Source organism: Schistocerca nitens, chromosome 1, assembly GCF_023898315.1.
Source record: "Schistocerca nitens isolate TAMUIC-IGC-003100 chromosome 1, iqSchNite1.1, whole genome shotgun sequence".
Taxonomy (NCBI): Eukaryota; Metazoa; Arthropoda; class Insecta; order Orthoptera; family Acrididae; genus Schistocerca; species Schistocerca nitens.
The window spans coordinates 412,321,783-412,577,298 of NC_064614.1; the positions used below are offsets into that span (position 1 = coordinate 412,321,783).

Genomic DNA, 255,516 nt, shown 5'->3' on the forward strand with positions numbered 1-255,516 from the left:
CAATTCAGCCCCTTCGGAGTGTTTGTCGTTCTTGCTCATTAACCCATGGTCAACAGCTACTTCCTGCTGCACTGCTACGTTCACCCTAGAATCACTATTCTCCATGGTGACTACACTTTTCGACTGCGACCTAGTTACTACGCACATTACGCAAAAAAAATTATACAACGATCTTCCAGCCTTGTGCGATATAGCAATTAATTACATAAAAAAATAAAAGATCCTCATCAGTCCAGAAAGAAATTGCAAACAAAAAAAATTTTTACTTCTTAGCGCTATCACAATACATTCCATAAAAAAAATCTTAACAGCAAACCCTAACTGCAGAATATCCTGGCAGGGTCGAAATTATGAGAGGCACCCACATGCCTTGCTCATACTGTGGCATCAAGTAGTCAGGCCTGCAAGATGAGTGGTCTGCCAAGCGAGTGGATTCATTCTTATTTATCGAGTAACATGAACTCTAGTACTCACACTTAAGTTACAAGTTATCCTCCTATATGATTAATACGCAACGGAACCACACATCTGACTATCAGTAATTTACAGAACTCTGACTGTACACTACGCACTGGCAATACCACATTTTCTTTTTGTCTTTTATTTAACGGCTTTTGTCAACACGTGGCCACCGCACTGAATATCAATGGCGGACACATTATAAATTCGGGACATTATGACAACGAAGGAAAAGTCCACCAATCTTTTTCTTTTCACTATCTTATTTATGCCGATAAATTCTCTAACCTAAACACACAAATTCTATAACCTACAACAATAACACATGAGAAATTCCGCCCAGTGGGAATGGCTTTACATTGGTGAATCTCAATATTATGGTCTCGTACTTATTTAATGCTACAGTGCACTTTCTGGATAGGATGGTGGATCTTTTATTATTTCTCACACTTCGACTCTCACAATCATCATCACGAAACTTTCTTCCAGACCGAGCAGTACGGAAGGAACAAGCATAACCCACTAATCTTTTGAAACTACCTTGCTACTCTCCCATGCAAACCACACATACCCAAATTACATGACATACACCACACTACGACATGAAATACAAAACACTAAATAGTCACAACATTATCACTTTCAGCTTTCCCACTTCAATTAGTATTTATCCCAGCTTCACACGACACTGCCCCACTTTGTAATTCTACTTTCCTACTATGAACTCTGGAGATATTTGCACGTCTTCCTGTGCAATGCAAGCCAAGTGGCGTTGCTGGATAGACGGCCGACTCACCTTGCTTCTATCTCAGAGTTTGAATCTAGCGTCACACGGAATCATATCACGCAAAGTAATATTAAGAAGGTATTCATCACACACGCGAGTCCTCAACTGATACCATGGACGAGTACTTCTCTTTATCTTTTGTCTCATACACAGTTTGAGACTCACACAGTACTCACCACGTGGAAGTACTCGTCTCTAATTTCAAGTCCTGCACACACCATTCCTTAAATATTTCAACTTATGGTACACACGCTATTTCTTAAATATTTCAACTTATTGTAGACACGCTAGTAATTCAGCTTAACTTAAGCACACGGAAGTATTTCAACTTATTGCTACACGTGGTTTCATTGTGACCATTGGTCACTTCCGAAGATTACTACAATCCCATTAATATTACCTGCCTGACATTTAATTCTCCCCACAAAAGTTCCTGAAATAGAGATGTTATTATTTCAAACTACTCTTAAATATTCCACATGCATACCATGTCTCCACTCTTTCGTCATTACGGAGCACAACTAAAAAAGGTCTTAACAGCACAAGATCCAGCAGCAGAGTCCTGAAAAATGGCCGTTCTCTAGGTCATCTCGCACCTCTGTCGAGGTGGGGGAAGACCATGTTACCGTATTGGTCAGCCACATTTCAGGTGCTCAAAGCTCAGGTAAATTTCATCTCTTTGGTCCCACCAAAGGTGGCCAAAGGCTCGACTCAAAGATGATCATATATTCACATTCACTATCTGCGGTTAGCAGACGACCACTTTGCACATTATACCTTATCTACACTATAGTCAGAAGTTAGAATTACACATATGTATCTAATTGCTGTAGATCAAAACTTTGAAAAATGACTATCCTTGTATAAAATCAAATCCAGACTGATTCACAGAGTAATTTGTACTTTGTACCTTGCGTATGAAGGGGTACTATTATAATTTGAAGCTGTAATTTAAAAGAAATAACTATGTATTCAAACGTAATTATGAAGCTTTCTGTCTGTAATCCATGTTTCTAATTTGAAAGCATATTTCATTTACGTTACACAAAGCAACAAAAAGAGTGTTATTGGTGTAATGCCTGCTGCAGCTACGAGGCGTATTCAGAAAGTAAGGTCCTATCGGGCGCAAAGTTGAAAGTCCGATGAAATTTTGCACAGATGTGTTGGGCAGTCTCTTTAGTGTGCATGTCGATCGCTTCACGTCGCTCTTTCCAGTTCAGAAGGCAAAGTGATCCCGTAGAAATACCTAAAACAAAAGTTTCTCCCGCCAAGTATGTGCATCTAGTGAGAGGTTTCGCCTGAAGCTATACAGCCCACCTGACATAAATGTCATGCATTTCTTTCTTCAAGACAATTTTCAGCCCCGTTCTGCAGGGCAATGAAGTTCATACATATTCTCAACTAGATGCTCGTGAATAACTTAAATTTTTAATGTCATTTTGTGTTAAATAACAAGTACGGTATGTTACTTTGAAGAGGAAATCATGAATACGACGAACTTACTACGTGCATTACCAATCTGACATAAAAATTAGAGTGGTAACATTTCAGGTATGTCATTTATTACAATAAATGTGAGCTTACAAGCCTTAAGGACAGTCTTATCTGTGATAAGGTGTTCTCTGATATTTCTAGCATCGTGGATTACTTTACATCTTGAGTTATTGCGATGCAGAGTAGTGTTTTCTAGTGGTAACTTGTTGGAACCATTTTCAATAGTCAAACAACTGTACCAAGGAACGATTAGAGGACTTGCTAGACAACTGCGTTATGTGGGTTGCATGCGAATCAGGCGAAATGCAATTCAGGTCGTTCGGATACTTTTGAGCATGACTGTACACTGTGCTCGACCCTGTGAGAATTATTGTTTTCCACGTTTCTATGACGCTTATCACTCAGGCTCGTGAGAGACCACATCTGCCTTACAAAACAATGGGCATATTCAAACAAAGAATATTTGGTTTTTCATTTTCCTCAAAAAAAAATTAATTGTGTAATGTTTTCTTAACTTCAAAATCTTTAAGAATCTTTTATAAAATATCGATAATGAAGAATGTGTATTTGCATGAAAACCAGAATTTTGCGTGTGACATATATTTTGAAAACTAGAAAAGTGCATATTTCCTGAAAAGATGGGAGTTAAGTATGAGTTAATTAGCATATATTTGATAAATTTCATATTTAAATGATTTAGGTATTCAAACAGAACATTGTAGAACCCAATGATATTCGTATGGTTACCCGCTGGCCTTACGATGAACAAACTACCGATTACGCCACTGTAACTCTTACAGTTCGCTTTATATTTATTACATACTGTTCCTCGGAAAACTTCAAAGCTAATTTTTCTCTGTAATCTTGTGAAAAACATTAAGAACTACTTTTTTCTAGCCATTAACGGTCTTCTGCGCGCGTGTATCACTAAGAGGCAGGAAGCGGTGTCACCCATTTACATATGAACAGCGAGATAGTCAGATCACAAGACCGTGACTGAACACGACTTTTGAAATAAAAATTGCGTAGCTAAAGTATGATTAAGAATAACGTTGATGGCTGTTAATACATCCGAATGTCTTAAAGTTTCATTTACAACGACATAGTAATAAAATATCTAAGTTGGTCCTATTTCCAAGAGCGGAACAACACCAGTGTGCGAGAGCTACGACTGCTGACCAGTCATGGTTGGTTGGTTGGTTGTTTCGTGGAAGGAGACCACACAGCGAGGTCATCGGTCTCATCGGATTAGGGAAGGATGGGAAAGGAAATCGGCCATGCCCTTTCAGAGGAACCATCCCGGCATTTGCCTGGAGTGATTTAGGGAAATCACGGAAAACCTAAATCAGGATGGCCGGACGCGGGATTGAACCGTCGTTCTCCCGAATGCGAGTCCAGTGCCTAACCACTGCGCCATCTCGCTCGGTGTGACCAATCATGCGTTTGTGTTTGTTTACATCAGGTTTATTCTTATGATGAACGGAGTATAGGTCAATATATGTTTCCTCCTATAGTGTATTGAGATTATGCTGTAAGGCGATTAATGTGCAGTAATGTCTGCTGACTACAGAGAAAGCACGCAGAAAATTATAGATGATTACAGACTAAGAGAAGTCACCTGGAATGCTGCTTCTAAAGCTTATTTAAAATGGCCACCGAAAACAGCACAAGAAAGATACCCAGCTATGAAACAAATCTTCTCTGATGAGAACATAATAACATGTTTGGAACATAATAACTGAAAACAAGTCACTACTTGAATATTGAAAGAACAATAATAATGCTTGAAGGCAGAAGGCCTAAAATGTCGCAATAAACTGGAAGTTTCAAGGTCCAATGATCATGCAATAAGTGTGCAACAACCAAAGGTCATAAGGGACATTCACAAGTGAAAGAACTGAGAGCATGAGAAAAAGTTAGAGTCCTGAAGGGACGCACATATAGTACTAAGTTGAATGGGTGGTCACAGCGCTGGAGGCCATGTGTCTTCGGTATGGAGGCCACGAATGGTGTAGATCCTTAGTTGGCAGCTCCTGGAGGGGAAGATCGACAAGGACAGCTGCAGCTTCTTAGCAGCAGCGCCAGAGTGAGTCCTGATGGTTGGACTACTTTCGCAATCACCGCCCGCCCTGGGAAACTCACTCAACTACTTTTGGTCATGCGCCCAAATAGGTGAAAAAAGTCGACATGGCAGTAGTAGGGTAACCTATGTGCTACAACATGCTGCATTGTTGCCAAATTTATTCAAGATGGCGGCGAGGGTGTCATCCAAGATGGGGGCATGCAGACTTGGCAACAGCGCATGACATCATCCAAGATGGCGGATTTTGGCGGGAAAAATGGCGGGAATTTTGAATTTTGGCGGGAAAATAGACCAATTGAGCTACTTCCACTAACCTAAGGCTCCAGAAAAATTATCCGCGAAATTCAAATTCCAACATGATAATGCATGCCAAACCATGCTTGTCTTTATTATTATTCATTATTATTGATTATCATTTTTTAACATTCATTATCATTTATTATTATTTATTATTATTTATATCATGTACATGTATATGCAGTCTAACTGTGTTAGTTCATACCCCTGCCACCAGAGAGCCTCACCGTGACGTCATTCAAGATGGTTGATTTTGGCGGGAAGAAAGCCAATTGTGCTACCTCCACTGAACTACCGTTACCGTTCTCCTGCACATTTAGTCTTTGCTGAGCTGTCGTTGTCAAACCATCACCATGTGTTCGATCATAGAGATGAATGTGGGTGATAGACCAGCCTTCATATAGGTTTTCAACTACCTAGTTTCAACTACTTTTCAAGGTCATCCAATGGCTCAGTTCAACATCCGAAATACAGGCACATAGATTGTTGTATATGAGAAATGTCTTACGATTTTCGCTAGCTTAGCAAATAAGAGAGGTCTAAATTCTCATATAAAATATTTATTACCTTTTCATATGCATCTACACACACAAAACAACTCTTTCTTTATTTTTCTTAGGTGTAGTTTTAATAATGTCCAATTTAATTTTTAACTTATAACTTAAATCCACATCTCAATCACCTATTTCTTTCTCCAACCAGTAATTTGGCAAATACAGAGAAGGTATATTCTCGAATTCTAATACATATCTAATTTTCTTCCTGTAAAATACTTGTTTTATGGCTTTAACTATTAGCTCTGTTCCTTCCTGCAGCTCTACTAGGCGAGAGCATTCGGGGATTTTAATTTTTCCTCGTATCTCCTCCATGACGCTAGAGTTAAAGCGTTCCACGTCTCCTGTTTGTATGTCGGCAACTCTTCTGCTCCACATTCTTGCGGGATTTCTGTGTAGAACATTAAGTTTACAACTTTTGCAAACGAGTGTCCATTAAATGCAGTTATTCGATCAGATTTAAACTCGGCAAATGTCTGTTTTGTTGCTAGGTGGACAACATCTAGTTCACCACACTTGGATATAACATAACCATCCTTTTTAAGCCGATCCAAATGGGAACAGAACTTAATAAACACATTTTTCGTGTATCTCTTGATATAGTAAACGTTCTCGACCCCACTGATTTCGGCCAGTACTCCAACACGTGACCAGTTTCCATGGCTGTTTACTGTAAATGCCAATATTTTGTATTCCCCTTTCATAGAGAGATTTTTCCATACACTGTGTTTAAATCCGTACGTAAACCTGGCCTGCACATCCGCAATAGCCTCCTCCTTTTCCATTTGCAGCTTATATTCTTCCTTTATGGCAGCTGTCTTCTCTGTATACTCTAGTTTTCTTTTCTTTAGTTCGATGTCATCCATTTACAGTTTCCTTTTTCGTGCACATAAAACATTAAATGCACTTAAAGGAATAATTTCTTTAATGTGGAATGGTTTAAGTCTGTGTGATACATTTACTCTTTTTCTTAAGACTTGGGGTATAACATTATTTGTAGGAAACAGTCCCAATTCGGCGATATCTATATCGCACAGTATTGTGAAGAACATGTAGATAATTAAAACTGTATGCATACAGAGCATAACTTACAAGCTTTTCTCGCTCCTGAGATTCCGGCAGACTTACTTGCACACCAGTCAATTTTCGAGTGTTCTTATTACCCCAGTAGACAAATTGCAGAACGTTGTTAAACACCACACAGCAACTGTTTTGTAAATTATTAGTTAGCCGACACCACATAGACGCAATTGGCACAGAGTAAAGTGGAGTACACTGTAAATACCGCTTGTTAGTGTCTAATACACGTAAACAGCTCTGCACTGGGTCGAACACACGATCCATTCTGTAGTTGTATATAGTAGCCTCCAGCCTGGTAATACCATGCTCCTTAGCCAAAGAAGACGTAAAAGTTTCCTGTAGTCGCGTGTCTGGACACTTTATAAAGTCTATAATATGGTTACCGATAACTCTGTTCTGGACTTGTGATTGGACATATAAATTTGTTATATACCTTTACAATTGGAGCTCATCCACGTTAAACAGTCTATTCCAGCTGTCTTATCGTTGTTCACAATCACACTGGTGCTTCCCTGATGGTCTCCTTCCATGCAGAACTCCACTTTATTAAAAATTCCGGCAAAATTTTGCGTTATGTCTAAATCCAAAAGGTAATAATCGTCTACAAGTAGCTGCTGCAATATTCCAGGCAACTCTTCCATTAGAACATCCAATTTAACGTCGGTTAATTCCACTTTATATGGTATAGCCACAGGATTTTTATATTTCTTTGAAATGGTTTCCAGTGCTTCCTTGTCGATTTTATCCAATATTCCTCTTGCTGTCACTCTGCTGCTTCCATTTAGGTGAAATGGTAGCTTCGCCTTGACGCCATGTCTTGCAGTGACGAACTTGGAGAATTTACTACGTAGGTAACAGTTAACTGATCATAGTATTAAGGCCTTCACGACCGGATGACATATCTTCTGGTAAACCTTCCGGGATGTAAGGTCGTGGTCCATGAAACTCTTCAGCTCCTAACGTTTTATCTCTGACAAAGATTATCTCTGCATATCACGTGTAACTCTGGTCACGCCCACTTTCTACGATATATAAGTCGCTCTCAGACATCCGACCCCGTCAGTCGGCAAGACTCACCGGAGGAGAAACACCCCTCTGAATATGTCCAGCGCAGCTCTGGACGAAAAGTTAGGAGCTGAAGAGTTTCATGGACCACGACCTTACATCCCGGAAGGTTTACCAACAGTTAACTGAGCCACACATCTCCTTCTTTAACATTACAGATCGCCCCTTCTCTAACTGCTCCTGTCAGTCCCCTTGATCACAGATTTTAACTACCATAATGTTATCGCACAACGGTTCTGTAATAGGAGTAAGCACATTTAAATTCTTCTTGCTAAGAAGCGTAAAATTTTCGGTGTAATTTATGTTGCCAATATCAGAAACGAGATTGTCCTGGGTCTCCAGTAGTAACCATAAACCAAAGCGTTCGTCGGTTGGCCTCGTCCTCCTCCCTAATAGCTGAGGCATGTTAAGGGCTTTGGAGGAATCCATGTTACCACTTTAAACTACCACAGAAGACTGATCGGTTGCAGTTGTCATGCATCATTTTATACTCTAAATATCCACGATAGCGGCACTTCCGGTCACGTGATTTCCGGTCGTACATTCTGCATAGACCCTAGCTCAATTGCGCTATTTTGTGCAAGTAAGTCTGCCGGACTCTCAGGACCGAGAAAAGCATATAAGTTATGCTCTGTCTGCATACAGTTTTAATTATCTACCTGTAAACTACGTAGAGGTTCTTAACACAGACTCCAACAAAGGCAATATTAGTATTACGCAGAAGTGTTATGTTAAAGCAGGAGAAACTTATTTTTCTCAATCTAGAACCCTGTTCTCCACAATAACGTACGATATAGATATCGCCGAATTGGGACTGTTTCTTACAAATAATGTTATACCCCAAGTCTTAAGAAAAAGAGTAAATGTATCACACAGACTTAAACCATTCCACATTAAAGAAATTATTCCTTTAAGTGCAGTTAATGTTTTATGTGCACGAAAAAGGAAACTGTAAATGGATGACATCGAACTAAAGAAAAGAAAACTAGAGTATACAGAGAAGACAACTGCCATAAAGGAAGAATATAAGCTGCAAATGGAAAAGGAGGAGGCTATTGCGGATGTGCAGGCCAGGTTTACGTACGGATTTAAACACAGTGTATGGAAAAATCTCTCTATGAAGGGGGAATACAAAATATTGGCATTTACAGTAAACAGCCATGGAAACTGGTCACGTGTTGGAGTACTGGCCGAAATCAGTGGGGTCGAGAACGTTTACTATATCAAGAGATACACGAAAAATGTGTTTATTAAGTTCTGTTCCCATTTGGATCGGCTTAAAAAGGATGGGTATGTTACATCCAAGTGTGGCGAACTAGATGTTGTCCACCTAGCAACAGAACAGACATTTGCCGAGTTTAAAACTGATCGAATAACTGCATTTAATGGACACTCGTTTGCAAAAGTTGTAAACTTAATGTTCTACACAGAAATCCCGCAAGAATGTGGAGCAGAAGAGTTGCCGACATACAAACAGGAGACGTGGAACGCTTTAACTCTAGCGTCATGGAGGAGATACGAGGAAAAATTAAAATCCCCGAATGCTCTCGCCTAGTAGAGCTGCAGGAAGGAACAGAGCTAATAGTTAAAGCCATAAAACAAGTATTTTACAGGAAGAAAATTAGATATGTATTAGAATTCGAGAATATACCTTCTCTGTATTTGTCAAATTACTGGTTAGAGAAAGAAATAGATGATTGAGATGTGGATTTAAGTTATAAGTTAAAAATTAAATTGGACATTATTAAAACTACACCTAAGAAAAATAAAGAAAGAGTTGTTTTGTGTGTGTAGATGCATATGAAAAGGTAATAAATATTTTATATGAGAATTTAGACCTCTCTTATTTGCTAAGCTAGCGAAAATCGTAAGACATTTCTCATATACAACGATCTATGTGCCTGTATTTCGGATGTTGAACTGAGCCATTGGATGACTTTGAAAAGTAGTTGAAACTAGGTAGTTGAAAGTGTAGCGAACCCCTTTTCGTACCTATGTGAACACGTGATCTATCGAAGTGCCCTCTAGCGGAGAACTCGTGAACTAGATCAGTTCGTCGCTCTGCTGGATCGGAGGCAGTCGTCTCTCGTGGGCTGGGAGGTTATATGTGGGCTTTAGAAAAGGTAGACAGTTCCAACAGTAGCAGATGTTTTCAAGAGATGGGTAATGCATTTTTAAAGCATTTCGTTGGAGGGAATTTATTTGGAGGACTGTGTTCTTTTTCTTATTCATATGTTACAGGATTAATGCACGGTTACAGTCAGCGTGTAGGAGACTATGGGGGGAGTCCTCGGCTGTATGCTTGCAAACTACACTGCTGTTAAACTCATCGCGGTCAAACACCAATAACTCATCGATTGAACACATTCTGCAGGATGGTCTTCAATGGTGTATACGTGTATACGAATATGCGTACGCCGAAGCAAATTGGTGTCAACTGAACGTCTCTTGCGTTTTGGAAGATTGAATGTTTGATGGTAAATAAGCCTGTAGTTTGCGCATGCGCATGAGCATATGCTGGTTACAGGATGTATCCTGGCTCCATCCTTCTGCATTACCGAAATCTGCTGAACAGAATTCTTGTACTTATTGCTCATACACTCCTTCATTATCATACGCTTCCACACCTCATGTAGTGAACTGTGGCTACAGTCCTCCCTCGTATGTCTACATGAAATGCAGTTATTGAAGGCTGCTCTATCACCTACATTCATCTCTATGATCGACCACATGGTGATGGAATGAGATTTTCACTCTGCAGCGGAGTGTGCACTGATATGAAACTTCCTGGCAGATTAAAACTGTGTGCCCGACCGAGACTCGAACTCGGGACCTTTGCCTTTCGCGGGCAAGTGCTCTACCATCTGAGCTACCGAAGCACGACTCACGCCTGGTACTCACAGCTTTGCTTCTGCCAGTATCTCGTCTCCTACCTTCCCCCAGGCTGTGGCTAAGCCATGTCTCCACTATATCCTTTCTTTCAGGAGTGCTAGTTCTGCAAGGTTTGCAGAAGAGCTTCTGTAAAGTTTGGAAGGTAGGAGACGAGATACTGGCAGAAGTAAACCTGTGAGTACCGGGCGTGAGTCATGCTTCGGTAGCTCAGATGGTAGAGCACTTGCCCGCGGAAGGCAAAGGTCCCGAGTTCGAGTCTCGGTCGGGCACACAGTTTTAATCTGCCAGGAGTTTCACATGGTGATGGTTTGACAATGACAGCTCAGCAAAGACTAAATGTGCAGGAGAACGGTAACGGTAGTTCAGTGGAGGTAGCACAATTGGCTTTCTTCCCACCACAATCAACCATCTTGAATGACGTCACAGTGGCGCTTTCTGGTGGCAGGGGTATGAACTAACACAGTTGGACTGCATACACATGTGCATGATATAAATAATAATAAATGATAATGAATGTTAATAAATGATAATCAATAATAATGAATAATAATAAAGACAAGTACGGTTTGGCACGCATTATCATGTTGGAATTTGAATTTCGCGGATAATTTTTCTGGAGGCTTAGGTTAGTGGACATAGCCCAATTGGTCTATTTTCCAGCCAAAATTCAAAATTCCCGCCATTTTTTGTGAAGGTTAGGTTAGTGGACATAGCACAAGTGGCCTATTTTCCCGCCAAAATCCGCCATCTTGGATGACGTCATGCGCTGTTGCCACGTTTACATGCCGCCATCTTGGGTGAAGTCCTCGCCGCCATCTTGAATAAGTTTGGCAACAATGCAGCATGTCGTAGCACATAGGTTGCCCTACTACTCATGGCTAATGACCTCTGACGGAGTATGGACTGCTGCCTGGTGGCTTTATCTGTCGTCTGAAGGTCTATTCCGTGCAAGGTGCATGCCAGAATAGCTCATGTGTGCTACTGGTTTCTGGCTGAGTAGGCACAACGCCTTGATACAGCATCCTTCCCCCTCACCCACATACAAAGGGAAGGAGAAGTAGTAACTCATCTCAGTATCTCTGGAAGAGGCTAGATCCCCACTGGCAGCTGGAGTACATAGGGGGCTGACGTCCACCTCCATCAGAGTTGGTGCTGGTATAGTGTGTGGAGCAGCTAAGGCCCCTCCAGGGAGCTGGTCACAGGCGAGACATGCTGGCGATGACTGGGATGGGCATCATGATGGTAGACTACTGGACTCAGAAAGAGGACAATGGTGAGGCCACAATTGATTAATGTACTTGTGACACACAATGCCTTCTTGAAGCATCACCTTGGCGATGGCCTGGCCCTGAAGACTGGAAACAAACGCAGAATACCAGTGCAGGTGGCCTTTCGTGAAGGCAAGGGCCCTCATGGGATCTTGGAAGAGAGAAACTGTGATGGTTGGACTGCTGAGACGAGGGTTGGACGCTAGTGGGATGGATGATAGAAAATTGCGAGTGATATGGCCAGCCATGGAGTTTTTCTGCTGGGGTTGACATGTCCAAAAAATGGAATGATAAGAAGCTAGAAAGAGCATAAGGGCCTTATCCATAGGTTGATAGCAGTGTAACTTGGACAGCTTCGATTTAAAAGTATAGACAAAACATTTGGCTAGTCCATTAGAAGCAGGGTGGAAGGGTGCAGTATGCATCAGGATATGCATCAGCACTATGCCATTTGCTTTACAGGAAGTGGAGAATTCAGTGGGAGCAAAATGAGGACCATTATCCATGACAATAGTTTCTGTAAGCCCATCAACTGAAAAAATGCTGGACAGGGTTTGAATGGTCTACCCTGCAGGCATGGTAGACATGCATAAGACAGAGGGAAATCCCTGCCAGCCTCTATAGCGGTTATCTATGAGTACTCCAGTAACGAATTCATGAAATCCAGGTGTAACCAGGACTAGAGGCCACAAGTGCCTGGCCAAGGTAAAAAAACGACATGGAGGTTGCAGCCTGCTTGCTCTGGCAGATTGGGCAGGAGGTAACCATGTGGGTGATCGCTGAATCCATGCCCTGCCAGTAGAGATGTTGGTGGGGCAGGCGATTGGTGAACCCAGCATCCCAGTACCCGATGTGGAAGAGAAACAAGATGAACCGTTGGAGAGCTATCAGTATCATGATTCTGGTCTGGTGAAGTGTTTGTCTCCTGGAGCAGGAACATATCGTGGACAGCTCATTCCAGCAGTACCAGTAGACCTGAACCTCTGTGTGTTGCAGCTGCTTGTCATCTGGCGACACCAGGCAGAATACCTTGCAGAACACTCAGTCTTCAGCATGCAGCATGTGACGAGCTTGGTGTCCAATAGGAGGTTATCCATGGCTACATGGGCACTGATGTCCAGATAGAAGCAGACATTGAGATCTGTGACGAAGGCAGGGTACTGACCCAATTGCAGATGCGATAGGTCAGATTTAGCCTGTTATGTTATTGAACTATGTTGAATATCATACTTATAATTTAAATAAAATAGACCACCACTGAAGTAAGCCTGCTGTTTTGGTCAGAATATTTGCCAACACTGTGAAAAGAGGGAGTAAGGGTTTGTTGTCTGTGAACAACTGAAAGGTGTCTACACTGAGTCACAGCGCCAGAGATTGCGCCAAAGAGTTTTATTCCGCCGCCTCCACTAGCAGTGCTTGTTCAGAAGTTGCTGTGGGCAGTGGTAGTTCAGAAGTTGCCGTGGGCAGTCGTAGTTGAGAGGATGTTGATAGCTGAACTAGTTGAGGCCATGTCGTGTGCAGTTGTTTTGATGGGCTAGACAGCCGGTGCTGTTCGAATGGGGATGTTGTAATGACCAGAGTGTTTTTTTCGTCAATGTATATGAAGGTAAAAAAATTTTTTTATATCAAGTTTCCTAACTAACAATGCCTCTTGGTCACAGGTTCAGTCAACAAAGCATCTGGCTTGTGTTCATGTATTAGAGTGTAATTCTGGTTTCTATGTGCAATTATAGTATTTCTGTTTTTTTAATTACTTCAGTGTAAATGGTGCTTAAAATACCTTGTCTTATTGAGGAAGAACCGTGCCAGATGTGTTCGTTGAATCACAATTCCACACACAGAACAGTTACACTTGTGCTTTGTTGTTTCGTAGTTTTTGTTTCGTAGCTTTTATAGTTGCTGGGGACTTGATTAATTAATTGTGTTAACGGAAATTTCCTTTCATTCTTTGTTGTTATTCTATGCAGTCAGATTGCGTACTAATACTACTCAGGGCCAACCGGTTACGAGACTTCGTAACCGGACATACATCTACTAAAACTAAAAATATTTGCATTTTATTTAATTAAGCCCCCATGTACGTGGCGACGGCTGCTTCGGATCGTCCCTTGGAATTCTTTTGATAGTAAAAATAGCAGACAGTAGGATTGTTGTAGTAATTTGTAGTTTAGTAATTGTAGTCTATATTGCATGTGTAGATTTGGTAATTCAACATTTGTAGTTGTCTTATCATTCTTCTAATGGTATTTTTGCAGAATTTAATTTTTGATGAGTCATATACGGGTTTGACAATTTTGTGCAATTGTGAAGGTTTTAATTGTTCGTTAGGCGTGTTTGTCGGGAAGAATTTCGTGTGAATGGTATTGTTGGAGATTGTGACAGGACTCTCTTGGATTGTTATATAATATATGTATTTTTTGTTTCATGAAAACTAACGAGAACGAGAAGTAATGAACCTGAAGTGAGATACGGTGCCCATAGTAAAAGATTGCTGATACCAAGAAACGATTTCAACTATTGGACAACACCGAGACTACAGAAAAAGGCCAGAGAAATCTAATTTTTTTATCCTGTAGTTAAAATAGTTTGAAATCAATTTAGAAAGAACTTTTTTTCAGATAGTAGTTAAGATTGTAGAACTGTATATTGTGTGATTTTCGTATCTGGACATTGAACTTTATACCATCTGTGAAGTAATTTGAAAGTTAAGTGTGTCTACGACAGTAAATTTGAAACTGTATTTTGTGATAACCTGATATTGATAGTTATTTATTGTTATTGACTAGAGCGGCATTTAAAATGTCATTGAATCAGCAACGAGACGTGCAACAGCCTTCAGCTGTTTGCGCAGAAGCAGAGGCCACGGATAGCAATTCTGAGACTGTTGTGGCTAGCGGTAGCAATATAAATAATCCCGCTGGTTCAGAAAACATTCATACAACAGCTGATCAGACTGTTGTTGACACGTTAGTTGTTATTATGCAACAGTTGTCTCTATTAGCCGAAGGCCAAGCGGAGGTAAAACGAGACTTATCCGTTATACAAAATGAACTTCAAAATCAATTAGCCGAAAATCAAACAGAATTACAAAATCAGTTACGAGCAACCTTTACCGAATTAGATCAGAGATTAAATACCCAGACACAGGAAATAAAAGAACAGGCAGAAAGGACCGAACAGAATCTTATTGCTCAGATTGAGCAGGTCCGCCAACAGTGCCAAGAAAACAATAGTAAATTAAAAGCGGAACTAACCGAATATGTATCCGTCAAAATTGACCCGATACAAAAACAAGTAGAACTGTTTCCTCAAGTAATACAAGCTCAAGAGGACATACAGTGTTCCGTAGCTATGATACCAGAAATTATAGAATCCCAAGATAATGTAAAGAAGCAATTTGACGAAGTGAAGGAAAAACAGGAGACAGTGGAACATAGAATGAATGTACTTGCGGGAAAGTTTTCAGAAATGACATTACAGCGGAAAAATTTTCCTTCGGAAACCATAGAAGAAACTGTGAAAGTAGCTTTACAGTCAATTTCAGAGAGTTCGGAGGAAAATTTTTTCAACATAGGGTTAAAGAAAGTTCGAGAACGACTTGGCGAAGAATTCTCGCGTTGGAAAGAAAATATCGAAAGATCACTAAATCTCTCGCAGGAGGATTTAGAAACAGCGAGAAGTAGGAAACAAAATTCTCAATCTGCGCGTGACATCCCGTCCACGTCAAGGTCCGATGTAGACAGAACCGGAACGTCACCAGTTAGATTCGATATAACGGATAGCCACAGGGAAGAGTACGAACAGGAGGATTTTTGGAATCGTAGTACCGTTGAGGAGAAGATGATTAAACAAAGACAATTTCAAATCTTTAACCCTGACAAAAAGAATGTCCATCCTGTAGTCTTCATTCGAAGTTTCAGAGGTCTATTTCCACGATCTTGGACAGAATGGCAAAAGATTAGTTTTGTATCAGGATATATACAAGGATCAGGAGCATTGTGGGCATCCGAACAAACATCTTCTTGTAAATGTTACAAAGAATTTGAGCAGGCTTTTCTAGCAAAATATTGGTCTGCTGGAGTACAAGAAAGACTTAGGCAGGAAGTATTATATCCTGAGCCTTTCTCATTTTCTAGAGGATCTCTAAAGAGATATTTTGAGAAATACATCAATAAATCTTTGTATTGGGATGTACCGATTCCTTTGTCGGATATACTTAGAATTCTCAAGTCCAGACTACCCACCAGTATAAGGAATCAGCTGTTATATATAAATGATAAGGATATAGACTCATTTATGACTACGCTTGATCATATTGATATAATTGAGGAGGACAATAAAAGGGCAAGAGAAATGTCATATCAAAGAAGTGTAATAGAAGCGAATCCGAGCTGCAACTCGAATGGGAATGGCAGTAATGGTAGTGGTAACAATAATCATAACCAACTACACTCTCCGAGGCGACTTAGAAATGGACAAAATGCAAACAATAATTATTACCATAATGTAAACTTTGGTAATGGTGCAGCGAGGGGCTATTTTAGGAACAATAGGAATTTTAATCGATATAATCCAATGTATGACAACACAAGACAGTTCTACCAACACCAGCAGAACAACAACAATAATTACACAAATCAAGCAAGACAATATAGACCGAATTCACCACAGCAACCGATAATCACTGAAGTAGCTGAAGAGACAAATACCAATCGGACCAACAGTCAGTCAAACTAAACGTGACCGCATCGTGCCCCGGAGGAGCGGTCAGGGGATCTGTTAGGGGCGAAACAGTAAAATTACAATTGTTAAGATATAATGATGGTGAGCTGTTGACTGAAGAGTTAACAAAGGATTTAATAACGTGTCATAATGACAGATCGAGTGTTCCGGTATCGGAAGTATTTGTTGAAATAGAGGAAGTTCCAACGAATGTGATATTGGACACCGCCGCTTCCGCCAATGTCATCTCAGGCGCTCTTTTTCGGAGAATTATTAGGAAGAAGAAGGAACCAATTTTGCCAGTACAGAACTGCAAAATCATCGGATCTGTTGGAGCACGCTCTCCCAATGTCAAAATACAAACACAATTAGAGATGAAAATGGGAAATGTACCAATAAAATGCACGTTCCTTGTAGTGGAGAAGTTATTAGTGGACTGTATTCTTGGTATTGGGAGTATGCAGGAGTACGATTGTCAGATTGATTTTTTGGAAGGAATAGTTAAATTTAGATTAAATGGAGAAGAGATAGCACTGGATTTAAATAGAAAGGAAACGGTGCATGAGAAATATTGTCGCGGTGCCATAATTCAATTAATTGACACTACAAACGGTCGTTGGAAGGAGCGATCAAAGGATTTGATACAACAGGAGGACTTTAACCAAACAACAATGCTAAAAGCTAGTGAATCAAATCAGCTTACCGGAGAACAAAGGCAGCAGCTTCATTATTTGTTAGAGGCATAGGAAGAGATTTTTGATGAGAAACCGGGAATTATTAAAGGGTATATTTGTCACCTACAAGTGAAGCCACATCAGACTTACTGTTACACGCACTATCCGATCCCCTGGCGTTTAAAACAATCCGTTCAAAGGGAGATAAATGGAATGTTAGAATGGAACTTGATTGAGCCATCAACTAGTCCCTATTGTTCTCCGCTCTTAGTCGTTCCAAAACTGGGAGGCAACGGAAGAAAAGTATGAAGACCAGAATTTAAAATTGGAGGAATAGATTCGACTCGCACTTTTCAATTTAACTAAAAAGGCAATACAACGGAAATTGACATATGATAAACGGATTCACCGGATTCAGACGTTTCATCTTGGAGAAAAGGTTTTATTGAGACCATATCATACATCCATTCCTCGAAACTGATGAAGAACATAAAGAAATGGAATCTTATTTATACTGGACCATATGTTATTGTAAATATACCAAATCCTGGATCATACTTGTTGGCATATCCCGAATCGAAAAGAATAAAGGGATTATTCCCGCATAATGATATTAAGAAATTTTTTGAAGGATCGTAGATCTGTGATACCAAATATGGAGAAGAATTTAGAGTGGAATTTGACTATGAGTCGAATGTGTATATAAATATCAAGAAGTTTATGTTGTCTAGAGGTTAAGAGACAGTGAGATTACTCCTGTGGTAGGTTAAGAGACAGTGAGATTACTCCTGTGGTAGATTAAGAGACAGTGAGATTACTCCTGTGATAGTTTAGCAGAAAATTTTTTAGATAGGTAGAAGAATTTGTTAATTACTAGTGTTTCTAAGTGTGGACTATGAGCAGAAGCCACAGTGATATACAATGAAAGTGCATCTACATTTCCTCGAGACACGGCACTTATGTGAGAATTGCGTGTGAAACTTGAACAGTGTGCGATATGTAGGTAAATACGCTGTGAGTATGATGTGCGCTATTCGCGCAAGAAAACAAATGAACTGTGAAATGAAGCAACAGTCAATAATGTCACTGTTGCAAACAATTGAAGAAACTCTCTGGTTGCGCGAGAGAAAATTATTATAATTTTTAGATTTTTTATTATGCCTTCTCGACCAGGAGAATTAATTTAAGAATTTTAATTAACTTTTTAAGAATAGCAGTTTGTGTGTTTCATCTTATGGACATAATTGTTGAAATATATTTCCATAAATGTTCATGAGAGGATGAAGAAGATTCTACGAGTGAATGATTTGATAAATGAACATACGTCATCATTAATGATATTTATTTGCAAGTGGATCTATAAATCAATTAATTATAAGAATAATGAAAATTTTTCAAATTATTCCTTTTGTGGAGTCAGTGTCGTATGCCTATGTTTAAAATTTTTCATCAGGCGTAAACTTAAATTTTATTCATAATTTCGTAATTGAAAGCAAACCTCGGACAGATTCAATGCTCTACTTCCACCTGCACTGTAACAAAACGAAGATAAGATTAAAAATTTTTTTGAGAGGAATACATTCGATATGAGCTACAACAAAATTTAATTGCCCACAGTCTATTTGGCAATGTTTTGGACAATCAGCAGTTGTAATGCAAAACAACTTTGGTATTGAGGACTACAAAAAAAAATCATGATTGTCAGAACTGATGGATATTCCAGTCTAGTACAGATGGAAGAATATAAGAATCCACTCCGATTTTGAGTTCAACGATGAAATAGGGACTTCGTTGCCTTAATCCACTCTCTTCCAGGGATTTATTCAGTCAGAACCTTTTCTTATTCCATTTTAAACCTGTTTCATGTTCACGTCCCTGACCATCTGTTCCGGAGATCATCTTCCTGTTTCTACGGCACGTTACCAGCTTCTATCCTGTACCATAAGCCATCGCCTGTCCTTCGTGCCGCGTCCACCAAACGCTGTACGTCGCCTACCCGGTGTCCGTACCCAGTGTTCCTGTTCCATCGACTTCACAACGAGATCGCCGGCTACATCGTCGAAAGAAGAATTTGGAAAATATTTTTTTTGAGCAATATTGTAAATTTTTTTTTGGCTATGAGGCACTTTTCCTGCGATCTAATCTATAGAGCTTCTATATATTTCAAAATTACTGGATTTAGGCTTTCCTATCTTCTTTAATACCTGAGCTGGGGTCTATTCTTCCGGGTTTTCCAGGGTTTCCCTGTGAAGGCCAGTTCCCAAATGGGTAGACCTTTTCCATAATGACACCAATCTACATCTTCCCTGGTTATGTACTCGGGATGCGGGTATACCCCGGTACATGTAAAAGCTACAGCTTAGGTATTCTCGTAACTTATTGTCTTAACATGTTACCCATACTCTCTATAGCAAAATTCTACTAATTCAAAATATTCCTCTTTTGAATAAACAACCCAACAAATTTTTTTTCTGTTAGCTCGCAAAGTGTATTATCATTAACTTTGCTCGCTGCGAGGGGCAATTGTAATATCTCTTTATATTCGATGAATTATTCAGATACAATTCTACCCTTGAATGACGTTTACTAATTTTCTATCTTCATACTCGCAGAATCCATGCGAAAAGTAGTTCATACAATAGCTATGCCATGAGCGCATAAGTATTCTTTGTAGTACTCTCTCTGGTGGTTGTAAAAAAAAAAAAAAAAAGAGAGGGGGCGTCCGGGATTGTCTTCGTGCCGATTAGCCAGAGTTTTGTTTGAAGAACTGTAATCTGATTATTGAGATTTATGACAGAAGATAACTGATACGAAATTGTACGATTAAAAAGTGAAATATATATATGGCTCCTTCATGAAAAAGGTCTGTATCTGACATTTGAGAATTAATGATATTCATCGATATATTGCGTAGTTGTTAATCAGAAGGGAACTTCCGAAAGACTGGATACGAACCTGCATTTAATAATCCAAGAGCTCCATTATTTCTTCGGAAGGTTAAACTTCATCAAAGCCAAATATCCGCTTGATCTGAGGTTTCCCGACTGATTATACAACGCTCCCAAAAATACAAGGCATTTTATTTGTACAGATTAGCGGACTGCCGCAAAGCACGAGCCTGCAGAGAAGAAGAATCATCGCCTGATTTCATTTTAACAAGTAAAATTTCAGAATCATTTTGAGTGACTGAGCTATGACTGTGTTTCCTATCATGAATGATTGATTGCTCGAACGAATTGAGAGCTACATAATTATATAGAAAAGAGGAAAAATTACAAGATAAAGTGTCATTGTGTGTAATTTTCGTATAGTGACGAGTTTTGTATGTTCTGTAAATGATTACGCGATTGATGAAAAAGGCAAAAATGATGAATAGTGAGAATGACGAAATTGTTAACATGGCGAACTCGCCAACACAGGAGAACAGTATGATGATTAATGAAGTAGAAAACAATTTAATAAGTCGGGAAAATAGTCCGGAACCAGTTCAAAATTTTTCACAATCAAAAAATTTTCAGAATACAAGATTAACGACAGAAGATTCTGGAATAGTATCGAACACAGATAGCTTTACTGCTATGACGAAGGAAGTTAGTTTTACGGGAAATGTTAGGGGCGAAAAGAATTTCGAACAAGTTAATATGGAGCAGTTGATGAGTGCAATATTAAATTTGGTATCACGGTTAGACTCACAAATAGGAACAATTAAAACTGAGATGGAACAATGGAAACACGGTTAGACTCACTGGGATCACAGTTAGCATCTGAATTAAAAACAGAGATAGGAACTTTGGCAACACGGTTAGACTCACAAATAGGAACAATTAAAACAGATATGGGAACATTGGCAACATGGTTAGAAACTGATATGGGAACAATGGAAACACACGGTTAGACTCACGAATAGGGACATGTTTTAAAAACATGAAAGATGAATTAAAGAAAGAAATTAGAGAAGAAGTACAATCGATTTTGAATGCTCACAATAATAGATTAATTTCAATAGAAATCAGACAAAAGGAACAGGATAGCGAACAGGAGGAAAGAGATCGCGTGATAGTACAAAAATTTTGAGAGTTAAATTTACAACGTGCTAAGGAAGAAATATTTGAAAGAATCGAGGAATCCGTACCAAATGACAGAATAAATAACCTAACACAACAGTATGAACAGTTAACTACTAAATGTGTCAATACTGAAAGCCGAGTCGCGACACTTACGGAAGACGTAAATAAACAGAAAGAAAAAATAGGTGACTTATCGGAAAGAGTTGAGGAGATTTCAGATAAATTGACAAATCTTAGTTTAAATGGGGACAGAGATTCAGATGATACAGCTCCACTGCCATTTGTAGAAACCGAAGAGTACCAGAACATAAATGAACATGTCAAAAATCAGGGAAAATTTAATGAATGCGTTAAAAGGGAATTTGAGGCATTACGAAAGCAAGTCAAACAAATTGAAGGCGAAATCGTAGGAAAAGACAGTAGAAGAAATTTAGAATCACAGATAGCAGCGGGTTTTGAAGAAAATAATTTGTTTCATTTACGAGATGCAACAAGAGAGCGCCAGGCGCGCGAACTTGACAATAATCGACATTCGGACTGGGACAGACGCGGTAGGTCTTTGTCGCCACGAAGCGAAAACTTCGACTATAAACACTTTTTGGCGTTCGGAAATTTAAGATCTTTCGCAATTCTAAGAATGACATACATCCATGTTCATGGTTAGATCAATTTATGTACGCACTTCCACCAAATTGGCCACTAAGTCACAAACTGAAATTTATGAATGGCTATTTAGGTCCTCAGGGGATTCGCTACACTAAATGAATATGTGCCGTAGCGTGCACAGGGCCCAGAGCTGTAGTGGTGCTATTTCCATTTTAGTTTTCTGTACCGCTGCCTACTCTTTTACTATTCTTTGTATCTATCAAAACAACTCTTTAACTATCATTCTATCTAGAGAGTCGGTAAAGAATAGCCGGATATAACTATTTTACCCAAAAGTGATTTCGGAAATTACCGTTTGGACTTACCGTATCTTCAGCAGCATTCATTCGTGGTTTAAACGAAATTTTACCTGTTTATCTTCGTGACAATATTACTTCATATGTTGACGATATTCATATTGCTAAACGTTCTTGGAGTGAGCATAACAAAATTTTGGATTCATTATTACGTATTTTTGCAAGAGTTGGCATTACAGCGAACTTGGAAAAATCTGAATTTGGTCGTTCTCAGGTGAAATTTCTTGGTCATATTATTTTTACAGAAGGTATTCTTCCTGATCCAGAGAAACTAGATGCTATTCGTAATTATGCTGATCCTACTACAAAACGTGATGTCCGTAGTTTCCTTGGTGTCTGTAATTTTCTTAGACGCTTTGTTAGATTGGACAATTTGGCCACACCTCGTTTATGTGAACTATCTGGAAAGAATTCTAATTGGTGTTGGGATGAGGAAGCTCAATCAGAATTTGAACAACTTCGTGATGCTTTAGTTGCTGCTCCACTTCTTTCACATCCGAATTTATCTAAAGATTTTTGTTTGGCGACGGACTCATCATACAAAGGCCTAGGTGCACATTTATTTCAAGAGATAGAAGAAAACGGCGTTGTAGTACAGAAAACTATTGCATTTGGAAGTCGTGTTCTCTCTAAATCAGAAAAGAATTATTCGATTATGGAACTTGAAGCCTTGGCTGTTGTGTGGGCTTTCACAAAATTTCGCATATTTTTGTATGGCAGACAAACTAAGGTTTACACCGATCATCGAGCTCTGGAATTTCTTATGTCAACAAAATTAAAACATGGAAGATTGTCACGATGGGCGCTGTATCTACAGGAATTTGATTTTAGTATTGTTTACATACAGGGTTCTTCAAATATTATTGCTGATGCTTTATCACGTGCACCTATGGGTTTGAAACAAAGTGCTGAGGAGAACTGTAAGGAAAACAATTATTGTTTGATGTATATTCAAGGTGTTGCATTTGAAAATTTTATTTCGTCTTCGCTCCAGGACATCGCTAAGGAGCAAAGCAAGGATCCAATCTGGAAGGACATTAAGGAGAAGTGGAGGAGAAAGGAAAGCGTAGCGATTAGACAGTATTATTTAGTTCGCAATGATATTCTTTTTAAACGAAAATCGGTCGACAACTCTGTTTGGTTAGTTTGTATTCCTGATGAGTGGGTTAATAAATTTATTTGGTATACCCATTTCAGTTATGCACACTTTGGTCCCAGAAAATGCTTTCATAAATTACGAGAAAATTGCTATTTCAGTAATATAGAAAAACGTATTCGATCTGTTCTTGCCAAATGCAAATTATGTCAAAAGGCTAAGCCGCCAACTATTTCTCACAGAACACCGTTGTTTCCTATCATTCCAGCGAAATTAAAGGAGATGGCTGCAGTCGATTTGTTCGGTCCAGTGGTTCGTTCTACTAATGGTTTTGCGTACATTTTGGTAGCAGTGGAATTGGCATCAAAATATGTGTGTTTTACACCTTTACGCAAAGCAACAGCTCGTTCAGTATCTAACGCTTTCATCAAACATTTTATTAAAGAAGTGGGTCATGTTGATAAGGTTATATCAGATAATGGATCATAGTTTCGCTCTAAAATTTGGCTTTGTACTCTACGGCGTCGTAAGATTAAACCAATTTTCATTTCACTTTTTCACCCTCAATCTAACGCTTCAGAGAGATGGATGAAGGAAATCAATAAATTGTGTCGACTTTATTGTCATCAGAATAACAGAACTTGGGATCAGTATCTTCATATTTTTCAAAACATTCTGAATGAACTCCCTAATAATTCAACTTATTTACCGCCTATATTGATATTAAAAAATACAGCACTGACCAATCGCATTTCTGAAATAGTTCCTTTTCCGCCTACACGGAAACTGCGGCATTCTGAAGGTGTGAGCCTGACTCTGCAAAATATTGCATCTGCGGCTGCTAGAAGAGAGAAATCAGCTAAACGTCCTGGTCGTTTAAAAAACTCGTCAGTTGGTCAAAAGGTGTTAATTAAGTCTCATCGTTTGTCTCAGAAAGGAAAGGGCTTGTGTCGCAAATTTTTTTTTGCTTTATAACGGTCCATATAGAGTTCGCAAAATTATTCATGATAACACTGTCGAAGTAGAAACTCTTAAATCTCGGCGCTCTAAGGGAATACATCATATATCGAACGTTAAAATTTTTGTGGAATGACAGACTTTTGAGAAACGAACAGTTATACATAAACATGCAGAGAATACAGGGATACCGCGCCGTGTTCCGGCGGCGGCACATACTCAAAGCAACAGTCAAGTCTGCGCGCCGCACAAGGCAGTCGTTGACCGCAAAAAATTACTTCCTAATCAAAATATCCACGGGTGTGCTGCCGGTCTATAGTGTCCAACGGGCACAATATTTCGGCGATCATACATGTCGCCATCATCAGGTGAACTGACGGACTGAGATCCTGTGAACGTGCCGGTACGGAGATCCGTACGCTATGGCTGCTCAGAGGGAACTGGGTTCGGTCGCGGCGGCGGCCGATTTAAATACCCTCCGCCCGCGGCGCGCTCCCTCGGCCGTCCGCGCCACGCGCCACGGTCGCGCGGTGGAACAGATTGCGACGGCGTCTGAGATGACGTCGGTGTGATGGCTCTGTGCGCCGTGGTCGTCACAACTCGTCGTCGTAAAAATGGGTACTCAGAGTGGCAGATTCAACGTGCTCTCCGCCCAACCACTGCAGCACAACATGTTGAGATGGATGAAGTCACGAGGGAGGAGGTAGGCACTGCATTTATTCCATACACAGGCGCACTCTCGGGGAAAATCGCCCGCATTCTGAAGAAACACCGGGTCGGAACTGTGTTTTGTCCTCCGAATAAAACTCGTGCCCTGGTGGGGAGCGCCAAAGATGACCTCGGTTTGGGGAAAGCCGGCGTGTACCAGATTCCGTGTCAATGTGGCAAGTCGTATATTGGTCAGACGATGCGTACCGTCGAGGATCGATGCCGTGAACACCAGAGGCACACTCCACTGATGTATCCTAGCAAGTTGGCGGTCGCTGAACATTGTTTGTCGGAAAATCACGCTATGGAGTATGACCGCACGAGGATTCTGGTACAGACGTCGAGATACTGGGACAGCGTTGTTAGAGAGGCCATCGAAATTCGCACAAATGACGACCTCATAAACCGTGACTGTGGCTATAATCTTAGCAAGGCTTGGGAACCAGCGATTGAGTTAATCAAGAGTAAAACGAGCAATCGAATAATTGTGACGACCACGGCGGACAGAGCCATCACACCGACGTCATCTCAGACGCCGTCGCAATCTGTTCCACCGCGCGACCGTGGCGCGGACGGCGGAGGGAGCGCGTCGCGGGCGGAGGGTATTTAAATCGGCCGCCGCCACGGCCGAACCCAGTTCCCTCTGAGCAGCCATAGCGTACGGATCTCCGTGCCGGCACGTTCACAGGAGCTCAGTCCGTCAGTTCACCTGATGATGGCGACATGTCTGATCGCCGAAATATTGTACCCGTTGGACACTATAGACCGGCAGCACACCCGTGGATATTTTGATTATCAAATACGCCGGGAGAAACTCAAGAATCACAACAATTACTTCCTACGTCACGCGTACCTACAGCTGATCGAGCGCTCAGTGCGAATGCACTGACAGCCGTAAACAAATACACAGTCTAATTTCTCTGATTAAATTCAGTATAAAGCTATAGTGACTTGATAAATTATGTTATTAACGTTCAGTATTTTTCAGGATACGGTTGTATAAAATATTTAAGAACTTCAGGTAAATTCTGTGTGTGTCCGACGTTCAGAGGACCTGCTATCGAGAAAATTTCAGGAAGAATGTAATTTCGAAGAAGAAACTAATAAACTAAAAAGGTAGCTATTAATTGAGTTTATTTTTCAGGTAACATATTTCCACTTAGGTACGTACTTTAGACGTAATTTGCTGCTCGCGATTACGTGATTTATACTTTGTGCTTAATTTTATGTTCTATGAATTTACTTGTGAAGCGACGTGCTTGCATACATTTGCTGATTTTGACAATGTTTTATTAATGAACAGGGTTGTTACTTGTGTATATTATGCATCGCTTGGCTGCTATGCTTTTTCACTGATGTCACATTTTTTTTATTATGTGCCAGCTGTGCTTATTTATTTAAATTATAATTGTCACCTGATTAGTTGTGCTGATATGGTTATTTATGTAAGTTATACATTGTGATTTATCTGCTTGCGCCTTCATGTTTACTTATTAAGATTACATATGAACATTTATTTGCTTATGCTGATATGATGCTAATAACCTGTTTATTATGTAAGATATATATTTGCTGCTTTGCGTATGGATTGCATATTTACACATTTCTGTTTTGTTGTCATAACTACTCTTTAATTTGGTATATAGAAATGCTGATATACGGTGTACGAACATGGAGTTTGGGTCACACCATGGTATTAATTATAGATTGTTCGCTTGGCAGAGGCTCATTGTAGGGATTGTGCTACATCCATTTGTTGACATTCTGTTCTCTACTGGTATATTTACTCGCTGTTGCATGTTTTGCTTACGCTCAGTGCCTTACATTTTAAGATAACAAAATGAACTGCTATAATTCTACGAACGACATTGGTACAAGAAATTTCATTGAAGTCACATGAGCTGGAGGTTTTGTGGAAGCTGTATAAACTTATGCTAATAGGAAGGAAGCTAACGACATGATGTACCAACACTAGGTTTAGACCATTGACAGTTATTACACTGCATTCTTCGTGAGCAATTGCCATAGCAAGTGACACTTGACACAAGAAATACTCCACATGTTTGCTTCTGTTTTGCCATGATTCTTGAAGTGGTGTACACACTGTGAAATATTACGATCATTCACACTCTGTACTCGTACTTACTTACTGAAAGTTATTCAAACTAAAGGCTGTTACAGGTCATGTATGCATTTCTTTTATTTAATGATGGACAAGGTAACCAAAATGTACTTTATAATTCATAATGAGTAGAAGATTTGGGTCAGATGGATTACACAGAGGTTGTGTGTGGACATTGTGTCTTCGGATTGTATGGGATGATGAATTGAAGTTTGCACTAGGATTTTATCTGTACTTGTTCGAGGAGACTAGCTAGAGGAAAGAGTTGTTATGGAAGTGAAATTATATTGGTGATAAGGTTTATATGTATCGACGTATTGAAGAGGTATTATTGAGGTATTGAGATTGTGTGAAGTTGATGATTATTGGAGTTTTGGTGGACAAGAGGTAAGGTAAATGATATTGATGATAAGGTTTATATGTATCGACATAAGAGGTATTATTGAAGTATTAAGATTAAGTGATGCTGATGATTATTGGAGTTTTGGTGGATAAGAGGTAAAGTAAGTGAGGATCATATTTTTTTGTTGGTTTATATGGAACAATGAGGATGAAGATGGCAGACTAGAACACTCAAGTGGAAGGAAGATTGTCTACACACACACTTTGTTAAATCAATAAGCAGTATATACTTTTTTTTTGGAGAGAGGAAGCATTTGCATATCTTGGCACACTGACAGTTGTTCAGCAGCCGTACATTTTGATTTGGCTTGGCAAACATTGGTCTTGACATGATGACTATGACATTGACTAACTATTATCGACTGTTATACATTGCTGCCACTACTACTTGATACACATGTCGAACATCAAATCTTTGACAGAATTGCATTTACACAGTTAACACTATTCAATTACACAGTAGCACTTAATGTGGATGAAAGATGAGTGAGTGTGTTTTGTGTGTTTTCCTTTTCTAATTCCAAATAATTGGTACCAACCTATCTCCTAAATATTATTTTACTTGTTTGTTGTGGCTTGCACTGACACCCATAAATATTATAGGTTTACTGATATTTGTGTATTTGTAATAGTTAATATGACAATTATCTGGTATCATTTGTGTGTTTATTATAATTTGCATGTTTAGTGTAATGGCATTGATAATAATTTTGTAAAAGCAATTGCGTGTGCATTCAAACTGTTGTTCATACCTGCACTTGTTCAACATTGATGGATGCCACTTGGAAATGTTTAATTTCTGATGATAAACTCTGATGAACTGTCTGATTAGTGATAGTGAATATTATGGACTGTTACCTGCACTTGTTCAACATGATGGGTGCCACTTGGAAATGTTTAATTACTGCTGATGAACTGTTTGATTAGTGATAGTGAATATTATGGACTGTTATCTGCGCCTGTTCAACATTGCTGGGTGCCACTGATGGAACTGCTTCTACTGAGATAATGTCACTTGTTGCCTTCTGCACCTGATCAACATTACTGGGTGCCACTGATGGAACTGCTGCTACTGAGATAATGTCACTTGTTGCTGTCTGCACCTGTTCAACATTGCTGGGTGCCACTGATGGAACTGCTTCTACTGAAATGATATCACTTGTTGCTGTCTGCACCTGTTCAACATTGCTGGGTGCCACTGATGGAACTGCTTCTACTGAAATGGTGTCACTTGTTGCTGTCTGCACCTGTTCAACATTGCTGGGTGCCACTGATGGAACTGCTTCTACTGACGTAATGTCACTTGTTGGTGTCTGCACCTGTTCAACATTGCTGGGTGCCACTGATGGAACTGCTTCTACTGAAATAATGTCACTTGTCACTGTCTGCACCTGCTCAACATTGCTGGGTGTCACTAATGTAACTGCTTCTACTGACATAATGTCACTTGTTGGTGTCTGCACCTGCTCGCCATTGCTGGGTGCCACTGTTGGAGCTGTTTAAATACTGCTGATGAAATGTTATGAGACTGCTATTTGCAGCTGTTGACCATTGCTGGGTGCTACTGTTGGAACTGTCAACTACTGTGAGGAGTGCTACTTGTTTATTGAACTATTGACAAGATTTTATGTGAATATTTGTATAAACTTTTTTTTGTGTATTTACTGTTTATGAAATGTTATGAGACTCTTACCTGCACATATTCGTCATTGCTGATGCTATTGATTGAATTGTTTAACCGCATGATACTTGTGTAAACTATTATGTACAATCACATGTATGCAAGCATTTATATTCCTTACTGTATTTTATACACTCCTGGAAATTGAAATAAGAACAGCGTGAATTCATTGTCCCAGGAAGGGGAAACTTTATTGACACATTCCTGGGGTCAGATACATCACATGATCACACTGACAGAACCACAGGCACAAAGACACAGGCAACAGAGCATGCACAATGTCGGCACTAGTACAGTGTATATCCACCTTTCGCAGCAATGCAGGCTGCTATTCTCCCATGGAGACGATCGTAGAGATGCTGGATGTAGTCCTGTGGAACGGCTTGCCATGCCATTTCCACCTGGCGCCTCAGTTGGACCAGCGTTCGTGCTGGACGTGCAGACCGCGTGAGACGACGCTTCATCCAGTCCCAAACATGCTCAATGGGGGACAGATCCGGAGATCTTGCTGGCCAGGGTAGTTGACTTACACCTTCTAGAGCACGTTGGGTGGCACGGGATACATGCGGACGTGCATTGTCCTGTTGGAACAGCAAGTTCCCTTGCCGGTCTAGGAATGGTAGAACGATGGGTTCGATGACGGTTTGGATGTACCGTGCACTATTCAGTGTCCCCTCGACGATCACCAGTGGTGTACGGCCAGTGTAGGAGATCGCTCCCCACACCATGATGCCGGGTGTTGGCCCTGTGTGCCTCGGTCGTATGCAGTCCTGATTGTGGCGCTCACCTGCATGGCGCCAAACACGCATACGACCGTCATTGGCACCAAGGCAGAAGCGACTCTCATCGCTGAAGACGACATGTCTCCATTCGTCCCTCCATTCACGCCTGTCGCGACACCACTGGAGGCGGGCTGCACGATGTTGGGGCGTGAGCGGAAGACGGCCTAACGGTGTGCGGGACCGTAGCCCAGCTTCATGGAGACGGTTGCGAATGGTCCTCGCCGATACCCCAGGAGCAACAGTGTCCCTAATTTGCTGGGAAGTGGCGGTGCGGTCCCCTACGGCACTGCGTAGGGATCCTACGGTCATGGCGTGCATCCGTGCGTCGCTGCGGTCCGGTCCCAGGTCGACGGGCACGTGCACCTTCCGCCGACCACTGGCGACAACATCGATGTACTGTGGAGACCTCACGCCCCACGTGTTGAGCAATTCGGCGGTACGTCCACCCGGCCTCCCGCATGACCACTATACGCCCTCACTCAAAGTCCGTCAACTGCACATACGGTTCACGTCCACGCTGTCGCGGCATGCTACCAGTGTTAAAGACTGCGATGGAGCTCCGTATGCGACGGCAAACTGGCTGACACTGACGGCGGCGGTGCACAAATGCTGCGCAGCTAGCGCCATTCGACGGCCAACACCGCGGTTCCTGGTGTGTCCGCTGTGCCGTGCGTGTGATCATTGCTTGTACAGCCCTCTCGCAGTGTCCGGAGCAAGTATGGTGGGTCTGACACACCGGTGTCAATGTGTTCTTTTTTCCATTTCCAGGAGTGTATATTAGGTTATTGAAGCGCCAGTGCAAAGCCAAAATTTATATAGTTATGTGATATTTACTTATTAATATTATCTTTTATTTTTGTCTGTATTTTTTTGACGAATTTGGTGGTATTTTCACCACCAATGCTGGCAAAAATACCATCAAATTCTAGCCCGTGGAGGAGGGGCATATGAAAGGTGGCTACACCGAGTCACAGCGCCAGAGATTGCGCCAAAGAGTTTTATTCCGCCGCCTCCACTGACAGTGCTTGTTCAGAAGTTGCTGTGGGCAGTGGTAGTTCAGAAGTTGCCGTGGGCAGTCGTAGTTGAGAGGATGTTAATAGCTGTACTAATTGAGGCCATGTCGTGTGAAGTTGTTTTGATGGGCTAGACAGCCGATGCTGTTCGAATGGGGATGTTGTAATGATCAGAGTGTATTTTTCGTCAATGTATATGAAGGTAAACATTTTTTATATTAAGTTTCCTAACTAACAATGCCTCTTGGTCACAGGTTCAGTCAACAAAGCATCTGGCTTGTGTTCATGTATTAGAGTGTAATTCTGGTTTCTATGTGCAATTATAGTATTTCTGTTTTTTTGATTACTTCTGTGTAAATGGTGCTTAAAATATCTTGTCTTATTGAGGTTCAAATGGCTCTGAGCACTATGGGACTTAAAACATCTGTGGTCATCAGTCCCCTAGAACTTAGAACTACTTAAACCTAACTAACCTAAGGACATCACACACATCCATGCCCGAGGCAGGATTCGAACCTGCGACCGTAGCAGGTCTTATTGAGGAAGAACCGTGCCAGATGTGTATGTTGAATCACACTTCCACACACAGAACAGTTACACTTGTGCTTTGTTGTTTCGTAGTTTTGTTTCATAGCTTTTATAGTTGCTGGGGCGTATTGCCAATGGAGATCTTTGTAAAAGAGGAAATGTAATGATTCTGCAATGGCTGCTGCAAGTGGAATAAATTAACAGTAATATCTGAGCTACCGCTACACTGATTTCACCTTTCTTGTGTTTGTGGGGGCTGAAAGTTTCTGCACTACCTCAGTTTTTATGAGGTAGGGCGGATGCATTGTGCACTAAAAATGTGACCCAAGTTCCCACTTGGGGAATGAAACAACAGCACTTGTCGTTATTGTATTTGAGGTTTGCCTATTAGACGATCGTAAACAGCATGTGGATGTTGTTAGCCAAATCCTTGTCTACAATGTCATTCAAATAGTTCACTGTGCCTGTCACACTGCAGGTGAGGTCTCGAGGTAGTGCTGAAAAATGGCTGGAGCACTGGCAATGCCAAACGGAAGTCTATTATACTTAAACAGTCGAAAAGGAGTACTGATTATTAAGAAGCACCAGGAATCCTTGACCAACAGAAGCTGAAGATAGACATACCAATTGACAAACATTTTGCTGCTCATGAGACTGGTCATTATGTACTCTACCTTGGAAGTAGGATAAGCATCTATGACAGATTGGGTATATTGATTATCCTGACATCCCTGCAAATGCGCAATGCATTGTTTGGGGCGCCCATTGGCTGTTGGGAAGAGGAGTGAGAATACACTCATCCTGTAACCACTGTAGCTCCAGCTCAAGTTTGTCTCTGAATACAACGTTTCTGACTTTGAAGTGCTTCAGCATCAGTTATGGAACAAGAACTATGTGTGCCTCAAAATTTTTGACAGCTGAGGAAAGTTGCGTGAACACTGAGCTACACTTGGAAAAGAGGTCTTAGGATAGGGGTTGGCGCCAAGTGACGACAATGGGGGCATATTCGTGGATTTCTGAGCCAAGAGCATTGAGCAGATTCAGGCCTTAGACACTGATGGCTCCAGAATTGTGGACAACCAAAATCCTGGCTGTGAGACTGGTTGAATAGTATTGAACTTGGACTGTAAACTGGCTGTTGACTTTAATGATGTCATTGCTGTAACTACACAACAGAATGTCAAAGAGTTGAAGGGAAGGGGACCTCATGTGATAACAACACTGCCAATCTATGATGGTTGTGGAGAATCACCCTATATCTATCTGCAGCTCGATAGGCACATTGTTGATGGCTACCATGAGGCATAGAGATTCTTCTGAGTGGGGAACCACATTGTACGTAGGATAATTTCAAGAACAGGTCCACCAGGACCCACCCCTGCATCTGAGAGGTCTGTACATGTACAGTTGACATTCATTTTGAGCACTGCTTGGCACATTTCAGCCCTATGTTCAGATTTCACATAAGTGATGCACTTAACGCGCTTCTAGTGGCACTGGTGTCTCTGGTGACTAATAAAACACTGTATGTAGGAAGGGAGCTGTCCAAGGTGGCGTCTGGCTGCTGAGTCTTCACATGCATTGTGTGAATCCTGTCTGAGTGGTGGACATGACTGGGACTGAGGGGAGCGTGTTGGTTGGGCAGTAAACAGTTGTGATGGGTATCTGCAAGGTTCCTTCAATTTAAAGGGATCTGGTGTAGTCGTTCATTTGGGGAATGCAAGAAAATCAAGTCTAGGACTAAGGAAGCTACTTGTGATTGCTTAAACTGATAATTACTATGCTGGAAAGAGCAGTCGTGGTATAAACCCTGGAGACAGGTGATCGATTTGCGGTAAGACTGTCCATTAAGTTTATAGCAGCTGAAAAACTTGTATTGGGCTGCTGCCACATGCACCTAGTACTCAAAATATTCCAGCCAACTGCACGTAAATCTGTGATACGGCAGAGTGTGGAGTTCCAATTCAGGGTTAAGATGTTGCAGAAGATGGTAAATGTCTGGGCATGTTTATGCCAGAAAGAAAGCGTGCTGCTGGGTATCATCTGTAATGCTGTGGCCTAAGATGTGCTTTTTCTTTCATACAATGTATTTTCCTCATACTTTCTTGAAAAACTGTTGGAACGCTGGGGCGGACTGTCCAGAAGCTCATGAGCATGGAACCGATCCGGAAGAGGCAGTTGGAGAGCTCTGGAGGCGACATGAAGGAATGTTCCTTCAATTTAAAGGGATCTGGTGTAGTCGTTCATTGGGGGAATACACGAAAATCAAGTCCAGGACCAAGCCAAGCCAGCCAATCGATCAGGACTTCGTGGGTGTCCTGCACCTGTTGGAACAAAAACAAAAAACAACACCTGGGCAGAGACGTCCACCTGTTCCGTCATGCTGGAAGCAACGTGACAGTAAGTGGAACGATAGAAGCCAAAACAGTCTACTTAGGTCAGAGCACACAGATAAAACACTGGCTTGCAAAAAAAAAAAAAAAAAAAATTAAAAAAAATTACCTCATCATCAGCTGATATGTTCACCAATGGCGGTGTATGAAAAATTCCCAGGTATAAATAAATATGAAGCTTATTGCAACACATAGAGAGAATCTTCTCTGACAGGAGTTAATTTGTAACAGAATAATTGAAAACAAGCGACTCCTTAATTTTTGACAGATCAATAATAATACCTGAAGGCTGACGGCCTAGAAATGTTACAGTACATTAAGTTCAAAAATCTAGTGTCCATACACTAGGAATGCCACAAGTGAAGTTCAGAAGGGATATGCAAAAGTTAAAGTTCCGAGAATATGAGGAAACATTTAAGTCTTGAAGGGATACACCAAAGTTTAAATTCAGCAGCCGGCCACTGTGGCCGAGCGGTTCTAGGCGCTTCAGTCCAAAACCGCGCTGCTGCTACAGTCGCAGGTTCGAATCCTGCCTTGGGCATGGATGTGTGTGATGTCCTTAAGTTAGTTAGGTTTAAGTAGTTCTAAATCTAGGGGACTGATGATCTCAGATGTTAAGTCACATAGTGCTTGGAGTCATTTGAACAATTTTTTAAATTCAGCACATTGAGAATGAAAGCCAGAGACAAATATTACAGAGTTCAGTTGTTGGTCTAGGTTTCAGAGGCTAAATCTTTTTGCTGTAGAGGCGACAAATGGTGTAGGTTCGTGACTAGCAGCTTCTGTAGGCAAAGGCTCATGTGGTTGGCTGTGGCGTCGTAGTGGCAGCTCCGGAGTGAGATCCTGAATGTGGGAATGCTTTCGAAATTGGCGCCTGGTCCAGGAAACTCACTCAGAGCAAACTCCTTAGAGTAGTCTGGGCGCTAGCTTAAATACTGCCTGGGCTCCAGGATACTGCAGTACTGCTTTTGGTCACGAGGCCTGTGGATGAGAAAAGGTCCACAAGGCCAATGACCTCTGGTAGTGCTTGGATTGTCACCTGGTGGCTGGGCAGAGTGCGTCCATCCTTTGCCAGTCATCTGAAGAGCTGTCCCCTGTGAGGTCCATACCTGCATAACCCATCTGTGTTGTTGGTTGTTGGATGAGTAGGCGGAAGGTCTCGACACGCCATATTTTGAATAAAAATTGAGTTGTTATGTCCTGAGCGTCAAATAAATTATTAGATAAGGAGTCTCCAATCTCACTGCAAAGAGTAAGATACCATACGTCTCAGAGTAGGAACACAGAGAATAAGAAGTCTACAAATACATGTGAAATGAATATGAAAACTGTAGATGAATATTCCTGTTATGGAAACTTAACATTACAACTGAGGAGTGTGTTGTCTCCTCAACAAACTACAAGAAACTGAAATGAAGGGCACTGATGATGCGAAATTCAAAACTTGAAAACACAGCTTCTATTCTAGTGGATACTGGCGTGTACAACATTCCCAAATTTGTTGAGGCCGAAGACGATAATCTGCACATAATATTTCATGGTTAAAGTTGTTTGCACAACTTTTTATAAAATAATTTAGAAATGACGCACTGAAAGTTAAATGACCTTCAATTAACGACTAAGAACTTTCCTTACATATTTTCCAGTTTCAGAAATAACCAATAAACTTTTTATTTATTTATTTTGATGCGAAACAAATAGTTCAGACTGAGATATAAATCGCCGGTTACCGGCTAATGAAGTGTTATTGCTAGATTTATCGCCGCAGTTTCCCAAGCAGGAAGTCTAAAATCGTGCTGTGACCTCTTTCTGGGATTTGCCAGTCCGAACGTTGTCGTCACTTTCTGTTAATCGTACCTTATTATTTTGATACTTTTTACCTCACTGTCGGATTAGTGTTTTCTTTTTTGTGGCCTTTTCATCACATTAAATGCAGCCCAATCTACCAAACAAATTAGGGTAGGTATCCTAAGCAGACTGCTTATCTAATGAGGCAACTAGTGGACACGAAAATGCCCATGCGTATGTGCATTCTTTCCATAATTTTTGTACATGCGCTCTTATTCCCGTGTGTCCGCGATTGCGCACGAAGAGAGAGGCATCGTCTGGACATATATTAACTCTTAAGACACTACACGATGAAACACACATAGGCCCCAGCCGCCTCTCTTTTGCTATGCAGTCCAAGAAATTCCCACCGAACGCGCGAAGCAACACGCTTGTACGCACGGTCAATATTTTTTGGAAATTACGCAAGCGCGAATTGGCATACCTAGTTGCGCTGCTGGAAATGTAAGCGCATGCGCCAATTTGAACGAAGGAAAAAGCGTCATGTGGATGCTGACATGTGCTGCCGTGTGTGTCCTATACAGTTATGATGAATGGCCAAAAGACGAATAAATAAATACTTCTACGACTCGTGGTACTTCACAGACTCAAAACATTCTTGCCGATTAATTTTTTAGTACCTTTTCACTGACGGCCTGTGTGAATGCTGTTAATAGAATTGTTTTGTGGAATAGTTCGATGTTATGTTCTGTCAAATGTATATCGATTTTCAGTCGTCTAAACCATACGTAAATTACATATCGTTCTGTCATAATGGTCAAAATCAATAAAAGCAGCTAAACGCAAGCACATTGGTCTGTCCAAGGTTGTTTCGCTGTTGCATATTACTGATCCCTGTATCTATTGGAATGTCTGTGATACCAAGGAACATCCAATATCGAAGTGGTCTCGCTTGTTGTGTAGTGTGTACAGTGTTGCTTGTAGTCTGCTTAAGCCAGAGTAGAAGCGGTGATACAAATGCCATCTGGCACAGCCGACATTAGATTTTGAGCATCATTTTCCAAAATGATGTCGAGATCCGTAAGAGCTGAAACCCGAAGCCGAGCTAAAGATGACATTAAACGTGTCATGCAAGTCGTCGACAAAGTTCGACATTGGTAAGTTGAAAAATGTCTTGTCATTAATCGCGCTTCTGCTGATCAACTTTGACAACACTATCATAACTGAACAAAAGCTCTATGTATTTTCGTACCTTAAATTTTTCCTGGTTGGGGTGTTAGTGCCGCAAAAGAGAAAGCGAAAGATAAAAATCTCGTAATGGCGAAATTTAGTTAGAAATACTTTCAAACATTTTCTCTAATGAGAGGATATGCAGAAAAGTGGTCTCGCTATAAAACCGAGCATGTGAAAAGATGGTGTAGAGGTATTCTTGAGGTGCATAATTTTGAGGGGTAATGGAAATAACCCTGTATAAGCTCTGCAATGGTAGAACCAGTTTAACATTTATCATTAATGTTACATGACGTATGTGATGCGACGATTTTCTTCCTTTCGTCACAGGTTACAGTGGTCGGCAGCCTTTCGTAATGGATTTTAAACGACCATTAAGATCTTAAAAGAACGTCAGATATGAGTTTCGCGTTTACTTCTTTCCACTGCCATGGTTAATTCTGAGTACCTTAAATAAACTTGGAACTGCATTCTTCAAGCAAATTACACTCTTGGTATTTCATGCAGAATTGTACCAGTGCATATAGCAACTGCAGTAATTCACAGTGAACTGGATTATAGGCAGCTTCATAATTTTTTTTAAAAAATGAGCTCTGGCTACATTTCGTAAATTTATTCATTAGCCCATCAATGCAATAGATGGTACACGGGTTTACACATAATCGTTGTCATAATGAAAATTGTTGCTTTGGAGAAAATGTTATAGGAAAGGTTGCATTCAGTATTACTTATTCCGGATTATTGGTTTCAACAATTAGGCCTAAGTCTGTCGTCTTCTGCTATGTGAAGTGATGCATTAACTTTAAGTACATGTACTATCATTGTTCGTAATTACAAATGAGGAAAGGAAATTCCATATTTTCATACGTATAAAAAAAACTTCTTGTGGGTCCTGTTCAATTTTGACTGTATCACTTATACCATGTAGACATTCTATTGGATATTGTGTAGCACATTCAACACAGGACATAAGTATTTTAAAGGTATAAAATGTAGAATTTGAATTTACTCATATGCGATGGCTAATATAACTCTTTATGTACTGTATGTAAATAAGACTTTACGTATCAGAAGATGGTCTTGACTGTTGAAACTAGTAATCACGAATAACTAGTACTGAATGCCGTCTCGCCTAATAAATTTTCTCCAAAGCTATTATGGATCACTCCTTATTCTTAATGATGAGAAATTTCAATCAAATTGTGTTGCATTTTTGTTCAGTAGGCCTAATTCTGGCTGCGAATTTTAAAGTGTTCACATATCACTTTCATTAAACATGCAGTTATTGACAGATGCTGTGAATTACATGGGTGGACAGTGTACCAGGTCGGGATAGACAAGGTGTGGGTATCATCAAATTGTGTTCAAAGAATGTTAGGCAGGTGATACATCCTAGTTAGCTGGGTGCCAGTGCAAGATGGAGCTGTGGCTTTATTTACCACTGTTTGGCAGCAGCCAGATGCTAACATACGATCCCTCCCTTATTGGCCATACTAAAGCGCATAAGAGTGGGGGAGGGGGCAGATTTGCTGTCAACACTATAGTGGAACACACAAAACCTGCAGAGATGCTAATCTTATGTACCACAAATGCCACAATTAACTGTAATTGAATAATATTTTGTAGGAAAGTTCGGGACAAACTGACTGAGTAACTTGCACTAAATATCTGAAAGTTATCTTTCTATGCAGATTAATATACTGTGAAAAGTATCTTTCTAACAGGTGTGTTAGGTTATGCAATGGTAAGTACTTAAATTTCTCAGCTATAAGAACTTGTCAGTAGCTGAGCTGATCACTGTTTGTTATAAACATTTGTACTATTTATTTGGCCATTGCTTTATTTGTGTTCCTGTTTCAACTTTTCCTAAAATATCTTTTGAAATGTTAGTTTGAGGTGAAGGAAATTTTGTAAACTATTTTCTGGTATTGTTTTCTTGCCTTTCTGTGTGCATTTGATATTTATCAGTAACTTCCAGGATTTGAGTTATTGCAGTACATGGGCAAGGAGTATTCTCATGGAAACCTAGGTTGAAGGGGCAATTTGTCTTCTGCTGTTGGATAAAGACTTTCCAGACTCTTCTGTGCAGTGCAGTTCTTTGCTAAAGGCATTTCTGTTGCTTCTGTGTTTTTTTTCTGATGTCTCCTGCTTACCTTCCATTGGGTTGACATCATGGTCTTTCCTCATCTCCTGGAATCCAGCGAAGAACGTACATAGTCCAAAGTAAGAAAATTGGTAGATATTGTGAGGATAATTTAAAAACAAATTAATGATGTGGAAATGTATATTTGCGGTAGTACATCTTTCTCTTATGGAATTGAAATAATTGTATGTTGTTATGGGCTAGGAGACACCGTCTGGGGTGGTTTTACCGACTGGTGTAACTACCACCAGGTGTTAGTTGTTCTATTTGATGTCACATTGGTAATTTGTGCATCAGTGAAGATGAGGTGAAGTATGTGGATGTGCAGCAGCTTCGCTTGTAAAGAGTACTCAAAATTAGAAAAAAAAATGGTGTTGTGCATAACCTTCATTACTTCGTATACAAGAAGTGTGTATGTAATCAGGGGCAAGGGGAGGGCAGTAGTCGCTCACTCATCCTCAGGGAAAAAAAATCTTCAGCTTGCTTTGTTCCCCCATCTTGTACACACCCTTTCAACATTAGCTTCAAGAAAGTCAGACTATGCAGTGGATATTGCTTAGTAGCAAGTATACCCAGAACCATGAGAGAAAGTTGCTATTAACTGCTGTTGAAAGACTTTTGCTAATGAAAGTTTTTGTAGCATAAGGGGCCGTCAAATGATAACAGGACAAATGGAAAAAATTAAGTAAACTGATTATTTCAAAAGAAATTGCTGTAACTTTTAATAAATTTATCACATTGTGTAATAAAGTGGTCAGTATGTTTATGGAACCATATTTGTTGTTGCCTACAGAACCGTGACTGTACCCAGGTGTGCACCTCTGTGTGAGAAACAAATGGCACGAAGGTTTTTCAGTGCCGATTGTCAGCTTTTTCCCACAGAAATCTCTGCCCACAATAAAGATCTATCTTGTCATTTAGATTTTTGTTTCTTATTACAACAGCTACGCTGTTTCTTCACATTGTAAATCTTGCTATTCCATTCACAACACCACTCCTGAGTGCAGTTGGACTTCCTTTGTGCCACATACAATTGCTTTACACATCAAAGAGAAAGATTGGATGTGATGAAAGCCCAAAAAGTAGTAAGACTCCTTCACACAGTGAAAGTAAAATTATGTTCTACTAAAACTTCAAATGAACAACTTTAAATATTTAATGACAATTCTGAAAAAATATGAAATAAAGATATTGGCACTCAATATTGCCATTTTGATATTGTTGTATTAGGGAAATACCGTCACTGATATATATCAATATTTTTTGGAAACAATGTCTATATGCCGATATTCTTATGTAGTGGACTCTCAACAGCCTTGGCAATGTGGGTGAGACCATGGTATTGAGAATCAGCTGAAATCACTAAAATTGAACAAAGCTCCAGGACACAAAGGCATCCCTATCAGATTATATACAGAATTTGCGGCAGAGTTAGCCCCCCTTTAACCATAACACATCAAAGATCCCTTGAACAGAAAATTGTGCCTCTGGCTGCAGGAGAGCACAGGTCACACCGATCTAAAAGGACAGTAGAAGTGACCCACAAAACTATTGTCCGATATTCTTGACATCCATTCACTGTAGAATCTTAGAACGTATTCTGAACTTGACATAATGATCTTTCATGTCAGCCAGCATGGATTCTGAAAATACTGATCCTGGTGAAAATAACTCACTTTTTTCACCTGATGAACTGAATAATTTGGATCAAGTAGTGAGGTATGTGCAGCATTTCTAGATTTTGGAGAGGCATTTGACTCAATACCACTTCTACACATTTTATCGAAAGTGCTATCATATTGAGGTATCATGCAACATTTGTGATGAAATAGAGGATTTTTTGGTAGGGAGCATGCAGCATGTTATGTAGGAGGAAGTTGTCGAGAAATGTAAAACTAACTTCGGATGTGCCCCAGGCAAGTGCTTTGGAATCCTTGCTGTCCATGTTGTATATTAATGACCCTGCAGACCGTATTAATAGTGTGGGATTCAGATTGGATGTTTAAGGATTTGCCTGCTGACAAGACTGGTGACGTGCCAGAGAAGCTGAATAGTGGACAGTAGTTTAGTGTGTTCATGGAGAAACAATATTCATTGAAAAAACAAGAGTTTGTTGCTTAAGTTATTTTCTTTTGCCAGTTCAGTACCAAAATTTATAACTAGGAGATTAATAAATAGCTCTTCATGAAAGTCAGTGTTTTACCTCAATTGTTTCTTACAGTAGTAATCTCTGGATTTTTGTAGATGATGTAGTTGTCTGTAATGAAATACTGTGTGGAAAAATCCATGCCAATATTCATTCAGATCTTGATAACATTTTGAAGTGGTACAAAGATTGGCAACTTGCTTAAAATGTTCAGGAATGTAGAATTGTGCAGTTCACAAAATTGAAAGTCATATGGCTACACCTACAGTCACAGTTGGAATCGGTCCACTCATACAAATCTCTGGGTGTACAATTCGTAAGGATATGAAATAGAACAATCACTTGGCAGAATACTAGGGAAATGCAATCAGTCTACAAAGGCGATTGCTTAAACACATCACGCTCACGACCAGTCGTAGAAAATTGCTAGTGTGTGTGTGTGTGTGTGTGTGTGTGTGTGTGTGTGTGTGTGTGTGTGTGTGTGACCCGTACGAAATGGGACTAACAGAGGTTATTCAGTGCATACAAAGAAGGGCAACGAGAATAGGTGCAGGTTTGTTTCTCTCAAGGGAAATGATCACGGAGATGGTGAAAGAAATAAAATGGCAAATGCTTGAATATAAATGCAAACTGAAACTTGAAAGCTTACTTTCAAGAATGGATGTAAATACATTTCTTAACAGTTAGAAATTACATTTGTTTATTTATTTCATTTTATTTATTGTTCCGTGGGACCAAATTAAGGAGAAGTCTCCATGGTCATGGAACGAGTCAATACATGAAATTATAACACGGTAGTAGAAACAGATAAAATGAAATACAAGAAACGTATTCAGGTGACAATTCGCAAGTTTAAATAAAGAAAATCAACAATGTAACACTGGAATTTGCTTAATTTTCCAGCTCTTCCAGGAGCTCCTCGACAGAATAGGAGTGAGCCATGAGGAAACTCTTCAGTTTAGACTTAAGTGTTTTTTGAGTTCTTGTGGTAGCTTATTGAAAATGGATGCAGCAGAATACTGCACTCCTTTCTGCACAAGAGTCAAGGAAGTGCATTCCACATGCAGATTTGATTTCTGCGTAGTATTAACTGAGTGAAAGCTGCTAACTCTTGGGAATAAGCTAGTATTGCTAACAACAAACGACATTAAAGAAAATATATACCGTGAGGGCAATGCCAGAATTCCCAGACTATTGAATAGGGGTCGACAAGAGGTTCTCGAACTTACACCACATATAGCTCAAACAGCCCGTTTTTGAGCCAAAAATACCCTTTTTGAATCAGAAGAATTACCCCAAAAAAATAATACCATATGACATAAGCGTATGAAAATGTGTGAAGTAGACTACTTTTTGTGTTGAACTGTCACTTATTTCAGATACTGTTGTAATGGTAAATAAAGCAGCATTTAGTTTCTGAACAGGATCCTGAACATTGGCTTTCCGCAACAGCTTACTAACTATCCGAACGCCTAGGAACTTGAACTGTTCCGTCTCGCTTATAATATGCCCATTCTGTCTGATCAAAATATCAATTCTTGTTGAATTGTAAGTTAGAAAATGTAAAAATGAGTCTTAATGTGATTTAGCATCAAATTATTCTCCACAAGCCACAAACTTATTTTATGATCTACATTATTTGATAATGTTTAAATATTACACACAAGGTCATTCACTACCAAGCTGGTGTCATCAGCAAACAGAAATATTTTTGAATCACCAGTAATACTAGAAGGCATATCATTTATATAAATAAGAAACGGCAGTGGTCCCAGCACCGATCCTTGGGGAATGCCCCATTTAACAGTGCCCCATTGTAAGCTACTCCCTTTACTCCATAATGGTCCAACTTCTGCAGTAATATTTTGTGGTCAGCACAGTCAAAAGCCTTCGTTAAATCAAAGAAAACACCTATCGTTAGCAACCTTTTATTTAATCCGTCCAAAACCTCACGGAGAAAAGAGAATATAGCATTTTCAGTTGTTGAACCATTTCTAAAACCAAACTGTGCATTTGACAGCAAATTATGTGAATTTAAATGCTCCAGTAACCTTGTATATACAACCTTCTCGATAACTTTAGCAAACACCGATGGCATAGAAATAGGTCTAAAATTGTCAACATTATCCCTGTTGCCCTTTTTATAAAGTGGCTTCACTACCGAGTACTTTAATCGGTCAGAAAACCGACCACTCCTAAAGAAAAAGTTACAGATACAGTTAAGTACTGGGCTAACATACATAGAACAATACTTCAGTATTCTACTAGATACCCCGTCATATCCATGAGAGTTCTTGGTCTTAAGTGATTTAATTATTAACTCAATCTCCCTCTTGTCAGTATCATGGAGGAGCATTTCAGGTAACAGTCTCGGATCACTTTTTTCTACGAGCGCTATATGATTCCCTGTTGGGACTAGGTTTCTATTTAGTTCACCTTCTATATTCACAAAGTGGTTATTAAATACTGTACATATATGCGACTTATCAGTAACACGGACATTCCCACTACGCACTGATTCTATATCCTTGACCTGTCTCTGCAGACCAGCCACTTCCTTTACGACTGACCATATGATTTTAATTTTATCCTGAGACTTAGCTATTCCGTCTGCATACCACATACTTTTTGCCTTCCTAATAACTTTTTTAAGCACCTTACAATACTGTTTGGCTGCTGCATTTAGATTTTGACTGTTTCTAACATTTTGATATAATTGCCACTTTGTTCTACAAGATATTCTTATCCCTTTAGTCAACCACCCACGCTGCCTGTTTGTGCTAGTACCCTGTTTTGAACGTTCTGATGGAAAGCAACTTTCAAAGAGCACAAGAAAAGTCTTGAGGAAAGCATTATATTTATCATCTACTGTATCAGCACTATAAACATCTTGCCACTCTTGTTCCTTGATAAGGTTTACAAAAGTCTCTACAGCAACTGGATCAGCTTTCCTAAAAAGTTGATAACTATATTTAACATGTGTTGCAGCACAAAAATCTTTGAGTTAAAACTTGTGCATCATGATCTGAAAGGCCATTCACTTTTTTGCTAACAGAATCCCCTTCTGGTAATGAGGAATGAACAAAAATGTTGTCTATGGTTGTTCTACTGTTCCCTTGCACTCTCGTTGGAAAGAATATGGTTTGCATAAGATTATATGAATTAAGGAGGTCTACCAGCATCCTTTTCCTTGCACAGTTAATATTGAAGTCACCACGTATAACTAACTTTTTGTATTTCCTATAAAGTGAACCAAGAACCTCCTCTAGCTTTAGCAAAAATGTTGTGAAATCGGAGTCTGGGGATCTATAAATAACAACAGTAAGAAGTTTAGCTCCACTAAATTTAACCACACCTACACAACATTCAAACACCTTTTCAGTGCAGTACTTTGAAACATCAATTGACTCAAATGGGATACCGTTTTTCACATACATGGCTACTCCCCCACACTGCAAAGAGCTCCTAGAAAAGCTGCCAGCCAGCCTGTGTCCTGGTGAAGGAAGCCTCTGAATTATCTCCTTATTTAAGAAGTGTTCAGATATACCAATAATTTCAGAGTCAACATCTATAAGCAGTTCACTAACTTTCTCTAATACCTTGTATATTTTGATGAAATATACTAATTCCCTCATTAATCGGATACCTAAGCTTTGTCGAAAGTGGTTTCTTTGTTAGAGAGACTTCCCTTAAGCAGAAATACTTCAATCTAAAAAAGGTACAGCTCTAACACCCACAACTACCGGAATTTTCCCATGAGTTATCCCACCACCCCCACCTATGCTGTCACCTATAAGCTTTGCCAACCTCCCCTTTCCATACCTGTTGAGGTGCAGGCCATGTCTAGTGAAACCCGTCCTGCTGATAGACTCCACCGACACCACTGAAATGTGACTCGTGCTTTCTGTCATCAGCGCACCCCCAAGTCTCATGTTATTACGCCTGATGGCTGTATTAAGATGAGGCCGATCGTGACGCTGAAACAGTTCCACGAAATGCACATTTGTGTTGCCAGTCAGAGTGGCTATCTTTTCCAGGTCACCATCTATGTCATACTCCCCATCCCTATCAATACTATTACCAGCCCCACCCACAATCACTACATGTTGCTTCTCATGTGTAGTTTTTTATAGCAGAGCTGATGGTCATTAAGAAAGGCCTATGTTTTATTAAACAGACCTCTGTCAACAGTGTTAGCATGTGATTTCTGCTGCTCATGTTGTTCTTTCTGACTGTATTCATACTACCTGTTCTGTTTTCTTTCTCTAGCCCTAAGTCATGTTGGTATCCCAGGGAACGAACTGGCTGGCTGTTCGGTTAGAGGAGGATTCCAGTTACAGATTTGCAGATGAAGATAAGACCTCTTAATCACTCGCAGAGGAACATCTGGTCTGCTGTTGCCCCCTTGATAAACTCCGCACTATCAAGGAGATTGCAGCTACATGGTCCTCCTCCTCTCTTTCCTCTTGGAAGAGATCCACCATTCGTCATACCAGATTAAAACATAATTTTATCATACATAGTGGGCCATTCCTCACATTGTAGTTGTGGATCCTTACAGATAGTAATTCAGATCCCGAAGAAATTCCCCCCTCCTTTTGGCTTTGTGCCATACTTGGTCTTCCAGATTCTGTGCCTCTAATATTGCTGGAGGGTTTGGTCAGTTGAGCTCGTTTGTAGTTTCCTTTGAGAAAGTGATTTCTATCCTCAGATTGAATATTTTAAACTGGTTTTGGGGCAGGGGTCAGAGGGCTGGGACATCTCCAGCCACATGCTTAACCCGGGGAGTCCTTGACGCATCTTTGTTAGACTTCTTTTGCTCTGTTTTAATTGCTTTTAGGTGTGATTGGTCCCATTTTTTCTGATGAACTTTTTTTTAGGAGTACCACTCCAATAAAGGCAAGACCTTGTGGATTCTTTATCATTCATACTAGCTGCTGATGAAAGTACAGTTGAACAGGTTTTTGTGTTTTCTCGCAGCGAGTGGGCTCTGTTCTCATCTTTAACACTTTGACAGATTGAGGGTAGGACAGTTGTGGGAGGGACACCCTCCATTGTATGCTGAGCTCAGAGCTACATTCGTTTGTTTCCCACCCACTTCCTGATGTGGTTTTCTCTCTCAACTTATTTTACGATTATTGTTCCAACTGATTACATTTTTATTTCTTTATGTTTTTAGTGATTTTACTTACAGTATGACAAATCTGCAAGTGAGAAAGCTGTGTTTATTTTATTGTCATAGCCTTTCTTTAGATTGGTGAGGGATCAGATATGGGTGAGTTTCACTCAGCACCGATGAGCCTTGGGGAGCCCTTGTCTGCTCTGATCTTCATACTGCTCCCTACATCAATATTTCTTTTAGTGCCTCAGTTTTACCCCCCTACATAATATCACTGTTTGATCAAATTTCTAGCTGATGCCACTTATCCCAGATTGACTCTTGACCGAGGGACTGATGGCCTTGCTGTTTAGTCGCTTAATCCACCCAGATAAAGAAAGCTTTGGTCCTGAAGAGAGCATTTGCCTGTATGCTTTTACTTGTGTTGATTGTTGTGCTGTCTGTAAGATCTTTATCATTACTTTGGGTATGTTATTTTGGATAATGCATTAAGTTTTTTACATAAGATTGTGTTATGAATAAAACTGATTGATGTGCCTAAGGTCTGATTAATAAAGTAGAATTTCTAAACTAAGGATTTTGTAAATGATGGCCCAGAAGTCTTACAAACAGCTTTTTTTTAAAAACAAAAACAAAAATCTTCAGAGCTATTAGTATCAGTTCTCTGCACATTTATAGGCACTATTTTTTATGTTTTCAGCTGTGATATATACAGGGTGAGTCAGGAGGAAAATACATGCTTTGAGGGGTGATAGTATTAGTGATTCCGAACAAAATACTTTGTATGGACGTATGCCCTATTCAGAGTGGTTTCAGAGAGAGAACGCATTTAATATCACTTTTGTAAATTTTTCTTGAATAACTTGAAAACCGCAATCTCCAGCGAAAACTTGTCGCAGTAAAAAATTAAACTATATTAAATTTCCTACAAAAAGGTCCTGTTCATTTTTTCTGTAGAGCTAATGGTTTGTGCAAAGAGAGTGCGAGAATGTTGAAAAACTTGCTAGACGCACATGCGCAGTAGCTTACATAGTTTTTGTAGGCCAATTTGAGGTAGTTTCTTGACTGCTAGACCACAAGTGTCCCGTATCAAACCGTTTGTCTCAACGTGCTACTTCAAATTGGCCTACAAAAACTGTGTAAACTACAGTGCATGCGCGTTAAGTGTTTTTCAGCATTCTCATGCTCTCTTCACACAAACCATTAGTTCTAGAGAAAAAAAAATGAATGGGGTCTTTTATGTAGAAAATTTAGTGTCTCTGTCTGGCACACAGTTTTAATCTGCCAGGAAGTTTCATATCAGCGCACACTCCGCTGCAGCGTGAAAATATCATTCTGGAAATTTAATATAGTTTAATTTCGTAATGCAACAAGTTTTTGCTGGAGAATGCGGTTTTAAAGATATTCAAGAAAAATGTACAAAAGGGATATTAAATGCGTTCTCTCTGAAACCATTTGGAGTAGGGCGTATGTCCATATGAGGTTTTTTGTTCAGAATCACTAATACTATCACCACTCAAAGCATGTACCTTAACTCCTGACCCACCCTGTATTTGTGAATGCTTCTAGAATAAACTTCTGTATGATTTGTTTACAGGGAAAAGAAATGGGTGACTATAGGAGACACAACTATGAAAATCTACAAATGGGTTCCAGTTTCCAGTAGTGAACAGGTAGGCATACTAAATTCTGTTGCTTTATGCGAGTTTATTAATAAGCATTTAAGGTGGTCTCTTAAAATAAGTGCTGTTATATTGGTAACTAATACTACAAGGCAGGTAAACAATTTACAACTTGAAAGTAATTCCACACATCTTCTTACTCATTTCTCTGTTGGCAGGTGATTTTTCAAAGTTTTTGTGTTTCCCCACAGTAATGTTACAGTAGTCAACAAAAGACCCTTAATTTGTAGTGTTTCTCACCTTGGAGAATTTGTGGTTTCATGTCAATTAATAGATAAGCTTGGTGTCCATTTGTCAGGGTGGTAAGACTGTGATACAGATTTTTATTGAAGCAGACATGACTGATGTTGGCGTGTTTTCTGAAACTCCTTGAACAGCTGCAGCTATACCCGTGACTCACTGGTAGTGAAAGCTATATCTGTGTGTAAGCTCTTGCCCTACTTCTGAAGAGGTACTGAAATTTTTTGTTCTACACTTTCATGGCTGGAGCTCTAACTCTTCATAAGAAATTGGTAGCAGTGGCTAATTCTTATTCCAAAATGGATGGACTCCTTCCCCAAAAAATAGTTTCTGTAATTCTTCAGTATGTCTATCTTGCAATGCAGTCATGGAATAATGTTAGCATTTCCTGCAGTTCTTATAAAATGGGGTGATTACTTCTTTAGCTGTATAAATGCTTCATGAGAATAAGCACTGAACTGAAATTAAATACACTCCTGGAAATGGAAAAAAGGACACATTGACACCGGTGTGTCAGACCCACCATACTTGCTCCGCACACTGCGAGAGGGCTGTACAAGCAATGATCACACGCACGGCACAGCGAACACACCAGGAACCACGGTGTTGGCCGTCGAATGGCGCTAGCTGCGCAGCATTTGTGCACCGCTGCCGTCAGTGTCAGCCAGTTTGCCGTGGCATACGGAGCTCCATCGCAGTCTTTAACACTGGTAGCATGCCGCGACAGCGTGGACGTGAACCGTATGTGCAGTTGACGGACTTTGAGCGAGGGCGTATAGTGGTCATGCGGGAGGCCGGGTGGACGTACCGCCGAATTGCTCAACACGTGGGGCGTGAGGTCTCCACAGTACATCGATGTTGTCGCCAGTGGTCGGCGGAAGGTGCACGTGCCCGTCGACCTGGGACCGGACCGCAGCGACGCACGGATGCACGCCAAGACCGTAGGATCCTACGCAGTGCCGTAGGGGACCGCACCGCCACTTCCCAGCAAATTAGGGACACTGTTGCTCCTGGGGTATCGGCGAGGACCATTCGCAACCGTCTCCATGAGGCTGGGCTACGGTCCCGCACACCGTTAGGCCGTCTTCCGCTCACGCCCCAACATCGTGCAGCCCGCCTCCAGTGGTGTCGTGACAGGCGTGAATGGAGGGACGAATGGAGACGTGTCGTCTTCAGCGATGAGAGTCGCTTCTGCCTTGGTGCCAATGATGGTCGTATGCGTGTTTGGCGCCGTGCAGGTGAGCGCCACAATCAGGACTGCATACGACCGAGGCACACAGGGCCAACACCCGGCATCATGGTTTGGGGAGCGATCTCCTACACTGGCCGTACACCACTGGTGATCGTCGAGGGGACACTGAATAGTGCACGGTACATCCAAACCGTCATCGAACCCATCGTTCTACCATTCCTAGACCGGCAAGGGAACTTGCTGTTCCAACAGGACAATGCATGTCCGCATGTATCCCGTGCCACCCAACGTGCTCTAGAAGGTGTAAGTCAACTACCCTGGCCAGCAAGATCTCCGGATCTGTCCCCCATTGAGCATGTTTGGGACTGGATGAAGCGTCGTCTCACGCGGTCTGCACGTCCAGCACGAACGCTGGTCCAACTGAGGCGCCAGGTGGAAATGGCATGGCAAGCCGTTCCACAGGACTACATCCAGCATCTCTACGATCGTCTCCATGGGAGAATAGCAGCCTGCATTGCTGCGAAAGGTGGATATACACTGTACTAGTGCCGACATTGTGCATGCTCTGTTGCCTGTGTCTATGTGCCTGTGGTTCTGTCAGTGTGATCATGTGATGTATCTGACCCCAGGAATGTGTCAATAAAGTTTCCCCTTCCTGGAACAATGAATTCACGGTGTTCTTATTTCAATTTCCAGGAGTGTATGATTATAGGAATTTCCATTTTTTTATAAACCTGCAGGATAGGATGGCTTGGCAGGTGAAAGCATAAATTTTCCTAAAATAGAACAGAATACTAGTATCTCTTTATCCTTGTGTAGTAATTATATTTTAGTAAGTACTAGTAATTATGAGCCTGAAGATGCTTTATCATTTGGAGAGATAGTTGAGTAGGGTACTGCAAATGTCTGTCTGTAAAAATGAAACACGAGTCTTCCAACTGAAAGACAGTGGACAGGTAGTAGGCATCAAATTCTTCATTTGTGTGACCATATTGTCCGTAGTTGCTTTACAATTCCTAAGGGTATTTTCATTTAATTGTTAAAAGTACAAGAAAATGGTTTTTTTTCTCCCCAGATGAGTTTCACTTTATTCAGGCAAAGCATTATCTGGTCTGTATTTAAAAATATCTACAATTCAATTGTTTTTAAGATTGAAAAACTTCATTAACAATTTGATTTCTACTTATGTAAGTAGTAATCAAGAAATTGTTAAGAATCATCAGTGGTATATATATATCATTCCACGTGGGAAAAATATATTATATCTAAAAACAAAGATGATGTGACTTACCAAACGAAAGCGCTGGCACGTCGATAGACACACAAAATTCAAGCTTTCACAACAAACTGTTGCCTCATCAGGAAAGAGGGAAGGATATGTCTGCTTGTGTCTGTATATATGTGTGTGTGTGTGTGTGTGTGTGTGTGTGTGTGTGTGTATACCCGTCCTTTTTTCCCCCTAAGGTAAGTCTTTCCGCTCCCGGGATTGGAATGACTCCTTACCCTCTCCCTTAAAACCCACATCCTTTCGTCTTTCCCTCTCCTTCCCTCTTTCCTGATGAGGCAACAGTTTGTTGCGAAAGCTTGAATTTTGTGTGTATGTTTGTGTATGTTTGTGTTTGTTTGTGTGTCTATCGACGTGCCAGCGCTTTCGTTTGGTAAGTCACATCATCTTTGTTTTTATATATATATATATATATATATATATATATATATAATTTGATTTGTTGTTAAGATCGAAAAACAGTTCATTATGTTTGTACTGGATTGCTGGCGATACATTATGGTGTATCATCTCTATCAGTAGGGCTTTTGTTGGTCTGGATTCACTTCACCAAGCGAAACTAAAATGTTTTTTGTATTGGCATTTGTCAAGATGATGTAATGTTGAATCACAAGTCAACAAAACAGTACACACGGGCATAACTGAAATGAGGTTGTGCTAAACTGTAGTCCAGTGTCTGCTCCCCAGTTGATCCTCATTAGCAAATGGAGCATATGTATTACATTTTTGTACTCTTCAGTAATGTTTGATGTGAAAGTTCCTGTGGGCCTTGTCATCAAAGACAAATATTTGACTATGATCCATATGTAAGTTACACATTCAGATTTTCAAACAGCAAGGCTTTTGCTATCTGTTCTTGGTGAATATGACTTGTTGAACTACTTAATCCATTTGTATCAAATAATTTAGCCTTCGAATTGTTTCTTATACCAGTACTTCATTCTCTGCATGACTACATTTATCAGCATGGTGTAGATTGGCAGTTCAAGTCCATTGTCAATGTGTTAAAAAGGAGCAGGGACAAGATTGCACCCTGTGATAAACCTGTCCTGTACTTACTCTTGTAGGGTTTTCTTGATTATTTTGCATTATTGACTGTGGACTATGTGCATAGACAATGTTGGGAACACTACAGAGACATCCATCCGGAAACCAAATGGCATGGTAACCAATTCTTAATCCATTTTTATCATTATTTTTGTGAGCTTTAGATTGGAGCTTAGCAGCATTATGGGCTAGAACTAAGGGTACTGTCTAGAGATTTCAGGTGTTTCTAAGAAACAACTATTGGTGGCATTATCTAGTGTAGGATATCACACTATCAATCAGTATCTCATTTTTGGTTGAAAAGGGTGCTGTCATCTGTTATTGCAGTAGCAGCTGTGGAGACTGTTCATTTGTGCATTATATTAAAAGTTTGAGTAGGAACAAGTTGCTTAGTCTGTGTTTTTCTGTAGTTTAATCTTCAATTTCTTGTGTTTTTATAGTGTACATTTCCACCAACTTGAGTATGGGTAGGAACTGAATGCTGTGTCCCAATGCAAGTGGAGGTGGAGTCTCTATGCTCACAGCTCCAGGCTGGCTTTGGTCACGCAGTCTGAGGTGTTCTTCATGGGCATCACTGTGAGGGGGCCGGAAATGGAGATTAAGAGAACATCCAGCACGACCTTTTTGTCCCCTGGTTGGTCCACTACCGAGTCGGCCCAGGAAGGGGTTCAATTAAGTAATGCAGGGAGTGGACTAATGGTGCCAGAGTTGGAAACTCTTCATGTATGCCAAGGCTCATTGTGGCTGGGGCAGGGGGACTTCGTGCAGTGGTTAATGAGCCAGGTTGCTGTTGCAGTGGCTGGGTGGTGCCAGTGGGGAGAGCCCCCACCTGGATTGGGTGACTCCAATGCAGATGAAGTGGATCAAACTTTCTCTTGCTTGTGGCTGCATGGTCGCAACCCCACAATGTTTCCTTCCCTGGCTATGCTGTGGTAGGAAGATAGGGCTAAGAGACAAGGGAATTGGTACATTTGTACTTTGTTCTAGGACTGATAGTTATTTTTGATGACAAAGCTATAATTCTTTGTTGAACATCTTTAGGTCAGGTTTGGTGAAGTAACAGCAAGTTTGAAAATAAAAAGGGGTTCAGTTCTGATTAAAATAGCATCCACCACTGTCGCGGGTGCTGCTTGCTTATGACAAGCAGGGTGACATTCCTGTTTGTCACTGTCCATAAGTCTCGGTATGTTACAAGGCATCATTGTCTTACACTGTAACCCCTTTTACAGGCATATGATGAGTTGCATGCTAATTTGGAGTGATGATGTGCTTATTTTGTTGTTAGTGTTGAACCAGGACCAAGTACAATAGGGTTGATACTGGGGCTTTAGTCAGGGCCTTCAAAGGAGACTCGTTGCCCGAAAAGGTCAAGGTGATGGTGTATCGATGCAGTGTGAAACCCTATGTTCCCCCTCCCATGCAGTGCTGGAAATCCTTGAGATTTGGACACATCTTCGCATTTTAATGCCAGCCCCATCTGTAGGGATTGTGGACATCAGTTGTAACACATGAATGCTCCTTATCCGCATGCCCCTTCCCCTGGTGTCAGCTGTGAGGAGCACCACTCCCTCTCCTCCTGTGGTCTTCCCTTCCCTGGCTACACTCTGGGAGGAGAGCCAGGCTCACCAGCTTGGGGTACAACACTTCCTCTGTTGCCTTGTTTGTACTACTAGTAATGACAGGGACGTGTTCACCGCCACTATATTATTTTTGTGGAAAATATGAGACAAGTTTGGCAAAGTGGAGTCTCTCAGTAAGATGAGGTTGGGTTCGCTTTTGATCAAAACTACTACTGCTGTCCAAGCTGCAGCCCTTCACACTTCTGATCTTGGCGATGTCCAGGTGTCCATTACACCATGCCAGTGTTTGAATATAGTTCAGGGAGTCGTTTTTCATAAGGACCTCACCCTTCAAACTGATGAGGAACTTTGGGCCAATCTGGAACAGAGCTTTCATTTTGTATGGCGCTTTCATTTTGTTTGGCATGTTCAGAAAGATTGTAAGGACAGTCACACCTACAGGGGTGCCTTTATTGTGGCATTTGATGGAGATAACCTCCTGAAGGAGGTCAAGGTTATGCATTACCAGTGTGACTTGAAGCCGTATGTCCTGCCACCCATGAGGTGTTTTTGTGCTTGCATTTTGGGCACGCCTTTCTGCTGTACAGTGGACCCTCTGTGGTGAATGTGGACATCCACCCTATGGGGGGAGCCCCAAGCCTTCTGCCACCCGTGTGTGTTAGTTGTCGTGACTGTCACTCTCCATGCTCACCAAGATGGCCTGGCTTATAAGAAAAAGAAAATACAGGAGTATAAGTCCCTTGATCGTTTCTTACACTGAGGCTTGTCAGAAATATGATAGACTTCACCCTGTGTTGATGACTTCTACCTTTACCTGTGTTACATCTTTCTCCCCTACCCCCTCTTAGTCGCCACAGTCCTGTCCTCCCCTCTCTTCTCCTCAGCATGATTGGCTCCAGCCTGCTTGCCTCCCATTTGGATACCTGCTCCAAGCTTATTCAGTGGAACTGTAATGGATACACAGTCACCTCCCAGAGTTGGTCACTTGTTGCTTTTTGCTCGGCACGTATCTCGTTGTACTGTTAATCACTCACTACCGCTTCATGGGTTCCATGCTTCTTGTCTGAACTGGGTCGGGCTTTTGAGGGCTTCTGGTGGTGGTAGCACATTGATCCCTATGCACATTGTTAGTACATGGCACCCACTTTGCATCGCATTGGAAGCAGTTGCCATCTGGGTCTACTTGAACTCTGTGGTCACAGTTTGCAATTTCCCCCCCCCCCCCCCCCCCCCTCCCCCACTGACAGGTCACCTCACATGCTGCCCGAACTGCCCTCCTTCCCTTCAGCAACTCTCCATTTCTGCCCCTTTTGGAATTTTAATGCCAATCACCCTTTGTGGGGCAGTGCTTTTTCATCTTGTTGGTGGTCCTCAGTGATCAATTTCTTGTAGATTAGGACCTGTGCCTTCTTAATGATGGTTCCCTTAATCATTTTAGTGTCACTTAGGGCATTTTCTGTGCCATTGATCTTTTGCTTTCCTCCCCTCCCCTTCTTTCCTTATGCTGGTCGCCACACGATGACCTATGTGATAGTGACCACTTCCCATTTATTCCCTCGTTCCCTTCCTGCCTACTGATGACCAGTTTACCCTGTTGGGCTTTCCATCATGCTGATTGCCCTTTGTATACCTCCCATGTCTTGTATATGCCTTCTTTGTCAGGTTGTATTGACAGTGTCAGTGATCTGTCTGATAAGATAATCCACGCTGCTGGTATTGCTGTTGACGTGTGACGGGCCCTTTTCGGTATTGGCCACTTGCATAGTGGGGCATGGCTATTGCTACTGCCAACTATGATCGTCGTCACGCCTTGCAACATCTTAAGTGGCACCTGTCCTCTGCTGGTCTTATTATCTTTAAATGTCTTCAGGCCAAAGCCCATTACATAAGTAGAGCAGTATTCTGTATCCTCTAGGTTCTTCTGTCCCTTTATTAGTCGTGGGCAACACTGTGCACTCTCCAAGGTTGTCAGCACTGTCTATCTTTGCATGCCTTGCCCATCCAGGTGGCCTTAGTGCAGATCCATCAGTTCTCGCAGCCCATTTTGTGATGGCACCAATGTCAGCCTCCTATCCATCCACCTTCCTCCTCCAGAAACAGCAGGCTGAAGTTTCCTGCTTATGTTTTACCCCTTGTCAGGCAGAATCCTACAGTGAGCCTTTCATTGAATGGGAACTTCTTTTGACCTTCTCTTCTTCCCACGTTCAGCTCCTGGTGCTGATTCCATCCATAACCAATTGCTTAAACACCTCAATCCTCAACAACGAAAATATCTTCTCCCTCTCACTGGAGAGACAGTATTGTGGTTCCTGTCCTTAAGGCCGGCGAGGATACATTGTCCCTTGATAGTTACTGGTCAATGAGCCTGATCAGTGTCCTCTGCAAGTCATTAGAACAGATGTTGGCTCACTGGCTCAATTGGTTCCTTGAAACGTGGTATCATTTATCTCCTTAGCAGTGCAGCTTTCAGGAGGGCCAGCCATTCATCTGATTAAACTGGAAACTGCAGTTCGCCAGGCCTTTTCTCGGTGCTGCCATCTTGTTGCAGTTTTCTTAGGTCTTCGTAAGGCCTATGACATGGCTTGGCACAATCATTCTCCTTAGGCTCCATGAGTGGGGTCTTCAGGGCCCCCTCCTGATTTTTATTCACCAGTTCTTGCCCCACTGGTTGTTCAGAGTCTGTCAGTATCCTTCTCAGCTCTCTGGAGACCCAGGAGATTGGTGTTCCACAAGGCTCCATTTTAAGTGTCCTTTTTCTCATCACTATTAATGGACTTGTAGCCTCAGGCAGACTGTTGGTTACCCCTGCTCTGTAAGTGGATAATTTCTGCATTTGGGCTAGTTTCCACTCGGTCGCCTCTACATAAAAACAGCTCCAGGGTGTCATCCTGCATGCTTCTACATGTACACACTCGCACATTTTCAATTCTCTCCCCTTTAGTTGAGGGTGGTGCATTTTTCTCACCGTACTATGGTCCATCCTGATCCGGATCTCTACCTTGACATGCAGCAACTGACTGTGATCCCCCAGTTCTGTTTATTAGGTCTTCGTTTTGACAACAAGCTTACTTGGTTTCCCCACATCTGACATCTGAAGGTTGACTGCTTTTGTAAACTCAATGGCCTTCACTCCCTTGTCTACATCTCTTGAGGAATGAGTCGTTCCACACTTCTCCACCTCTGCCGGGCATTAGTTCTGTCTCGTCTGGACTATGGTTGTCAAGTTTATGGATCAGCTGCCCATTCCACACTGCTCCTCTTGGACCTGGTTCACCATTGTGGTATCTGTTTAGCCACCAGTTTAACACTAACTGCGTCATTAGTCTTCTGGTTGATGCTGGAAACCCTCCCCTTTTGCTTAGGCGGTCCCAGCTCCTGGATTCCTGTGCAATCACTTTCCGCTTTTCCCCATCTCATTCCTATTCTGTTCTTTTCTTAACTTTGGGCTGTAGCTCACCTGCTGCCCGGCTTCAGGTCGTTTTACTAGTTGGGCTCCACCTCACTTCTGTCTGCCGTAATTTCCATCTCCTCTCTCTTGATCAACCCCTCGCCATCGCCCCTTGGTTGGTTCCTTGGCCCTGGATTTGGATTGATCTCTTCCGGGGTCTGAATACCTCCATCACTTTAGTGGTGTCCCATTGTTTGTTCCGAATGCCCTTACAGGACTTCTAAGCCATTGTTTCTTACACCGATGACTCTAAATCTGCCGATCATGTGGGGGTATGTTTTCATGTCTTATGTTGGCACAGAACAGTATATCTTGCTTGCTACGTATGGTGAGTTTACCACAGAATTGATAGCCTTCTATATTGGGCCCTCTGCTTTATTAAATGGTCCTCCCTCACATGAATTTTGTTACATGTGAAATCAGTAATTGGCCTTCAGGCTATTGCTCAGTGCTTTTCCTGCCACCCCTTGGTCTTTGCCATCCATGGCCTTTTCGCTTATCTTGGTAATGCTGCTTGTTGGTTGATTTATTTTGGGTTCCTGGCCACATAGGTCTCCCAGGTAATGAACTTGCAGGTCTATTGGCTGGGCAGAAGGGGGAGGGACACCTACCCTCTCCTCCGCAATCTCTTTTGACACGTCCTGGGACAGATTTGCAGCTTTACATTATATTCCTTTTTTCTCAGTTGTGGACCAACTCTTTCAAGGCTACCTCACTGTCTAATAATGCAATCAAGGCTACTACATCCACATGGTGTTCTTCCCTCCACCTCTCCCAGCAGGACCCATCAGAGATTCAGCATTTGTTTGCTGAGCACAGGATTGGTCACCCCTGGGTTCCTGAGCTGGGGACTGGTAAGCGCCACTAGCCTTCTGTCACCGTAAGCTACGGGCATGCTTCTGCAGCCACTGTGTGGTGCAGCGGTGGAATGTTGTGTGTTTTAGAGAACGAAGGTCTTTGCTTCACCACCTGGACCATGAGGAAGGTACATACCTCTATAAAAAAACCCTCAACCTCAAGGTGTGCTATGTGCTGATGACTGTTGAGGTAAAACAGTCTCTAATGGGCAACCTGTGGGGCACCTGCCACCCCCACCCCCCTCCCCCTCAGTTGTATAAGGCTTGCTCAGGCATGCAGGGCTCTGCCAGGGTCAATGGTTGTTTCACCAGTGTCTCGTGGGATCCGTATGGAATGGTGTCACCAAACTACTACTACTACTACTACTACTACTACTACTACTGACGAGACAGGTGTACTGTCGGGTAGTACCAACATCTGCTCATCAAAGAATGCTCGGTTGGTCAGTCTTCCTGAAAAGAATTCTTAGAATCTTAGTAACAGGGCATTAGTGTGTCATAACACTTTTATTGTAATCAAGCTAACGGGGGGAACCTTTGATAAGCTCTCCCTTTTCTATGTTTTCAAGGTATTGGAAGGTATTGCTGGGTTTCTAAAAAGTTTACACTTTATAGTGGAACACTTCTAGTTGAAACTGCTAATCCAACGGAAATATCTAAGATCCTGGGATGTAAGGCATTAGATGACTACCCAGTCGTAGTTGCTTAACACACTTAACTTTGGTAAGAGCATGGTTACCTGCTCTGATATAATGGAGATGGACCCTGTGGAGTTACTTGAAGAATGGAAAAATACGGGCATTTTGGAAGTGCAGAACTATATGAGGAGAGTCAGTGGCAAACTGGAGAAATGGGCAACATTTATTCTAATGTTTAGTATGCCAGAGTTACCTTGAACGTATCCTTGCAGGCAATATCTGTCTTGAGGTTCACCCATTTTGTTCCTAACCCAATGCAATGCTACAAATGTCAGATTTGGCCATATCACTGTGTGATGTTATGGGAGTGCTATGTGTGACAATTGTGGAGGCTCAGCTCACGAATCTGGCAGTTCTTGTACACTGCTCTGGGGCATCATCCAGTGTGGAGTAGAAAGTGTGAGGTTTACAATGAGGAAAGGAAAATTCAGGACCTCTGGTTTTTGCTACTTCTTTTACATCAGCCCTTAAGACACCAATCGCCAAGTGTGATGCCTTCACACAAACTCGGAACACAGATTCAAGTAAGAGCACATGCACTTGTTGGTGTAGCTGTGGGGAAATGCACCACTTGAAACTGAACTTGTTCGGAAGCCATCAGCAATGGCCTTAGCACCTAAGCCACATATCGCTACACACCACCAGAAGCCAACTAAGCCATCCCCGCAACCCAGGCAAGCACCTCCTCTCATCAGTGAAAGAAAAGTCCTTCAAAAAGGATCGCCGAGCTCTCTCCCTCTCTGATGGGGACTATGCTTTGGAGGATATGGACTTCCAATCAGAGGAACTGGGAACTGGCTAACATTCCCCCTAACCTCACTGGTAAATCACTGCCTCCGAGGGAGAAATAAAAGAACAATCATTGCTAAAAAAATGGCTTCCACAGGGACTTGTGTATTACAGTGGAATTTAAATGGATATTGCTCACATTTGGAAGAATTACAGCTCCTGGTCCAGGAGAAACTGTTCTGTGTCTGCTTACAAGAAATGCATCTTAAAATCACTGACACACATGCATTACGGGGTTACGAACCAACAGGAAGGATGATACTACCGGAGACAAGGGTAAAGGTGAAATGGCTGTTTTCATTGATGCCAGATGCCACTCCTTTCCTGTCCCTCTTATCATGGCCATGCAAGCAATTGCTGTGAAAGTTCTCACACCATTTAATATTACAGTGTGTTCTTTATACCTTCCACCTAATGATGCTTTGGATGCAGATGTACTGGCAGAAATCTTCCGGGCACTCCCATGCTCAATGCTCCTTGTGGCACAAATTGTGCTATGTGCTACAGGGCTCGGCTACCACTTGCTCCAGGGGTCGGATGACTGAGTGGCACATTCATTCTGAGAATATCTGCCTTCTGAATGCGGGTCAAATGACACACTTTTCCTAGAGGGTCTTTCTCAGCCATTGATATTTTTGTTCCCCAGCTATTGCAGACTCAGTTCTGTGGGAAGTGGCTCCAGATTTACATTCTAGTGATGACTTCCCAGTATGGATCCGTCTGCTGACTAGGATGGTTCTGGGGCACCCCTGATCTCCTCATTTCCCCCACCCCTCTCATTTTCTTTCCTCTCACTGCTGTCCTTACATTCCTTTTCTCTCTTTGTTTGCCCATTTTCCCTTCCCCATTACTGGACTGTGCTTTCAGATAAATTCAATCATGGGATTCATAACCATTCCTCCTCTTCACTGGACTGGACCGTCTTATGATGAGAAGAAAATCTAGGAATATGAGACACTTGACTGACTTAGGTACTAGGAAGCCAAGAAGAAATGGTTAGCATTATGTACATTGTTCGCTATGGCTATGCTGTTGTCACCACTCCAGTGATGGTACCCTCACCATTCATGCCTTTTATGTTGAGCCCTCAGTGCCACTTGCTCCACCCACATTGTGGGAGTGACTCCCCACACGCCTTGGATGTCAATCCCCTGGCCCCAGCCTCTCATCAGGTTGGGGTCCTTTAGGTTGATTGCATCCCAGGATTCTGCTGATCTGCAACTGGACACCAGCCAGTGGTTGAAAGAGCTGTAAGTTGCTGGTTATAGAACTTTGCATTCCTACTCTGTCCAAGAAGCTAGAGTGGAAAAGCTCTTGCAGGCATAGAAATCATCCAAGGAGAAGAGGGACAAAAAGGACAACTCAAAGACAGGATGTTCTGGTGGGTCCTATGTACATGAGGTGGAGTTCCTGGTGGCCCCTGTGGCATCAGATCTCCGCCCCCCCCCCCCTGCCCTGCCCCCCCCCCCCACACACACAAAAAACCTTATTCAGAACCAATTTGTAGGGATGCCATATCCTCGCAGCCAGTGGAACAGGCGGGCCCAGGACATGAGTGGCCTCCTTGGTCCATCCATTCCCCTCAATGGATACCGATTGTGTGATCCTCCAGTGGAACTGTAGTGGTCTTTTTCCACCACTTGGCTGAGCTGGGACATCTCTTATGTGCTTCCCCAGCTTTCTGCATTGCCTTCCAGGAAACTTGGTTTTCAGCTTTGTAAACCCCTACCCTTTGCAGCCATTGATGCTGTAAGAGTGAGCTGATAGTGACAGAGCATTGGCCAGAGTTTGCACATAATTTCTGGACACTGTGTAAAGTGAACATGAGCTGCTCGATAAGACTTTGGAGGCTGTGGCTGTTCGTGTGAGCACAGCTCTGATGGAACTAAGACCACTTGCCAGATAAATCAATGTAAACTTCGCTTGCAGAGCTTGATCCCTGTCTCTTGAATACCAGTGTCTTAACGTACTTCATTGTGGCAGAAGAATCTTGTTTGGCCATTGGTCTTGCCATTTGCAGTCCTGGCCTTGTCTCCACTATCCATTGTAGAGTTCAATATGACCCGCATGACAGTGGTGATTTTTCTGATCGTCCTGTCCCTTTTCAGTATCACCAGCCCACATAAGCTGTCAACAGTGCTGACAGAGATGCCTTTGCATCTACTGTCGCCCTTCACACCGCACCACATGGAGGTACCAGTGTGGCCATCCAAAGTGCAACTGCAGCCATTCTATCAGCTGGACACTTACTGATCCTCTGTTCTTCAGTACTGCCTCCCCCTCCCTGCCCATCGGAAGACAGTACCTTGGTGGTCTTCAGAAATCTCCATGGCCATTAGAGATTGCAGATTGGTTCTCCAATGCTGTAAGTGACATACATTGATTCAGAACTTCATTGTCTTTAAAGCGCTCCATGCCTGAGTCTGCTACCTAATAAAACGACAGATGTTATGCGAATAGTGTTTTAACATTGGACCATGTACCCATTCTTTGCAGGTTTGGGCAAAGTTTTGACACCTCTATGGGCACCAGTACACCACAGGTGTACTTGGTGTATCCCTGATTGGTGTTACGTACACTGACCTAGATAGTGCCTCAGAGCATTTGGTAGAGCTTCTGTATCTGAGAATTATCAGCTTGAATTTCTTGTCCTTGAGCTGCAGGTGGAGCAAATTCACTTACCTTTCACTGCACATCACCTGGAGCCAAGTAATGCTCCATTCAGTGAGTGGGACTTCTTCAGTTGTCTTTGTCCTGACATGGCTATAAGGCCAGACCGCATCCATAGCCAAATGCTCCAGCACCTATTGGTGGATATCCAACATGTCACTGCCATTTTCAACCATATCTGGAGTGAGGGTGAGTTCCCATCTCAGTGGCAAGAAGTGTGATCATCCCAGTACTGAAACCAGGTAAATAACCCCTTGAGATAGACAGCTATTGCCCAGTTGGTCTCACTAATCTTTTCTGCAAGTTGCTTGAACATGTGGTGAATCGGCAGCTATCTTGGTACATTGAGTTTCGAGGTCTTTCGGCTCCTTGACAGGGCAGTTATTGTCAAGGCTGTTTTACTGCTGATAATTGGGTCTGCCTGGAGTCTCTGGTGAGCTTTTGCTTGTTATCAACACCGCATCATTGTCTTCTTACACTTGCAAAAAGGCTTATGATATCATAATGCATCATCAGATCTTCATTACCATACACGAGTGGTATCTCTGAGGCCAGCTCCTGATTTTTGTCCAGAACTTGTTGTCCTACCGTACTTCCCAGGTCGAAGTTGGTACTTCCTTCAGTACCCCCCCCCCCCCCCCCCCCCTAGAATGGGGTCCTACTGGGCTGTGTATTGTGTGCCCCTTTTTCAAGTGGCTGTCTGTTGTAGCTGCAGTATGCTGACAATTTACTGTTGCTCCCCACTGTGGGAGTTGCTGTCTGCTGACTGCAGGTGACATATATGAAAGGTACAGTCTTTGGCTTTCACCAATGGCTTCAGATTTTTAGCTACCAAGGCATTTATGTCACAATCATACTGCCCATCCACAACCAGAACTCTACTGTGACAACAAATTGCTGTATTTGGTGAAGTCTTATCACATTTCGGGACTGGTCTTTGATGCCCGGTTGATGTGGCTTCCCCATTTTTGCCAACTTAAGCGAAGATGCTGGTCTCACTACCCTTTTGTGGCTCTTCAAAGCTCTGATCCTGTCCCATTTCTATGAGGGGAACTTGGCATATGGCTCTGTATCACCTTCAACTTGGCAGATGCTGGACCCAATACACGATTGTATGGTCGGACTTGGACAGGTGCTTTGAACAGCCTGGTAAACAGCCTGCTTGCAGAGGCTGAGGTCCCTACATTATGTGATACACATTTGGTGCTTCCCTGAGCATCCGAACTACTGTGTCATTTCTCCTTTCAGGGCAAGCCACTTCAAACAACATAGGCTCAGGACTGGAGGTACAATTGCAGTTCTCATACAGTGTCTGTGCTCTGAACTTGAACTTCCCACTGTCACCTCTTTCCAAGGAGCAGTTGCATATGGCCCCATGGTGTGTACACTGTCTTTGGACCTGTCTCGACCTATCCTTTTTTAAACTCATAGTTTTTTGTTGCCTTCTCCTGGCCATCTTCGATGCATTTCCAGGTTTGGAAGTGGTATATATGGACTGCTCTACTGTTAATGGACCAACAACTTTGCTGATGCACATAAGAGGTGCAGTAACCAACATTCCTGGCCAACTGATGCAGTGTATTTACTGCAGAATTAGTGGCCATTGTCTGAGCCCTCTATCACCTTCATTGTTGCACCAGTGAGACATTTTTAATAGGGAGTGACTCCCTGAATAGTGTGCAGGCTATTGACCAGTGCTACCCTTGACACTCGTTGATTGTGACTGTCTAGGATTTACTTCCTGACCCTTCCAAGCTATATGATAGATTGTCTTTATCTAGACCTGAGGTCATGTGGAGATCCTGGGAATGAACATGCTGACTGGTTGGCCAAGTAGGCTATCAGGTTGCCGACTTGGGAGATTGGTGTACTGGTGTGCCTTAATTCGTCCAAACTGCAAGCAATAAAGGGGACCAAGGCCTTGTGGCTATCTTCCCTTTGTGCTTCTCCCAGGGAATCTACCTTTCTGTTGACTTTGAGTGACTGCTTTTGGATGCTTTTGGATGCCACTTCTTGTGATGTGAGGATCCACCCCACTATCAGTGTGGTGCCCGTCTGATGGTGGCCAACATCCTACTGGACTGCCCTAATTTGATCACCTTAGGGTGTAACCTTAAACTTTCTGACATGCTGGTTCTGGTGCTAGTGGAGGACACCAAAGCAGCTGATTTTGTTTTACTTTTACCCATGAAGGCCGTTTCTGCTCTTCCTTGTGAGATAGGGCACATTGGCCTCGTTGGCCGCTTGAGGGATTGCACTGTCACCTGCTCTGACCTATTGAGACCATGACTACCTTTGCTTGGTGGTCCAGCCTGGTTCTTGTCCTTTCCACCTTTTTAATTCGTCATATTCTTTTACATCTGTTGTCTTACTGTCTAGTCATTGTTATCCTCATCATTCTCTTTCCTGAGATTTTATCAGCTTGTCTACATCGCTAGTTTTTAGTAGGGGATATACTAGTCTTTAGTAGGATATAATATCGAATTTTGTTTCTAATAACTGGCAGCTGTTTCAGTTACTATCTCCTACAGTCAGAATTTAAACTCATATTCACGACAACTAATAATTGCTAGATTTTAACTTGACTTTAAAGCCATAAAAAAAAAAGCTTCATGGCTCCAACGGGAGTGTGTGTTTGGACACCCCCCTCATACGAGGTCACCCCCCCCCCCACCCCAATACCTGTTTACCTGTGTGCCTTGTTGGTATGCAGTCGAAATAGCCTACTTTTTCTGAGGAACTACATGTCTGCCCTTACTAGTTAATTTTGTGGACATTCATTCAAATGATGTCACCATTTTGTTAGAAATTGTGGAAATATTTGCAGAAACAAGAAATAATTCGGCTGATTCCTTGAATTGTGGTTCAAATGATTGTTATAACTAAAGTCCAAAACAAAAATACAGTACCTTCCGAGCACAAGAAATCAAGGTTGAACAAATACAAATCTCCTGTGCCTTATCTTTCCAGTCTCTCACCACCTCCCAAAGTTCCACTGTCCAGCCACAGAGGAACATTCCACTCTTAACTCAGTACCACCCAGGACTGGAGCAATTTAGTTACATTCTCCGCCAGGGTTTCAACTATCTCTCGTTGTGTCCTGAAATGAGAAGTGTCCTGCCCACTCTTCTTCCCACTCCTCCCACAGTGGTATTCTGCCGTCCACTGAACCTACACAATATACTCGTCCATCCTTACACAGCCGGCGGGAGTGGCCATGCGGTTCTAGGCGCTACAGTCTGGAGCCAAGTGACTGCTACAGTCTCAGGTTCGAATCCTGCCTCAGATATGGATGTGTGTGATGTCCTTAGGTTGGTTAGGTTTAATTAGTTCTAAGTTCTAGGTGACTGATGACCTCAGAAGTTAAGTCGCATAGTGCTCAGAGCCATTTGAACCATCCTTACACAACCCCTGCTCCCAACCCCCTTATCACATGGCTCACACCCATAGACCTAGATGGGAAACCTGTCCCATACATGCTCCCACCACCACCTACTCCAATCTGGTCACGAACTTCACCTATTCCTTCAAAGGCAGGGCTGCTTGTGAAACCAGTCATGTGATCTACAAGCTAAGCTGCAATGACAACCACCAAGCTGTCTGTCCGCATGAATAGCCACCGACAAACTGCGGCCAAGAAACAAGTGGACCACCCTCTTGCTGAACACACTGCCAAACCTGACATCCCAAGGCTGCAGTCTCTCTTCTTCGGCCAGCTATTCAATCGATTCCCTTCGCCGATCTACGGAGCGTTTTATGTCATCGTGTTGTTCTTTTATGGCACGCACATTGGTCGACACTTCCCCATAATAAATTGCGGGACGTGAAAGCTCTTCCCTGTGCTTGGACCTCTTCCTCCCGAACGTGTCGTCGGGAGGAGGTAATTTTAACTAGACTCCGGATAGGGCACTGTCTTTTTAGCCATCGACATCTTTTAAGCGGCGATCCTCCCCCACTCTGTCCCCACTGCTCTCAGCTGTGGGCGGTAAGACACCTTTTAATTGAGTGCCCCTATTTTTCTCCATTACACGCCCGTCTACAGCTGTCGCCTGATATATCGTCCATTTTAACAGATGACACGCGCTCGGCCGATTGCGTTCTCGAGTTTATTAGTACCAGTGAAATGACGTCAGTCATTTGAAGCTTCTTTTGAGGACAACCAACCTCTTTCTGTAGTTGATTTTTAAGCCTTCCTTCTGCTTTTAGTTTCTCCAATTTTTTGAGTTTCGTTCCCATTGCTGCTGGTTTCCATTTTCGTTTTTTACTGTTTCCTAAGTCACGGACCGGGCGCTAATGACCATAGCAGTTTTGCGCCCAAAAAAATAAGACATCCTTCATGTCTGACTGCTTCATGGCCTTTACCGTATGGATCGTTCCCACTAACACCAGCTTTCCTGTATTGTGCTGGTGGGAACTTTCCCTGCAATACATCTAACCTGCAGCACTTCACTGTCCGCCATCCCTACCATTTTATCTCCCCCCCTCAAAATTATGTTTACCCCAAGTGTTGAGATAATGTCATTAATAGGTAAGACTAGAGAGAAATTCATAGCCGATCTGAATTCTAAGCTGCTTCTTGTCACCTAAAATGTTTTGTATAACTCTTGCCATGGCTGCGTATGCTTATTCAGAGTTGCACACTATGCAGGAAATGCTGTACAAACTGCTGTTATAATAAGCTTTTTTTACAGCAAAACTGAGTAAACGTGACATTTTTTAAAACACACTTTCAATGTGCCTTGGCAGCTAAAATTTTGACAGTACATTTATTGTGGTGTATTCTTAGTGTGTGAAAAATTTCAGGGTGGATTTCAACTTGTCGGATTGGACCATTCCCTTGTAGATGTACCATTTGCTGGATCCAGTAGAAGTTTTGCTCACATTACCTCCGCCCCTATTTAGACTTGCTGACATCATATGGGTGATATTATTGCAAATTTGTGAACTTATCTAGTGAACTAAGTATCATATATGATAGAGCCACTGTAACATTTTACATCCACTTTCTATAATGGCAATCTAAGGAAATAATCCCACGATTCCTAACTTTTGTCGGTATTCTTTTATCTACTGTTTTTAAATGATATGCACTAACTGCAACTGGTTGCAATAGTGTTGCAAATGCATGTGGAATGGGTAGTCACAATTTGGCAGGCTGTGTTCTCTTCGGATCCCTTATTGAACTTTGTACTTGAGGTTTTGGTATTGCTTTCTTATCTGCTTTGCTATCCTTCTGTATTATTATTATTATTATTATTATTAGTAGTAGTAGTAGTAGTAGTAGTAGTAGTAGTAGTAGTGCTTCATCCACCCCACATCCTCATGTATTGGTGTCGTGGTCCTCACATTATTCCTGGTGGAAGGTGTTGTTTCTATAATGGGATTACTGTAGTTAATGTCATTCACATTGATAGATGCCTTAGACAGTATTGTTTACCGCTAATCAGAACTGCAAATTATGCTTAGCTGTTAACATGGAAAGCTTCTTCTGGCAAAGATGCTTCCCTGTCTTGCAGCAAACCTTCAGAGAAATTTCTAAAGCAGTCATTGCTAGAGCTTTCTAGAGTTAACATCTTTTGTCCAGTGTGCTGGAAAACTGCTACAACCTTTGCTGCTAAACAGTATTTAGCATATACAAACTTTTCTCAATGTTGTGTTTCTGTTTGCAGAAAAAGAAGATGAAAGACCACAACAAAGAGAACACACCTTCACGGAAAGCAGCCCTGGATTCCTCAAATTCCAACTTTGGACTTGAAGATTCTAACACATGTAAGTACAGTAGCTTTCCACTTAGGTGAACAATGGACTATTACAGGGTGTATACGACCCGGGAGATCCGGGAATTTTTTCATCCGGGAGAAAACCGGGAAAAACCCAGGAATTTTTTAAAATTCCGGGAATTTTTCATTGCTTTAGTTACCAGCTAAATTTTTGTGATTTTGACTGATAAGAACCAATATTCTAACGAAGGATATTACTGTATCCCACTTCTGCAGAATAATACTGCAGCAACAAAACTTGAACGAGAGAGAGAGAGAGAGAGAGAGAGAGAGAGAGAGAGAAAACTAAAATAAAACTAAAGTCGCAAAGGAAATGCGCCATATACAACAACAAAACACAATTCTCATACAAGCATCTGTGAACCAAAGTGTGTCAAAGGCTTTAGGAACAAAATGAAGTGCTTCCTAACAACAAATTGCCTCCGATGAGCAGGGCGTGACAGCTGTTTACATTCTATTCATTTGAGCAGTTGCGGGCTGGCTCTTGGGCATGCGCAGTTGAGTCGCGTATGAGTAGTACCTTCTCCCGCTTCTGGCTACAGATGTATGGCTGGGCGCCATTATCTAAATTGCTCCATTTGGGAAATATTGTAGATACGGGGCTGATGCACAGAGCAGTCTGTTGTAGTGGGGAGGTTGGTAGTCTCCACGTGACCTGTGTTTGTTTAGTGATTTTGTTGTTTCCTCTTCGTTTATTGCTCTCACATTAAATGAAAACAAAACGAATTTCTGTGGCCGAGAGCTACCAAATGAATTAAAATACGTTCGCATAATTGCAGAAGGCTAAAATATGTTGTTAGTTTCAGGTTTCATTTCCACCTTCCTGAAAGTCAAGCATCAATTGCCTTGCAGAACAATGAAGTTATTTTTGTCGGTTTGCTAAAGAGATTTGGCTTTTATTAATCTTTTGCGCTGAGGCAGTCAGTTTATTTGAAACGAAGTGTTTAATTTCACACTGTTGGCTAGTTCCAACTGTTTGCTGTATTTCAAGTGCAAGTTTTCCATCTTCTAGCTCGTATGGCATTATGCCATAATAAAGAACCAAACATGAGATAATACAGTACTGGTGCCGGCCGGAGTGGCCGAGCAGTTTTAGGCGCTACAGTCTGGAACCGCGCGACTGCTACGGTCGCAGGTTTGAATCCTGCCTCGTGCATGGATGTGTGTGATGTCCTTAGGTTAGTTAGGTTTAAGTAGTTCTACGTTCTAGGGGACTGATGACCTCAGAAGTTAAGTCCCATAGTACTCAGTCATTTGAACCATACAGTACTGGTACTCCAGAAAATTTACATCCGAATCTGGACATACGATTGTGCACTTAAAACCGAATTATGCATTTTAGTATGGTTCACGAAATTCCGATACTCTTGAAGTATCCGTTGATGTCTTGTTTCTTTTATGACATAATGCAAGATCTTTTAATGTTTTACACATATGAACATGCAGGCTTCCTGCGTCGTCGTAGCTGCGCAAGAGCAGTGGCGCCTGTTATCTGGCCCTCTCTGGCAACTGCTGAAACGAACCAATTTCTAACAGGTCATGGGAAAATATTGCGAATGGTGGTTTGAAAAGTGTTACTTTAAAAGTAAATTTCCTTTTGCGCAAGATGAACTATGTGCGAGAATGTATGATGAAATTCTTAAATCACAGAGCGTTTGACTCTCATTTAAAAATCAACTCTTTGGGGACGACCATCTAGAAGAATTTGGAGCCCAGAAGATCAGACATTTACGTCATTATTAAAAATTTTACTGGCACATTTGTGTGATTTATCTTGAAGTGTCACACGCGCAAAAAGATCAGCATTATATGTGGAAGCTTAGCTTCTCTTGCAGCTTATTAACCTTAGAGACCAATATTATTTTGTGAAAGCTTTGTTTTTCTTGTAGCAACACTATGTATATTAATTTAAACCATTAAATTTTCTTTTTTGTGTGTTGGGCCTACTGAAGATTGATCTTTGGTATTGGTTGACTACGTCACGTGTCCTATGCTGTCATCAGCTGGCGAGATCAAGTGACATGAGCAATGACTGGCTTACAAAAGCTTCCGTTGCTTCGGAAGGTAACATGCTGTGTTTGGTGGATTTTGAATTTATACCTCCATAACACGAAAAAATGCAGTGTACATGTTGGTGCACATCAAAGATCTTTCCAAAACATGTTTTCCCCCCTGGGTTTCATTTTCTAAAGTTCCGGCAAATTCTACGTCTGTGTAAAAAAAACAATAAACATTCTACGGATTGATAAGTTTTACAGTGCCGAGGAAAAGTATACCGTCACTTAAGACGGAAAAAGTGTATTTTCACCCGGGAGAAAGTGTATTTTCAACTGGGAAATCCAGGAATTTTTTTTTTCTTTGTCCATGGATACACCCTGTATAAGGAGATAATAAGGAATTCATTTGTACAATCCACAGAGATGTCCTCCATTTTAGGATCAGATTTTTATTGTAGAATTTGCTACATGAAAGTAGAAGGCTTAGTGGGAGGGGGACGGGGTGGAAGGAAAGGAAATTATTTGAGCATTTTGTAGAAAGGGCAGGGTGTTGCACTTTACCCTCTTCACCATAGGAACGTTGTCCTAGATGACTACTTTTAATCAACTAGCAATGATAACTGTTAATAAAATTAAAAATACGTGGATGTCAGCACATAACAAAGATTCACTAACACACTATCCAGTTTTTCACTGATAAAAGGGACTCTTCCAGAGTCTCGTGTAAACAGAGATACCACATCGAAACTCGCTAATAAATCTGAAGGACCCAGCCTCATCGATTTGTCATCGAATAAAATCCACAGAGTTGGAGATATGGTATTCACACTTGCCAATGTATGGACTGAGAACAGATGCTAAATACTTTGCCAGGTTATAAGTGGATGCACCCAAATTACTAACAATAGGACTTCCTTATGTAACTTAGGCACACCATTTTTCATTTAACGGCAACATTTTTGAACAGGATGATGGAGGGGCTATGGACATTCCTTTATCACGTGTAATCACAAATTTATTTATGAAAGACTTCGAGGATATAGCATTGAGGACTTCGGCTTTGGAACCAACATGCTTCTGAAGGTATGTAGATGATACCTTTTTTGTCCAGCTGCACGGATGTGATGTTCTCAACAGATCTTTGGACCACTGCAACTGTTTTCATCCCAGGATTAAATTTACCATTGTGGTTTGAAGTGATGGGATGCCTCAATTCTTGGATGTTGTGGTTTACAAAAAACCAGACTGTACTCTGGGACACAGTGTTCACCGAAAGTTGATCTACATTGTGTGTAGATGCTAAGAGTTGTCATCCACCATACCAACGCAGTGACATTGTGAGGACCCTTATATGCAGAGCATATACCATTTCCAACACGGACAACTTAACCCAAGAACTTGGGCATTGGACGGCTATTTTTAAGGAAAATGGATAATCTGAAAAGCAGATTCGTCAGGCTATGGAGTTTGGACAATCACTGGAGTTGCATGAAGAGGAGCATAGCTTGGTGGCCTTTATTCCTTATGCTGGGGACGTCTCTTTTAAGATTGGAAGAATTTTAAGGAGTTTTAACATTGTGTGTTCCGTCCACCTTCAGAGATTAGGGCAGTACTTGGCCCTGTGGCAGATGATTTGGGGCTTTGGAAGCTTGGTATATACAAAATCCTGCCAGTGTGGGAAGGCTTACATTGGCAGTTAGATTCACACAGTTCATGACAGTTGCGTGGAACATTGCCATCATACGAGGCTGCAACAGCCGTAAAAATTGGCGGTAGCAGAACATTGCTTAAATGAGGGACATGGTATCAAATTTGCTGAAACTGTGATAGCTGCCAATGCTTCTGGTTTTGGAACAGTGTTTATAAAGAGGCAATTGAAATTAGGTTGGTGATTAATTTAATTGAGACACAATGGGTTCCCTCTTAGCAGGGTGTGAAACCCTGTACCAACCTGCATCAAAACAGAACATTCTTCTATGCGCCAGTCAGTGTGTTTGAAAATTGTCTGAGTAAGATACATCATTGCTGCTGATGTTCTAAGGGTAGCACCACCTGGCCAGTCTTGGAGGACAGCAACTGTGATGGGCGGTGCATGCGTAGTGTATGGTATGGAGGCCTATACAATACGTTGATTTGCAGCCTTGGTATCGGTTCTCAGTGGGACTCAGCAGCAGAAGCAGCATTCTCCTGAAGATTAAAAGTTGGATCGCCGAAATATTGAATTTATTTTAGTATCCGGCAGCAAACTCGAAGAGACTTCAAAGAAAAGGTCTTGTCCAAACATATCAGAGCATCAGCAGTTATTTGCCTGAGGAAAATATTTACACACACACACACACACACACACACACACACACACACACACACAGCAAACATTATTTATAAGGCAGTGTACAGCATACTTTTACCTTACCCTTCGTTTCTTGTGTCTAGGTGCCGAATAGTATCAGAAACTATATTCTATAATAGGGTTTACTTTGTCACTGTTGAAAAAGTTTTTAAATAAAAACTGTCATTTATTTGCATTCTTTTCTTTTCTTTGTCCAGCTATTGGGACACAAATCTTAGGGAAAGTTCTCATACAACCTTTGCACCGTATCACAGAAACAGAACTAAAAGTAAATTGAAGATTAAGAAGACACAAAAAGAACAAAATATATTACTTTAACATGAAGGCAGTTAATTTTTTAGTCCCACTGTCAATAGATGATGCCACACTCTGTTTCTGTGGATGTGTGCTCTTCAGTGTATTTGGCATTGGAGAACTCTACACTTAGCATGATAAACTGATCATTGACCTGCTTACAATGTTTTTAGTGGCTAATATACATCGTTGTACGAGACATGCACACATCGTGAGTAGCAGATTTAACATTACCTGTTTCACAATAAGAGTGATGAGATAGTATCTCATTTTGAGTGGTGACATTTTTATGCCTGGAGTATTAATTATCCCATTTACATATTTCTAAATTTTAATAAAAACTTTACTCGCGGTAGGAAAATATTATACACTGACATTTTTAAATAAAATGTGCTCTCTTGTAACCGTCTACAAAATTTAAAGTTCCAGGCTGACAGTTGAGTCTTTGTGTGTTGTGGTGGCTGCATTATCTACTCTTATTCATACTTTGTTCATTATATATAAAGTTGTAGTAGATATATAAGTGTGGAAATGGTTCTGGTTATCTTAAATTCCTTCCAGGGTAACACAGCTGAAAATCTGAATCTAGATACTATTTACAGCATTTATGGAAACAAATTTCATACGTGCTGCCACTGATGAACATATCACTGGTTCCTTTTCATGCCATAATTAGTCAAAAGGTATTCAGAAAGCTGTCTGGTCTCCTTCCCCAAACAACCAAACCAAACCATCTTCCTGCATTGGTGGGGTCCTTTTCCATCTGCAGTGATTCCATGATTAGTTCGCAAGCTATTGACTAGTGCTACTCTTTCCATCCTTTGGTCATTGCTATCCAGGATTCTGTGTGTGCCCTTGGACAGTGTGGACCCTAGAGCACATGGGATCTTGAGGAATAGACTTGCTGGTGGCCTGGACAGACAGGCTACCAGTAAACTGACTCTTGGTCAATATTCCAGAAGCAGACCTCCAATATGTGTTATGCTGTCAAGTTTTAGGTGCCTGAAATACGGAATTTTGCACAGAGCAAACTTAATCATAGCTAACACTTGGTTCAAGAATCATAAAAGAAGGTTGTATACATGGAAGAAGCCTGGAGATACTGTGAGGTGTCAGATTATATAATGGTAAGAGAGAGATTCAGGAACCAGGTTCTGAATTATAAGACATTTCCAGGGGCACATGTGGACTCAGACCACAATCTATTGGTTATGAACTGTAGATTAAAACTGAAGAAATTGCAAAAAGGTGGGAATTTAAGGAGATGGGACCTGGATAATCTGACTAAACCAGAGGTTGTGGAGAGTTACAGGGAGAGCATAAGGGAACAATGGACAAAAATGGGGGAAAGAAATACAGTAGAAGAAGAATGGGTAGCTCTGAGGATGAAGTAGTGAAGGCAGCAGAGGATCAAGTAGGTAAAAAGGCGAGGGCTAGTAGAAATCCTTGGGTGACAGAAGAAATATTAAATTTAATTGATGAAAGGAGAAAATATAAATGGAGCAGGCAAAAGGAATACAAACGTCTCAAAAATGAGATCGACAGGAAGTGCAAAATGGCTAAGCAGGGATGGCTAGAGGACAAATGTAAGGATGTAGAGGCTTATCTCACTAGGGGTAAGATAGATACTGCCTACAGGAAAATTAAAGAGACCTTTGGAGAGAAGAGAACCACTTGTATGAATATCAAGAGCTCAGATGGCAACCCAGTTCTAAGCAAAGAAGGGAAGGCAGAAAGGTGGAAGGAGTATATAGAGGGTTTATACAAGGGCGATGTACTTGAGGACAATATTATGGAAATGGAAGAGGATGTAGATGAAGATGAAATGGGAGATAAGATACTGCGTGAAGAGTTTGACAGAGCACTGAAAGACCTGAGTCGAAACAAGGCCCCGGGAGTAGACAACATTCCATTAGAACTACTGACAGCCTTGGGAGAGTCAGTCCTGACAAAACTACCATCTGGTGAGAAAAATGCATGAGACAGACGAAATACCCTCAGACCTGAAGAAGAATATAATAATTCCAATCCCAAAGAAAGCAGGCGTTGACAGATGTGAAAAGTACCGAACTATCAGTTTAATAAGTCATGGCTGCAAAATACTGACAAGAATTCTTTACAGACGAATGGAAAAACTGGTAGAAGCTGACCTCGGGGAAGATCAGTTTGGATTCCGTAGAAATATGGGAACACGTGAGGCAATACTGACCCTACTACTTATCTTAGAAGCTAGATTAAGAAAAGGCAAACCTACGTTTTTAGCATTTGTAGACTTGGAGAAAGCTTTTGACAATGTTGACTGGAATACTCTGTTTCAAATTCTAAAGGTGGCAGGGGTAAAATACAGGGAGTGAAAGGCTATTTACAATTTGTACAGAAACCAGATGACAGTTATAAGAGTCAAGGGGCATGAAAGGGAAGCAGTGGTTGGGAAGGGAGTGAGACAGGGTTGTAGCCTCTCCCTGATGTTATTCAATCTGTACGTTGAGCAAGCAGTAAAGGAAACAAAAGGAATGTTCGGAGTAGGTATTAAAATCCATAGATAAAAAATAAAAACTTTGAGGTTCGTCAATGACATTGTAATTCTGTCAGAGACAGCAAAGGACTTGGAAGAGCAATTGAACGGAATGGACAGTGTATTGAAGATGAACATCAACAAGTCGAATTAAGTCGGGTGATGCTGAGAGAATTAGATTAGGAAATGACACTTAAAGTAGTAAAGGAGTTTTGCTATTTGGGGAGCAAAAAAACTGATGATGATCGAAGTAGAGAGGATATAAAATGTAGACTAGCAATGGCTAGGAAAGTGTTTCTGAAGAAGAGAAATTTGTTAACATCGAGTATAGATTTAAGTGTCAGGGAGTCGTTTCTGAAAGTATTTGTATGGAGTATAGCCATGTATGGAAGTGAAACATGGACGATAACCAGATTGGACTAGAAGAGAATAGAAGCTTTCGAAATGTGGTGCTACAGAAAAATGCTGATGATTAGATGGTTAGATCACATAACTAATGAGGAGGTATTGAATAGAATTGGGGAGAACAGGAGTTTGTGGCACAACTTGACTAGTAGAAGGGATTGGTTGCTAGGACATCTTTTAAGGCATCAAGGGATCGCCAATTTAGTATTGGAGGGCAGCATGGAGGGTAAAAATCGTAGAGGGAGACCAAGAGACGAATACACTAAGCAGATTCAGAAGGATGTAGGCTGCAGTACGTACTGGGAGATGAAGAAGCTTGCACAGGATAGACTAGCATGGAGAGCTGCATCAAACCAGTCTCAGGACTGAAGACTACGACAACAAATGCTGTAGACATTTAAAAAACTGGAAACACTACTTATTTGCAGTTTTTGTGACTCACTCATTTCCTAGTTACAAAGACTTTTGATGATATCTTCCACAGTGTGTACTAAACAATTGTAGAACATAATAAAAGATTTCAGACTTGCACATCAGCAGAATATAGGACCATTTTCAATGTACCTCCACATTTTCGTAATTTTTTCTAGGGCCTTAAATGCTCACACTGCAAAACTAGTTTGTTGGGGGTTTAGAACATGGGTCTTCAAATGAAAGTGGAAAGAGTTCACAGTACACTTTTTATAAAAAAAAAAAAGTGGGCCAAAAATAGCCATTTTTGATTTTTTAGAAAAATTGTCAACTATTCCCTCAATTTGTAAACTACTAGAAAGCAGTAAGAGAATGAAATTTTATATTTTAAGGCCTTTTATTGCTAAGTTACTACATGCAAAGTTTCAGGTTTATCCCACATTCACTTGTGGAAATGTAAAAAACTAAACTAAACATTTTTGGCATACTTTGCTTCAAACTATTTATATGAAAATTGCCCAGGAAATTGCTTAAGAGAAAACAAAAAGTTGTACAAGAGGGTGTAGTTTGGTTTCTTTCAAGAAAATATTGCTGAAGATTTTTTGTCTCAAAATTGCCAAAAACTCGCAGGTGCACTGTTGAGAGCAGTGACTATATCTCTGCAAGTATTAAACAGCTGAATCTAAAATTTTACTAGTGTTCACTGGGAACATGGGCAAATGTTCACACACAATTTCTGCAAAATCCAGGATGGTCATGTGAGAACTTTTCCAAAATTAGACCACTTGGGATCAAATAGCCCAACAAGAAAGTAATATGTTTAAATACATATCTTAACTTTTTTCCCTTGTCTGTATGTACAAATGTCATTGTTGCTGTGAACTTTTTCCTTACATCACTATGATAAATTTGTTAAATTTGTATGGTCCTTTCATTCTGTGCTCCTTCATAGTGGCCACCAGTCACAACTTTCCAGTTGTCAAAAATACAGGTCTCAATTTACTCCTCTTGACTTAGGTTGTTACTTTTGCTGAGGTTTAAGGCATTAGGCATGGAGAAGCCAAAAAACTGCTGAAATAGATGCTCTCAAGGGTTCTTCGTATCATTAATTTACTAATGAAACTTTAGATACTTACTTAACACAGTGTTTACCATTACATAACAAGGGCTATCTTTTTCCTGTATAACTTATATTGATGATGGTTTATCCTCTTGCAGTTGTGATAAAACATTACTGAGGTAGAATGTCTTAGTGAATTGGCATTGGTGTTTCATGTTGCAGGTTTCTCTGTTGTTAGTGATTCTCAAGGGCCCACAGACTTCTCTGCTCAGCTCGGTTTTTCTGAAGACTCAAACTCTCAGAGCAGTGAACCAAGCAGCAAACGAACAAAAACAGAGTAAATATGGACTGGTTGCTGCACCCCAGAGATGTGGTCACACACTTGTTTGTGCTGCTTTCAAAAGTGAATTGACAGATATTATTTGCACTATGTTGTATTTCCAAACTATTATATGCAATATTTGCAAGTGATACCTATTTTCTATTGGAAGCTGTTTCTGTTGATTATATGATTTCCTAGCCTTCTTGTGAGAGAATGAGAACAGTTCAAACATTTGCTTTGCAAGCAATACTTAAGTTGTGAATAATTACTTTCCTGGCACATGCTTGTGCCTGTTGTATTTATACTTTCTGTGGCATTAGTCATAACATATTGACCTGTATGGAACATCTATGTATGAGAAACATGCTGCAATGTTTGTGTGTCTTTTTTTTATGCAATATTAGATCTGTAAATATATATCTTTTGCGTGGAATTGTGTGAATTAGTTAATAGCTTAATATTCAGTGATGGGAAGGAAAATTTCCATTGACTTTCCACAACCCCAATCTTAAAACTTTGTTACAAATTGATTTACAGTACTGGAAAAACCTGTTTCCATTTGTGCCCTAGTTATTAACATTGTAGATATTGGCTTATTTGATGGCTTTTACAAATCATATTCAGTGTAACTTTATGATAACTGTGCAATGAGCAAGCTAACTCAGACCCATGCTGAATTATTTCAAATTCTTTTTTTCTACAATATTGCTTCAGTGTTGTGAACTTTATAGAGAAAAATAATTTTTCTGCCACAGTTGAAAAAGAAAGGGACACTGGAGAAAATTTCATGGCAAACTTTGATAAAGAGACAGTATCTATATCACTGAGAGGAAATTGGTACCAATTGCAGCATGGGGGCAACAAAAATTCAGTTTTCAATATTTTGTGTAATGATTGACAGACTTAAAAATTTTTAAGTGCTGCCCAAAACTAATCATTAAGATGTATAATCTGATCTGAGTGTTTGTTTTGAGGCAGTGTAACTGCCGGCGCACAAATACATGGACTTGATTCATCCAGTATTTGAGAATCAGAGCACCTAGCAATTTTCAACAAAGTTTAGACATTTCAGACTTCTATGAAACTTTTTCTCACTGACACCCTGAACAAAAAGGTAAAAGCAAAACATTTATCACATTTTGGCTGTTCATGCAGTCAAACTTGAGCATCAGGAATAACTTTTAAATTTATTACTTCTTTACTACGAACTTCATTTGCAACACTGCATGCATGCATGCATGCATGCATGCAGCAGCTACATAATCTCGTACCACATGTGCAAAATTATCACTACACACCACACAGTTCAGGAGATGTGACATCATAAACATGGAGATTTGTGAAAAACTAGCTTTTGCTTAAAGTGGAGGACAAATTACCCAATTTATATTCATCCAGTGTTTCACAATGTCTCCCAACAAACTAATTTCAAAACTTTCATTATTTTTCTCTTGCTTTCGTGCTTAAAGGCAGATATTTAACACATTTACTCATTTGTAATAGGGCATTTGAAGCTGTTTTATACATGGGAGTTTGAGTCTGTTAAAGAATCGAGGATTTACTGGTATGATCTAACTGGTAATTTGTGGTCTGAATTGCCAGACAGAGTAGAGATGATGATCTTTGCACTGTATTAATCTTCACTATGTACTGAAAGTATCTGTAGGTTTGAAGAACCTGAATGTTTAATGTGGCTCTTAACTATGGCAAAGTAGAGCATTATGTTTTGATAAATGAAAAATTCAGCTGGAGCTTAGATGTCAAGGAATATATTTGCAGATATTTGTGTGTTTGTATAAACTGTATGAAGTTTTCTGAAATTTAATTGCAGGTTTCTGTACCTTACAGGCTTCGGTAATCTGTTTCTGCATTTATTTGTTAGCAGTGAAAGAAAGCCATCCTTTATATTAAGGGATGACTTAACATTTTTTGGCTTTTTCATTATAAAATTATTTGGAGTTTTCTGAATAAAACAGTTTCACCCTTCTAAGTGAATTCTAAGTGTGTTTTTTAATCACTGCAAAGTTGACGCACCACATAAATGGTTGTAGCGACTTGGTTTGTCACCTCTGACGGCGCCGCTCGTTGGCTGCAAGCATGGTATCTTTGCGGAATTAGACAGTGTTTTGTTTTCCAGTGTTGTATGGCTTTCTCTGTGACAAGTGACTGTTGCTATTGGTAAACATAAATGCTATACCATGTGTGTTGAGTTGTAGTGTGTGCTTTGTGTTGTTTAGCTGTTCAATTTTGCGTGTTTGGCGAATTTTGCCCATACCTGATTTACGTATTTGGTTTGTGGATATCAAGATGCCCCGTTTCAGCAATCGAGTGTTTAAGAAAAGGCACAATGAGTGGAAGAAGAAATCTTTTGTTGTTTCGAAGGGAGATACTGCTCAGACTGCTTCACCGACTACTCCAAATGACTGTGATAGAACTTCTTCCAGCAAGACACTTCGTGACAGCAAAGAAAAATTTTAAAACTCTGAAAGTGACAGTAATGATGTGAATGAAATAATTAACATTTCCTTGCTCTCTAATATTTTGAAACATAACATTATGCCAAGCTTGCAAAGAAAGAGGACTGGAATTGAAAATAGCTTCATACATTGGTTTGGCATGTATAATGTTATCGAAGTGTAACAAATGTGCTGCAGAAGTTTCGTTTTCTAATTCTAACAGTATTCCTTGTACTGGTAGTAGTGGAAAGAAGGTGTATGATATAAATGTTAGGGTAGTGTATGGCTTGCGTTGCATTGGCAAGGGCAGTGCTGCAGGGACAATGTTATGTGGAATTATGAACTTGCCAAAACCACCAACCAAGTTTGGATTTTATAATGAATTGATGGGATCTTCTGCTGAAGATATTGCTCAAGCAACAATGAAGAAAGCAGTTGAAGCTGTGACATATAATGGGAATTGTAGAGATTTAACTGTTGCTTTAGATGGATCATGCCAACGTAGGGGTCATAAATCTCTAAATGGAGTTGTGACAGCTACCAGTGGAGACAGTTGCAAAGTAATTGATGTTGTTATTCTCTCAAAACATTGTAGATGTAAGGGCAATACCAAGGATGAACATAGTGAAAGTTGTGAAGCAAATTTTCGTGGCACGAGTGGAGTGATGGAAGTAGAGGGAGTGAAAGCAATTTTTCACAGATCACAGGAGTGGTATAATGTACAATATACTATCTATCTAGGAGATGGTGATTGTAAGGGATAAAAAGCTGTAGAGGAACTCAAACCTTATGGCAATGTAATTCACATTAAAAAAAACAGGAGTGCATTGGACATATGCAGAAGCGCATGGGGGCTCGCTTCTGCAAACTAAAGCAGACATTAGGATCCCAGAAGCTTAGTGATGGTAAGACCCTTGGAGGAAGAGGAAGATTGACAGATGAAGCAATTGATAGATTGCACAAGTATTATGGGTGTGCAATTAGGCAAAATACAAGAAACATTGAGCATATAAGGAGAGCAGTATGGGCATTATTTTTTCATACTGCATCAACAAATGAGCACGCACAACATGCACTGTGCCCCACAGGTGATGACTCACTGTGTAATTACCAATCCGGAAAGGAATATGCCCATAAAAACAGTTTGCCAAATGCTGTAATTGATGTAATGAAACCCATATTCTGAGATTTATCACAGCCAAGTTTATTGGAAAAGTGTTTACATGGGAAAACACAAAATCCAAATGAAAGTGTAAATAATTTAATTTGGATTAGGATTACCAAAAGAGTGTTTGTAGAGATAAAAACACTGCATTTTGGAGTGTATGATGCAGTGGCAACATACAATGAAGGAAACATTATAAAATGTGATGTGCTGAAACGTTTAGGTTTCCAACCAGGACACAACACAATTTCCACAGTGCACCTAATTGATGAAGAAAGACTAAGAGGTGCAGGAAGAAGACGCAAAAGCCTACAACATGCAGCAAAAGGGAAGAAAAGACCAGTGAAAAGAAAATTAACACTGGAAAAAGAAGAGGATGTTGTTAATCCATCATATGGGGCAGGAAAGTATTAAAAAACTTTGGAAGCCATTTCCCATAACTTTAAAATTTTCATCTTTGAGGAACATTTTCTCAAAAACAGCGAACAGTATATCAATGAAATTTATACACAATATTGTTTACTTCTTTTCCTTCATTTTTATAACAGATTGTAAAAAAAAATTGTATAATTCAAGAGTTATAGAAGAAAAAGTGCAAAACATTTTAGAGAAAAAATAAGCATCTGTTTAAAAATATTATAAAACAAAAACCAATAAATATTTCTTAACATGGCATTATAACTTTGTAGAGAAATATTCACTGAACATGTACTCCAAATTTCAGAGCAATATGTTTAATGGTTTCAGAAAAAATGTTCCTTCTATTTGCTAAAATTAAGATTTAGGAGATGGATATTTCCGGTTCCCCTTAAAAACTATGCAGTTGTCCTGTTAGTATATGTATATGTTAGGCATTTTGTCTAAATGTAACCTGACATTCCTAATACCTCATTCTTCAATGTTTGCTGTAACATTCTTCATGGGAAGTTTGTTGTGAGAGTGCAAAATTTTCTCCCCAGGAAAATAAAGAAAATTAACAAAATAATAAAAATATACCTTATGGTACTAAAAAACTGGTACACACTGCATAAAAACCTGATTATAATGGATAAGAACAATGAATTGCCAAATAAGTTAGTTGTCATTGAAAATTGTGCTAGGTGGTTGGTCACAGTTCGGGATGAAAAATGAACTTTTGCAAAATTAGGTCGTCAAATCCAGGAATCAAGGAAATTGACCTGTTTGGCTGGATACAGGATTGCCTGACAAAAAGTGATGCATCTAGAAGGGCAGGAGGAGGCAAAATGAAACTTCACGGGTTGAGACAGTATGTGATCTTATATCAGTGATTGTAAAATTGATAGGTTGAGAAGGGTGTCACAAAACTGTTGTTGCCTTTTCTGAAGCTATCTGGCCCCAAACTGTTGTAATTGTTTCTTCATATCCTACATACTGGCAGTAACACTAGAACGGACTGTGCAGTGGTTAGACACTGGACTCGCATTCGGGAGGACGACGGTTCAATCCCGCGTCCGGCCATCCTGATTTAGGTTTTCCGTGATTTCCCTAAATCGCTCCAGGCAAATGCCGGGATGGTTCCTTTCAAAAAGGGCACGGCCGACTTCCTTCCCCGTCCTTCCCTAACCCGATGAGACCGATGACCTCGCTGTCTGGTCTCCTTCCTCAAAACCAACCAACCAACTAGAACGGACTCTACATCTGAGCTGGTTCCCCACATCATTTTGGAGACAGTGGACACAGGATTACCTCAACACATGCAGACTGTTCACAGAAAAAGGTGCTGCATGTGGATGAGAACTGTCCTGTTCAAAAATGGCAACACGGCACTGTCGCACAAGAGCTAATATGTGAGAATAAAGGATGTTACAGTGTTGTCGGTTCCCTCAGTCTCTACCAGTTCTAACCTGAAGCCATACACAGTGGCTCCCCACACTGTGAGAAGGAACACTGCTGTGCCTCTGCAAAGCATTGGAAAAACTGTACTACTTCCCAGGTCACCACCATACTTATCAGTGATGGTCAACCAGGGTGTGATTCATCACTGAACAGTGTGACACAATTGTCGGTTTTTGTTACACGGTCATTGCATCACTCCAAATGGAGCTGTTTACGGTGTGGCGTTAGCGGCAGACTACACATAGGATGGTAATTCCCTAATTTGGTTGCTGCTAGTCTCTGTGCAACCTTACGTATCGTGATGCTGAATATGCCTGCCTTCATCTTCCCTTGCAGTTAAACATATACCCCACCAGGCTGGGTAACCACACTTAACACGAACAGTACCAGTGCACTCTAGTGGCTGTTGTACAAGTCACAGAGAATCACAATGCTAATTGTTTACACACCTGCTGATGGTGTTACACTGACATCCAATCAAGTCTTCATGGTGCTTGACTTTTTTGTCAGGCAGTGCATACTCATCCTCAAGGTCTTTTAATTGCCAATGTAGTGTATAGCTGTTGGTTTGAAACAGTTGTTAGTGACAACTTCTGGGGCACCTGTTGCACTTTGTGTGGAAGACTTGGAAAGCATAAAATAAAATTTTTGAACAGTAAGAGATATAATTTGTGCCCAAAAGTGTATTTAATAATGTAGAGGAAGGGGCTTTTGAGGAACTGCCCAATTTTACATCCTAAAGTACTAAAGACAGTGATGAAACAAGTCTGTCTCTCAATATATTTAGAAATGGCACGCTGTACATTCCTGGAGTATAAGTAAGTTAGGTTTCCTGACAAAGTGCACTTATGTGTTCGAAGTCACGTACATTATGCCATCATTATGCACTTACACTACTCTCAAGTGTAAGTGTCCAACAGCATGTGGTGGAGCAGTTTATGAATGAGGAACCACATGCTCTCTACCCCTTGTCTGTGAACTAGTTAGGGCCAAGAATCCATCCATCCTTACTTGGAAAGGGGGACAAGAGGGGGGGCGGCGGTGGTGGTGGTGGTGGTGGTGGTGGTGGTGGTGGTGGTGGTGGTGGAAACTTAACGTAGTGGGGCGGTGGGCAAATTATGAAAATGGTCATTTGATTTGTTCTGTCTGTGCATGGTTTACACCCACCTTCACCATTTACAAGAGCCTGAAAGCTATTTTGCAGTCAGCCAGAAAGTGAGGAGAACATGCTGACCATAACTTTGTCTGCAGGTCCACATTACTCTTCTCTTTGTGCTCACTGAAAGAAAATTTTCCTTCTTGCTATTTAATTCATGGGATCAGGAACTATGACCATAAATAAGTTGTGAGTTTAACTGTTTGATATATTCTGTAAAAGTTCACATGCACATAATGTAATAATAATTACTACTACTACTACTACTACTACTAATAATAATAATAATAATAATAATAATAATAATAATAATAATAATAATAATATCCTTTTCAGAAACAGCACTATTAACAGCTCAGAGGCAACCTCTGGAGGAAATTCCAAGTAAAATGGTCTATCACTCTAATTTCTGATCACTAAAAGGTAATTGCTCATCTTAAAAGTGGAAAAGAATTTCGCCACTTGCCACACAGTTTCATCATTTCAGGCTTAACACAAACAGTTACTTCCATGAAATATAAGCAGTCCAGGACGATGTACAGTCCTTGCGAGTCACTTCCTACTTTCACCGAGAATGCCTTCAAGTTACCCAGCTGTCACATTATCCAAGGCACAATGCATGTGGGCTTTTGACAGAAGCAAACAGATTGATATCTTGGTGCAAAGTCTCTCTTCCCACAGCCTCTCTGGCTGTGTTTATATATGGATGCAGTGGACCACTGAAAGAAACGTCAACTGCACTAGGCATAGGTGGCAGGATCCAAATGGCCCCTTTCTTAGACACACATTAATTAGTGGCTGTGTCATGCAACAGTTTAGTCTTTTTAATTTTAGCATAAATTTGCTTTGGTTACTGAAAAAGTTTTAGCTTGACTGCATTCACTCAGAGTGGAACCGATATTAGAACATGACCTCTGAACTGCCTCTTTAAAATTCCTTGTAACCGTAGCTATTTACGATAAAGTCTTGATACTTGGAACAGATGTATTATTGCAAGAATGTAATTGAGTGTTGTAATTAGAACTTCTTGTTACAAATACAAATTATACTTAAGCTATCATGACAGGACTTTTTGTTCCAGATTTGGTGTTTGGTAAATAACTTGAAAACTAATAGAGGTCAATGTTTTTATATGAAACTGAGGCTAGATATGAATTTTCGTCTTTCTGAGTGTAATATTTAGCACCTTCAATTTTTCGTAAAAATGCCAATTTTGACCCAAATATTGCTCTGATGCTATCATGACAGGACTTTTTGTTCCAGATTTGGTGTTTGGTAAATAACTTGAAAACTAATAGAGGTCAATGTTTTTATATGAAACTGAGGCTAGATATGAATTTTCGTCTTTCTGAGTGTAATATTTAGCACCTTCAATTTTTCGTAAAAATGCCAATTTTGACCCAAATATTGCTCTGATCGAGCTGAGACATGTAACTTTTAATTGACATACATTTGTATATTCTGAACAATTTTTAGCTTTTTAGTCTTATTATTTGGCACCATTTATTTTTTTTAGATGTTATATTTTGCATAACACATTCGTTTGATTGTTCTGAGATCTTACAGTAGTAACATTAATATACTGAAGCATACACTCACGAAGTTTAGAAAAGCTATTTTAATTTTTCTCTTAGATTATGATGCAGTCCATTGTACATTGACCACAGGCATGTTACGACGATGTTGTGCTGTGAACAGGGTTACGCCCCAGCACACTTGCTCGCTTCTGTACCTCTTTAAAATCATGCAGTGCCTGTTTTGTCTCAAAGTCCCAAATAGTAGTGAACAAAACCTAAGACACTGCAACCTTCTACTGTCACAGCACCCTTTGCTTCAGTGATAAAGAAAACACCATAAGTTGACATCTCCACTCAGGCCCAAGCCAAATAATATCAGCATGAATACATCTTGTTCACAAGAGAAGAATGAAGGCTCCCTAGTTATGAATTGACAAAAGTTGATTGATTTACTTTTTTACTTTTACTTTACTTTACACGTGGCTAAGGCCTTATCGACCATACAACTGCTCTACGAGCCTCTTCCAATTATTTCTATCCAGGGAAATTGTTGTCCAATCAGAGTTGATGCCCATCCTAGCTGCATCTTCCCGGATATTCTCCATCCACCTAATTCGAGGTCTTCCTCTTCTTCTCTTTCCTTCTAATTTCTTAGTGGATGCTATTTTGGGTAGTCTGTTCTCCGGCATCCTTGCTACATGACCAGCCCAGTTCAGTCTTCTTTTCTTTAACATATCCACAATGGTACTATGTTTGTACAGCTCCCGTAGTTCTTCATTTTTCCTTATCCTCCACTCCATGACATTTTCATCGAAGATTGGTCCAAATATTTTTCTTAGTATTTTTCTTTCAAATATCAACAGTTTTTCTTCATCTTTTTTCCTGAATGTAATAGCTTCACATCCATATAATGCTACTGGTACAATAGTTGACTGATAAAAACGGATTTTGAATTCAGTACTAAGTGATCTCATCCTTAAAATTTTGATACAGCTGTAAAAAGTTCTATTAGCTGCTGCTAGACGGGCGTCTATTTCTATTTCTGCTCTATTGTCTCTGCTAAAAAGACTCCCTAAGTACTTGAAGTGGTCAACTGCCTTGAAAGTGAGACCATTTACGGTCACTGGTGTATTCTTTTGGAGTTTTTTACTTATGACTAGATATTCTGTCTTTTCTTCATTCACATGAAGTCCAGCTTTCTCAGCTATTTTGTAATAATTTTGCATCATCCTGATTAATTCAGCTTTTGAAGTGCTTATTAAGGCTACATCATCTGCATAAGCAAGTCTAGTAATGTTCTGTCACTGCAGTTGGATCCCTTGTGGATTAGTTTTGGTGAATTCTCTATCAATCTTCTCTAAGATAATATTAAATAGAATAGGTGAGATGGCATCCCCTTGTCTCAGTCCAGTGTACACCTTAAAATTTTCAGTCTCCCCTGCAGGTGTCTTAACTTTGCATATGGTTTCTTCCAAACACATTTTAACTAATTTGATTAATTTTAATGGTATTTCAAATTCTTTCATGGTGTTTAAGAGTGTCTGTCGGTGTATGCTATCATAGGCCTTCTTGAAGTCTATAAATAGAATATGGATATCTACATTAAATTCCCATGCCTTCTCATTTATTTGTCTCAATGTGAATAAGTGATCCAAAGTGGATCTGTTAGTGCGGAAACCACATTGGTAGTCCCCAGTCAGTTCTTCGGTTATGGGAATCAGTCTGTGTAGTATACACATCGACAAAATTTTATACGTGACATCGAGTAGGGCAATTCCTCTGTAGTTATCACAGACAAGGGGATCATTCTTCTTAAAGATGGGGCATATAATTGCAGTTTTCCAATCGGCCGGTATGTTTTCTGTCTCCCAAATTGTTTCAATTAAGGAATGTAGTTCTATTTCCAATTGTGGTCCTCCATTTTTTAAAAGCTCAGCATATACCTGGTGTTCCCCACAGGCCTTGTTGTTCTTTAATTTCTTTATTGTTTGTCTTATTTCATTTACTGATGGTGTGGTGACTTGTATATCAACTGTATCTGGTTCTTCAAATGTAAAGTAATATTGTGGATCATTGCAGTTGAGCAGCTGTGTAAAGTATGTCTTCCATGTTTCTTGAATGTCATTCTTGTTTGTAAGTATTTTCCCATTATGGTCCTTTATAAACTGTTCCCTTTTAGTGAATTTTCCCAAGGACTTTTTTATATTCTGGTACATCTGCCTTGCTCTGTGATGCTTGAAATCATCCTCCGCTTCTCTTACCATGTTGTTGTAGTGTTTTCTCTTCTCTTGTCTTAGAGTTCGTTGTGTTTCCTTGCGGATTTTATAGTATCTCTCCTTTAGTGTAATATTGTCCATGTCTTGTAACCATGCCTTCCTCGCATTTTGCCTCTCCAGTACTCTTTCTTGGCACTTTATATTAAACCAGATTTTGTTAGTTCGTTTTCTTTTACCTATAGTTTTGGAAGCTACATCTTGAATACTGTTTCTGAGGTGTCTCCATCTACTTTCCACGTCTTGCTGGTCACTATGTGTCAGTCTAGATTCCGATAGGTTAATTTCCATTTCTTTCCTAAAGTTTTCTTTTATTTTTTCTTCTGCCAGATTTTCTACATCGTACCTTTTAATTTCAACCCTATTTGTACTTTGTTTCTTTTTTAGCTTTATTTTCATTTGGGCTAACTGTTTTGAAATCGTCTTTGGATGGCGACATGGTCAATCTGGTTCACTACTTTTCCATCTGGTGATATCCATGACCCTAAATGAATGCGTTTGTGTTGGGATTTTGTGCTGCTTAATGTGAGACCATTTGCCATTGCAAAGTTTGAGTCGCACACCATTCTCTGAACTTTCATCATGTAAGCTGTAATTCCCAATGGTTGGTTTGTAGATTTCTTCTTTTCCTACTTTGGCATTAAAGTCTCCTAACACTATTGTTACGTTATGTCTACTCATTGAATTATATGTCTGTTCCAGTTGACTATAAAATTCTTCTTTCACGTCATCTTCCTTATCTTCTGTGGGTGCATGAACATTTATAAATGTAATATCAAACCACTGAGCCTGGATTGTAATGTGTGATATTCGGTTATTAATTGATTTGAATTCCTTTATTGTGTCAATTGCTGTTTTATGAATGTAAAAGCCCGTTCCAAATTCATGGCGCTGACCGCAGTCTCCATACATTATTGTCCCGTCTCCTATTTTCATTGATCCCGTTCCCTGCCATCTTATTTCTTGGAGCGCTACCAGTTGTACCTTGTATTTTCCTAGTTCGTTTATTAGTATTTGTGCGCTTCCTGGGCGGTATAGACTTCTGACATTCCACGAACCAAAAGAGAAATCCTTGTAACTTTGCCAATTTCTGTCCCAGTAAATTCTGTCCTGTTTCCGAGGCATACCTTGAGTGTCCTGACCGACCATTGTTTTACGTGAGTGGGTTGGTAGCCCTCTGCACAACCCCCAACCTGGAGGACCAGGAGTCTTGATTTTGGGGTACTCTACCCTAGGGATTTGCCTTCACCATGGCTTAACGAGTCTTCCCTACCCGTGCTAGTTTTGGTCCACCCCGGGTATTTTATTTCCCCGGTACCCCCCATATCTGGAGAGCATTCCCCAATCCGCCACCCGGGGAGGCGCCCGATGGGGGACTAGTAACCCCACACGGGGTTGATTGATTTAGGTCCACTAATTTTTTGAGTCCAGCTGCTACCAACCTCGTCAATCTAATACAGAACCTTGAGTATGTAGCTATAGGAGGTGACTGTTTTGCTGTGTTATTACTTAGTAAAGTAATGCAATCTTTGATGAGTGATGAAGTGGTTTGGAGAAGAGCATGGGACAGTACATCACAGTGGAGCAAGAAAAATAATTGTCACTGAATGTTGCAAGCAGGAGCACTAAAAGAGTTGCTCCATTCTCTCTCAGCCAACAAAAAGAACAGTGATGTACATAAGAGCAAGCGTCAGCTCTATGAAAAGAATTCACAAATTTTGTAGTGATAATGCTGGGAAATCACCAGAAACTCTTGGCAAAGAGGTGAATTTTGTTGAAATTTTTCAGCTGGACATTGCTTTGAAACTGGCTTCCCCTTTGTCTGAATTACTTTAAAATGATTATTTTTTATGTGTGTGGAAAAACATTTCTTTTCATCCAATAGGTGGCTGCAGTTGCAATAAGACAGTTTTTTTTAGAAACCCTCATGAGGTGTAATTGTTAAGATACTTGACTGGTATGCTGAAGTTAGTTGGCATGAGTCCTGTCACCTGTCAAGTTTTTTTTAAAAATAGAAATGACTGTTTTCATTATTTTTATTAAATTAATTGTGGCTGCATAGTGTGATATCTGGAACCATAACCTACACTACCGTATATGTGGTGTCAAAAAGTCAGCCCTTTCCCTGGGGACCTCTCCTTGTTATTTGTGACCATACATCCTACTTCGTTTTTTAAATTCTTTCACTTAGGCCAAGATGTATTGGAAAAATAGGTTTGATAACTTTGACAGAGATGTCTTGAGACAATCAATGACTTCTACTTGGTGCAGAAGATTGCTCCCAGTCTGCAGACTTGGACAGACAGTAATATAGCGGTTCGTAAATGTTGTCAGAAAGAGGACTATGTTGATGTTATGGGGTGAGACACCTTCTCTAAAAGACTTATTTTTGGAAGCATTGGGTAAAGGAAGGGGTTTTTCTTAGCTAAATCCACTAAAGGTGACTACCACAGTCAAATGAATTGTGGAAACTTCGAAAGGTGGTTTGCAAATCTGTATTTGCCAAGTCTTCCTTCAAGGTCAGTGAGTGTGATGAGCAATGCTGAATACCACAAGAGACAGGAGGACATAACATTCGCACAATATGATACCAAAGTGGGGTTGTTGGAATGGCTGCAAAAGAGGCGTGTTGTCTGTAATGAGAGCATAAGGAAGCAGGCTCTGTTCACTTTAATTAAAGAACATAGACCTGGTAAAAACAAGGCCGTGATTGATGAAATGGCAAAAGAGAAGGGCAATACAGTTGTCCGCATGCCACTCTATAATTGTGATTTGAGTGCGGTAGAACTGGTATGGGCAAAAGTAAAACTGAAACGGAAGTGCAGCATTTCAGGGGACATGACAGAAACAATCTGTTAAACACTGCAAGTGACTCCCTTATGTCAGTAACTGCAGATGAATGCAAATGGTACTACAGGAAAGTTCAACAACTGGATGAAGATTACTAGAGGTGAAAATGTATAGTCAAACTGGAAGTAGATAAAATCATTATGAACACTTGTCAATCACAGTAGCAGTGGTAATGAATTGTGCACAGACCAGGAATATGAGAGTGATTAAGTGTTTTTTGCCTATGTACAAGTCAGTGTAACATATGTAGCTTTTCAAAATTTTACTCATTCTCTGTTCATTGCCAAAATGTAAGTTTTACGTCTGGTTTGTTTTAATTTTGAATTATGTATGAGACTTACTTAATGTCTTTGGCTTCTGTGGAGGCATAAGGCACCCAGGAGAATTCAACAAATGTCTTTCTGTGGCCATATCCATCAATTCCGCACAGGTCGTGCCAACTCTTCTTGCTTCCCCTTCCGCTGTCTTCTTTCCTGTACATCCAGGCCTGCCTCTCTTCCTTCTTAATTCCATTCTGATGCTTTCTTTTTGATTGCTCCATCTGGCTTGTCAATGTATGCCCCAGCCATCTCCATTTTTTCTCATGTATCTGTTCTTCTATAGGTGCTCCCTCCCCCCTCTTCATTGCCACCAGGTATTCATTATGCCCCAGAGACTCCTATTATTCCTCCTTATGTTGTGTGTGTTACTTACTGTCCTAATATGTAAAACCAGGTGTAATACCTGCATGTATTTTGTATTCTCTGAACTGGTTTACAAAACATACTGTCATGCAAAGCCAACTGTAATATTCTTATACTATACTGTTAATAATAAGCAATGTAACAAACAGAAATACAGTTACCTATCTGGACAGCAAAACCACAAAAACAAGAGTAATAACAGTGTGTGTTAACCTAAGGAATAAGCATCAGACTTTACCGAGTTTGAGTCTCGGTCCGGCACACAGTTTTAATGTGCCAGGAAGTTTATCAGCGCACACTCTGCTACAGAGGGAAAAATCTCATTCTGGAGACTTTAACTCGTTTCTTCAAATTAGTCATTAGTTCAGAGGTATGGCAAATAACAGTAGTTAGACTACTATTCTGCATCGATAACAATATATGTGGTTGGTGGTACACTATTATTTGCCAGTCTAATTAGGCACACGTAATGAAGCTGAGTAGGACAGCAGAAAGGTTGCAACTCCCTACTTACCTAACAGACTGCACTTTAGATTTAGATAAAAGATGGTTCAGCAATACAAGAAAAGTTTAGCCGCTCGAAACAAAACTACAGTACCCAATTGCTTAAGCAAACAGATTGATTTCATGAAAGCAAAAGTAAATTTGGATGGGGCGTGGGGTGGTTTCTACATGAACATAGTTGGTACTCAACATTTCATTGATTCACTATAAACTGCTTAACATTACTATTTATCACCATTAATCAACAACTTAATGTGAAATCAACAAACAATTTAATTTGGTCTCTGAATCTGGCATAACCATGCGTAATCATTTTAACACAGAAAATAATAGCAATGTTAATTATGAAATTCTCAGTTATTCTTTCCATCAATTATTTCACTGATTAATATATTGTTGGCAAATCAGTGATTAAAGATTTCAGTCTTGGCTGAATACAGGTCACTCGGAATTTTCATTTACCAGGTTAGGATCCTGATTGGTTTATGAGCGGGATAAATTACCAGGTGGACACAATTGCTAATCTGGGTGATGGTTATTATTCTTAAAGCACATTTCAACTTCCTGGCACACACTATAATACAAGTTAAAATGTTGTACCCTGTAAGCTGTGATCAGCGACGGTGGCGTTGGTGGCAACAAGTACATTAATATCAGAAGCCAAGAGCAGTTGTCCATATCGGACTTATTTCCTCTTCATAGCGATGATCCATCTTATAATAGCCCGTTTTTTCTCCCTATACCAGGCCGTGATAAACTGCAGTTTTCAACTGAGGCAAGATGCAACAATATGGCGCACTCCACACTATGCTGGTGCTGCCTCTAAGATCACTGGCCACTGGCTGACTTTGTTCACGTGCGCCAAACGTTTCCGCTCCCACCTTTTCCTACACTTGCACAGCTTTCCGTTCCTAATGGAACTACTCCATCTTTTATACTACACATATCTCATACAGCCCTAAGTGAGTGCCAGTAACTATTACATACATAATTACATTATAGCACCTTTTTACATTTAATAATTATAACAAATAGATATCTTTACAATATTTAAAAGTAAACATTACACCATTTTTCTTAATATGTACATTCACTTTAATCCTATCAAAGAGTTTCGGTATCGATTTCGCTTCAAACAAGATGTCTCTACTTCTGCTTTAACAGTTTCAATAAAATATTTACAATTTTTTTTAAAAAAAATATGAACAATGACACAACCACACTATCCAGATATAGGTATGAACTGAAATCTCAATTTGATGGTTCCATACAAGCAGTGGCACTTCCATATTCCCAGAATTTATTCTCATTTTCTCTGTGTTACCCACATTTATCCGGATCCCAGCAATCTCTGCTTCTTTTCTCAGTGAGTTTAATTTAACTTTCATACCTGCCAGCCTTTGAGCTAATGAAACTATCTTGTGCAAAATACAGATGTTCATGGATTCCTCATCTCCTGCCCACTGTGATTCTTCTCATAACCGAGTCAAGAACAAGTAGGAAGACGGCTGGTGACAAAATACAACCCTGCCAGACTGGTTGTTACCTCTGTTGGACCTGCGAGATTTGCCTCATGGAGCACACATTTAGATTTATATCTTGATCTGGTATGACTTTCTCTGGAATATCCCTCACCTGTTCCTCTTGGCTGTCTGTGACTGCTCCTCCCATCTCTGTAGCTGTGTCTTTTAATTTGTAATCAGCCCCCATCCTTTCTGTTAACTGGTCCTTCATGCCTAAAAGTTCTTAATTCAGAGTTGTTTGGTGATATTGTGCAGCTAGTTTATATTTTCCAGTCTTGCTGCCTCTTCTGCTAACTGTGTTTGGGCACCTGTTCATTCCTTTTATCTTAGCGATAAGACATTTTCTCTGTTTCATTTGCCTCTGTGTATTCTTTACGCATTTTGATGTTTTACATTCTTGTCTCGCAAAGTTTTAACTTTTTGGTTCTCTCCTGCAGCTTATTTCTTTTCACACGTCATCAGAGATCCAGCCTTTCTTTTGATATGACTTAAATCCTAATATTGTCTCTCTGACAGCTAGATTGCTGTCTTTGTTTTTGCCAACCTATTTCATTTCCTACGTGCATGAAGTTTTGTCAGAGGATCTGGAATCTGTTTTGTAGTTGAAGGTGAATCTTTCTTTGATTAACTTTACCACTTCTATGCTTTTGCTCCTGTGATTGAGCTCTGTTTGCCACTGTCTTCAATCTGAAGTAAGCCAAAACTAGGTGGTGGTTTCTTCTGATGACATCCACTCCTTTCTTATTTCAGACATTTGGCAGAGAGTGTCAAAACTATGTGATCTATCTGATTTTCAGTAACATGATCCGACGAGACCCACATTATCTTATGGCAGTTGCGATGTGGATGTCTGTGCCTGCAATGACAAGCTCACGCTCAGCATACACATCATTTGCATTTGTATTTGCTATGCTGTGTGCAATGGCACTGTATTCAAGCCATTCATTTTCTTAGCAAACTTTTGTATTCAAGTCTTCCATTATATGGGTGGAGGGAGAGAAGAGTGTTGTCTGGTGAGGCATGCAGGGAATAGATGGTGGCTTGACGAGACTACCAAGTGCAGTGTCAGGAGGTGGGTTGTAGGGGATAAAAAGGGAAGCAGACGAGGAGAAGGGGAAGGGAAAGGGAAAGGACAGGTGGGTGCAATGGCAGAAAGTGGCACACAATGGGGGTGGCATATGTGAAAATGGAGGAAGTAATAGGACAAAGGGGGTGGAACTGTTGGGTTGAGAGTGTGGGGACAGTAGGTTGAGGATGGGATAATTTGGCATGAAGAATGTGTTGTAAGGAAATTCCCATCTGCACAGTTCAATAAAGCTGTTGGTGGAGCATCTCAAAACAGATCCTGACCTAACCATTCTCCTTGCAGACAAGGGCTCCACCATTGTTGTGATGAGTCACAGTGGTTACCTCTTGGAAAGCCTTAGAAGATTGTTTGTCATCACCTATAAATTCTGCCAGAATGATCCCATCCAAGAAGTCCAATATAACCTCCAATTTTTGCTTAAAGCATTAGGCCCTTCCAGAACCTCTCCCCTAAGTCCATTTCCCCCTCACCTCTGACACGCTGCAAACCCACCTTCTACATGCTCCCCAAAATTTAAAAATTCAACAGTCCTGGACACATCCTTGTAGCTGGTTATTGTGCCTGCACTGAAAGAATTTTGGCTCTCATTGACCAAAACCTCCAACAAATTGCCTGTAATCTAGCCTCCCGCATGGAAGATACTAATCAGTTCCTTAACCAAATCTCCCCCCCCCCCCCCACCACACACACACACACACACACACACACACACACACACTCTTTATCTCCTGGTTCCTAGTGGTCACTGTTGACGCCACATCTGTAAACACCAACATATCTTGTACCCATGATCTTACTGCAATACAAGATTAACTTTTCCAACATCCTTCACTCCAGACACAGTACCTAATTCCTCATGCACCTAACTAACATTATCCTAACATATAGCGACTTCTCCTGTGAAAGGAAGGTTTAGAAACAAATCTGAAGCACAGCTGTGGGCACCTGCATGGTACACTCCTACGGCAGCCTGGGCCATCTGGAGGAAACCTTCCTATCCTCCCAAAATCTCTGCTCTGGTTCAGGCTCATTGATGATACACTATGTGAGCAAAACTATCCGGACACCTGGCTGAAAATGTCTTAAAAGTTCGTGGCACCCTACGTCAGTAATGCTGGAATTCAATACGGTGTTGGCTCACCCTTAGCCTTGATGACAGCTTCCACTCTTGCAGGCATACGTTCGTTCAAGTGCTGGAAGGTTTCTTGGTGAATGGCAGCCTATTCTTCACAGAGTGCTGCACTGAGGAGAGGTGTCGGTGTCGGTCCGTGAGGCCTGGCATGAAGTCTGCATTCCAAAACATCCCAAAGGTGTTCTATAGGATTCAGGTCAGGACTGCAGGCCAGTCCGTTACAGGGATGTTATTGTCATGTAACCACTCTGCCACAGGCTGTGCATTATGAACAGCAGCTCAATCATGTTGAAAGATGCAGTCACCACCCCTGAATTGCTCTTCAACAGTGGGAAGCAAGAAGGTGCTTAAAACATCAATGTAGGCCTGTGCTGTGATAGTGCCACACAAAACAAGGGGTGCAAGCAAAACACAACCATACCACAACACCACCGCCTCCAAATTTTACTGTTGGCACTACACATGCTGGCAGATGGCGTTCACCGGACATTCGCCATACCCACACCCAGCCATCGGATCGCCACATTGTGTACCGTAATTCATCACTCCACACAATGTTTTTCCACTGCTCAGTTGCCCAATGTTTATGCTCCGTACACCAAGTGAGTCGTCGTTTGGCATTTACCGGCGTGATGTGTGGCTTATGAGCAGCCGTTCGACCACGAAATACAAGTTTTCTCACCTTCCGCCTAACTGTCATAGTACGTGCAGTGGATCGTGATGCAGTTTGGAATTCCTGTGTGTTGGTCTCTATAGACGTCCGCCTAGAGCACATTACGACCCTCTTCAACTGCTGGCGGTCTCTGTCATCAGTCAACAGATGAGGTCGGAGTGTGCGATTTTGTGCTGTACATGTTCCCTCTCATTTCCACTTCACTGTCACATCGGAAACAGTGGACCTAGTGATGTTTAGGAGTATGGAAATCTCGCATACAGATATTTGACACAAGTGACACCCAACACCTGACCATCTAAGTCCGTGAGTTCCATGGAGTACCCTGTTCTCCTCTCTCACGATGTCTAATGACTACTGAGGTCGCTGATGGAGAACCTGGCAGTAGGTGGCAGCACAATGCACCTAATATGAAAAACATGTGTTTTTGGGGGTGTCTGGATATGTTTGATCACATAGTGTATCTTCATGATTCTGACTCAGGGCCAAGACACCCTATACTCATACCTTCACCACCTCACATTTTCTCCCATCCACTTCACCTGGTCCTCCTCAACCCAGCGTGCCACCTTCCTAGACATTGACCACCTCTTCTCTGTTGGCTCCATCCACACTTCTATCCACATTAGCCCACCAACAGTACCTACATTTTGACAGCTGCAATCCCTTTGACACCAAAAAAATCCCTGCCATGTATCCTGGCCACCTGTGGAGGCCCTATCTGCAGTGGCAGTGACAAGAACTCCCTTTTCCAGTATGCTGAAAGTCTCACAAAGGCCTTCACAGACAGGCACTACACCACGACCTCATCTGTGGACAGATTTCCTGTACCATTTCCCCAAACACCCCCAACCCTCCCATCACCCCCAAGAGCCAGCTACAAAGGAGTGCCACCTTTGTCACCCAGTACCACCCTGGACTCTTAACAACTGAACCACAGCCTACATCATGGCTTTGGTTACCTGTCTTGCCCTGATATGAGAGACATCGTACCAAAGACTCTTCCCACCCCACCTAAAGTGTTGTTCCATTGCCCACACAACCTACACATCATCCTAGCCCATCCCTGCGCCACTCCCAATCCCAAACCCTTGCCACAGGTATCATACCCCTGTGGAAGATGCAGGTGCAAGACCTGCCTAATCCACCTATCCAGCACTTCCTATTCCAATCCTGTCACAGACTTATCTTCCCCATCAAAAGGTGAGCCAGCTTTGAAAGCAGCCATGTCATACACCAGCTTTGCTGCAACCGTGGCACATCTTTGATATTGGTATGACTGCCACAACCACCAGTCCACTACGAGGAACGGCCACAGCCAAAATGTGGCCAAGGGTAAAGTGGGCCAGCCAGTGGCACAACATACAGCTGAACATAACATGCTTGGTTTCAATGGCTGCTTCAGAACCTGGCGCCTTCTGGATCCTACTCTCCACTAGCAGCTTTTCTGAACTGCACAGATGGCAGTTATCCTTACAACACATTCACTGGTCCTGAAATTATCCTAGCTTCAACCTATTGTCCTCACAGCGTCCACCCGACATTCTGCCCCCTCTCTCCTATTACCTCTTCCCTTTTCATGTCCCCACCCTCATTGTGTGCCACCCTATGCCAATGCAACTGCCTGTCCTTTCCCTTACCCTGCTCTCCTCCTTTTCCATCCCCATTCCTACAATCCACCTCCTGACACTGTGCCTGGCAGTCTTATCAGGCTGTGGTCCTCTCTCCCCTGACCCACACCCTGCTGTCCCTCTCCAGATTACTATTCACATGACAGTCATATTCCAGTCGGGACTGCTGGTGGTAGTGGTCATGTGTGTATGTGTTACCTTTGCTGACGAAAGCTTTGGCCAAAAGCTATAATCTGTAACAGTCTTTTCATTTTGCCTGTCTGCATCTCAACAGATATTTACGGTGAGTAGCAGTTGATCCTTTCCCTTATATTGTTAATATTCCAGCCTGGAGTTTCCATTATTTGATCAAGTTTCCCATTAAAATATGTCTCTACAATTAATTTCTCCAAGGACTCCATTTACCTCTCTATAAAATGCATCTTTAATTCTCCTTCAGCTACATCAGTAGATGCATAACAATGAATTGCAGTGATATTTCATACATTTGTTCTAAAGTGTACTGTTATTATCCTTTCTGACACTGGTTTGCAATCTAGTTAGCTCCTTTTCTAGGTTTCAGATAGTAAGAGCCCTACACCATTTATTCATATACGTCAAACTGAATTATATGTACACGTAAATCACTCAGAATCAGTCTACATTCATTGTCTGCACACGGTTCAAATATCGTCCACTCTGTGATTGTTTGGCACCAGGTACAGTCCTCTAATGTTGGCAGTGGAAGATTCATCTTCACTTGTCTGTCATACATGACATTTATCTATTCATAAAGACTGGTTTGCGCTTCTTATACGCTCAAAAACAGCTTGAAGTCTCTCAGTATGCTGCTTCATGTTTTCACCAAAAATTATTACATCATCAAGGTAAACAAGTGCTTGTGTTGGGGTGAACCCTCGTAAAACTGAATCCATCAGGCACTGAAATGTAGCTGGAGCATTATGAAGTCCAAACTGCATACGAAGATACTTGTTTACTTCAGTTGCTGTTACAAATAAAGTTTTTGCTTGATCATCAGTATGCACTGTTAACTGGTGATAAGGCCGGTATTACACTATCAAATTTCTTTGTCCAATATCTTGGTCAAAGATATTTGATAGTGTAATAGGGACTTTGTCAAATGTCGTCCAATATTTGATCAAAGAAATCGCTTGTCTTCTGTTCACTGCAATGTGACATGTTACCACATGGAGCGCTACAGCATTCTGTCGCCTGTAGTGTTTTTATAAACATTGCCGGTAAATACAATTGGTGTGTGCCGACAACTACAAAATTAATAGAGATGTATGGAGCTGATGAGGCGCTTTACAACGTGAGGCACCCTGAATACAAAAATAGATTGAGAAGATTGGAGACCTGACGTGACCTAACCTAACCTAACATAACATAACATAACATAACCCTCTCTTGTAGCTAGGAATCGGAGTGTTACAGTGAGCCTGTCTTCTGAAGATATAGCAGTTCTTGAGTGAATATTGTGCTTTGTGATATGAGGATACACTTCACTGAGCACATACAGAAATGTATGCTCATCCATTCTTAATTAATGTACGAATTGACGTCTTCCACTGTAAGCTCACGTAACAAGTTTTGTTGAATGCTTTTATCATGTCGTCGTAAAACCCACGTCTTCACCCAGATTAGATTAGTTTTTCGTTCCATAGATCCGTGCTGAGGAGATCCTCGTGGATGTGGAACACATCAATTTTTTTTTTAAGCTGAAATTACAATACTAATAGTAAATACATCATTTGTTTCTATTAAAATTTTCGTCAATGGAGTAGAAGGAGTTGGCCACTAGTAAGTCTTTCAGACTTCTTTTAAACTGATCTTCATTTGTAACTAAATTTTTTTATGTTTGCTGTCAATTATTGAAGATGAGTGTTCCTGAGTAGTTGACCCCTTTTTGAACTAAAGTAAGTGCTTTTAAATCCTTGTGCAGATCATTTTTGCTTCTGGTATTGTATGTATGAACTGAGTTGTTTGTTGGAAAAAGAGATGTATTATTTAGGACAAATTTCATTAAGGAGTAAATATACTGAGAGGCAGTAGTTAGTATACCCTGTTCTTTGAAGACGTTTCTGCAGGGCGCCCGTGAATTTACTCCACAAATAATACGTATTACACGCTTTTGGACTTTGAAAACTTTTGTTTGACTTTACGATTTACCCCAAAATATTATACTATACGACATTATGGAATAAAAGTAGGCAAAGTACGCAAGCTTTTTCATTTTTATGTTGCCTATGTCTGCTAACACTCGAATTGCAAATACAGATTAGTTAAGGCGCTTCTGCATTTCTGTGGTGTGCTCCTCCCAACTGAATTTATTATCAAGTTGTAATCCCAGGAATTAAAGACTGACAACCTTGTAGGTGTGGTTCCTTTTTTTCCCCCACACATCTTTTCCGCATGTGCACACAATGTAATTGTGGTAAGTGCAACTGCTGCGGTTAATAATAAGTTGTTGTCATCCATCTTGAACTTTGACGAAAAATTTGATGACAGTGTAATACCCCTTCTAGTGTTACGTCAAAGATCTTTGTCAAATATATTTGACGGAATATTTGATAACATCTTTGATCAAATCTTTGACAAAGAAATTTGATAGTGTAATACTGGCCTAACCACTTGTTAAATCACATACTGAAAAAATCAACATCTGCCCAAGTAATCCAAGGTTTCCACTAAATCTGGTAAGGGGTAAAGGTCAGGTGTGGTCACAGCATTCAAAGATTGGTAATCAACACAAAAACGGAACTGTGGTTCTCCAGAAATTGATTTCTTCTTTAAAATTACAACAGGCGAACACCACGGTGGGTCTGAAGGATCTCTTCGTTTTATAATTCCACCTTATAATTGTTCTTTAACTAAGTCTACCAACTCTATTTGACCGAATGGATGGTATTCGGTAATGTTTCTTTGTGATTGGGGCTGCATTCCCTGTATGAATACGATGCTGAACTAAATGAGTGACAGGTAAAATTCCACATTCTCTGAATAAATCTGCATAGTCCAACGAAATCTTCTGTGCATCAGTGGTTAAATGTTCTGTCTTTTTTCAAATCTTGTGCTTCAGTTCATTATTAACTTTGTCTCCTTGTTGCAATTTAGCGGTACTGTTACAAAAATCGGTGTTTATTACTGCAGCATTTTTACCTCATCTGGATTCTGTATTCCGTCACTTTTACTTACGCTCGACACTTCAGCAACTTTTGTTCCTCATGGCAAAACAACATCCTCATTGCTCATAATCGTTATCGTAACTGGGACTTTTGCGACATTCTGTCTCAGCATTGTAGTGACACCTACACTTCTAGCAACATAACAATACGTTCCTTCCTTGCTTCGGGCTGACTTAACTTCAACATAGATTGTCTTTCCTGCTCCCTTGGGAATTTGCTGAGGCTGATCAATCTGAACATTGACTCGGATGGTTTGAACTGATGCATCGTTTGGGCGGTCCATTCCCATGATGTCAGTATTGCTGATCCTTTGAGTATGATCTGAAGAACAATTTCCTAGGTTGTAGTTGCTACGGCCTAGACTGATCTTTCTTTCTGCGACAGATATCTCTGCCTAATTAGTGGACAAGAAATTGTATCCAAGTACCCCGTCGTAACGCATTTCATTATTTGAAACTACTTGCACCCGTGCTGTGTATTTTTTTACCTTTATTTTCACCTTCATCTTGGCCTTGGCCAAGAATTAATTCTATGTCAACTTCTCCATAGTTACATAGCTTTCCTCCGTTTAACCCTTGCACTTTTAATAGCGGCAGTTTCAATTTATCCTGTTTATCTATGCAACACCACATTAATGAAGTCTGTGCTCCTGTGTCAATAAGTAGTTCTATGTTTTTCTCATGATATACAGCACTTATCACGAAGTCATTTTTGGTCTGATTTTCATTGGAACTAACAGGAATCACTGTCTCAAATGGCTCTGAGCACTATGGGACTCAACATCTTAGGTCACTGTCTCTGGCAAGGGGCGGACGGAGTGGTGGCCCGTAGATCCCCGTACTTGTTTAAAGATCAAGCAGATCGTCTGTTGTTCGCATTACCTTTCTTCTTGTTGCAACAATCTCTCGAAACTTGACCCTGCATTCCGCAATGATAGCAGATTCGATTCTCTTTACAATCCTTACATTTGTGACCCAGTTTATTGCATCTGTAGCATTGTACTGTTGTGCTGAAAACTCTGTGTTCTTGTTTCTGCATCTCGTTTGGTCGTCTTAATGCTTCAACGAAATCAACAGCTGATTCTACTGTTTCCTGATACGTTTTACATCATACCAATCTAACAGCTTTGCTTACTTCCTCTCTGTGCAACCCATGAATGAATTTGTCCAAGGCTCTCTGGTTGGCTTCGAACAACTGAATGCGGTTTTCATTTTAATCTTCTACCAACTCGTACGTTTGAGCGTTGATGTTTCGAATTCTGTCGGCAAACTGCTCGATAGATTCATCTCGTCACATTTGCAAAATGTGAAGCTGCTCTGTAGAATCTGATCGCATTTTTACGTTTAAATCTCTGAACAACATTCGTTCTAAACTCATTGTAATCTTCTGTTTTCACGCAAGTAGGCTCCGCACAAATGAAATCTTGTGCTGCTCCCTGAATTCTTAAATTTGGCAACCACTAGCTTATCAGAATCCGTCCGCGATCCTAACACGGAGGCACCTTCAAGTTGACGAAAAAACGCTTTCACATCATCTTTGTGTTTCCTGCTAAACACTGGTACTGATGGCAATAATGAAAAATTATTTATTGTAGTTGTACCTGTCCTGTATGAACTATCATTTGCCAAGTCTTTCAGAATGTTACGCTTGCTTCTTTCTGCTTTTAACTGCCGAATCTCATCTTGCAGTTCATTAATAACAGTTTGTAGATTGACTGGATTGCAACATTTCGTCTAATTTAACGCCAATGAGTCACTCAATTGTAAAATAACTTTCGTGTTCTAGCCAAACTGAATTCCAGCGTTGGATGTCCCCGCATAGTTGGAAAATGTTCATGCTGCAGCTTGAAGTTCATGTTGTGCTGCACCTCTTTAGGACTGTAGATTTTCCATAATTATCTCCATTCTGACATCACTTTTATATGGGGGTTGTTTGTGTTGTTGCCCCCAGATGATAATTAGGTGAAATATTTGTCAGGATTTGTAAGCAGTGGGTCCTTGAGGTACGGCAATACGCAAAAATGAGAAGTAAGCTTAAACAGTTTTATTAATAAAGGCAGATTATAAAACACGTACACTACATGCACCCATCATCACTGTGTCTGACATTCTAATTACGGTCGTATTGAAATGCTCCATCGTGAGCTAAGAAAAGAGACATATTCATACCCGAGGCCACACTACTTAATACGGCACACTGCGGACGGTGGCCAGTGGCATACTGTGTTGCGGTGCGGTTGGACGCATGTCTACTGACCAAGCAGATTGTCAGCATTCCTGACAGGTCGGCTGGCGAGCGCATGTTACGCACTGTACAGCTGCGCGCAATCCATAGACCCTTACAGTATAGAAAGAATAGGATGAGTGTACTTACATCTTAAGTGAGGAAACAGAAATGTGTGTTTATACAGAAACACCATTGTTGGAGGTTGTGAAAGAAATCTTTCTGGGAGAAGAGGTGTTTATGAGTATAGTTTCTACATAAGAAGAAATTAAAGATTTTGATGCTTACTCTATAGTTGTAAATTTGAGGAACCTACTTGGATTGTAGTGGTCTGGCAAATATACTGAGTTAAGACAGATTTAAAGAATGGAAAGTGTGTCGGAGAGTTGGTGTGCAGACCAAGATCAAAGTTACAGTAATTAAAGGAGTGTAGTAAACAAAAATAAAAAGTTAATAGGTTTCAAAACTACCTATACTTGACGCAGTTACCTAAAGGAATAAAGCTATTATAAAATAGTTTGTGCTATTATAAGGAATTAAATATCAATACTACAGATGAAGCTATTATGGAGTACAGTTTAGTGGATTTTAATAGGTTTTGTATATTTAATTTATTAAATAACAAAATCTGATGCAGGTTTGTGTGATTTTCTGCTGGGTGGTAACAATAATTGGTATACGTTTTGTACAAATGAATGTTAACTATTTCGAACTTATTGAATGATACAGCTTGGTTTATACATTTTTAAACGGAGGTTAGATTAACTTAGTGAAAGTAGGCAAACCATCTCTTACTTCGATTTAACTACAGGTTTTAAGATTAAGCAACAGGTGGAAATAGCTAATAATCCCTCTTCATGGTGTGGTACTCTTTTTTCACTGTTATTCTCTCCATAGGTTTCAATAGTAGTGTGTTAGAATCAAGTTTTGGAGAGCGAAGCTGGAGGTGTCCATTACTTCCCCACCAGGGGTACCATCTGTCCATTCCACATTCAATAGTGCCATCACGTGAACCTTTCTCTTATCCATACACATAAACCTGCTCTCAAAGGATTACCCATGAGGTAGCAATACTTACGTAACTTCGAGGTGAAAATCTTACAGTAGCAACAGAGAAAGAACTACAATTTTCTGGATTCCAGTTTGTAAAGAATAACTGATGCAATAATATACATAAGATGGAAGACAAAGACAATATAGTAATTGAAAAGCCAAGAGTTTATGCACAAGTAGTGCTGAATATTTAATTACTTATGTTACATTGTCATTTTTCTAAGCAGGGGGTATATGGTGTAACATATCACTCTGGCATAGTGATGGTTTCCACTTAGCCAACAAATGATTGTTAAACCATGTGATAATTTAATGATTACAAACAAAGCTGTTTGTGGGTTTTTTGTTACCATTTTTGCGTAAGACTTGTATACGAATGGATGCCATGTGTCTTCAAGCTGGAACAGTAATTGCAGTATTACCAAGAGTTGTGATACCTGCATGGGCTTAGTATAAACTCCACGAGCTGGTGTCTCGGTTTGGAGCAATGTGGCGCATCACTAGATAAGTGCATGTGCCATGTCACTGTTTAATGACATCAAGGCAGAACAGAGGAAGCCAAAAGAATTGTAAAAAATGTCATTAGTCTGATATCACGCTTGATAGACAAGTAACATCCTCTGTTGCTCTAACTGCTGTAATACTGTACATTGGAATAATATATAGTGTGTTGTTGAAAGAAGTAGTAGTTTATATTTATTTGTAAAAAAGTGTAAATTGTTTGAAGTTTATCGTATTTCAGTACAAACACAACTGCAGCAGCAATGAGATGTTATGACACATGCAGCAGTTCACAGCTTCCAGATATCTTACTTAGTTAAGGAACATTTAAAAACAATTCATCCTTTCTGCTATTGCTTTGCTACACTCAATATCGGTTCCTGTGTGATCTATGGGGTGTCTGGACACTATATTGTTAATCTTTCCTCATCTCTATAAGCAAAACAAAGTTTTTGTAGATATTTGTTGATTACTAAGGCCAATGTTCAGATTTTGTGTGTGTGAATGCAGGTTATGTCCTCTTGCTACATGTTAAAAGCTTGATTTTGAATGTAACGCAAGACATCTGCTTAAAGGTTTCATTAGTTGTCTGACAAGCCCCTTCATTCCTTTGATCATGAAGAAATGGTGTTTTATATCTGTGGGAATACGTCCACAATTTTGATCTGTAAGGGATGAGCAAAAGAAAAGGTACGAAGCAACACTGTGGACATAATTGAAGTGTTTATTTAAAAGTAATCACCAGAGGCCAGAGCACAAATATCCCACTGTTCTGCAAGCCAAAGGGTTCCCTCTTTTCAGACTTCCTGTGGCTGTGGTAGGAGCCAGCCCTCCACTTTATCCTTCAGTTCATCATCCGAGTTGAACTATTTCCCTTTGAGATTTTTTTTAGTGCATCAAACACATGGAAGTTGCAGGATGGCATGTCCAGGGTGGATGTTCAAGCTACTTTCACTTGAACTTGTCCCCTACACTTTGTGTAACCTTGGGGACGTGTGGACACACTTTATCAAGGAGCAGAATCACTCACTCCTTGAGCAGTCCACACCGTTTGCTCTTGATGGTCCTGTGTAGGCTATGGAGTGTCTCACAGCATACATCACTGTTAATGGCTATTGGACCGCAGACGTCACAAAAGGTGGTGAGCATCACCTTGCCTGCTCAAGCAGAGTTCTGATTTTTTTAGGGCAGTGACTACACATGCTTTGTATTCCTAGATGTTTCACTATGTTATCCCAAGTGACACATTCAAATTTCAACCAGTCTGGTTGTTATGACATTTTGTATCTTTTCAATTGAACACTCCTTATATTTTCACAATTTTTGTGGCATCGTTTGCAACTGAAACACAAACACAGGCTTAAATGAAATGTGGATATGTAACCTTCCTCATACACTTTGTAGTCCTGACATTTTTGAAATAAATACTAAATTTTAAAAGTACTCTGTTACTTTAGTGTACTAGGGATTAATCGCATCTTCCATACAGCAAGGAAGACATGGCAAATTTCAACTGGTATCATTTATTATTTGTTGATACAATAGTTAGGGGCACAGCAGTCTACATACTGAATTATTCTCTTGTAACTGATGGACAATGTACTGCAGATCCCCCTCCCCTCACGCCTTTCAAAGAGGAAGTGACAAAACAGATTTAAACGAACTTCAAACTTATATACGGTAAGTGGTGTGAAGCACATACTTTGCAATTTGGGCACAGCAATACAAACTGCTTCAAATAACTTCATGAGGCACAAAAATTTAGCTGTAAAGTGGTCCTTATTTGCATGTCCCAACTGTGTGCTTCATGGGGACAAGATGTTTGTTTTGCAACATTTGTTGGCAAAACTGCCTTGACAAGGTGTCAATCTCTTCCCACCTGTTTTTCTCATGTGTAGAACTTGATGCTGTAAGTGCAACAAATTGCAGAACTGTCCTCAGGAACCTGAAATGGGAAAATTAAGTTTGCTTCACATTTAAAAGCCTTTATATACAGAACTGAAAAGATTGACTTACTGCATATGACCTTTAAGATTATTTGTGACATAAAGAAGAGTGTTATGTTACTTGTTAAGCTGAAATTTGGAGGTGTCTGGTATGTACCAGGCGTTTCATGTCACATTTATTGTAACCAAAAGATGTGTGTTTGGAGATACTCACTGAGGGAGAGTCTGTGCAGTGTGTGTGTGTGTGTGTGTGTGTGTGTGTGTTTTTTTTTTTTTTTTTTTTTTTTTTTTATGCATTAGGTGTCTGAATACGTGCTGCTGGTGTTTCGGAATTTTGAAAGTGGTCATAATAATGTTGACAGATGCTGAACAAGCCAGATGAATTTTAGGGATTAAGCACCTTATATCCCTTTCCCACAAAGAATCATAATCCATTTAAGCAGCACTCGGTCATTTGTACATATACCATAACATGGCATAAGCATTCAGAACCACTGAATATTTTACAGCAATATTTGGCTGCAATAATGTCATCAACAGTGCTGCAATACACAGCATTTCTGCCATATGGCTCATGTTCCAGGCAGTGCCAATGTACTGCCAAAGGGTGCTGGTGTTGTCCACCATAGATTGAGAACATTTTGTATTGCAGGACAATATCTCTCTCTGCCCTTGCCTGTAAATGCAACACATTCACCTCTGTTTCCTACTCCTCTCACTGACAGTGCTGTCACGTGTCCAATAGAGAGCCTATATACAGAGGTTCTGATAAGAGAGCCTAGTCTGAGTGAAAACAATATTGTTTCATTTTTATCCCAAAGTTTCCGTGCATACCTATAGTCACCTTTTTTGTTAGTTATTTGTTGTTGAAAGTTTGTTGTGTAAAGCAATGGAGAAGTTGACAAATAAGAGAACTATGAATTTCATAAATGCGAATCACCAATGATAAAGGCTGTGGGATGTCAAAAGTAATGTATACTTAGTTAGCAATCTGTTGCTGATGAATCTTGTGCTTTGCCACTTGCTGGTGAACAAAAAGAAAATTTAAAATGACATATTCTTATTTCAAACTTACCTTAATGAAATTCTTCAATCTTCCTACCAAAGCACTGCATAATTTTGGTACTAAAAGGACTGTTGATAAATAGTGGACTTTAAAACAATACATTAAACTTTTGTATAAATCATCAATAGCTAAAAACTGAAGGATGATTCCCAAGCGGGTTTTAACTGATACACACACACACTCATATTTCTATTCTTGGATCAACTTCTTGTATAATATATTTGAAATCATTTTTCCAGATTCTGGTAAAATTTTGGAAAACATACATATTCAGAGTCAGTTCAAAAGTTAAATTTAGTCTGAACTATTCTGCTCACTTAAAAAAGAACACATCCATAAAGATTAATTTATCTTGTTTCTAATTTTATTCCTTGTGTGATGTAAAAGCAGTAGAACTGCACTCACTCTCACTATCTCGTGTGGCTCCTTGTATACACTTCTGGCCAGCAAATATATTACCACAAATACTGCCAGACAATAGTGGCCAATAATGTTACAGTACATGTAGCTGAACTTCATGTGGCTACAATCCTATTGGACAAAATGTTGTCAGCAATATGCAATTTCTATGGTCCTCATAAACATACCTTAATATACTGTCACGAACTTTCACATTTTCATTAATTTTTGATGAAGGACGGCCCAACCGTGGTTCATCTTCCAAGTGATTTGTGACCATTTTTTAAATCTGTTGAACCAGACAAACATTTGACTAGCTCATACAATTATCTCCAAAAGCTGTTTTTAATAGTTCTGAAGTCTCAGAAGCTGATTTTCCAGTTTTAAAACAAAATTTCACACAAACTTGTTGCTCCATTTTTACGTCCATTTTCACGCGGACAGAATCTGGCAACAAGCCCTAACAGACTTGCACTCAACCAGCTGCCACAACGAACTGAATAAAGGAAATGCAGTTTCCTGTCAGAGGGCATTCAAGGACAAGGCAATGACTCACTCCCCACCCTCTGTACCTACCTGCCAAACCAGTAAGCAGTAGCGGATCCATTCCTAAAACTTTCCAACCACACCTCGTATGCAGATGTCGTCGATCTACCATAATCTAGAATTGTATATTATAGGCAACACATTGATTCAAACTACCTTGCCATGTTATTCTAGTAGGTACATCAAACAGCAGAAATCGCTTCCAGCACCTTTTGACACAAAAGGAGTAGTAGCCCACTGATAAGAGATCATCCACTGCTAAAGGGCCACTGATTAGCAGGCCCTTTCAGCACAAGATATATGGTGACCAATAAAATACATTGCAAGTACTTTGAAGAATTAACCAACGAAAATTCTACAGATTGACTAAGGAATTGTTTTACCTATCAGCAAAATAGTAAAAGAGGAAGAAACATTTCACTGTGTCACTTGGGTTGTTGGTAAAGATCCCCAAGGATTAAATAGATCCTCAAACTTCAACAATTGTTCCACTGCTATCCTCCGACTCCTTCCAAGGCTGCTACTTTCTCCCATAATGCAGCTAAACTCCCAGTTTGCTTAAGGGGGGGGGGGGAGGGAGGGAGGGAGGGGGAGGGGGAAATGGGAGGAATGTGTGCAGCAGTCTTTGTTCTGCCTCTTGAAGAAAGACCTTACTGGTATAATCACTTTCTTTCAACTTGCATATATTGACATTTAGCTTCCTAATCCCGTCAACAAAACTTTCAATGGCACCCCCCTGTTTTGCGACACATTGCTAGCCTCCTCCATGTAATACTCACAGCTATTCTTCCTGCTACACCACTATAACAGAAACACCCCCCCCCCGGTCATAATTTCAGGTGATGGGACTATTCGTCAATTCCTTATGTTAATTACGTGCATTTCAGCATCACCCACCAACATAAATTGGCCATATGTAACAGCTGCTCTTACGATAACCATCCAAGTTTAGGAGCTGTTAATGAGTCATTTATGAACATTAAACATCCTCCCCTGCCTTATCGCACTAAAGAGAAACTATGGCAGATGAACTAGAATGTAGGATGGGTACTGACATACTGGACAGGGACCTATCCTCTTAACACATCTTAATGCTTATGCAACCCTATACTGCCTTCTTGCATTTGTACCATTTAGTTTAAGAATATCTGAACTGTCTTCTCTACCCTTGTTTCACTCATTGCAAAGACTGTGCCCACAATAACAAGGAGAATTAAATGGTAAAGGAATGAACATCAATATCATAGTCACGTTTCTTGACACTAAACACACTTGAATTTTTATGCCCGATGCTAAATGTGGGCATTCCCTACAGTTCCTGGCATAATGTCCAGGCCTCACACACTGAAAGCAAGTTATTGTAAATAAGTGGGTGTATGCAGCACTGTGCCCTGACAAGTTACATTGTATATACCTAAGTGGATGCAAACAGCCATCTGTCGCCTAATTGTATGCCCTGCAATCACTACACTTACTGAGTCCCCTTTTGACAGATGAACTTTCTAGGAGATGAGACACCTACATGTCTGAACCAATCACATGGGAATAAAAGTAGTTGTTTTTTTTTTTTTTTTTTTTCTTCATTCACAACATTTAAATGATGTTTCAGATCAGTGCTCTGCTAGGTCTCTCACTGTTTCTCTTTCTTCTGACACCAAATGTAAAAATACTGTCTGCCAAGTCCTTTCTGGGGCCAAAGTGTGGTGGTGGTGGTGTACCTTGATGTAGTATGCAACATAGTGGTAGTCAATACCAATACCACTACTAGCCAGGAAGGCTGCTTCTGCCCCATAGTGGTGTATGTGGAAATTGTACTTTATTCTACTAATGTCACAGAGAGTGCAGAATCAGAGAATCCCATCCAGTATCAATATTCTTTATTCAGCAGGACTTCTGTACAAGAGGTCAATGCCTGTGTCCTGCACACTGCTATGACAGCATAACACCAGAAGGTGCACAGCCCCTTGGCAGTGTACGTATGCGAGGCAGCCACGTGCTTCCACAGCAAAATAGCAGTGGCCATCAAAGTGGCCATGCTGACGTGAGGATAGCACCAGCCTGGCAGTCGGCAAGCTTATGCTTTACTGCTCCAGCTCCAAATATCTGGTTCTTCATGCAGAGGCCCAGTGCTGAACCCAGAATGCTTGGAGTCAGAGGATGACAGCCTGAAAGTTGCCTCCACACAGTGGCACTGGCTTGAGGCCTGGAACCATAAGGTTTGCTGTAGGCTCATAGACCAGCAGCTCTGCACAGCTGATGACCCTTCTCAGCAAGGCTGAAGTTGCTCGGTCTCACACTGGACCACTGGGGGGCTTAGAGACTGTCAGGGTAGTGGCTGGAGACAGAAATCTATGAACGAGTGCTGTTCACGGCTGAGAGGAGAATTTACAGTCACTTTGGCCAGGTATGTTTTGACGGAAGTCCATCTCCTGCCATGTCGGTGGCTGTGGAAGCGCAGTCTCTTGCCACAGCATCTAGAATACAGCCCACTACTACTGCAGATTGCTGCATCGCATAATGCTACAGCAGCATTTGGTGGTGGCTTGCCTGCATGCCTCTCTACTGGCTGAGAAGGCTGGCCTGCGACTGATGCCCCAAAAGGTGAACCATTAAATTTAACCAGAAGGCAACGCAGCCACAGCTGAACGTGCTGTCTCAGCATTTGGGATTTGAGGTACTCCCAAACAAAAGTTAACAGCTTTAATCACTGTACCACCTTACTCAATATCATTAATCATTTCCTCAGTTTCTGCAGCAGTTGTGGTTGTCTCCCTATCTGGCAATGTTAGTTTTATTGGTGCAGGGGCTGCTACTTCACTTCAGTCTAGCTCTGTGCAAGTAAGACATTTGCTGTTTTGGAAAATATATCAACGAAAATAATCAATTCTTGAAATTATAATGTAATTGGATAGTTAAAATCTACTCACCAAGGGGCGACAGGAGAACACACATTTAAAAGGTATTGTAGTCTGCAAGCTGCTGGAGCCAGTGGCTCCTTCTAGCAGTAGGTCTGACAGGGCAGGAGGAGGAGTGAAGGAAAAGGACTGGTGAGTTTTAGGAAAAGAGGTAGAGTTTGGAAAGGTCACATGGAACCCTGAGTCAGAGGATGGGATGAGACTGTTGGGACCTGCACCGGACGAGAATTGAAAACCTGAGAGTAATAAAGGTGAGAGATGGAGTAATACTCAAGACCGAGATTACTAGCAAACCGTTGAGCATGAGTTAACAAGGGCGAAAAGCTAAGTGCATTGTATGTGTGGGGCGGTGAAAAATAGACAGGTCAGAAAATGAAAGATGCAGAAATCTAAAAGGGAGTGAAGAAAGGAATAGTTACTATTAGGAAATGCTGAGATCAAAGAAATTAAGAAGTTAAGGCCAGATGGGTGGCGAGAACCAAGGACATGTTGTAATGCCAGTTTCCACCTGTGAAGTTAGAGACACTGGTGTCTAGGGAAGAATCCAAATGGCACATGTGGTGAAACTGGCACCGAGGTCATGGCTGTAGAGCATGTTCTGCAATAGGATATTGTGTGTTGCCAGTATACACCCTCTGCCTATACATCCTAACTGATAACCTGGTGGTAGCCATGTCAATGTAAAAGGAAGATATCTTGTAGAATTTAATGTGAGAGGCCAAGTATTGTCCAGTATTGCAAAAGCAGCCCTGGTTTATTCACTATATTCAATGCATCATTCAGCAGTGAAGACTCTAGTACAACTATGGAAGGCAACCCATGGCACAGTATTAAGGCCAGATGCGTGTACATGACAAGATGGTTAAGAATGAAAAACCTGAGGGTTCAGATTGAACTTATTAAAAGTTACCATATGGACTCATGTTATTATTTTCTTGAGTGTACTTTGAGTAATAACCAAAGGGACATCAGGTCTACAAAATCAGCAATCAGGCGACAACCTCCATTTGAGCATTTATTTGTTCATTATAATACCAACTAGAACAAGAGAGGGCCATTACGTGCAGACTGCAGATTTACTTCAAATTTTGTACATTTTTAATAGTCCATTACGAAAATGTATTGTGCAAGCAGTGAGGCGTACTGTACTACTTTGGCAATTTCAAGAAAATCACATGAGAAGTTTTACATGTCAGCGATGTACTGGTGTGTTATGTCCCAAGCACGAGCTGTCGGTATTCATGTGGTTAGCATTCAAGCTCTGTAATCGATGAATCGATTTATGCTCGTATCTCTATATCTCTCTCTCTCTCTCTTGTCCTTTTAATGCTAGTCATATTATTCGTACATATTATATCCGAAAGGTAATATGATGACAAGATATGTATATTTGCATATATGTTTGCCAGATTTCCAATGTTATTTAGCTCTTTACTAATTTTTATTATTACAACAAATATTATGCAACTTTATTTCTACAGGCAAGCTAAAAACATCATCAAGCACCTTCAAACTTTTCCATATTTGACTCATAACGAACGAGAAATTGCTTGAAACTATTTTAACAGCATCTTCATGACAATCATACATTGCCAATTTCCAGCACTGATATTTATGAAAATGTTGCATTATGTATGGTTTGCATCCAGATAGTTGGAAGAAAAAGAAATTTTTCAAAATATCAGTGAGCTTTGTTTTCCCCCAGAAACTATCGAGATTCCTTGTGCATGCTAGAAACTTGCATTCATTTTGATGTAGCAAATGCCATTCTAATTTATGTTTTCCGTGTCTGTATCAACAGTGTCATATTCCAACATGTAATGTCGAAAGCACATCCAACAATTAACTGTACATTACCGTCATATTCTGGCATACTGTAACTCATTGTATTATTGAATAAAGTTGTTTACATCTTACTTTATTGATGTATGACAGGGGCTTTCCAAGCCTCTGTCTAGTCCTTCAAACCTATGTCTGCATATATAAGCACACAGGTGTAAAGCAGTTCTCAGTCCTTACCTGACTGCAGGCATAGGGGATTTCAAAAATCATGACAGGGATACATTTTTAGGAAAACTTTTCGTGTTTGGATGTCTACTTGTTTATAGTTATAGATTCAGTATTTTTTGTGATAGTAAAAATTAGTGAACAACCAAATAACAATGGAAATTCAATAAAAGTTCATGCAAATACATGTGTATTTTCAGTATACCATCTTTCAGATGTAATATGTATGAAATAATATGACTAGTGTTAAGAAAACAGGACTGGGGCTCAACCCATCGATCCACCTGTTATGGAATTTGAACGCCAATCGCACAACCCCAACCACCTTGTACTCAGCGTTGCAAAACGGTGGCACATCATTGATGCGTAAAACTCCTCTTGGGATTTTCTTGAAATTGCTTATGTAGTACACTTTGCTACTTGCACATAATGTTGTCCCAAAGCAAATCTGTGATCCGAATGTTGTGGCCTCCTGTTGTATGCATAAGAGTGTTAATGATTTGCTTTGTTTGCAATCTTAAATTTCTTGCGTGATTGTGTAGTATAGATTTCCACTGTCTTTAGTACGGATGGGAACTATGAACACTGTATTCAGATGCAAACTGAGTTAGAGATCCATTGTTCATAGCTCCAGGCACTGCTGGTTTTTGTCACGCAGCTTGAGGCTGTTGCCACTAGGCACCACTGGAAGGGCCAGATGTGAGGATCCAAGGGACATCCAGCACAGCCATCATGTCCCCCTATTGGTCCATTACTGTGGTCAGCCTTGGCTAATGCCATATTGAGGTTGATCCTTTGCCAGTGGTAAAGTGTGAAGCCATTTCAAGGTGAGGCAATCAATGAAAGTTGTACTGGAAGACTAATCAGAAGATCTCATCAATTTCTCTGACAAACAGGTTTCTGGGGTTATCTGTGGCTGCTGAAGATCCTGAGTCAGCTGCAGTCATTTGCCATGTTTCAATGGAAGCCTCTCAGCTTGCAATGTCTGGACATTCACAGAGGGTGGGATTATTGGTAGTTGAGAGCTCCCATGTAAGATTTGTGATGGACCTCTTTGCATGTATGGCTGGCATGGAGGTAATGAAATTCTGTATGCACCCTGTGTGCAGGACAAATGCTGGACTGATGAAAGATCTGTACCTAAAGAGTCACATAAATACACAAAAAAGGAAATATAAATAATCCACTGAATTATTGACAAGATATCTGTAGGGCACAAAACATGGTAGCTACCTCTAAACCTTAAATTGGAACTATCAAGTAGATAATTTGTTTTATTGGCAGAACGCTTACAAGGTGCAACAAATCTGCTGGAGAGACTACCTATATTATGCTTGCCTGTTCTCTTCTGTCGAACTGCTGTGTAGTATGGGATCCTTACCAGATAGGACTGATGAAGGACATTGAGAACATTGAAACAGCTGCAGATCATTTTGTATTAGTGTGAAATAGGGGGGAGAGTGCCACAGACATTATATGTGAGTTTGTGAGGCAGTCATTAAAACAAAATCATTTTCCCCTGTGGTGAGATCTATTCACAAAATTTCAATCAGCATCTTTCTCCTCTGTATGCGAAAATATTTTGTTAACTCCCATCTATGTAGGGAGAAATAACCACTGTAATAAGATAAGAGAAATCAAGGATCCCACAGAAAAATTTAGATCTTTGTTTTTCCCATGTGCTACTCGAGAGTCGACGCGTTGAGAAATAGTCAAGTGGTTCTATGAACCCTCTGCCAAGCACTGAAATGTGAATAGCAGAGTATTCAGGTACACACAAATGTTCTTTACATGTTATTTCAATGTATATTATGCATGTGTTGTACAACAGAGCTGCTCTTTCACTGTTGGTTTGTACATGACAGCCCTTCAACTTTCAACCTTAGTAGACCACTACAGCTGAGTTATAGGCATTTGTCACAATGTCCCCAATAGCTATAGACAGACAATTACACCAGAACTCAACTAATCCAAGGAAGATTGTGTATGTCTCTATCTTCTCTACTTTACTAGTTTAAATTCTCCAAAATAAATGAATTACTCTCTGAGCAAATCCTGTGTTAAACTATAATACTGCTTTTACCTCAGTATCTCAAAGTATTACAAACTAGAGACCATTTTGCTGTGAATACATTAATGTATCAGCCTGTCTGATAGGAAACTACCCTGTGCAAATTACCTCCAAAGATATTTTGTGTAGTCCTTGCTTTCAAATACAGAACATAGCCTATGCTGCTTCACAGATATGTCACAGGATTGGTTTTAAGACAAATGCAAATGTCAGTTAATTAGTGCCATGATCCATTTGCACAATAAATTGTAATGATGTGGAATGAATCATTCACAGCACAAATTAATTTGTAAATATGCCTACCTGCTGATCATTTATAAGTTTTTTCCCTTCCCCAAATATAGAGATGTGAGTTAGTAATTTCTACCAACACCTTACACACATTACAATACTGGAAATACATCACTACATTACTATGCTTATGTCACTGACCTGATGTATGTTGCTTGGTCTCTTTCTGTGATGGTGTGGACCATAGACATTTCAAACAAATGCACACTGACTATAATAATTACACACTTCAAAACAGCTTCCAGCCGTGGCACAACATTAAGAAAACGACCATATGTAATTCGCTGTCGTGAACGTAATTTGTGAGTAACAAGAAGCTGAATTTTCATTTCAAGGCTGGAGGTGACATTGGAATTTATTGCTTCTATACTGTCTATTGTTTGCCTATAAATAACAACAAGCAGGCATTAAGAGTCTTCTTTCTTCTTTAAGAATATACCATCAAAGTAATCATGCCTAATATACATTCACTGCCGTATAAATATTAGAATATTTTTTATTAATTTATTTTTATGCAAAGGCTTTAATAAACTGAATTACTGTATTATAACAATGAAAACAATCAATAACTGACAACATAACGTACATGGACAAATAAAAAAATCTACTCACCAAGCGGCAGGAGGAGAAACACACACACACACACACACACACACACACACACACACACACACAAAGGTATAACTTTTACAAGCTTTTGGAGGCAGTGACTCCTCGTCCTGGCAGAAGAGTTGAAGGGGAAGGAATAGGGGTGAAGAAAAAGGACTGGAGAGATTAATGGAAAGGGGTACAGTTCAGAAAAGTCAATCAGGACCCCAAATCAGGGGAGACTTACCAGACAGGATGAGAAGGAAACTTTCTTCTCATCCGGTCCGGTAAGTCTCCTTTGACACAGGTTTCTGGGTGACTTTTCTGTACTGTGCCCCTTTCTCTAAACCTCTCCAGTCCTTTTCCTTCACCCCTGTTCCTTCCCATTAACTCTTCACCAAAAGCTTCTAGAAATTAAACCTTTTTGTGTGTGCATCCTCCAGCTGCCGCTTGGTGAGTAGACTTTTTATCTGCCCATGTACATTATACTGACTCACTTTATTGCATGGTAAGTAAATTAAGAACAAATGCTACAAACTACACTTTACCACAATCCACAGAGTAGCATTAATGAACATTTTGTCTTTTAAAGTTAAATGCTTTGTTTGGTACTATTGGGAATGTTGAAAAATATGCATGAATGGGCAACAACAGACGTGCACTGTTGATGCTCTCCAAGACAAGAACCTTTTTCCATGAAAAATAAAAATAGTCAATAATATGATGAATATAGCACAATTACAATATTAGTGGTAGGTAAATGGATTAGACTGCCATCATCTACAGCGGTGGAAACATATGCAGACTGATGATGGATGTAAGACTTTTGACAGGTTATTGTTGAGTTGATAGTCGGATCAGACTAGTCCTGTGGTGATGTGAGATGACCAGGTTTTGTTGCCAAAAATTCTCTGACAGAAATCAAAAGGACCATCTCTGGTGGCACGGATTATAAAACTGGTGGCAAATTCAAAATTCACTGGAAGTATCTCCTGCCGTTAGCCCATTGATATTAGTTGACTTTGATGCGTAGCTCCCAACTTCCAGAAAGCATAGTAGGACAAAATACAAATAATTTGAGAATACTTCGTTGTTTCCCTGCTAATATTTAATAATAATAATAATAGTGACTTCTGGACTGAAAGTCCATAATTAATCTATGAATTAAAGACCATCAGTAAAACTACCCAACATAAAAATTTACATGCTGATTACCAGGGCCGTATAATACACGAATGTTATCAGAAAATGTCTTTGGCATACGCTTAAGAAACCTCTCTGTGTGTGTGTGTGTGTGTGTGTGTGTGTGTGTGTGTGTAGAGGGGTGGGGGGCACACCACAGAAGATGGCCATATGTTCACCACTTCAGGCGAGTATTTTGGAGTATTTCACTGCCATCATTAAGTAGTCACTGGCTGGCATGTCATGTCATCGGCAGTACTTAGTTAAAGCTAGTAGTAGCTCAGGCAGTTGATACAACTGAATGCTTGACAAAATCGTATTAATTTATTATCACATGAGACTATGCATTTATGTGTATTTTTGCTCTGTATATTATTAGCCTTTGTTCACGTTAAAATTCTGGAATGATTTACGACTGTTACACTCCCCAAAATATCTTTATTGTTTGATAAAATAGAAATTTCAATTTTAGGTCCATTTGGTTTTTTTTGTGTACCCTTTTCCTGGAAGAACGTATTAAGCACAAAAGGGTTATTCTGAACAAATTCCAGTAACATGTAAGATCTGTCATTCTTGGTATTATATTCGAAGTTTCCTACTGAAGAGTTCTTTCTTTAAATTTTTTCTTATTTTTCAAAAATAAAATCAACCACCATTTTGAAATAGGATATTGGTTTGTATAACACTTCTACCTCCCTATCGTTATTCGAGTATGTTGATGCATAAACATAAATTGTTTCCAACAGAACTAATTAATACACTGTTCATCTGACAGTGAAGTTTTTTAGTCAAGAGTAATTTAGCAGTCAGTCACTGTGTTATACATACGCATCTTAGTCCAATGGATAGACTTTGGCTCAGCAGAGTTGGCGAGCAACAAATCCATAGTTGTTTCCTACAAAATGATCTATCAAGATGGTTACCTAATTGGTACCACGTAGTCCCACAGTTTGAGTGTCTGAATGGAACAATGGGAACAGCCATATTTGGGGTTGGGTTGGGTTCTTTGGGGAAGGAGACCAGACAGCGAGGTCATCGGTCTCATCTGATTAGGGAAGGACGGGGAAGGAAGTCGGCCGTGCCCTTTCAAAGGAACCATCCCGGCATTTGCCTGGAGCGATTTAGGGAAATCACGGAAGACCTAAATCAGGATGGCCGGACACGAGATTGAACAGCCATATTTGGTCTCCTTAATATTTACAATGGTGTAATGAAGGGCTCTTCCCCAGCTCTTAGTAGAATCACTTTTAATTGTTCTTATAACACATATTTCTTATAAATTTTAATGCAAAAATTGATTGCTGTAGCAATTCCCACCTGAGTAAAGTGATGGCTTCCATATTACTCTTTGGAATAGGCATTATAGGGATATGTACACTGGACAGAAATACTTTCAATATATTTGGTAGGTCTTCAAGCCTACTCCAGTTATCAGCATCATCCACATGCTTTTCATGAGTCAAAGTAGCTGTTAAGTATTTGGTTAGATGTTGATAAAGGCTACAAACATCTTTGTTCACATTAACCACATCATTCCAACTTGGCCATGGTGTTTCTGGAGGCCTGGGGCACTGTTTCCACATTGTAATACTCTTCGCTGTTTGCAATATAGCTGTCTTCAAAATGGCAATATTATGGAATCTGTGAATATAATACAATAACAATGAATGGAAAAAAACCCACTTTAGTGTAGTGTTCATAACACAATTAACTGATTACCACATATTAAAGATTAATATGTACTGTGATGACAGAAGGCTACAGTGCACAAGTGTTCCTATAAAATACAACATTAAAAACAATAGAAGCACAAAAGTTAAAAGTTACCTTTAGCAGTTATCAAAGAATTGTTATGCTTAGTTATAGCTCAATAATATCAGCAGTTACCTAATTTTTACTGAAACACAGTTGAGTGCTCAACAAAAGTACAAGCATCACAGAGCATTCGTCTTATCTGTGACAACATTTTAGGTCGGAAAAAAACTGAACCTCTTATTACTAAATGGTCTCTAAATTGAGCACTTTTCTCCGTAAAGTGTTAGTAACCTAAACACCAAAGGCAAAGATTATCACTACTGCACATTTAACATACAGAAGCCCATGTTACCTTAATAGTGATTAAGGTCAAAAATCAATTTTTTTAATTTTTATCTTAAAAAAATTCTCTGCTGTTTTCTGAACGTGAAAATGTTTACTTCAAAGAAGTTGGATCAAAGGAAGCCCAAAACTTAGAGAAATTTAAAAGTGGCTGCACACATAATGAAGCTCCCATGTCATGCAGACAGCTACTTTAAGAACAAAATTTTGTTGTCACTTGTTTGTTTCTTATGAATCTGCAGTCTTCTAATGTTCAGTAACCTGTGAGAACATCACGGTTGCTTCACTTTTGTATGTACAGAGAGGTAGTCATTATTTTGCCACTAACACTTGTGGAATTAGTTGCGGTAGTTCTGTACCAGCCTTCATCAAAAACTTCAAAAAATTTTACGTGTATTTTAGTAGTAGATGAAATCTTTTAACACACTATGCACCAAACTGTATGATTTATGGGCCTCGAGTCACACAAAAATCACAAGGCCCATAAATTTTATGGGCTGCTGCGTTTAATTTAGTGCAAAACACTGCAACGTTACTTTAACAGGTTTGGTCCGTGTTAAACTTATCTTTGCAAAATAAGTAACTGATGAAAACAGAGTTTATTACAATGCTCGCAGCTCAACTTGTTGCAGGTAATACACATGAAGTCGTACAAAGAAATAAAGGAACAGATTGGCCGATTTGCGGGAGGGAACCAAACAGCGAGGTCATTGGTCGCATCGGATTAGGGAAGGACGGGGAAGAAAATCAGCCATGCCCTTTCAAATGAAGGAACGCTAGGCCAGCTAACAGAGAGGCATTTTTTGAAGCACGTATCTCCAACTACTAAGAAATGTGCTGCTTGTGTATGTCATGTATGCAGTTCCAGAAGCAAGAGAGAGAGAGAGAGAGAGAGAGAGAGAGAGAGAGAGAGAGAGAGAGAGAGAGTGACAGGGCTTCTTGTAAAGAGATATGCTACCAGTGTTGTGTTGCATTATGCCTGGAACCTTGTTTCACAATTTTCCACACTAAATAGTAATAATAAATCCCGTGGAGGCCCGGGAAAAGAATAGGTAGACAATTTAAGAAAATTCTTTCTAGAACGAGCAGAAACTAGCAAAATACACAAAGCAATCACTCATATAAATACATCGGCTACACCACTGCAATTTCATAACCACTTCTACAACCGTTTCGATCACATAACATCAACAGATACGAAGAAAGTAAATTGGAAAAAGAAAACACTACATGGAAAGCACCCGTATCATCTAACACAGCCACACATCGATCAAGACGCATCCAACACATGGCTAAGAAAAAGCAATATATACAGTGAGACGGAAGGATTTATGATTGAAATACAGGATCAAACAATAAACACCAGATATTACAGCAAGCATATTATTAAAGATCCCAATACCACAACAGATAAATGCAGACTTTGCGAACAACAAATAGAAACAGTAGATCACATCACAATTGGATGTACAATACTAGCAAATACAGAATACCCCAGAAGACATGACAATGTAGCAAAAATAATACATCAACAGCTTGCCTTACAACATAAACTTATAAAACAACACATTCCCACATACAAGTATACACCACAAAATGTACTGGAGAATGATGAATACAAATTATACTGGAACAGAACCATTATAACAGATAAAACAACACCACATAACAAACCTGACATCATACTCACCAATAAAAAGAAGAAATTAACACAACTAATCGAAATATCCATACCCAACACAACAAATATACAGAAGAAAACAGGAGAAAAATTGAAAAATACATCCAACTGACTGAGGAAGTCAAAGACATGTGGCATCAGGATAAAGTTGACATTGTACCAATTATACTATCAACTACAGGAGTCATACCACACAATATCCACCAGTACATCAAGGCAATACAGCTACATCCAAACTTATATATACAACTACAGAAATCCGTAATTATTGATACATGTTCAATTACCTGAAAGTTCCTAAATGCAATATAACATATACCGTACAGTTAAAAGGAAGTCACGCTTGATCAAGGTCCACGTCACTTTCCATTTTTGACCAGACATAACGTCTGAGAAAAGAAAGAATAATAATAATAAACCCCGTGGAGGCCTGGGAAAAGAATAGGCCTCCGGTATGTCCTGCCAGTCGTAAAAGGTGACGAAAAGAACAAACCACTAATACGGCTAACCCCCCTTTTAGTGTGATTAGTTCGTTCAGGACACAACTAATGAAGCCTCGGACAAGCGCTGTCATGGTCGGGGACGGCGCTTGAACCCTATGCCCGTCCACAATGGTAACGACACTGCTAGCCACACAGACAATGATTTAAATCCAAATAGAGGTGTTTCGCAGGATATGCTTCCTGCAACCACCCTACAAGGAAAACAAAGAGATGGTCAGATGAAGTTAACCGACACCTCATGTTCTGTTATTACCAAGCAACAAACTTAGGAGCCAACACAACTGGATACAGATCACAAGTATACACAACATTTATTACCAGATACCCAGAATTAAAAATTTTCCTGCAACCACCCTACAAGGAAAACAAAGACAGAGGATGAGATGGTCAGATGAAGTTAACCGACACCTCATGTTCTGTTATTACCAAGCAACAAACTTAGGAGCCAACACAACTGGAAACAGATCACAAGTATACACAACATTTATTACCAGATACCCAGAATTAAAAATTTTAACAGAACAACGACTAGCTGATCAGATCCGTGTAATAATAAAAAATAACAGGATACCCCAGCCAGAATTACAAAACATCAAACAACAAGTACAACAAATACTGGAACAAAATAATGTGCAATCAGAAGAAGAAGAAATTACAGTAATGGACTCAAACATCCCAGAGCAAACAAACAAAGTACAATACGCATCAATTAAACAATAAGAGCAAAACAAAATCTTAAGACAGCCACCAGAACGAGCACAAATAGAACACAAAGTGACACACATGTTAGATATAGAAGAAAAATTTCAGCTGACATATATAGAATACAAAGACACAAATACAGACATTAGACCATTCTTGCATAGACCACCAAATAACCCACAAGTCGAAACAACAACAACAACTATCAACACAATCATACACAACAAAATAAATGAAAATACAACTAGGGAAGAGTTACAACTACTGGTTTTATAGGAGCACTTGTAACATTACGAGTCAAGATAGCTGTAACAGAACTTGAATAGCATAAAGTTATCGTTAAAAACGCACGCCGCACGATTTGTTACGATTTGGTCGGTCATAATAACAGTAACACACTTTTGAATACAATTAAAATATAACGGCGATGCCTGTTTAGTGTTGTTGTTGTTGTTGTTGTTGTTGTTGTTGTGGTCTTCAGTCCTGAGACTGGTTTGATGCAGCTCTCCATGCTGCTCTATCCTGTGCAAGCTTCTTCATCTCCCAGTACCTATTGCAACCTACATCCTTCTGAATCTGCTTAGTGTATTCATCTCCTGGTCTCCCTCTACGATTTATACCCTCCACGCTGCCCTCCAATGCTAAATTTGTGATCCCTTGATGCCTCAAAACATGTCCTACCAACAGATCCCTTCTTCTAGTCAAGTTGTGCCACAAACTTCTCTTCTCCCCAATCCTATTCAATACCTCCTCAGTAGTTACGTGATCTACCCACCTTATCTTCAGCATTCTTCTGTAGCACCACATTTTGAAAGCTTCTATTCTCTTCTTGTCCAAACTAGTTATCGACCATGTTTCACTTCCATACATGGCTACACTCCATACAAATACTTTCAGAAACGACTTCCTGACACTTAAATCTATACTCGACGTTAACAAATTTCTCTTCTTCAGAAACGATTTCCTTGCCATTGCCAGTCTACATTTTATATTGTCTCTACTTCGACCATCATCAGTTATTTTACTCCCTAAATAGCAAAACTCCTTTACTACAGCAAATAAACAATTTATTCAGCCTTCAGTTGCAAGGTAATTTTACTCGTTTACCTAGGTTTCGATTCCAGTAATGGAATCTTCTTCAGAACCTATAAATTAAACCACATACGGACATATATTACTCACTAAAATGCATTATCTGTCTAATGATTGAATATTAAAGAAATTGTGATACTTACAAAAATTAAATTATTTTGTGAGCCAAACACTGGCCATGTCACAGATTAAAAATTGAAACAATAAAGACGCATAATCATAAGATTATGTCAGTCAAAATTAAAACCATTAAGGCGAACGTAGACGGAGCTACGCCGGCCAGAAATCAGGACCACACGAAAGCGGCTCGAAAACTAGGCGTTGTGAGCAGTTACGCGGCGAGGCTCGGCCGCGGCCAAGCGCATGCGCAAGCGCAAGCGCAGGGGCGAGAGACAAACTGTCTCAGAATTACTTAGAGCAAATATACATATAAACAAAATGTGACAAAGCCGTCCTACAATTGGACAAACCTATCTATTGGTATAGCAACATTAAACAATTTACCTGAGAACAAACTACAAAGCCAAGATATAATTTTTTTTTTTTTTGTAAATATTATAGTAAGAGGGCGTAGCCCCGCGACAGTAACTAAAAATTAGTGTCAAAACCATGCGTGCTAAGCATAAAATGTCTAACATAAAAACGCCTTAGCAACTATGTGTCATTACCAAGCATATAACGAAAAACACACATGTACATTCGCATTATAATAAAGGGACAAAGCAGATAGGGAAACAGCATCGGCCATTCGAGGCGGACTGTTGGTCAACTCCACTGGAGTAAAGGTTGAAATCCTTCGAAATAACTTCTATTTTTTTAATTGCAGCTGATCATTAAGTAAGTTGTCTCTATCAATACTAAGATGTTTAAAAATTTGCAATTCTTCGAGGGTGTCTAGCCTACATCCCTTTACTTCATTATGCAACAGCTCTGCGTCTTTTAGAGGCTTGGGAGCATGCGCCTTTTGGACCAGATGTTCAGCAAATGTAGATCCTCGAGTTCCATCACCGCTTTTTGTCGGCAGATGCTCTTTAAACCTAACAGACAGGGCCCTTCCTGTCTGGCCAATGTAATAAGAAGGACATTCAGCACACGTGATTTTATACACACCTGACAGCGATGATTTATCATTACCTTTATCCAGGGAATGAACTAAGTTCTTTTTGAGGTTGTTGGTGGTAGAGTATGAAACTTTACCCCCTAGGTTTTTTAATAAACGACCTACCTTATAGGATATGTTACCTATAAAGGGAACTGATATGTATTTCGTTGCCTGGTGTTGATTGTGAGTATCTGAACTGGAAAGGGTGGTAGTCTTCTTTCGTGTTTTTTTATTGAACAACTGTCTCACTATACTGGGATTATATCCATTATTCTGAGCGATGTTTTCGAGGACTTTTAATTCGTTCTGTAAGTTGACTGGCGAAAGTGGAATGGAAAGAGCTCGATGGATACTCGAGTGAAAAAAGGCCATTTTTTGGGCCTGAGGATGGGTGGAATCAGCTGGGATGATGATGTCGGAATAGGTTGCTTTCCGAAAAATTTTGAAATCTATTTTGTTGCCAATAATGGATAGAGTCAGATCGAGATAGTCTAAGGTCCTATCAGCTGTCTGATTTTCTTGCGTGAAACTGATTTTTTCATGTAGGTTATTGAAAGTGGTAAATAACAGTTCTAGCTCTTCATGGGAACCTTCAAACACAAACAGCAAGTCATCTACATATCTCGCATAGAATATTTTATTATTTGCCAAATCTGGATAATTCCGAAAAAACATCTGCTCCATTGAGTTTATAAAAATATCTGACATGATACCAGCTAACGGGCTGCCCATAGCTAGACCACAGGATTGCGAATATATTTTATTATTGAAAGAGAAATAATTGTACTTGAGGGTGGTGCGTAACAGAACCATTAGTTCATCGATCTCAGGGGCCGATAATTTTTTATGGTATCGCAAATTGGTTTCTATAATGTCCATCGTCTGTTCAACGGGTACATTAGTGTATAAATTTTTAATATCAAATGATACGAGTTTTGTCATGCCAGAAAAAGGCTAAAGTTTTAAGTTTGTTGGCCACGTCTACCGAATTTTTGACGGAGAAATTTTTTTCAAACACAAAATTCTCTTTCAATTTACGATGTAGGAACCTAGCTAGTTTGTGGTATGCACTTTTGGTACTGTCAACGATCGGACGGATAGGATGGGAAATTTTATGAACCTTAAACTGGCTTCTCAAAATAGGTGGTTTCGGATTCATGTTTATAAGGCATTTTTTATAAAACTCGCCGATTAACTTTTTTGTACTGCTAAGAGCCGACCTTATCTCTTTTTGGATCGCGGGTGTGGGGTCCACCTCGATTGGCACAATGCCATTTTCCTCAAAAAACATTTCCGTTTTACGGATGTATTCGCTTTTGTGGGCGATAATTAGGGAATTGCCTTTGTCGGCCTTAGTTATTAGTGCTTCATTATTTTTAAGCTTAAGATTAATGCTCTTCAACGTTTGATGTACAGTAGAAACAGGATTTTGAACAGAGTAATCTTTTTGGACGATTTTACAGGCGTCATAAGCTATTCTTGTTTGCGCATTTTTTGCTATTTTAGAACAATCAAGCCCAACTTTGAGGTCGACAATTAAATTTTCTACACTTTGTGAAGTACATTTAGGTTGTACATTAAACTTGAAACCTTTACATAAAAGCTCGTTCTCAGCTTTGGAGAAACAAATATTAGTCTTATTCACTACGCGTTCGTAAAATTGGGTTGGGGCGGCCGCCCCTTTACATGTGTTATGAACGCCAGAAACCTCAACACATTTTAATAATTTGGCTAGCTTTCTTTCATGTCTAACACTAATTTCGGTTTTACGGTTTGCTAACCATAAACTAATATGCATCCAAAAAGAATCAATTTGAAAATTATAGGTAGTCTTAAAAATTTTTGAAAGTTCAAGATACAGTTCATAAGCTTCTTCATTCAGGCTGTCTTTCTTGGAGTATAACTCAGCACTTGTTTCATTTAAACTGAAGGCTGAATAAATTGTTTATTTGCTGTACATTTCACAGTTGCTGACACGCTGCAATATGTTAAAGATATACTCCTTTACTACTTTAAGTGTCTCATTTCCTAATCTAATTCCCTCAGCATCACCCGATTTAATTTGACTACATTCCATTATCCTCGTTTTGCTTTTGTTGATGTTCATCTTATATCCTCCTTTCAAGACACTGTCCATTCCGTTCAACTGCTCTTCCAAGTCCTTTGCTGTTTCTGATAGAATTATAATGTCATCGGTGAACCTCAAAGTTTTGATTTCTTCTCCATGGATTTTAATACCTACTCCGAATTTTTCTTTTGTTTCCTTCACCGCTTGCTCAATATACAGATTGAATAACATCGAGGAGAGGCCACAAACCTATCTCACTCCCTTCCCAACCGACTGCTTCCCTTTCATGCCCCTCAACTCTTGTAACTGCCATTTGGTTTCTGTATAAATCGTAAATAGCCTATCGCTCCCTATATTTTACCACTGCCACCTTCAGAATTTGAAAGAGAGTATTCCAGCCAACATTGTCAAAAGCTTTCTCTAAGTCTACAAATGCTAGAAACGTAGGTTTGCCTTTCCTTAATCTAGCTTCTACGATAAGTCGTAGAGTCAGTATTGCCTCACGTGTTCCGATATTTCTACGGAATCCAAACTGATCTTCCCCGAGGTCGGCTTCTATCAGTTTTTCCATTCATCTGTAAAGAATTCGCGTTAGTATTTTGCAGCTGTGACTTATTAAACTGATAGTTCGGTAATTTTCACATCTGTCAACACCTGCTTTCTTTGGGATTGGAATTATTATATTCTTCTTGAAGTCTGAGGGTATTTCGCCTGTCTCATACATCTTACTCACCAGATGGTAGAGTTTTGTCATAACTGGCTCTCCCAAGGCCATCAGTAGTTCTAATGGAATGTTGTCTACTCCCGGGGCCTTGTTTTGACTCAGGTCTTTCAGTGCTCTGTCAAACTCTTCAAGCAGTATCTTATCTCCCATTTCATCTTCATCTACATCCTCTTCCATTTCCATAATATTGTCCTCAAGCACATCACCCTTGTATAAACCCTCTATATACTCCTTCAACCTTTCTGCCTTCCCTTCTTTGCTTAGAACTGGGTTGCCATCTGAGTTCTTGATATTCATACAAGTGGTTTCTCTTCTCTCCAAAGGTCTCTTTAATTTTCCTGTAGGCAGTATCTATCTTACCTCCAGTGAGACAAGCCTCTACATCCTTACATTTGTCCTCTAGCCATCCCTGCTTAGCCATTTTGCACTTCCTGTCAATCTCATTTTTGAGACGTTTGTATTCCTTTTTGCCTGCTTCATTTACTGCATTTTTATATTTTCTCCTTTCATCAATTAAATTCAATATTTCTTCTGTTACCCAAGGATTTCCATTAGCCCTCGTCTTATTACCTACTTGATCCTCTGCTGCCTTCACTACTTCATCCCTCAGAGCTACCCATTCTTCTTCTGCTGTATTTCTTTCCCTCATTCCTGTCAATTGTTCCCTTATGCTGTCCCTGAAACTCTGTACAACCTCTGGTTCTTTCAGTTTATTCAGGTCCCATCTCCTTAAATTCCCACCTTTTTGCAGTTTCTTCAGTTTCAATTTGCAGTTCATAACCAATAGATTGTGATCAGAATCCACATCTGCCCCTGGAAATGTCTTACAATTTAAAACGTGGTTCCTAAATCTCTGTCTTACCATTATATAATCTATCTGATACCTTTTAGTATCTCCAGGATTCTTCCAGGTATACAACCTTCTTTTATGATTCTTGAACCAAGTGTTAAGTCATGCTCTGTGCAAAATTCTACAAGGTGGCTTCCTCTTTCATTTCTTCCCCCCAATCCATATTCACCTACTATGTTTCCTTCTCTCCCTTTTCCTACTACCGAATTCCAGTCACCCATGACTATTAAATTTTCGTCTCCCTTCACTACCTGAATAATTTCAGTTATCTCGTCATACATTTCATCTATTTCTTCATCATCTGCAGAGCTAGTTGGCATATAAACTTGTACTACTGTAGTAGGCATGGGCTTTGTGTCTATCTTGGCCACAATAATGCGTTCACTATGCTGTTTGTAGTAGCTAACCCGCACTCATTTTTTTATTCATTATTAAACCTACTCCTGCATTACCCCTATTTGATTTTGTATTTATGATCCTGTATTCGCCTGACCAAAAGTCTTGCTCCTCCTGCCACCGAACTTCACTAATTCCCACTATATCTAACTTTAACCTATCCATTTCCCTTTTTAAATTTTCTAACCTACCTGCCCGATTAAGGGATCTGACATTCCACGCTCCGATCCGTAGAACGCCAGTTTTCTTTCTCCTGATAACGACGTCCTCTTGAGTAGTCCCCGCCAGGAGATCCGAATGGGGGACTATTTTACCTGCGGAATATTTTACCCAAGAGGACGCCATCATCATTTAATCATAGAATAAAGCTGCATTTCCTCGGGAAAAATTACGGCTGTAGTTTCCCCTTGCTTTCAGCCGTTTGCAATACCAGCACAGCAAGGCCGTTTTGGTTAATGTTAAAAGGCCAGATCAGTCAATCATCCAGACTGTTGCCCCTGCAACTACTGAAAAGGCTGCTGCCCCTCTTCAGGAACCACATGTTTGTCTGGCCTCTCAACAGATACCCCTCCGTTGTGGTTGCACCTACGGTACGGCCATCTGTATCGCTGAGGCACGCAAGCCTCCCCACCAACGGCAAGGTCCATGGTTCATGGGGGGTGTTTAGTGTTATTGGAAATAATATGTAGTAAATTTATGAGTAAGGTAGCCGATCCTATAAGAAGAGGTAAAATTGGGCATATTAAGGTGTTTTGCTTTACATCGACTAAGCTGATGATACGGCGTCTTTTTTTTCCGTTTACTCTTAGAAAAAAAAAAAATAAAATAAATAAATAAATAAATAAATAAATAAATAAATAAATAAAAAACACGTAAAGAAGTGCTAATTGTGTGTTGTGAAAAATATAGGGGCGAATTTTAAATAGCTACAGTGTATAATCAGACTAACAAATGGACATTCAGTTACGCGAAATAGCGGATAGCGAAGTGTGCTCATTAAACTGAGTACACCTACATGGCGGTCAATTCCGGGATAAGTCTATTCGCATCTCAAGAGGGATGCGGTATTGAGACCCTTTTTGTTTTTTTAATTATATCGCGGAGAGCGCGCTTCAATTTATAAAAAGGAGAAAAGCTGTATCATTATCATTGACTGTTGGTGTCAAGCAACCAAAACTGTTAATCAAATGGTTTCGGTGAATGAGTGGTGAATGCGAAATGAAACTGTGAACGAAGTTATGTTAAATAAAGCAGAAGAGACAAGACAGTTTGGTTGTATCTGTTATTATTCCATAAACTGTAACATTTCTTCTCGTTGTACGAAGCCTTTATAGACGATCGTTATGACAATTTGCTTTGAAGGAATCTCGTTACGAGTTAAGTTTTGGGGACCTGGTCAAGAGGGTATAGTTCGTAGATCTTAACTACTGCAGCTATTCTGGAATCAGGTGCTACCGTGACCGTTGTGTGTTGTCAATGGCTTAAGGTCATCATATCTCATGCTCTAAGATCGACGCGCCTTTCCTCTTGGTATAATGGTGTCTCACGGTAACAACGACAATGCTGATGGCGAAGGAAGATACGGTAGAAGTGGCGCCACAACGTGCGGCTCGATCGAGGAGCATTGCTGCATCGAGTCGAGTGTCATCCGGATTCACCAACCCTAGAGTTGGAAAATATTGTAGCAGCCAGTGAGTCTGTCCAATGAAAGAGGTATTCTTCAATAATCGCTAAAAGTGAGCGATACTACCAGGTATGATTAAAATAACAGTATAACTATAAAAAAAAGGAAGTTGAGACTTGTGATTTTGGTAGATAAATATATATAAATACATAGTGAAAATAAGTGTATGTCTTGGTAGTGAATAATCACGTCAAAACGAACGAAAAGAGTAGTTGAGTAGTTGTGTAGAGTAATGAGTAGAGAGAGAGAGAGGAAAGTGAAGAGGATATGGATGATGCATCCCATGAGCTCAATGTGGGACAGGAGACATGTACAGATAATAATACAGTTATTGATTTAGAGCCGTTAGGAGATTCAAATACAATGATAAGTAAGGTAAGCAGCGTGGGGGAACATAAAGATCTTGAGGTTTCGGAAGTAGATCAGCGAGTTGATCCTCAAAATGGAAATATTAATCAAAAAATGTTTGATATGCTGGTATCAATAAATACTCAAATGGGTGTAATGAATGGAAGACTTGGTTCACTAGAAAAAGATAATAAGCAATTAAAAGAGGACAATCAAAAGTTAAATGAAAAATTTGAGGCCAAATTTGGTTCATTAGAAGTTAAAATGGATTCTTTGGAAAGCAAACTGAACACCTTTGATTATAAACTGGAAAATACTAAGAAAGAATTAGGCGGACTGGGAGACTCAATTGAATGCGAAATTTGGAGAACTAGATGTAGAGTTTTCTAACACCTTAGAAAGGCAATATAATAATTTAATGGGAAAACTTCATGACGTAGAAAAGAAATATGAGGTAGTTTCGAAGAGTTATGATGGCCTGTCCAATAGGATGGTTAAGAGTGAAAGCAGCTGTTTCAATGCTAGCGCACAGATAGAAGAGCTTTCGAAACAAATAGTCGAGTTTGAGTCCGATGCTCGTAAGGGGATTGACGAGTATTTAGTAGATCACACTAAAAGACTTGACAAAGATCTATCAGAATGGATAGAAATAAAAGGAAATGAAATTGTAGACAAGGTTAAGACTACTATCGGATCCCAGCCAAATGAAAATATCAATGAGCACCTAAGTAGAAATGATGAATTAATTAAGCTCTTCACTAGCGAAATTCAGAAAATAAAAGAGAAAATAGTTGATGAGTTACCTAAATGGCAAAAGGAAACCAATCATAAATTGGTGGAGTTAGAACGAAAGTCATCACAAAATTTGTTGACAGAGGACGAACGTTCGGAGAATAGGTCGAAAAAAAACCCAACATGTGATAATACGAAGTACAATTGTGGTGAAAATTTGCATTGGGAAGTTGATGATTCGGTTGGTAAAGATGATGTTTCTTTTGGTCAGCGAGGATATTTGTCTTCTTTAAAGGTGGAGAACAGCATTTTTAAAAGTAGACAATTCCCAACATTCTCCACTGAAAAGAACAACCTGCATCCGAAAATCTTTATCAATAATTTCAAAAGAATATTTCCACGTAGCTGGTCAGAACACGACCGAATTCAATTTATAGTATCCAAAATTACTGGAGAAGCCGCATTATGGGCCGCCGAAGTAAGTGAAAGTTGCCATACATGCGTCGAGTTTGAACAACTTTTTTTGGCTAAATACTGGTCGTCGAATAAACAAGAGAAATTAAGAAAAGAGGTTTACCAACCTGAGTATTTTAACAGTAAAAGGAGTACTTTAAGGCAATATTTTGAAAAGTACATAAATAAGACACGATATTGGAGTGATCCAATTTCTCACAAGGAAGTGATCAGAATTTTGAAGGGAAGGTTGCCCATAAATATACGTGAAAAATTAATAAATGTTCCTGACCACGATGTAGAACAATTCTTGTCGGTGATTGACTCTATAGATATAATTATGGAAAACGCAAGACAAATGAGTAGTAATCAAATGTCGACTCACACTCATAGTAATACGAATAATTATAATAATAATTTAACGTATGATAATAATAATACCGAAAACCAGGTCAAACCTGCATCACAGGAGCGTGGACAATCTTCATCCTATGTTTGCAATAAAAACAATGATTATAAGAAATATAGAAGAGATACTTACTGTGCTAGAGGTAAACCTCGATATGGTGACGTGAATGTGCATAGTAGTGATATTAATAAGAGTAACAGGTACCCAAGTGATGAACCCAGTTGTATTCGACCTTGGGAAGATAATTCGACGCATAATGTTCATCGGCAGGATGGAACAAATGCCTCGAGTCCTCATCCAGCACAAGGAGTTATCCAATGGGCGAAGGAGCCTCCAATGTGCGACGGGGTGAATACCATAACTCGGATCATACTGTACGGATTGTGGAAGTTCATTAACCCCCACCGATGACTCAACGAGATAGATTAAACTAATACCAGTCACCAAATGCCTTCCTAGGATGACTGGAAAGGAGAAGGAAGGCAGGCATCAATTTGAACTGAGAGTATTAAGGTACAATAATGATCAGGATATAAGGAATGAATTAACTGAAGAAAAACCTGAAGTTTCTAATAAATGCGGACAAATTTTACGGGCAATAATTCCAACAAGTATAAATAATGTTGATGTTGAAATATTAATTGATACTGGAGCAACTATTAGTGTCATGACGCTGGACTGTTTAAAACAGATAAGCCGAGGGGTAAAAATGCCCACTTTTCCTATCACAGGATGTACCGTGTCTGGCGCGTTCAGTGCAAAAATGCAAAAAGCTGTGAAACAGGTACGTATCGACGTTACAATACGGGGGGCTCAAATAGAAAGTACATTCCTGGTTGTTCCTAAAATGACAGTACCATATATCTGGGGTTTGGATTTTTTTATGTGAGACCGGTGCAATCATTAATTTAGAGAAAGGTGAATGTATATTTAATTCCAATGGTCATGTTTTGACAGCCACCCTGAGAAAGGGCCGAGTAATTCCAAATCAATTGTGTATGAATCTAATGGTAAAATATGTCAGTATTGATGATGAAAATGTGTATGATATATGCCTTATTGAATGTTCTGAAGAAATGATGGATAAAATGTCATTGCAGGAAAAGGTGTTAGAATCAGAATATTTATCTGTTATCCAAAGGGACGAATTGTACTACTTGTTGGAAGCATATCAGTCGATTTTTAGTAAACGTCCGGGTGTAATAAAAGACTTTGAATACCATATAAAGACGTATGCACATAAACCCTTTTGTCGTACTTCCTATTCTATCCCATGGACAAAGAAAGAAGTAGTCAGAAAGGAAATCAATAAAATGTTAGAAAGCGGTATTATTGAGCCCTCAGATTCCGAATATTGTAACCCTCTTGTGGCGGTAATTAAACCCAATGGTGACATCAGATTGGTGTTGGATGCCAGAGAGATCAATAAGATCATTGTACCTGTACAAACGCGACCGGAGAACCTAGAAGAATTAGTGCAAAAGTTTTATGGTGCCCGCTTCTTAACTTCTTTGGATATGCGCAGTTCATATTGACAAACTAGAATATCAAAAGAATCTTGAAAATACACTGCATTCGTTTTTCTGGGCCGAAGTTACCAGTCTACCGTCATGCCATTTGGGTTGAAAATAAGCGGTGTTGTTTTCATATCGGCATTAGATACCGTACTGGGTAGAGACCTTTTGAATGAAGTTACTTTATGTGTGGATGATTTGCTAATTGCTTCTGAAACTTGGGAGGAACATTTGGACTTATTAAGAAGAGTTTTTGCGAAATTTTTGGAATACGGAGTTACTGTAAATTTGAGCAAATCCAAGTTTGCTCATAACCAATTGAAATTTCTTGGACATATAATTACTCCTGAAGGGATAAAACCAAATACTAAAAAGATGGATGCAATTAACAGATGTGCTTATCCAAAGAATAGAACGGAATTAAAGTCATTTATTGACTTAGTTTCATTTTTTCGACGATTTTTACCCAATCAGTTAGGAAGCCAAAACTGTTTGTTACGGCTGTTAAGAAAAAATGTCATGTGGGAGTGGAATTCCGAATGCACGCAAGCTTTTGGTAACATCCGCAATGCTTTGACTAATGCTCCACTGTTACATCATCCGAGACTTGATAAAGATTTTTATATTGCTGCGGATGCTTCTGAAACAGGATTGGGTGCCACTCTTTTCTAGAAGGACAATCCAGAAGATATCAATACCATCAAAATAATTGGGTTTGCCAGCAGAACACTCTCTAGCTGTGAACGTGTGTATTGTACTACTGAATTGGAAGTACTGGCCGTGGTCTGGTCCCTTAGAAAGTTTCGCTATTTTGTATATGGAAAGAAGATCATTGTATTCTGCGACCACAAAGCTTTATCTTTTATTTTAACAGGAAGGATGTTCCATTCACATTTAACCCGGTGGGCCTTGCTACTGCAAGAATATGATATTACGCTCAAATACATCAGAGGGAAAGACAATATCATAGCCGATGCTCTTTCAAGACTACCATAAAGAAAGAATGACGACGAGTGTGAAGAACGGACTGTTGACTTTAAAGTCATGAATTTATCAAGGCAATATTGTGAGAGGCAGATTTCACAGCTATGTCGAAGTCTTCCACAACTGCAAGAAGATGATAAGTTGTGGAAAGCCATTAGACATGCTGTTGAAAGCAAAACGCTAAGTCACTCTCAAGAACAGTATCAATTAAAATCCGGAAAGATGTTTGGAAAGTTTGTGTTCCAAATAAATATTTAGAATCACTAGTATGGTACACTCACTTGAATTGGGGTCATTTTGGTGCCGCTAAATGTACAGCCAAAATAGCACAATACTGCTATCATCCAAATTTGGGACGTCTAGCTACAAATATTCTTAAGAAGTGCAAAATATGTCAGAAGGCGAAACCCATAAACTATTGTCGGAAGATAGAATTACATACTATCATCCCACAACAACCTTTAATGTTGGTGTCATGTGATGTCTGTGGGCCATGTCCCATGACACGTGGACGGTTCAAATATGTTTTGGCTTTCTATGATCTCTTTTCAAAATATGTGAAATTATATCCTTTGAAAAATCTCCACGTTCGACCCATGTTACGCAAATTTATCAACAACTATATAACTGAGCTCGGCAAACCTATAATGATCTTGACAGACAACGCTGCTTATTATACAAGCAAAGTATGGAAAGAACAAGGAATCCAGCACATTTACATCTCAAGATTTTACCCTTGTGGAAATCCGGTTGAGAGAATCTTCCGAGAGTTCAACCGATTTTTATGGACGTACATACCCAAACAACATTATAAATGGATTGATTGGATTTATGAATTTGAGAAAGTGTATAATGACTTACCACACTTATCGACAGGTTATTCAACTAACCAAATAGTATTTGGTGAAAGTATTGTGCCAGAATGGATGAAGAAATTACCTGCGATAGAACAAAAGATTACCAAGAAAGAAGATATGGTGAAGAAGGTCTACGAAAACCTGAAGCATCAAGCACAATTGAGAAAAACCCATTTTGATAAAAATGTGAAGAAAGTAGTCACATATGATGTAGGGGAAGAAATTTTATTGAGAAATCACCCAAAAGCATCAACCAGGAAAAGACTGAATAAGAAATGGCAATATTTATATACAGGTCCATACAAAATAATGAAACTACCTCATGAAGGGAGCAACCTCCTGGCAGATTGTGATAATGATGTAATTAAGGGCTTGTTCCCTCACATAGACCTGAAGAAGTATTATCAATAATGAGCAAAATATAGATTCAAGAAACACTGAATGATACCAAGACTACACTCAGAGCGGACTAAATAAAAGCACCAGTGGATAAATACGTACTTATACTAACTTACAAAGAATGTACCGAAGATTTCCATGAGATACCTTCTTGGTATCAGCAACAATGACGACGCTGAAATACGATTTATCCTCTCACCGAACAGCGAGGATGGATGATTTAAAAGTGGAATTAAGAGGAAAAGAAGAGGACCAAATCCTCTCTGGTTAAACAAGTGGCCTGATAAGGGTTTTGGCCTAGGATGCCAATCGTCAAACCCAGCTGTGATCCCTGCCTTGCACAGTCGGTTGAAGAACTGAGGGCTTCATCCAAGGAAAAAAAAATGTGGTGTGAATATGAAGTGATTAGTGCGAAGTGTTTCTAAGACAACCTTTAAACAAATGTGGAATTTAGTTAAGGGCATTTTGTCTAGGCCCATTAACTCAACTCAAATATTGTAGAATGTATGTACTGACTTGTTGAGTGAATCTGAGAGTGAGTGTATTCACCGAAACAAATACCCTCTCCCGTCACAGTACACAAAAAAATAAGCCTGTTCTGTCTGGAACCCTCTTCAAGACATCACAGTCTGGGGGGCCGTGTAACATTACGAGTCAAGATAGCTGTAACGGAACTTGAATAGCGTAAAGATATCGTTAAAAACGCACGCCGCGCGATTTGTTACGATTTGGTCGGTCATAATAACAGTAACATGCTTTTGAATACAATTAAAATATAACGGTGATGCCTGTTTAGTATTATTGGAAATAATATGTAGTAAATTTATGAGTAAGGTAGCTGATCCTATAAGAAGAGGTAAAATTGGGCATATTAAGGTGTTTTGCTTTATATCGACTAAGCCGATGATACGGCGTCTTTTTTTTTCTGTTTACTCTTGGGGGGGGGGGGGGGGGGGGAAGTGAAGAAGTGCTAATTGTGCGTTGTGAAAAATATAGGGGCGAATTTTAAATAGCTACAGTGTATAATCAGACTAACAAATGGACATTCAGTTACGCGAAATAGCGGATAGCGAAGTGTGCTCATTAAACTGAGTACACCTACATGGCGGTCAATTCCGGGATAAGTCTATTCGCATCTCAAGAGGGATGCGGTATTGAGACCCTTTTTGTTTTTTTAATTATATCGCGGAGAGCGCGCTTCAATTTATAAAAAGGAGAAAAGCTGTATCATTATCATTGACTGTTGGTGTCAAGCAACTAAAACTGTTCATCAAAGGGTTTCGGTGAATGAGTGGTGAATGTGAAATGAAAATGTGAACGAAGTTATGTTAAATAAAGCAGAAGAGACAAGACAGTTTGGTCGTATCTGTTATTATTCCATAAACTGTAACATTTCTTCTCGTTGTACGAAGCCTTTATAGACGATCGTTATGACAATTTGCTTTGAAGGGATCTCGTTACGAGTTAAGTTTTGGGGACCTGGTCAAGAGGGTATAGTTCGTAGATCTTAACTACTGCAGCTATTCTGGAATCAGGTGCTACCGTGACCGTTGTGTGTTGTCAATGGCTTAAGGTCATCATATCTCATGCTCTAAGATCGACGCGCCTTTCCTCTTGGTATAACGGTGTCTCACAGTAACAACGACAACGCCGACAGCGAAGGAAGACACGGTAGACACTCACTACACTAAATATACACACCAGGCAGAGATCAAACCCAACCAACACACAGAAGAAACCCACAAAACCAGCATGGCAACACAGGCTACAGATCAGAATAGAAAAACTGAGAAAAGACATCGGACAGCTAACACAATTTATAAGAAATGAAATATCAGACAAAAAACGAAAAAGGTTAGGTAAAATCTCACAAGAAGCGATAGAGAAATTAGATGAAAAGAAGCAGAAATTACAAGCATTGGCCAAACGACTTAGAAGATACAAAAAAAGTGAAAATAGAAGGAAACAAAACCTAACATTCAACACAAACCAAAAGAAATTTTACCAGACAATAGATAACACACACATTAAAATAGAGAATCCACCAAACATAACAGACATGGAACACTTCTGGAGCAACATATGGTCAAACCTGGTACAACATAACAGACATTCACGGTGCATACAAGCAGAAACAGACACATACAAGATGATACCACAAATGTCTGAAGTGATAATTTTGCAACATGAAGTCACCCAAGCAATTAATTCTACGCACAATTGGATAGCCCCTGGAAAAGATAAAATAGCAAATTTCTGGCTAAAGAAGTTCACCTCAACACATTCATATCTAACTAAATTATTTAACATATCTAAAAACAAAGATGATGTGACTTACCAAACGAAAGCGCTGGCATGTCGATAGACACACAAACAAACACAAACATACACACAAAATTCAAGCTTTCGCAACAAACTGTTGCCTCATCAGGAAAGAGGGAAGGAGAGGGAAAGACGAAAGGATGTGGGTTTTAAGGGAGAGGGTAAGGAGTCATTCCAATCCCGGGAGCGGAAAGACTTACCTTAGGGGGAAAAAGGACGGGTATACACTCGCGCGCGCGCGCGCACACACACACACACACACACACACACACATATCCATCCATTATTTAACAGTTACATTGCAGACCCATACACATTCCCTGATACACTTACACATGGAATAACTTATCTGAAACCTAAAGATCAAGCAGACACAGCAAACCCAGCTAAATATCACCCCATAACATGCCTACCAACAATATACAAAATATTAACTTCAGTCATTACACAGAAATTAATGACACATACAACACAGAACAAAATTATAAATGAAGAACAAAAACGCTGTTGCAAAGGAGCACGAGGATGTAAAGAGCAACTGATAGTAGATGCAGAGGTGACATATCAAGCTAAAACTAAATAAAGGTCGCTACACTACGCATACATTGATTACCAAAAAGTTTTTGATAGTGTACCCCACTCATGGTTACTACAAATATTGGAAATATACAAAGTAGATCCTAAATTGATACAGTTCCTAAACATAGCAATGAAAAATTGGAAAACTACACTTAATATCCAAACAAATTCAAATAATATCACATCACAGCCAATACAGATTAAGTGTGGAATATACCAAGGAGACTCATTGTCCTTTCTGGTTCTGCCTTGCTCTGAACCCACTATCCAACATGCTAAATAATACAAATTATGGATACAATATTACTGGAACATACCAACACAAAATCACACATTGATGATCTAAAACTACTGGCAGCAACAAATTAACAACTCAACCAATTACTAAAGATAACAGAAGTATTCAGCAATGATATAAATAAGGCTTTTGGAACAGACAAATGTAAGAAAAATAGCATAGTCAGGGGAAAACACACTAAACAAGAAGATTACATACTGGATAACCACAGCGACTGCATAGAAGCAATGGAAAAAACAGATGCCTATAAATATCTAGGATACAGACAAACAATAGGAATAGATAATACAAATATTAAAGAAGAACTAAAAGAAAAATATAGACAAAGACTAACAAAAATACTGAAAACAGAATTGACAGCAAGAAACAAGACAAAAGCTATAAATACATATGCTATACCAATACTGACCTACTCATTTGGAGTAGTGAAATGGAGTAACACAGACCTAGAAGCACTCAATACACTTACATGATCACAATGCTATTGGAAAACTACTTTCACCGGTATCAATGTAGGGCTGGGGCCCATGAATGTACATATTTGGAAACATTCTTGAACGAAAACATATGTGTTTTTTAACACGAACTTATGTTTTTTTTAAATGGACCTCCTATATTTTTTCTTCAGCAATCCATAGCATGGCAAAGCACATACACAATGGCATTGATTGCGGGTGGCATGGGGTTTCAAGCGTCAACTTCGCGTCTCAATATCTCGGGATGTAATGGGAATATTGCGACGCAATCAACGCCATTGTGTATGTGCTTTGTCATGCTATGGATTGCTGAAAAAAAATATAGGAGGTCCATTTAAAAAAACATAAGTTTGTGTTAAAAAACACATATGTTTTCGTTTAAGAATGTTTCCAAATATGTACATTCATGGGCCCCAGCCCTACATTGATACCGGTGAAAGTAGTTTTCCAATAGCTGTGACACCCTGTAGAATACATCACATACATTCAGCAACAGAAAGATTCAAATTAAGCAGAAAGGAAGGAGGAAGGGGATTTATCAACACAAAAAACCTACATTATGGACAGGTAGACAATTTAAGAAAATTATTTATGGAACGAGCAGAAACTAGCAAAATACACAAAGCAATCACTCATATAAATACATCAGCTACACCACTGCAATTTCATAACCACTGCTACAACCCTTTAGATCACATAACATCAACAGATACGAAGAAAGTAAATTGGAAAAAGAAAACATTACATGGCAAGCACCCGTATCATCTAACACAGCCACACATCGATCAAGACGCATCCAACACATGGCTAAGAAAAGGCAATATATACAGTGAGGCGGAAGGATTTATGACTGCAATACAGGATCAAACAATAAACACCAGATATTACAGCAAGCATATTATTAAAGATCCCAATACCACAACAGATAAATGCAGACTTTGCAAACAACAAATAGAAACAGTAGATCACATCACAAGCGGATGTACAATACTAGCAAATACAGAATACCCCAGAAGACATGACAATGTAGCAAAAATAATACATCAACAACTTGCCATACAACATAAACTAATAAAACAACACGTTCCCACATACAAGTATGCACCACAAAATGTACTGGAGAATGATGAATACAAATTATACTGGAACAGAACCATTATAACAGATAAAACAACACCACATAACAAACCTGACATCATACTCACCAATAAAAAGAAGAAATTAACACAACTAATCGAAATATCCATACCCAATACAACAAATATACAGAAGAAAACAGGAGAAAAATTGAAAAATACATCCAACTGGCTGAGGAAGTCAAAGACATGTGGCATCAGGATAAAGTTGACATTGTACCAATTATACTATCAACTACAGGAGTCATACCACACAATATCCACCAGTACATCAAGGCAATACAGCTACATCCAAACGTATATATACAACTACAGAAATCTGTAATTATTGATACATGTTCAATTACCCGAAAGTTCCTAAATGCAATGTAACATATACCATACAGTTAGGAGGAGGTCACGCTTGATCAAGGTCTGCATCACTTTCCATTTTTAACCAGACATAACGTCTGAGAAAGGAAAGAAATAATAATAATAATAATAATAATAATAATAATCTATGTTAAAATTTAAATGCAATAACTGTAGATACAGTAATATATAATGCAATACCGTTAAGTTGGTTAAAAACAAATTGACGATGACAAAGTGTATAGGTGATGCCAAGTCACATCTCGTGCAAAAGGATCCAGTTCCTGGATACTTTTCTTCTATGTGATGCTAAATGGGTCAACCCAAATGAAGTGGTCCAATAATAATTAAGTTTGTTGCTTGGCCATTTTTAAATAGGCCTATTTTATTTTTTTATATGTGATTAACCTATAACTGGGAAGTTCAGAACAGTTTTATTAAAAATATTTCCTTTCACCTTTACTGAATGGTGGCCATTTTCATTTGTAAGCGCGCGACTATGTTTCAGTTTAGAGACGTTAGCAAAAATATGAATATCTCTGCACTGGGTTAAGTTACTACATTGCAATTGACATGATTGTTTTTAGAAAAGTGTCCTCTACAACATTGTCAATTGCATAAAATACCCTAAATTAAAAAATAACCAGTCAAAATTACCTCCAAAGTTTGGTATCCAATTTTTCAAAAATCCACTTTTTAGGCCCAAAAGTAACAAACAAGGAGTGATTTATGAGAGTCTATTTTTTACTATAGTTAGATATCATACACTACTAGCCTCATATTGAGGAAGACCACCGTTTCCTTAATTTTTTTTATGAATTTTGGAAATTTGAAAATTTTCATTTTTTGTAAAGTTTGGGGTTAGTTATCTCAGGTGAGACTGAATATGATTTTTGGCACAGTTTGTACACCTATATGATAGCAACGTACTGTAAAAATTTCAACATTGATATCTGACTGTGAACAAAGATACGAATTTTTGAAGATGAGGAGATAATTCACATTACTCTACAACTAATCTTACGGCTGTTGCCTATTCATGTGTGATAGTGACGGGATATAATCGATTATTATTGAAGTAAGGTACTTAAACATCACTGAAATTAACATTTACATTATTCTGACATACTTAAAATAAATATTTTTAATTGACATCCTTTGAGATGCGACTGTTCCTCAACCTGATGGTGAATGTTAAGAACACTTATTTCTTCAGACAGCTTCAATAAGACCAAGTTGCTGTGGTAAATTCAAGCACTAAAAGTTTCCTTAAAACATTTTCCATTGGTATCCAAACTTTGCCACTAGTAGATTTCTTGAATGGTGTTCTTGGGCCAGCAGGGTGGTAAAAATGCACAAAAACATCTTTGTTTTCCATACTTAGTCTTTCAACCTCTGCAAGCCACCACTGCCCATCATACACACATGCCACTATGTCATTCAATGTTAAAGACAGAGATGTAATTTTACTGACACAATGATCCTCATAAATTTCGGTTTCTGATGTTACATAGCATCGAACTAAGTTTTCTGCAATGCCAAGGAATTTGTGGAAACGCCTTGTTCCTTTTATTGCTATACAGTTTTCAAATCTGGTTTGAAGTGTTGTTTTCATATGGAGAACCACTTCTTTCTTGATCAGAAAATAGGTAACGCCTTTAATATTATCCTTGCAAAAGACATACATGTCCTGTACTGTGATAATTTGGTCTGTGGTTGGTCTTTACTTACTTCATGTTTCGTTGTACCTCCTACTCCATCACATGCATTTTTACCATGGCAAGATGCAAAAAAGTGCCATTCAGCCTCCAATCCAAGGTCTAATTCGCGGTTGCACAGATTTGAAAAATTCTTTTTGTTCTTATACTGACTACCCCTTCCATCTGAAGAGTATATCAGCTCCTCAACCTTGGGAAAATTTTCTTTTATGTAATTTATTATATACTTTTGAAACACATGTACAGCCAAAGTGTTGTGCTACAAGTAGTTGCTTAGAATGCAAACTGAAGAACTGCAAACTTCATCTTTCTCATTTTTAAAGTAGAGTATAAATGGATGCACTGTTGCCTGGACATTGACCCAGTGTATTGCATCCTGAATCACAAATGTAAAATTTTCTGCAAAATCAGCTAGCATTATGCATTCAGTTTCATGAAGTTGTGCTTTTTTGTCCTTCAAAAACTTACTTTGGATTTAAGAAACATAGTGATGACTTTTGAGTTTTTGTAAGTTATCAATTAAAGATTCCAAGTACTCTTCCTGAGATTTAACCACTGTTATCAATTCTGCCCTGTCAGTTGTGACCCACTGTTTGAAGGTAATATTGTCTGGTATTTCATCATCATATTCGTGAAACAATTCAATAACAGTTTCCTTACCAGGGCATTTATTACACAAACTCATCATGCAGTTCTAACTGTTAGTGTCAAGAGACCATTAATTCTAGTAACTCTTTGTAGTTAAGGTCAGTGAGTTTTGCACCCGCAATCATAAGTTTGACATTTTGATAATATAAACAAACACATATGGAGCGTGCCCCTGAGGATCCAGCCAAAATACACCACTTATGGCGGAGGTCACAAAATTTTGACCTTCCAATTTTGCTTTCAGGACGAGAAAGCTACATAAAGTTCATTTAAATTTGATAGCACTAGTCGTTTCTGCTTTGTTACTTTAACTCTATTTATAACAACTTTTTTGCTATCTTTACAACCTGGGCACATTCTACGGTTTTCATCATCTTCAAAAAACTGCTGGATCTTTTTAACTGTTTCTTCACTTATACCTACTCCCTTCTTCTTTCCTATAACTGGAAGAATGCCTTGCTCTTTCATTAATTTTTGGGATAGTTTAACCAAACAATGAGAAACGTAGAATTCATGAACTATTTTTTCTCTTGACCATGAGTCAGGGAGCAAACTTAAAATTTTACTTTTTCCTCTTTGGATGTCACTGAAGATTTAATTTTTAATTTCTCTATTCAGCTCAAATATTCAGTGTCATATGATGCTGGTGGTAGGTTTTCTTCCTCTTCAGAAATAATGTTGGTATCCGTATTATTAAAGCATGATTCCCAGTCTTTTCTAATTTTGTTTGAAATTTGCTGTACCTTATTTTCAATAGCTGCTTTTTTTTCTGCTACTCAATTTTAATATTTTTGAAGCAGAAGATATGTCTAACTTAGAACAAGCAAAATCCAATATGCTAACAGCTTCCTCATTAGGAATGTCATTAACAAGGTTACATGATTCTGGTTCTGGAAACACAACAAATATTTTTGAGTAACAATTTGGGCACAGGGAATTTCCAGGAATCACATTACGTTTCACTAGGGAAGCTGTTTCACTCTCACATAACAAAGACAAATGTTTTAAGTTTTATTTCCCTCAAAGCTTTAGTCATAGGCTTTTTATGAACTTTAAGTGGGTTACAGCACATACTTCCAAAAATGTGGTTGTACTTCAGAATATATTTCTTCTCATGATAGTCACACACTGATGTTACAGAAGAACTTACTCGAAATTTAAACAAAGTTTGTCTAACTTCATCAAAGTCATTGACATTTTTCAAGTTTTTTGAAACTGAACTGTAAACTGTTTTGTGACACACTTCACTCTCCAACAGAGCACTGTTCATCCATGTTATTACGCTATTGCATTCCAGTTAATCTCTAGAAATTAATTACAAATTACACACAGAACAAAGCACATAACACATTCTACACTCTCGATGAAGTATGTACATCCACTCCAACAGACGTTTCACCAGACTGACTACAACAAAGACACACCCAGCAATAATGTACTTACTTCTACAATGCCACACCCAGCAATTACATACTTCTTTATTGACAATAGACCTAAATGTAAATGGGCATTTTTATTACCATAGAACAAAAGCGAAAGCTCCTATTGTTTAATATTGCATTATTAAAAATAAATAAACTAAATGAATATTGGGTAATAGTGTTAAGTAAATATATGTCACAATTAAATTTTATTACAATGAAACAATAAACCACTTAAATATGCAACAGCCATACAATCAGTTGTAGAGTAGTGTGAATTATCTCCTCATTTTCAAAAATTCATATTTTTGTTCACAGTCAGATATCAATGTTAAAATTTTTACAGTACGTTGCTATCATTTAGGTGTACAAACTGCAAAAATCAAATTTTTATATTCAGTACCACCTGGGATAACTAACACCAAACTTAAAAAAATTGGAAATTTTCAAATTTCAAAAATTCAGAAAAAATTAAGGAAACATTTGTAAGGGTTCTTGCTCTCTATGAGGCTAGCAGTGGATATCTAACTATAGGAAAAAATAGACTCTCATAAATCACTCCTTGTTTGTTATTTTTGGGCCTAAAAAGTGGATTTTTGAAAATTTGGATACCAAACTTTGAAGGTAATTTTGACTGGTTATTTTTGAATTTAGGGTATTTTGTGTAATAGACAATGTTGTAGAGGACACTTTTCTAAAAACAATCATGTCAGTTGCAATGTAGTAACTTAACCCAGTGCAGAGATATTCAAATTTTCGCTAATGTCTCCAGACTGAAAAATCATAGCACGCCCTCAAATAAAAATGGCTGCCATCCAGTAAAGGTGGAAGATAAATTATTTTTTTAAAAAAACTGTTTTGAACTTCTCAAATATAGGGCAATCAACCATCACTGGATCACTTCACACTGATTGACCAGAATTGTTTCTTGTGCAGAAGGATCCAGATTTGTTCAATGTTTCTGAATACTTTTCTTCTTGCCCAGTGTATGAAGACAACTGAATCCCATTTGATTTCCTTCCTTCTTGTATTTTTCTTTACCAATACAAAGTACTGTTATTTTACCAACTTTAACCACGAGAGTGCTTCGGGAACTATTTTGGAAACTGGTTAACAGAGGACTCCCATTTTGCACCTTCCTCTCAAAATATTCCCACAGATTGCACGCGAGTTGTCATGATTGTCCTTTAAACACAATTCCTTTTCCTGCTTTATTTCTTCACGTGTTTGGATCCTGAATCCTGGATCTGCCCCCTATGTTTCACATTTCATCAGACATGATAAGCACACCAAAAACAACATACATACAAACATACATACATACAATGATGGCAATGGGATGCATTAGACAAACAATGAAAGTGAAATGACCATTTGTTAAGGCAGTTTGGCCATGGGAACAGTTCGGGAATGATGCAGAGCAAACAATGCCACATTCTCAATGTTTTATTTCTGTAGAGCAGGGAACTTGTGTTACCCACATCTCACTATTACCTCAATCGCCAGGTTATTTCAACCAAAGTGCACCACAGGTTCTGTAATCTTGCTGTGGGCAAATGTTGAAGTGGATTCAGTATATATAAGTCAGATGACTTTGGGATGGTATTGACTAATTTTAGTTGCTGCCAAACATAGCTATGAAACAATACTATGAGCAGGAACATTGTGTTACCCAGTGTTGAATTCTATTTTATTTCTTTGATACATAATTTGCAGAAATAAATACTGTATCATTACTAAATGCTCAAATATGGCAACTGTAGCACTAGTCTTTTTTTAAATTTAAACTGCAGTGGAGTGCATGCTGATTTGAAACTTCCTGTCAGATTACAACCATATGCCAAAGCATGAATTCACTCAAAAAAAAAAAAAAAAAAAAAAAAAAAAAAAAAAACAAAAAAAAAAAAAAAAAAAAACCACTAGGCTGTAGCAAAGCCACTTTTCTATGATATTGTTTCTTCTGGGAGTGCTAGTCTCAAAAGGTATGCAGGACAACTTCTGTGAAGTTCAGGAAGTAGGGAAGAGATACTGGCAGAAGTAAACCTGTGCAGGCAGGTTGTGAGTCGTGCCTGTGTAGTTTAATTGACAGAGCACTTACCCATAAAAGGCAAAGGTTCTGTGTTTGAGTCCTCCCTCTAATATGACTAAATGAAACTGTTGTTACCTCTGTGTGACAATGTTTTCTATTTCCAGATGTCCCCAGTAAAAGCATTAAGTTGCAATGGACAAACTGTACATTTTGCAGTCTACCCATCACCCAACACACACACACACACACACACACACACACACACACACACACACACAAACTGCAGTTGTGTGTGTGTGTGTGTGTGTGTGTGTGTGTGTGTGTGTTCTATTGTTGATGAAGGCCTTGCTGGGCGAAAGCTTTATTTGTGACAGTCTTTTTGTTGTGCCTATTTATGACTCACCCTCTCCACCATATGGTGAGTAGCAACTTTCGTTTCATAATACTGTTACATCACATCCTGGATTTTCCATTGTTTTATTATAACCCAACACAAAATACTTTCATTGGGACACACTTTCAACATATTATGCCAAGAAACTACACAGCTTAAGAGAGACAAGCCTAATGTCCTTCAAATAGAAGCAGAAGCAAAGTTCATTTTCAAATGCAAAAAATATATTAATTTTGGATGGAAAGCCTTTAAAGAGTATGCTGAGCAATGTCAAATTTTCCAGACTAGTATCTGACTGACAGGTGGCAGAAATAGATATCATCAGTACCTTACTGCATTAAACTTCATGTCAACACAATGATAGCACGATTGAAAAAATTCACTTCAGCCCAATTTGCAGTTATGATTGTGTCAACTGCAGATCACTGTCTTTCCTCTGGAGCAAATAAGAAGCATCTTTCTTCTCCTCTTCATACTTGCTATCTTATAGAGTAATAATATTGGAAGGAAAGCAAGCAAAGCCATTAGTGGTGGACAGGTGTGTAGATGTGAGGAGTGGGAAGGTACGAGATAAGGGCAAGTATTCATTGTAATGACTACAAAATTAAATTTGCCAACTGAATACTTTCAATGACTGTTAGACGGCGAAGTTTGGGAGCAGCGAGAAGTGGAACAATTTCTATAAGTTGTCAACAGTAAGTTGGGCTTTGGCTCCCAACCTGTTATCGGCACATTTCGGTACACTCCCTGTCAACTGTCTTATCTTTATGATAACCGAGCAGCACTGTAATAGGGTAACAAACTTGTGTTGTATCAATGTAAGAAGTGTGTTTAAATGTGAACAGTATTCAATCATATAAACTTATACTTCCACGTGTAATTTATAGACCATAACTGATGATTATCTATGCCGCATGCTTGCCTAAAGTTGCATCATTTTATCATTCTATAGGAGCCAGACAACATTCCCCCTCTTATGTCTACTCAAAGTGGCAACAAAGTTCTCCTTCCTGCTTCCTCTGTACCTCACAATCTACTGCGGGCTAAGATTAAATCAGCATTAAGAATTTATATCGACTTCTATTGGTATCTGTAGAGAGGAACTATTACATCTGAGACCACTAAAACTTTAAATAAAAGAAACATGGCTTAAAGAACATTATTATTACCAAAATATTGAAGGCTTTCAATGCTTTATACTTTTGAGTGTCTCAGAGTTTCACTCAAAATGACGTAACAATGATGGGGAGCATGTTGAATTTGTTCAGTTTTCACACTGGAAGTTCTTATTGTCAACTATTACCAAAATGAAAAACCCATGGGCATGACCAAATTAGAACTATGAAACATTGACATATTAATAAATGGCACAACCTGTGATATGGCAGGAGCACAATTTCATCTTCCAGCTAGTGTCGCAAGTACACCCATGATACAGTTCTCAAAACCTAAGTTCTATTGACCAGAAAAACTGTTAGAAGTGTTACCCAAACAAAACTTCACATTCTCCAACAACAGCTAAAACACATTGAACTCACTAGACGAGCTGATAGCATCACAAAAAGGGCCAGTAACTATTGCAGAAAAAACGCTCAGCATATTCAGAACTATAGGGATAAAAAACGACATAACATCATCATGACCATTAGCATTTACATTACCGTGGCTGCCATGGTTCTACTAACTATTTGCACATTCTACTTTTTCTGCAGGCATAACCACTCATCCACCTGAATTGCCAAGCCATCAAATACCTGTCACATGGCTAAATAGTGGCAATAAAGATTTTTAAAAAGTGTATAATAGAGCGAGATTTTAGAGAGTTAATAAAACACCAAAAACCTTTGTGAATAAGCTTTCTGAAAATTTAAATACCAGGAAGTTGTACAGTATGTAATTACCTATGCAACACACATTTCATGATACTGTTTCTGAGACAAACTAAAAAAAGTTCTGGACAAATTTTTTTTAAAGAAGATGGAACGTTAAACACTGGAAATGTATTATGGAGCAATGTAAAAGTTTCTCCAAGTCTTCTCCAGGTGGCACAAAGTAAGGGCAAGCCAGGCCAAAGCCACATGTAACAGCCAAAGTAAGAAACAGGCAGAAAACAGACGATGTGGAAAGCAGAACAAACCCGGAAATGATTGCTTAACCTTGCGCAAGTGAGAAACTTTAATCGTAAAGTCAGCAACGTGACCTCAGCAAGGAAAGGGCAATACTTCATTGTAACAGCACAGCTTTATTTGTGTGTGTGTGTGTGTGTGTGTGTGTGTGTGTGTGTGAGAGAGAGAGAGAGAGAGAGAGAGAGAGAGAGAGAGAGAGAGAGAGAGAGAGAGGAGGGAGGATTTGTAGTAAGGATAACTACCACCAGCCAAAAAATAGCATTGGCACTGTCTAGACGGCATCAGGTAGGGGCTTGGCATGCATGCATGTGCGTGTGCGTGTGTGTTTTACTCTTGCTCATCAACAGATTCACCCAAAAGTAGGTACGTTTTCTTTCTTTTGTGTGTGTGCCTAGTGACAACTCAATGCTTCTGACTTTCGGTGAGTATTCTCCATTAATCATAAAGTATTACTGTATATTCTATTTAGACACAGGCACACACCATTCTGGAGACAGTCCAACTGTTTGTGCCTTTATTGTGATTATATAATGATCTCATTTTCAGTGCCTAGCATTGGCTTTAACTAGCGACCTTGCCATCAAATTCAGTAAATGATTCCTGTTTCTATGAGACAATATTTTGCTTGACTGTTCACATTAAACTTCAAATGTGTGTCAGTCATTCCTTTAAATAAATCTCTCAATAAACATTTAATAATATTGTACTTCAACCATTTTTAATATTTATAAATAAAACAAATAAATAAATAAACATGAAGAACAAGAAAGAAGAATACAGACCTAGATGTGTAATTGCTGTATGGCTGTGTAGAACTGGCCCTGAACCGGAGGGCTATGGCTGTTGCAGCACCAAGCAAGTGCCCTGCTAAACAGCTCGGAATATCTGCCAGGTCGACTTCTCCGTGGCTGAGACGATCTCTCAATCTGGGACCTGTTGGTAGGGACAGTAAATCTCTAAGTAACTGCAGAAGACCTTCCCCAAGTAAAAACAGCATGCTGGTATCAGATGTATCTAGGAGATCATCCAGAGTAAGATATCGTGTTGTTGATTCAGCAGTGAGCAAGCGAGATGGGCAGTTGTGAGCAACACAGTAAGCCACGCGTGCCAAGTGCTCAAGCTGTGGCAGGGCCACTAGGCAGCACCGACCCCAACTGCAACAGATATATTCAGGTACCAGAGAACTGCAAAATTATGAAACCAGTTCACATTTATATAATACCTTTATTACGTTATTGAAAATGGATCAACTCTTTATTGTGCAATGAATGTAACTCAACTCAAAGCTTTTCTGTAGTTGCATATAAAAAATATTTTGGATTTCTGATCTATCTTAGGAAATTGAATAGTCTTCAAAACTGATATGGAATTTTAAGATGAGACTATCTGTAGAAATTTTAGTTTCTATAAATTAGAATACACAAACTCTCTGTCCCACACACACACACACACACACACACACACACACACACACACACACACACACACACACACACACACACACACACGGCTGCATGCATGTGCACTTCCTCCCCTCCCCCTCCCATTGATGAGTCCTTACATATGGCCCAAATGAAGACGACTGGATGTTTGGCAAAATTCATAAACAGAAAATTAAAAATAGCCTGGAGTCTTTTCAATGCACTGAGAAATACGGGAAGAACCGGGACAAGCGAATGTATCAGAGAATAAACTGGGATTGAAAACATAATTATCAACACATAATGAAAATGAATGGAACATTAGGTCAGTTGAATGGCTGTTAGACAGACCAAAGAAGTTTTTTGCTGGATTCCAAGAGAGAGCACGAAGCCAACCATTCCATGGAATGCTGGTAGGTGATATTAGAAAACTTGTAAGAGCAGCATGAATATGTATCACTGAAGACCATAATGCTTGGAAAAAATTTAGAAGGGACTATTAGCAGTGGATGTCACTGATGATAATACATTCAATTTAGTTCTCACTCATTTTATTTCAAAGCTAAAACACTTCCAGTGAACTAAGTTCCTAAAATAAAAAAAATACCAAAAAGCCTTGCACCATTTTCTAGAAAGCCCATATTTGTATAATATAGGGTGGGCAAAATTTTTGGTGGAAATTTTGAGCATCTAAAAAGCACATGAGAATCATAAGAAAGGAAATATATTTGATCATCACTCTGAAAGCACAGCATTTCGTGATAAATAACATTTATTTCAACATACACAAGTATATAGCAATTAGAAGCTGAAAGTCTATTTACTCACCTACCCCTATGATAGTGCTGTAAAGCAGATGTCCAAAAAGCAATGTGTCGTGATGGAATAAGTGGAGATTCTGTAAGAACAGACAGGACTGCGTGTGGTACAAGGTCACCAGGAGGTGGCTCCATATGTTTGGCGAGCTCAGATAGATCGCTGGCCTGAGGCCTGTGGGGAATTGAAGCAAGCTCAGCAGACAGCAGCTGCCCTATACTGGCAACTGCAACGAAGAGTGCTGTAGCCAGTGATGGGGCTATCTCAGCTGGATGAAGAAACCCATGCCATACCAGGTTACGCGCATTAAAAGACAGTGGAGTGCCTACCAGTAACTGTAGGAATATTGTCTGAAAAATAAGTGAACACTTAAGTGATCATGTTACATTACACAGTTCAGAAATGTGCACCACATACTGTTTAAAAGTTTAGACCCAGAAGTAGGAAAACAATGTTGACTGGTATATAACTCATTCTGAGACAAAGATATAATAATGTAAAACTACACAGAAATGACTATTACATGGCTTGGGTACAAACCTTTACATTACTTTCTGGTATTTCTAAGATCTCAGAAGATAATGCATGGTCATAGAAAAATCTTAATTTACATTTTAACTACATACATAATGTTTTGAATTATCTGCAACAATTTAGGTGCCATATTTTATGCTGGTTACATATGAGAGTTGGAACTTAAATAGTGGAAACAATTTATTCACAACCGATACAAAAGAGTTACACGTTTGCACCTGTACTGTCCTTCAAAGTAATCACCAGCATCGTGTAGACCCCGTAGCCAGTGTTGTGGAAGACGTAGTATACCATTAGCAGAGCCTGTACTATTGGTGGTGCAAATGGAGCAGTCTACTGCCTGTCGAAACTCTGGAAGAGTTCTGAAGCGAATGACACGAAGTGGTTCCTTCATCTTCGGAATCAAATCAAAGTCACAAGGACTTAAGTCCAGGGAGTATGGTGGATGGTAGTCCCATCAACAGAACAGAGCAGCCACAGCTTGCGCTGTATGCGCCCGCGCATTGTCGTGCTATATGATAGGTGGGTTGCGTAGAACGTGTCACCGCTTCTTACACAAAGCTGGTTGCAGGTGATGCTCCAAAAATGAACAGTAATACTGTGCAATGACGGTCTGCTGTGGAGGAACGTCATCCATTAGGATAACACCATCACAGTCGTACATGAGAATCACCATAACTTTAGACCACTCCATTCGCACCATCAACAGAACAGGTTCTGCTAATGGTACGCTACGCCTTCCACATTGCTGGGTTCTAAACAACTCTGGGGACTTCTCTGAAGGACAGTAACAGGTGCAAACATGTAACTCTTTTGTATCGGTTGTGAATAAATAGTTGCCACTATTTAAGTTCCAACCCTCGTATAAGTGTGTACGTTTTGATCATTATTGTATAAACAACATGGTAGTGTCAAATCCTTGATATAATATAAATAACTGATGAGTAAAGACAGTGCTCACTATAAGGACCTGAACTTACGGACCAGAACATTATAACTCAGATTAAGAAACACAAGCTTAGTGCACACATTTGTTGATACTTAGTTAAGGTGAGTGAGTGTCTAGGATAGACCATGGTTTGAAAATGGAACTGGTAAGAGTAAATGAGGGACAAGGGTTAAGAGAGTAAAGGAAAGCTGTAGAAATAATAATGATGATTTTGATTTTAGGGAAATGAATGGCATGGATGTCAGTGTCCTTTCCAATTATGAATAAATACATGTCGTCGATGGAGAAACAATACCGTGTAACTGACAGATTATCGATTTTGCATTTTTCAGTCAGTTCATATCCTTTGACTCTCAGTGCTTCTACTCTTACTGCCAGAACGCTGATTGTTTAAATTACATACCTATGAAATGAACTAAAACAATACTGTGCATATGGCAGAGCAAAAAAATAAATGAAAATACAGCATAAGTGCAAAACAATGAAATACTGCGTAACTAGATTGCTTTGGATTTAGTAAACAATACCGTGTAAATTGCTTACTATGTATCTTCTGGTGTTCGAAAGTGGTTCCTTGGTTCTACCTTCAGTTCATGAAAATGGACAGCATTCTACAAGATGCTCTCTTTACTGAGGAAGAAATTGTTTCACAGCTGAACTAACGATATGAAAGTGGAGAATCCTTCTTGAGAGAGAATCACAGTTATAAGAAAATTGTTTTGTTATTTACCTCGCATTAACAGCAGTCTGCTACAACTCTAAAATTTAGTAGTACCACAGTTGCTTTATTGTAATGCCACACTTCACTTATTGTGCACTCTAGTCCTTTCTGCTAAAGATATTTTGAATACTCGCTTGATTATAGGTTCTCATATAAATCCAGAATGAACAACAGGCAAGTACAGTAGTAACAGTGAAGTTACTGGCACAGAAGAAGAATTAATTTTGAATATGGGTTTCTCATTAACTTTTCCAGGGCCATTTATGAGACAGGTAATTTTTATTGTGACTATTAGTGTTATTAATGGTACCGTAACTGTTGTTATCGTAAGGACATGAATTTGAAATTCAACCTTGGTCTTCTTAATCATTAACCGGAATCGTGGGTGATTTTGGACCCACCGACAACAATAAAACCATTTAACAATGGAAAGGCGTGGAGTTTGTTTTGTGCACCAGTGTAATCTCAGTACATTGTGAGATGCACCAGGGACTGGGAACTCGTTGCTTGAAATTTACTGGAAGTGGAGGTAAGTGCCATCCCTGGGTCCAATTTGACCTGCGATTCCAGATATGGGATTTTTTAGTCTATGTATACTGACTTATTTTGTGGTGTTTCAAGAACTTTATTGCCACAATGCAGCAGGGTCTCACCAAAAAAGAAATCTGTGAAAATTATTCAGACACAGAATCTTTAAGCGATTTTCAGCCTTGTGACGAAGACAACGTAAGTGATGATGACATAAGTGACAATGAAAATACACAATAAGGAAGTTCAAACAATGGAAAATCCAGGATGGAATGTAACAATACCAGAGAAGAAAAGTTGCTACTCACCATATAGCGTAGATGCTGAGTCGCGATAGGCACAACAAAAAGATTCACACAATTATAGCCCCTTCCCTGTTCCCATTCCAGCATTACACAGCCATCACTTCACCGCCACACCCAGTGTTTTAATTTCTTCTTTTTATTTCTCTCCTTTCTGCTACTTACCCCCTTCCCCCTCCGCACCTTCTCTCCTGCCCTCCATCTAAACTGCAACACTTCACCATCCGCTAATACCACCATACTATCCCTCCCCCTCCCCACCCAGCCTCCTCCTTATCCCCCACTCAGTAGCCACTCCCATCATGCATTGGTGCTGCTGCTCACAGTGTGGGTTCAGCTCTCTGAGACTGCAGACGTGTGTGCTAGTTGCGTTTGTGTGTGTGCGCGCGCGCGAACTTTCCTTCTCTGGTATTGTTACATTCCATCCTGGATTTTCCATTGTTTGATTTTTGCCTGACGGTTTTTCTTCGATCCTAACCCTGTGTTGTTTTCCTTTGTAACTACTTTCTTTTGCATTGCTATACTCAATGTCCATTCTTCTTTCTTTTCTTTCCTGTGTTTCTCTTGTTGCTTTACGAACCGCACTGCACACTCTGCTTATGCGCCACACTGTATCAACCATCTCAGCCACGTGCAACAGACGGCCTCAAGACCACGCAGATTGTTGGTGCAGCATCTTATGTCCCACATTACTCCCGCCGATATAAATAAGCCTATGCCTTCAAACTGATCATGCTCCCTGTGTCAGTTCCCGTATTTTTGTGTGTTATCTCCTGCACTTTTCCGGTGCCACATGATCTTAACACTCTAACTATGAAACCCTCCCCACCCCCCACGCTTTCTTCATTCTATCCCATTAAATCCACCTCATCTAGTCACATCTGCGGTCCCCCTTCTTTATGCATATCCGCCCTCATACCTGCTACCCACAGTATTATACATATATTTATTAATGATGAGTTATTCTCTACTTTGACCCTTGTGAGTTCTTGCCAATTTTAGTGAGTTTTTGCCTTCCACTATCATCATCTTCCTCAGATTTATCTCTTTTTTCCCCCCTTGTGCATCCATTTCATCCTTTTTGTACTTTTCACACGTATTTGGGTGTATTTTTGCGTAATTTTTACGTAATTCTACTTTCTTAGGTAATTTTTCACATTTTTTGCACCACCATCGATCCTTGCTCCTTCCATCTGCGTTAATACAGAAAAGTTTCCTTATTCCTAACCAGATCCCAGTCCCACATACTGTTCCTGCATTGTTGCTTGGCTCATGAAATCCCCCCTAATGGCCTTACCATCAAATTACCCATCTCTGGATGCTACCCCTCCTTCCACAATGACCTCCATCTGTTCAAATTCCACCAATCCTTAGTCCTCACCAACATAGTCCTACAAAACCATATCAACCAAGTTCAATCCTCTCCATCCGCAAAATTCTCCTGCTATGTAATCCCAAATTCCTGGAACCCATAATACACATTGAAACTCTTGCCCTGCAGGAACTTGTGCAACATGCACAACGCCACCTCAAAAAGCTCTCCATCCTGCTCACTTCCTACTCCTGCCTTGGAATACCACTGTCCACCACTTCCAGAACAACCTCCAAACCTCCCCCATGGGCCCCTCATAGCTGACAAACCCTGTCTCACAGACCTACTACACTCACCCCACCCTCCAGAGCTACCTCCCACCACCACACAGAACCCAGAAACTAAACAGACCTGCAACACAGTTATGAACCTTTCCTTCAGAAGCCTTAGTCCCACAGAAATATCAGTCCTTTCCAAAGGCCTCACCTTTTGCCCCACTCCCAAATTCAACCATGCAGGACTAGTTAAAGACCTTCTCTCCTTCTCCCAGTCCCTACAGTGGAAACACTTTTTTGCCACCAACCCGACCAATCAGACTCAACCAAAGACCAATATTGAACCTTGCCTAACTCAGTTCACTCCTCCATCCAACCGTGATCCACCCCCATTGCCTCCAAACCACCGCTTGTTAACTTTCCAAAATTTCTTAACCTTGAACCTTGCCTCACCATTATTCCCCAAATCTCTCAAAGTGCAAACTAACCTTACATCCGCAGAAAGAACCGCAGTCCACATTCTAAAAACTGATCCCGACCTTATAATCCTACCTGCAGACAAAGGCTCCACCACCGTTGTTTTGCTGTCAGATACTTCCACCTACAAACCATGCCACAGTGATCCCATTCCAGTAATCCAGCAGGATCTCCAGTGACTACTCAAATCCTTAGGCCCATCCCAGAACCTCTCCCCAGAGTCCATCTCTCTACTTACCCCTACCACTCTCCGCACTCCCACCTTCTACATGCTTCCTAAGTCCGTAAACCCAACCACCCAGGATGCCCCATTGTGGCCGGTTACTGTGCCCCCAATGAGAGAATTTCTGCTCTCGTAGACCAACACCTTCAACCTATTACCTGGAATCTCTCCTCCTATATAAAAGATACCAACCATTTCCTCGACCGACTCTCCACAATTCCTGTCCCTTTACCACATGGTGCCCTGCTCGTCACTATTGATGCCACCTCCCTGTACACTAACATTCCTAATGCTCATGGCCTTACTGCTATTGAACACTACCTTTCCAGACACCCTATGGATTACAAGCCAACAACCTCCTTCCAGTCTCCATGACCAACTAAATCCTCACCCACTATTACTTCTCCTTTGAAGGAATTACCTACAAACAAAACTGCGGTACGGCTAAGGGCACCCGCATGGCACCATCCTATGCTAAACTATTCATGGGCTACCTAGAGAAATCCTTCCTAAAAACCCAGAATCCTAAACCCCTCACCTGGTTCAGATTAATTGATGACATCTTTGCTATCTGGATTGAAGGTGAGGACACCTTATTCACATTCCTCCAGAACCTCAACAACTTCTCCCCCATTTGCTTCACCTCGTCCTACTCAACCCAACAAGCCACCTTCTTAGATGTTGACATCCACCTCAGAGATGGCTACATCAGTACCTCCGTCCATATCAAACCTACTAACCACCAGCAATACCTCCACTTCGACAGCTGCCACCCTTTCCATACCAAGAAGTCCCTTCTGTACAGCCTAGCCACCCGCAATTGTTGCATCTGCAGTGATGAGCAGTACCTCTCTAAATATACCAAGGATCTCACTGAAGCCTCCACTGACCGTACAAAAACAATTCTCCAGTGCCTTATCTTTCCAGTCTCCCACCACCTCCCAAAGTCCCACAGTCCGGCCACAGAGGAGCATCAGTAACTCAGTACCATCCAGGACTGGAGCAACTGAATTACATTCTCTGCCAGGGTTTCAGTTACCCCTCATTGTGCCCTGAAATGAGAAATGTCCTACCCACTATCCTTCCAACCCCTCCTACAGTGGTATTCCACTGTCTACCAAACCTACACAATATACTTGTCCATCCTGCTCCCAATCCCTTACCTCATGGCTCATACCCCTGTAATAGCCATAGATGCAAGACCTGTCCCATACATCCATACGTCCTCCTGCAACCACCTACTCCAGTCTGGTCACTAATATCATCTATACCATCAAAGGCAGGGCTACCTGTGAAACCAGTCATGTGATTTACAAGATAAGCTGCAACCACTGTGCTCCATTCTATGTTGGCATGACAACCAACAAGCAGTCTGTCCACATGCACGGCCACCGACAAACTGTGGTCGAAACACAAGCAGACCACCCTGTTGCTGAACACGCTGCCGAACATGATATCCCTCATCTCAATGACTGCTTCAAAGCCTGTGGCATATGGATCTTTCCCATTAACACCAGCTTTTCTGAATTGCGCTGATGGGAACTTTCCCTTCAATATATATGCTATGTTCCTGTAACCCTCCTGGCCTCAACCTTAGTTTGTCACTGTCCTTACCCATCCAGTCCCCACCCTGTTCCCATTCCAGCACTACACAGCTGTTATTTAACCGCCACACCCAGTCTTTATATTTCTCTCCTTTCCACTACTTCCCCCTCCCCCCTTTCTCTCCTGCCCACCATCTAAACTGCAACACTTCACTGTCCGCCACTCCCACCATACTATCCCTCCCCCTCCCCGCCCCAGCCTCCTCCTTACCCCCACCCAGTAGCCACTCCCATCATGTATTGGTGCTGCTGCTCACAGTGTGGGTTCATCTCTCTCTCTCTCTCTCTCTCTCTCTCTCTCTCTCTCTCTCTCTCTCTGTGTGTGTGTGTGTGTGTGTGTGTGTGTGTGTGTGTGTGTGTGTGTGTGTGTGTCTACTGCTCACAAAGGCGTTAATGGCCAGAAGCTATAACTGTGTGAATCTTTTTGTTGTTTCAACAAGAAATTTCTTCTGATTCAAGTAATCCATCGTTTGATGATTCAGTAGAGAGAGATAGCCGGCTGTCAAGTACTGCATATTTTCAAGGTAAAAATCGATTCAAGTGGTCTACTCATCCAACATCTAGGTCCTGAGTCAGAAGCCACAACATCATCACTCACCTGCCTGGTCTCATCAGTGCAGCTCGTGAGAAACGGAACATGTCACCAATTGAATCATCGCAGTTGCTGGTATCAGATGAAATGATCGCACATATTTGCACTCACACTAATCGGAAAATAACAGAATATTCAGAAAAGTATAAAATTAATGCTTCTTACACTAACCATGTGAGTATTATGGAAATGAAAGCACTGTTATGCATTTCTCTGTCGTCCGCATAGTGTAGATACAGACTTAAATAAGTCTTCTCCTTTACACCTTTATAAAACAAGAAGACCACTATTACAATGGTTAAAATTATAACAAGCAAACAACACAGGTTGCTCAACAAATCAAATTAATAAACATTATCTAAAATCTTGGTATTTTACACTGAAAGACAAAGAAACTGGTACACCTGCCTAATATTGTGTAGGGCCTCTGTGAGCACACAGAAGTAACGCAACACAACGTGGCATGGACTCAACTAATGTCTGAAATAGTGCTGGAGGGAAATGATGCCATGAATCCTGTAAGAGTACTGATGGGTGGAGATCTCTTCTGAAAAGCACATTGCAAGGCGTCCCAGATACGCTCAGTAATGTTCCTGTCTGGGGAGTTTGGTGGCCATCAGAAGTGTTTAAACTCAGAGGAGTGTTCCAGGAGCCGCTCTGTAGCAATACTGGACATATGAGGTGTCGCATTGTCCTGCTGGAATTGCCCAAGTCCATCGGAATGCACAATGGATGTGAATGGATGCAGGTGATCAGACAGGATGCTGACGTACGTGTCACCTGTCAGAGTCACATTTAGATGTATCAGGGGTCCTATATCACTCCAACTGCACCCACCCCATACCATTACTGAGCCTCCAACAGCTTGAACAGTGCGCTGTTGACATGCAAGGTCCACGGATTCATCAAGTTGTCTCCATACCTCTACGCATCTATCTGCTCAATACAATTTGAAACAAGACCTGTCCGACCAGCCGACATTCCAGTCCAATGTCAGTGCTGACGGGTCCAGGCAAGGCATAAAGCTTTGTGTTGTTCAGTCATCAACAGTATATGAGTGAGCCTTCGGCTCCGAAAGCCCATATCGATGATGTTTCATTGAATGGTTCACACGCTTACACTTGTTGATGAACCAGCATTGAAATCTGCAGCAATTTGTGGAAGGGTTACACTTCTCTCACGTTGAACGATTCTCTTCAGTCATTGTTGGTCCTGTTCTTGCAGGATCTTTTTCCAGCCACAGTGATGTCAGAAATTTGTTGTTTTACTGGATTACTGATATTTATGGTATAGTCATGAAATGGTCGTAAGGGAATATCCCCACTTCATCGCTACCTCGGATATGCTGTGTCCCATCACTTGGGTGCTGATTATAACACCACATTCAGACTCACTTAAATCTTGATAACCTGCAATTGTAACAGCAGTAACTGATTTAACAACTGTGCCAGACACTTGTTGTCTTATGTAGGTGTTGCCAACCGCAGCACCATATTCTATCTGTTTACGTATCTCTGTATTTGAATAGGCGTGCCTATACCAGTTTCTTTCGCGCTTCAGTATTTATGTTAGATAGCATATTCAAACATTTATTAATACTAACAAATGAAATCTGGGCTAAAAGAAGGCTAATCGGAAATGAAAGATAAAGCAATATTACAGATTAACCTAACTGGCTGATCACTGGACAAAAATTAATGAGCCAGTCACTCCGTTTGTTATACATTAAAATCTTTCCCTGATAGCTTAGGAGGGAGGATCGAGTTAACCTTTTACAACTTTTGCAACATCTATATTATCATTAAATAGCAAACTTTGTATTGTTATTAATATAATAGAGTCTGCTTGTGTCTGTATATGTGTGGATGGATGTGTGAGTGTGTGTGTGTGCGCGCGAGTGTATACCCGTCATTTTTTCCCCCTAAGGTAAGTCTTTCCGCTCCCGGGATTGGAATGACTCCTTACCCTCTCCCTTAAAACCCACATCCTTTCGTCTTTCCCTCTCCTTCCCTCTTTCCTGATGAGGCAACAGTTTGTTGCGAAAGCTTGAATTTTGTGTGTATGTTTGTGTTTGTTTGTGTGTCTATCGACCTGCCAGCGCTTTCGTTTGGTAAGTCACATCATCTTTGTTTTTAGATAAACTTTGTATTGTCATACATAAAACTGATGATCACCACAAAATTGCAAGCACTGCATATTCGTGGGTTACCTTTACTAAAATGGTATTATGGGTCTCAGAGCAAAGCCCTATTCCAAATCTGGTTAGCGTCATCATCTTTTCATCTCCGTGGATGTGAGGATGTGCACCATTGTTGAATGTTGGGCTTTACTGGTTGCAGCTCATTGCAGATGTTTTTCATTATTTGCAACCACTCTTCTTCTCACTAGCTCATAATTTTCTTCTTGTCAGCGAGATTAGAGCCCGTTCGGGTATGTGATCATCTTGCACTGTGCTGTTCGTAGAAGTGTCTTTGGCTGCTATGTGGACTGTATCATTACCCCTAACTCCCAGACACAAAACATGTATAGCATTTATCATGCCAAACTTTATACTACCCAAAAGGCACTGAAAAAATGAGAAGTCGCCCTAGCAAAATCTGTCAGACTCTCAGTGTCCTCCCACCACTACGAAAAGCATATCCAACAGATATGATTCAGAACATTCAAGATACCCTCCTGAACGCATAGAATTTGCAAATTTTTTTGGGTATAAACTTAAAAAGGAGCTGGCTTGAAGAATTACCTACCCAAGCTTTCATTTCTTTGCGTGTTTTTACTCCATGATTATACACCCATTTGGCTGGGAATGTTATCAGTTAGGAGAGGCTGTTCTAACTCAAGTGCCTGCCTGCAGGCAGCTGGGTGCTCACTGGCAGCAGTAAGTAGGTGTGGGCAAACAGTTGATGTGTGGGCAATCAGGACGCTGCTTATACGACTATTGTACTATCTTGGTATCGTGCTCATGCGCAAAAGTGGGGAAGTGATTTGCAGATTGTGTGCAACAGGCTACCTGAGAGACAGCCTTTAGTAGCTGCACTTGTCCAGTGTTGGAACAGTCTAGGTTAGTAGACAGAGGACGCAGTTGTTTCTATGAGCAGCTAGGAATCTACTCAGTTCATGCAGGCAGAATCCCATTTGCCTAGGTAAGTCTTGTACAACTTAAGAGCTCCAGTAGCTGCTGGAAAGAGCAGCCGGTTTCCCAGTAGCTGCTGGATATTGACTGTCTTGTCTCAATGACCCCCACCCCCCAAAATTGTTTTTTTCATTTAGGATCGTGTCTATCTTAGCTAGGCAGTTGCAACAGTAATTGCACCCCATCAGTTATGGTAATAGAGGAATGCCAGCCCAGCCTGAGCAACCAGAGACAGCAGTCATGTGTGTGCGTATGTGCAGTCTTTTTGTTGTGCCTGTCTGTGTTTTAACATCTCCATTATATGGCGAATAGTTATGTATCCTTTTCATAATACTGCCAAAAATGGTATTTATTTATTTGTCTTCTGAATCAGTCATGCACATGGTGATGCACCCAACATGCATTATGGTATTGGACAAGTTATTATGCTGTGGTGATTGATGACATGAGTTGACATCATAATAATTTGTGAAACATGAGTGAGAGAGAGAGAGAGAGAGAGAGAGAGAGAGAGAGAGAGAGAGAGAGAGCACAACTGACATGACTGCAGATGGTATAAACACAAAACATTTTTATACTATTTCACATTAGCGTTTACTTCTTTTACAAAAAACATTCAGATACACTGTAAAAGAAATGATCAAGCAAGGTGGTTTTCAGATTGCTATTTAACAAAGACAGACACTTTACATTTCTTATTTCTTATGGCAGACTGTTGCAAAGTTGAATGCCTTGGTTAAAAAGCGAATTTTAAAGGCAAAGGTACATGATCCTTGAACATGGAGTTTCATTTTCTGTCTTGTACCATGATCATGGACATTCATGTTTTTGCTGAATTTTACAATGTCAGTTCTTACAAGCTTAAAAAGGTGTAAAATGATTGATTTAGAAGAGAGATTTGCAGCTGTCAGTTAGCTTTGCACTATTCATTGATCCCTCAACTCTCTTCTGATTGAGGGGAATGTGTGAGCTATGTGGGGTGTCTCCCTAGAATATGATACCATATTACATTACACTATGAAACTGTGCATAGCAAACAGTGCAAACAGTCTCTGGGCTTGTGCAATATGTAAGGATGCTTCAGGAGTAGCACACTTAATTCAGCTTACTATTAGTTATACTGTACTGATGTGTGTTTGCCATTTTAAATTTTCCTGGACACACAGGCCAAATGTCAACTTGCTATATGTCCTTCTACACCAATTAACTGCATTTCTTAATACTCCTTGAAAGATTCATCCCTGATTCACATTCAGTATAGCTTTTACACTTCCTTGTTTCAAAATTCTCCGTAAGGGTATCAATTAGCTGTTGTGGAGTATGTACTGATTGCTTTCACAATTCCTGGTTAACGTTTCATCACATTCTGCTTATGCTCTTCCTCTCTTTTGTGTAAATGGGCATTTTATGAAATAAACAAACAGACAAAAAGTGCACTGTGATCCAGTGAATCACTGTTGAAAAACTGTGTCTTATGTATAAAGTAACTTCAGAAGGACAAATCAAAAGAGATGTTACTTACAGGAATAGTACCCAGAATTGACTTCAACTCTGATGTTGCGAGAAGGTCACGCAGCAGAAATGGTACTGTTTTTCCTCTCAATAGGTAAACCTGTAAATAAAATGCTATTGAGCAAAATATTGCTATTTAACATCAAAACTGTGCATTTTAGAAAACTGTGGTGATTAATTACTGGAGAACTGAGGGGTGCAAAGTACATATTAGTCATGTGACAACTGAACAACCTTCAGTTTTATTACTTTCATTTCAGTAAGTAAGTTTGTATGTATGTTTCTTACTGTCATAAAACTAGTAAAATGTTTTCACACAGAAAGGAGAATCCAAATTTGAAAATTATTTTTGTTCTGATTGAAAAAGCAACCTTGGATGGAAGCAAAACATTTACCTTATATTTAATTTTATTTGAAATATTGCTGAACTGAAGGAAATATTTACAGTGGCGACAGAATCAGTTAACTGTAACTCTGCATGTGTGTGATTGCTCTTAAGTGAAACGAGTACTGTATTAACTGTTCATACTTCAGCATCAAATATAATTAAGCAAATATATATATAAGAAAATGCATTTGCGGTGCACAGAAATATATTAGGCTCAATTAGAGAGGTCTCTTCCATAAATAATCGCCTCATGACCATGCGTATCCAGTGCGCCAACAAGAAATACACATTGATAAATGTTCATGCACCCACAAACATAGACAACAAAAAACGCCAACTACAAACTGAAAAATTCTGGACTAAACTTGAAGATGTCATGGCCAAAATTCCCCGGGATGATATCAAAATCTTAATGGGAGATTTCAATGCACAAATTGGCAGAGAGAAAGAACACCAAAAAACTGTAGGAAAATATCCAGCACACAGATTCACCAACAGAAACGGACTGAGATTTATTGAACTATGCCAACAAAATAATCTAAAAATAATGTCTACATCTTTGAGAAAAAAAACTAGAAAACAAAAGACCTGGAGGTCCCCCATACAAGAGATCGGCGAATATCAGATTGACCACATTGCCATCTCCTATTTCGTACAGAAAGAGATCCATGATGTCCAAGTCCGCAGAGGGGCGAACATTGACTCAGACCACTACTTAACACGCATTAAAGTGAAATTCACCCCAAAAAAATTCTATCCGAAGAAAACACACATGATGAAATTTGACACACGAACAATCAAAGAAACCAATCTGAAGGAGGAGTGGGAAAAGGAACCAGCTGACTCTTGGGAAAAATTTCGAACAAAAATTACAAAGAAGGCAAAAGAACTGATCCCATTGAAAAAGAACACAAAACACCCCTGGTGGGACTCTGGATGTGAAAAAGCACTGGAAGAAAGAAAGAAAGCCTTTCTGAAGTATAACAGTAAAAAATCCCCAGAAAATCTAGATCACTTCCACAACACCAGAAGACAAGTGGCAAAAACAATCAGACAAGTCAAGAGGAAGTACCTCAAGGAACAGTGTGAGTCTATTGAAGAAAATTTCCGTAACTATAATGTACGAGACTTCTATAAGACCTTTGCTGGGAGAATCAATGGATACGGCTCATGAAATCTATGTTTCAGAAAACCAGATGGAAAACTAGCGCTCACAAATCGGGAAAATTGTGAGGATCTGGCAAGATACTTTTCCGGACTCCTCAATTGCCCTGAACCTTCTTCAAGATTCCCTCAAGAAACTGCTGTCTACACAAATCCAGAATCCCCACCACCTACACTAGAGGAGATCCAAAGACATATTCATAGACTGAAAAACAACAAGGCATCCGGAGAAGATAATATCACTGCAGAATTACTTAAAAATCTTGGACCAAATTCCCTCAAAGAACTCACTCAAATCATCACTGACATTTGGCAGACAGAAAAACTACCAGAAGATTGGAAATGCGCCCTAATTCATCCACTGCATAAAAAGGGAGACATGGCAGATATAAACAACTATCGAGGAATCTCCCTTCTCCAAGTCACTTATAAAATCCTCTCAGCTTGTCTTCTTCAACGAACACAAGAACAACTCGAACACAGTATTGGTGAATACCAAGCTGGCTTTCGCCCTCACCGATCCTGTGCAGAACAAATTTTCAATTTGAAGACAACACTAAAATACAAAGCAGTCAGAAACAGTCCGATCATTTGTTCCTTTGTTGATTTCGCAAAGGCTTATGATTCAATCGATAGGCAATCTCTCTTTATTATCCTTGAGGAGCTAGGACTCGATCCGAAAACCCTAAACCTTATCAAAGAAACGCTCACAAACACAACTTCTAAGATAAAATTCCTGGGTGAAATATCAGAGCCCTTCCTGATCAAAACCGGTGTCAGACAAGGTGACGGATGGTCTCCACTCCTCTTCAACCTTGTCTTAGACAAAGTCATCCGAGAATGGGAAAAAGAACTGAAGAATCAAAATTACTGGAAGCCTATACAACTAGGAAGATCTAAAGATGGTATTAAAATTTCATGCTTGGCATTTGCAGATGACGTGGCCATTCTAGCAGAAAACGAGACCACAACAATTAAACAGATAGACATTCTCAAAGAATGCGCTGAAAAAGTTGGGCTACAAATTTCCTTCCAAAAAACCAAATTCATCTACTCAAAATTTGAAACTCAAAAACTGACTACAAAATATGGACAAATTGAGAGAGTTCCATTCTTTAAATACTTAGGCGAGGTCCTAGAACCCACAGGGGGAGAGAAAACTGCACAAAAAGTTCGACTGCAAAAACTGAAAAGAGCATACTGGAAAACCCACAACATCTACAATAAAAAGTGTCTCTCCATTCACTCAAAAATACGACACTACAATACAGTAATCAAGCCCGAAGCACTATATGCCAGCGAAACACTCACACTCCATACAAAAGGCGACCTGGAAGGCATCCTGAAAGAGGAACGCAAAATTATCAGAAAGATTCTTGGCCCAAAAAGAACTGAAGATGGATACAGGTTACAGTCTCGGAAAACTACAGAAAAATTATCTAACCTCGCCGCAGACATCCGGAAAAGAAGACTAAAATTTTACGGTCATATCCACAGACTCCCAACACCCAGACTCTCCCACAAAATTTTAATATACATTGAAAAATTGAAAACTATACCCTGGATACAAGAAACCAAAACAGATCTAGCAAATGCACAAATAAATTCTTCAGAAGTTATAAACAGAAATGTATACAGGCAAAAAATCAATAGTTGGAAAGTACAACCCGAGAATGAAGTTTGCAAGAGACAGGGGACAAAATGGACAGAGGAAAGAAAGAGAATTCATGGGGAAAGAATGAGAGAAGTTTGGAGAATTAAAAAATTGAATCGGAAAAGCTTTGCGTGATCCGTATGGGTCCAATCGCACATAATAATAATAATAATAATAATAATAATAATAATAAGAAAATGCATAGACTTCATGCAGTGTGGGCACATGAAGTACCAGTACAGGTGAAAAAATAACATGATTGTATATACAGATATAGTTTATAAAATTGCTTCACATAGAAATCTGCCACTGAGAACCATAAGAGTCAAAGTCACACATGCAAAGTTTTGAGAAAAATAGATGTTAGTGAGAATAAAATTTGTAACCAAACCAATCATAAAATTGACACCCATAAGGCCAAAACATCCTATATTTCCTACAAAGAAATAACATACTCACTTTCTGTTATGAAAATTAAAGTAATATTTAAGATTAAAACTGTTAATGTTTAATCACAAAATTTTCAAATATAGGCTTATGACTATAATGTCTTTTTGACAGTGGTAGAGTTTGTAATTACTGTGAAACTAGAATTAGAACATAAAGAACAGTTACCAAAGGCACCACACACACACACACACACACACACACACACACACACACACACACACACACACGAGGAGCAATTTTTCAAAAGTTGGTAATTGCCCAATTGTTCAAAATTTAGATATTTGGAGTTACAAACCAAGCTTGTTACCATGCATGATATGCTGAAACAGTTTTGTCAAAGGTCGACCCTTGTTAAAGGGTGTTGAAAACTACGAGTTTTTACAAAACTCCATTTTTGCTCCTAGCTAGTTAAAGCAAAAGTTAATAGACACAAACTGTGCTTTGCTTCTGAGAGATCTCAAGAGAGATTAACAATGTAGGACATTATTGTCAAGGATAATGCGAGAGAGTCTTCTGCGATCAAAAAGAAAGAAAGAACATAAACTGTAGGCAAACACTTGCCGTCAGAACTAGCAACAGAAATAAATTAGTGGTTTACACAACAACATTAACTACTGATTATTGCTCAGTTCGAACCCACTTTGTCAGGGAGAAGGAATATCAACAAAGAAGCAAAAAAGAGAAATACTGTTTTGATAAAGTACCAAACGAAAGCGTTGGTACATTGATAGAAACAATAAAAAACACAAACACACACACACACAAATTTCAAGCTTTCGCAACCCACGGTACACACAAATTTCAAGCTTTCGCAACCCACGGTTGCTTCATCAGGAAAGAGGGAAGGAGAGGGAAAGATGAAAGGATGTGGGTTTTAAGGGAGAGGGTAAGGAGTCATTCCAATCCCGGGAGCGGAAAGACTTACCTTGGGGGAAAAAAGGACGGGTATACACTCGCACACACACACACACATATCCATCCGCACATACACAGACACGAGCAGACATTTGTAAAGGCAAAGAGTTCGGGCAGAGATGTCAGTCGAGGCGGAAGTACAGAGGCAAAGATGTTGTTGAAAGACAGGTGATGTATGAGCGGCGGAAACTTGAAATTAACGGAGGTTGAGGCCTGGCGGATAACGAGAGGAGAGGATATACTGAAGGGCAAGTTCCCATCTCTGGAGTTCTGACAGGTTGGTGTTAGTGGGAAGTATCCAGATAACCCGGACGGTGTAACACTGTGCCAAGATGTGCTGGCCGTGCACCAAGGCATGTTTAGCCACAGGGTGATCCTCATTACCAACAAACACTGTCTGCCTGTGTCCATTCATGCGAAAGGACAGTTTGTTGCTGGTCATTCCCACATAGAAAGCTTCACAGTGTAGGCAGGCCAGTTGGTCAATCACGTGGGTGCTTTCACACGTGGCTATGCCTTTGATCGTGTACACCTTCCGGGTTACAGGACTGGAGTAGGTGGTGGTGGGAGGGTGCATGGGACAGGTTTTACAGCGGGGGCGGTTACAAGGGTAGGAGCCAGAGGGTAGGGAAAGTGGTTTGGGGATTTCATAGGGATGAACTAACAGGTTACGAAGGTTAGGTGGACGGCGGAAAGACACTCTTGGTGGAGTGGGGAGGATTTCATGAAGGATGGATCTCATTTCAGGGCAGGATTTGAGGAAGTCATATCCCTGCTGGAGAGCCACATTCAGATTCTGATCCAGTCCCGGAAAGTAACCTGTCACAAGTGGGGCACTTTTGTGGTTCTTCTGTGGGAGGTTCTGGGTTTGAGGGGATGAGGAAGTGGCTCTGGTTATTTGCTTCTGTACCAGGTCGGGAGGGTAGTTGTGGGATGCGAAAGCTGTTTTCAGGTGGTTGGTGTAATGGTTCAGGGATTCTGGACTGGAGCAGATTCGTTTGCCACGAAGACCTAGGCTGTAGGGAAGGGACCGTTTGATGTGGAATGGGTGGCAGCTGTCATAATGGAGTTACTGTTGCTTGTTGGTGGGTTTGATGTGGACAGACGTGTGAAGCTGGCCATTGGCCAGATGGAGGTCAACGTCAAGGAAAGTGGCATGGGATTTGGAGTAGGACCAGGTGAATCTGATGTAACCAAAGGAGTTGAGGTTGGAGAGGAAATTCTGGAGTTCTTCTTCACTGTGAGTCCAGATCATGAAGATGTCATCAATAAATCTGTACCAAACTTTGGGTTGGCAGGCCTGGGTAATCAAGAAGGCTTCCTCTAAGCGACCCATGAACAGGTTGGTGTACGAGGGGGCCATCCTGGTACCCATGGCTGTTCCCTTTAATTGTTGGTATGTCTGGCCTTCAAAAGTGAAGTTGTGGGTCAGGATGAAGCTGGCTAAGGTGATGAGGAAAGAGGTTTTAGGTAGGGTGGCAGGTGATCGGCGTGAAAGGAAGTGCTCCATCGCAGTGAGGCCCTGGACGTGCGGAATATTTGTGTATAAGGAAGTGGCATCAATGGTTACAAGGATGGTTTCCGGGGGTAACAGACTGGGTAGGGATTCCAGGCATTCGAGAAAGTGGTTGGTGTCTTTGATGAAGGATGGGAGACTTCATGTAATGGGTTGAAGGTGTTGATCTACGTAGGCAGAGATACGTTCTGTGGGGGCTTGGTAGCCAGCTACCATGGGACGGCCGGGATGATTGGGTTTGTGAATTTTAGGAAGAAGGAAGGGGTGCGGGGTGTTGGTGGGGTCAGGAGGTTGATGGAGTCAGGTGAAAGGTTTTGTAGGGGGCCTAAGGTTCTGAGGATTCCTTGAAGCTCCGCCTGGACATCAGGAATGGGATTACCTTCGCAAACTTTGTATGTAGTCAAAATATCCACGGGTGTGCTGCTGGTCTATAGTGTCCAACGGGCACAATATTTAGGCCGCGATCATACATGTCGCCATCATCAGGCGAACTGACGGACTGAGCTCCTGTGAACGTGCCGGCACAGAGATCTGTACGCTATGGCTGCTCAGAGGGAACTGGGTTCGGTCGTGGCGGCGGCCGATTTAAATACCCTCCGCCCGCGTCGCGCTCCCTCCGCCGTCCGCGCCACGGTCGCGCGGTGGAACAGATTGCGACGGCGTCTGAGATGACGTCGGTATGATGGCTCTGTCCGCCGTGGTCGTCACAACTATACGTTTGCTCGATTTACTCTTGATTAACCCAATCGCTGGTTCCCAAGCCTTGCTAAGATTATAGCCACAGTCACAGTTTATGAGGTCATCATTGGTGCGAATTTCGATGGCCTCTCTAACTACGCTGTCCCAGTATCTCGACGTCTGTACCAGAATCCTCGTGCGGTCATACTCCATAGCGTGATTTTCCGACAAACAATGTTCAGCGACCGCCGACTTGCTCGGATACATCAGTCGAGTGTGCCTCTGGTGTTCACGGCATCGATCCTCGACAGTACGCATCGTCTGACCAATATACGACTTGCCACATTGACACGGAATCTGGTACACGCTGGACTTCCTCAAACCGAGGTCATCTTTGGCGCTCCCCACCAGCGCACGAGTTTTATTCGGAGGACAAAACACAGTTCCGACCCGGTGTTTCTTCAGAATGCGGGCGATTTTCCCCAAGAGTGCGCCTGTGTATGGAATAAATGCAGTGCCTACCTCCTCCCTCGTGACTTCATCCATCTCAACAGGTTGTGCTGCAGTGGTTGGGTGGAGAGCACGTTGAATCTGCCACTCTGAGTAGCCATTTTTTCGAAATACAGTTCTCAGATGTTCCAATTCCTGGGGTAGACTCTGCGTCAGAGATAGTGCGCGCCCTATGTACTAGAGTTTTAAGTACCACTGCAGCACAACCTGTTGAGATGGAGCCACACTGCTGCTACGGTCACAGGTTCGAATCCTTCCTCGGGAATGGATGTGTGTGATGTCCTTAGGTTAGTTAGGTTTAAGCAGATCTAAGTCTATGGGACTGATGACCTCAGATGTTAAGTCCCATAGTACTTAGAGCCATTTGAATCATTTTTGCGAAGTCTGTGTGTTCCTAGGTTGATGTTTCCCTGCCACTAAAGTATCTGGGCACTAGATATTGCAAGGCAACTACAACTTCTGGCAAATGACGATTTGAGGTCTCCACAACTCCAACGAAGGCTATGTCAATTAAAGCAACAGTTCATGTCCATCTGTTGATAACATTATTGCAAAATTTTTGATATGTGCACTGTTACCATGAACATCTTTTATGAAGAAATTAGTGCCTGTGAGTGTTCCTAAGGCAATGAAAATTTGTGCTTTGGGCTCATGTGGAAGCGAATACCAGGGAAATCCATGAGACAGCTTTCCGTGAATTTCATATAGATAGTGTCGGCCTACACCACAAATACAGCCGGTTCACTGTAAGATCACCATGTGACAGAACATGCCTGCTATAATCTCCAAATTGACGAAGGTGTTATTTAGGGTCTAAGCATATCTAATGTTGAGGACATTTATTTACTGTTAACATAAACCTGAATCTACTGATCATTAGAGATGCTCTAAGCAAAATTATGGAATGGGCAGGGAAATACTTGAAACTGTGGAAATATGAAGATCATCGTTTCCAGGATAGGTCACATTCATAATCAAATCTGGATGATGGCTTAACAAAGAATGACTAGGACAGAGATGGAGGACATCAATACAAGGGGTCAGTGTGAAGGATTTGACTATGAAAGAACAACAAGACCATTCACAGGGGCACCAAAACTGAAGCAAATGGAGGAGCATTTGAAAATTAGGGAAGTATTTAAACATATGAAAGTTTCTACTAAGACATAACTTGAAACCAGCAGTACAAAATAGGTTGAAACAAACTGGTAATCTTTGACATGTAAAAGCTTTGACAAAATGTGAGAAAATTTACGTTACAAAGAAGAAAAACTAACTCTATAAAGGTGCTAATGATTAATGGTGAGAACATAGACGTGTTGAGTGACAGCAGCAGCACATTATCACTCGCTTATCAAGAGATAGTGGATACAGCAAGGTTGACATCCCCATATACAATGTAAGACTGGTAACTTGTAAATGATACTGGTAAGAAAACTAATCCAAGGACGAAGTGTTTACTGAGATTTAGGGTGCAGCAGGAGGGATATAAATGAAGTGTCCTCTCAGGCCCTCATTTTTCTGATATATTTATGCTTGCTTGGTGACTTTTGAACACTAACAGAGTGATGATTGATGGCGAAGAGCATTGTTTGAGGAAAATGTAATGAAGAAAGGAAGAGAATTGCATTTAGGAGACAGGATGTGCAGTGTAGAGACTATATTGAATATGCATATCTAAAAGTGATCGTTGCAAATGAAAATGGTACAGCAACCAGAGATAGTTTGATGGCATTAAAAGTGAAGGAACCTGCAGGATGCCTTCACAAAAATTGACAGCTGAAAGAGAAATGGGTGGAAACAACAGAGTTAACTGCAAGCATCAGGGATACTCGTTCTACCTCCATCAATGTACTCAATGTGTTCCTATAATAGCTTCTGAAAGAACAAGATCTATATCTATTTATCATCTAACATCCACCTATAAAGATCATCTTTTATCTGCCAGTTTTAAAACTAATTCTGTGTCAGTGAAATTGCTATAGGAACACTTGGCAATGAATATTTGGACTGTACTGAACATGAAACATCATACTCAAACTAAATATTTACAGTAGTTAGCAAGGAAAACTTATCTGCCGTTACATTTCCCAATGAACGTTCCAAAACAGATGTTACAAATAATATGGCTTCCACTGTGCTTGTATCATTATAACTTCGGAAATCTTCATACAATTCTTTAAGGTCTTTTTCTTTTCCTGTCCATCTGCAGAAACCCCAGAAATACTTCATGGTCTCTGAGTCCACATTTGCTAAAACACTATGAGCTTCATGAAATATAGGCCACATTCTTTTAGCAACTTCAGGGAACCAATGTACTGGTTGGCTGAGAATGTGAACATTATCTGCAAAAATAATAAAATAAGGAAACTAAGATTAAAAGTTGTTGTTCCATTACAGCTAATTCTTTCCATTACAACAATCTACAACACAAATATCTTGTTACATATTACAAAATTATGAAGCACATTAAACACTTACAAATGGAAAGGATATTTTTTTTTCCCATGGTACCCAATTACCACATAACAATGCCACTGGTATATCTTACAGAGTACACTTTAAGGAAAATAAATAACAATTTTGCACTGTACACATTTTCTTCTATGCCTTGTAAAATGATCTGAACTGTGATTATAAACAATGGCAGGAGTAAAAGTAACAACTCACCATATAGTTGAGGAGTTGAGCTGTACGTTTAACAACAAAAAATATATTATAATTTGTAATTAAGAAAATACCAATTTAACCATACTTTACCCTCCAAAGACTTATGTACCAATTCGACACTTTAGATGGCCCTTTTACAGAGGATGCTGGGAATGAAAGCTCACAACTACCTCATAGTGCACTGGCTGCTGAGGCAGGCACTGCTTACTTCTCACAAGGCAGCCAGCTTACAGAATATAAGAGAAACGAATGTGTCATGGGTTAATGCATAACTGTAATGTTTGGGTAATCAAAAATTGATTCTTACTTCTAAGAAATAACTATTTCTTATGAAAACTATAAAAAGCTAAGGGGTAAAAGTAAAAACTTGTGAAACTATAATCGTTTCCACCGCTCATCTGTGGCCGTGTCTGGACAGAACTCTTCCAATGTAGTAGTGCTGCCAGACACTGTGTTAATGATAATGATTTCCACAGCAATTTGCATCATACTGTCATACTTTTGATAACTTCCTCCAGCTCCTGCAGATTTGGCAGTAGGCTTTCTGGCACACACTGGTAATTAACTGATAGAAGTGTCAGTGGGGTTTCGCAGATTAGTGGCGGACATATTCCGTTATGTTTTGCTCTCTGAACTTTTTTTATTATGTCCATGCAAACACTATTGTGTTCATATCACAGTTATAAGGTGCTAATTGAATGCTTTTATGACCTTTGCTTGTAGCACGTGGTTGAGTACAGTGTGTTAACTTTAAGACGGCTGAGTTGTAAGGGGAGTGCGGGGAGAGGAGGAAGCAAGCATTGGACGGTGAGGGGTGAGGAGCCGTTGGGGGGGGGGGGGGGGGGGGAGACAAGGCACGCCTACCAGTTGCAGTGCTGGCACTACAAATTGCGCGTCATGCTTAGACGAAATGCTTGGAAGTAAAACTCGCTTTAAATGTTGTTCGTAAACGAAACTGAAATCGTCATATATATATATATATATTTGTCTACTATGCGCTCTGAAATCGTCATATATATATGTTTGTCTACTATGCGCTCACAAACCATTCGTCCGATTGCAATGAAACTTTGGTGAGCTGTTCTCCGAACGCCCGAAAAGAGTAATAGACAACGTTACAACAGGTAGGTCAACGTAGCATGCGTAGCGCATATGATTAAGAGGCCGGCACGGTAGCTCAGCCTGTTCGGTCAGAGGGTTAGTTGCCCTCTGTAATACATAAAACTGAGTTAATGGGTCAACGACGAACTGTAACGGGTCTCTTGCGACGTCTGCCTCGAGCAGATGCAACGAACGAAAGCGAATAAAATGAGAAAAAAAAAATTAGGTAAAGGCTTGTCATGCAACGGATCCGGTTTCGATTCCCACTGCTCGTAATTTTCTTTTCATTTTATTTCATTCCCCGCAACGTTAAACTATTAATTATAAAATTTAAATATACTTAAACAAGTCATATAGTATAACGTAACTGTCAATCTACATATAAAAATGAATGTATGTATGTCTGCCCTATGTGCGTTCCCAAACCATTTATCCGATTGCGATGAAATTTTGGTGATTTGTTCTCCGTACGCCCAAGAAGGTTCCTAGTCGAAAAAAAAAAAGAAATAAGACACATTCCTGAGGATATATGACGTCATAAACAATGAGATGCCACCGCGGGAAAATACCCAGATTTACCAACACCGACTCAAAGGAGTCGGTGTTGGATTTACGCATCCACTATTTGAGAATGAGAGCACTTCGCGACTAGCAACAAACGTTACACACAATTTCAAACCTTTACGAAAATTTTTCTCTCTGGCACCCCCCACAAAATAATGAAAGGAAAAAAGGTTGTCGCTTACTACATTTTCTCAGTACATAACGTAAATTTGCCGCAGTAGGCATGGCGTTTTAATGTATTATTTCGTTACTATTAACTGTAATCGCAACATATTTCGCATACAGTATCCACATATATCATTAAATAGGGGGCTCCTTCAAAGTGATTGCGAACAAAATATCTGGGGTCAACAGAAACGTCCGATCTTACTCGTCGGCTTTGACCCGTGACGTAAGCGTGTTGTGGTGTGTGACGTCATTACGGCGCGGAGTTTGGTTTGCGATTGTGGCGTGTTTGTAGATGTCTTGTTTTTATTTGTGGTGCTCTTTGGTGGTGTGTTCGGTGGTTTATTTTGTTGTATAGTGTTTGTGTGTTGTATTTTGGAGTTGTGGGGGAGGGGGTTGACGTTTGGGTGGGTTGGGTTTTTATTTTAGTTCAGTATTTTTTCGTTGGTGTGTGTGTGTGTGTGTGTGTGTGTGTGTGTGTGTGTGTTGGCCAATCTAGTTTGTGGAGCTGGAACTTTTTTGAGGTAAGTTCCGTTTTTTTTTGGTTATTTATGTATGTTTTGTGTATTGGGTATAGGTTGGAAACATCCGATCTCACGCGTCGGCTTTGACCCGTGACGTAAGGGACCTACACATTGATCTGTAGCGTAGCCCTGAATACGAGGTTAGGTTGGGAGTTTTTTTTTGGAATGCGGCCGCGGCAGCGGCCGCCTATGATTCGAAAATATTGATTTGACACTAATGAACATGTATACGTAATATGAAGCAATTTGATGAACATATTGATCTGTAGCGTAGCCCACTTGAGGTTAGGTTGGGAGTTTTTTTTTTGGAATGCGGCCGCGGCAGCGGCCGCCTATGATTCGAAAATATTGATTTGACACTAATGAACATGTATACGTAATATGAAGCAATTTGATGAACATATTGATCTGTAGCGTAGCCCACTTGAGGTTAGGTTGGGAGTTTTTTTTTGGAATGCGGCCGCGGCAGCGGCCGCCTATGATTCGAAAATATTGATTTGACACTAATGAAGCCTGTGGGGGGATGGGGGGGCACTGCAGACTCCCCCCACCGCATAACGACACATGATGATCAAATTTTGAAAAAAATGAAAAATTTTTTCCGTACCTGCTAGACTGCATAAGTGCCGATGTATGTAGGTGTAAGGGAAGCTTTCGTTTCTTAGTTTTCTATTGGGGGATGTGATCGGTAGGTTCTGTTGAGCTATATAGGTTAAGGGAAGTGTCCGATTATGGATACGAATGTGTTTTTTGGTATTTGGTCAGTTTTGTGATGTTGATTTATTTCGTTGTTTTGCGTGGTTTTGAATGGCGGTCGGTGGCTACATTTCTGTATATTTAGTTTCTCCCCACCCAAAAATCCCTAATTTCCCACGCTTGTCCCGTTACAGTCATTAGGCTTTTTGTGAAACTTGTGTATTTCAGTGTTTACAATACGTATGCGATGTTTTTATATCCGCCATATTGGAATTGTTTATAGTCGTTTCCGCGGTATTTGTGACGTCATGGGTCAAAGCCGACGGGTAAGATCGGACGCTTCTGTATTTCCAATATCTGAAATGGAAACTCACCTTTTCTTGCCAGGCGTTAGCGGTGATACGCCAGGATGATTCTTGGAAAACTGTTTGAATCTTCCAATGCTAGACATGCTTTGTCCTGTGTATGTTGCAACTCTCACTGAAGATTTGAATCGGTAATTGTAAAAACAACACATGTCCACTTTTTGGCAAAAATTAGATATTTGCAGACAAGCCTTCAGGATACTTAGATGCAGCATCTACGCAAAAATCACACTTGTCCTACACATATTAATGCGTTTACAGGCATACAGTTTCTCGTGTTTCTTGCAGTAACAACATGAGTCCAGGACTTCTGTTAATATTACAAGAAATGGCAGATGACAGCACCAAACGAACATACTCGGATCTTGTTTCATGTAGTGGATAGAATGCATGCCAGATGGCAGCACATCTGACGCCTGTGATCTTGTTACCTGTGTGCATTGTTGTAGCAGCTGCGTATACATTGTCGTTTAGTTTTGTTTATAGTACACGTTTATTTAGATTATCTATGCACAATGTCGAAGAAGAGAGGTGCGCAAACGGAACTATATAAAAGAAATGTCATAAAAGCTGCCAGAACGAAGGGAATTGGTTACGTGATCACAGTGGAATAGAAATTAATGCTGTAAAAATAGGACCTGATTGTGGGTAAGTTAAAAGGCTATGTGAATTAATCTCTTGTCTGTGTATTTTTTACTTCTTAGAGGTTCTCATCTGTTCTAAGTTTTATGGTACGTAAATATCATATGCATAATTTACTCTATCAAAAAAATTATTGATTTTACGTAAATAATTTTTTTGCAACTTTTTTACATTTCCTGACATTGGTATTCGTGTATTAATAGTTTCAGATGTAAGAAACTGTGTTTCAAGAGGATCTCTGAACATGAACAGATAGATATATTCACTAAATTTCAAGATTTTGAGAGTAAGAACACACAAGATGGTCACCTTGCAGGGCTGATCGAAAAAGAAGACGTGATACGCAGAAGACCCCGGAAAAGTGATGGCCAGCCTACGCCAAGAGCACTAAATTATCGATATCACGTGCTAACTGGAGATGCTGGGCGGGTCGAAGTGTGCAAAAAAGGCATTTTGTAGCCTTTTTGGCATTGCAAATGAATGTGTGCGAGGAATTTGTAACTGTGTGATAAATAATGTTCGCCCATGTGACAGTAGAGGATGTACTGTTTCAACCAATGCAACACCACAGGAAGCCCTATCGATAATTGAGGAGCATATTAAAACGTTACCTACGAAAATCTCACATTATTCAAGCAAAGAAATGTATTACTTAAGTCCTGAATTATCTGTAAAAAGTATGTATGAACTGTTCATGAAGTTATATCCTCATACCAGAGTGTCATATGGAATTTATTTAAGGGTTTTCATTGAGCGTTTTAACTTACACTTTGAGCGGCCTCAAAGGGCGGCCGCAAATCGATACTTGCTGCTCTTGTGAGTCACTTTCAGTGAAGATTAAAGAGTCCATCATTGTACGATACTGCAAAGCGTGTGGCTGTAGCGGAACTCATGGTACATAAAAGAAGAAGCAAAGAATTAAAGATGGATGCTGTTAAGGAGAAGTGTGCAGAAAATGAGCATGCAGTAGCATTGTGTTTCGATTATATGCAAAATCTGCAGTTGCCTAAGCTCCCACTACAGGAAGCTTTTTATTTAGGGCAAATTAACGTTAATGCATTCTGTATAACAGACCTAAAGAGCAACAAATCCAAGGTATATCTGTACCACGAAGGTACTGCCCACAAAGGCCCTAACGAAGTATGCTCGTTTTTGGTTGATTACATCAACACAGAGATATCTGATAGTGTTACTGAATTACACCTGTTCTCGGATGGGTGCCCTGTGCAAAATAAGAACAACACAGTGTTTAGGTTAATGAACTGCCTTGTAAGTTCTGGCAGATTCAAGGCTGTATTCCAGCATTTTCCTGTGCGTGGCTAATCATTTTTGCCATGTGATCGTACATTTGCTTCCATAAAGTGGGTGATAAGAAGAAAAGACAGAATATATTGTTTGTATGAGTATGTTCAATGTATGGTGACATCGTTCAAAAAACAAAATATTAATATAAAGCTTGTTACCACGGAAGAGATTTTGGGTTACAAAAAATGGTGGCCCAAAATTTATAAGCGATCCCGTTCGTCTGATGACAGTTATGGGACTAATGTGGACAAAAGCAGTAAAGTGAAATTCACAGTGTCCTCATTTATGAGCTTCCATCACAGTGAAATATTTCCAGGTAAAGTTGACTGTTACTATCATATTGATGGTCTCGTAAAACACCGCTTTTATTGCGACATTCATTACAGAGAGAACCAAAGTTGCCTTCAGAAATTGCATATAATAACAAAGTTGAAATCCATGTCAAAAAACTGAAAGATGTTGGACAATTAATGCAATATATTCCTGATGAGCACAAAGCCTTTTATCTGGAATTGACTGAGTGGCCTTCTGTGGACACTCCTGAAGATGATTCATAATAAATTTTTGGTGTAAAATAACCTGTATAGTGTAGTGTTAATCCTTCATTGTCCTGTTAGGTGAAATAAAAATTTAATTCCTAATGTCATGATTTACATCGTCATATCTTTAGTCCTTCCATACAGTGTGTGCATACATTAACAATATTTTTCAATTTCTCTGTAAAACAATATTAGGCAATGTACAAGTAATATTGTATATTAAATTTATACAGTAAAGTAATTTTTGATAACATAAACAAATGTTGATGTTAAAATGTCAGTCCAAAATGTTCATCCTGCAATAACAACATAAGTCCGTACAATTAAAAAAAATCGCTCATGCAAAGTTATTACATTTAAAGTACTTTGTTTTATTGTTAAAGCTTACCTAACATGCACAGTCGATATTAAAATTAATGGATTTACCCTAATGTCCGTTATTTAGCCTGTATACAGTTTTTTGCTTCTCCTGAAAAATTTACTTTTTTGGACTAATGTTGTTTTTACAATTACTGATTCATTTGTAAATGGTGTGAAGCAGTTTTTTCTGCTCCCTTTCCCTTTCGCAGCATTCAATCACATGCAATATGATTTTGCGAGTATCGCTGCGTAATACTGGTTTCCTTCTAACCGCAGGCCTACCGGTAGGGGTTGTTGGCGACTCCCGAGATGGGCTAGCAACTGCCTCTTCACTCATTCTGATAACGTTTAGCACAACTGCACAATAAAAACACGCAGAACAGTACAGCGCAAAACAATAACGAAGCAGACGACAATGGCTACCTTGTACAACACAGTCAGCTACGTAATGTTGGCAGCAGTCGAAACTGCGTGCCTACCGAAGCCTCCCGACGTTTACCGATTCAGGACTAGGGAGAGGTCTGCCATCTAAAAGTTTACACACTGTACATATGACTTTGCAGTGATCTTGTTTTGAAGAACTATAAATCATACAGGTCCTCATCCAGCATGTTGTCACATTGTATATCTCTAATGCAATCACCAGATCACTGTTGCCTTGGGGTTTTATTAATTTGGTGATACTTTTACTTGCCTATAATGGTATGGACCATTATCCACCACAACAAGAAATTGTGGCGGTAGGTTTGGAAGTACTTTTTTCTCAACCCATTTCTCAAAAGTCACAGAATCCATCTGCCAATAATAGTTTCCATGTGAGGATTTGGTCCAAAACTGGAGCTGATATTCCTCTAAAAACCCATTTTTTGAACCAGTGCTTCCAATAAACAGCATTGGGGGTAGTTCCCCACAAGTGATTTAAATCTACCTTTGATATGTTGGCAAAAATACATGTTTTAAGTCCATGGTAGGCATAAATCATCATTTGAAATCGTACTGAATGCTTTCTCCAGATATTATTTTGAAAAATTGCTTCAGGAGCGCATTCAAAGCATAGATGGTGGTGAAAACATACTTGAATGATCTTGAGCAAATGGTGAGCATTATGATGGATATGGAGCTTAGTGCCCACAGGATCATTGCAGCAAGACTGTGTATCGGAACATCCAAATTCACCAAAAATAAATGCAAAATGTACCTATTCACAAAAGCAGATAAAAATTCTGACTGATGTGTTCCTAAGAAACAGTCTCTCCTCCTTCCAAACAGACTATGTAAGCATAGAACAAATGTGGCTTGAATTCAAATAAACAGTGTTGAAGGCAGTTTAGAGATTTAAACCAAATAAATTAGTTAAGAAATGGAACTGGTACACAAAACAGGCCAGAACACTATTGCAAAAGCAATGAAAACATGCCAAGTTTAAAAGAATGCAAAGTCCCCAAGATTGACAATGTTTTAGTGAAACTTGGTGTGGACTTCCATACGATATGCTTTTAACAGTTTCAACAATAAAATTCTGCCTTGAAATCTAGTACAAGTGCAGATTCTGGTCATACGTAAAGTACACCAGTGGCGAGACACAAACAATACCTTCAATGCGCAATAGCAATGGTAATGTTACCAGTGACAGTATTACTGAAGTGGGGTTACTAAATACGGTTTTCTAAATTTCTTCACCAAAGACAATGAAGTAAATATTCTAGAACTCTAACCCTGAACAGCTGCAAAAATTAATAACTTAGAAGTAAATGTTTTCTGTGCAGCAAAGCAACTCAAATACTTAATAAAGGCCAGTCTTCCAGTCCTAATTTTATACTAATTAGATTACTTCCAGAGAATGCTGATAATCATATACAACCACTTGCTTGATGAAAGATCCATACCTAACTACTGGAAAGTTGGATAGATCATAGTAATACTCAAGGAAGGAAATATGAATAAGCCAATGAAATATGGACCAATATTACTAACATCACTTGCGGTAGGATTTTGGAGCAGATAGTGTGTTCAAACATTATGAATTACCAGTTTTAGATTTCCAGAAAGCTTTTGACACAGTTCGTCACAAAAGACTGCTAATCAAATAGCGTGCCTACAGAGTATCATCTTAGTTGCACTACTGGGTTCATAATTCAATGTCAGAAAGGTCAGAGGTTGTAGTAACTGATGGAAAGTCATCGAGTCACACAGAAGTGATATTTAGCATTCCCCAAGGAAGTGCTATAGGCCTCTGCTGTTCCTGATCTATCTATGCTATTTAGGAGACAATCTGCACAGTCCTCTATGATTGATTGTACATGACACTGTCATTTACCATCTAGTAAAGTCACCAGAAGGTCAAAACCAATTGCAAAATGGCATAGATTTTATATCTGTATGCCGCAAAAAGTCTACATTTACTCTTAGATAAGGATAAGTGTGAGAACATCCACATGGGTACTAAAAGAAATCCTCTAAACACAAGTCTAAGGGCAGTGTCAGTCATCTGAATACACAGGAATTACAATAACAAACAAATAAAATTTGAATGATTTCACAGAAAGTTTTGTGGGGAAGGCGAACCAAAGACTGTTTTATTTCCAGAACACTTAGAAGATTCAACAGGTCTACTAAAGAGACTGCCTACACTACTTTTGTCAGTCTGCTACTGGAATACTGTTGTGTGGTATATGTTCCGTAGAGGTAGGACTGATAGAGGACATCAAAAAAGTTCAAACAAGGGCAGCTCATTTTTTACTATCAAGAAATAAGGGAGATAATGTCACAGAAATGTTACCAATGGTGGGGATGGCAACCATTAAAACAAAGGCATTTTTTGTAGTCTTCACTGGTTTGCCTCTGGCTGGCATGTCTACTGTTTCTGCTAGTCACTGGTCTTCTTTCTGTGTCCATGAAAGATCAACTTTTGCAATTCTTAGCACAACAATGTGTTAATCCCTAGAACTTTTATTTTTTTCCTTACAGAGCTTCAGTCTTACACAGAAACAGAGAAGCAGTGCACACCAAAATAATCTGCATGCCATTACCCCTACTATTCACGAAGGATGTCATCAATTTTCCTTCAGGCCACATCGCATTAGGTTGGTCTTCACAGGAACCATACCTGCTGGCACCCAAATGAAATTCTCCATGTCTTTTATAAAAGTTTAAAGCCACTAGGCTGGTCCTCTTGAAGTGTGCACCAGCTTTGAGATTCTATATCACTACATTACCCTTAATGTGTTCTGTGCTCCAAATAAAACACAGAAAAATTAATGGGAGGCTAAACAGAACATCAGAATGCCAGAAACAAGTATTGAAAGCTGGAAGGATTGAATTAGTTCTCTCAGTAATGTAAAGAGTGAGGTAGGGCAAAGGCAGGCACGAACAATTGAAAGTACATTGGTGCATACGCTAACCCAATCTCTCTAACAGAGGGGCTTCTATGACAGAAATTGAAAACAAGTATTCAGTTATCACAAACGTAAAGGGTGACCAGCCAGTCAAAGAATATCTTTGAGTTCATTACACAATTCCATCATGAAATTTTTCTTGTAAGCTTTTCAAACAAGCTACCAGTGTGAGTTCTTGCAATGCCTATATGCCAATATAGCCTGTGCTTCTGGGTGAAAGCAGTTCATTCCAGTAAAAGATGCTGACAAGAGATGCCTTCAGCCCTCTGCTGAATAAACTGGTGTACGCACACCACCATATGATGAACAGGAAAGTGGGAAGCAAGAACGTGTGGGGTTGCTGGCAGAGTTCAGTTGTGTCTCTCTCTCTCTCATGACCGAGGCTCCAGCCAAAGCAGATGGCTCCCTGCCATCCACCTCTGTGCCTGCTCATCATGACCAGTCACCAGTCACATGAATGTCTACCACCTCCTCTCATATTCTCTTCATTTTTTTTTGACCAAATTCCTAGACCAACAAATAATTCTTACCGCCACCCCCAGTGCAAGCCCTTTCTGTCTTCTGAACACTTAACTATAGACCAAGTATTTTTATCTTATTTTGCCACCACGCTTCCGATGAATACCAATCCCAATCCGCATCCTGTACACAAAATAGTACAAAGCGGCAAAAGGACCACAGATGAGTCAGAGATCCTCGTGTGAGGATGACGTGCTTGTAGACAAGACTGGAAACAATCAGCGACAACCTTCCAATGCCAACAAGTTTCTGGTCCATCTAGAGGAATCTTTCCTCACCATCCAAAATCTTAACACACCCCTTGCCTCATTCACAGTAATTGAGGGAAAGTTTATCAACTGGTCTCAGGACTGATACACCTAATACTCTTTCTCCTGAACTTCAACAATTTTACACCAACATATTTCACTTCGTCTACCTCTACTCCACATGCCATCTTCTTCCATTCCATGAAATAACTTCAGTATGTCACTACAATGTTATCTATTAGTCTCTGTTCAATGACCTATGAATGCTCAGCCATTAGTAAGTGATTTGGGTCTCCCATCCAATGATATAAGAGCATTTAATGTTGTCAGTAAATGACATTCAGATACCTCTGTATAACTCTGTCTATGTTACAGAGTTGCTCTTTCATCCTCCACTTAGCTTACGGCTACTTGGCTTCAAATTTGGGTTATGGTGTGGTTCTTGAATGATTTTTTGAATATTTTGCTAGCATCTAACGCCTGTGTCAGTAATCTCTTTTCTACATTTCCACTGCTCCAAACTAAATTTGTGCAGCTCTGGTGCTACCTCAGTACTTATGAGTATTCCCAACTTTACTATTTTCACATTGTTTTCCAACTTGCGTCTATCAAATATGAGACAGAAAGACTCATTAATGGTATTTGTAGTGATACTGACCTAATTCTCGTAGCCTCTCTTCAGCAGCTCAGCTCCTGATCATCTCTAAGCTGAAAGTCTAAATGAGTGTAGGATGGTGTGTTTTCTGATGTGTGTGACACCATAATTTGAATTGCACTAACATACATTTATTCTTCACTAATTTCAGTTATTAAGAATGTTGACCAGTCTGTCACCTACTAAAATAAATTAGCGCACTGAGCGACATCAGCACCTGCACTACCTAACTGTCACAGTGGTGAAGTCAATTATTTAAATGGTGAAAGAAAACACAGTTCACGTTTTCATGTAAAAGCACAGTTCTCTATCAGTACTGTTCTCTAATAACTTATCACAAAAGAATACAGCACAGTAGCTCCATTAATTCAGTCCACAATGTGAAGCACCTTGTCCAACAATCACTTGTTTCGAGGAAATAACATTCCACACTGTCTCATTAATTACAAGAAAGTTCTGTTAAAATGGTTGTTAATTTAGTTTACAGTAATCAAAAGTCTTTAAAGATTAAAGTTCTTGAGTTTCACAGTTTTTGTTATGCATATTTTTTGCACACAGAATGTGTGTGACTCTGGCATTATCCAACGCACTTACTTGTGGGCTTTCTAACTGCAAACTGCCAATTTTGGTTGTCGTGTGACTACTTATAGATGGGCTAAGAAACTTATTTCGTAAGCAATTTTATGCTTTGAAAATGGTCTAGGTGGGATTTTACTGCTTTGGATGCACTACTAGAATTAATGTGATCTTGGCTTATAGAAAATGTTGCTGGTTAGAAATGTAGAAAAATAAATCTACCACCACCCTGCTATGACACATACTGAATTTCTTATACACAATGGTGCCGTTACCTTGATAGCTGCCACCCTTTCAGCACAAAAAGGTCCCTACACTATAGTTGTGACACTGTATCAGCAGGTGGCACATCTATAATGACTACTAGCCCCTCTCACAATGTGTATTTTATTTATTTACACGTCAAGTTCCATAGGACCAAATTGAGCAGTAAATCTCCGAGGTCATGGAACATGTCAGTATATGAAATTACAACATGAAAGTAACAACAGCTAAACATAAAATGCTTATGAATAAAAAAAAAGACAAACCGTAAGTTTAAGTAAACACAATCAACAATACAACAAAAACCAGCTTAATTTTTCAAGGAACTCTTCGACAGAATAGAAGAAGCGACCCAGGAGGAAACTCTTCAGTTTAAATTTGAAAATGCGTGGATTACTGATAAAATTTTTGAAATCTTGTGGTAGTTTATTGGAAATGGATGCACACCTTTCAACACAAGAGTTAAGAAAGTCCAATCCAAATGCAGGTTGGATTTATGCTGAGTACTAACTGAGTGAAAGTTGCTTATTCTTGGGAATAAGCTGATATTGTTTGAGGCCAATGTCAAAATACCGAGACTAGTGAACAGGGGTTGATTTCTGAGACAAAACTATCCTTTTAGAAACGGGAAAATAAGCAAAGTAGATTAATTTTCATGCCAAATGATCACTTACTTCATATACCGTTTAAATAGTAAAAATGACAGCATTAAGTCTTTGAACAAGATCCTGAACGTGGGCTTTCCACGACAGTTTACTATCTATCTGAACACCTAGAAATCTGAACTGTTCAGTTTCACTAATTATATGCCCGTTCTGTGAAATTAAAACATCAGGTTTTGTTGAATTGTGTGTTAGAAAAGGTAAAAACTGAGTCTTACTGTGATTTAGAATTAATTTACTACCAAGCTAGTGTCACCATCAAACAGAAATATTTTAGAGTTACCCATTATACTAGAGGGCACATCATTAATATAAATATGAAACAGGAGTACCCCCTATTTGACCACACCCCAAATCACAGCCATTCTCAACACTGTGAATAATGACCTTTTGCTGTCTGTTGTTAAAGTGGTGAACCAATTCTGAGCTACTCCCCGTATCCCGTAATGGTCCGACTTCTGGAGAAATATTTTGTGATCAACACAATGAAACGTCTTAGTTAAATCAAAAAATACGCCTAGCGTTCGAAACCTTTTGCTTAACCCATCCAGTGCCTCACACAGAAAAGGGAAAATAGCATTTTCAGTTATCAAACGACTTCTAAAGCCAAACTGTACATTTGATAGCAAATTGTGCGATATAAATTGATCACTTATTCTTACATACACAGCCTTTTCAATAACTTTAACAAACACTGATGGCATAGAAATATGTCTAAAATTGTCTACACTATCCCTTTCACCCTTTTTATAAAGTGGCTTTACTACTGAGTACTTTAATTGTTGAGAATCCTTAGCCTTCTGTGATTTGATTATTGACTCAATCTCCCCTTTGTCTGTATCTCAGACGAGCAATTCAGACATCAATGTTGGAAAGGCATTTGCCAAGAGAGTTATACGATTCCCTGTAGAAGCTAAATTTTTATTTAATTCATCAGCAATGCTCAGAAAATGTTTGTTAAATACTGTACATATATCAGATTTATCAGAAATGGAAATGTTTTTACTACGAACTGACTTTATGTTGTCAACTTTGTGCTGCTGACCAAGACACTTCCTTCACAACTGACCACACAGTTTTAATTTTATCCTGTGAATTTGCTATTCTATTTGCGTACCACATACTCTTTACCTTCCTAATAACATTTTTAAGCACCTTACAATACTGTTTGTAATGGGCTACTGCACACGATTGTGACTACTTCTAACATTTTGATATAATTCCCACTTTGTTCTACATGATATCCTTATCCCACTAGTTAGCCACCCAGGCTACCTTTTACTGCTGGAAATCCGTTTACAATGCTCTAATGGAAAGCATCTCTCCAAGAGCATGTAGAAGGTCTCATTCAAATCTCAAAATATTAATGACATAATTCATTCCCCGTCCTAAGTCAGTTAACCATGATTTTCCTAATATCCACAAACTCATTAACAAGCCAAAAAGAGGTAGCCTAACCTAGGACAGGAAGAATTTAAACCTATCCACAGTGACTGCTACAGCAACATTTTTCTGTGGGGTCATTCCATATCAAATCACCCAATAAAAAATAAATTTTACACCCACCACCTTAGATTTTCATGAAATTTGGCTCAAATGGTTCTAATACCATCCTGACAACACTTGCAAATTTTTTTGTTGTATCTCTTATAGTTTTTTTTAATAAATTTTTAAAGTTTTTATGTTTTGCGTTTTCCGAACCTTTGGAAATGGTAAATTTAGTTTGTATTCAAAACTTTAAAATTGCTTATCTTAAAAACTCTTTTAGATAACATCATGAATTTTTGCAGCAAGTTTATTTATTATACATATTTGAAGATAAAAATGATACTATTAAAATATATTAATATTTTCTATGAAAAAAAATTATATATATATTCTTTTTTTTAACAGATGTTTTGTTTTATACGAATTGCAATATCTAGAGTCTCAGACCTGATAGAATGCTCAATTTGTTTTAATTTACTCTTAAACATATAGGCTACTTGATAAAACAAAAATAATGATGGCTTTTTAACATGTTTATTAATTATAGTAGATTACATTAGAATTATGTACAAATATAGTGTTCTTACAACACTTATGTATAACCCAACTGATTGCTTGAAACATTGAATTTTTTGAGTAATTTTGTCTTTTTAATAAACATTAATGCTGATTCAAACTGTTTTTCCACTTCATCCAAGAGCTTTCAGTTCTTTTGATACAGTCTTTTTTGAAGTAATACATTCTTCCAGTGCCGCTTGATTGAGGTGCATCTACTACACACACTATGTGCTCCAAAGGCACTATGCAAAAATCTTCTCTTTCAGGCCAATAAAATGATGCAGCTGGTCCTGAAGGATGTAGAAATAGAATTTCTGCATCATCTTCATCATTGAATATTGTTTTTACCTGTCCAAAAGTACCAGCTACCATCATGATTTGCATGGTTCAACACGAACCCAATCAGAAGAAGAATGGAAAGAAAAGACTAAGGAGGGTTTTACACTATCTGTAGTCCTTCTAATTTCAAGGTTGTTTGTTGGAAGTGGTTTGAAGTTATGAACACTTCTTGTTCCAGGAATGGTTCGGGTTGCTGAAAAAACATTTTTCTAGTTTTAACCGTAGCAAATCAGATTCTTTTTTGTCAATAAAGTTAAAATGAATGTTTTCAATATTTTTTTCACAAAACTTGTACACATCGATTGCTGTCATTATTTGTTCTTCATCTGAAAGCTGTAGACTGGCTTTCCCTAAAATTCTTTTAACAGTTCCTCCTAGGCCATCACAAATTGACTTCCCATGACGTGTTGCAAAAAAAGAGTGTTGGGACTCAAATTAAAGTCTCTCAAGTGTTCAAATTTTTAAAACTGTTTCTATTTTTGTGCTGCCCACAACCATCTGTAAAGTAGTGAACTGAGTCAATGTCAGTATGATTTAATGACAGCCACTTTGTAATTTCTTTTTGTACAAAGTTAACAAAACCAGTGTCATGTTCTTGGTCATCACTAATAAAACAGTGGTTGGAAACAAAAACATTGTTTTCCTAATTTCCTAGGAAAACTCCAACTGGGTGTAGAGTACAACCACCTCTATTCCAATGGTAACTTTGGATCTCATTTTTTATAACAAAGGAATAATTTTCACTGAAATCCATCACAATAATTGCTGTTTTGGGTGGTGGATCTTCTTTCAATCTTTTAAAGGCTGCTGATTGGGATTTTGCTATAAACGAGTGCGGAGTGATCTTTTCCAATGACCTAACCAATAAAGAAATGTAATCTTCAACACTGATAGACTGTTTGATCATTTCTGCCCTGTCTGTGTTAACCCACTAACTGAATACAATTTCTTCTTCTAAATCATAATCTTCACTTAGTTTTTCAGTTAAGTACTCAGTTAGTGCAGCATTTGCAGGACAGCTGTCGCAATGATGTAGCACGCAGTTTTGGTTTTCCGTGTTGCACACAAGCATCTTAATTAGGTCTTTATAAGATTCTTCAATTTTCACAGCATCCAATAATAGTTTAACATTCTGGTGGATACTGCATACACGTACAGTGTGTGTGCCTGCAGCACCAGCAAGGATACACCATTTAGGTCTCAAGAAACAAGATTTTGAAAAATCCTACTTCTACCTCAGGATTATCCCATTTGAAAGAATAATAGAGTTCTCTCAAGTTACACAAAATGAGTCTTTTTTGCATGTACACATTTTTTTGAACACTTACTTTGTCTTTTGTTCCAGGTAGCACTCTGGAACTTTCATCCTTTTCATAAAAATCTGTTACAAGTCTTACTGTATTTTCAGAAAGAGTTTTACCTTTTTTTGGACCATGAGTTTCCAAAATACCCTTTTCAGATTTTAGCTTTCTAGCTTGTCGCACCATGTTCTCACTTACATTAAATTCTTTCATCACTTTATTTCGACTCCAAGAATCTGGAGCCAAGGTCAGAATCTGGATTTTTCTAGACCTCCAACAGATGACATCCTCTCTTTCATAAGAGAAATCATTACATCAAAATCCTTTGCTTTCTCAACCACACTTGTATCTTCTTCGTCATCATCAGAACTTGGTGCATCATATTTTAATGCTTTTGAAACCGCCTTTTTTGCAGTCTTTTCAATACTACTAACCTTCCTTTTAAAATAAGACCCTTTACTTTGTTCTGACAAGCCATGAAGCTTTATCGGTGTTAAACCTAAATTATCAAGAGCAATGTTTGTTTGTACGAGGGATTCATTTCTGGATTCCAATGATTCTAATTCAACCATGACTTCATCATCTGTTTCACTTTCATTGACTTCAACTCTTAATTTTTCCTCACAAAAGTTACTGTATGTTGAGCAAAGCTTTTGTCCAGGTTTTATGCTACTATTTTTTGTCAGTAATTGTTTAGAAAGATCCAAGCCTACACTTCTCAACGACTTTTGATGGACTTTTTGTGTTTTTTTTTTTAGTGGGTCTACACATGTTTGATACTTTTCAAAAACATTTAAAAAGTAGTAGCTGTGGTGTGAACATATATTCTTAAATTCACACAGATTAATTCCAGATCGCAAGTGGATCAAATTTTTTTCTTCCTCACTCAATTTAGGTACCGGTTGTAACTTTTTTGAAGGTGTGTAGGTTGTTTGGAAACAGTCAGATTTTTTAAATAACCCTACGTTACAGGTTTGAATATCTGACATACTGATTTCACTTTTGGTCTGATTACTGTTCTGGTTACTTTTATAGGATATTGGAAAAGAATCTCTGTAAACTAACAGTACTTACTGAAAGTTCGAATAAACTTAATAAAATACTATCCAAGCACTATTTAACACTGTAATAATTTTTTACTTCAAAACACAGGTATAACAAAACAAAATCCAAGCATACATTGTTACTCCAAGAAGACAAAAACTTATTTTTGGTGTCTGAGTCACTTGGTACTTTTTATTTTTAAAATATAATTAATATTATTTAAAAAATTAGATAACTATTGAACAGGTTAAAAAGCCAACGCAATTTTTCTTTTATCTAATAGCCTATACAATTAAGAGTATTTTAAAACAAATTTGAGCTTTCTATCAGGTTTTTGTAAAACTAAACAAGATAAAAAAACCAACTACTACTTGTAATTTTTTTTCATTTGGAAGATTTTAATATATCTTTATGGTAATTTTTTTAACATTTAGATATAATACACAAACTTATTCCAAAATTTCATACTGATATCTTGAGTATTCTTTAACATACAAATTTTTTTAGTTGTGAGGACACATTTAAGTTACGATTTCCGACTGCTGAAACAACGCCAAATCTAAAAACTTTAAAAATTTATATAAAAAAACTATAAGAGATAGAGCAAAAAAAATTTACAAGTGCTTTCAGGATGATAAAAGAAGTAATTGTACCAAGTTTCATCAAAATCTGACATGGTTGGTGTCAAGGCCTGGGTGACTTGACATGGAATGACCCTGTCGCCTGGAAAGAAAGTCATTCCTCAAAAATGGTATTTTGCCCCCCCCCCCCTCTCTCTCTCTCTCTCACACACACACACACACACACACACACACACACACACACACACACACACACACACACACACACACACACACACACAATCTTTGCTCAACATTGTTTAATATTGGCCCCAGCCTTCTCTGTATGGATTATTTACCTGTAAAAGACTCACCTGAATACTTATCACACAGATTCATGTGCTGCTACTTATTCCAACTCTGTCAATGGCATAACGTGCCTAACAACAACATGCAAAACTGCTCGCAAAAGCAGCAAAGTCATATTTCAACATTGTTCATTCTTGGACTACTTCACAGTTTTATGAGTTAGCGTGACCACAAACCAATTTTCCACTCATGAAAAGCCTCTGCTTGACTACTAAGTTGCACAACATGCTACCCACAACAACAATGACAACGTTACTTTAAAAAATTGAGCATAAGGTATGCATTGGAACCCTTTTGCATAACATATCAAAAACTTGACAATACTAAACCACAGTGAAACAACAAAAGTTTTCACCACTGATGCAACTGCATGCCATGACTTTATAATACGTGGTAACATCCAGCCAGTGAGAATGAGGAGGCATACTCTCTCTCCGAGTAGTTTCGTCTGTGATTTTGTAGTGTACAATTGTGTATTGATAAATGCACTATATCGTGTTGACTAAAGGTGTTATATTTTGTACCTACAGTGTACTTATTAACTGCCACTATTATGGACCAGAGTTCCACAAGTACCCAATCTATAAAAAGAAATGGTTGACACATTCATTACCTTCATCAACTAATATTCAGTCTGTTGAAAGAAAAGGAGGGGGTGGGGGGAAGGGATGAGCAGTACTGTGATCTTCAATACATACTCCCATCTCCACTTAACAGATATAGATGTAGTATGTAACAATCTAAGCTACCTCCGACAATAACTAAATTACACTGTTAAAAATACACATAACATTAGAACTGAAACATAAAACAAAACCATCACAGGACCAATTTTTTAATATATGCTGTTACAAGAAAATACTGGTGGCCCCGTTGTTCATTAGATGTAAAATTTTAATCCCAATACATTTAATTGCACCACTTCAGTCATGTGAACAAGGTACAGGATATTTTGAAATACTTGTTTGGAGTCATTTTTCGTGAATGAACAGAATACAAATGGGAACATGTAACAAGGAACCTGGATAGCCTGTGCTGTACATCATAAAATCATTTTTGAAGGTAGTAAATGCAGAGGTTTACAACAGTAAAACCGTGCAATCAAACTACAAGTTTAGGGCAGAAAAAGCTCTTAGAGTGCTTGACTGCAACATAGCACTGAGGTTTAAGTGCTAGACTTGCAGGCAGAGGGAACACAACTTAAATCCTTACATTATTTCAATTTTATATGGGAGTTTATTAATTAAGGATCCTACCAAGGTGGTTCTTTAGGAATGGGCACAGCCATTTGTTTTACTTTAACATGTTTAGATAGCCAGCAAAATCTTGTAAGTAATGTTCTTGTTCCCAATGGAACAATTAATGCAAGTTATTTCTTTACTGATTACTCCACACTGCTAATTTTATAATTCCCTGATTAAAGAAGAGTAGGTCTTACTTTGCAGTAAAATCACATCTGTTCACATGGAAGTGCTGTGATGTACACTTCAGTTTTATATTACGATGGGAATTTGCTTACAACTACGAACGTCTATACACTTTTCGGTAGTATTGCCAACACAGATAATGTTACTAACTTCCCATGGCAGAACAATACAAGCAAAGCACTGTTAAAAAAAACATGGCCCATGTAACACTAGCATAGGGCAAGGGTTGGATGAGAAAGCAGCAGCGCTTTTTGTAATGTGCCGTTTTCACTATCTCTATCAATATTATATAATGTCCACACACAAACAAATTTGGAAATAACGGCGGTATATGATTCTACGGCGAATCTATCTGCATTAAAGATCTGATTTCCCGATATATTACTGAATCGGTCCATATCCCTGAATGTAACCTGGAATTAGACTTCGGAATTTGAAATTTTACAGTGGTGTAATGAAGGCTACTGATACTATAATCACTTACGGATATCATGGCAACAATACTCAATGGCATCTTTCTAGCCAGTCATAACCACAATGTCATCACTGATCACAGTTTACACTAACTGCAAATCATACATTGACAACAGCAGAAACTAATTCTAATTTACATATGAGCTACCTGACAGGTTCAACGAAGTCATAATTTTATCCCAGTCAAATGTATATTGCTCCGTTAGGCAGGATGCAGTCCGCACTGCCGAATCCTCACTCTGTCTACTCTCAACAAATATGTAATGTACATTCGGTGACAGAAATGTTTCCATGTGACTTATCCTGTCCGCAACTTCCTCGATTTTTACATTCATTGTCAAAACATCAACACTTTTCATATGAAACCGTACAGTGCATACTTTCCACTTAAAATCAGTCACGCTCAAACCAGAATTTATTGTCTCTGCCACACTTCAGCACTTTTTTAAAACTGAAACTTCTACTAACAGTTGACCACAGAACATCATAATTAGAAGTTACAACGCGTCTGACATCCCAACACCAACAAGACAACAACCAAATTATCGACACTCTCTCGTTGAAGATCGACACCACAGTCTAACATAACAGTCGCGACACTTCGTCCCGATTTTTTGCCTTCAGCGCCACCAGCGCTCCAAGCGGCCGGTAGGTTGAACTGTGAGTTTGGCGCGATCGTGAAAGCGAATAGTGATTGTTTATTTTGATTTATACAATGGTTTTTACCATCGGGAGCGTTTGTAGCGCAATAAATTGCAGCAGCAATAGGCAGAAGACACCGCAGCTGTCTTTTTTTAGGTTTCCTAAGGATACTGAGAGGTATATACCATCATGTTACTAAACTGTATCGTCAGGATTCACTTGCAAATGTATGTGTATAAATGATGAATGTTTCGTGTTAGGAGCAAAAAAATGGCTAGTTAATAGCAGACGAGAAGACCTTATGAAGAAAGACCCGGTTTACCTGTATAATAATACTAGGTTTTGTTCGCTACATTTCGAACAAAACCAGTTCATGAACTCAGACAATAACAAACTCGCCTGGAATGCAGTACCCACACTGTTTGACATTCCAAATAAGCCACCTCAACTGACGATGAAAAGGAAACTGCCACAAAGATTTGACAGTCAATATAAAGCTGTAAAACAGTCCAATGACACAGAAGCAGCCAGTTCAACTCTCCATGTATTAGTGCCAGATTCGTGAGAATAGTCAACACAGACCTACATTGACGATGAACTGGGTAGATTAAGTGCAGCTGTTCGTGTCTTACAAAAGCGTGTGAAATGTCAGAATGTGCAGATCGCTAGACTTCGAGCGAAACTATTATGGGACAAGGAAAGTGCCTACGGACAGATTGTTTGAAAATTATTCAAATATTTGGTTTTTCGTGAAATGTAATGTAATCAGCTCATTATAATGTTTTCAGCATATTTCTCCCACTATTTGTCAGTTGCTTGTCACACTTAGAATAATAGAAAGATGAAGGTCGTACTTGTGGCAACAGGCGACAATGACAAACACAGTAGGCCTACAGAACGATAAACGAGCTGTTCATCGCTTTTGCATGTAGAGGTACATGTCTCTGCTTCTTACATGTGAATCTGTGTGTTTATATTCTTTTGATATCAACGTGGTAAGCTGCAATTCTGTCCAATGTCACAAGTGTTTCTTCACGAATGTGTTGTAGCTTGCCACTCTATTCATGGTTTTTGTCCATACTTGCGCTTGTTTTAGAATCATTTTTAGAAACATATATGCCTTCTGATACTATACAAACTCCTGGATGCAAGAAAATAACCCGAATAATTCGGAAATTACGTAGGAAATGGATGCAAACAAACATTATGCTTACGACGCGTCTGACGTTCACCTTACCTGCCGCTTCGAGCGCTAGTGTCGCTCCATCTTTCAAACGGCAACAACTTTTACAGCAGTGAGTATCGCGACTGTTATGTTAGACTGTGATCGACACCGCGATTGCCAGGCCACACTGAGTAATGCAAGTTTATCAGTCCATCATCTCGGTTTGTTGTTGAGTTATTTAACCCTTTTGACGGGACTGAAAATTCCCTTGCCCTTTCCGGCGTCATTAACCACCGACGAAGCAATTGCGACCTATCTTTCTGACAGCAGTCGTATGAAACTCGCTAGCCGCGATCGTACAAAGTCTCTGCTCACAGGAAAGAGGAAACAATGGACTGTATTATGTCTATGTAGACGATTTCGCCAGGTGAATTGTAGCGGCTTGTTGGAGTAAAAAGCAACGGAAGGAAAAACATGTAACGACTTTTGTCATTATACCTTATAACAATTCTACAGGTGAGACAAGTAGTTCTTCTCTAGAACCAGGCCAATCTAAAGTGAAAGTAAAATCCTCAAAATAAATAGAAGATGGAACGAAGCAGATGCTATGACAGAAATTCCGAAATATGTCTTTCCTGAAGGTACATATAGTTCAGGTTTTTTTGTTATTTATTTGATTAGTTTTAGTGTGTATAGTGTAAAATTACATTCATTTGGTTTTACAGGCCCAGATGAGGATGCCTTTGTGACTTGTGATTCATCTACTGATATATTATGTGCTACTTTAGAACCATTAATTACACACATAACCTATTAGTCTAAACTGTATGGAGTGGGAAAGAACAAGATGTTAAACTTACAGGACAATGAACTGGTAAGATTTATTGATATTAATTTCTTTATGGACTACAATTCACTTTTGGAACGATTATTAATCAACTTCTGCTGATTTAGGGCACCCAGTAGCGAAGCAATGCATGAACAGGAACCGTTTTGAAAATATTTTGTCAGTGTCATAGTTGAATGACAACCAAGGGAAACCTGAAGACTGTAAAGAAAAGTTGTATAGACTCCGTCCTTTTACTGAAAATTTGAACAAATATTTCAAAAAGGTATATAAATCAACACGGTGAGTTACTACACATGAGAGCATGATGAGCAGGAGCTCAGTGGAACAGTACAATGCACTGAAACGAATCAAACGTGATTTCAGGTTATACGCTGGTGTCCAAAATTAAAGCAACAAACCACTATTTCCCCATCCTGTGTCTAATTCACAATAAAATCTAAAAACCTAACTGTCAACAGATACGATCGTAAAGTGCACAGAAGATTGCATTCCGGTCAATGGACAACCACGCCAGCCAGCAATGATGTCAGGGCACCTATCGAACGAGGTAGTGTTTGCCAAGTAGTCCCACATCCATACTCTGTGTACACAGTCACGGACGATGGATCATGGCACAGAGAAGAAGCCTACCAGACTCTCTGTGGTGGAGGGCCATATGAAGAATGGAAGAAGGACAGTTGCAAACTGATGTGGCCCAATGGCTTAATGTGCATCGGTATGTTGTTTTTCGGGTGTGGCGACAGTTTATAGAGATTGAATCTGTGTCCCAAAGAGCAGGACAGAGCCAAACATGTGTGACATCCCAAAGAGAGGACCGTTATTTGGCTGGAAGGACATGACGATACAGCGTTAGCACTGTACAGCAACTGGTATCTGACTTTCCACCATCCACTGGGTGTGTTGTATTGAGGCAGATGGTGTACAGAAGACTCCAGCAGAGTGGCCTTTATTGTCAGAGACCTGCTGTATGTGTAACTCTGATGCGTCTTCACAGAAGAGAACGTGTAGAGTGGAGTTGTCAACATGCCACATGGATGGTCGAACAGTGGACCAACATTCTTTTCGCAGATGAGTCCCTCTTTGGTCTGGAGAGTGGTTCTCGGCGGATTCGCGTCTGGAGGGAACATGGAATACGATTTCATCACTCAAACATTGTGGAAAGGAAGCTATATTGAGGAGGATCCCTAATAGTGTGGGCAGGGATTATGTTGATCTCTGAAAAGCCTCTTCACGAAATTGTACAGGTGACTCAGCAAGGTTTAACTACTGTCAGGTATCGGGATGAGATCTTGGGACTCATGTGGAGCTGTTGCGAGGTGCTGTAGGCACAGACTTCGCACTGATGGACGATAATACTCGGCCTCATAGAGTGCAGGTGGTTGATGTTTTCTTGGAAACAGAAGATATTGCACACATGGCGTGGCCTGCTTGCTTTCTCGATTTGGATCCCGTACATTGGATCCCACACAACATGTCTGGGATGCACTAGGGAGATGAGCTGCATCATGCCAGCATCGGCCAACTAATCTCCAAGACTTGCGAGCAGCTCTGCAGGAGAATGCGCGTTATTGCCTCAACATGATATTGATGACATAATTCATAGCATGCCCCATCGTTGTCAGGCCTCTATTGCTGCCACAGGTGGCCACACTCCATACTGAGGACATTAACGAGTTGTCAGAATGTGTGTGAAAATCCATTAAGTTGGAAAAAATGAATAACTTTTTGTGTACACTTATGTATGTTGCGCTTGTTTGTGTTCTACATTCTTTACATTATTTCTATTTTACTACCGCATGTTTACACTGTTTTGTGGCAAAATAAATGCAACCTTACTAATATCCATTTGTTACTTTAATTTTGGGACATCAGAGTAGCACCTGACAGATCAAATAGGCTACATATCACATTCAGCTGTTTACCAGGAGAGAGAGGAATAAAGTCAGGATGAATTACTCATATTTGGGTTGGGTCAAGGATTAAGCCTAATGCTTTCGAAACACTTGATGGGTACAAATTCAGTTTTATGTTTTGGAAATTACTTTACTTCCTTGTGACTGAAGTGCTGAAAACATATAAGATCCTCACATTTGGGACAACTAGAAGGGAAAGAAGGGCTCGCCTCAAATGACTGAGGATAAGAAATTGAAAAGAGGCCAATTTGACCCTGGAATTTCTAATTTTTGAATATCTGTATTCAAGTTGCAAGACAGCAGAATAGTAACCCTTGCCTCTGATTACCATGGAAATGAAAAAAAAAGCAAAAGGATGGTCCAAAGTTAAATAGTCCTTGATCTAGTATACTTACAGATAGCAAAAAAGCTACTGGGGGGAGTAGATTATGTGGGTCAACTGTGAACATTGTATAGAGTTGAAACTTCCTAGCAGATTAAAACTGTCTGCCGAGCCAAGACTCGAACTTGGGGCTTTGCCTTTTGCGGCCAAGTGCTCTACCATCTGACCTACCCAAGCGTGACTCACGCCCCATCCTCACAGCTTTACTTCTGCCAGTACCTCGTCTCCTACATTCCAAACTTTACAGAAGCTCTCCTGCGAGCCTTGAAGAACTAGCACTCCTGAAACAAAGGATATCGCGGAGACATGGCTTAGCCACAGCCTGGGAAATGTTTCCAGGATGTTTCCAGATGGTAGAGCACTTGCCTGCGAAAGGCAAAGGCCCCAAGTTCGAGTCTCAGCAGGGCACACAGTTTTAATCTGCCAGGAAGTTTCATATCAGTGCACATTCTGCTGCAGAGTGAAAATCTCATTCATTTTGTATAGGGTTGATGGTGGCGCTTAATAATCTAGGCTGTTATTGTATTCAGCAGTGCATATGTTATTCAGTGTAACATGCAAGAAAAATCAATGTTCTGCAATTCAGAAGACAAGCTGCATAGGGGTTGATAGGAAAAAAGCATGTCAGCAGTGGAAGAAAGGCAGGGAAAAGAAAAATGCTTCAGAAACATTTTGAAAGGACTGACCTAACATCATGAACAAGACAAAGAGGAGGAAAGGGAAGAGTTTCTCTATGCCAAGTGACATTAGGCTAAGCATCAGTGGAGTGCCCAATGTTTTTAAAAAACTAGCAGATGCTGTAAAGCATTCTCCAATAATAATATTTAATTATGACTAATCATCAAATGTAACATGTACAAGATTTTCTTTGTCTGAACGAAATGAGATCAAGTTCTAATATAACCATTGAATTGCAATGTAAAAATTCTGCTAACTGTTTGTCTTTCTGTGAATATAACTAAAGAACTCATAATATCTCCTATGATCATTATAGCCTGTCAGGACTTTTAAGTTCCATTTTTTGTGCATAAAATAAGGAAATTATACTACTCTATTTTTAGTAGATATAATAATATTATCCCAAAATTTTAAATATTTTATGGCAGTATTTAATAGTTTGCGGAGGAAAGGGTTAAAGTCTTCAATGATTGTTTTGGTTTTGCTCCAAACAGAAAATATTTTTGTAGCACTGTGGTCCTAATTATAACTTCGAATGTGAGTGTGTGTGTTGCATTCTTTGATTTACTTTGTCAATATATTGCTGGTAATGTACTTGACTTTTGCTCATATTTGTAATATTGAGTAGAGCAAATGATTCCATCCTCATTTTTGTTTCATATAAAACAGGAATGTGATTTTGATGCATAGTGTGCTATGGACATTTGTTCCTGCCTAGAAGCTGTGTGTCAACTACTCTAATTAAATGCATTGTAAGGATATTGTTCATACACTGCTTTGTTTTATTTCATGTATGCATTTCATACTTTCTTGTATTTAATGGAAAACTCCATGTTAGGAGCTTGCTACAGAATTGGTATTCAAATTTATTACTTCTTGTTAGGAATAAGTATGTGTTTCTGCTTTGAATGGTGTGGCATCTTGAGCCTGAGTATGTTTTGTAGTATTAGTGATACTACAAAGTTATTGTGCCAGGTTATGTTATGTAACAAAAATATTCTACACTGAAGTGCTTATTTGTATTGTGGTATAGTGTGAACATGCTTCCACTGTACTTAATGCTACAGAAATGAGTAATGGCTAATCATACAGCATTCACTAGTAGTTCCAATGATGAACGCATAAGAATGTGTATTATCTGCTTTTAAATTGTCATTTGAGCAGGTAGATATTTGTGACACATACTGATTTCTGCTAAAATATATTGTTTCGAATACTGGTTAATAATGGCTGAACACATATTTTCTTATATTCAAAGTGGACTGTCGGGCCAGTACGGAACACATATTTTCTTACATTCAAAGTCTTATCAGGCCACCATGAGCACTGCTTGCGTTCCGTTTGTGCATAGTAACATGGATCTTGCACCTCTTATATTTTCATGGTCTGTGATTGACAGTAATGCTCGGAAATCAAAAACGAACAGCAGAAATAGAGAATGAAAGGAAAGAATGGTCATGCTAGACTGGGAGCTGTTGGAGACCATATTCAGATGCCTTTTGCCAATTCAAAAATCAACTTGATGTTTGAGAAGGCAGGTGAGACGTAGCAGCTGAGTGTAGAATCAGAAAATGTAAAATTTTTGAGTCTGTGATACACACAAAGTATTGCTGGAGGTGACAGTCACATTAAGTAATTGAAAAAAAAAGCGCTTTGGTAATCGAATCCCTACTAATTGAGTTATTCATAACCATATAATCAAGCAAAGGTATTAGTGTTGTAAATTTTGTGGGGTTCACTAGCCCCTCTCTACAAAGCGAATACAGTTTAATTGAAAAAAAATTCTTTTACTGCAGTGCTATAAATCAACAGCAAATGCAGTAACCAATGCATACTCTAGAGCTCTGGTTCCCAAACTTTTTATCTGTATGGACAACCTATTTTGAAATAAGTATATATTCTATTCACTAAGCTGAGACAACTATATGCGAAAACTGAAAAACAAGTAGTCAGTGTTAAAACAAAACTACAACGGAATTTCTGACATTGTTTGTCCCTCTTAAGAGAATCAATATCTGGATCAGAATTGTTCATTATAGTCTTAAATCACTATCTACATTCAATATATTCATGAACTAGTGGTATATCTGTGACGATTCTGCTCTAAAGAGTATTTTTAAGTAAAAATTCAAGGTTGCAAACCAAGATTCTAATTTTGCAATTATCCCCAACCAAAAAAACTTATTTGCCTATATCAAAAAACGCAAATTCTTATTTTCTGATTTAAAAATTTTCAAAACCGATAAATTTCATTTTTTATAAATAAGAACCATCAAAACTCATTTGCCTACATCGTAAAAATCAGATTCTCATTCAAAATTTTCAAATCTAATACATTTTATTCTTTATAATTAAGGACCATCATACCTTAAATCTGGAAGGTACATTTTAACTAAAAACGTTTCAATTAACATAAAAGTCACATTTCATTCTATATAAACACAATGAAAACAAAAATGATCAATAAAACGTAAATATTTTAGTACTTAGAAAATTATAGTGAAGGAAAGTATGGATTAAGTTATAAAGATTTGGAAAATTATTGTAAAGAAAATAGTTATTGAAATGTATCTAGAGAAGACCTGTTGGTATTTATTGACTATTTTCATAGGAAAGACATGAATAAAAATATAAAAAAGGGAGAACTAAAATATAAAATTTTACAAGAACTTCGATCAGTTGCTAAAATCAAAAATTTAAATAATTATTCCCAAATTGATAAACAAAAATTAATCGATCTTATTGTAAATACTGTTGACATATTAATAAAAATGAAAATAATAATGAACTGAATAAAAGAACTTCATGAAATCTGTAAAATGAACAATTAAAAACATTCTAAACTAAGAAAAAGTCAATTAATTGATCTTATCAGAAAACTTGAAGATAAAATTGTTAGAGATAACGACTTGAGTAAAAATTCTTTAAATGAGGAAAAAATTTATAATAATGTTAACAAGAAAAATATTAATAATGATAATAAGAATTTTTTTCAGAAAGTTATGGTAGATAAATACGAAGAAAATAAGCAAAAGAATTAACAAAAAAATTTACCAGGTTTCAATTTTCTAGATGATGAAGTTTTTTTCAAATCACAGAAGCGAATTTATAGAAAAGTTTCTGCTTGAAAACCGAGAATAATATCTTACAGAATTAATGATAATGGTAATATTTTTGAATTTTTTAATCAGATTACAGAAGAAGCAACCACCAAATTAAAGAATATTTTAATATATAGAAGGGCAATTAAAGTTAATATGAAACACTTTTTCAATTTTAAAAGACAAGATGAAATACAAGAATTTAATTTTAAACCAACCAAACAAATTTTATTAAGAACAACTGATTTAGAAGAGTATTATCAAAATTCGATGATAGAACTATAAACTGAAATGGAAGAAATGAAAAAGAAATCATCTGCTTGGTCTTTATTTTATATAGATAGTGTAGAATTAAATGTTAATAAAAAACCAATTTCTGATTCTTCTTATATTTATTTACCAATATTATTTAAGGATAAAGAGCAATAATTAATATAAAAAATGCCGGTCAAAAGCGTTTTCTGTACCCAATAAAATCGGCGTTATATCCTGTAGAATGTGATGCACGAGGAGTTAGTAAACATAATAATCTTGGGTTAGAATAAGTTGAAATTTTTGAGAAATAGAAAATTAATTCTTGTCCTCAGCTATTAGATATTCCAAAATTTGAAAAGAAATCAAATATATGAACATGAAAACAATGAAGAACAAGAAAAAAATATTGCATATCCTCTTTACCATACACAAACCAAACAGAAAACTTCTTTTAACTGGAGAATAAAATTATGCACGTTATTGTTGGATAAAAGTTTTATCTAGATTGATTAAATCACAAGCTACTAAGCACAAAACGAAAATTTATCTTTGTGATCGATGTTTAAGGTATTTTTATTCACAATAAAGAGAATACATTCATGAAAACAATTGTAAAGAACATAAAGAAGGAAAAATAAGTATGTCTTTAAAAGGTCAAAAATTGAATATAAAAATAATAATAATTCATTGCGTGTACGTTTTGTAATTGATGTTGATTTCGACTGTTTATTAAAAGATATTCATACTTGGTCAACCAAATCCTGAAAAATTTATACTAGCAAATATGAAAAAAATTACGTTTCATTTGGCTATTATGTTAAATATTCTAATGGAAGTTATAAAAATTCAGTTACTTGTACAGGTAAAGAAGCAGCAAAAAATCGTTAAAACGTTGAATGAAGAAGCAAGAGAAATTGCTAGAATATGTGAACAAATTATTCCATGAAAATGACTAAAGACGATTTAATCAATTTTTAAATTTCAGAAACTTGTATTTGTGACAAAAATATACTGTTGGTGAAAAGTAAGGAAAGGTCATCGCCATTTACCAGGAAAATATCGTAGAGTTGCAGTCTTAATTACCAAAATCCTAAATTTATTCATAATTTATCAAATTACAATGTTTAATTGTTTGTCAAAGAATTAGCAATTGATTATAAAGATATTGATGCAATTCCAAAAAATGAACAATCTATATTTCTTTCAGTAAATATGTTGAAGACTGATTAAGAATTTTGAATACATTTATCGCTTCACATGTTGATAAATTATCTCTGAATCTTACAAGAGAACTTGTTAGAGAAACATCAAAAAAATTTTGAACAATCATATTTAATGATTAAAATGAGTTTATCCTTAAGAATATACGGATTCTGAAGAAAAATTTCAAGAAACTAAATTACTTGAAAAAGAATGTTTTTTTTCAAAATTTGAGAAAGATTATATTTCTGCTGAGGATTATAACAGAGGAGATACAGTTTGGAACAAATTCAATATTAAAAATTAAGATGAGTGTACAAAATTACATACAACAACTGACGTTTTAATTTTAGCAAAATTCCAGGATTATCTTGGTATTCTATGTCGAAATGACAAAAATTGAATTGCATTTATTGTATGATTATTACGTGATTTTATTCCTCGAAGAAGGAATTCGAGGTGGAATTTCTCAAAGAATTAAAAGATATGCAGAATAAAATAACAAATATATAAAAAGTATTGAGCTAAAAGCACAACCATATTATATTGCATATTTAGTTGCAAATGATTAGTATGTCTGGTCAATGTCTCAAATTTTAACATTAAAAAATTTCTGTTGGATTGAACCAAAATATTTTGATTCTGAAAAAATATTTTTAATGTCAAAAAATGGTAAATATGGGAATATTTTAATAGTTGATTTAGAATATCCAAGAAAATTATATGATTTACATAAAGATTTACCTTTAGCACCTGAAGGAGGAAGTAAATTATTAACGACTTTAAATAATAACGAAAAATATGTTTTATATAATACGAATTTTATACTGTGCGTAAATCTTGGATTAAAAATAAAGGAAATTCATGGAATATTATCATTTGAACAATGAGGTTGGTTGAAGAAATATATTGATTTTAATAGAAAAATGAGAAGAAAGGCAACTAACGATTTTGAAGTAGTTGCTACAAGCTAATGAATAATTCATTAGTTGGGTAAACAATGGAAAATTTTAGAAATAAACAAAATATTAAAATGTAACAAATTCAAAATTATAAGAATTATATTTCAAAACCAAATTTTGAAAGTAAAACTTAATTTACAGAAAAGTTAGTTCAGTTCATTTGAAGAAAATTAAAATACTGTTACATAAACCAATTTATATTGGAATGAGTATTCTCTATATTTCGAAAATAAAAATGAATGATTTTCATTATGATGTCAAACCAAAATATGGGGGAAATATTGATTTGTGTTATGGACATACTGATATAAGAATTGAATTTTTTCTGAAGATATGAAATCAGTGATAAACGAATTTGCTACAAGTAATTATCCAAAATATAATTTTTATGAAGTTCTGCAAGTAAATAAGAAAGTCTTAGGAAAAATGAAAGATGAAAATTGTGGAAATATTGTGTTAGAACACATTAGTTTCAGATCGAAACTGTATTCTTATAAAGTTGGTGAAAAAGAGAGACATCTAAAGGAGTTAAAAAATCAGTTGTGAAAAATGAAATTACTTTAGATGATTATAAAATATGTTTAACTGACAAAATAAATCAGTATAGAAAAATGAATTTGATTAATATGAATTGCATACAGTCGAATGTAACAAAATTGTTTTAAGGTATACTGATGATTAACGTATTGTATTACAAAATGGATTTAATACATTACCATATGATCATTACAAATTAAATCAAAATACAATAAAATATGGTAAAAATGTATTCTCAAAAGAATTAAACAGAAGATTAAATAAAAATTAAGAATTAATTGATTTTTAAATATTCTTTCATAATACGGTAATTTTTGATGTCTTGGTATATAAAAGTTTCCACAGAAACATTCAATCTTTTGATAATCTATTTATTTATCTTTTTGATATTTGAGAAGTAATTTCTCATCTACTGAATGATCATGGTTACGAAAATATTTGGATGAATCTTTAATTTCATTTCACATTTTTCACAAATAAATGTTTTAATATGCAAATTATTAAGTTCTTTTTGTTTCTTTCTTTACCTTTACAACCAGATTTTGAATGCAAATTTTGTCTCCTTATTTAATTTCTTTATGAATTTCATTTCCTTGAGAGTACAATGGACAAATAATTTTATTTTCATTTTACATTCATACAAAAATTGAATTAAAAAAATAAAAAAATATATTAAATGTTTTTATAAATAAATGAAGTTGCTTGTGGACCAAAATAATAATAAACTTGTGTGTAATAACAAAAATATGTGAGTAATTATTGATGAAAAATAATCCAGTAATAGATGATGCAGTCAAACAAATTTGATTATGAAGATATCATAACATCAGCAAATTTAAAAAACTCCAATTTGGAGGTTTTGAAAACATGTGAAAAATCATCTATGTTTGCCAATTATTATTAGATTATAAAATCTAAAGAAGAAGAAGCAAAACAATTTAAAAAATGTGCTACTCGTGTTGTTTTCCATCAATTCGAAATATGGAGAATATAGAATTTTGAAAGAAATAAAAGAAATGAATAAAGAACAAATAACTAAGTTAAAAAATAAAAAATATAGAAAATATAGAAAGTTTGAGAGAAGTAATACGTGATGCAGGTGGAATAATAAACAAAAGAAATGAAAAAATAAATACATCATTACCTCATGTTGTTCCTCAATTAAGTGATGAAAATGTAGGACCAACTTATTTTATCAATTCGTTTCGGCCTACTAGGAATCACAGGGCTCATCTTAACTCTCAGCATGTGTCTTCTCCTCTTTATTGGCGCAGTATGTCTTCATCTTTTGGCTGTGAGTCTGTTTCCTCTCATCTGTGTACTTAGGTCTGGTGGTGCCTGTACACTTGTTGTTTGTGAGAGACAGGGGGAAGACTCCCTGCAGGATGGCTTGTCGGTATTGATTTCTGTTGTCTTTAATGGGATCTGCAGTTCATCTGAGTCTCATCTAACAGAGGTGATCACCTTAGCTTTGGACATCTTTCCCCTACTTGTCACTTTGTGGATCCTGTTGGTGAGCCTGCAGCAATCCAGGCAGGTCACGTGCCCATAGAAGGTCAGTCGCTTTATCTCATACATGTGACTATGTCTTCCTGATGTTCGTAGAGCTCATTATAGTGCCTGATTCTGTAGGTACTATCTTCCTTTCTTATGGGTCCTAGTATTCTCCTCAGGATTTTCCTATCTTTAAGTTCTAGTTTCCTGAGTAGGCCCTTTCGATTCATCAAGAGGCACTCAAATGCATAGAGTGCAGAGGGTTTTACTACTGAGTTGTAGTGTGTCAGCTTTATGTTCTTGGATAGGTATTTGGTGGTATAGATGTTCGTAGAGGAATGATAGGCCCTCTCTAACTTGGTGCACCTGGTGTCTGTGGTCAAGATTTCACTCTCACTTGTTGAGATCCATTCTTCCAAGTACTTGACTGCAGGAACTTTACAGATAGCATTGTTTCCTAGTGGGATTGTAGAAGCCTGCTTGATATTGGTGATGAACTCAGTCTTATGTATGTTGACTCTCAAGTCGGTTTTTGCTGCAATACTATAGAGGCTCTGTAGTTGGTGAGTAGTCTCCTCCACGCTGTTGGCCAATAGGGTGAGATCATCAGCAAAGGCTAGACAGCGTACATCGTGATTGTCTTTCTTGTACCCAAGCTCCAGTCCTGCTTCTGGTGGACAGTGTGAAAGATGACTATTTTCTTACGAACACCGCTGAAGAGGATACAAGAGAGACCATCCCCCAGCCTGACTGCTGTCGGGATAGGAAAGCTTATGAAGATTTCACCCCTGAACTTGACTTTGGAGGTGCTGTTCTTCAGGGTAGCTTGAATCATTCTGGTAGTCTTCCCATCTAGCCCTAGTTCCCACAGGGTGGAGAAGAGGGTCTGCCATTCTATTGAGCCATATTCCTTTTGGAAGTCTACCATAATGGCTACCCAGGAGTGTCCCCATTGGATCCAATAAGAGATGATGGTCTTGAAATTTTCGAATCTGTTCTGTGCACGACCTACTTGCACAGAAACCAGCCTGGTATTCACGTAGCTGGGAGTCCAGCTGTTTGGTGACTCTATTTTGCAGGTCTTTAGAGAAGATCTTGTAGTTTATAAGCAACAGGAAGATGCCTCTGTAGTTGTTGAGGTCCATCTTACTTCCTTTCTTGTATAGCAGATGGATCATGGGTGAGGTCTATCCCTCTGACAAGACCTTTGTTCCCCAAATTTCCTGTATGATCTGGGTGATACTCTGCAGGGACTGGTCATCTACATGCTTCCACATTTCTGCAACTATACCATCTTCACCTGGGTCTTGTTGTTCTTCAGGTCTTTCATGGTCTTCTCTATTTCTTCCCTTTTGGGTGGTATAGAGTCCTGGTTAATGACAGCAGGCTCAGTGAAATCAAGTCTCTCTTTCAACTGTTCTGCATTGAGGAATTTCTGGAAGTGTTCTGCAAAGGTTTTTGTGCAGTCCTTGTTATTCATTTGGAGTTTCCCATTTGTCCCTCTGATACACAGGGTTTGGGCTGTGTATGAAGTAGCCTGTTTCTTGAGTCGCTTGTAGAGATCTCTTGAATTGTTTTTCTTGAAGTCTCCTTCTGTCTGTAGTATTTGAGACCTGTTGTAGTTCCTGTTGTAGTTCCTCTTGGTTTTGTGGATAATGCTCGCTGTTGTTTTTCTCTGCGCCATGAAAGCCTGATGGTTGGGCTCATTTTTGCGTTGATTCCACTTGATCCATGCTCTACACCTTTCCTCTATAGCGTGATCACATTCTGTGGTCCACCAGGGGTGCTTGCCTTTGTTCGATGAAGCAGGTATAGTTTCATGAGTTCCATCCAGCAGAGCCTTTTGGAGAGTAGGCCACACTTGTTTCTGTGCGTTCTTCTCAAGGGTGTCTGGAAGTCGAAATTCGTATTGCTCAGCTGGTGGGTGTTAACCTTGGTATTCTTGAAACCTTTTGGGCATTGTGAGCTCTTCTCAAAGGTTGTAGGTTGGTCTTAACTAGAGAGCGACGAACTTCTTTTATTTTAATATTACATGATTTGTTATTTGAACACAATTTAAAAATGCACAAAATCAAGTATATATTATTAAAAATAGAATCCAAATTGTGAAGAACTTTTAGGACTTAATTATGTACCACATTCAGCAAATTATATTAATAAAAGGAAATTTAAGAATCGTTTGCTACCGAAATTATTTCAATACTTTGGAAGAATATTCATGAGGACAATTCAATGAAGATCGAAATAAACTAAGATTCGCTTTGTAGAGTATAAAACTAAATTTCCAAGTACTTTTTTCATAATCAATTTAAAGTAACTTTCACAAGAATTTTTATATGCATCTAATAAACAAAATTTGTCAAAATCATACGATTCAGTCAACTCAAATATAAAATTTTCAAATTACTTTGACATTAAGTCATTTTTGTTAACCTTTATTGGAATATCAAAATAAACTCTATCTTCTTTAATGACACAATAAGCATAATGAAAATTATATTCAATAATAACATGTTTAAAGTTTTTTTGACTAATTCCATTTATATACAAGATGTTTTATTAACATCTTAAAAAATTACATTGCTTTTATTTATCTGAGTATTATGTGAATTATTAAAACCTAACCATTTAACATAAATTTTGTTAGCTTACTTATCTAAAACTTTTTCAACAAGTAAAACATTTGGAAAATTTATTTATTGGAAACACATGCATGCCGTTCAAAGGATTACATTCACATTATTTGTCTTTGCTGTAGGCTACAATGGATTTCTGTCTATTCCTGCATTTGACAATATGGTATTGGTCAAAAAATTCCAAGCACAACTCACACAAACACTTATCATTTGCTTCGTGAAATAATTTGTTGCAACACACCTTGTGGTTACCAGTCCCATCACATGTCGCATTTCTTGGTTAGCTTCCATCCAGGTCCTGTACTACTTAGCAGACGTTGCATAGAAGTCCTCCAGTATGTTGTTTTTCTTCTTATGTAGATCTCGTAGAAGCTGTTTGATGTTGGCACTAGCTGGGAGTATGAGCTCGCATCTTAGATCCTCTATCAGGAAAGTCTCCCTGGTAAGCTCATACACCAGACTCGATCTTGAGTTCTGTGGGACTCCTAAAAGTCTCTTCAGGTATCTAGCTTTTACTCACTCCAATTCTTCCGGTTGTTTGTATTTGAGGTATTCTCCCACTGATTCTAGGACATATGTCAGGATAGGTAGTATCTTTAACCTGAACAGGTGCACAGCTGTGCTGATCGATAGTTGTGTGATGTTTCTGGTTTCATTCACACCACTGCTCTAGATCTTATATGTAGTCTGAAATTTTTTCCCGTTGATTGGATTGTGATGAATAGATATCTGAAATTTTTAACCCTCCTGAGTGGTTTTCCATTGCATTTGATGTTCTCTGATTCAGTGAGTCTTCCTCCTTTCCTAAACACTACCAACTCTGTCTTCTGTACGTTTATCTTGATGACGTTTCGCTCTGCCCGTTCGCTTAGTGTGTTTAGTGCTACATGTAGTTTGTCTTTATCTGTCACGGCGATGGCCATGTACGTTCTTGTTCCTGCCATTCCTTTTGTGAATTGCGCTTGATGACGTTAAACAGGATAGGATTGAGTGGATTGCCTTGGAGAATACCGTTCGTCTGTGGCAGCCAGTCTAATATGCCTATTCCATCATCTATTTGTACGTGGTTTTCTGCCAGTATATTCGAGATCAGGGTCGTTGTACTCGTTCTTCCAATTAGTTCCTCCAATTTGTCTGTTAAAACCTTTCTGTTGACCAGGTCGAAGGCTTTTGAGTAGTCAACGAAAACCGCATATAGTCTTTCCTTAGGTCTTCCTATCGTCCGTTTTATTTGTTCCAGCAGGTTTTCTACTGCCAGGGTCATGGATGGTCCCTTCCTAAAACCGAACTACTCCTCTGGTAGAAGGGGTTCGAGCTTCTCTACCAGTCTTTTGGTGAGGATTCCTGTTAAGACTTTCAGTGGTGCGGATTCCAACGCTATTCCTCTGTATGCGTTTGGGTTCTTTGTGTCTTCTTTTCCCTTTATATAGTAGTTTGATTGTTGACTTTCTCCATTCGCTCGGTTTGCTATCTAGTTCTATACATTTAAAAATGTTCAAATGTGTGTGAAATCTTATGGGACTCAACTGCTAAGGTCATCAGTCCCTACGCTTACACACTACTTAACCTAAATTATCCTAAGGACGAACACACACACCCATGACCGACGGAGGACACGAACCTCGCCACAACCAGCCGCACAGTCCATGACTGCAGCACCTTAGACCGCATGGCTAATCCCGCGCAGCTCTATACGTTTATTTAGAAGGGAGGTCCATATTGGCAGGCATTATTGTGCTGTCTGTTTTCTCATTCCATCTGCTCCTGGTGCTCTGTTTTTCCTCATTTTCTGTACCACTCTCGCAAAATCATCTGTGGTGAGAACCTCATCAGCCTGTGGGGTCCTAGATGTCTTGATAGTGGGTCTTGTTTCTTTTGAACAGGTTACTTTTCTTATATGGTCTTTCTATGTTTCCATGGGGATGTTGGGCTGTATTTACTGCCTTTTCGATCTCTGAGCTCAGTATGGGTCTTCTTCTGCCTCCTCTACCATTTTCTGTCGTTCTTCTTCCAGGTATCGCTTTTTCTTCATTCTTATTAGGTCCTTGTATTTCTTCTGTTCTCGTTGGTTTTCTGCTGTGGTTGTGCTTGCCATTTGTCCTCTAGTTTTATGCAGTGTTTTTAGCATCAGTTTTCTTTGCTCATAGCAATCTCTGTCGAATAATGGCCTCACTCTCCTATTTGTGTCTTGTGTGGTGGCCCCATTTATTATATTTGAGTTCAGCCATGTGGCTGCCTCATCAGTATTTCCTGCTTGTATTGCTGTTTCAACCTTATGTTTTTCTGTAATTTTCCCTTTGATCTTGCCAAGAGTTACATTTCGCCTTCTAATTTGATGGTTCTATCGTTTTCTATATTTATTTACACTGGAATGTGCTTTTGAATGACTGCTTCTCCCTTTTTCACCGTAGTGGCAGGGTAGTTTGTTCTGATGCTCTCTGTGATTATTAGATCTGTTGAGCTGACTCTGTTATGTCGTGTGTAGGTCCAGTCCTCCTTCTATTGCATACTGTGAAGCCTCGTTTAATAGATATTCCATTACTTCTTTGCATTTTCCATCTTGCCTATTTATCGCGCAATTCAGGTCTCCTGCAATGATCATCTTGTCCTTGCATCTAGTGTAATCGAAGGTCATCCCTAGCTTATGTATTATGTCTGTTGCTGTGTGTTCTGGGATAAAGTAGACTGCTACTATAGCTCCAATCCTTGTCCTGACAACCAATATGTTCTCTTCTCTCAGTAGAAGTTTGAAATGGGCCAGTTGTGGTTTAATGATGCATAACACGTGGCCCACTGGTCTTCCTCTTCTCTTGCACTGTATCGCAAAGGCATAAAAATTGTGAAATTCTGTGATGTTCAGTTCTGTGTCCTCTTTTACCATTGGCTCTGTGAATACTCCAATGTCGTAAATGGCCATAATATTTCTTGGAAGCAGATTCAGAACTCCCCTCAGGCCCTCTAGTTATTATTATATTAGTCCCTGGTTGCCTGGAGCAGTTTTAACAGATTCTTTTAATGTAACAGTTAGAAAATTTCAAAAATGGTTCAAATGGCTCTGAGCACTATGGGACTTAACATCTGTGGTCATCAGTCCCCTAGAACTTAGAACTACTTAAACCTAACTAACCTAAGGACATCACACACATCCATGCCCGAGGCAGGATTCGAACCTGCGACCGTAGCAGTCACGCGGTTCCGGACTGAGCGCCTTAACCGCGAGACCACCGCGGCCGGCTAGAAAATTTCATCTGCGAATTATTTTTATTCCCAAAATCTCAGGTTTCGTTTTGTAAAGTTTATCTTCAACACTCATCCAAATAACAAAATCATCAAATGTTAAATCTTTGATTATGTTTTCACCAACAACAAATTATACATTTTTTCTCAACTCTCATCATAAAAGTAAATTCAATAATTTGTTCATCATATATTCTATAAAATTAAGGTCTTTAACTCATTTAAGTATGGAATTAAATTTATTCGTGAAAAAATCTTTAGTTTTATTTTTGTAAAATAATAACGTATTTCCTGTTTATTAATATATAACTGAGTTGAGTTAAAATATTTGAATATTCAGGTTTTGTAAGAAGATTTGATAAAAGTTTCTCAATATCTTTCTTGGAATAATAATTTTCAAATGTAGTTAACATATCTGCATATTGTTGTATAGGTTCTAAAAGTCTGGTTTCCAAATATCGTTTACTAACTGTATCCCTTTCACCAAGTGGATCGTTAACATTAACTATTCTTCCACTTTTGAAATCAATATAATATTGAGCTACTTTAAAAATGTTATTTATTTATTTCTGAAATTTTTGAATTACATGTGCTACTTTGAGTATTAAGGAATGGCAAACCTACATTTCTAGCATTCATAGACTTAGAGAAAGCTTTTGACAATGTTGACTAGAATACTCTCTTTGAAATTCTGAAGGTGGCAGGGGTAAAATACAGAGCGAAAGGCTATTTACAATTTGTACAGAAAGCAGATGGCAGTTATAAGAGTCGAGGGAAATGAAAGGGAAGCAGTGGTTTGGAAGGGAGTGAGACAGGGTTGTACACTCTCCCCGATGCTATTCAATCTGTATATTGAGCAAGCAGTAAAGGAAACAAAAGAAAAGTTTGGAGTAGGTATTAAAATACAAGGAGAAGAAATAAAAACTTTGAGGTTTGCTGATGACATTGTAATTCTGTCAGAGACAGCAAAGGACCTGGAAAAGCAGTTGAACGGAATGGACAGCATCTTGAAAGGAGAATAGAAGATGAACATCAAGAAAAGCAAAATGAGGGTAATGGAATGTAGTCAAATGAAGTTGGGTGATTTGATTAGGAAATGAGACACTTAAAGTAGTGGATGAGTTTTGCTATTTGGGGAGCAAATGAACGGATGATCGTCAAAGCAGAGAGAGTATAAAATGCAGAATGGGTATGGCAGGGAAAGCGTTTCTGAGGAAGAGAGATTTGTTTACATCCAGTATAGATTTAAGTGTCAGGAAGTCTTTTCTAGAAGTATTTGTATGGAGTGTAGCCATGTATGGAAGTGAAACATGGACGATAAATAGTTTAGACAAGAAGAGAATAGAAGCTTTCGAAATGTGGTGCTACAGAAGAATGCTGAAGATTAGATGGGTAGATCACATAACTAATAAGGAAGTATTAAACAGAATTGGGGAGAAGAGGAGTTTGTGGCACAACTTAACTAGAAGAAGGGACCGGTTGGTGGGACATGTTCTGAGGCATCAAGGGATCACCAATTTAGTACTGGATGGTAGGGTGGAGGGTAAAAATCGTAGAGGGAGACCAAGAGATGAATACACTAAGCAGATTCAGAAGGATGTAGGCTGCAGTAGGTATTGGGAGATGAAGCAGCTTGCACAGGATAGAGTCGTATGGAGAGCTTGTAACCTCCCCCTCACTTATCGACCTTAATGACAGTGAAAAATTAAACCACGTGTACCTAATGGAAATCTGGGAAAAGCAATCGTCGCTGAAGTTAATCTGTCAGTAAAGAGGGAGGAAAGGGTTACATTTAAATGAAAGGAAAAATGCAAATGAAATTGATGGAAATTAATTTTGAGAAAAGGGTAAAATTAATAAAGAAAGTAAATGTGCAGACATCACATTAACAATTAATTGGCGTTAATTAGATATTTGAGATTTGGGGAAAATTACAGTCGCCAGTCCTATGGACAACTACTATAATAACTGAAAAAGAAAGGTTATTGCACATATAATTAGTACTGAAAGCGTGGCAACTGATGGTTGACACGTGTTGTGTGAAAACTGAAAGTTTGTCAGAAGTAATAAATTTCGCTACACTCTGACTTAATTTTGCAAAAGAATTAATAAAACCGGAAAATTGAAAGTAAATTTAGTGCCTGAAATTAATAGTGAGATTTGTTTCTGAAGCACTACGAAATTCAGTAAAATAAGGTTAGTCTTGGGCTACCTCAACAATCATTTCAAAAGCTACTTGAATTTACGCAATTTAGAAATAAGAGATTTAACTTTGAACTTGAATTAAATGATTCTGGACAATTAACAGTAGTAACATTTAGTACGTACCAAGCTGAGCTGCAGTCACAAGTAAGCTAAAATATGCTAACAAAACTCGCACTCTTAATTTGTGCTTGTGTAATCTAAATATTGTAGCCAGCTATGAATACCTTAACTGAACTTTGAAATTAAAGCAGTGAAATGGAATTATATTACTTTAATGCTGGCGTCTGAATTTCAATGACACTCGGGTTCATTTAGGAAAAAGATTGGTAATGCAATCGGTAGAAGTCGGTAAACGTCGGGAGGCTTCGGTAGAAATGCAGTTGCGACTGTTGCCAACATTACGTAGCTGACTGTGATGTACAAGGTAGACATTGTCGTCTGCTTCGTTATTGTTTTGACCTGTACTGTTCTGCGTGTTTTTATTGTGCAGTTGTGCTAAACATTATCAAAATGAGTGAAGAGGCAGTTGCTGGCCCATCTCGGGAGTCGACAACAACCCCTACCGGTAGGCCTACGGTTAGAAGGAAACCAGTATTACGTAGCGATGCTCGCAAAATTATATTGCGTGTGATTGAGTGCTGCGAAAGGGAAAGGGAGCAGAAAAAATTGCTTCACCCCATTTACAAATCTTCAGTGAGAGCTGCTACATACACAGGACAAAGCATTCGTAGCACTGGAAGATTCAAACAGTTTTCCAAGAATCATCCTGGCGTATCACCGCTAACGCCTAGCAAGAAAAGGTGAGTTTCCATTTCAGATATTTTGTTCGCGATCACTTTGAAGGAGCCCCCTATTTCTTCCGAATTACCTTATATTTCATTTTTCCTTGCTACCGTATTGCTTTGTATGGAAACACCACTGGTTACTGTATTATTTCGAAACACATTCATATTACAGTGCGTTTCCAAATTCAAAACGCACAGAGGGCAGACATACATACATTCATTTGTATATATAGAGATTGACAGTTACGTTATACTATATGACCTCTTTAAGTATATTTAAATTTTATAACTAATAGTTTAACATTGTGGGGAATGAAATAAAAAATTGCGAGCAGTGGGAATCAAACCCGGGTCCGCTGCATGACAAGCCTTTATCTAATCAATTGCACTACGCATGCAACAGTAACCTAACTGTTGACACATTGTCTATTACTCTTTTCGGGCGTTCAGAGAACAACTCACCAAAGTTTCATTGCAATCGGATGAATGGTTTGTGAGCACATAGTAGACAAACATACATACATACATATATATATATATATATATATATATATATATATATATATATATATATATATATATATATATATATGTGTGTATATATGTATATAGATTTCAATGTACATGACGATTTCAGTTTCGTTTGCGAACAACATTTAAAGCGAGTTTTACTTCCAAGCCTTTTGTCTGCTTTCATGTAAGCATGACGCGCAATTTGTAGTGCACGCAATGGAACTGGTAGGAGTGCCTTGTTCCCCCTCCCAACTGCTCCTCTCCCCTCGCCAGCCAATGCTTGCTTCCTCCTCTCCCTGCACTCCCCTCACAACTCTGCCATCTTACAGTTAACACACTGTACGTGCTTCCAGTCTTCCTTGTTGGTTGATTTAAGGTTTGAAGTCGTCGATCGAGGAGGTGGCGACAGTCACTCATTGTCGGCCGTCGCTGTTGCAGAAGCTGGATGTTGGCGCGCCTCCTTCTCAGCACGGTCACCAGGCGAAACGGGCTCTTGATGTGCGCCAGCTAATGCTTCCCATCCGCGACACCGTGTCAGAAACTATCATAGCAAGTCGAGCGCAATTACATGCTGCCAAACCCCGAAAGCGCGGCAACTCGCAGGAGCGTCACACAACACACCTGCTCCACCGCCCTACCCCAGCCAGACTCTCCCTCCCCGCGCTCCACGCGGCAGAGTTAACACTACCAAAGATCGTAAACACTTTGGTCCTGCACACGACCTATCGATGTAATCGTTCGATAGTATAGTTTCCCTAGGCAAGACCCAGCGTAAAATACAAATAATATTTACAAAACAAACCAATTATACATCGACATAAATGCATAAATAAATGTATATATACAAATAGTAAAACAATTACAATATATAAAGACACAGAAATGTCATATCTTCAGGTAACAAAATAAGGAAAAAAATTTATAGTAGAATTGATGGAAATAGGAGGATATGCATTTCCGGCATTACAAGCTGCATCAAACCAGTCTCAGGACTGAAGACCACAACAATAACAACTTTGAGTCTACTGATGGATTAAATATTTTTGGTTTCTGAAATTTATTCATTATTAATTTTTGGATATAATGATTGAAAATCTTTTATTTTCCCTAAATTGTTAATGACTTTGCTTCCAAAAATGTGCATCTAGCGAATTTAAAATATCATTAAACTTATAATTCATATACAGGGTGTAAATCTTAATTTGACAAACCAGAATAACTCGAAAAAAAAGCTTCACACGAAAAAAATGTGTAGAATCCTAAGTTGATTAGTTTCGAGGGGGACATCTGCTGGTGCTAAAATTATCCCACCATCCTAGCCCCCTGGAGGTGGGGCAGAAGGCAAATTTCAAATTTCAAATGGGAACCTCAATTATTTATTGCAGAATCAGATTCGAAAAGTACAATTTGTCTTAATCACTTGTTTTGATTCTTAGTAGGTGGCACTGTAATTCAAGAAAATCCGTGTTCTCATTTTTGCATGGAATATGGTTACAGATAAGTAAAAAGTACTTATTTACTTCATAAATTTTGTTTCGCTAAAACTATAACTTTTTCCTCTGCCTGTAGGGTGGGGTTTGAGAGAGAGGAAAAAGAGTTTTACAAATGTTGACCCAAATAATTATTTTCCTCCAGATTCGGATAAGTATTGTTTGTTTCGTGGTCATGAGACCACACAAATTTTAATTATCAGACAAATCATCTGACTATCTAACTAACCAGTCTTCCTATTTACCAACGAGTGAACTCATTAACTAAAACACTAACTGACTCACAAACCTAATTTTTTATTAGATTCGGAGTAATCACTCTTGTTTGTCGAGAAGCCTCACAACTGGGGTGCTTGAGTCTTTTAGTTTCGGGTGGAAAAACGTAGAAAACGACGTTCATAAACTGATTGACTTAAATCACATTGTTCATACCTTTATTTTATTTCGGAATGTCGCGGCTGTTGCGTCGTTTACATTTTTAGAATTATGTACGATAATCAGCCCTGATCGATAATCGATGCTCTTATTCAGCCCTTCCATATGAGCTGCGCAATGTTTCGGAGTGCTGCCCGTAGGTAGCGCAGGGACGAGAACTTCGCCCTTTCTGATAATAAGACTGGGCTAAGTATTAATGTAATAAACACACTGTATCTTTTAGCCGTCTGAGCATTCAGAGAGCAATACATCGTTTATAACGATTGTATTTCGGACGACTTATGTTTGATTACCTTTTGTGACTGCATTCGCGGCTTTTTCTCGCTACATGTTGCGTTTGATGAGGAGTTAATATTCCTAGGTGGAATTAAGCCGAGAGGGTCGCTTCTCGCTCGTAGAAATTCTAACCCTGCCTTTCTCCATGCCCCTTATCTTTCCTCTGTTGAGATTAATAAGTGGAATATGTCATTATGAATTATCTTTCTGTAGATCAAAAAATTGAGATGGTGTATATTTATGAAGAAAGTGGGAGAAATTTTGAAGATGTAGTCGCACTTTATGTGCAGAGTTTTCCTAGCCAAGTACGATCACGGTCCTCTTTTGTTCGAGTTATTAAACAATTTACTGCAGACAGTAGTATGAACCAGAAAAAAAAGAACTCATGCAGCTACTGTTTGCGGAGAAAACAAGCAAGTGGCAGACATAGCTGCTGTTGCACATAATCCACATGCGAGCACAAGAGAAATATCAGAGCAATCGGGAATTTCACACATGAGAGTTTGGGAAATCCTGAAGCTTCACAAATTTCATCCATATCGTGTATCCATGTATTAGGAACTGCATGGCGATGACTTCCAAAACCGTCTAACGTTTTGTCACTGGGAAGTTCAATGGATTCAAACAAACCGAAACTTTTTTCCCAAGGTACTTTTCTCTGATGAGGCAACATTCAAAAGCCACGGCGAAGTTAATCGACATAAAATGCAGTACTGGAACCCACAGTGGATTCGAGAAGTCAACCGTCAGCGACCTTGGTCAGTTGACGTTTGGTGTGGTATAAATGACGATAAACTGATCGGTCCATATTTTATCGACGGTAATTTGAATGGCAACAAATATCGAAATGTACTTGAAAATGAACTGTCAGATCTACTTGAAGACTTGGGCATAGAACATCGACAAAACATCATTATGGTTGTCCAGCCCATTATTCATTAGTAGCACGCAGTGTACTAGATCGACTTTGCTATTTTCGGTGGATCGGCAGGGCAGGTCCTGTGAATTGGCCAGGCAGATCGTCTGACCTTACCACGCCAGATTTTTTCTTATGGGGTTATCTAGAAGATATCGTTTATCAGGAAACACCTACCACTCGCGAAAACATGATGCAAAGAATAAGAGATGCTTGTTCTGCAATTACACCAGACATGTTATCAAGATGTGTGCAGGGATTTACAGCACGAGTCAGTAAATGAATTGAAGCTGGAGGTCATCAGTTTGAACATTTGATTTCATAAAACTGTAGGATGCAAGGGATTTACAGACAACAAGCAGTCCAAAAGTGAGAGGCGAGGGTACACACTGGGAACAAGCACCCGAAATTCATTTACTTGCAAGTATTTGCAAGTAATCACCAATAAAACGAAACAAATCGTTCCTTTTCAGGACCACCAAATCTTAAACATGAAAACGTTCAGCTTTAGTTAGCGAGTGGGTTAGGCTTTTCCTCAGTTTGTCATTTACTTGTTTACTCTGTGAGTTAAATGAGTTCACTCGCTAGTAAGTAGGATGTTTGATTAGTTAGTTAGGTACTCAGATAATGTGTTTGATAATTAAAAGTTGTGTAGCCTCATGACCACAAAACAAACAAAACTTATCCAAATCTGCGGAAAAAATTAATATTTGGATCAACATTAGTAAACTCCAATACCTCTCTCTCAAACCCCACCCTATGGGTAGAAAGGGAGAGTTTTAGTTTTAGTGAATCAAAATGTACGAAGTAAATAAGTATTTTTTATTTATACATAACCATTTTCCGCTCAAAAATGAGAACACAGAATTTCGTGAATTACAGTTCCAACTACCAAGAATCATAACAACTCTTTAAGACAAAATTTATGTAGTTTTTTATGTAGACTCCGATTCTGCAACAAAAAATGGGGGTTCCCATTTGAAATTTTAAAGTTGCCTCCCACCCCACCCCACCAGGGGGCTGGTGTGGCAAGCTAATTTTAGCACCAGCAGATATCTCCCTCGAAAATAATCAACTTTGGATTCTACACATTTTTCATGTATACCTTATTCTCTGAGTTATTCTGGTTTGTCAACTAAAAATTTAAACCCTGTATATTGTTCGAAAACAAATAAACACAAATGTCCACAAATTACTTCATCGAAATATTACATTCTTTCGAAATTGTAGTAAATATTATATTTTCTGAAACAGTTAACAAGTTGTTTAGGTAAAGCAAATTTTATATCTTTAATTTTATAATAACAAATCCCCCCCCTCCCCCATGAACCAAGGACGTTGCCTTTGGTGGGGAGGCTTGCGTACTTCAACGATACAGATGGACGTATGTAGGTGCAACCACAATGGAGGGGTATCTGTTGAGAGGCCAGACAAACGTGTGGTTCCTGAAGAGGGGCAGCAGCCTTTTCAGTAGTTGCAGGGGCAACATTCTGCACAGTTGACTGATCCGGCCTTGTAACACTAACCAAAACGGTCTTGCTGTGCTGGTACTGTGAATGGCTGAAACCAAGGGGAAACTACAGCCATAATTTTTCCCGAGGACATGCAGCTTTACTGTATGGTTAAATGATGATGGCGTCCTCTTGGGTAAAATATTCTGGAGGTACAATAGTCCCCCATTCGGATCTCTGGGCGGGACTACTCAAGAGGGCGTCGTTATCAGGAGAAAGAAAACTGGCGTTCTACGGATCGGAGCGACAAAAGTCAGATCCCTTAATTGGGCAGGTAGGTTAGAAAATTTAAAAAGGGAAATGGGTAGGTTAAAGTTAGATATAGTGGGAATTAGTGAAGTTTAGTGGCAGGAGGTGCAAAACGTTTGGTCAGGTGAATACAGGGTTATAAATACAAAATCAAATAGGGGTAATGCAGGAGTAGGTTTAATAAAGAATAAAAAAATAGGAGTGCGGGTAAGCTACTACGAACAGCATAGTGAACGCATTATTGTGGCCAAGATAAACATGAAGCCCATGCCTACTACAGTAGAACAAGTTTATATGCCAACTAGCTCTGCAGATGATGAAGAAATTGATGAAATGTATCACGAGATAAAAGAAATTATTCAGGTAGTGAAGGGACACGAAAATTTAAGTCATGGGTGACTGGAATTCGAGAGTAGGAAATGGGAGAGAAGGAAACATAGTAGGTGAATATGGGTTGGGGGTAAGAAATAAAAGCGGAAGCCGTCTGGTAGAATTTTGCACTTAATCATAGCTGTCACTTGGTTCAAGAATCATAAAAGAAGGTTGTATACATGGAAGGATCCTGGAGATACTAGAAGGTATCAGATAGATTATATAACAGTTAGAAATTTGTTAACATCGAGTGTAGATTTAAGTGTCCGGAAGTCGTTTCTGAAAGTATTTGTATGGAGTGTAGCCATGTATGGAAGTGAAACATGGACAATAAATAGTTTGCGCAAGAAGAGTATAGAAGCTTTAGAAATGTGGTGCTACAGAAGAATGCTGAAGATTAGATGGGTAGATCACATTACTAATGATGAGGTATTAAATAGAATTGGGGGAGAAGTGAAGTTTGTGGCACAACTTGACTAGAAGAAGGGATCGGTTGATAGGACATGTTCTGAGGCATCAAGGGATCACAAATTTAGCATTGGAGCGCAGCGTGGAGGGTAAAAATCGTAGAGGGAAACCAAGAGATGAATACACTAAGCAGATTCATAAGGATGTAGGTTAAGTATGTACTGGGAGATGAAGAAATTTGCACAGGATAGAGTAGCATGGAGAGCTGCATCAAACCAGTCTCAGGCCTGAAGACCACAACAACAACAAATCCAATGAGTTCCAACATGATCAGAAGTTTCTACATTTACTATTCCGCATTCTAAATTTTGTAGTTCATTAGGTAATTCATCAATCATAGAAACACCACGAAATTGCTAAATTTTTAATTCTTTAAGTAATTCTTCTATGTTAAAATAAGACAAACGATTATTAAATTTTTCGATTATTCTTTGAATTTTGTTCTTGTAATTCTATAGCACTTTTTTTCTTATTTATAAATGCATTTGCGATTGCTGCAGATGCCATAGAACCACTAAATAAGAATGTCAATACAGCTTCTAATAAAGGTAAAAATCCAGCTTTAACAATTTTTTTCACAACAGGTATACTTAATGTTCTAGGCAATTTTCCACCAGTTTTTAGACACTTTGTCGTTTTTCTACCTTTAGTTTTCGTACATCAGTTAAAAGTGGTTCGATACTATTTAATTGTTCATTATTGAGTGTAAGTTTAAGTGATTTTAGTTTAGTTTTACCACTAGGTAACAGTGTATAATGAATCGAAAAGTTATTCATTTGTATAGTAGAAAATTAATAAAGATTTTTTATAAACCCCATCAATTTTTATCAACATTTAAACCTATTCATAATTTTTCGTTTTCTATTCATTGTTCCTGTAACTGCAGTTGTAGATATTTTTTTCGCTAATGAAGCTTCATTTGCGTGCATACTTTCTTTCACAGCTAATAAAATTTTTTATCAGCTTCATGTCTTTTATCTAATTCTGTATACTCAATATAAGAAATATCATGTTCTCTACATGCTTCATCTAGTGGATTAATTCCTTGATCTCCTGTATCTAATCTTTCTTCCAATTTGGTTCCCATGCAGCAAAATCGATGGTTTTAAGATGCGTCTCAAATGGTAATTTGTTAACTAATGTATTAACTAAAACTTTTCCATATTTATCACTTTCCCAAAATGTATGTGATAAACTATTAAAAATCTAACTAAATAAGGAATTCCTTTTGGACCATTAATAATAAAATCACTATATGTATTAGTTAACATTTGTATAATTCCAACTATTTCATAATGTTACTTTTTAATTCTTGTTAATTAATCTATCAACTATCTTGTTAATTAATCTATCAACTAAATTTCTAACATCATATATCCAAATATGTTCAATTGCTTTTTCTGAGTATTTTTTAATAAACCTTCACCAACTTTATCAAACGAATCACCAAGATTTCTGAAAAACTAACAAAATATTCTTCAAAATTATTCTTATTGAACCATCATATTTAATACCTTTATCTGATTATATTTTAAACAGATTTTTTCATTATGTACAGCATTTGAATCTAATGAACTTCTTGCACAATCAAATTCTTTTCCTAAATTATCCATAGGTATTTGTTTCATAGTTATAAGTTTCATTAAATCATTTGTTTCTTCATATTCTTTATCATCGATTTTTAATTTATCACCATTGACTTTAACTGGTAATTTTCCAACAAATTTAAATCGACCAACATGTCTAAATCCAAAAACCTTATCTTCAGAATAATTAAAAAATTCTAACATTCCTTCACTTATGTTTATATATTTAAAATCTTAGTTTTTAAATTTTTTTTCTTTTTCATAATTCTCCAATAAACTATTTATTTTTGATTGGCTTAAACTGCTGTCGAACTGTCATATTTTGTCATGTCAACTTTCATATTGTTTAAATGTTGGAATATCATAAACTTTTTCTCAATAATGTAGATTATAAGGAACCATTTGTTTTTCGACTTTTCTATTTTCTTTAATTGCTTTTAAAACTTTTTCCCTACTGCTTCAATTCCTTTGTTAACTTTTCAATTGTATCGTTAACTGGTTGATCTTATATTGCAAATGTTTCCTTTTATGTTCTTGGTTTTTTTCCATTTCTTCAACTCTTCTTTTAATTGTTCTCTTACTTTTTCATTTCGTTTGGCTTTTTTAACAATTTCTGCATCACTTTTGGAAAAATTTATTAAGATTAAAAAACATCATAATCATTTCTATTCTACATTTAACTTTCATGTTTATGATTTATGTTCAATGTTTTATGTTTATTGTTCATGTTGTAATGGCAGAATTGTACGGCCATAGTGGTCAGCACCAGAGTCGCCGCACTTATCATGCGGATTGCTAACGGGAAATGCAATCTGAGATGCTCACCGTGGTGTGTACACAGCCACCGGCTACGAAGAGCAGTCTGTCTGCGACTGGCCAGTTGCGGACACGTATCGCTCTCGACACAGTGAAGACAGGTTACCAGACACGTGTAATGCATTGCCGCACCGTCTTTATTAATAAATGGTAAAACTAAGTTTTCCGTGTTCCACATTCTGCACTACCCGGAACTACCGCCCACACATCCCATCCTAACAGCAAATGGACTCAATAATATTTTACTCGGCCATCCAAAAGACCCCATTAGAATGTTCAACATTTTATGTTTAACATGTATGTACAACATTTATATTTAATGTTTACATTCATTTTTATATTCTATGTTTGTGTTCAATGATTCTGTTCTGTATTAAAAATTTCGTGATTTTTTCTCCATCAGTAGTTACAAAACCAAATATATCATTTTTCCAACATTTACTACATATTTCTTTAAATTCATCAGACTTTAGATCACAATCAACAAATTCGTGATGAATATGATTCGAATTTGTATTATGGTGTCAAAAATATTGAAAAAAATAAAATTATCACTAACTAATTGTTTTGGAATTTTCAATATGTTTGACTTAAATAAAAAGAATCTATTCCTTTATGTCTTTGTCTAATATTCTCTAACTATATCTTGATTTTCAAGAATTAAAGCATCAAAAACTACAACTGAATTACTATCACATTCATCTAATGGAATAATTTCATCATTGTTTTTCATAAAACTAACAATATTTTTCTTTTTATAAATTCTAGAAATTTTTGTTGATCCAAACTTTTTGAATAAACATACAAATGATCAATTTTTTCCTTTTTAACCATCCTGTTGCTAAAATATAATCATCAATCATTAATTCTGTTTTTCCACATCCACTTGGTCCTATAAGTGCACATCAAATAAAATTTGGTAAAAGTTTACCATGTTTATTTTGTTGATTTCTTTTCCTGAATTCTTATTTTTGGTTCCCAATCTATCATATATTTACATAATACACTCCTGGAAATGGAAAAAAGAACACATTGACACCGGTGTGTCAGACCCACCATACTTGCTCCGGACACTGCGAGAGGGCTGTACAAGCAATGATCACACGCACGGCACAGCGGACATACCAGGAACCGCGGTGTTGGCCGTCGAACGGCGCTAGCTGCGCAGCATTTGTGCACCGCCGCCGTCAGTGTCAGCCAGTTTGCCGTGGCATACGGAGCTCCATCGCAGTCTTTAACACTGGTAGCATGCCGCGACAGCGTGGACGTGAACCGTATGTGCAGTTGACGGACTTTGAGCGAGGGCGTATAGTGGGCATGCGGGAGGCCGGGTGGACGTACCGCCGAATTGCTCAACACGTGGGGCGTGAGGTCTCCACAGTACATCGATGTTGTCGCCAGTGGTCAGCGGAAGGTGCACGTGCCCGTCGACCTGGGACCGGACCGCAGCGACGCACGGATGCATGCCAAGACCGTAGGATCCTACGCAGTGCCGTAGGGGACCGCACCGCCACTTCCCAGCAAATTAGGGACACCGTTGCTCCTGGGGTATCGGCGAGGACCATTCGCAACCGTCTCCATGAAGCTGGGCTACGGTCCCGCACACCGTTAGGCCGTCTTCCGCTCACGCCCCAACATCGTGCAGCCCGCCTCCAGCGGTGTCGCGACAGGCGTGAATGGAGGGACGAATGGAGACGTGTCGTCTTCAGCGATGAGAGTCGCTTCTGCGTTGGTGCCAATGATGGTCGTATGCGTGTTTGGCGCCGTGCAGGTGAGCGCCACAATCAGGACTGCATACGACCGAGGCACACAGGGCCAACACCCGGCATCATGGTGTGGGGAGCGATCTCCTACACTGGCCGTACACCACTGGTGATCGTCGAGGGGACACTGAATAGTCCACGGTACATCGAAACCGTCATCGAACCCATCGTTCTACCATTCCTAGACCGGCAAGGGAACTTGCTGTTCCAACAGCACAATGCACGTCCGCGTGTATCCCGTGCCACCCAACGTGCTCTAGAAGGTGTAAGTCAACTACCCTGGCCAGCAAGATCTCCGGATCTGTCCCCCATTGAGCATGTTTGGGACTGGATGAAGCGTCGTCTCACGCGGTCTGCACGTCCAGCACGAACGCTGGTCCAACTGAGGCTCCAGGTGGAAATGGCATGGCAAGCCGTTCCACAGGACTACATCCAGCATCTCTACGATCGTCTCCATGGGAGAATAGCAGCCTGCATTGCTGCGAAAGGTGGATATACACTGTACTAGTGCCGACATTGTGCATGCTCTGTTGCCTGTGTCTATGTGCCTGTGGTTCTGTCAGTGTGATCATGTGATGTATCTGACCCCAGGAATGTGTCAATGAAGTTTCCCCTTCCTGGGACAATGAATTCACGGTGTTCTTATTTCAATTTCCAGGAGTGTATTTAGTAATAAAAATGAATATGTTATATTAACTGAGTGATAATTCATGTGTTCTGAAAGAACAGTTAACTGTTCCAGTAAGGAAAACTTACAAAAACTTTTGACTAGTTTGCTTTTATTCAACTTTTTTAACCTGAAATATATTAAATCATAAAATAATGAACTTTACTCTGATGGAGAAACGATAGAAATTCCTGTTGTTCAATATAGTTTGAAAAATTTAGAAAAATATATTAATTCGAAAAATGTAAATATTCATATTAAAGCAGATAAAATTTTAAGTAGCATTGTTAACGAAAGTGATAAAAATTATTTATGGATAAATTTGATGGCGCTGATCAAATTTTAAGATTTAATGTAAGGCTGAGCCAGATAGTAAGGGATTCTATCTTTATTTTAATTCAAAAGGTTTATTTCATTCTCTTGTTACAGTCAAGCATTAGCCGGTAGCTTCAGCTGCCTCTAATTTTCTCGTCCCATGGTCTGGCAGCAGCAAGTCAGCACTGAGGTGGGCAATATCGTTCACGTGCATCCCTCGTGTGCTGACGAGGTAACGCCGCTTAGGCGATGCTGACCAAGCCACACTTCTGAACTTTCCATGCCGCCCCCTCGGTTTTCTTGGCTCCTGGCCAATCAGGACGGAGGAAATCACGTGTCCGTGCTGGAGGTACCCTGCCACCCGTCGGCCGAAAACGCTCTCTGCCACGCACCCTGTGGCTGTGAAGATCATCTTCTCTTCCCGGTGCTGCGGCGCCAAGGACTTTGTTTCTGTAGCTGCCACGCCGTTTGGACTTGTCCGAATGGCAGCCACCATTTTTCTTTAACTTCGCCTAAGTTTGCTGTGAACTACACTCCTGGAAATGGAAAAAAGAACACATTGACACCGGTGTGTCAGACCCACCATACTTGCTCCGGACACTGCGAGAGGGCTGTACAAGCAATGATCACACGCACGGCACAGCGGACACACCAGGAACCGCGGTGTTGGCCGTCGAATGGCGCTAGTTGCGCAGCATTTGTGCACCGCCGCCGTCAGTGTCAGCCAGTTTGCCGTGGCATACGGAGCTCCATCGCAGTCTTTAACACTGGTAGCATGCCGCGACAGCGTGGACGTGAACCGTATGTGCAGTTGACGGACTTTGAGCGAGGGCGTATAGTGGGCATGCGGGAGGCCGGGTGGACGTACCGCCGAATTGCTCAACACGTGGGGCGTGAGGTCTCCACAGTACATCGATGTTGTCGCCAGTGGTCGGCGGAAGGTGCACGTGCCCGTCGACCTGGGACCGGACCGCAGCGACGCACGGATGCACGCCAAGACCGTAGGATCCTACGCAGTGCCGTAGGGGACCGCACCGCCACTTCCCAGCAAATTAGGGACACTGTTGCTCCTGGGGTATCGGCGAGGACCATTCGCAACCGTCTCCATGAAGCTGGGCTACGGTCCCGCACACCGTTAGGCCGTCTTCCGCTCACGCCCCAACATCATGCATCCCGCCTCCAGTGGTGTCGCGACAGGCGTGAATGGAGGGACGAATGGAGACGTGTCGTCTTCAGCGATGAGAGTCGCTTCTGCCTTGGTGCCAATGATGGTCGTATGCGTGTTTGGCGCCGTGCAGGTGAGCGCCACAATCAGGACTGCATACGACCGAGGCACACAGGGCCAACACCCGGCATCATGGTGTGGGGAGCGATCTCCTACACTGGCCGTACACCACTGGTGATCGTCGAGGGGACACTGAATAGTGCACGGTACATCCAAACCGTCATCGAACCCATCGTTCTACCATTCCTAGACCGGCAAGGGAACTTGCTGTTCCAACAGGACAATGCACGTCCGCATGTATCCCGTGCCACCCAACGTGCTCTAGAAGGTGTAAGTCAACTACCCTGGCCAGCAAGATCTCCGGATCTGTCCCCCATTGAGCATGTTTGGGACTGGATGAAGCGTCGTCTCACGCGGTCTGCACGTCCAGCACGAACGCTGGTCCAACTGAGGCGCCAGGTGGAAATGGCATGGCAAGCCGTTCCACAGGACTACATCCAGCATCTCTACGATCGTCTCCATGGGAGAATAGCAGCCTGCATTGCTGCGAAAGGTGGATATACACTGTACTAGTGCCGACATTGTGCATGCTCTGTTGCCTGTGTCTATGTGCCTGTGGTTCTGTCAGTGTGATCATGTGATGTATCTGACCCCAGGAATGTGTCAATAAAGTTTCCCCTTCCTGGGACAATGAATTCACGGTGTTCTTATTTCAATTTCCAGGAGTGTATATTTCGCCCACCACTACTTCTTAGCTCACCCTCGCCACCCCAGGCCTGACTCATGTTGCCCATTTGAATTCGCACCTGTTGGTTTTTCTGCCAATAAATTGCCTCATTTCAAGAAAATGTGTCAGAACAATTTCGTTCAACACATTCACCCAACGCCTTAGCCACTCCTAACAGAGCCGTTCCTGCACAAACTGGTGTCAGAATCGGGATTCGTTCCCATAGCGACTTTGTCGCTAATTTAAATTCTTCTGGCGAGGGTATCTTGGCAGTAGCGCTATGTAATAACATTATTAGCACTTTTCTATGGACAATGAGCGGTACGCCGTGGTGGGACCTTCCACTTCATTACGATTTTAGCGCCGAGCATTTCGTGCGTAGAGAATGCGCCAGTCAGCCGCCACGTTCACACTACACGGTTCGTGGCTGTGTCAGTAGAAACACACAGGGCGCACGCTGCAGTGACGCTGCCGCTTTAGTCCGAGAAAATCAGCGACACGAGGCGGACGTCGCCGTGCCGTCTACCGCCGCATGAGGGCCATGAAGCCAACTGCCGGGCGAGCTACCGTCATCAGCCGCCAACACATCCGCCACCGCCCGTGAGTTCAGTAGCAGCCAGCCTGCATCAATGACAGCGCCGACGATCCTGCTGTTCACCACTTCACCACGCTGTCGCCACCGCCAGCACATTGTGCTGACTCAAATTCAACGTAAGTCACAGGCTGTCCACCGCTGTCCACCGCTGAACTAGGTTATTTTGTGGCCGCTCTTTTTTCTGTAACATTCATTTAATGTTAACTAGAGCCCTCTGATTTTGTAAACATGACAATGGCAACTCGAGCAATGGAACGGGATACTCCCAGAGAGGCAGCTGCCTCAAAGACCTGCTCAAGGGTATCAATGCTAGGATGAACCAATTATTCATCAAAATCAAGAGTTAGTCAAGCAAAACCGTGTCTTGAAACAGACACTGGAAGCCACCATCTGAACTTCTGTACCTGTGGCTAGCTCCACACCCGTAACAACTGTACAACCTGTGACAGCTAATACTAATTTTGTCACTAATACAACTACCACAACCTCACCAAACATGGTAAGTGTAAGCAATTTTTCTGCAGCTTCTTTCATTTCCATATTTTCTGGAATGTCCCATGAAAATGTAGTTACGTCTGTACAGAATATTCGTGATGTGGGTCGTACTTGTGCCTGGCTGGATGATCTGTTAGTCAACGTAGCCAGATTGAAGTTGACACAGGAAGCAAGAATGTTCATAGAGACAGTAGACGAATTGCGTGATATGCATGAGTTTGAAGTTTTGGCCCGCGGATTAATTACGCATTATTCCGACACCAGAGGTATTGGATATTACTGAGATCAGTTATCAACTCTTAGGCAGAAGCCTAACGAGGATTTTGATGCTTTTGCAGATTTCATACGAGCTGTATTTTGTCTTACCTACAAGCTCGGCGGAAACGCCAGTGAGAATAGGATTTTGTGGTCGGAAGCAGAAGCTCGTGCCTATGATGTGTTTATTCGCGGCATTGACCCCCAAATTGGTTGAGAAGTTAAAGCGGCCTCTCTGTCTGATGCTGTTCATTTGGCAGTGGTATGCAAAGATGTATTGTGCTTCTACGCTGCCGCACTGCGTCCGCCGGAGCCATTGCCAGTATTAGCAAGGGAAGTAATTTGTCAGTGTTGTGGGAGGCCCAACCACACGGCAATGTGCCGTCGCACACCTCTCTGCACTATTTGGCAGACTGTAGGCCATCTCAATAATGTTTGCCCAACAAAGTCGCTATTTTCTTATCAGATGCGCGGTCACCGCCGCAGCGCGAGGTCAAATCAGGTAAACGATCGGGGGGCAGGCTCCGCCACCCACCCTCGCCCCCGACTAGAATACTACACCCGGTGAGAACTGGAGTGAATAAAGAGGTGGAACATATTAGTGTAAGTGGCACACTCGAGAACAAATTAGTTAAGATTCTAATTGATACTGGTACACAAGTTAGTGTGTTATTTGTAGATAAAAATGATCGAAGGGTGCTGCAGCCATCCCGAATTCACATTAGTGGTCTTGGAGAAGAAACAATTGTCCCTGCAGGTACGTGTGTGGTGAACCTGTAAATAGATGAGAATAGTTACAGTCAGGAGATGGAACTAGTGAGGCTAAAGAAACGCGATTTCGACATCATATTAGGGAATGACCTCCTGCACCGTTATCAGGGGATAGCGAAAGGTGACGTTCACAGTCTCCCATAAAACCGCGAATGTGGGCAATAAGAACCACTGATCCTGCAGGGATAAGAGGCAGAAGTGGAAAAATTCTTTGGATAGATGTCAAGAATCGGAAGCAGCCAAAGACAGACATTCTGGTGGATCCACTCATCCAGAATGATGTGGTAGATCGTCAACAAGTTCATATTAAGAGAAGTATTTGTCGACCAGAAAGAAAACAGAAAAGTTTTGCAATACCTGTGAGTATAGATAATTTTGACATGAAAGATGTTATAATACCGAAAGGTACTACTGTCGCCAGTGGACAAGAGATTTTGGAAGAAGTAGGACGAACCAGGATTCAACAAAGTAAAGACGAGAAGGGACGGAAGAAAAAGAAATTTCCAGTTAGAGAAGTGCATTATGTAGCATCGCCATTATGGAATCAGTTGTCAGAGAAGTTAAGCCATTTATGTATTGAGGAGAAAAAGATGTTACAGCCAAAGTTAGAGGAGTTTTCTTGGTTGTTTGAAGAGAGGCAGTTTCTACCAGCTACGGATTTGGTTTAGCATGACATTACAAGCAGTGAAGCTCGGCCGATTGCGCAAAAGCCATATCGTTTACTGTATCATTTGCAATCAGCAGTCGAAGATACGATTCAGCAGCAGTTAGCAGAAGGAATTATTCAGCCTTCCTCAATCTCGTGGGCAGAAGTCAGTAAATCGCGAGAAAGCCTATCGACTATGTGTCGTCGATATGAGGGTGGTGAACCAAGTAACTTCTCCGGACACATATCCCCTACCACGTATCGATGATACCTTGGACCGACTTGGCAACTGTATGTTTTTCACCACATTTGATTTGCGCTTTGGATATCACCAGATACCTGTTTCACGCTTTTGTTGTACCTATGGGGCTATATGAATTTGTAAGAATGCCATTTGATTTGAGGAATGCACCCGCCACTTTCCAGAGATTTGCAGACTTGTTGCTGCGCGGACTAAAACCCACGACATGCTTAGTATATTTAGACGACATTATCATTTTTTCTGAGACTATGAAGGAAACCGCAGAGAGATTGAGGGAATTGTTGGAAAGGTTGAAAGGAGCCCACATGAGTGTGAAAATGGAGAAGTGTGCCTTTGACCAATCGCAAGTACAATATTTGGGACATATAATAAGTGAGGAAGGTGACAAATCGGATCCCCGTTTGACCACAGCAGTAAACGACTTTCCAACATCAACAAGTACCAAAGAATTACTGTCATTCTTAGACCTTGCTAATTATTATAGACGTTTTGTGAACAATTATGCTACCATTGCTAAGCCCCTGACTAAACTATTGAAGAAAGGAGTTAGTTTCACCTGGACCAAGGAATGTGATGAAGCAATGCATCAAATTCCACATGTTTTGACCGACCCATGAATTCACCTTTTGAGATTGACAAACTGCCCCCAGGGATTAGATCCACAGACGTGAAAGGTTTGGCACGACGTTTAAAAGCTATTTGGAGGAAAGTAAAAGCTACGGCTCAGCAGTTAAAAAGGAATAATGAGACAGCAATAATGCCCGAGTACAAGGTAGGAGATTTAGTGATGTTGCACAATCCAGTAGTTAAGAAGAGAAGGACGAAGAAGTTTACTCCTATATATGAAGGTCCATGCAGCTTACTTCGTCGGTAAATGCAGAAATTTAGTTAGCAGAATGGACACTGATCGTTCATTTTGCCTGGTTAAGGTTGTATAAGGGTTCCGAGTCACCTCCGCTTGACAGTGAAACAGAACCTGCTACACAAGTAGCCCTAGCCAAGAAAGAAAACCGAGCGAGGTGGCGCAGTGGTTAGACACTGGACTCGCATTCGGGAGGGCGACGGTTCAATCCCGCGTCCGGCCATCCTGATTTAGGTTTTCCGTGATTTCCCTAAATCACTCCAGGCAAATGTCGGGATGGTTCCTCTGAAAGGGCACGGCCGACTTCCTTCCCCATCCTTCCCTAATCCGATGAGACCGATGACCACGCTGTCTGGTCTCCTTCCCCAAAACCAACCAACCAACCAAGAAAGAAAGTAGTGCATTCAGCTATAGCACGACCTACATATGCTCTAAGATCAAAACATCCCTACTGATTACGATCCAGGTACTAGGTCCAGCATGCCATGTATTTAATTTGAAAAGTCTTTAGTGAAGCAAAAGAATTAACTGACGGGAAACTGCCGCCGTCGCAATGTATTCATTTAAGCTCGACTCTACTACGCTTGGCAAATGGACTCTAACTTTATTCAAAAACAAAAACTCCGACAGGTAAGTTATGTCGATGTCAACCAGTATCGTCGAACCGTCGTCAACGAGTATTAGGTAGCAGGTAGGTGAGAGAGTCAGTGTTGCCAATTTAGCGACTTTGTCGCTAGAAATGGCGACTTTTGCCTTCGTCTTAGCGACAAAAAAAAAACTTTTTAACGACAAAAATTATTTAGCGACCTATCTGGCGACTTTTGGAGTACTGACGACTTTTGAAGTACAAATCACAGCTATTTTGGGCCAATATTTTCATTAACAAAACTAAAATTTTAACTATAGAATGGGTACTACACTGACTTTGTTCTAGATTTACTAAGTTAAATTAAGTTCTTAGCAGATCATGTAGCATTGTTCAGCATTTAGTAAACCTGAATGTGGGAATTGCCTACAGAGTAAGAAAACCTTGACTATAGAACAATTCATTATTCATTACCCACTAGCCTGTTATCGTCGATAGCGTATCGATCTATAATTCTTCAACTTTTGAACTCCCTTTATTTTTCGAATTGACAAAAAACATACGTAATATTAAGTATAATAAAATACATTTCTGTACAGCAATCTCTAATTTTTCGAAATGTTAGCTCGCAGTCAAATTATTACCACAAGCACAGTGGTAACGCAAGAACAATTCGGTGGGGTATCTCAGACATTATTACGTTTTAAACAATGAACAATAGGACTGACATCGAGTTACCGAGTGAGTAGATTGTTTCATGACCTCTAGTTCGCCTGAGTTTTAATGTATTTTCAGTGATCATAAATTGGTGAAACTTATGTTGTGGTGGCTTACATAATGGATTTACCGCAGAAGAAGAAGCAGTACGCTCAAAAATATCGGGATGCGTGGGAAGCAGAACCTGAATTCAATGGGTGACTGAAACCAGTCATTGGAGCCTTATCCAAGGCAAGATGTCAAGTATGTGCAACAGAGTTTTATGCTAAACTGTGTGATATTAGAAAGCATTCGAAAACTATTAAGCATAAACAAAAAATTGATTTAAAAAAAAACCACAAACCACCTTACCTGTGAAATTTGTTCCGAAAACTACAGTTAGAATAGCAAGCAGAGCGGAAGGCGCCCTTTCTTTATTTATTGCTGAACAGTGTTCAATTTTAGCTGTAGGTCATTTAGGAACACTGTGCAAGAAGGTGTTTTCTGGTGATGAGGGCGCTAAAAACATGCAATTACATCTTACAAAGTGCACTAACATTATAACTGAAGTTTTGGCTCCATATTTTACACAATCATTGGTTGCCATTTCACCCAAAAGACAAGAGGAATATAAAAAGGTTTATGAGACAATAAATTGTGGAAAACAGCCACTAAAAATTTTGAAGGTCTGTGCAACACATTGGCTTTCAATTGAACCAGCAATACGAAGAATTCTGGGGCAGTGGGAAGAACTAAAGCTACATTTTTCACTTGCCATGGTACAAGACAATTGTTACCCTGTCGATCTTTTGTACAAGATGTATTGTGACGACTCAAATCATTTTTACATGTTTTACCTTAAACATGCTTTAAAAAACGTACAAATAGCAATAAAAGCTTTTGAAGGAGAAGACAATGACCCCACTAAATTACTAGATGCACTTGTATTTCTCATGCAGTCACTCAGACAAAATATAGTTTTTCCAACTGTTGATTTGTTGACAACACCAGGTCCAAGCGAATGTATGTACACAAATCCGAACCTTGGCTTTATGTTTGAACAGAAATTGTCTGAGTCAAGTTTATCTGAAGAAAATAAAGTTTATTTGAAGAAGAGATGCATTCAGTTTAGTCTGAAATTCATAAAAGAAATTCAACAAAGACTGCCAAGTAACGTTACGATTCTGAAAAAATGTCAATGCTGAATGTTGAAGAAACACTAAAAGTGAATAAAAATAATGCTGTAGCGGATGTAGCCAAAGAATTGGGTTTTAGTGGCGATTTCATAGACGGTATGCTGCAAGAATGGCATAATATCAACTTCATTAGATGGAATAACACTACCAACACTGTTAGATTTTGGAGTGAGGTTTTGCAGTATAAAAATGTCGCAGGGGAGAATCCTTTTTCTTTTATTTCACAGCTAGCAATGACTGCTCTGTGCCTACCGCATTCAAATGCAGAAGTGGAAAGAATATTCAGCTCTATGAACATTATAAAAACTAAACAACGTAACAGATTATCGTTAAAGACAATTAATGCTTTGATCATATTGAGAGACCAGCTGAAGAAACAAAACAAAGAATGTGAATCTTCTGACGTACCGTCAGACGTATTGGAGCTTATTGGAACGAATAAAAGTTACTCTTTTGCGACAAAACCAGTCGAACTGCAACATCATCTTTTGAGCGACGTTCAACCCTGTACATCAACTACAGTTCTGTCACAGCATGAAACAGAAGAGTTACTCGATTTTCTGAGTGACGACGATGAATAGCTCACATACCGGTATGTATTTATTTTGTAACATAATTTGAGTTCTTGCTTTCTTTTGTTACAAATATAGTTGTATATTTCTAGTATATTTGACTGCTGTGATTGAAGCAACAATTTATGTGTTGCGTCAATTATGATAACATGTTTAATTAAACGTTTGCGTATTTTATATGTATGTTGTTGCAAGCGATGCGTCATTTAATAAATATTTTATTACCCCCCCCCCTCCCCACTGGCTTATTGCACCATTCACAGTACGAAATTTTCAGTACCCCCCTAGTAAAATCAGTTTTAGCGACTTTCTAGCGACTTTTGATATTGAATCTAGCGACTCGGGTTTTTTATAGTTGGCAACACTGGAGAGAGTCAACAAAAGGAACAACAATTATAACTCAGCACAACTGGTTAGGAGGCTGCCAACAACCAACATTACGTAGCTATGAGACAAGGAGTACAAATTAAAGCAGGAGATATCGTACAAAAGAGGTTAACGATTAATAATATCAAGGAGGGAAATGGGCAATTATCGATCTGAAAACTGAAGGAGACGTGAAACCATTTTAAACTAAAACATTGCTAGAGGAACTATTAACTTGACACTGTACTATTATGCAGCATTACTGATAACATCGGCATAACATAACAACAGCATTCACGTAGGTAGACATACCAAAGATCATGGTTTTGCCACCGCGTGTGTCACTGCGATGGGTTGCCAATTACTTATGTCTATATACTATTTTAAGTATTCATTTTATTTATGTTTTATTATGAATTATTTACCAAGGCAGTCCCCTAGAGTTTTGCCAGCATCAGTAATTTAGCATTTGTGTCAATAAGCCTAATGTTTCCATGTGTTAATTTGTTACCAGAGTCATGAGGGTAGTTATTTATTTTGTGGGGTTTCAATTATGCCAGAGTGAGTTCCCGAGTATTGCCCATTATTTAAGTGTTTACTAATAATGCTCTAGATAAGAAACTATTTTGAAAGGGTAATTTAAGATTTAATCATGCTTTATTTCATTTGTGTTGGAATGCTTATTTGGAGGGACATGCCACTCGCCTCCCTACTGTAGGTAATGTAAACGGAGTAAATAACCCCCACAGGTCAAGAGATTTTGGCCATCCATCTTGTTCGTTAGATAAACTAGAGGGCAACCAATCCCCTCCAGCTCTTCTGTCAGCTTACCATGTTCCCCTCTTGATGTTCATTGAATAATGAAGGCGCCCTCTGTGATTCGTTTTTTTTCTCCACCTGCGCAACACATTAAGTGAACGATCTGCTATTGCTGGGAACCAACCCAGTTGAGAGCCAAAAATAATGTCTACCGAGGTGTTTTGTCCTCCCCTGCATCACTTACTCCACTATGGAATCATGGAAACTATCCTGTTTTTCCTCTTCTGCCAAGCAGCGAACAGCTTGCTAGTTCGTTCTGACAGTACCGGTCCTATCTACCTTTCCAGCCACATCAAATGAAATATCGTTCCTCCCTTCTTACAATTAAGCACCATCGTTCATTGTTCATGAGTTATCATGTGGGAAAGGTGATTGCCACCAATAAGTAACATTTGATTCTGCTGTCATTCTACGCGAGCGCTAACCAGTATTGGCCACAACATCCAGTTCAACTAACTTCAAGAGGACAATCCGCAATGCACGCACTTTGCATGACGCGACCGGCAATGACGCAGATCCCTAGCTGTCTATGCCGTTGGATCTCTAGCTGTCCATGACGTTTCTTAACTTTTCAATTTCGCGGCATAGCCGTCCTACCCACTTTCAACTTTCAACAGAACAACACCTGAAGAGTCATACATCTTGCATGAAGTAGCCAACAACCACGCAGACTTCAGCTAACCACAACATTCATTACACCTTTAGTTTTCATGCCACAGCCCATTCCATGTAGTTTAATCTTTCGTGTCGAAGAAGAGTTCACGAGAACAGTGTTCCGTGCTCTCTGACAATCGCTGTTCAAGCACCGTCAGACGCGAACTGCGTCTAGCCCGCAGCTTAACCGCGTGCCACTCACACACTGTCACCGTCTCTCACCGTGGCCCCACCCATATCAATCTGGCCCGGTTCGGATGTCCATGTCCGTGCTTCGCAGGATTGCTCGCTTTCTGTGGCTACCACGCCACGTGCTCAGCTATTGCCTTCTGCTGCCGCTTCGTGTATGTCATCCCGGCACTCCAAGGTCAGTCAACTGCCACCGCTCATGTCCCCTCCTCTCGCCCCACCATGCATGCCTCCCTTCACGGGTGTCAGCAGTCAGCAACGACACCTGCCACTGAATCTGGACCTCGGTCCAGATTCCATATGTCACAAAGCTCGATGTCTTAAAACTATGAAATTGTTGCGAGTGAAAGAGACAGTTCAGGATTTACTGGCTTCGGGTGTGCTTCGATCTTCTGACAGCAACTGGTCCTCCCCCATTCTCCTGACTGCTCAAAGATCACCAAATTACGATGCACCTGCCGGACTTTCCAAAAATGGCAATCATTACACCTTTCGGCCTTTTCGAATATTGCTTTATGCCATATGGTTTAAAAAACGCTGCACAGATGTGGCAATGTTTCATTGATTCGATTTTGTTACCACTTCCTTTTGCTTTTACCTATTTGGATGACATACTAATCTTTTCCTTGTCTGCGGAGGATCACAAATTTCACCTTGATGGAATTCGTGCAGCTCTTGTGGCCAATGGCATGGTTATTAACAATGACAAATCACAGCTCTCTTTCACATCTGCTACTTTTCTTGGCCATATGGTCTCGGCTGATGGCCTTTGCCCTACTGACTGACAAATCGTGGACGTCCTCGCTCTGCCTCTCCCAAGGATTTCCTAGGGGTGGTGAACTTCTATCGGCGACGTATACCCCGGGCTGCTTCTGTCCAGTCGGCTCTAACCGACGCCCTTTCCGGTAAAAATACAACTGGAAAGCATAAACTGGACTGGACTAGGCCCATGCAGGATGCTTTCGACAACTTGAAATAGGCCATCACGCAGGCTATCACTCTCGTGCATCCCGACCCCGAGGTGTGGATTTCTATCACTACTGACGCTAGTGAGTCGGCAGTAGGTGCTGTCCTCCAACAGCACACTGCAGACTCAACACAGTCGCTGCGTTTCCTCTCAAAAAAGCTTATGAGGAGTCAGTGTAAACGGTCGGCCTTCGACTGCGAGCTCCTCGTGGTTTATGAGGCAGTCAAACATTTCAGGAGGGATGTCGAAGACCGCGCTTTCGCCATCTATTCTTGTCGATGCGATCTGCAGCCTGGCGAAAGACCTCCCACCGCGCCGCTTCTGGCACATGGACTTTATTTGCCAACGATCTTTGGATGTTTGTTACATCCTTGGCGCAGAAAACATAGTAAGTTACACTTAGAGGAACTGGCACGGCTTCAGGCCGAAGATGTGGACACTCAACGTCTGCTCTCAGACGACAGTTCTTCGCTCATCATCAAACCTATTGCCTTGCATCGGTCGTCAATTCCCATCATCTGTGACGTTTCTATTGGTTCGCCCCACCCATTGGTTTCTTCCCCCCTTTGGCGCAGGATTTTCGATGCATTACTTAATCTTGCTCACCCCAGAACATGGGCAATGAAACACCTCATAACCGAATGTTTCGTCTGGCTGGTTGTGCGGCACGATTGCCGCTCACAGTCACATGCTTGCGTTCCTTGTCAATGGAGTAAAGTGAGCAGACATGTGCAACTGCCTGTAGGACAGTTCGACGTCCCCACAGGCTGCCTGTGCCACATGCACATTGACACGGTTGATCCACTGCTCCCTTCTGAGGGATACAAATACATGCTTTCCATGATCGACCGTGTCACCCATTGGGTTGAGGCAGTACCTCAAACAGTCAAGTGTTGTTTAAATCTAGTAGATGTAAGAGTGAAAGAAAAGAAAATATGTATCAATAAGCAGAAGCAGAATGCATTGTGGTAAGAACTATGTGTATATAGTGTGTTTTATAGTTCTATGTTACGTGAATTGATTTGTAACAAACAGAGTAAAGAGTTGTCCTGACATCTTTCCTTTAAGTGGAGAAATATGTAGGTGTCACGCTGTTTAGGCACACAATATTTCCTATTTATGGCAAGGAAATATGATCATGCAAAATAGGAAAGTCGTATTAGGTAGGGAGTAAGTTACGAAACACATACTGAGCATGGTTGTTTTGTTTCATGTTTGTGCAACGCTGAATGGAGAAGTGTGTGGTTCGATTAATTGACAAGGCACAATGGTGAGGAAATGTCTTCTCCAGCTGTGGACAAGGTCTTTTATGTTTTGACATAGTGGCTTCGTGGTGCCTTGACTGTCAAGGAGTAGACACCCCCTCCAAGAATGTAAACAGCAACAAATAAAGGATGCTCTAAAATGAAATTACTTACTTATGAACTACTACTAGTTGAGTGTTTGAGGGAGACATTATGATTGAATTAAATTCTACCTGATCCAAGTTATGGAGTAATTGAGATCTGTGTAGCAATTGAAACAAATACAAGACACTGAATGGTGAAATGTTTACATCATTTTATAATCAGAGTAGATATGTTTTTTTTCCATCCACCAATAACAGGCACAAAGGAGAAGAGTTCAAGTCTTTACACAGATATCAATGGTTCCATGGAGATACCACTTTTCAGGACTTCCACATAAAGAAGATAATTAATGGCAACCAAGTTACGTTAAAAATAAACTAACACCCAATACGTCGGGTGACAGATCAAATGTGAGTGTACTTATGCAACTCCAGACATATCAGAAGAAGGTCAAAAATACTTCAGCAGCAGTGGCTCACATGCAGTATTATCACAAAATGTACCCATATTCTGATTCACACATTTGTACACTTCTGTCGACATAACTTTTGCTTCGTCAGCCATACCCTCGACAAAACTGTCTTTACGTAAGGTGATGCAGTTAAACACACGGTACTTACTCTCCACACTGAAAATTTTTGTCCTTAGGCTTGCCACAAACTGCAAAACTGTTACTCCTCCTTGATTCTTAGCTACATAACGTAATGTGGCCTTAACAGACATGATTTTTTTTGTCCTAACTTCTGCTTCCTTCTCAAGCCCATTTCATCATTTCTACATTTTCAGACATTGTTCTCAGTGTGATTTCTTATTCACTCACCTTCCCCACACATTCCTTCTGCATGACATCCATCGTCTCCCCCAAATCCTTCTCCACTGCACTAATCTACTACCTCAACTTCTTGTCTATGACATCTACTTTATTGTTGATCTGCTTCAAAAGTCCTCTAGTGCTCTTGTTATCAGTTTTATCATAATTTCTTCATTTTGATTTATAATCACACCTAATCCTCCCAACTTCTCCATAATAAACAGAATTTGTACCATGAAATTCCCAGCTACCAACAATTCATTCATATCTCCCTCTGATCTGCTATAGTTATTAATTCCTCTTCATAACTGTTCAGAGCCACACTCTCTTGGCAACGTTTTAATTTTCTCAGCCATGACTAACAGACTGTGACAAGACAAATGCAATTGCTGCTTCCACTTAACTTCATTTATATAGCTGCCCTGTTGCTACATGCTGTCAGAGTCTGATGGTGTCATGCGATCAATGTGTTGGCACACTGGAAAGACCTGCAACCCTTGTGGCTTGGAACTTACTTCCCATGTGCTGTGCTGTTGAGGACCATAGTGTGTAATTGCTATGGCACTGGTGGAGATCTCAGCATGGCTGCTACAACAAAGTCAACAAAGATCTAGTTGTGGCTGCTACAGCATGTCAGCAAAGAACTCGGTGTTGCTGTTATGGCATGCTGGCGAAGATCTCAGTGTGACTTTGCTCCTGCAGTGACTGACTCGCACTTGTACATGACCAAACAAAGAAAGAAAAAGAAAAAAAAATTTTGTGGTGTGACCCGGAACACTTCATTGCTACCTATTAAACCTTGCCTTCAGGTCTAGTTGTATAGCACACTACATCTTGGCCAAGCTCCTATTTGCAATGCGATTCTGGCAATAATGTATGGGACTATGAGACTATGTGTCACTTTAATTTAAAATTAAAGCTATAGACTGGTTACTGACAACTAGTCAGAATTTCACAAACTGCTATGTTGAAACATAGGTGCAGGTTTTACATATCCATACTCCAGGAGGAAAAGCAAAAGTTTAGCATGTAACATTATTGTGTAACCTGTACTAATATGCCTCCAGTAGCTGCATGTCCATCAAATCTGGCTGAAAAGTAATTGTCGAAAGTAGAGTATTTCAAATGTTGCTGTCTGTATCAGGTTTACAGTCTAAAACATTTTAACTGTACTTTGATATTAAATAACTAACTGTTTATGGCCAGGTCAAGTCTCATTCACTGTTATTTATGTACAGATAACAGGTAAGCCACATACTACACTCAACTGATGTCCTATAATGATGATGATTGTTCAGATGCTGAAACCTAACATAAATGCAGATTCACAATAATTAACATGGGACAAGTGATTCACTAACACATTTGCTAATTACACTGTCCTTCCACATATGTAGTTATATCAAAACAAAAATGACATGCACAGTAAGTGTAATTTGGAAATAACACAATTGTTGTCAAAGTTCATAGGAAACATTATTGAGAATTAACACAGCTCTTGAGATTAACTGCAAGTTTACAGTCAATCACTGAAAGCAGTCACTAAACTACAGAAAGATCTCCTGGAGGCAAAATTTAGATAAAACTCAGCACATTGTATGAATTGCAATTCGTGCTAATTCGTCTGCAATACATTGTGCAATAAGTTTGGATACAGATCTTGCTCACGTTATTCACTTCTACAGACTGACTGAATGGCTCCCTGTAGCCTTTCTTTTATCAGATTGTAATAATTAGCAGTACATTCATCTATTGATGCCTGCTGTCTTTTTATAAATTACAATTAAAGATTTACACTCCTGATTAATCAAATAGTGTGGAAAGATTCTTCTAAATGTGAACTTTTAGATATAATAATAACTGCTATTGAATTTCACTGTCTAGTTTGTCAAAATATGGTATTCTACCCCAGTAATAATGTTTTAACTATAAACGGTATTTACTCTGACCTATATGAAAGCAAATTTTCCCAAGATTAGCTGTATAAATGCTATAATTATCTATAAATACTTTTGATCTACTTTATCTGAAATTTAGCAGTTGGGTATATGTTTATATATGAACAATGATAATGAAGTTTTATATTACTGATATTTTGCAGTTAGCACCATTTGTACATAAACTAATCTTACCAACAGATTCAGTTTCAGATTAACCACCCTGAACTGCTAGAGTTGCAGTAATATGTGCATGAGGTGTGCTTGCTTGTGTGTATGGATATGTGTGTTTCTCTTTTATTGATTAAGGCTGCAGCTGAAAGCTTTATGTAGGTGTCTTTCAATCACACCTGTCCACAACTTAATGTCTTCTTTATAGTAAGAGGCAATCCATCTTTTCCTACATTGTGAAATGAATGTACTGGATAACAAAGTCATGTTGGCTAAGCCCCAAGTTAATATTTGAGATTTTTGATATTGTGTACATTGTCATAAAAAATGACACTATTGAAAATATTTTGCAAAAAGAAAAAGAAAAATTTTGGGGGAAAGAAAACTGAAACGGGGGAAAATCCACCTGCTTTGTTACAAGCTGGATGATAGTCACATAAGAAAGAAAATTAGAATGGCACGTTTCAACGAGAGCTGCAACTAGATCTTTGGGAAGGTCACAATTAACAATACTTCATAAAAACGTGTAAGCTATAAAAATTAAAGAACAGGAATATCAAGTTGTACTTCAGCCATCACATAGCACAATAGCATAAAATGACACTATTTCATATACTTGTCATCCATTGTTGGCGTACAGTGCCACTGATGGTAATATTGCTCACTTGCTTATTAGTGCCAGAAGTACCTCGCATGCTAAATAACAGAGTTCATTCTTGTTAATAACATTTCAGTTATTTAAAGTTCTACAAATACACTAGAGTACAGCATACACATGGCAGAACTGTATGAGCAGCACTCACTGCCCATTACTCACTTCGCATGCATTGTGGAAGCGCGCGGCTGGTGTTTCTGTACCTGGTATCACGCTTACTAAGTGGCCCTGCCACATGGCTAAGGAAACATACACTCTAATGCAGCTTCATCACAAGATGGGCCCATCAAGCATTGGAATGCATTTGCCATATTTCCTACAGAGGAAGTGTATGCTGTATATCTATGATCTACCACAGCGACAGAGTATTATTATATATAACGAAATTAGACACAATCAAATACTGAATGTTACTGAAGGTAATTTCTGGAAGCTGTGGAACTGTAAATTTTTGTTAATGGTTAATGAATAGCGGTTAAAATAATGCTTGCAGCTAAAATTACTCTGACACAGACATATTTTGGACAGAAAAAAATGAGAAAGATTTATGCTGAGAAGTGTCACAACTTATTGTGATTGTCAACTTTGTTTATAATAATAAAAAAAAATTCAATCAAGGTACACTGTAGGTTGCACCTCATGAGTAAATCGTGAAAATGAAGTAATAGGACTCATTACACTTAATAATGTTAACTGCACTGTTGTGATATTTGTGAGTGTTTCGTATCGAGCAACTTAACCTCTTACCCGTGTTTACATTCCGCGCTGACCAGTTGCAGCTGTAGCGGCGCATCGAAAGCTAAGTACTAATTAATTGTTTGTGTATAGTAGTTTATTTAGGAACTTTAGTAGTCTTCAACCGGTGTTCTTGGTGTTTTCCGGTGAAATAACTTCAGAAGAAATTTTTGCGAACAGCTTTCAGTTTCGTTACTGTGTCATTAGACGTTTGATTTTCTTTCTGTGTTAGTATTTTGTTATATTCTCATTTGTTGTTGATTAATACTGTCAATAATAGTAGTTACTTCCCTTGTAGAGCAAGTTTTTGATTATTGTGGTCAGTTTTTAACATCTTCTCATTGTAGTAGCGGAACTTAGATAAAGTTGTTTTCTTGTTTCAATAACTGTAAAATTTTACCATGAGTGAGAAGTGTGGGCTTTGCCGTAGGTTCGTGAGTAGTGGATTGCGGTGTGAGACTTGTTTGAAGTATTTTCACTGGGGGGAATGCAGTGGGGAAGCCAGTGGGCATTCTGGTGAGATATGCACAGCAGGAGCTAGATATGATGAGGAGGGAGAAGGGGGTTGGGGAATGGGAGCTGGCTGTTGGCAAGAGATCTGCTAGGAGAAGGAGATTTTCAGATAGTTTTACTATTGGTGTTTGTAATAGATATGACAAACTGTCAGAGACTAGTGGAGAGTAATCTCTAGTAGCTGTAGATGTAGGAAGTGGCTGGTCTGCAGAGACAGGTCGAGGATATAGAATCAGTGCGTGGTGGGAATGTCCGTGTTACTGATAAGTCGCATATATGTACAGTGTTTAATAACCACTTTCTGAATATAGCAGGTGAACTAAATAGCAGACCTCAGCAGTTATGGTGGCTAGGACAGTTGCAAAGTCTAAGAGAAAGAAGCAGTTGCAGGAAGTTTTGGGGAGTGAGTACCAGGTCACCAGCATTGTGAAGCCTAATGCAGGATTGGCTCAGGTGACTGTTAACATAGGGGGGTTATGTAGGGATTTTACTAAAGAGGATCAGGTAGTGATTGTGGGTGGGGCTGGTAATAGTATTGATAGGGATGGGGAGTATGACATAGATGGTGACCTGGAAAAGATAGCCACTCAGACTGGCAACACGAATGTGCATTTCGTGGAACTGTTTCAGCATCACGATCGGCCTCATCTTAATACAGCCATCAGGCGTAATAATATGAGACTTGGGGGTGCGCTGATGACAGAAGGCATGAGTCACATTTCAGTGGTGTCGGTGGAGTCTATTAGCAGGACGGGTTTCACTAGACATGGCCTGCACCTCAACAGGTATGGAAAGGGGAAGTTGGCAAAGCTTATAGGTGACAGCATAGGTGGGGGTGGTGGGATCACTCATGGGAAAATTCCGGTAGTTGTGGGTGTTAGAGCTGTACCTTTTTTAGATTGAAGTATTTCTGCTTAAGGGAAGTCTCTCTAACAAAGAAACCACTTTCGACAAAGCTTAGGTATCCGATTAATGAGGGAATTAGTATATTTCATCAAAATATACAAGGTATTAGAGATAAAGTTAGTGAACTGCTTATAGATGTTGACTCTGAAATTATTGGTATATCAGAACACTTCTTAAATAAGGAGATAATTCAGAGGCTTCCTTTACCAGGATACAGGTTGTCTGGCAGCTTTTCTAGGAGCGCTTTGTGGTGTGGGGGAGTAGCCATGTATGTGAAAAATGGTATCCCATTTGAGTCAATTGATGTTTCAAAGTACTGCACTGAAAAGGTGTTTGAATGTTGTGCAGGTGTGGTTAAATTTAGTGGAGCTAAATTTCTTACTGTTGTTATTTATAGATCCCCAGACTCCGATTTCACAACATTTCTGCTAAATCTAGAGGAGGTTCTTGGTTCACTTTATAGGAAATACAAAAAGTTAGTTATATGTGGTGACTTCAATATTAATTGTATAAGTGATTGTGCAAGGAAAAGGATGCTGGTAGACCTCCTTAATTCATATAATCTTATGCAAACCATATTCTTTCCAACAAGAGTGCAAGGGAACAGTAGAACAACCATAGACAATATTTTTGTTCATTCCTCATTACTAGAAGGGCATTCTGTTAGCAAAAAGGTGAATGGCCTTTCAGATCATGATGCACAAATTTTAAGTCTAAAAGATTTTTGTGCTGCAAAAATATAATGCTTTCCTCAAGACTTTTCTTGTGCTCTTTGAAAGTTGCTTTCCATTAGAACGTTCAAAACAGGGTACTAGCACAAACAGGCAGCGTGGGTGGTTGACTAAAGGGATAAGAATATCTTGTAGAACAAAGTGGCAATTATATCAAAACATTAGAAACAGTCACAATCTAAATGCAGCAGCCCATTACAAACAGTATTGTAAGATGCTTAAAAAAATTATTAGGAAGGCAAAAAGTATGTGGTATGCAGATAGAATAGCCAAGTCTCAGGATAAAATTAAAACCATATGGTCAGTCATAAAGGAAGTGGCTGGTCTAGAGAGACAGGTCGAGGATATACACTCCTGGAAATTGAAATAAGAACACCGTGAATTCATTGTCCCAGGAAGGGGAAACTTTATTGACACATTCCTGGGGTCAGATACATCACATGATCACACTGACAGAACCACAGGCACATAGACACAGGCAACAGAGCATGCACAATGTCGGCACTAGTACAGTGTATATCCACCTTTCGCAGCAATGCAGGCTGCTATTCTCCCATGGAGACGATCGTAGAGATGCTGGATGTAGTCCTGTGGAACGGCTTGCCATGCCATTTCCACCTGGCGCCTCAGTTGGACCAGCGTTCGTGCTGGACGTGCAGACCGCGTGAGACGACGCTTCATCCAGTCCCAAACATGCTCAATGGGGGACAGATCCGGAGATCTTGCTGGCCAGGGTAGTTGACTTACACCTCCTAGAGCACGTTGGGTGGCACGGGATACATGCGGACGTGCATTGTCCTGTTGGAACAGCAAGTTCCCTTGCCGGTCTAGGAATGGTAGAACGATGGGTTTGATGACGGTTTGGATGTACCGTGCACTATTCAGTGTCCCCTCGACGATCACCAGTGGTGTACGGCCAGTGTAGGAGATCGCTCCCCACACCATGATGCCGGGTGTTGGCCCTGTGTGCCTCGGTCGTATGCAGTCCTGATTGTGGCGCTCACCTGCACGGCGCCAAACACACATACGACCATCATTGGCACCAAGGCAGAAGCGACTCTCATCGCTGAAGACGACATGTCTCCATTCGTCCCTCCATTCACGCCTGTCGCGACACCACTGGAGGCGGGCTGCACGATGTTGGGGCGTGAGCGGAAGACGGCCTAACGGTGTGCGGGACCGTAGCCCAGCTTCATGGAGACAGTTGCGAATGGTCCTCGCCGATACCCCAGGAGCAACAGTGTCCTTAATTTGCTGGGAAGTGGCGGTGCGGTCCCCTACGGCACTGCGTAGGAGCCTACGGTCTTGGCGTGCATCCGTGCGTCGCTGCGGTCCGGTCCCAGGTCGACGGGCACGTGCACCTTCCGCCGACCACTGGCGACAACATCGATGTACTGTGGAGACCTCACGCCCCACGTGTTGAGCAATTTGGCGGTACGTCCACCCGGCCTCCCGCATGCCCACTGTACGCCCTCGCTCAAAGTCCGTCAACTGCACATACGGTTCACGTCCACGCTGTCGCGGCATGCTACCAGTGTTAAAGACTGCGATGGAGCTCCGTATGCCACGGCAAACTGGCTGACACTGACGGCGGCGGTGCACAAATGCTGCACAGCTAGCGCCATTCGACGGCCAACACCGCGGTTCCTGGTGTGGCTGCTGTGCCGTGCGTGTGATCATTGCTTGTACAGCCCTCTCGCAGTGTCCGGAGCAAGTATGGTGGGTCTGACACACCGGTGTCAATGTGTTCTTTTTTCCATTTCCAGGAGTGTAGAATCAGTGCGTAGTGGGAATGTCCGTGTTACTGATAAGTCGCATATATGTACAGTATTTAATAACCACTTTCTGAATAGAGCAGGTGAACTAAATAGAAACCTAGTCCCAACAGGGAATCATATAGCGCTCGTAGAAAAAAGTGTTCCGAGACTATTACCTGAAATGCTCCTCCATGATACTGACAAGAGGGAGATTGAGTTAATAATTAAATCACTAAAGACCAAGAACTCTCATGGATATGATGGGGTATCTAGCAGAATACTGAAGTATTGTTCCATGTATGTTAGCCCAGTACTTAGCCATATCTGTAACTTTTCCTTTAGGAGTGGTCGGTTTTCTGACCGATTAAAGTACTCGGTAGTGAAGCCACTTTATAAAATGGGAGACAGGGATAATATTGACAATTATAGACCTATTTCTATGCCATCGGTGTTTGCTAAAGTTATCGAGAAGGTTGTATATACAAGGTTACTGGAGCATTTAAATTCACATAATTTGCTGTCAAATGTACAGTTTGGTTTTAGAAATGGCTTAACAACTGAAAATGCTATAGTCTCTTTTCTCTGTGAGGTTTTGGACGGGTCAAATAAAAGGCTGCAAACGTTAGGTGTTTTCTTTGATTTAACGAAGGCTTTTGACTGTGTTGACCACAAAATATTACTGCAGAAGTTGGACCATTATGGAGTAAGGGGAGTAGCTTACAATTGGTTCGCCTCTTACTTTAAGAACAGAAAGCAGAAGGTAATTCTCCGCAATATTGAGAGTGGTAGCGATGTTCAGTCCCAATGGGGCACTGTTAAATGGGGCATTCCCCAAGGGTCGGTGCTGGGACCACTGCTGTTTCTTATTTATATAAATGATATGCCTTCTAGTATTACTGGTGATTCAAAAATATTTCTGTTTGCTGATGACACCAGCTTGGTAGTGAAGGATCTTGTGTGTAATATTGAAACATTATCAAATAATGTGGTTCATGAAATAAGTTTGTGGCTTGTGGAAAATAATTTGATGCTAAATCACAGTAAGACTCAGTTTTTACAGTTTCTAACTCACAATTCAACAAGAACTGATATTTTGATCAGACCGAATGGGCATATTATAAGCGAGACGAAACAGTTCAAGTTCCTAGGCGTTCGGATAGATAGTAAGCTATTGTGGAAAGCCCATGTTCAGGATCTTGTTCAGAAACTAAATGCCGCTTTATTGACCATTAGAACAGTATCTGAAATAAGTGACATTTCAACACGAAAAGTAGTCTACTTCGCATATTTTCATACGCTTATGTCATATGGTATTATTTTTTGGGGTAATTCTTCTGATTCAAAAAGGGTATTTTTGGCTCAAAAACGGGCTGTTCGAGCTACATGTGGTGTAAGTTCAAAAACCTCTTGTCGACCCCTATTCAATAGTCTGGGAATTTTGACATTGCCCTCACAGTATATATTTTCTTTAATGTCGTTTGTTGTTAGCAATACTAGCTTATTCCCAAGAGTTAGCAGCTTTCACTCAGTTAATACTAGGCAGAAATCAAATCTGCATGTGGAATGCACTTCCTTGACTCTTGTGCAGAAAGGAGTGCAGTATTCTGCTGCATCCATTTTCAATAAGCTACCACAAGAACCCAAAAATCTTAGCAGTAGCCCAAACACTTTTAAGTCTAAACTGAAGAGTTTCCTCATGGCTCACTCCTATTCTGTCGAGGAGCTCCTGGAAGAGCTAAAAAATTAAGCAAATTCCAGTGTTACATTGTTGATTTTCTTTATTTAAACTCACGACTTGTCGCCTGAATATGTTTCTTATATTTCATTTTATCTGTTTCTACAATCTACAACTGAATATGTTTCTTATATTTCATTTTATCTGTTTCTACAATTGTGTTATAATTTCATGTATTGACTCGTTCCATGACCATGGAGACTTCTCCTTAATGTGGTCCCACGGAACAATAAATAAATAAATAAATAAAGCACAAAATTTAATGGTAAGCAGGGGTGGGTATTACTGGACTAATTTCTGCTAGATAATTATTCAAATAAGTAGATCATTCAAATAAATTTCTTCACAAATAAATTATTCATAACTTAAATGAAGAATAATGTAGAATGTCACTATAATTTCCTTGTTCACTTCTTCTACAGAAGTCTAGAACTAGTGCTTGTTTCCTTTACTAATGAAGTGTCTGTCTGATAAATAACTTATCAATGATTTGATCAGAAAAACATTGGTGGCTCAATGCTTAAGTTCCAGACTACAATTATGAAGGTTAGTTAGTGATCACTTCTATCATCTGCAACAATGAGAATACAGTGTAGTGTGCCAGTCAGTGAGGTCCCAATTATCACCTGGTACAAGCCTGCAGTGTGGTAAGTTATGTATTTAGATTTCACTGTGTTTTCTTAGTAATTTATTTCTTAATTTTTTGCATGTTTTTCTATTTAAGTGGTATAATTTTGTGTTTTGTAACTGTAAGCGTGAATTCAGGCAGTCTTAAATAGAGCACTAGTTATTCATTTGTCTGTTCTGAAGAGCCAGGGACTATTCATTTATTCATTTCAACCTAGTAAGCCAATCAGTCAGACACCAACTGTTGCCTGGTACATGCCTGTGGAGCAGCAAATTAAGTATTTAGCTTTTACTGTGTTTTCTTACTAGCATATTTCTTAAATTCTGTGCATGTTTTTCTGTTTAAGATGTGTAATCTTGTGTTTTTGTAAGTGCCAGTCAGTAACACAGTTGCCCAGCTACACAGCTCATAAGGAATCACCCTCCATTACTGACATGCCAGGAGGGAAGCAAGCTGCATATCTAGGATTCTGACTGTGCTTTCATAGTAAATCCTTAAGTTAGTAATACTAGGATGGGTAGGACGTGAGCATGCTGTGTGTGGACTCTGGAGGAGCTGTCTATTTGCCAACAGCTGAATGTGCTTTTGGCTATGGTCTGTCACCTTCTGGCTGCTGACTTGGGGTGTAGCAGTGGCAGAGCATCTTGTGCATCGCATGGGGCACCTTACGTGTTGCTTGTTTTACCCATGGTCTCTGCTGCTGAGACACGTCCTAGTGTATCTGATGAGGTGGTAATGCAATCATGCGGCTCAAGGCACAGGGCTAATTTGAAGACTGGCTGTTCTGGCATTGCTCATTTGCCCTGTGAGTGGACAGGTGGCTGTTTCTACACCAAGGCCCGAGCAGGCACATGGGGGCAGCAGGGGTTTGTTAGGTATCGGGAGCTCCAACATTAGTTGTGTTATGCAGCCCCTTTGGAAATGAAGGTAGAGCCAGAAAGAAAGCCAGTGTGCATTTGGTATGTCTGTCAGGGGGTCTCATCCGAGATTTGGAGGAGGCCTTGCCTGTGGCTGTTGAGCATGCAAGGTGCAGTCATCTGCAAGTTGTGGCTCATGTTGGCAACAATGATGCCTGTTGCTTGGGTTCTGAGGCCTTCCTTAGTCCATACACGAGGCTGGTGGAAGTGGTATAGGCTGCTGGCTTTGCATGCAGGATGCAGGCAGAGCTCACAATTTGAAGCATTGTTCCCAGAGTTCATTGGGGCCTGTGGTTTGGAGATAAACGGAGGACCTCAACCAAAGGATTCACTGACTCTGCGACAGTCTTTACTACAGATTTCTGGACCTGTGTAATTGAATGGGGAATTGTAGGACTCCCCTTGATAGGTCTTGGGTACACTACGCAAAGAAAGCAGTTACTCATTTAGCAGAGCACTTGTGAAGTGCACATGGGAGTCTTTTAGGCTAGGCGGTAGTTTGAGGTACTCTGATGAACACTTGCCAGATAACATTCAGATAGTGAAACTACACCATATTCAGAGTAATGACACTTTCACTGCCAAAATTTTATCGGTAAATCGTTGAAGTATTTGTAATAACATTCCCAAATTTACTGTCCTCCAGGAAAGATCTTGCACTCACACTATGCTTGGAATTGAGAGCTGGCAGAGATCCAAAGTAGAAAGTTCTGAGATATTTAGCAATCCATGGAATATATATCACAAAGATTCCATAGGAATGGGGGTGTTAATTGCAGTTGACAAAAATATTGTTATTATTGAGGTTGGAGTTGAGCCTGACAGTGACATTATCTGGCCATGTAAGAGGTCTAAGTGGAATCAAGTAAAGTTTTGGATGTTTTACCAGCCATCCAATTCTGCTGTGACAGTTTTAGAATCATTCAAAGAAAGTCTGTGGTCACCATCATGGAAATACCCAGATAATGCAATCTTAGTTGGAGGTGACCTTAACCTAATGAGTATAGACTGGGATGTCTATGGATTCAGTACAGGGGGTACAAACAGCAGTCATGTAAATTACTTTTGAACATGTTTTCTGAAAACCGTCTTGAGGAGCTAGTTAGACAGCCCATGCACAATGGAAATATTTTACATCTTGTAGCTACAAACAGGCCTGACCTTATTGGCAGCATCAGTATAGAGACAGGCATTAGTGACCAAGCTGTCATCATAGGGATGATGGTTATGAAAGATAATAAATCAATCAAGAAAGCAGGGAGAGAATTTCTGCTAGAAAGAGCAGATAAGCAGCTGTTAGCATTCTACTTAGACAATGAATTGAATCATTTAGTTCCAGTATGATGGACGTAGAAGAGTTATATGCAAAGTTTAAACGGACTGTATATCATGCTCAGGAGAAGCTGCACTGAGTAAACAGATTAAGGATGGGAAAGAACCACCATGGTTTAACAATGAAATTTGGAAAATTCTGGGGAACCAAAGGCCAGAAGAGAAGGCACATATGACAACAGGCAAAAGTTAGTAGAAATTTGGATGGTTGTAAAAAGATCAATGCAAGAAGCATACAACAACTACCACTGCCATAACTTAGTAAAAGATCTTGCTGAGAAGTTGAAAAAATTCTGATCCCATGTAAAATCACTGATGTTGCTGTAGAAGATAGCAAAAGGAAAGACATAGTTTTAAATTTTGTATTTACGAAATCACTCACACAGGAATATCAACCAAGTATACTGTCATTTGATCATTGTAAAGACTCCCTTATAGAGGACAAAGTAATAAGCATCTCTCGTGTAGAGAAGCAACTGAAAGAATTGAAAGCAAATAAGTAGCCAGATCCAGATGGAATCCCAATTAAGTTGTACAGAGAGTACACTGTGGCATTAGCCTCTTATTTAGCTTGCTTTTATTGTGAATCTCTCACCCAGTGCTAAGTCACAAGCAACTGGAAAAAAGTGCAAGTGACTCCTGTATACAAGAAAGGAAAAAGAACTGATTCACAAAAATTACAGACTAATATCCTTAAAATCAGTTTTCTGCAGAATTTTGGATCTTGAACATATTACCAGCTCAGGTATAATAAATTTCCTTTGAGATGGAAAAGTTTCTGCCCACAAATCAGCAATGTTTCAGAAAGCATTGCTCAGGTGAAACTCAGCTTTCCCTTTTCTCAAAGGATATCTTGCAAACTATGGACAAAGGGGGCAACAACAGATTCCATATCCCTAGATCTCCAGAAAGCATTTGACATGGTACCCCACTTCAGATCGTTAACAAAGTTATGAGCAAACGAAATAGGTTTTCAGATATGTGAGTGATTTGAGAATGCCTTAAGTAACAAAACCCAGTATGTTGTTCTCGGTGGCAAGTGTTCATCAGAGACAAGGGTATTGTCAAGAGTGCCCCAGGGAAGTATGATAGGACTGCTGTTATTTTCTATGTATGTAAATGATCTGTTGGACAGGGTCAGCAGTAATCTGCAGCTGTTTGCTCATCACAGTGTGGTGTACGCGAAGGTGTAGTCATTGAATGACTGAAGGAGGATACAAGGTGACTCAGATAAAATTTATAGTTTGTGTGATGAATGACAGCTAGCTCTGAATGTAGAAAATGTAGTTTAACACAGACATGTAGGAAAAACAAACCCATAATGTTTGAAATACAGCATTGATAGTGTGCTGCTTGATAGTCATGTCGATTAAATATCTAGGCATAACATTGCAAAGTGATATGAAATGAGGAAGGAGCAAGTAAGGACCGTAGTAGAGAAGACGAATGGTCAGCTTCAATTTATTGAAAGAATTTTAGGAAAGTGTTTTTCGTCTGTAAAGGAGACCGCATATAGGACACTAGTGTGACAATTCTTGATTCCTGCTGGAGCTTTTTGGCTCCAAACCAGGTCAGATTGGAGGAAGACATTGAAGAAATTCAGAGGCTGGCTGCTAGATTTGTTACTGGTAGGCAAACACAAGTATTACTGACATACTTCAGAAACTCAAACAGGAATCCCTGGAGGGAAGGCAACATTCCTTTTGAGGGACACTATTGAGAAAATTTAGAGAACCAGCATTTGAAGTTGACTGCAGAGTGATTCTACTTCCACCAGTGCACATTTTACTGAAGGACCACACAGATGAAAGAAATTAGAACTCATATGGAGGCAAAGAGGCAGTTG

General features: G+C 39.6%; 2 protein-coding genes across 5 annotated transcripts; one reads left to right on the forward strand and one right to left on the reverse strand.

Moving 5' to 3' along the window:
- Positions 1-36,791: 36,791 nt before the first annotated feature.
- On the forward strand, positions 36,792-79,129 carry LOC126235880 (B-cell CLL/lymphoma 7 protein family member B-A). Its single transcript, XM_049944800.1, has 4 exons — positions 36,792-37,031; positions 48,110-48,185; positions 67,670-67,769; positions 77,035-79,129. The coding sequence occupies exons 1-4, from the start codon at positions 36,940-36,942 to the stop codon at positions 77,151-77,153; spliced, it is 387 nt and encodes a 128-aa protein (XP_049800757.1). The 5' UTR covers positions 36,792-36,939; the 3' UTR covers positions 77,154-79,129.
- A 26,178-nt stretch (positions 79,130-105,307) lies between these two features.
- On the reverse strand, positions 105,308-194,779 carry LOC126249780 (endoplasmic reticulum membrane-associated RNA degradation protein-like). Of its 4 annotated transcripts, none has more exons than XM_049951474.1 (8): positions 194,340-194,779; positions 173,467-173,726; positions 164,117-164,206; positions 151,957-152,294; positions 150,490-150,861; positions 118,932-119,255; positions 115,986-116,228; positions 105,308-106,548 (listed from the first exon to the last, which is right to left on the reverse strand). In XM_049951474.1, the coding sequence occupies exons 1-8, from the start codon at positions 194,548-194,550 to the stop codon at positions 106,383-106,385; spliced, it is 2,004 nt and encodes a 667-aa protein (XP_049807431.1). In that variant the 5' UTR covers positions 194,551-194,779; the 3' UTR covers positions 105,308-106,382. The 4 variants fall into 4 exon arrangements, with proteins under 4 accessions (XP_049807431.1, XP_049807422.1, XP_049807446.1 ...); XM_049951465.1 differs by having other exon boundaries at positions 173,434-173,726; XM_049951489.1 differs by having other exon boundaries at positions 173,434-173,726; positions 193,729-194,482.
- Positions 194,780-255,516: the final 60,737 nt, after the last annotated feature.

Coding starts and splice junctions, on each gene's coding strand:
- LOC126235880 (XM_049944800.1), top strand. CDS start 36,940: ATGATGTCGAGATCCGTAAGAGCTGAAACCCGAAGCCGAGCTAAAGAT. Junction 48,186..67,669: donor CAGTTTCCAGTAGTGAACAG/GTAGGCATACTA, acceptor TTCTGTTTGCAG/AAAAAGAAGATGAAAGACCA. Junction 67,770..77,034: donor ACTTGAAGATTCTAACACAT/GTAAGTACAGTA, acceptor TTCATGTTGCAG/GTTTCTCTGTTGTTAGTGAT.
- LOC126249780 (XM_049951465.1), bottom strand. CDS start 194,550: ATGAAAAGTGTTGATGTTTTGACAATGAATGTAAAAATCGAGGAAGTT. Junction 164,207..173,433: donor AGTTTTCCTTGCTAACTACT/GTAAATATTTAG, acceptor TTTTATTTACAG/GTTTACCTATTGAGAGGAAA. Junction 152,295..164,116: donor CAATTCTGGGTACTATTCCT/GTAAGTAACATC, acceptor CTTATTTTTCAG/ACAATATTCCTACAGTTACT.